The sequence below is a fragment of the Falco rusticolus genome, chromosome 1, assembly GCF_015220075.1.
Source record: "Falco rusticolus isolate bFalRus1 chromosome 1, bFalRus1.pri, whole genome shotgun sequence".
Classification (NCBI taxonomy): domain Eukaryota; kingdom Metazoa; phylum Chordata; class Aves; order Falconiformes; family Falconidae; genus Falco; species Falco rusticolus.
In genome coordinates this window covers 69,817,813-70,044,301 of record NC_051187.1, presented here as the reverse complement: position 1 = coordinate 70,044,301, position 226,489 = coordinate 69,817,813, and the positions used below count along the sequence as shown (strand labels likewise).

The following is a 226,489-nucleotide window of genomic DNA, read 5'->3' as shown; positions in this document are numbered from 1 at the left end:
AGAAAAAGGTACAATCATGTTTCAGCATGTTTCTTACAAGAAAGGCTTGCTCCAGAACTCAGAAATTGCTCTACAGGCTTATATAGATGTTTTGAAAATACATATTCTTGACATACACGATTGCCCTGTTGCAAGAGCAGCTTCATTGCAACAGTCACTTCCATACCAACGGTTTGCAGGTCGGAGCCAAATCTGATTCACTATAGCATGCCAAGATCAAAGCTGAAATGGTTGATCATTAAAAACACGTTTTTTCTGAAATCACAGGAAGATTTCTATGAAACAGAGAAGTGCAATGAACACTAGTGGAAAGCAAGTAACATTTTTATAATTCATTTTTATATTTTGTATCAAGATATGCTGCATTTTCTGATTCAAATTGCAGGTCTATTTAAGCAATGTGATTTTCTGTAGGTGCTTTTTACATGTTGAAATTAAAACTTCATACAGCGGTGTGTCCATTATAAGTATTATTTTCATTAGGACTTCTGGTTCAAAGAGCCTACTGTACAAAATTTTGGTTTTGCTCTTAATTACGTGCTTAATAGGTCTGTACAAAGTACCTGCAAAACCACAGAGGTTTTATCAATATATTTATGATGGTTGTTTTCCTTTTTTTGCCCATGCAACCATGGGACCCAGAAGTGAGCTGCTCTGCAGGAGCAAACAGTGGCAGAATATGAACCCATGTCCCTGAAACAGGACAAAAGGGGGAGCATCACCAAGGAACAACTGTTACAATTTAGTGTGGTGGGACATACAAATACTAAAGCCGCCTCACTTAGTGTAACCAGTTAATGAGAAGAGCTCAGGCCTGGAAGAACGCAATAAAATATGGATATGGGCAAAGTAAGCAGATAGGCAAGGACAAAATTTCAAGTTATTTTACGTTAATGGAGTCTCCTTAAACTCCTGCACCTTTGGTCCAATTCCTATGCCTTCGGAAGATTTCCACCACCACCACCGATTCCCCCCTAGTCACAGACTGAAGTGGCTCTGTGAGTGACACTCCTCACATCACAGCCCCTCCTCAGCTTTTGTTACTGGTACAGTTCTTGTATTTTACTCTAGTCCCAGCATACAGTTCCTCCAGATTGTGGGGTTGTGACGTGCATTGAAGTGCTCTGGGCTGTATGGAAACCTCTGTGTGGAAATGTTACACCAACTTCCTTACCTAACCTCCCAGTCTTCAGTCCAGAAGGGAGCACAGCCAGGCATACTTGACAGACATGCTCCTGGCCACATGAGCTTGGTTTAGATGCTTCCTTGACAGGTACGCTTTTCCTATTCACTACCTTTTCATGTCTACCTGCGTCCATCAAAGTGTATTGAAGCTGACACTACTATAACGAGTCTTGTGAAGTCTCTAGCTTTTCTCATCAATTCGACCTGGTACCATCTCCACAAATGTCTTACCTGTCACAACTGGAGATCTTGCTTACTCCAGAAGTAGCTAATTGTCAGAGCAGAGAAATAACAAAACTGTTTTCTGATAGATGGTACAAAATACAGAGCGGCAAGCTCTCCTCTCCGTTCTGTTTGGTCCTTTTCCTTTCCATCTACTGGAGGCCTTTACATGCCTTACGAGGACGGTTCGTTTCTCTGCAGAGATGTAAGGTCAGGATGCATGTTTCAAATGCAGTTCTGTGACAATCATGTTTTAGCTGCTAGCTCTCAACTGCTCATGAACTGGTGCTCCTCTCCCTCTCTAGTTGTTCATGTGGTGTTGTTATGCTCCTCTGTCAAAAACATCATTTTGATGGTTATATGAAAAATACTCTGACTTTCAATAAAGTCTTAACATCCACAAAAAAGCAGCTCATTGCACATTTATTACTGTCAGATCACAACAGAACTTTTTTTTTTAAAGCAAAAAATCATTGAAATTTTCATAGAAACCTTCCTACGAGTTTTTCCCTCTTCCTCCTCCCTCTTTGACAAGACCTCTGAAGTCCAATTTTTTTTATACATGTTATTTTACACGTTGCTTATATGAAAACCTATGGCATAACAAAATATAGTGGGAGAAACTCAAGACCCCAATTTTGAAACTATGAAGGTAAGTTATTAATTTTGCCTTCTTATATATACAAAACATGCATAATATACACACACATATGATAAGTACACATTTGTATTTATGCAAGCATTACAGATAACTTTCTCTTTATATGTGGAAAAATGGTTTAACAAATAGTAGACACCGTAAGATTTCTAGCGTAGTCTTCTCTAGTATTACAGCTTCTAACTTTTGTTACATACTACAATCAAAAGTCAACATGGTTTCAGAGAAGTTTAGAGTAGGATTTATCAGTTACCTGCTGTATTAAGTGGGCTGGGAATATCCTTTTCACAGTCTACGTAGGTCAACTCCTCTCCAGCAGCACTGCACTCCCTTTTGAGAGCTTTCAGTATATTAAATGAAAAGCCATCAAGTAAGATAAAAACCTCAAATTTTACTCTGTATAAAGCCCCAGTGCTTTTTCTGCAATTTCCGAGCACTGAACAGGTTGCCTAGAGAGTTTGTGGCGTCTCCATCCTTGGGAGATATTCAAAAGCCATCCGGGTAGCCTGCTCTAAGTGACCTTGCTTGAGCAGGGTAGTGAGACAAGATGACCTCCAGAGGTCCCTTTCAACTCCAACTACTCTGTGATTCTGTACTGCTTTTGTTTGTAAAGCGGGTTTTTCCCAGCATCTAAAAAGACCGAGTTTAGCGATTAATAAAAATCAAGAAACAACTTACTGCAAATATTCACACACAAAATCAAGTGTTTATTTACTATTTACAAGTATAAATACATTCATGCTACTTTGTCATGTTCTTCATTATCACGGCACCTTAGATAAGAGTAACATTATGCGAGTTAGTTTTACTAGGCACCTGTGCAGTCACTGCCGAAGTTTAACCAAAACAAATATGGCACACGTCATAAATGATACTTTACCATAGTTCTATAAATCTTTAGTACTAAAAGCAACTGTACATTGGATTTTTATGGTTTTGGTCAAACAGATACAAGGTTTTATTATTTTTTACAAAAGGATTAGGGTTTTTTTTGGTCACAAGTCTTAATAGCCTTTTCACTTCAGTATTTTACAGCATCAGCAACTTTTGGCTTTGCAGAGAACATTTCTTTCCCCTTGCCCACTCCAGGTCAAATGGGGAGCCATCACCAGCAGATACTGTCGATGATCTGAATTCCATCATTTCAGTTGCAAGACAACCTTCAAAAAGGAGAAAAGCAATGAGATTAAAGTTGGATAAAACCAAAACTTAAGCAGGGTAGGAAATACAGCTTTTTTCTTTCTGTTACAGTGTAATATACAACTGTATAAACATGCCTTTCCTCTGGAAAATACACCATCCCTCTCTCAGTTCTCTTCTACAACCTCACATAACTATCACTTCCAATAACTAACCAGCATTTACTGCATGCAAACCACTCCTCAGCTACCTGTAAACAAAGAAGAACGGTAATTTCCAGGTCCAGTGAGATTCCTTCCGTGCAAAGCAGAACTGAGGGACCATTTCTAACGTGAATTCCTCCTTGTGTGCACATAAAACTAAGTAAGAGGATGACAAGATACCACAGCTTCCATACAGACCCTCAAGCAGAACAAAAACTGTGTGGAAACTGAAGTCTGTCCTGGAACAATCCTTGTTTGCATAGTGTCAAGTTCATGACAAGCTACTATTTTCATTTAGTTTTGCAGGAAAAGATCCAGGTGAACGCAAGCTCTTAAGGGTTCTCCTTTCACGAGAACATCACCTGTATCTGGACTAATGTACTTATCTCACTAGGAACTGCACAGTTATTCAAAGGTCTCATGTTAAGCCTCATTAAAGCAACTGGTGGACATCATCTTAGTGTCTTTTGTAATTCAAAATATTAACAGCACTATTATAACTTAGTATTTAACTCTATGAGCTATAAAACGATTACTTTCAGTTGATTTATACTGAAAAAGCTTTTTTCTAAATATTAGTCTCCAGATTTCAGCTATAGCATCATAACATTACATAAAACATGTAAAGAAACTCCCTACTTGCTAAATGTTATGAAGCATCTAGAAGCTGCTAACTTCTAAAACATGTATGTACAATACTCGCATCCATCCTGCAGTATGTCAGAGAATTCCACCTCTCAGATAATGTGAAAATGTCTTAATATTTATTGTCTGTTAACACACACACATACTTTCCTTTATAACAGAGCCAGAATTAATACTGAAAGTGAACAAGGATGGATTCCAGGATTCAGTCATCACCAGGGGGCATGTCCGATGACGCTTCTTCCCCCAATGATTTTTCTTCAAATTGTCACTTCCTTTAGTCTTTTCTATTAAGAAATCTGAGACACTACAAATAAAGCTTTACTCGAATTTTTCTTCTTGGGTTACTGTATTGGAACCTTTAACTTTGTTCCTGATTTACTATGCCATGGAAATTACAGCACTCCATTTGAACAAAACAACTCTCCCATACGCATCCCCAGCCACTGGCATTTTGTGAACTGGGGGAACACTGGAGTTCTCGCCAATCTTTCAAAATCATTTCTCATCCGACACTTACTTTGTTTTATTCTCCTCCTGTTCTCACTATATAGACTTTTCAATGGTGCTCCGAACAGACTATTATGCTTATAAGGATTCTAATGGCATTTTTAAAAAATTCTAGACTAAACCGTGCCGAAGACCAAGACAGTCTACCTTTTATAGGGCTTTCTGTAACTCTATAGTCATTTTGCCAATGAACAATTGACTTTGGGTTTTCAGCAACACACCCAGAACAATGTGGTTCATGTCTACTACAGCCTTTCAAGGGGAGCCTATTGGCAAAGCCTTCTTAGTCCAGCTACAGAAGGCATCGCACTCGCAGCCTCTCACCCTGCTGCAGGACTTCAGCCACCCCAGCATCTGCTGAAAAAATAGCATGCCAAGCTGCTGGCAATCCAGGAGACTCCTGGAATGCATTGAGGATAACTTCTTAAGCCAGGTAACGGACAGCCCAGAGGGGATGCAATACTGGACCTGATGGTCACCAGTGCAAGTGAGCTAATTGGTGATGTCAGAATTGGAGGCAGCCTGGGCTGCAGTGATCGTGCTCCGCCGGATTTCACAGTCCCAAGGAATATGGGGCAGGTAAAAAGTAAAATCAGGATGCTCATTTAGGAAAGCAAAATTCCAGCTCTTCAGTGAGTTAATCAATAGGACCCCCTGGGACACTGCCCTCAGTGACAAGGGAGCAGAACAGGGCTGGCAGACCCTTAAGGATACCTTCCATAGACCACAAGAGCTCTTGATCCCCAGGTGTAAGAAATCAGGAAAGGATGGCAGGAGACCAGCATGGATGAGTTGAGACCTGCTGGTCAAGCTAAAGGGCAAGAAGGAAATGCCTGCATGGTACTTAGCCGCCAGCTACTTACGACAGCTTTAAAAGGTCCCTTCCAAGACAAACTATTCTATAATTCTATGAATTTCAGTGAAAATAAACTCAGTACATGACAAGTCAGGAACAAAGGATGATATCAGTAAAAGCTACCTTATTAGCGGCTTCCAGTGCATTTATTAGGTTCTGCAACTCCTCCTTATTCATCTCTATAGAAACTGGTTTAATTTCACCATTTTCTCTCACATCCAGATCAAGATTAAGAAGTGGCATTTGCAGCATGGAAAGCTTATCACTGGAGAGAGCAAGCTATGCAGATTGATGGAACAACAAGAAAGTACAAGGTGGAGTCATTAACTTTTTAGTTTTTCATAGCATCATATTCGCACTTTATACTGAACGTATACCACCAGTATACCAGTACACTACCAGAACAAACATCAACATGACAAAATTCATTCCTCACAAGTCACTGTTCCAGTATAGGGGTTTCCTTCCCCCTCCCCCCCACCCCCGCCATTGTTGGGATTTTTGTTTGTTAATATCAACAATATACTGAAATACTAAAACCCCTCTTCATAGCAATACATTTGTCAAAACAATTTGTTAAAATTACTGGGCTGCTACATTTTTGTATTCTAGGATAAAAGAAAGGATACATTTGATCATAGCTCTTTAAAAGTGAAGTATATAAATCCTGAAGTCACCACATTAAAATAGTTCTGGTAATCAAAAAGAAGGGTCTTACAGAAAGAGGCAGATGAGAGAAAAAGGACACCTTTGTGCATTTTTCAGCTCTCTCTTACAGCTGATGAAACACTTGTCAGATACCCTATTCAACAAACACTGATAAAGAGGATTACATACCAACTGTGCTTTCTTTTTTGTTTACTATTATACTCTAGCATAAATAAGGCTTTTAAAATACATTCAAATCAAAGCTCAGTTTATAATACTGTAGGTCAGTATTTTACACACCTATCTTATTCAGAGAGCAGAATGTAATACAGCAGAGGAGAAACAATGTCCTTGGTAGGATTCAACTACGGTGAGCGAAAAAAATCACAACCAGCTCAAGAAAAAAAAAAAAATCTGGTTTAAAACAAAATGAATACAGTAGTTCAGACATGTACCAGAAATCACAAAATAGAAACTTAAAAAATCCTCCAAGTCAAAAGAAACCACAAACAAGAGTTCACATAAGCCTAGTTTATATTTTCATAAGCAGTAAATGCAGTTAGCAAGAGATTGATCTGTAGTTAACAGTTCATCTGAAACACATTATGAAGCCATATTTGCTCTTGCAAAATCTTGTCTATTGTGGGCATTGCTCTTTGATTTCCAAAGCTGTTTGCTGCACAAATTATTTAACACTCTTGTTGAAATTAAAAACTATTTAACAGCTCTACAAATCTGTTTAATAGCTCCCATGGACTAACTGAAAATGTAAATGGTATATGTAGTGTTGTTAAGTCTTTGACAGAGCCTAATTTAAAGCAGCTGTCTTTGTAAACCCAAAGCAGCACCACAGTGATCACTGGATTATCAAAATAAGTCTAAAGATAAAATTATTTCAAACTAATTATTAAATAACTGTTTATTGCAGGAATCTAAAAATTTGAAAAGAAGTCAGAGAAACACATCCTGAACCTTAAAATTAAGTAAATATTTCTTCTTCCTTTGAATAAAAATATTGTCTATTCAGGCCTCAAAATCGTAACAGCATATGAAACTTCCAGGTGTTCCTGAGTAACATTCAGTCTCCTTTTAGGGATACATATTGCAGATTTAAGAGGAAGAGGGGTGGGACAGGAAAGAATTTTACCTTTACAGTTTATACAAAATACCTACAAAACCTGAACTATGCTCCAGAATGAGCAGGCTTAAGGGCACTATACCAATAGTTGAGTTCTGTGTTGCAGAACACTTCTTTCAAACAACATTGAGACACTCCTCTCACCTTTAACTGCCAGTCAAAATCCTGAAGCTGGGCAGAGGAGATTGCGTTTACTTTTTCCACTAGTGCATTCCTGATTTCTTCCTTTCTGCCTTTTAGACATTTCGTGATTGCTTCTTGATAGTTCGAATTTAACTCATTTATCTGCTGAGCAGCCTACAAAAAATAAAAATAAAAATTGTTATTTCTTAAACAGTGAACTACAGAAATAACATGTACCAGCTGTAATAGCTGTGGTCTGTAGATATCCAAGCTTCTACCCAGTCTGCTGTTTTATTGGACTCCATACTCTCATCTTTCCTGTATTGTCCTCAGTGGCTACCCTCTGTGTTTGATAGTTAGCATTTACCACAGCCATATATAACGAAAAAAAATAATTTTCTTGTCATTCAAATTAAGAGACCAGAGAATGGAAGCTTTATCAGCCTTCTTAGATGCCACCCTAAAATCAAAACAAAAAATCATACACACAAAACCAACTGAAGTTTAGCTCTGAAAGTTTCTGAACATCAGAGTGGAGACAAAATATATTAGCTTAGCTGAAAGAGACATGCTGATGTACAGCTTCCTATAGCTACACAAGTGTCTTTCTTTGATCTAGCTACTAAGAAGTACTCAATCCCAGCAATCTGCAAAATGTAGGAATTAAGATTTCTGATAATGGAACAGGTTTTGCAAAGTTTACACATATTGGAATGCCACGAAACGTAGTCCCTGTCCCACACAGCCCTCCATTCACAGTCTAGATTTAGGGGTTTTGGATTTACATACAGTCAATATTTTAAAACACTTCAATGCAGTAGCAATGACCAAAGAAAGCTAAACAGGAGTGTGAACTGGTTTTACTGCTAATAAACAGTAATGACAGACTATTTTTTTAAGGAAAGCTTATTTAATTTGGTGGTACTTCAGATATCAATTTAAGTCACCAAAACAGTATTTTAACAAGTATTATCCAGTGCTATTAAAAAAAAAACAACCTAAAGAACAAACCAGTGTCAATTTAATTCTTTTAAAAGTCATTGCAGTGTATCTCTGAATGCTGCTCAATTTACGCCTATTTAGGCTTAGTCTGCTACTATTCAAATGCTACACTATAAAAACACTTTAGGACTAAATAAACTACAAGACCAATCACTCCAGCATGATCTCTCAAAGCCAAGCCCTACAGTGATGAGCCCTTACCTCTTCATCAGATATGTTTTTGCCAACTGCAGTTTTGAAATATGTCATTGTTTCTTCCAAAATCTCCATCCACTCCGACAAGCTCCAAATAGTGCCATAATCTTGATATCGAGGATACGCACGGCCACATATACCATCAACTATTTTATGAAGGAACTGAAACAACGTCATATATAACTTAAGAGCATAATTCTATCAGGGTTAACCTACCCCAGATATGAGACTAATTAAGCAATAGAGCTATCACCCCCTCCTTCACTGGGTGCTGTCTCAATGCTTCCTCTGAGCACAGCCCACGCACCATCCTAAAAAGTCACAGAGGTTAGTCCCCGAATATGAACTGTCCTCTCCCCTCCCCTCAAAGTTAATTCACAAGGTTTGGCCACAGAAATCACAACATGATTCACATTCACCACGGACTTACATTTGGACAACAGTTTTGTGCACGACTGTAACATCCTGCTGAGCAGCAGCGATGCCACCCCAGAGGACACCTGTCACCCTGTATCGGGACTGGCAGGATGCTGCAAAGCACAACTCAACGGGCCAACCTCCGTGCCTGTGGATCTCTCTGGTCTCCCAAACCACAGTTCTCTAGCACCGAGCCTCTTCTACATGCTTGGCTTCTTGGCCTGCTGTAGTAACTTTATTTGAGCACTGCAGTGAGGCAAATGCAGGCGGGCCGCTCCTTCAACAACTGGAAACGGCTGGAGCCTGTCTAGGAGCAGCCGAGAGCTCCCGCAGGCAGGCCACCCCCGCAGCGGCAGAGACAGCGCCGAGCGCTCAGCCGGCGGAAGGCTGGCACAAGGAAGGGCACCTCCAGCCGCCCAAGAGCCATACGAGCGCAGGCCCCTCCGCCGGGCACCCCCCACCCCGCCTATTCCGGCTTCGTTTCGACACGGCCCAGAGCGGCGGCCGAGGGAGGGCGGCGCGGCGAGCGGCACCGCTCCGCAGCCCCAGGCGGCCGGCGGGCCCGACCTCCCTCACCGGTGCCGGAGAGCGGCAGCTCGGCCGCCCCGCAGCGAACGCCGCCCTCCCCAGCCCCGAGGGCCGTTACCGGACGCCGGGGAGAACGCGCCTGCTCCCACCGCGTCCCCGCCCTCCCGGGTTCGCTCACGGCGGCAGCGGCTCGGAGGCCCCGACAACGGAAAGGGCCACCCTGCCGAGCGCGGAGGGCAGGCTGCTGGCCGGCACGGCGGCCGCGGCTCCGCTGCCCCCAGAGGCACCGGACCCCGCTGCCCGCCCGCCTACCTCGAGGGCCCGTCCCGGCGGCAGCTTCTCCAGCAGCGACAGCATTTCCCGGCCCTTCCCGCCCCCCCCGCGCCGGCCACGTGACCAGCCGGGCTGCACGCGAGCACACGCTCCCCCCTCCCATTCGGCGGCAGCGCGCATGCGCACAGGCAAGGACTCGCCCTCCTCCGCCCAAGTTCACCGGTTCGATCCCAGCCCCGGCGCAGCGGGTACCGCTCGGCGGGTTTGGAGGGCAAACCAGCGCTCTGTGCCACCTTCGATCTGATAGCGAAGGAAGTTGGCAGCTCAGAATCTTTACGAGCTTTTACGTGCAATAATACATATGCTATTTTCATATGCTACCTGTTTTACAGCTTTGCTTTTTTCCTCTTAACAAGCTAACTTTCCAACTGGCAGCAGCGGCAAAGTTCAAGGCTTAAAACAGATGACACATCTTCTCTGATATTAGATGACACTGAGGAAGTTAGGAGAAATACTAACTACAGAAGTCCATGCTGCTGGTACAGTGTTTGCCACAAACAACTCGTTTCAGCTTTGCAGAAATGGGAGTTCAATGCTAACCAGACCACGGTGGTTCATGGCACAGGTTTTTGCATTAGCAATGACCTTTCCGTTACTTCAGTTGATTTGAACGTGAACATGAAGAAGCAAAAATTCCCTGACCACTTGTATGAGAAACCCTGTATGAATTCAAGTCCCAGCAAGACACAAAACTGCACAGAAACTGGTATACCTGTATCCAGCCCTTAGTACACCAAAATCACTAGGCTATCTCACAGGCAAACAATTAACGTGTATGTAAATCTAACACTGGGGTGTAACAATATGCAATCAGCTACAAGTCTGCACTGGTGGATATGTCCCTGGAAACCCTTAGGCTAGTTAAGTCAGTTGTCTTCTCCACAGGCAGGTACGTGGCTGTGTAGGAACAGCTGTGGGGTGTGAGAGTTTTGGAGAAGAAAGAGATGGGGAAGAACCGCTTTCGTGTCTTGCTGACTGTAAACTTTCAGATCCACCCAATTTCTCTCAGGGTTTGCCACTGCTAGTAGATTAGATTTTTAATAAAGGCTTCTGGGTAAATGTATTCAATTTTATTATAGAGAAATTACCTGAAGATGCTGTTAAATTCAGGAACAGGTGAAATTTCAAATAAAAATTATATAATTTTCAATAATAAACTCCTTGATTCCTCTTGAATTGTCTTTGTTAGATAACTACTGGAAAACCTGTCCCGGTTTTTTTGACTGTATAATATTGCACGCTACAAAACAGAGCAGCAGGGGGAGCTTCTGCTCCAGACAAAACAGACAACAGGCGCAACAGAGGTAAATTAGCGGAAATAAGGAGAAAGGTAGCTAATGTCCCACTCATTTGAAAGTGACCAAACAAGTGACAAATGCAAGAGAGCAAAGACGTAATATGTGAAAGACAGGAATACCTAAAAGAGGATAGGGAACCACCATTCTGTCTGACACAATCTTAGTGAACACTTTCAAAGCAGCTTACTTTTTGCAGCTCTGAAGAACAGTTTCACTTTTCATACATGTGTAGTTTAAAATAATATTTTGGATTCAGCCTACTGACATACGAGGAGCAAAGACAGACTGTGCAAGGAAACCATAGCGGGATTAGCTAAATACATGTTTCTGAGCCCATGTACAACTCCAAAGCAGCAGTTCAGAGTTTGTTTGGACCTGGATTATTTCAATCCGTCATCAGGTCTTAAGCCTTCAAATCACCTGCTTCTCATGCTTCTGTACCACAGCAGCAATAACCCACCCCACCCCTCTGCAGGTAAGCTGCCAAATCACCATAAAATCAAAGACAAAGAGGAAAACTTGTAAAACAGTACATAGGTAGGCAAGAGACACCAGGACAGCAAGAAATGCAACTTTATGAGACAGAAATGTGGAGTGAACTTCGCATTATATTATTTTTTTGCTGCTGACCTAGAGAGGATTTTGTTTGCTTTTACAGATAACCCACAAGCTAAACTGCAGTAATTAAACCTATTTTAAAAGAAATCCTTTTGTTGCCCTTGGGTTTGGAAGGATGGCAATAATTAAAACATCAGGAAATAATTTAATGAACAGAGGGCCTTAGTATTATAGTAGCATAAAAGTGTTTTACATTGCCCTAAGTATATCCAGTTGGGGAGAGCATCTGAGCACCAGTATAACTGTCCCACAAGGAATATTAAAATGGTATGTCAATATAAATAAATAGATAACTGTGTGTTTTACCAACACCAAGGGGCAGTAAATGGATTTTTTAAATGTAGAGGAAATACAACATTGCAGTTCAGATTATGCTGAGTTAAATGTAGGTTGCCATGGTAAAGTAAGGTCCCACTGGTCCTCAAGCCCCTGTTGCCAGCTCTGCTTCCTCTCCCCATCCCTCATGTCAGCATTGGAGTGCCTGGGGCTGCAGGATGAACTGCAACTGATAAGGCTGAAAACTAATTGTTATTTTTTCACCAACTGATTTTTTTCACAGGTTAGATTTCAGCCAGGTTGGAACAGAGCACCACTTCTGACACAGAAGACCTTTGTGGCTTGGGCAGAGAGGGAAGACAAAACTACCCCATCCAGCAGGCCAGACTAAGATCAAATTAGTCCTGAAACTATAGCTTGACACAAGAATACCAGTCAGTGAACTATTTTAATTATTAAACCAGGAATCTTAAAAGCTTTTGTAGAAGCTTACATATAAACATGCTCATAGTGATATGATACAAGAGGAGGAGATGGAAAATAATGTATCTCTATTTAATATTTATGCTCTGACCAGCCAGTGAAGTTCACAGTAAGCGAGAATGGATGAACGACATGACACTGACATGCAGCTGACATGCAGAACATATTTTATCAGGTATTTGCTCTTCATAATCCATAATTATAATTCCTCCTGAATAAGAAATCAGTTTCTTAAATAATTTTACTTGTAAAATTTAAAAAAAACATGACAAGTTTTTGTTCTTTTCCACCACACCCCATTCTGTAAATTTAATACTTGTGTATTCACTCTTATGAGACATGAAGAGTACAGTATGTTGTACATAGTGGATACAGTCTTACGTCCATAGCTTTATACTTGTCTTTGCCTTCTCTACCTTTTTCCAGTAAAGAGATGTAACAAGAGAGACTTCCTTAAATGTTCTTGATTTTAGTTCTCTGCAATTTCAAAATCCTCTTGCTGGTTTCTGTAGCAGTTCTGTCCTTCCAACAGACTGCACTGAAGATGTAGCAATAGCTGTGAGGTACATTCTCGTAGTTCAACATCACCTTAGAAACACGCAAATTATATATAGCAGACTCTGTACTGCCTTTCACGGACAAGAACATACTAAAGAGATCATTCAAAAGAGTTCTGCTAGACTGCAAGATTTTCAGAGAGGAACTGTTATCGCCGGAGGCTGCCTGAGCCTGCTTTGAAGTACCAGGTGGGAAAAATCTTGTACATTCTATTCTAAATCAAACAATATCATAGGTTTTTTGAATACCTGTACTGTATACATCTCGACACCTGCCTGGCTGAGGTAGTGGAAGGGCCAGGAGCTGGTATCACACCCAGTACTCTGCAGAAGAGGTAAGGGAATAGCTTAGACCAGAAGAGTGACCTAACTGTACAGGCCAAGGAGCCTGTAGCTGGCTTGAGCCATATACACGCTAAAGTAACACCTTGCAGCTCAAGACAAACTGGAGTAAGTAACGGGGGACTGTATGCTCATGAGTATCACTGGTCACCATCTTCTGTTCACAGCTGGGCAGGCACAGACTTACTCTGCCTTTCCTCCCCTTCCTCAAGACACACTTCTGTGCATAAGCTTCTTTGACAAGAAAGGGAGGAGCCTTTGTCTCCTATCCTATGGGAGTCTAAATGTTCTCCTAACTTCTTTCCAACACTTCAGGCCCATTATCTCTTGTTCTGTGCTCAGGGAAAATGCAGAGAGTTTATTTTCATCTGATCTATTGCTACCATTTTATAAGCAAAAATATATTGTTACCATTTCTATTCTTCTACATCCCTTTTTTCATGCTTAAGAATTCTAGTTGAATTGATTACTAGGTACACGTCAGAACTGGAATTTTACTCACCATGTGCAAGTCTAATGATTGTAATGGCTGGAATGCAAAAAGACAAAACAACAAAAAATTAATAATCCCTTTTAGGGGAGATGCAGTGAAACCATAAGCCAAATATTCCTCCCCTTCTCCAAGCCTAACCTTAAGATTTTAACATTAATAATGAATGTGTGTTGGTGCTTTTCAAAATTCTTTGGGCCTCATAAAGATAAAAGCAAATGCCCTGTGGGTAGATTATGGTGACTCTTAGCCTGGCTAGTAAACAACAATTAGTAGACACTGGAATATGCTGCATAGCAAGTTGCACCAACATGTCATAACAGCAGCAGGGAGAAAGTATTCTTAAAATAATAAGCACACTACTAGGTACATGTGCCCTCATCCACACAAGGAATTCATGGGCTGTATTTGTTGTATGACTCTGAGTTGAGAGCTACTACAATAGCTACTATAGATTTTATTTTTATCACATAATATTTTCAGGTATTGAAAACAGCTGTTGGTCAAATATTTATGCTGGCAAAACTCTGTTTTTGCTGACAGAAGTGGTATCAAACAAGGGCATATAAAAAGAAGGTAATTTTAACAGACTAAGAAAAAGCATTGTTTGTTGATACAGCTACATCCATGTAAGAGTGCTTTTGCCAGTACAGCACAGCAGTGCTTTTTTACCACTAAATCCTTTCCAGGGTAAATACAGCCAGCTTGCTCCCAAGGCAAATGGCCTTGGGATTTACAAGTCCTTCCCAGTCTTGTCAGTCTGCGTCTAGTTTGGCAGCACATTGTGCTGTCCAGAATGCCTGGACTTCTTTGGGGTCTCTAAAAAATATATAAGGGGCAGCTGCTCACATCTACCTCCAACTTCTGCCCTTCTCTTTTCCATGGGAAGTAACAGTAGAACGGACTTCACTGAAGATGTTCCTAGACTCCTACTAAACAACTAATCCCATCTATCCGTGCCTGTATCCAAGCTCAGGAAAGTGGATTGTTCATACACTTTACACTTTCCTTGAAGGATATTTAAAATCTGTTTCCATTTTTCCTTTTCTGAGACAGACTATGTGACTACCATACTTCACACAGAACTAGGGTAAAGGAAAAATTCCAACCTTGTCACTATATTATTTCCTACCCACTTCATCTTGCATCTGAGTTTTCCCACCTGCAGAATTCAGACAGTTCTTACTGTCTGACTGTTCTTACAGGTGGTGTAGGAATTCTCTATTTGAGGTTTTACACCATCATGTTTACTAACTTTAAATAATATCTGTTAAGAACCAGCACTACTTCTGTATTTTGGGAAAAGTATGACCATGGCAACAAGTTAAGTGTGTGTTCAGAACGATAGAAATTATTTTTTCTTAGGAAACACATGGCAATATGATATCAAACACGGCAAATGCAGTGCTCACAAGGAATACAAATAAATACATTGCAGAGCAGGAGGAAGTCAGAAAAAATATTTTGAAAGTGACATCTTCTCACAAAGCTAAATATTAATGTATTAACTTGAAAAGCAGATTTTGAGCAGTTGTAAAGAGTTCTGAACAACTCCTTTATAGTACCAACTTTTCAAACCTTGCCAACTGTCACACTATTGCTGCAGCTCTATAACCTCCATGACCCATGACCTCCATGACTCCTGGGACAAATTCTGCTTTGAATCATATTCTGCAATTCCCCCCTTTTTCAGCATGAGTGTCTCAAATTAACAAAAACACAAAAAGAGAGGCACACTGTGTGCTTCTTTGCAATGGCCAACAATTTTCTTATGGCTTAGTCACTGATTAGTAAGAGAGTCGTGCCAATAAAACCATTGTATCTCAGCTTGCATATAATGTATAATCTTTCTCTCTAGGTAAAAACAAAACAAACAAAAAAAAAGGTTCTAATTTACCTAAAAGCATAGCATTACCAGCCAGCTGAAGAAATCTGAAAACCCTCTGGCTCATGCACAAGCGCAAGACTTTTATAAGGTAGGAAAATGCAAGTATTTATAAATAGCATTTGCTGTACTGAAATAATCAATCTCATTATACAGGTGACAACAGCTTTGATTAGTATTTTGCTCACACCAGATTTGCAATGATTTAATGTTATTGCATCAGTAGAGTTATTAATTTTCAGTGAATTAGTTGAGATAATGTTTGCTTTTATTTAGAGTTACTCTGGAGGAGATACTGGAGAAGAGCTCTCCAGAGAATTTCACTTTGCACTCTGAAGACATGGTCTGCTCATTCTTCCACAAGACACTGTAAGGAACGTAGTAAGAAAATTTCCTTTCATGGATGGAGAATATTTTAGGAGAAATCCTGAATGACTTAAAATAGAAAATTTACAATTATGTTACTTTTCCTAGTTGTCCCTAAATAGTTCCTCTACCTATAGGAGGAAAAATGAGAAAAAAAAATACTGCTCACTTGAAGACACAATATGTTTTTTCCATATGTTAATTACAATTCATTATATGACATAAAATCCTAGCAAAGAGCGGTGTTCTAATAGTGTCACATATAATACCAGTTAAAAGTAAACCCTAGGCTTTCTTCTAAGTTTGAACCCGACCTACAATACCTGTGAAAGTATAAATGTCTCTTGTCTTTACCACGACCATAACTTTTCCTTAATTGAACTTGGATTTGTGATGTGTTGGGCTACCCAAGTAGGTCGGAAATGTGCATGTGGTAACATTTCTTCCAAGTCAGCTAAAGTCGTACTTGTGCTTTGTCTTGGTTTAGGTCTATACTTTATCTTGGCCTATACTTTATCTTCATCTTGGTTTACACTGGCTTCAGAAGGTGAGATGATCACATATAAAGTCTGCTGGGACAAAGTTTCACCTTCAAAAATGTTTGAATATCTATGAACCATTAAAATGAGTTTTTATCAGTGTGGTGTCTTGGGGACACTTTTTTATCTGATACTGTTTCCTAAAATTAGATTGCCATCTCATGAAAAAACAGCCTTGGATTTTCCCTTGGGGAAAATACCTGAGAGATTCAAAAGTCCTAGTGGCATCTTCATATCCATCTGCTGGAGCATTTTTATTTGTTCAGGAAATGGATATACTACTTGTGACATAAGTAACTATGTTAAAATAGTGAAAAAAATTGTTTAGTCATTTGGAGGCATCTGTTCAGCAGAAGTTATGAGTTAGAAAAAACATTTAAAAAATAAAAGGCAAATAGAAAAAAGTTTGAGAAAAATTATCACCTGGACAGTAACTTTCTATATGCAAAGAGAGAGAAAAAAGCAACATTTACTAAACAGTTCATTTGATATCACTGACTCAGCTCATTTTATTATCAAATAGAGTGATTTGATAAAAAGAAGATGCAGAGTTAAGGTTGTTTTGTAGAGCAGATAAAATCAACAAAGTAACTTGCTTATATATACAGTGAAAAGGAAAGCACATAAGTATATATCAAAAGTGCATATAAAAAGTGTTCTGATGCACAATAAAACTGTAGCAGTGTAAACAAGCTAATAACAAGTTTACAGCTGTAGATAAGATAAGGCTGAAGATTAGCCATTGGGAATTGCCACATCACAGTAAATAGAAAAAGAAGGGATAAAGCAATCTATCCAAGTGCATTAAAGCCACCTGTATAAAATTCCACTTAGTTAGTACTACTTTCCAACCATACACGCTTTCCAATCACCCCAGAAGAAGCATCATTAGATGGTGTTCCTTTTCTTTAGAGTTGATAGTTTTTTGTCTTTTTATTCAATGGGCCTGTGTTAGTTCAGCAGAGTAGTGAACCTGGATTGTTAGAAGCTGGAGTCTCACTATAGATTACGAATTCAGCTTTCCTGTTGTGGAAAGCACTAATGCCAAGATAAGAGGCAAATTCCTGCTGCATTAGGAGCTGCAGTAAGATGATGATCTCTCATTTAAGATAATTTTCTGCTTGTTCTGGTAATTCAGAGCCCCTTAAAAGTGACAGACTCTTTCAGATTCTTTTTTAAATTCCCATTCATAGTTACTTTCTGCAGAATGGGCAACAGAACAGACATCCCTATAACAAGCCCTATCATCTTAGTGACTTTTAGGATGGAAGTTCCTAATACACATGGTGGCCAAACCACAGTGAGTGGTATATTAGTAAATGCTATGTCAGTAATAATAATAACTGCTACTGACTACTAATAACTGCCTTCTAAAACTGGGATACAACGTAAGCTTCCTGATTCCTGGCATTCTGCAATTGACTAAACGTATTGGTCTAAACCACAGGCAAACCATGAGGGAACACTGCAGTCAGTTACTCCCTTAAAACTTGTCTACACAAGCTACATCACTGCAATTTATCCAACATAAACTAAGGTCTGAATGGATTTATAAACTGCATTACATCTTTGGCTGTCACTTTTATTCAGAATTTAGTTTGCCTTAGTTCGGTTTGATATAATTAATTCTTCTCTGGTTTACTTTAGCAAAACAAAGGTGGATAGATAAACACTAGGAACAAAAGGAACTATTTAAACCATTAAAAGCGGTCACTGCTAGTTTAAGAACAAATGGGTATGAGACTGAGTTTAGAAGCTAGCAGGTAATTCTTAACCCTCACAGCAACCACACTCTGCAACAGTTTCCTTACACAGCAGCATGAGCAAAACGCCTAACTACTTTCAAGATAAAGCTCAGTCAGTCTACGAACCAGATTACACAGCATGCTTGCAGTAACAACAGAATATTCAATGACCCAGAAGGTGCCTTTCTGGGATGTTCCCATGATAATATTTACATATCTACTCTACCCTCTCAAGATTTGCAAAAGATACACAATATACACAGAATATATCTTGCGCTGTAAAAAATACAAACCCCAATGTTAGATCTTTTAAACTGTATATTTAGTCTCAGAATCACTAGCAGTTTCGCATTGTGGTGTTTATCCTCTCCTTTCAATTTTTTGTTTACAACATGGAATAGTAATACCTTCTTGCCTCACAGGGAGCTGCGAAGGAAAATTCATGAGTATTTATAAAATGCTCACTCCAGTGATGAACACCATCTCACAAAGAAATCAATAAACCCATACAGATTTAGACACTGTACAGTAGACAAAGGTTATAGCCACCCACAGACTAGAACAGATAAACAGCTGTCCCATTCAGTGTGCATCCATCATCCTGTAAACTGAGACTGGTATCCTGTCAGGAAATATAGCTGAGGATCTTCTAATGAGAGACTACATTAGTGCATATGCACAACAGACAGCTTTAATTTGCACTGGCAAAATATTGGGTTTTCACACATTACATTGTTTAGGACTCTAAATACATCATTTAGCCAAAGATCTTGTAAACAATAATTAAGTATAATTTAAAATTTAATTTATTTGGTGAAATCTCTGCTATGGTTAAATCATTTGGGTTTAGTGCAGAACTAAGGAAGAAAAAGGTGATCAAATTACTGGTTGATAATCTAGTTCCTTTCTGGCTATAAATTATGGTTAATACGCTACCATATCTTCAAAGGCATTTAAATCAGAGTGTAAACCATAGTATGTAATTACTTACACTGTAAATACACACCAGATCTCTCAAGTACATCACTGACCTGGTATGAACGTACCTTGTACTTGCTAAGCTGATCCAGGAGCATCCACACTGCAGCAATGATAACCATCTATATCTACAAACCTAAATGCCCACTGGCACAGCTGTTCATGTGGATTTGGCACTGGAATGTCTGGAGAATCATATCCAAGTTCTTAGCACTTCATTAAGTTGAAGTGCTCTGGGAAATGTTTGATAGCATGCTATGACGAATTTCCATCTTCCTTCCAGGTCTTTGTGGGAAAGTTTGCAGTCTGCCAACATGTTTAGCTGACAGTTCCCGTGATGTAAGTTCCTCTCTTTCATGTGTACCAACCAGTGCCAATATCAGCACAGCTGGACGAGCTGTTCATGCTTGTACTTGCTGAGTTACTGGAGCCATGAACAGAGAGAGGGTTTGAAGAACACAGAAGACCAATGAGCTCTCCAGCTGTGCTGGAGTCATCAATGGTACTCACGTACCCATAGGTTTTGCTTTTCATGTGGTGGTTCAGACATTAATATGAAAGCCACCTGCAGACTTCTCTGGGAGAAAAAGGATATACTGTATGGATGATGTTCAGTGTTAATACCTTGACACAGAAAAGCTATCAGTGAGATTTCTCAATCAAGCATTCTCTCTGGTGACTAGCTTCTCTGTAGTTACTCTTCCACAGGATACTTGGGAGAAGACAGTTTAATTACACTTCAGACATGCTGCATGGTTGCTTTGTATGCTTAGGATCAAGACCATTTGTACTGGACATTTGTACAAAATGATAAAAGTGAAAACATGTATGTGCAATGGCCCAGCCAGGTGCCAGTAAAGCCTCCCACCCACCTAGCTCTCCAAACAGCTCATACACCCTGCTTCAACATCTAATTAAACTGCACAGAGTGCTGCACTAAGGCAGCTATGCTCCTTCTGGCAACCAAGCTTTTATAGTTTGGTCAGGTATTTTTGCAGTACACTGACGTGCAGACCTAATCGAGGCGACTGTTATTGCTGGGCAAACAAGGGAAACAAAATGATGGCTTTTATAGTTGTAAGCTTACACATTGGACTGACATGCATGTGAAAAAAAAGGAAATGTGTGACTCTGCACGTGAATTATTTACAGCTCCAATGTGATTACAAAAGAGGTGGGTTTTTTTTTTGTTAAAAGCTGTGTGATGTTATCTTCTTTCTCAAATACCTCTGCTAACTTGAAGGTTCCAATAAACAAAGTAACTGTTTTCTGGCAGGCCTATTACTACCTTGTGTCTTGCAGCAGCTTGCTCTGCCCTCCCCGGAGTTGTATCCTCTTTCCTACAGCACCTGAGCCAGCAAATGTGGTGGATCCTGCAAGGAAACAGAACTATTTTCAGTCCATCTGACACACCAATATGTTTTGAAATTCCTGCTAGCCATATGGACACTTCAAAGACCAGACCATCAGTTGCTGTTCACTGAAACATAACCAAAGTGTTTTCAGTGTGTGGACAGGGGCGCGGGGCATGCTAAAATGCACGGTAACAGAGGGAAACAACATCATGCACACAAGAAGGAGAGCACAACCAACTACCACTGCTCAGCACAGCCCTCCCAGTTCTCATAGGAATTCATTGATACTGGGTAAGTACTGATAACTCCAGTCCATTTTGATAGGGACCAAGGGGTCTGCAAATAACTTTTTCTAGATTTTTTTCTTCCTTTTTCAGCAGAAGATGGTCTTGGAGTGGGAGTGTGAATCCTTTCAGTTTCCTATAAAAGGCCATGGATTTCGTTGTAAGGGGCAGCCTTCAGGAGTGCCCTGAAAGGCATTAAGAGCAAAAAGGACAGTGTGGGGCTTCAAAAGGGCTATTGATGAAACAGCTGGCTGAGGTTCCGATGGCAGCGGATTGTTTAAGATAATTTGGGCAGTTGCTCAATAGCTGGAGGCTTACTTCCTAGAAAACAAGAGTGTTTGCTAACCTTGGTTAGCCTAGTGGCTAGAAAACCTTATGTTTAGACAGGCCGAGCTGCCTTCAGTGCCAGACTGTCCTTACGAAAGATCAAGAAGATCAATTTCCCTGACAAGCTGTCAAGGGTGTCAGGTCCTGCCAAAGCCGCACTGCCTCCATCTGCTGAGGCCTCAAGGAAAGAAAAAAAACAGAAACAAACAAAAAAAAACCCCTTTAGACACTAACTAACCTTTGGACAGGTAAGTGCTGCTTATGGACACCGTAAAAGCAGTTCTGTTCGCCTTTTGCTTTAAAAGCTCTGCTTGTGAGCACGGCAGCACGACTGCACGCTGTTCACACCTGGGCATGGCCTGCCTGCATGTGATGGCTTGGGACGGGGTTTGGCCCCGGCCAGGGGCTGCTCTGCTCACCTCCTGCAGCGGCACCAAAGGTTTCCCTGCCCTCAGCCGGAGCCCCGCGGTGTGCGGAGGCGCCGCTCCTGGAAGGGTCCCCCGCCGCTGCCCGGCCCGGCGGCTCCTGCCGCAGTCACTCCCAGGGCAGGAAGAGCAGAGCGGGCAGGAGCCGAGCACGGCGCGGCGGCAGGCGCAGGCTGGGCAGCGGCGGGGGGCGGGCGGGGCGGGCCGGCGCGCAGCGCAGCCGCGGGAGGCCGGGCAGCACCGGCGGGGCGGGGCGGCCGCGGAGACGGAGCGAGAGCGGCGGGCGCGGGGGGTCGCGGCCATTACGCTGGGATGTGCGCGGTGCCGCCGGTAAGCCCACCGGGCCGGGGGTCAGGCAGGCAGCTTGTCCGCGGGGCTGGGTGCGCGGCTGGCGGTGTGGGAGGACACCGGTGCCGGGCGTGACGGGAGGGAAACGTGGGAGCAGTGGTCGTGGAGCACCCGCAGCGATTCGCGAGGAGGCTGTGGCGGAGCCACCCGCGTCGCCGTGCGGCCGCGGGGACGAGACGGGCCGGCGGGAAAACGCGGCTGCCTGCGGCTGCCGGCTTCCAGGCCTCGCAGGCGGGCTGGGCTCCGCGGGCACCCCGGGGTGCGCCCCGCCGCCCCGAAGGGGGGAGCCGCCCTGCGGGCCCCTCGAGGTGCCTCAGCCCCGCCGGCAGCCGGGCAGCGGCGCCCCTCAGCGTGAGGGGAGCGCCGAGCGGCCGTTCCTCGGCGTGAAAAGTCAAGGTCGCCGCAGCCGCCCCGCCCCTCTCCTCCCGGTGGGACTCGGATGCGGAGGGAAGTCCCCTCTTCCTGACCGCGGGTGACATTTCGAAGGCTACAGGGGTCTGGGCCGGGTAGGTGCTGTGGGGGCCGACCCCCCCCCCCCGCAAAATCCGGCGGCGGCTTCGCGCCCGCGGGGTGGCTGGAGCTCCGCGGTGCCGCGGCCGTCGCGGCGGCGGGAAGGGGCAGTTCGTGCTGCTGCCGCGTTAAACGTGCCCCGGGCAGCGGGGCGGCCCCGGAGCTGCTGTGGAAGCAGGGAAGAAAGAAAAGGTAATTAAGACCTCGATTGCAGAAACAAAAGCTTTTATTTTAATCGTTAGTGGCGGTGATTGAGGGAAGGGGTGTAAGCTTTTACGTACTTTACAGATTTATGGCAAGGAAGTAGACTTAGGTCCATGTAAATGACAGGGAAATCCCTGAAGCTTCAGAAAGTGAGGAGAGCTGCACAGTGCACAGCGTCGGTTACAGGGTTAAGCCACAATAATAATTACTGGGCTTAGTAACTAAAAAATGTTCACAAGGATGGGAAAGAAAAATCAAAGTTCCTACTTTGCATAGTACAGCAAAGCAGAAGTACAGCTACTGAAGAAAAAATGGTTTTAATATCAAAATTACTTTTATTTTCATACTAAAATAATACTTACAGGGCATTCACGTCTCACCAATGACCACAGTATTGAGAAACCTCTTATTTAAAACCGTGTATCATCACCAAGAGATAACAGAATTGTCATTATCCCTGTTTTCATATGTGAGGGGTTGCAGCAGAGATGCACTAAATGGTTTCCCCAAGATCAGAGTGGAATTTAATTCTTTTTTAATCCATTCTTAAAAAAGACTCCTTTGCATGCCCCAAAAGCTGAAGCTGTCGTTTTAGACTGAATATTTAGTTATGTCTGTGTGCAGTTACTATTCACAGGAGCAAAATCTAGGACTTAGATGAGGATCATGTTCTTTGTTAACTGCCACTACTGTGGATGATCTGGATTTTAAAGGTAATAGCCACAGCTGATACTTATTTCTAATGTAAACTAGACCAAGATCAGGAATGAGACACCTACATTAGAGTGAGTGTCTGATGTTCCTGTCACACCTCCCTGTGCCAACACGCGTACTTTCACAGCTGTAAGCTGGATCAGGAAAGCCAATAATGTTATTGTCTTTGAGTTAGTAAAAGGTCTTGCAGCTCAGTGGGTTGAACCAGGTTCAGTAAGTACCAGATAGATCATGAAGGAAGGGGCAGAACCAGGAGCAGGAGGTAGGAGAAGCAAGAGCAACTCCTTTAGTGTTAGCTATCAGTTCAGCAGCTTACTGCTTTAGTATTTTGTTTTGAGGTTACTAGGGTCAGAATTTGAGCATTCATAACTCCCTGCATTTTTTTTTGCAGGCTCCTATATCTTTTGGCTTCATTTTTAATAATAAAACTTCTAAAGGTACACTTTTGTAGTTGAGCCCTGAATTGCTGTAGGATACTTCTCTTTCAGGCATGAAATATGCTCTCAAGAGACATGTTCTGTAGTGTTGCAGAAATTCTTAGTGGCTAAAGTGGATTCACAGGTTATTCCTGTCAAAATATACCCAAGCAGTTGGCAGGTTTTATTGCTCCATGACGAATATCTGATTGTATTCCTGAGGTTACAGAAGAGTCCGTTTTGTCAAAAAATCACTACAGTGTTGGAAAATACGTTCACTGCTGTCTCAAATTCTGTTGAAGAGTGTTATGGCTGATGACCACCTGTATCATTACCTGATTGTGGTTTCTCTAATGACTTCTAAAAGCCCTGCCTTGTCCACATAAAGCCAGAACCCATCACTATATACTGATACAGTGTTTTAAATGGATAGAAATACTGGCATACTTTCTGCTGTCACATTAATGAAATGAAAATACATTTATGTATTCCAAGTACAGGGTTGATGCACAATTCCTGTGTTGGACAGTTAATAGTTGGAATCAGTGTCATGAAATACTACATGAGTTCTGCAAGATCTGAGCCTAATTTTAGACCTGAATATAATAGACAGTATGGGAAGAGAAGTAAGAAGATAGTGAATGTGGAGATGAGTAAGAAAGGCAAGGATGGAAGCCCCAATACTAAAATAACTTTGAGTGCCACAAGGGATTTTGTGAGACTGAAACTAAAAAGCTGTGTAGTTTGAGTCTGACCCTTAGAACTGTGTCTCTGAAGGAATCTCCCACTGAAAACCTTAAAATGCCAAGGAAAAATCACAATGCACAGCTTATGTTCTAAACCAGTACTGTCACTTGCAACTGGACTGGGTGAGGAAGATGCTTTACTGTTAGAAAGTAAGAGCTACGCTTACGCACAGCAGCTGTTGCTGAAGCTAATACAAATACCCTGGATCAACACAGTAGCATCGACAATCAAGGTGCTGTCAGCTGTAGTGTTACCATCCTTTTGAAATATGCAAGTATCTCTCATCTGTTGTAGCTGTTATTTCAGCTTCTTAAAAATGAGAAGGCCATATGTAAATTGTTCATATTTAAGATACGCTTTGGTAGTTATTATTGCAGTATGCTTAATCTGTTTGGCTAAAAAACAGTGAAGCTACACTGCTACAGGCTTTGACCATGAGCTGTCTTAAGTCTGCGCAGTACTTTAAGACCTTTGTGGAAATCTGTACTTTTCTGGCTTAACTGCTATTAGTTATCTAGATACTCAGGTAGCTCAGGTTATGCCCACGCGTGTATCATCCACATTTCTGGCTTCCAGTGTTGGCAGAGAGTCTTTAAGGTAAGATCAAACCTAGTATATTCATTTAAAGTGAGCTGTGGAGGATTTTTTTTTGATTTGGAGTTGTGCTTTTTTTGTAACCATATGTAAGGTTTCCTTTGTCAGATCCTTTGAAGAACACTAGAGTGTTAAACCTGAAAGCTTCTCTGGGATGTGTTGGGAATTTCTGGACCTCTTGAAGAGCTGGTAATGTAGGTGACTTAGACAACCGGAAGAATAGGACTAAGGATTTTGGGATAAGTACAGTTTCTTGCTGTAACAGGTATTTTCAATATAAATTTCAATGAGTAAGCTAGACACTGTCTACAGAACAGAGTTTTGGCCCTTTGAAGAAATCCACATAGTTAAAAATCAGCAATGCTGCCAGTATGAATCCATTTCCTTTAAAGTGGTTTACTGTAACTTAGGGAGCATACACTGACTACAGAAATAATCACATCCTTTTACTTCATCATGTGAACACCAGTGTACATCTTTAACATGGCCCACACCATAGTATTACCATGAAATTAATGTGAATTTCACACATCTCGAAGTGTCTGCAGTGGTTAAATGCGGCATCATCATAAGCTAAAGGTGCACTGGTGAGAAAAGACAGTCATAAAAGAGTAAGACTTAACCTGAAAGATTTTATTTTAGTTTTGAGAGACCAATGTGGCACATGAGAACAGGGTGTAAAGCAGATGTTTGCACAAATCGTAGCTCTCTAGTAGCCTTCAGTTTTATTTTGAAACTGGTTACCTGTAGCAGAAATACATGATTCATCTGAGTTTTAAACCTAAAATTTGGTAGCGTATGGTTCAGTTGTGTCTGTAGGTACAAGATCTGGTTGGCATCCTAAATAACTTTGCCCAAAGTGGAGGAGATTTTCTGCTTTTATGTACTGCTCCCACGCTAGCACGTTAACCAGTGGTAGGACTGCATGCATGGTTTGCTATTAAATTATCTTGCAATTGACTTTGTGTCAGGGCTTTGGCACTTCCTGGGGTTTAATGCGTCGTGCTGATGGCTTCGGTTGTGAAGGGCTGCTGATGGCTGGCTTAATGTATTCACAACCAAGAAATTTTCTTTCCAAGATGAGGCATTTCAAGGCTTGCAGGTTTTCGGTGTTGCCCATGCTAAATCAGGCTGTGTAGGCAGGAGTGCATGACAAAATATTGCCATAGCATTTTACTTTTCCTAGTAACATCTGCCTTCCACTCTAATCCAAGAGTTCTTAGCATCCTCTTTATGAATGTAACTCAGAGTATGTGGTTGCAAATAACCACATATTTTTCTTAGAACTTAAAGTTTTGATTCCTGCAGGTTTTTGGGCCATTTGTCCCATAAATTGGCAGCGCAAGCCTCTTTTCCAGATGTATTTAGCATATTGGGTGTCTCTGCGTATTTCATACTGGCTTGCAAAGACATGTTGCAAACTTGTGAAATTGCATGTTACAGAGAAAGTCGCAAACCTTAGGAGAAAAGAAATATTTGTTCTTCAGAGTGTAAAATAATCTTTAGGCGGTGGCTCCCTTAAGCTTCTCTGTTGTCTAGTAGCTTCTGAGTTTTCAAAGATGATTAGAAGGCATTTTTAACATTCATCCTCTGTACTTCTGACAGTGTACTCCAGTTGTAATGTGGTGATACAACTGTTAGTGAGCCTATGGAGTAACACTTCCTAAGAGGTTTAAATGAGACTGTGTGGATCAGAGATGATCCGCTCACAGCTTTGTACCCTCCACCTGGGTTAGCATTTTTTATCTTCCCTGGTTGCCCCAGAACCTCAGACCTGCAGAACATCCTGAAATAGTCAGATAGGGAGCTAAGAAAAGGGGTGTTGCTGGAGAGATGCATTGTCTGAATTGCTTCCCTTTTAGTTGTTGTACACATTTTTTCAGGTAAGATAATTCAATTTTATTCATCGTGTTTCTGTTTGCCAAGAATTGATTTATTACTTCCTACTGTAAACGGGCTCAGGTGACACAGAAGGTCTACTGCATGTTATGTCCGAAGACTGTGCCTGAGCAGGAACAGGATAGAGACACACACCATACATAAGCATGTGCCAGAGGTCTGAGGAACATTTTTGTGAATATGTCATTTACCAAGTGTATTTAAACAAAGAATTTTCTGAAAGCAGAACAAGGAGTAACCATTTGGAGATCACAGCAAAAGAGGATGTTGTCAGAAGGGAGGAAGTGGTCAAGGGAAGCCAGGGTAAATGGTAGGGCACTTCACACGACATGCGAGCAAATGACCACAACATAATAGTAAGGTGCAGTTCCAGAGCAGTATAAAACGTTGGCTAAATTATCTAAACGTGTTTTGTAAACAGTGTTGAGAAAGAATCTGGTATGGGAGAGGTCACTGACTGCCAGGTGATTTGCCAAAGGCTACCAAATAATGTAACTGGAACTAAGGAATTTTTAGTCTCAATGCCTGCAGGAAAGCTAGATGCAAAGGCTTGCATGCAGAAATTAAGGTGATACTTCACAGAGTTGGAGGCTGACAGAGTTTACAAGAGATAAAGAAAGACAAGTGATGGGAAAAGAAAACAACTTCTGGGCATGAAATATACATGCAAGAGAATTATACTAGGCTTCATGATAAAAGACCCTTCTTTCAGGGTAGGGAGCATTTTAAAATAGGGATTTTCTCAGCATTACCGCTAGCAGAGAGTTATTAAAGGCTTTTTTATTGTGCTATAGGTTGGTCAGGCATGGGTAGTGTATGGTGTTGATCTGTCCTGTGGTAAAAACGGCACTGCTGCGGCTTGCTTTTACACAGATTTGACAACCAGCTATTGCATGTTTACCATATCTAGTCCTTCCAGTTTTCCGTATCTCAGAGTGCTTTATATGAAAAGGAAGGAATCTGAGTATATAAGGGAAGTGAGGTAGGGAAAAAGCAAACTATATGGCTAGTGTCAGATAAGTTCCTTCCTCGTTTTGTCATGTGACACTAGCAAACACTACAAAAACTTGCCTTTTTGTGTGTGAGATGTATCTGGATTATCTCTATATCAGCTGTTGCCATTTAGCAAGATCAAGTAGTGTTCACCTGGCTCTGTAGTATGAAAATGAGAACAGTGTCTGGCTTGTCTGATGCTGTCCTCAAAACTTAGAATATGATCATTTAGGCTTCCTGTTTTCAAATACATGAACATTATTCTTGGGATTTTTAAAATTAAGTTTATTTTTTAAAAACCTTTAAAATTACGGCTTCAGAGTAACTCAGCTTGTGGGTCTTTTGCCAGTGTTGAAAGACACATCTGCCGTTTCATATTACTAGTTCAAATTCACATTAGCTGGAGAACTCAAGAATTTACTATGAAAAATGGCATAACAAGAGAGTCAAATAATGTTTTAAGAGAGGGGATTTTTTACGAAAGCTGTTTAGAAAGTTGATCTTCAGCAACTTCATCCTCTACAATATCATGAAGCTGATAAATCTCCTTTTGACGTCCTTCTGGCTAACCAAAGAAAACTTATTTTAAAATTGAAATGCAAATGATTTAAGAAAAAAAATAGGCATTTGCAAATAGTAGCTCAGTGAAATCCCGGGTGAGTCAGAGGGCATTGTGACAGAGTATGAGATCCAGAAACTCTTTTCCCCAACGTGCTAGTTAATTGACTGATTCACCTTTTTGACCATAGGAGATTACCTGTTGCTTCTCATACAGTGTTTCCAATGTGGTGTGGTTGCAGTGGCTTTGTGTTAGTTATTTCTTGTCCATTCAGTCGCCTTTAAGTTTTTTTTAAAGGTTGTAACAATAAAATGCTAGGGATATTGGCAGACATATGCAGTGCACAAAACTTAATCTGATGTTTCCTGTTTCTTTTTAAGCTCCGCTCCTCTGTAGGAGGATGAGGAAGGGTGGAGCAGAGGTTTTGGAGCTGTGTCAGGAGTCAGGGATGTGTATGTGGTGAGGGGTGACTGCTCTTCGCCAACACTGCATATGCAGTTTAAATGTTTGGCTCCAGATTCAGTGATGAGGAATTCGGTCTTAACATGCTGTCATGTTAAAATGTCCAGTACTCTCCCTGTCATGTGTGTCCCGTCGCTTTTTTTAAAATGCAGTGGACACCAGGTGTCAGATGCTACAAAAGGTAATAAACTATGAAAACCAAAAAGAGTTAGAATTTAAGAGGTTTTAAAATTTGTCAGGTTTTCTCTTACGTTTTTCCTGATTCCCAACTTTCTCTTCCCATCTTTATTTGCATGTTACTGATAATGTAATTCGTAAGCTTTTGAAGTTGATTTAGCTGTATTTTGCCTACAAAATTCTCACTGAGTGAACAGGATCTACCATTTAAAGGCTTTGCATTCCCATTAGTCCTGGGTGTTTGCTTTGAGAAAGAGTTTCTTTTGCTGCTGCTTCTGGTCACAGAAGTCACCAGTATCAGGTGTGTGTTTGATGGTTTTACAAAAAAAGCTGTGATTTTCTTTACGATCTAACCAGCTGTCAAATACCTGGCTCATGGCACATTGAAAAGTTTTATGGTGTTTACGTAAGTTTTCTACAAGGATATTGTACATTGTAACAGTATGTAGAGATATGTCAGATTACTGCACTTGGGCAAAGAATTACTGTTCAAGCAAAACTATAGTTCATTGACACACCTTGTGTGATTCATGCTGAAGATGGAAGCGTGAAAGAAGCTGATAAATTTAACAGGACAAAGAAGAAATCATGTTAAAACTCCAGGACATTGTTAATTAAAGCAGAATTTACTTTAAAAAGGCTCCTCATTGCATGTTTTTGAAACTACTGATTTGTCACAACAGATGCTTAAGGAGGAGAGTTGTTTCTTCAAAATGGCCAAGCCTTAAGAATGCCATCCAAAATACAGAAGTTTGGGATTTTTTAAGAGCTGAACTGCCAAAACTTGTGATTGCAAAAGAAGAAATTACCTCTTTTCAGCCAGTCAGCTTTTAAAATTCTTTAATTTTCAGTATTTTGTTCTTTGCTTCAGTCCTGACTCATGTAGATGGGTTGGTGTTCATTTGGCTTTTAGGAGCTTTAGGTGTTGACGAGCTCTGCGTAGCCAACTATGGACTCCACTAGCAGCAAATTCTATTCTCTCTAAACATTTTCGAAGACCTGGCTGCCTTCCAAGCTTTAGACTTGTTCTCAGACTCAGTGGGAATGAATTGAAGTGTCTTTCATGTGTAAATAGATTAATACATCTAACTATATGGTAGCCATACCTTAAAAATAGTTGTTGTGAAGTAGCTCCTTCTAGATGTCGGTTTCTATCTCTGGAGGAAAGATGGATGGGGACTAAAATGGGATGTAGTCTCCATGCAGAGAGGAGTCCCTCTGGGGACTGTCCCCAGGCAGTAGGATTAGAGGAAGCAAGGATATGAAGATGCCAGGTTCTGTGAAAATAAGAATATGCCGTGTATTTTGGAGAATCTTTGCAACCTCCTTCTTGTTTCTCTGAGAAGTCCCAGGCATAGCTGCCTTCCTGTGCAGCAGTTGCTTGCCTTTGGTAGTCTCATGGTTACTGGGACTACAGTGTTTAGCGTTTAGAAAAAAAGAAAGTCTCTTTTTCTCAGACTGATCCCTTACGTTGCCTGAGGAAGCACAGTGGAAAGGCCTTGGGAGTAATTCCTGTAGGAAGTGCTGGGGGATGCTGAGAGAAGATGCTATATAGAGGTTGTTTTTCCCTCCTTGTTCCTCTTGTCTATTCACATGCAGATCATGGTTTCTAAAGAGGAACATGTGTTTCATGTATGTGGTAACAGTCTTCCAAGACATTAAGATTGTAATAGTCAACAACTATCCACATCTAATGCTGATAGGACAAAAATGTACCATCTTAATTTGATGAGAGGAAGAGACCGGTTAGACATTAGGAGAAAGCTTTCTAGCTAAAGGGTAGTGGTGGAGTGTGGACCAGGCTTCTTAGGAAGTTTGCAGAATCTTTGTTTTAACAGCAGAATGAGTTGAGGTAGATATATTAAAGCTACCTCATTGTTAGAGGACCTGCTGAGGACACTCTGCCCATGCTTCAAGATTTCTGCAGTTGTAATAGACTAAAGGAAAAACCAAGGAAGATGTGTAAGAGAAGATATGATGGTGTCAAATCAGTAGTTTGGAAAATCACTTTTTAAAGCAACATTTTGGAGGAGTCTGAGCAGCACAGTGGCATTTGTCAATGGCAGAGAAAGATATACCACATAAATAGAAGTCTGAGTTAACTGAAGCCAAAATCAGGGTTAGTTTGATGACTATCTAGGATAGTCTGTAGTAAAGAGATTTCATTTAGAAAGACCCAACAAGTCTAAAAAAAAGCAAGCTTCTAAAGAAGCAGCTTTTGTGTGGGAATTTAGGAAGAGGATTTAGTAACAAATTTTGCTATCATGTATGCAGATATTAAGATACTAGATGGAAGGAAAGTAATCTGCAGAGAAAGTAGCTGTACTGATGACTTGGGTCTCATGCAAGGTACAGTTTTAAACAAATACGAAGATGAGCTGTTCTATGGAAGAAGTAGCACAAGAAATGTAGCAACTATTAATTGTAAAATCTTGTTGTAAATTGTAAAGAAACACATTGTAAAACCCAGCAGTTTTGAGCTTCTATTGAAGTATGATTTGTGTGTGTGAAAGTCCTTTTCTGACTGCATAGAGTGGTTTGATAAAGTGACTATCACCTATACCTGTGAACTTTGACTTTCTTTAGGAAAACAAACTCCTGGGTAGATTGCCAGAGTTTAGCTAAGGTGAATAGAGGAGGAGCATTGGCATGAAGTTTATTCATCCTTTTATCAGCTGGTAAAAGTTCTCAAACCTATTTCTAATCCAATAGGAAGAATATTTTGTTCATGATAGCTACTTAATGCCTTTCACAGGCAGTTCCTAACTTCAGGTCTAAGTCTGTACACAGATGCCTGTTGCTATATTGTTGACTCCTGAGTTCAATAAAGGTTGTTAACCATCAGCAAGGAGTGCAGTGTCTGAGATGCCTTTCAAAATGTTGTTGTCTGCAGAATTAGCAGCTTGTTTGCTTTTTTCACCACACTGTAGCACAACAAACAAGTGGGCAGGCTGCTTATATGAGGTGCTATTATAAAAATACGGTGCATTTCAAACAGAGTAATCAAACTCTAGGATCCTGAAAGGGTGGATGAAATTCAGATAAATTCAACCTTTGAAGCACAGGTTCCTGACCTCACATAACCTATTAACTGTCTGTTTGGTTTTTTTAAATCAAAATATGGAAACGGCTTTTTTCCTAGGCTTATTCAGAACTGTAACTGTGACTTTTTCGTTGAAAAGCCTTTACAGAATTATTACATAACTTGCTGTATTTTAACATGTTTCTAGAGAGAGGACACTCCTTGGATTGTAAAGCATTTCTGGTGCAATGGCAGTTCCCATCCGCTGGGCCCGATACCGTTGGCATCAACTGACAGCTACAGAGGACAGAGAAGGTAGCAGCAGCAATTCAAGTAACAAGTGCTATCAATCATCAAAGACAAATGGCAAACATAGGATAGTGATACCCTGTTTGGGACATTTTAAGGAAGAGTATGAAAAAGTATCAAAACTGTACATGAACAACAGAATACGGACTACTAAATACACTTTGTTGAATTTTTTACCACGGAATTTATTTGAGCAATTTCACAGGTAATGAACTCCTTTTTGATTGTGGTAATTCTTCTGAAGTGGAATCCTTTAATGTGTGTGTTACTATATAGATGGGTATTCAAAAATTATTCTACTTCCTGACTTGCCTGTCACGTCTCAAAAGATCTGTGTTGTTTGGCCAAGGTCTCTTGAGTTATCATCAGTGTAGGACTAATTCTTTTCTCTATATCTTACGTAATTTCCACTAATTCTGTTCTACGGATTATTGAAATATTCTTTACTCTTGGAGCACTGCCACACAGCAATCTGCAGTAAGATTTTCAGCTCATTTCCTACAAATGTATTTTTCCCCTTCCCTCATGTTTTTGTCTCTTGCTAATTTTTTTTCATCCTCCTTCTGTTTGGAGGACTGCTGATTTTTAAAGTTATGCAGGGAGGTTGTAGGATGGCTTCCTTTTAAAAACATGCCACTTCTCCCAGGAGATGGTAAAATGAAGTTTAAAAGACCTGGAAATCTGAGAGTGCAAGTTCACCAAAGGCTCACTGGAAAACATGCTTGGAGGACAGGTTTGAAAATACAGGAAAATTCTTGGTCTTTGCATCTTCTGATCATGCATATTAAGTCACTGTGCAGCTAAATAATCTATTGACTGGAGAATTATAACAGTTCTGAATACTTAGTTCTTAAATTGCAGTTGGGGGAAGAAAAGATAAATCACTACTAACTTAAGTGTCTGTATGGCATGGAGTGGGGAAATATCAAGGATGACTCTGCTAGCATGGCTAACTCCTATGTTTTTGCTTTGTTTCAGAGTTGCCAATTTGTATTTCCTATTCCTAGTTGTCCTAAATTGGGTTCCTCTGGTGGAAGCCTTCCAAAAAGAAATTACAATGCTACCTCTAGTAGCGGTTCTGGCAATTATTGCAGTAAAAGATGGTCTGGAGGATTATTCAAAGTACAAAATGGATAAACAGATAAACAACTTACTAACCAAAGTATATAGAAGGTAAGAGACAACAGTCTTTCTGGTTTATTGTTATTTGATTATGAGTATACATAAAAAAGTTGTTGATAAGTCTTTTGGTTTACTTTCTGGATACTCATAGAATCATCAAATAGTTTAAGTTGAAAGGGGTCTCTGGAGGTCAGCTAGTCCAAGCCACTGCTCAAAGCAGGTCTAATTACATCAGGTTGCTCAGGGACTAGTCTGGTTGAGTCTTGATCACGAGTTTTGCTAAATGAGTGTAAAATTTACTGAAAAAAATATTTTTTGGTTGAGGCAAGAGTGTTCATGTATGAGTTTGTACTGTATTAACCAAAGTAACTTGACTAGTTAAGCATTTTTTTACATAGTATTTGTTTTGAAAAGTGTGGTTTTAATTCCTCTGAAATTGCTGTAAGCATCTTGGACGTTCAAGGGTTGCTGATTTATCGCTATATAGGTAAAGGTCATTAATGGTACTCACAAAATTACAAACCACATTCAAAGCTCCCTCTTTTCATTAAAGACACACCTTTTCCTAGTGAAGGCAATGCACTGAAAATAAACTTTTCATTCTAAAAACTTAATGTGCTAGCTGGCTATGCCAAACCCTAAACTCTGTACTGTAGACATGACCTTACTCAGCCCATGCAGCAGGTTGCAAACTGGTACTACATAACCATTAAATCTGTGATATTACTCAGCTAATGGAATCTCCTGGTTTCTAACATTTGCCATAAGCTATTGGTGTTTAAGAGCTAGCTCATAACCATAGAAAAAGTCTGGAATATAGTTTTGTATCATCAAAGAAAAAAACCAAAACAGCTTTTTGTTCTGCAAACACAAATATATATAGCAGCTTTCCCAGAAACGTTCTATTCAACCTGTAAAAAATTGGACTTGAAAAACAAGTAAGTAATTGGGCTATTAGGGAGGATAAATTTTTTCTTTGTTTTTCATGTCTGCAGAGAAGGCTCAAGGGAGAAGTTGGATTATTTTTTCTATAAATTGTCATGAATCTTGAAAGAATTCGTTGTCAGAAAGCTGAAACATTCGATATCCATGTTCCTGAAAACTGTCACTTACAGTCTTATCCCTCCCAGTGTCAGTGAAGCAGAATGAATTTCAGATCTGTTCTGGCTTGATTCCTTCCCGTCACCAAAAATGTGCAGTAATTAGTGACCATATTAGTCATCTGCAAATATTCCTTCTTGTGCCCATAAGTATTTAGTTTTGGTAACTTTTTTCTTCTTCTTAGTGTCTTTATTATGAAATATTTTATATAGTGTAATCTGGTTTTAAAATTAAGCTTGGAAGTATGGTTCAGGAGAATTAAATCTTACTGGTACTGATAAAAACAATTGTTTGTTATGTGTGAGCTGATTTATCTTCAATTTCCATTAAACTCATGTTAGGATTCAAAATTTCTTAACATGTTTAACAAGAATCCCTTAGAAATTGTAGTGATTCTTCCAGTGCATGCATTTAATCATTGTAAACATGATGAACAACTAGCTAATGTATACCATTTCCAGTTATTGTCTTACTGTGCTTTTGTTGATCTGGAGAAGTTGTATACATTGTATGTGCTGTCAGTGTAATTTTACTTACATATTAGATACTGGTACCTACATGGCTACTGAGACAAATGCTCAATAAAATGGCCCTTCTTGCTATCTTAATATACCTAAGCAACAGTTGTCATTCTTGAAAGCTGGTAGGCCACCTGTTTGTACTTGAAGATAATTTGTGTAAGTATTTTCAGCAAGACCAGTGATCCTTGCTTCTTGAACTCTTGTGAGGCTTCCTTCTGTGTGAAGTTGTGTTCATAATAGAAATTGGTTTCACTGTGCTCTGGTGTCCGTGACAAAATGTGCCAGTCTGAGTGCCTTGATAAATCTATCTGAGCATCTAGATGCTAGTTTCTGTGCATTTTTGACAAATCTGATGCTCCCACCTTACTTGCTTTTGCTTATAGCAAATGCTTGGCATCCATAGTTTCAGAGTTTTCAACCTGCTACATTTTGGAGTTCTGGAATTTATCCATTTCATAGATCAGTTATTTCTGTCTTGAAAATGTGATAAAATAAGATAATGTTGTTTAAAATGCTGGGGTTTTGCCCTGTCTCATAGTTCCCTTGTGGAGTAATAAAACATTCCATAAACAATAAGATGTGCTAATGTGCATTATAATTTAGTTTGCAGTTGTTGCTTTGATGTTAAATACTTAGTAATCAAGTCCTTGTGCATTTTGAGCAAGTAACCGGTTTGTAGTAGTAGGATCTTATTTAAATAGCCATGAATCACAAACGATGAAGGTACTTCTGTTTGAGCATCTGTTAAAATCTTGTAGTTAGTGTCATTTCAGTAGAACTGTGGTGAAGTGATCATGATGGAAAAATCCATTTATTCCCCCATGACCTACTACTAAAGATAATTAAACTTTTTGTCTGACTTTGCACTTAACTGGATAAAGAATATGTGCATGATCTATCTGCTGCATCAGCAGCAGGATGAATGACTTTGCTGGCTGATATATTTTTCTTCTCTTCTTTCCTCTTCTGCAGACCTCTCAAATACATTTCTGTTTCATTCTAAGCCTTGCATGTAGATGTGTTGTAAGTACTTTTCTTTACAAATACATATTTATGCAAATCATTGTATATATTTGAGATCAAGGTACAATTTGATTCTTTTTTTTCTTTATGGTATTGAGATCTGGAAAGAATAATCCTTTCTACAAGATTCTTCCATACCTTTAGCTTTCCTTTCCCAGACTCCAGCCTGGCAAAAAGAAAGTGGGACTTGTCCATGGGCATTGAGTAAAAAGAAGCATCATGTACTTTCAGTGCCATGTTTATTAAATACATAGGGATTTAAAAGAGAAATATTTGCCATCTCCTGAGGGCAATCTCAATAATAATCTCAATACTGGCAGCACAGACAAGTAAGTTTTTGTAGTTTTTCATGAAATACATGGTAGTTAGAAAAGACTACACATGCAAGAGTACCATCATTTTTCTCATTTTTTAATCTCTAGAAAGTAATTGCTTCAAGGATAAATGAAAAGATTGCTTTGTCACAACATCTTTTAATTTCCAAATATTTTTGTGGTTTTTCAAATTCCAATTCACTTTGAAAAATTCCTGTACAAGTCAGTGCCAGAAATTGACAACTTCTCATCTCATACTTTTTATTGTGCTACATTAGTGATGCCATTGCTTTCTTTGCTTGCGCTTATTTTGTCTTGCTTACCTTTCAGTTTCCATCCTTTCTCTAACTTACCTAGATACAGGCTGGCTGTGGAAGTAATTTTCTCCCACCACCCTCCTGAGTTCTCATATCCTTTCCATCGTGTTTGGAGGGTGAGGTAGAACGGTGCTGTTTTGGAGTGACCAGGGTGTTCCGCTTCAGTTGGTGCTGTACCCTGATTGGACTGACTTGGGGCTTCATAGCAGGGTAAATTGGCCTACACAAAAAGTTATGCTGATGTAGTGTTCAGTACATAAGGGGTAGTTCTAAACAAACAAAATCACTAGTTTTCAGCTCACTCAGTCTCCTGAATAATTTACTTTGTCAGCACTTTTGCAGCTATCAAAGCTTAAGTCGTACCTTCAGTAACTGAGTGTCACATACTGTTTCAGCATGTCTTCCTTCCCTTTCCTATTTACTTCAGAAATTTTTCCTTCAACTCTTACTTATTTCCAAGGAACTGTACTGGTATGAAAAATTAATTCCTGCAGTGTTGTTTTTTTTAATCCATCTATCCATCTTGTGATAGATATGGCTGTAGCTTTAATCAAGTTTCACATGCTTTCCATTGTGCCATTTATCCATTTGTGTGGAATACTAGTGGTGAACATCTTAAGGAGAAAACAGATGTGCCTTATATTGCTTTAATTTTACGTCAGCTTTTGTTGCTTCATGGTTTTTTACACTTTGAAAGCAATACAATCACCTCCACCTTATCTTCACTGGAGAAATTCTTGTCAGTGCACTGATTAAATTGTGTGGGCTTTGTGCCTTCTGTTTGTAGACAAGCATTTTCAAAAGGGTGGTGACAAATAATGCAGGTCTGAAAGGCAGGGGTGCAAAGCTTGATGTAGAGAATGTTTTTCTGAGATTTTCTTTGTCATTAAAGTATCTGTTTCTATTTCAGTATTCATGAGAAGCATTTTAGATAGCTAGCGCTCTGATTAAAGCTAGCAGATGAGTGCCAGACTGCACACAATGACCATGTTGCAAAGCTTGTTAGCTTATGTCTGCACTGTAGAAGCTGAGTGCACTTCCCAGCTCCCCAGTGTGAGTGTGCTTCTCAGCCAACTTAGAATGACATCCAGGGAAGGAAGCACAATTTGGAAGACAGCCCTAGCACAGCCCGGACTATACCCCAATCTAGAAGACTGAGAAACAAATAATGTGGAGAGTACATGCTCCTCTCTTAAAACATAGCTCTAGGTTTAGTCTGTGCAAGGCAGAAAAGCTGGGCAGTCACTGAGGACAGTAACAGCTCATACAAAAGCGTACTGCATCCAGACCTGTGCAGTGTTCGTAACGGCAACTGTAGGTGTGTTTCATCACCCATGTTGCAGTAGCCTACTACTGTATGCCTCCTGGTAGCTCATCAAGCCCTGTGTGTTGTGCGGTACCTTGCATCCTGTTGACCACTCTAAACCTGATTGTGTTTGCCGTAAACTGCTGTAATTGTATAAAAGGAAGATTCTTCATCTCAGCTGAGGACAGAACAGCAGCTATAAATGGAAAATTCAAAACTGTTCAAACTTATGTATACATGTCAGGCCTGGATATTTCATATTAATAAAGAATTCCAACTCAGTGCTGACAGGCCTAAGCTTTTATTGACTTCCTTGAGTGTTACAGAGTCTTGGTAACTTATGTTCAAAATTAATGGAAAAGATACTTTAAAAGCCTGTAAATACCTGTATTTCTATTGAGATAATCAGTGAGGTGGTTGCTGAATATTCTTTGCTTATTGTTAGATGTCCATCATCTTGAGACACAGACATTTTTGAAAGGCCCTATCAGAAGGGAAGAAGATTTGCTGTTCTTGATTGCGTAATTGCAAGAAAAAGTGGTGTTTGCTTTCTTGGAAAAACTAAAATACAGGAAGCAAGTGGGCTGAATTTTAAATAGAGCTAAAATAATTCTGGGAGGGTGCCTGGAATGTAATTGCCCAAAAAACCCAGGGCTTGGGCCCCAGAGCTGATTCTTTGTAATTATATTCACTTTCAGCTAATAGACTTGCCTCATCAGAGTTTTTTTTAATGACTTGGAAGCATAAATTAACTATTAGAGTAATTTTCTAGTTATAGTGTGTTTCTCTGAGCTTTCAGTTTATGCACTTGTAAAACATTACTGGTTTTGTATGTATTTCAGGAAGGAGAAGAAATACGTAGATGAATGCTGGAAAAATGTCAATGTTGGGGACTTCATCAGGCTTTCACGTAATGAAATCATTCCTGCTGACATGGTGCTGTTATATTCTAGTGACCTGGATGGGATCTGTTACATTGAAACAGCGGGCCTTGATGGAGAAACCAATCTAAAGCAGAGGCAGGTGGTGAGAGGATATTCAGAGCAGGTGATAATTGTGCATTTCTAGTGGTGTATAAGAAAGTTGACATGATAGATGGGTTAACTAAAAAAACCACAAACAACCCAGACCTCTAGATTGCCTAGTTTGTGATAGCCGAGCAATCCTCATCTGAAAACAAAATAATTCAAGCAACAAATTAGAACTACGTTACCTAGTTATTTTGGAGCAAATCTTTGCATGTTCACTTTAACCCAGAGAAACAGATTTGAAGTAATGTGAGCCAGTAAAAGTAACTATGCAGGTAAATGTCAAGAACTCATTTATGGGGTGTATCATGTCATGGGTGAGAAATTGGAATTTTTTTATAAGGGAGTTCTGTGCTGGATAGAGACCTAGAGGGAGGAGCAGATATCTTCTCTCTTTCTCTGTTTTTTCATATTGCAAATGTATTTTTTACCTCCGTACAATACTTAGTATTATACCTAGTAGACAAAACAATGGAGGCTGGCACAAAGAAGGTATCAAAAGAACAAAGAATCCTGGCATTTCCGTAATCTTCAGGGCACCTGGTACTGAGTTCTGCTTCTGAAACACCATGCCGAAAACAACAGGGAGACTTGCGGTCCATAATAACTGTTTAGTCCTGTGGAGACAGTTACCCGAACTGCCTTTGCTTTATCAGCAGTGGTGAGGAAGTGAGGAGGAGTATCTTGCTGTGCATTAAGACTCTTCTGTTACTTAGTATGGTAATACCAAAAGTATGATGTGATGTCCATGAACAAAGCTGTTTCTTATCCCCTTAGTGACATGCATATTTTTTCTTTATTTAATCTCAAAACAATTAAGACAGAATTGTTTGATCTTTCTGTATAATACATACCATTATGCAAGGCAAAATTCAAATGGTTCTACAGGCTTACATCATACTGAGGTGGCCCTGATCTCACAGCAGCTCCTGCTACCAAGGTCTGATTTCAGTCTTACTCAAGAAAAGACTTGTTCTGTTTCCAGAAAACTTGCACCAAAATGCTAGGAAAAGCCATACTGTCCCAAAACAGTGACAGTTCCGTCAACATTCAAGATTGTTCATTTTTGTTGTCAAAACCAAACAAAAAAGTAATTGAAGCGTCGTCTTGTCAGAACTGCATGGTTTCTGAAGGTAGAGCCAAGCTCAACTTCACAGACATCTAGTGCCCTGCCAGCTGAGCTTCATCCAGAGGCTTTGTCCTTAAAAACTCAGGCTGAATAAGACTGGCAGTGCTGTGTAAGAAGCTGACTGCCTGACTTCTCCATTTCTTAAGCTCAAAAGAACAGGAATAAGTTACATCAAATTAATATCTGAAGACAAGGACTAAAAAGACTTAATCTATCTGCTCGGGTGTCATGTCCTGCTTCTTTGACAGCGAGTAGAAACACAGTGAAGGTTATCATTGGGGCACCTGTTCTTGCACTTAGGATTCCTTTAAGAGAAGTCGAGGCAAAATTAAAAGCACAAAACAGGAGCTGAAACTGTCATAGTTAAATCTATTTTTTGGCAATTTACCATAGCATTTTTTATTTTTTTAATGCTTAAATGACAACAGGAAAGAAATCAGAGGAATAACTCAAGAGTTCTTAGGTAACAGTGGGTAACAATGCACAGAACACAGCGTCTCCAGCCATCTGGGCATTCATAAAGAAATAAACAAAACAGCTGAGAACCTGCTTCCTGAGGATAATAAGCTATTTAGTGAACGAACTGGCATTTCTCTGCTGCTTTCAAGATACTCATATGTTGCTTCCCTTTAAGAAGGGATTAATCTCCTTTTCTTTCCGCACCTCATGTGGTTAGCTGAACCAAGCACAGGTTTACTGGGGTGGAGAAGCTAATATGCCATTAGCATCAAGTCACTGTGAGCAGTGAATATTTCCTATTATGTTGTAAAAGAGGCCACAGGACTGTAGCGGTCAGTTCCTTCTCAGCCTACGTGGTCAGTGACTGAATCCAGTCCTAGCTGCAGCATCCTCAGACCTAGTGGAAAGTGCTATCCTTTTCTTCCAGGCAGCCTAAGAAGCCAAGGTGATGAAAGGAGTTGCTAGCTCTCCTCTTTCACCTCGGCCATGCACCCACTCGGTTTGGTAACACTGCATGGAAACCATATAGTTAGACAGGAACCCAGCAGGGCCAAAGCAGCGGGCATGGCGGTGGGAAGCTGCCTCTCTCCCCATTTCAGTGAGAGTCTGATGCTGCAGGGCCTGCCACTCCCAGCTACCTTACTCAGTTCCCATCTTTATTGTCTCCCTTCTTTAGGGGCATTTACACAAAATCCAAGTAATTTTAATTCTGGCGTAGAAAAAATAGTTTGTGCCAGGAGAAGCAGGAAAGCATCTCAAGAAATAAGGTGCAAAATTTCTACTCCCAGTATTTACTTCGTCAAAGTTAAGATTATAATGAAGAAGTGTAGGTCATAAACTTACAGTCCAGGAAGATCTGAGTGCCCATATCAAGATACCTGCTTTTGCACATTTTGTCACATCTGCTCTATACTGGCAGTGTAGACATAACTTCTGTGCCTACTATAGGTGACACCCCAGGTTTCTGTGGTTGCTATTTCAAGGCATATTGCAAGAAGCTCCTACTAACATCTTCACTGCTATTACAGATTTTTTGACCAAGTCAGATGGTTTGTCCATAAAAAATAAGATGCTTTCACCAGAAATACATATCTGGAGACAGTTTTTACGCTGTAGAAGAAAAGAATCAACTGCTTTGGCTATTTTACTTCCTTTTTGGGGGTAGTTCTTATTCTCTTTATGCTCTTTTTTGCATAATCTCTGTACAGCGTGAAGTGCTTGAAAAGCATGAATCGGTTATACTGTCTAACATTTTACAGAATTTACAGAGACTGAAAGTATCTGTTTAAGACTGTGTTCATATTGACTTCAGGTAAATACAGTGCAACAAATCAATACAGCAAAACCAGCAATTTTTTTTTTTTTTTAATCAAGCCAACAAATATTATGTTTTCTGAGTTTCAAACTCGTGGTTTAACCTCACAGTTGCTATTCTGCCAGTGTGAAGTTGTGGGGAGTGCAGCCTTCTCAGAGACCTGTAATTATGTAGATGTATTCAATTACACCTGTGAATTGTAGATTTATCTGTGGAGTTTGACACTTTAAATTGGTCTTCTTAAAAAAAAAAAAATTCTTACTATTTTTATTCTAAAGAGCAGAACAAATTACTTTCCAATGAGTTAGTGGAAGGTTAGTGGAAGCCTGGAAATGGCTGTGTTACACCAGAGGCTAGCCTCTGTTATGTTAGAGACTAGAGACATATTCATACACCATTAATTGAAACTGAATTGCAAGTGCAATTTCAGGTAATTCCAAAGATAAGACCTTTTGGGTTTTCTTTTACTGCTTGTCAGGTCATTATTAATAAAGGATAATTGTTTAACTTGGCTTTTCTCCTCACTGAAGAGCTCAGCTGCTCTTTATTTGCAACATGAACTGGTCTTTCACAACAGCCCTTTCTTCGGTGCTGGTAAGGCTCAAATATCATTAAAAAGTTCTCCCGCTTTCTTTGTGTTAGTGCAGGTAGCATCCTGGTTGTGGTATAAGGTAGTGCCTTTTTTTTTTTCCCCTTATTGTGGAAAAAAAACCTGGAAAACCCCAGCTTTTCAGATGTTCTTATTGCTTTTTTTTACCTCTTCCTCACTCTTCCACCCATTTTCTCCTCTCTGGTGTTCTCAAAGTATCAGCAATTCAACTGGTACTTGCTAAGCTTTGATATTTACTAGGAAGTCCTTCCATGCTCTTTAAGTCTGATTTATGCTGGGTAGCAGCTTATCCACAACACCAGCAACTTACAGTTTCAAAGCTAAACTGTTAGATAGTCATATCTGAAGTTTATGGTGTTCTTAAGTTCCATCTACATTTTGTCTGAAATCTCTGGGTTTGTTGGTTTGTTTTTTTTTTTTTTTTCTATGGCTTTAGGTCTCTGAAATTGATCCAGAAAAATTTTCCAGTAGAATAGAGTGTGAAAGTCCTAACAATGACCTCAGCCATTTCCGAGGCTTTGTGTAAGTAGGCTTGGTGGCTCTTTATTGTCATTTGCTTTGGTGCTCTTACTAATTTTCAGAAAGCTTGTCATGTTTGCTTTAAAAAATAATGACAATGTGTATAGAAGTCAGTTTGTATCACTACATTCCTGAGTGCGGCCCAACAGAGCTTGAAAAGGGCTTTCTGAGCAGCCGATTGTGAACTGGGAAAGCTCACTAGTACTTCTTATTTTCTATTGAGTATTTTCAGTACCAGTTCAGGCTGCTTTGCAATTGTGTAGTCCATATTTGAAATAGCTGTTTCAAATCTGCATTTGATATCATGTGCTATCTACAGTATTTGGTCTGGAGCATGGCCTGATTGGAGAAGCTGCTTTGCTCAGAATTGGAATTTGTTTTGTGTAACCATCATTGACTTGATCAAACTCCTTTTAACAAACATGCCTATCTATGTCTTTTCTTCTTGTGGGTCTATGATTTTCTATAGACAGTAGGAAGGTAAAATACTATTTCATGGAGTGACTGATTTTCAGGTTTTGAGAGTTATGATGTCTATATTCTTCCCTATGGGAACTGACACATTAGAAATATGACAAGAAAAATAAATATGTCTTATAAACCTTAGCTTCTGAGGAAACACCTTGACAGACAGTGAGCCTACCTACACTGAAAGTATGCCACAGGAGTAACGATGCTCACAGTATATTTAACATGAGATTTTATATTTTGCTCAGATTTTTTTCTGATGTTGGCAATCCAAGTAGAAGTCATAGGGTTTCAGATTTCAATTGTTTGTCTTGAACTCTTTTCAGTAGTGTTGCCTACTTCTCATATTCAAGGTGGCAAATGCTGGGCTTGTAAACACAAGAAAATTTTAATACAGTGCCTACATGCCTGGATTTTCAAAGGTGATCTGTATGCATGCATGTTCCCCCGTTCCTTTGAAAAGTCCCACGTTTCCAGTCAGAACGGCAGTCAATGACTAGCAGCTTCTTTGGGGAATTTTCTCCCTAATAGTTTTGCAAAGTCTGACTGGTAATTGCTGGGGTCCTACAGCTGAAGTAATGTGGTTTATTTTCAGTGAGCATTCAAACAAGGATCGAGTGGGCCTCAGCAAGGAAAACTTACTGCTCCGAGGATGCACAATAAGAAACACAGAAGCTGTTGTAGGCATAGTAGTATATGCAGGTTAGTGAACCACCTTGGCTTTCACAGATTGCCTTGCAAACAGGATAGAGTTATATGCACTAAGAAACAGTATCGTACAAAGAGGAATTAGAAGTGTAAAAGCTTGAATCCAGCAGAAGGCAGCGGTAGCTAGAAATGTTAAAAATGCATGCCTGGATTAGGTTTGTTTCGGTTTTAACAGTGTAAAGAACGGATACATGAGATTCGTGGGAGGCCAGCTCCATTCAGTGTGAATAGGTCCTTGCTCTCAACGGTTGGTTGCAATGGTAAACCCAGGTTTTGAAATGCACGTGGAGCTGCATAGCTTGATTAGGATTTTTTTTCTGGTCCAAAACTGAAGCTAGTGCTGTTGCTCAGTGTTGTGTATCAAAGGGTGGAGGTTTTTAAACTAATCAATATGATGTATACAGCCAGATAGTTGTAATGCACGTGCAGGATTTTGTAGAAAGTAATAGAAATAATATAGAAAATATTAAGAATGAGATTGTTTCTTTAAGCAGGAATATTGTTGACAGTGTAAAAGTTGTTGTATACATCGCAGACTTTGGTTTAGCTTATTCAGTTTTGTTTAGGACAGATTTCATACATTGTAGGAGCAGTTAAGTTTGCTCATATTTATAATCTCTGTTCAAATATTAGCTAACGAAAATATCCTGTTTCCCAGAGCTTTAGAAATACAAAATATTTGTGATTCTGATACCTGCTATTGGAGAATTTCAACCTGTGTTGTGGTTACAGGTCATGAAACCAAAGCCATGCTGAATAATAGTGGCCCTCATTACAAGCGCAGTAAATTGGAAAGAAAAGTGAACACTGATATTCTGTGGTGTGTTCTGCTTCTAATTTTGATGTGTTTAACTGGTGCAATAGGTAAGTGAGTATCAGCAAACTCCTGCTGTTTTCCTTTCTCAGCTTACAATGCTTAGTGTTTTATTTTGGGGCTGATTCGTTCTAACAGCCCATCTCAGAAACTGCCTTTATCCATGCATAATTACCTAGCAGTTGATTGAGGATGCTGCTAGGTTTTAGATCATGTTGTCATGTTTAATCTGGAGCGTGGTCAAGAAGTATGTTCCTGATGCAAGTTCTTAGGTCTGGAGCTGGTTTCTCTAATTGATTTCTCTTTTCTCTTACTAATTGCTCTTCAGAACTGTTTTCTCTTATGATTTTTCAGATAACATGAGATGCATGTATGGCATTGTGGGGAGAGGCCTAATGTGACTAGAGCTGTAAGGACTTGGTGTATTAGGGATTGATTAAATAGTGAGCTTAAGTAAATCTAAACAGACTGGACTAACTTTTATGGCCAATCAAAAAGGTGTTTAAAGCATTTTAAAAATAAACTTCTTCAGGCTACACTTGATGATATGTTGACAGATTAACTAAAACCTGGACAATGCATTTACAAAGGATAATGCAATTAATTGCCAGAGGTTGGGGGGGGAGCGAAGGGAAGGGGAGTGTTTATCTCAGTATTCCTTTAGTTCTGAGATATGCTGTGCAGATGTGCTGTTGATAGAAATGGCACATAAAGTATTTATTCATGTGTGCATTGATCTTTGATTAATTTTAATGGGGTTCCTGGTGAGGAGGAACTCAAAGAGGTAAAAAGGTAGTTTAAAAACTCAGAAAAGAACTGCAGTGTTAACAGCTAATGCCATGACCCTGAACTGTGATACAGTTTACATGCAACTGACTCACTTTATCTGGTTCTTGTTTTCAAGGACATGGAATTTGGTTAAGTAGATATTCGGAAATACCTTTTTTCAACATCCCTGAGTCAGATGGAAAATCGATCCCTCCAACATTAGCAGGGTTCAATATGTTCTGGACTATGATCATTTTATTACAGGTAACTTTGGTGTGCTTTGAACATGGGTCATATTCTGATCTCATTTATATCCTTGAAGTAACTCTTTGGCTTCAGTAGAGCTGCTTCATGTTTGTAACTGGCCAAAGAGTTTGGTTTTATTTAATCCACATGTTTTATTTTGGTAGGTCTTGATCCCAATTTCACTCTATGTTTCAATTGAAATTGTCAAATTGGGACAAATCTATTTAATACAGAATGACATTGATTTTTACCATGAGAAAACAGACTCAACAATTCAATGTCGAGCATTGAATATTGCTGAAGACCTTGGCCAGATTCAGTATATCTTCTCTGACAAGACTGGAACCCTCACTGAAAATAAGATGGTTTTTCGGAGATGCAGCATTGCAGGACAGGAGTATTGCCATGAGGAAAATGGTAAGACACTAAATCATAATGTTCATAATGGGTCATTTTTCTCTTCTCAGAGAAGCTGAAAGTTTTGATTGGGGTCCAGTGGACTTCATGAGATTTGTGTAGCAATACACACTCAAGGAAGGTGTTAATTCAGACTGTTGCTGCTAATAGCCATGCATTTTTCCACATTACTTGAATCCATTTGTAGTGTCTTAGACTTCAAGGCTGTATGTAAGGTGCTGCTTTGCAGCTGGTTAAGTTCCAACATATTTGATACCACAAAAAAAAATACTTTACTTGCTCTGGAAGAAGTCATGTCTACTGTGTTTTGCTTCTGTCCTTGGAATATTCAGAACCCAGAACACCAGAAAATTGCTCCAACTAGTCTTCCCCCTCCCCGTCTCTTTTTTAAAAATTTATTTTATTTTTATTTTTATTCAGCTAGAGTGCTAGCATTTTCAGCTTCAAACATCCTGTTGACTGCCATAGCAGTGTGCCACCTTTATGCAGTATACCTTAAGGTTCCAGTTCAACACACTGTTGCCCTTGAGGGTACAGTAATCCAAAATAAGTATTCTATGCTGAAGTCATAGAATCATAGAATGGTTTGGGTTGGTAGGGACCTTAAAGATCATCTAGTAACAACCTCCGTACCATGGGCAGGGACACTTTCCACTAGACCAGGCTGCTCGAAGCCCCATCCAGTCTGGCCTTGAACACTTCCAGGGATGGGGTGCCCACAGCTTCTGTGAGCAACCTGTTTCAGTGTCTCACCACCCTCACAGTAGAGAGTTTCTCTTTAATATCTAAATCTACCCTTTCTTAGTTTAAAGCCATTACCCCTTGTCCTATCATTGCATGCCCTTGTAAAAAGACTCTTTCCAGCTTTCTTGTAGGCCAGACTTGTTAAAGTCAGAGCTCTAACAGTAATGTTAGGGTACAAGTCAAGCAGATGTGTGTACATGTGTGTTAAGGCTGAAAAGATAAGTACATCCATCAGAAATAATGACTGTTGCATTCTTACTTGGATCTTACACACCTCTTTACTGATAGCCAAAAAGTCAAGGAGCGGCATAGTTGCTGCCTCAGTGTCTAATAGTGTGGCATCTTTCTATATACATTTCATGAGAGCCTGTTTGAAGCCTTCTGGGAGCCGGGAGAAGACACAACTCCAGACACAAGAGAAAATTGGGCAGTGACGTGAAGTCTTTGATTCAATTAGCTATTTATTAATTAGGTAAAACGACAAAGTTTTGATTACCATTACCGTATGTAAGTACTAGTGGCCGCAGACATGTGCCATTTTGCTGGTGAGCAATGCAAACATTCCATATGAGATCAGCTGTGAGGTGCTGACAGGTGGACCCAGGAAGTACAGCAGCATATTAAACCTGTCTAGTTTTGGTGGTTTCACTGCCAGATAGAACTGCTGACGATTGTGAGCAAAAGGCACACCCTGCTGGCCACAGCAATGAATCGGTTCAGCCCTTGTGTCAGAGGAGCAGATGGTTACAACCATTTTTACGGTAACCTCTATACATATTTTGAAAATCTCATTGTAAGGTGTCCAGCTTTGCATAATTATACCAGGAAGGATGATAACAGCAAAGAGTGAGGAAATATTTTTTAAGTTTTGAATTTGGTGAATGAACAACTTAAAAAGTAGAATATATTTTCAGAGCATTTCCTAAAGGAAGGAAGAGTATTTCAGAAGATCTAAACTGAAGAGCAGTGCAAATGATGTAGCTGTGGCTGATACAGGTGTCACTGTGCCACAGAAAGTATGTCTACAATGTACTTCTACTAGTTCGCTTAGAGTTATCTTCCAGAAGTACTAGTGTGTTAATTATGTTCATAATTATTTCCTGCTGTGCCCTGTCTTACCTGGAGGGTAAGCATGTGCTTCTTCCTAACAAATCTAGAATATGGGAGCCCTGAAAATGGGTTTGAAAAATTTGGAGATCTTGTGCTTTAGTCCTGTTTTACATTTGTTCAGTTGCATAGAGCTGCTCTTTGCAAGGCCTCCTGCTGCATATAGTAAGAGCTGCAGTGCAAAACAGTACAGTCTTTTGTATATAGGCTGCTTACTCTGTACATACATTTCTGTATTTATGTCTGTATTGTCCAGAGTAAAGGGATGCACATGAGTGAAGACACAACAGCAATGACTGTGATTCAGTATAATCCTGCATATAAGTGCTCCCATGCAGTGTTCTGTCTAAAGTAATGTGTGCCTCTTGCAACGTGGGAGCAGAGCAGTGTGGTGCTATAAGAGATGCCACATAGCAGTTGCCGGCAGTGGGTAACACATTTGAATAAATTGGGAAGAGCCACTGAAGGGTCCTGTTTATGCTGTCGGCATGTTTTCCCTGAAAAACCCAGTCAAATCACCCTCCGATCCAGCAGGACTGTTCAGTGAAGTGTCCCTGTAACAGGACACTGACAAACTGATCGGGCACAAAGGTCTCGGCTTTTCTGGGGCACTGAGAGGCAGAGTAAACAGTAGGAGTCAAGAAAATCTTCACTCCTCCTTTCACTTGACATGAAATTGTCAGAATGCAGGCTTCTTAGCAGTCTGGGAGCATGGTGGAATGGGCATGTGTTGTCCAAACCTGCTTCTATAACCATGTACTAAGTCACTGTTGCTGCTTTCTAGTTGTGATATGAAAAGGAGGGGTGGAGGGGTGGAAATCCTCTCAACCCCAGGTGTTTGTTCTGTCTATTAGCATCCCAGGAAAGCAGAGACCCTTGTGCCTGACCAGCCTGTCGGCGTCCCATTACAGGGACCCTTCATTGAATGGTCCCACTGGATCGGAGGGCGATTCGACTGCCTTGTTCAGCAAAACACACCAACAGCATCAGGGGGACCCCTCAGTGGGTCTCCCCACTTTATTTGAATGTGATACCCACTGCCGGCAACTGCTAGCGCCCACAAAGGACTAACACTAACAGTTTACAGAATAACACTATTATAAAATTATGACAAGTTAAGGTTGGTGATTGCTGGTGATAGGGGCTGTCTGCAGAAACAAGCTTGAAATGATACACTACCAAACTGTATACAACCAGAACCTTAACTAACTCATTCTGGCTGTCACTAATTATGTAGCATGCATGAGTCAAAGTTCTTAGCCAATAGGCATCCCTGTGGGGGGACAAGGCAGATTCAGCCCGTCGACTGATCCCAGAAGTTACGATGGGATCTTCCTCTCTCTTCTCCCCTCATCTGTCCACTTCTTATATACTTCTAGTATATTGTTCATCATACACAGGACGGGTTACAAATTTCTCGCTTCTAATGCAAATAGTACGCATCCTCAGATAGCGCTGCTGAAGTTCTCTGCTAACTGCGCATGCTCCTCAAGCGGGGTTTTGCCCTCTTTTGGGGGGGGGACATTTGAGTTGGAGGTCGTGATGTCCCACTACCGCTATTATCTTTGTTCTATTTTCAACTAATTTTCTGTTGATGTCAGTGGATTGCAACACTTCATCATCCTGTTTCCTCTCGTAGCCAGAACTTTCCTCACTTGAAGGCTTCTTTCTGCGTAACTTAGGTAATGGTGTTCTTGTCACTGCCTGTTCTCGCGCTCCCCAGGGCTGACTCCCTTGATTAGAAGTCCCATCATTCATGACAACTTTAGAGTGAGTCAGCTTGACCTAGCTTTGTGAACACTGAATCAGAGTGGGTAATCCAGGAGTTTAGACAACAATTCCCCCTGCCCTGGACTTATTTCCATCCAGGACTAGTCCATTTCCGTCACATTTAGGTGGAGCTTGAGTGACTCTAGTCATACGTATGGTTGTTACTAACTGGTATCACATGCCCGGTGAGGTGTAGCGGTATCTTGGAGGCAGGTAACTTTGGGAGGGAGGTGTGCGTGTTAGTATTGCAATGAGATGATTTCAATCTGAGGGAAATCATTTCACCACAATGGTTGACTCAGCCAGGGACATCTCATGGATTCTTCACGTGACAACTGGTATGCAGCTTATCAGCTGTGTGGTGCCATCAAGTGCCTGTTCCTTCAGGGAGCCGACAGAGCATGGCTGCAGGGTCTCCACTCCGCTCTGTCATCATCACTCTCATCAGCATGTGCTGAGCTGGCAGGATGCTTGGGGAACTGTGGTGATGTAGATTCTGTGCATGCCAACCATCTTGAAGGCGATAGCTGTATTTTACCCTAAAAAATCCTCTCTATAATACTATGCTTCTCTTAGGACCCAATTTTTCTCTAATTCCCTCCCTCAAGGTGATTTTCCCACACTAGTAAAAGGGATCAATATCATATGTGGGATATTCTGTTTGGTAGTTGTGGAGAGCCACCATTTGTTATGTCCCCACCTATCTTATATTTTAAAAGAACTACGTTATTAAATTGATGTTGACGTCAGGGAGGTGGCCTGCCAAGGGACGTGTAAGCTCTGCTTTCCTTGGGCTCATCAGAATGGCAGGATGAGGGACAGGGGGCTTTCATTTACATTCCAGAAAGAGAAGACAACAGGAAATAAGGAGAACTTAGGCTAGCAAATCTCGTAGTTCATTTCCTGAACATAGCTATGCTCCTGCACTTGGGCTAGGAGGAAAAGGGCTCACATAATAAACCCATTTCCATCTCCCTTTGAGCGCCAGAGCTGGGGACTCTGAACTGCTGTTAGGTTTCCTGCTCACATAAAACAGAATAATACCCCACTTTTCAGTTTTCCTGTACAGTAGTTGCCACTTTAATGAAGAAAAAATAGGGAATTAGTGGAGTTGCAGATGTCTATATGTTAATACTGGTTTTTTTCCTAGGATGCCATCATTTTTATTCACATTTTAATGAAATAAATAGGTAATGCACAGCTCTTGGAACGGTTTTCCCATGTCATCTGTGGATGCAGATGTTGAACGGCTAGTATATGCTCATTGCATGCTATTTTCACAGTGACGGGTAAAAACATGAAAGCTGAATAGTGTACAGTGACCTGGCCTTGCCTGAATTGAGATTGCAACTTCTTGCATGTGATTCAACGCTGTTCCAGAACTGCAGTGCAAACGCTGGGATTTGTTCTTAACAGGCACATGATAGCATAGGCGTGTTTTCCTTTGCTACATTACTGATCTTCCTAGTTGGATTTGGGGCAGAAAACTGCATTTATGTCTCTGGTGCAAAGGTGTTAGACATGTAAGTTTTATTGTTAAAACCTGATTTTCAGTTAAATACTCAGGAAGTGTATATGTGTGTGTGATGGGGTTTCCAATACAGAAATTATAAACACAGTCTCAGTGAGTTCCTGCTAGAAGCTGTGCTTGTCAAACCGCTGGCATACAGTCCTTGATCCATCATAAAATAATTAGGCTAGAAAACATATCAGGAGATAATCTGGTCCCATTTCTCTGGCCTAAGGCAGAGTTGTTGCTCTCGTTCTTTATGAATGGGTTTTTTTTGTTTCTTCAAGACCTCCAGTGATGGCCAATTCACTGCTTTCTCAGACATTGTTTTAGTACGTCATGTCTGCTCTGGCAGAAATTTTGCTGATACCTAGCCTGAGTTTGTCTTGGGCCATTGTGATTTCTGATATCCACAGTGCACATAGAAAACAGGCTATTTTCCTTTCTCTATACAATTGCCCTTCGTGTACTTGAAGAATGTTATTTGACTTCTATCAATGTGGCCTTCTGGAAGCTGTGTAATTCCACCTTATTTTACTGTTTCCATGCAGCTCATGTTGTCTAGTATACTGATAATTCTTGCTCCCTCTTCTGGATTCACTCTAGTGGAGTGTTGCTCTTGAAGTCCGGTGTCCCAAACAAGAAGTCAGTGTGATGGCTTGTTACATGTTTTATTTTTCACAAATGGTGGATTAATCTTAACTATATACTGAGTTCCTTACTTAAAAATTTTGTTTCTTGAGCCTCCAGGCAGTATTCTAGACAAGTTTCTTTTTGTTCGTGGAACACTTAATTTTGTTTCCTTTTCCATAGCAAAGAGGTTGGAATCGTATCAAGAGATGGATTCAGAAGATGAGGATTCAGCTGATCGTCATTGTGGCTCTTTGACCCATATGTCAAAATGGCAGGGGCACAACTGCAGAGACGTGAATGAACCTTTGAACAGAAAGTCTTTGAATCAGTTGTCTTGTAGTTACCCTGCATTAGGAGGGGAAGATGGAGCAGGCAATTTTCCCCACTCAGGACCTCTTGCTTTCAGCAGCCCCATTGTAAGTAAAAGCTGTTAGTTTTGATGCTAAATTTCTGACATAGTTAATGAAGGAATATCTTTTTACTCCTGTTTGATCAGAGTGCTTGTCATTTAAATAATCCTTCCTCTCTTCCATCAAAACCAGTGCCTCCCAGGTTTCTTGGCTACGTCCTATTTGCAGCTGACATTGTCAGACGTTCATTGGGTTGTGAAGGTGTATGCTTTTGTTCTTGCTACTGTGAGTCCATGATCACTCCAGCTAAAATGACCAGCTTCATCTCAATAACAGTTTGTTCTTTTGATTTAAGAGGTTTCTAGCATTTTCTTTAGTTTTTAATAGGAAATATCTATGTGACCGATATTTATTGGAGGCTATGAGAGGTAAAAACTCTGCTTCTGGACCGAGAAGTGTCTAAATAGCATTCCTCATACTTAACCTCTGTTGAAGTGTCTATGAACTAAGACTTTGCTGTTGACCTGTCTGGGCATGAAGTTTGACATTTCCAATGGACTAGCACAAGGCAGTGAAGACACCAGAGTGTTCCTCTTATTTCCTAGTACAACCAACTGACAGACAGCATCTGACAGGAGGGAAGTTGAATGAGGTTCTACACTTCATCTGTAACTGATTTAACTTCCAGAGATGAGATAAAGTTTATATCCTAATGGACAGTTTTGTTCACTTCATCAATAGGAAACAGATGTTGTACCAGACACCCAACTGCTAGAGAAGTTCAGTCAAATTTCTTCTGATTCCTATCAACGATCAAAAGAAGCAAGCAGCAAGTTATCTTTGGAGACAATGTACATCACTGACTTCTTTCTTGCTCTGGCAATCTGTAATACTGTTGTAGTTTCAGTCCCCAATCAACCACGTCAGAAGGTAAGAAGGCCTTATTTTTGGCTATTTGGCCTTATTCGTAAATAAACAAGCTCTCTTGGGTTTGATTTCAAAAGAAAAAAACAACTAACTGACATACCTTCTCTCCTCTATTGATTTGTCCAGTTAGAAAGAAGGGAATTACTATAAACCCACGGGATGCAATGAGTCAATGTGTGATATAATGCTGGTACAATTTTTCCAGTGCAGAAAAATTTAGCTTCAATATTTCTGCTTCTGTGTGTAGATTGCTCTTAACTTCTACAAGAAAAATTTTGAGATCAAATTGCAATTGTGATTTTTTTTTTTTGTCTGTATTGTAGTTATGCTTTTCAGAAAGTGCATAGCTTCCTTTTAAGAGTACACAACCACTCAGGTTATCTTTACAAATACGTTATTGTTGGCTGAAAGATAAGAATAATCTCAGAAGACTCCCAGAATATTGGAACTGAGAATGCTTTTACCTGTTCCCTGACTACTCAAATAGAGTTTCAGAAAAAGTATGAAAGATCAACTTCTGTATGTGTAATAATCTGAAGAAAAAATGCTTTGCAGTATGACATAAAGTGGTCTCATCTTGAATGTACAGTGCATTTGCTAGACTGTCCTAGTTTAATGGTTTGTAGTGTGTTTTAAGTCTTCCTGAGACCACTTACTGTTTTCAGAGCACACAACCTAACATCTTTTTAAAGATACCATCTTTTTCAAATATTTTTTTTTTCAGGGTAGGATTTTCATAACCCCATCTTTTACCAATTTTGACTGTCTTGCAAGATAGTTCCCAAGTTCAGCTTTGGTTTCCTTCCTCCCCCATTCCCTGGTTTCCATTTGTTGACTGTGTCTTTTGAAACAAATGTTTGACATGTGCAGGACTAGGTTTTGGTCTCCATCTAGACAATGAACCTACAACCATGGCTGAAGACATTCCCCAAAGATATCAATTCTGTGGAGTATAAGGTACCTCCTTTGTATAAATAAGCCTGGTATCTTAATGTGCTTTCAGGCATTCCCAGAAAGCACACTAGGCAGCCTACATGTCCATGTGTGGATGAGGCAGCTGTGTTCACAGTTACTAATCAGCCATTCCTCAAAGGTGACGTAGAAAAAAAAAATGTAGCCTGTTTAGGGAATAATATTTGTGGATGACTTGCTAGCAGGGGAGAAGCTCCAGGATCTACCAGGTAGGTAGGTTGGGAAGGGCAATGTGATGTGCCACGATGTTTCTGAGTTCATGATTAGGGAATGAAGTGAAAGCTCGAGGCAGTGAAAGGGTTCGGTGTTAGTGTTGCCTTAGGGAGAGGTGATGAAGGGACGTTCCTAGTTTCTATTTACATAGTACTGAATGGAGACATTCAAACTTAGGTGCAGTTGTAGTAGAACTGAAGTCAGTGTCTGTCTTTATGCTTTTCAGTGGCAAAGGGGAGAACGTGCTTCCTGGTGGTAGCTCATTTGTAACTCTTCACCAGGAATGAGAAATTAATGTCAGCATTGCATGGCTTGTTCCTTGTTTGTAAGCTGTTAGCTGCCTAACGGTTCTGAGTAACAATATGCCAATTATTTTATAACATTGATGAGAGAGGAACTGTCTTCTGTTTTAAATCCAGGCATTAAAATTTTTTGGTAAGGTACTGTATTTTTAACAGTACTTGTAGCTAGTTACTGTGAGGGGTATGGAGTTGGTTTATTTTTCACAAGTATCTTGCCAATTCAGAACAAGAATTTAAGTGTTTAGTTCATTTGCCACAATTTTTAAAGGTCATAATGTCGTACTGTTTCACTGCTGAAAAAGTTCTAGAGAGAAGTATTACATAGAGTCATGAATCGGACCTGGAATGCATACGTTATTCAGACCAAAAGAACTGTAAAAATACTTCAGATGTGAAAAATGAAGGTCTTACAAAAGCTGTTTAGTATGCTTATATGGTTATATGTTTAATTGAGCTGGCCATCTTTAATACAAGCAATCAAACTCTTAGTAAATTTTAAAATATGACATTCATTAAGGAACAGACATAGTTTGTAAACTGTCCTTCTTTAGTGTAATAAAATATAAAGAATTTAACGTAAATGCTTTAACTCTTTTGTTCCAGATGAGGCACTCTTCGCTGGGTAGGATGCCTATTAAATCACTTGAGGAAATCAGGCAGATGTTCCAGAGGTTATCAGTTCGGAGACTAAGTTCTTCCCCACCTCCAAGTGTGAAAGAGTCATCATCTGAAAGCCCCAGTAGTTTTGTGCGCAAACTGTCTATTTTCAGAATGAAACTGGCTTCACCTGCTTTGAATGGAGCTGCTCAAAGGGCTGCTGAGCCTCACCATACTAACAGCCCAGAAAATTCCAAAGTGCCTCAGGAACTAGATACAGTGAAGGTAGTTGCTGGCTGTGAACACAACAGTGCTGCATCATCTATTGAATTGTCTCCCCTACCTAAAATATGTTACGAAGCTGAGAGTCCAGATGAAGCTGCCTTGGTTCATGCTGCTAGGGCTTATAAATGTATTTTACGGTCGAGGACTCCAGATCAAGTAACTGTGGACTTCACAGGTCTGGGATCTTTAACATTTCAGCTTTTGCATATCCTGCCTTTTGATTCAGTTCGGAAAAGGATGTCAGTGGTGGTTCGGCATCCGGTCTCCAACAAAGTGGTGGTGTTCACAAAAGGTGCAGACTCAGTCATGATGGATTTGTTGAGAACTGCATCTGAAGGTATCTGTAGAACTTATAAGTCTTTGCTCATCTTTGTCATTTTTCAGTATGAACACATGGCCTGATTCATGACAAGAGACAAGCAGCCAAAGCAGAACTAGTATCTGTGAATAGTTCCTTTAGGGAACCCAGAAAAGCAGTATGGCTTTTCACCTAGATATGTCTGTGCTCTGTGCTGGTGTGCGAACTGAGAGGAGAGAAGCAGCTGTTATTCGAAGGATTTAGTGTTGTCTAGGCAGACCCTTTGGAGCCAACTGAAGTATTTTCAATTATAAAGTAAGGGCATCTGCTTGAATAGTTGGCTTCTGCTACACAGTGAGAGTTGTTTATTAGAATGAGATACTTTCTAGCCTTTACCTATTTTAGTGTTTCTGAGTTTTTGGAGAGAGGTATCGGTAGCAGGTATCACCTATCAGTGTTTTTTGAGTTGTGGGATTTTTTTCCTTTGACTATTTCTGTGTTTCTAGATGGAATAGTAATAGCGGTAAAGTTGTGTGGTGCCTCCTGCTGAGCCCTGTTGTTCGGGGGTAAACGTTTTTGAATGGGCCACAGGAAGGATGCACCCTGTTGTTTAAGCGCCGATTTATTTATGCACTGTAGCAAATTTTTTAACTGAAGGCAGTAAAGAGAAGGCAGTGTTCTCTGTGTATGTTAGAAATAAATACCTAAATATATTTAAATTCAGAAGGATTTGGTTTTTAATAGTTTGGAAAGTAACATAAAGGAATTCTTTTTAAAGGCTTGCTTCTGCAAAAAGGAGTTTGGTTTGTATGTTCCATGGCTGGCTGATCTCAGTGAGGAAGACGGGTATTTCTAATTCCATGGGTGGATTTTAACTTACCCAGTGTTATAGCCATCTAAAGTCTAGACAAAAAAACTCTGTAGGCCATGGGCCAGAAACAGTACCTCCAAAATCTGTTGTCTTACTAGGGGGTTAATTTCATATCTGGAGGTGCCTCTCCTTACTTTGTTTCTCAAGGTAGACTTGGAACCTAACTTCTACATGTCCAAAGTTAGGTGAGTTGAATGCCTGTCGGAATAGACCACTCCGTAACAGTTATTTTTAAAAAAGCTTTTCTGCGACTGCCCTTTTAGCTCCCTCCTACTAGACCAGTGACAGTAAAGCTGCTTGAGTGTCTGTAGCCCAGTACATTTTAGAAAGTAACTTTGGTTTAGAAAAATATTTTGATACACTAGTGACATCTAAAGATATATCAGTACCAGATGGGTTCCCCCTCACTGCTTGTACAGACTGGTGCGCTGCATGCCCACTGTAGATACAGCCACAGTATGTTGTGCAAACATGAAGATACATTCATAGTTAAAATAAAACCTGTTGACATTTTGGTATTTTTAAAATTTATTTAGACCTTCAAAAATTTCCACTAAATTTAGCCTAAGAATGCATATATTAATTTGCTTTCTTTGCTTTTTGTGTGATAGTAGGTACTAGTTGTTCAGAAATGGAACAAAAGGAGATTAAAGAGAGAACTCAGAAGCATTTGGATGACTATGCCAGAAGAGGACTACGCACTCTGTGTATTGCTAAGAAGGTATTCCTTTTAATACATATTTTTAAGAATGTGTACAGTCTGTGACCAACCTGAGTGGTATCATCAATGGAGCAGACATCACCACTTCTGAACAGATGCTTCTGTTGCCACATTTTGTTTATCCTTATGCTCTTTCAGGAGGAATTTGTAAGTTGACCCAAATTTCTGACTTCTGTTAGATTGCCATAGTTATTGTCAATTTAGGATTAATAGCCTAATTCTAAAACAGGCGGTGTCAAATAGCCTGTTTTTTCTTCAAGAGTCCTGAGCAGGTTGTCTTGTGTTAAACTTACCCTGGCTGGAATTACAGACACAGAAAACAAATGAAGTCAGACCTGTTCTATTGGGTTTCACAGTTTGTAGTGTTAGAAGCTTTGGATGAAAAACTTCAGTGATGTTTTGAGATCCCATTTTAAATTCAAAGCTGCTCAGAAGTAAAATTCCTTAGGGATTGAAACAGGCAAGAAACCTCTTTACGAAGCCTTATGCAAAGTGAAAGTACAGGCTGTGTAGCTGTAGAGTCATCAAACTGTACACAGCTGCGCGGTGATTCTGTGGCTGTGTCAATGCCGCAATTAAAGAGTGGTAAGGAGAGTTATACTGTGCTTATTGGCCTACCTACCTTCCGTCTAAGTGGAAATTTGTCAGGTGGCTCCAGGGACCTGCAGGGTGCTGGTGATAATCTGACTTGTGAAGCCCGGCAAAGTAATCTTACACTATGAATGCTGTACTGAATCGTGGCATGTTAAGTGATGCACTGCCAGGGCTGCGCTTCTGGGTTCAGTATGGACATATGGGACAGCAGAAGTAACTGTGAGGTGCCTTTGAAAACACAATGTAGATATATGCCGTATGTTTTCTCTTCCTCTGTAGGTGATGAGTGATGCAGAATACGCAGAGTGGTTAAATCATCATTTTTTAGCGGAAACGAGTATTGACAATAGGGAGGAGCTGCTGCTTGAATCTGCCATCAGGCTTGAGACTGAACTGACTTTGCTCGGTAGGTATAAAATACTGTTAACTCCCAGGAAACTGCTTATGATGTTCATAATTGAAATTTACCTGCAGAGAGCTGTGCTAACCTCACTTTGTGTAACACATAGCTTTCTACAGACCTAGAATTTATTGCCACTCCTGAATTTTCATAAATCATGCTGGTAAGATTGTACTAGTAAAACACACTGAAGACAGCTAGTGCTCTTCTGTTGTTTGTAAAGGGTAAAGTTTTACTGATTTATCTTTTTTTAATTTTTTTAATTTTGTGGTAACTAGAGTTTTTAAGTGTCATCATAATAAGTATGTGAAGTGGTAATAACAACTCACAGACCTGTGTGGGCAGACATTCACAGGGATCCCACTTCTGCGCATGTTTCCATCGTTGTTGCATTTGTGGCACAGCAGGTGTGCTTGTGCTCTGTTCTACTGTAATAACGTGGAGAATAATAATGTTAGGTGTGCTTTTGCAGGAACCATTCCTCTGATGGTGATTGCTCTGTGCAGAAATGGGGAGGCCAAAACCAAATGAAAGACGTTTACTGTAGATGTTTAAAAGGTAAACTGCAGGCAGTCTGGGAGAATAGCCCTAGAGGACTGTCCAGCAAATTAACGCTTGGAAAACAAAGTGACTGTGGTGGTAAAGGCAGCTTATGCTATAGGTGAAGAGGGACAAATCCTGTTACGTGGAAAGGTGTTACTTCCCTTATTTTGTGCCACATCTGATCAGAAAAAATGCCATAAACTTTGATACTAAAAGGAATTCTGGGATTACTGCCTTCAGTTTCTACGGAGAAGGCGGAGCAGTGCTGCTGTAGTTTTAAGGGATGAGTGGCTTATACAGGTACCCGTTTGTACTGGAGTCAGCAGAGGCAAGTCTAGTTGCTGTGGAGACTTGCTGTCCTCCAGGCCAAGGCATTTTTTTGTCTCGTGTCTCTGTTAAGACAGTAAGCAATATGGGTTCGCCCTAACATTAAATGGGAGTGAGAATAAGAAGGATAAATGGCTTCATACTACCAAGATGCTTGTTTTCAGTACCTCTGCTAGCTTAGTTAGCTCTGCCTGGGGCCATATGTACATTGTGATCTACAGAGTAGAAGTCATTACAGCACCTCTCGTTCTGCCTCTTTGAGCCTTCCTTTGCTTTCTTAGTAAACGTTACCTGTTGTAGCTGCAGCTGTAACTTTGACTGTCCTCTTAGGACTGAGAAATGGAAGACTTTGTCCTCAAAGAACAACAAGCAAAAATTCAAATTATCTCAGTATTGCCAGAATCATGGAGGACAGCAGTGGTTTGTAGTCCACTGCACAGGCAGGTATAAAATCCGTATGAATATATATAAAGCCTCAGGCCTTTATTTGAATGGAAATCTGTTTCTGGAAAGAATAGTCCTAACGTGCAGTACCTAAGAAAGCACAGCTCTGGATCTCAGCAGGATACATGTTGAAGCTGGCTTCTGTTGTACTACAAACTGAGCAAGTACTTCAGAAGGAGTATATAAGTATATAGAGTGTCCAAGCTGAAACAACATTTTTCTCTCTTCTCTCAAAGAAGCTTGCATCAAGTAGATCCCAGCATCTTCCTTCCTGCCTCTTCTGTTGACTTGCATCAAAATGGAGGCAGTGCAGAGCAGGGATCTGGAGGTTTTCATCTTCCCGGTGACCAGAGGCAATGAGCTCTGTGCAATGTTGGCAGTTGCTTTATTGAAAAAAATTGCTGTAGTGTCAGAAATCTGCTTCTATCCCCATATGACAGTGAGTGCTTTAGATACAAATTGCTAATTAGACTCCCACACTAGAAACATGCTAGAAGGGAAAACACTGGTTTGAATTTTTGCATTTGGCTTTCAGAATGAACCTAGCTGCAACTGGCTGAAATTTAATTCCAAGAAACTCTTAGCCTGAGAATCCCACAGGCCAAACCATGTGGCTTGGTTGTGATTTAGTACCATTTGTGTTGTGAAAAAGCCTTGACAATGTCCTGTATTGTAGTAGATCACTGGCACTGCAGCTTTTCAGAGATGTTCTACTTTATGCTGATGTTGTGTTACCTCAGTGTGACCAGAATAGAAGATTTTTTTAAGCTGGTTTTAGGGACACACGTCTGCCTGTTGCGCACACCAGAGAAGACGATAATCTGTGTTAAAGTCTCAATTTTTTTGTTGAAAGTCTTTCTGTAACGACTGAGCGGGGTGGGGATGGTCGAGCAAGTATTTCCTCCCTGGGGGGGAGTATGTCAGGCGGGGCAGTGCAGGCAGGAGGAAGGGCAAAACACATCGTTCAGTGCTATGAATTGAAAGGACCTAGGACAGGATGTACTGCAGTGATGAGTAATTGAGAAACCTGATGATGAATTTGATCTTTGCAGCGGTGTGCGAAAATAAGATATAAGAAGAAGGGACTTTAGTGTGGAAAAGGTGGGGCCTTGGGGCAAGAGGTACAGCGAATTCAGCTTGGAGCAGACTTGAGAATAAGGAAGAGAAGTGGGCCTTGAGACAGAAAGGATCAAGGTGATACATGAAAGAAGATTGGGGTAATCTGAGATAGGAGGGAGTGGGAATAATGAAGTATATTTGTCGTGAGAAGCCTGGGAGTTGTACAACCACCATGGGATGAAACGGCCATGAGAATGAGAAAAGTTGGCTTAATAAGGTGGTGTGAAAAGTTAGAGGCCCCTTAGGCTGTAATAAAGTATGTGTCAAGAGTCTTCATGTCATGGGCTCTGGGACAGAAAGATGTGGAAGGGAGAAATTCCCAAGCGTGTCCCGTAGGCTGTCTGTTTTGGGATGTAGGTGCACGCAAAGGACCATCTCGTCCTGTCATTCTTGCAGCATTTTGGTTGTGAAAATCACAGCAGTACTAATCCTTCTGCTTCTCTGAATGAAGGTGCTACTGGCATTGAAGATCGCCTGCAGGAGGGTGTTCCAGACACAATACAGGCATTACGGAAAGCAGGAATAAAAATATGGATGCTGACAGGTGACAAGAGAGAGACAGCTGTCAGCATTGCCTATGCTTGTAAACTGCTGGAACCAGATGACAGGATCTTCACTCTCAAATCACAGAGTAGGGTGAGTGGAAAATTACACTTTTCTTCAAATTATATATTTCTCTGCTGGAAAAATCAGTCAGGCTGTATCACAGGGCAGTAAGGAAAACCAAAATGCTCTCTGCTTTTCCAACTGACCAAAGACAGCATGATTTCTTGGAAGATGGAAATACTGGAAAACCGATTGTTTGCTTCCTTGTGGGTAAAATGTGAAATCCTTTACACGTATGTAACATCTGTTTCTTAATATACAGTCCCTAAATGATGATTAATTATCTCAATTGAGTGGACTATTTAGTTTCACTTTGTGGTAGGTTAGAAAGTTGACATGCCCTCAGGTTGCACCAGGGAAAGTTTAGATTGGAAAGGAAGGAAGGAAGAATTACTTCAACCAAAACGGTTGTCAAGCTTTGGAACAGGGAAGTGGTTGTGTTGCTATCCCTGGAGGTGTTTTAAAAGATGTGTAGCTGTGGCACTTAGGGACATGGTGTAGTGGTGGACTTGGAAGTGCTAGGTTAGTTCATATTAGGTTTAAGATCTAGTGCTAGATCTCAAAGGCTTTTTCCAACCTAAACAGTTCTATGATTCTGTGGTGTTAGAACTTTCAAACGGCTGTGAGTTACAGCACTTCAGCAATATAAGAATTACCATCATGCAAGTTCTGTTGGGTTAAGTTTTATGCTGCTTTGTGTAATATATTCCCTCAGCCCTGCTTGTCTGGCATAAATGTACAAGGAACTGTCTCATTAAAGTACATTGCACACTATTCAAGAAAACTAATCTGCCCGCACTTCTATCAGAGAAAAAGCCACCTTCTCCCCACCACCCAGTAGATGGGTCATGTGATAAAGACTGGTTAAAAACGCTTCTGTTCTGGGTGGCCAGTTTAATCCTTTTTGATCATTGTGTCCTCTTGCGGATGCTTATAACCATCTGTTTTTCAAATCTTGATTTTTATCAATTTTGGGTTTCTTAAGAGAGGGATCACTAACTGTGACTGGTAAAGCCAACATATGCAATGTCTCTCCTCAGAGCAGAGACATGAAATCTGAGGCTTCTCCAAAGGACTGGAGGATTTTTCAAAGAACTTTTGTTTTCCTTTTTTGGCTGCTTACATGTTACTTTAGAAATTCAGTTTGCATGTGCCATAGAAGATTGTGTGGGAAGTGGTAACTGTGAGGAAAATAAAGTGAAAAAGAAAGGATTTTTAGTCCAGTTGTGTTTGAGGAAAGTTTGGGGTCTTATTTTCACTAACTTTTTTCTTTTTTTTCCTACTAGGGAACTTAACAGTGAGAACTGAGCCCCTGTTGCAAAGTGTTCATCCTACCTATAACTGGACTTTGAAATAAAAATAGACAGGATTTGGTACTGTTGCATTTCAAAGTAAAATAATAAGATTTAAGAATATATATTTTTTTCTGTATAGCATACGTATTACATATATTGATATCAAGAATCTTTTGGGCATCCTATATTGATTCTAACAAAAAAAAGTTCACAAGGCCAGTTCTTCAGGAATTCATTGCAGCTCACCTATAATCCGATTTGAAATGCATTTTTGGTTTTGCATGCCAGACAAAAGAAATGTAGAGAGCAGAAGTGTTCTGTTAAAGCTGTATTTATATTACAGAATCCTTAATGGTTGGTTTTTCTGCTAGTCTGTGAACATCTTTCATGTGCCTCATTTTTTTTCCCTTCTCCTAGTACAAGAACTAAGCAAATCTACTTAAGTAAACTTAAATCACAGGCCCTTTTATTAGCAACAGACTGCATCCCTTGTGATTTTAAGGGGTTATTCAGCCTTATGTCTGAGGCTTTCTGGATTCAAGTGAAATGCTACATAAGGGCAACATTTTCCTTTTTCTCCATATGTATTTAGTAAATTGAAAAGGAAGCCAGAACAGAAACAGTATTTTAGTAGCCTTTTTTTTGTCTTTAATTAGGATGCCTGTGCCTTGGTGATGAACAAGATCTTAGAAGGCATCCAGAAGAATACTTCTGCCAAAAAAAAACCCAGTCAGAAATTTGGGAATGTCTCTACAAGTCCCACCACCCAAGCTCCAGGGTTTGGTGCAGGCCTGGTTATTGATGGAAGAACTTTAGAGCATGTCCTTCATGACAGCATACAGAGTATTTTCTTGGAACTCACAGAAAAGTGTCGGGCTGTGGTCTGCTGCCGAGCCACACCACTGCAGAAGAGTGTTCTGGTCAGACTGGTGCGAAATAAGCTAAAGGCAATGACATTAGCTGTTGGTGAGTCCTGTGGTTATGTTCTCTCTGAAAAGAAGCAGCAGCCAGTTCCTTCTCTATATTTTTGTTCATGTCTGCTACAAAATATACTTGATAAGGAAGATAATCCTTTGAATCGTGGTTGTCTCTGGCATAAGATGAAGTTAGTCTTCTGAACTAGCAGATGTAGTCCATAAACTTACTTACGGTAAGCTAAAGCAACAAGAGCAGTAGTAGTTGTGCAGTGTCTTATGTAACATGTCCGAAGGAGCAAGTAAGGGGGTTTCTGCAGTCATTCTCCATCACAGCCCCCCAAAGGGAGGGAGAAAGATGACTGTGATTTAGAACACCCAGCATACCAACTAAATTCTGGCAAAAGGAACAGCTGATAGCCATTTGGAGAATACAGCGCAGTTCAGTCAGGCCTTCCATTTACTAATCCTGCTTTCTCTAGGGTTTTCCATAGGCTGCACTGTTGGCCATAAAAACGCTTTTCTCTGAACTCTTGTGTTCTTTTATATTTGTCTGTTCCTGCCACCTCTGTGGTGACGTGATAGCCAGCAAAGTTTGCCAAATTTTTTCAAATTTTGTCAAATTTTGTCAAATCGCCAACAGCAAAGTTGCAGGCTGTGATGGCAAGTGATGGACAGTGTCCAGGTTGCCAAATAAGAGAGAGGGTAGTTTTGATTTTTCCTCTTTTTTTCTCTGTAGGTGATGGTGCCAATGATGTCAGTATGATCCAGGTGGCTGACACTGGAGTGGGAATATCGGGCCAAGAAGGCATGCAGGTAGTGTATACAAAGACAGCTGCAAATGACATCAGATTCCATTTTAAATCAGTTCAGAATTTACCCTGGGGGCCCAGTGGCTCCACAGTCCATTACCATACACAAGCAAGAGTTCGCAACCTGAGCCCACATCCAGGCTTTACTGCTCTCTGAGGAGCACTCAGAAGCTGAATGCTGTTTGTTCACACTCCAAACAAAAACCAGAGCTTGCTGCCTGTCACCACACTCCCTTTTACTCCAGTCCTGCCAGGAACCAAGCAGCCCTGAGCATCAGTGATTTGTGTGCAGTTGTGTGGGAATAGTAGGCAGCCATGGTCCTGCCTATGTTGTGTTGGGCTGAGCTGTGCACATTACTGTAAAACATCGTATGGAGGGGCACAGATCTGAGTGAGGGTAACACCATAAGCACTATGTATAAAAAAAATAAGAAAATAAGAATTTCCAGGGGTAGGTAAGTTACTTACTTGGCAGTGTCTGAAGCTTATCTTTAACAGTTTGAACATAACGTATCCTTTCCTTCATGTGTGTTGCAGGCTGTGATGGCAAGTGACTTTGCAATCTCTCAGTTTAGACACCTCAGGAAGCTGCTGCTTGTCCATGGTCATTGGTGTTACACCAGACTTACTAACATGGTGCTTTACTTCTTCTATAAGAATGTGGTATGTAGCTGCCCCATCACAGGGAGGTCACAGTTTGTGTATTTGAGAGCACTGAAAGGTTTAGTGGGGCTTTATATTCTTTTTTATTTCACTGTTGTGAATGGGGTCAAAAAGACACAAAAAGCATACGTCAAACAATTCAGTTTCCCATTTATGTCTGCAGAGACTCTTATTCCTTGGATTGACTTCCCCACTCAAAGCCATTATCTCATTTGATTAAACAGTGGGTAACAGGCATTACTAATGTGGTGGCAGCATGACTATCCGAACAAGTCATGTCTAGTTTTGAAACGTAAAGCTGTGTGCTAGTCAAATATAATTTCAAAGTGTGGAATTGGAATGAACTGCACAGCATTTATACTTAATTTTCCACAGGTTACTGTAACCAGACCTAAGATCTGCCTGTTTTCCTACTGGCTTTTAAAACACTTGTCTACAGGTAACATTTTATCATGTCACCTTTGACTTTTCAGACCTACGTGAACCTGCTGTTCTGGTACCAGTTCTTCTGTGGGTTTTCAGGCACATCAATGACTGACTACTGGATCTTGATCCTTTTCAATCTCCTTTTTACATCGGTGCCACCCATCATTTATGGTGTCTTGGACAAAGATGTGTCTGCAGAGATACTCATGCAGCTCCCACAGCTGTACATGATGAGCCAGAAATCTGTGGTAGGTTAAAGAATGCTTGGCCTGAAGCAAATTGAAATGATCAGTATATGAGCCATTTATGTCTTGTCTTTCCTTCACGGTTCACATCAAGTAAACGTGAAGTTTAAAACCAATTTTTCTATTAGAAGGACACCTATGCCTGTGTAATACAAATAAAAGCTTTTTTTTTTTTTTTTTCCAAAAGTTTTTCCTAGGCTCTTTTCAGCCATATCCCCAATCTTATCAGACATTTGAATGGTAAGAGAAATTTAGGACTTCAGGTGAAGCAATGCACTGAGATAAAGATCCTTACTTCATTTGCTGCCTCAGCTGTCAACATCCTTCCTTAAAACAGGTTTCTTTAGAGCATCTGGGCTTACTTTTAAAGATAGGGGCACTAGATGCTGTTTTTTTTCACTATCGTAGAAGGGTCTCAGCTGCCAAGTAATGAGGAGCGGATAAGAACCAGAGCAGATTCCTTTCAAATAATCTTTAAGAAAGTCTTGTCATTCAAGACTCTTTTCCCTTATGGGTATGTTCTGGAATTTGCTGGTGGCAGTTTTCTCCCATCTGAAAACCCTATACATTATGTCTACTCTGTAAGTAAATTCTGTCCAAACATGTAGCACAGAAAACTGCAGGGAGCTGGGAATAGTTTCTAAATCAAAACTACATAAATCAGTAGGTTTTTTCCTGGTTTCTGCTTTGCTTAGCTTGAATTGTAGCATAATTTTAATTGTATCATTTTTTAATTTGACAATTAAAATAATATTTTTATAATAAAAAATCGAAGACAGTGACATACTGAGCCTGAGTCAAAATAGATAGTAGCCCCTAGAGAGGAAACTTTAAGCATATGAGTCACCTAAAATTCACCATTTTCTTTATGATCATAGCCTTTCAATAACTGACTTGACATTAGGAAACATTTTTTTACAGAGAGGGTGGTCAAATGGTGGAACAGGCTTCTCAGAGAGGTGATCGATGCCCCAAGCCTGTCTGTGTTCAGATGTATTTGGACAGTGCCCTTGCAATGCCTCGGTCAGCTCTGAAGTGGTCAGACAGTTCAAGTACATGGTCATTGTACATCCCTTCCAACTGAAATACTCTGTTCTGTTCTAACAAGCGCTGCATTAAACGTTTGATCTGCTTGTGCTGGCTCGCCTGGCAGAAGTGTGGGTCTGGTTTACTAGGGAAGGAAGGATATACAGTGAGGGGACAACTTGTTTTGTTTGTTTGTGGACGTTTGCATTCCTTTTTACATACCCTGAAATATTTTATGTTGCTTGGTTTACAATATTTCTGCAAAATGAAGTACTCCTCCAGTATTGATCCGAGCCTCTGCAGACCGGCTGTAGCAGGTCTGTGCTTTGTCAATCACAGCGTCTTGACTAAGTTAATGTCAGAAAGGCTCGGTGTTTGGCCCTTTGTTTTGATCTTCAGGATCTGTACGGTCATCTGAGCTGAGGTGAAGGGTTTCAGGCAACATAATCAGAATTATTGCATTATGCAAAAGTTTTTATCTTTCCCCCCTTTTTCCCCTTATCAGAGTTTTTATCTTTTTTCCAGCACAGCATCGCCTTGCTCTGTGGTTGGAGTTGTTAAGTAGTACATCATTTCCTTTCATGCATGGAAGCACAGTGAAATAATTGCTTTGAATTAAGTGTAGTATAGAAGAAAGAGAAATGCTTTAAAAGATGTAGTATCACAATATTGCACCATGATATCACAAGCGCACAGCCTCCTGTACAAGCTATAAAAATGGACAATAACTTGTATTCATCTTCAGTAATTTAAAGCATTTCCCAGACAGGCACATAAGAAGATAAAGTTTCCCACACCACACCTCCAGAGAGCAGTTCAGTTCTTCTAGGGGCTGAATGGCTTTTTGGAGAAACCTATCTCTCTCCACTAATTGTAGAGGAAGTGCTGGGTGCCTAGACTGCTCACCTGTGCTGTCTCAATTTACTGCCTGAAGGAATGGGCTGCATCTCAGCCAGGGCACATGCAACTGTGGTTTCCTAAGTGGTTGAGCTGTCGTAACAGTTTGGTGCTGCTGTGTGAGGAAGGCTTGTTCCTTCTCCGCTTTTTCCTTCTTTTCTTCCTGTTCCCTGTTTTCACCCACATAATTAAACGGCCTTCCTTGTGCCAGCTTGGTTATCCCATCAGATCCTTCCAGGGGCTGATTTAAGTCACTAAAACAGCAATGTGTTATTCCAGCAGAAATGTGAATTGATTTCTTACATTCTGGTGAGTTAAGTTAGCTCACAGAGGAGTCTGTTCTGCACAGAGGAGTCAGCCAGCACAAATTAAGAGGCAGCAGCCCATGTACCAAAAAGAAGGGGGTGGACATAGAAGAAAGTGGGAGTTGGCATTCAGTGATGGTAAGCTGCTAGGGTAATTCACGGTCCCCTAGCCCTCTCCCCTCCTTAGTACTCACTTAGGTAAGGCTCTGGTAGGTCTGTTCTGGCAGAACCAACTGTAAGATCAGAGCTCGCAGATCTGGTTGCTGATTTAAATACTAACAGTTAGCTACGTGTTTGGAGTAAGCTCTTTATTCTTACTACCATAACACAAAAAGTGCCTCTTCATTGGGAAACGTAACTGGAATTACTTCTGCAGATAATCTTTCCCCAGATCCAAATTAATGCTAATTAAGGGTGCGGCAATTTACTTCAATGCTGTTATCCTTTTTTCTTACAGGCTTACTTGCCTTCACCTTTCTGGATGACCTTGCTGGATGCTTTTTACCAAAGTCTCGTTTGCTTTTTTGTGCCTTACTTTGTAAGTGCTGGATATGAAATACATTTATATATTTTGACGTACTAAAACCCAGGCAAATTAGAGAATGGAGTGTTTGATTTTACTCCCTCATAAATAAATGTGTACTAACAGATTTACGATTGCAACTGAGCTGAACTGTGTGCATGCAAATATGTATGGAATTGAAAATACTTTCAGTACATTGAAAAATGGCTGCTTTGCATTAGGACTATATCTAAGGAATGTATTACACTGACTGCTGTCTTCCTTTACAGACTTACTATGGCTCAGACATAGACATTCTTTCATTTGGAAACCCCATAAATACAGCAGCGCTCTTCATAATACTGTTTCACCTTCTCATTGAGTGCAAGTCTGTGGTGAGTACTTTAGAGTATGTGCATACAGCTTTCACTACAATTATCAGAAGAAAGAGTTCCATTTACAAAACAGGAAAAAGTATAAAAAGGCCAAAATCTAAATATTTTGTTTATTTGACAGTGTGATCCTAATACACCTGTCATTGGAGCCAATAGAATTACTCATGTAACTAAAATGAACAAAATTTGGCCTCAGAATTATTTGTAAATAATGACAGGATCCTGCCTTCTTAGGGTGTGGCGGTTTTGACGATACCGGTTTAGTTTTGCAAATGTGATCTACTGAGCCTTCATTGGTTCCCAAGCTTGCATCTCAAAGCCAAGAGTGTGAACTTTTCATTGTGAATGCTTGAAACTGATGGTCTGCTCTGTGGCCAGGATAAACAATTCAGGGGTATATTTTGATACCAGAACTAGAGAACCAATATGCTACAGAATGCTATTCCAGTTTTTAATTCAGTCTGCACAAGCTAAAGCATCTGCATTAGCTGGGAGAAATTTACAGCCCTTGCAAGGGTAATACTTGGCTATTTTTCATGATTTTAAAGAAAATACAGTAATATTTACAGTAGAAGGACACAAATTAATGGGTTTTACTTTTTCTGTCCTTTTTTTAAAAAATCTTTTTTGGGTTTGTTTCATAATGGATGAAATTTCAAGTTATGATTCAGTCCTTTCATTGTTCTCTTTGGAGCATGGCAGCAGTGATAAAAATGTCTTTATTGAGAATATGTGGGTAGCATGAATATTATCTGTGCTCTGAATAAGAAAACATTACATAAATAGGTTTGATTTGGCATTTTTGAATGTCGGCGGTTTGTCAGACTAATGACAGTGTTGTTTCCATAGTAACTGTTAGAGCCATTTAGGTATAAAATTACGGAAAACTCCAGCGTAGAACAGTTAGTCAGTGTCTCAAGCAAGATATATAAGGGTGGTGTCATGTGAAGACCTCGCCTCCGTTTGCTTGAGAAGGCTTTCTCTGCTGCCAGCGGATGAGGTGGTCATCTAAGGCAAATGGCACAAAAAACGTCTTTCACGAAGTATGCGTTCAGTATTATTCAAAAAAATTAAATGGCTGGGTTACCTGTGAACTGTAGGAAGAAGGCTCCATTCTTCTGGACCGTTCTGTATAAAATCAGGAATATTATCTGAACAGACATATTCCCTGCTACGTTAGGCAGCTATCTTTAGGGGAAGAGTGTGTGCGTGTTCATGCATGCCTGTCTACCCACATACAGATGTTACAGGTCTTTCTGTTTACGACTTACATCTGATTTCTTTCCTCTTCTGAATTGCAGACTTGGATACATACAGTAGTTACAGTTGGCAGCATCCTGTTTTACTTTGTCTTCACTCTGGCTTTTGGGGCAACCTGCAAAACCCACAACCCACCATCAAATTCTTACTGGATCATGGAAAAGCACATGACAGACCCAGTATTTTACTTAGTTTGCCTCCTCACTACTTGTGTTGCTCTGCTACCCAGGTGTGTTTCTGTTTTCACAGTTACAGATTGCTGTTAACAAAATGAGGTTTTTTTTGAGACAGTGATGCTATAAATCTCTCTGGCTAGAGGTCTTCCTCACCCGCAATGTAAAGAAAATGTCATAGCTACCGGACCAAGCCATGTGAGGACAGCTCTTTTGTGACATGTTCTCAAAGCAAATTTCAGTAAATAAAATAAAGATTTTTTGGATTTCTATTATATGGTTTGTATTATATTAAATATTGTCTTTGGAGGGGAAAAAACAGTAATCTCTGCAACCACAGAGTTTATAAATCAGTTAAATTAGTAATCACCGTTTAAAATGTACTATACATAGAAGTACTCAGTCTGTGTTTATTTGTGAAACCATTTTCTGTTTGAAATTTATGTCGTTTATATATATATAAGACTATTCAGAATGAAGAATGCATACACAGGCTTCTTTGTGGGTTGGAAACATGCTGACCAGATCTGCAAGGGGTCCTGATTTGTATTTTTATTATGCCTAATGTTTAAGTATTTTGCCTCACTGAATAAGTCGTAACTCCAAATTTGATAAGTCATTCATTCACCCTGGAAAGGCAGGAGCATTAGGTTGAGGTCCCGGACACCAGCATGCTGAGCAAGGAGACACCTGAATGAGCCAACAGAGAGAAAGTGTGTGGAAAGCAGTGACAGAGACTTCATCAAACTCTCAGTCTAGGTCTTATTTAGTAGCCACAGCCATCTTCCTTTCACAGGCTGAACGTGAGTCAAGTCTGTAGCCCATTAGCAAAGGGCCTCCAGTGCTAATCTGTTCGCTCTTCTGTGTTATGTCTCTCTCCCTCTCATATCATTCCAGAAAGAGTGGGTCTTGAAAGTGAATTGCACAGACAGATACAGAGAGAATTACTGGGGAGAGTAACTGCCATTTCCTCCTCACCTGGCGTCACTTTATATCGTTAGGCACAGTCTGAGCACGCTTTCTGGATCAAGTGGTGCAGTACAGGCTGTGTGAGTTGCCACTGGCAGGAAAGCTGGCAGAGCTGCGGCTGTAGGTGCCTGCAGTAGCCACCAAGTATTTGAGGCCCCTTTGAACATGTCCCAGTCTGTGTCTTCGGCATGCCAGCCATGGTTTTGCTGCACTCGCCGGAGATCATGACTGATAGCTTTGGTTCATACTTAGTTCAGCAGAAGAACAAACCGTGAGGTGCAAGAAACGTATGCTCTTCCCTCCCTGTCCCTGCTCTCGGCTTGGCTTCAGGTGGTGACAGTAGAGCCTTTTCCTTCACACACAGTAAATCTCCCTTACATGACAAATACACAGATAAAGGCTGCTCTAGGACCTTTTGGTTGGGCTGTTTTCCTTCTCCTTATACCTGCACTGAAGTGCCAGGGAAACTCTAAACTTCACACTGATTTTACTACCTTTTTTCTGGGGCCTGACTATACGCAGAAAGGTCCACTTTCAGTGTGATTGGGACCCCGGCCCTTCATTGAAGTTGCAAGTGCACGTTGCTGCAGTAACTAGTCTGTAGGAGAACTGTGTTCAGGACAAAAAAGTGGAAACACCTGAGATCGGTATCTGTCTTTGAAAATGCCAGTTGTAAAACATGTTCTGGTGCCGTTGCTGGCCTTATAGTTTATGTTCACAAAACCGCATCTGTGAAAACTTGCAGAGGCTGCTGCAGCCTCAGGGTTACTTAAATGGTGTTTGGTTTCCTTTAGTGTTGCTGGAAACAGTTTCGAGTCTGCTTCTAAACAGCTTATTGAAATTGTTTTGTAGATATTTGCTGAGAGTTCTCCAAGGAACATTGTTTCCGTCTCCAGTGTTGAGAGCCAAGCACCTTGACAGACTGACCCCTGAGGAGCAGAGGGGAGCAATTAAGAGATGGAAAGATGACCGCATTGTAAACTGTAGAGCGGAGTTCCAGGCTACCTCTGGGTCTTCCAGCTCAGCCACAGGTGCTGTATCAGAGGAAGAAAGCATTGCCAGTCTTTTGCCAACATGTAAGCCACCTTTTCAGGCCTGTTCAAGAGATGAGAAGGACACCTCCTTCTTACCAGACATTCAGGATGAGTCTGGAAATACAAATGGCTTGAACTCTGAAAAGACCGAATTTCTGAATTCGTCAAAGGAAACTAATTCAGACACATTTGGTGCCAATAACTCGTGTGCCAAAGCCTCTGTGTGTGCTTCTGGAGGGGCCAGCAGTGCATTGTCTCTAGCATACAAAGCCAGATTGAATTCTGGTTTGTGTGAAGAAGATGCGTTAATGTATTTTACTAAGTTGGAGTGCTAACTCTTTTAACCCCAAGAGTAATAACTGCTGATTTATGCTATGTTGTAGTTTTGTTTTCTTCAGCCAAGGTAGATGATGCACACATTTCCTTAAAAGCTTTTTTGTTTATAAAGCTTTTCAGTAATTTCAACATCTAAATGGATGGGTTGTTTTTTATATTTTTTCACACAGTAGGCTTTGCGTACTGCTTATTTCTTGTATGCAACGTTGCATAATACCTTGTGGTGTTGTGGTCACAGGACATTGCATGAACACAGATTTGCAGGATCCAGTTCAGGTGAGCCAACCTGCTCCCTTGCAGTGCTATCCTAAAATATCCTAGCATTCCCTGGGATTCACCAGTTGCTGAAGTATGATGCTAGCAGAAGGGCTGGGAGGTAGTGTTACTGGTTGGCTTGTTGCCAGACAGCTCCAGTGTGTGTATACAGTAGTTGTTTTAACCCTTGTGGTCCAGTTTGTTCACCAGGCTATCGCACGGGCCATCTCAGTGCTGGCCAAACACAATTTTCATTGCCAGAAAAACAGCCCAGATGAGACACATGACACATGTCTCCCTCTCCTTCCTCTTCCACTAGAAGAGCAAATCCTGCTGCAGCCTTTTGTCTTCTCCATGATAGTTCATCCTCCTGCTGCGTCCGTCCTTCTTGCCTCCATGTGCCATTTCATCTCCATCACCACTGACTGGACTTCTTGTCCTCCTCACCCAACTTAGATGCTGGCTGCCTGACTGCTCTAAACTCTGCCTCATGCCTGCACTGCAGAATTGTCTGCCGGTGGCTGTGGGTAGCTCCAGTCTGTCTTCAGGTCGTCTTTTATAAATAAGCAGTTCTAGCAGTTTCTAGCTGCATTACCCTTTTTCACTCTCAGGTGTTTTACCATTCCTCCAGACTCTTATTATAAACAGCTTCAGTATCTCTAAAGGGTGCTCAGAAGAAGGTATGACCCGTTGCATACGCCAGATTTGAGCTGTGTTGCTCATCTATCTTGGAGATACCCTGCCTCTGCCGGTTTCCCAGTGCTCTGCACGAAAGCTGGCTAAAGTGTGTGTGGCTGCTGCTGTAATCCAGGCTGTCTAAAATACTGCCTCCTTTTACTTCTCAAAAGTTACAGGGCCAATTTATGGAGGAACTTAGGAAATTGTTTGTATCCCCTAGCACCTGTTGAAATAAACAGTTTCCTCAAAGTGTAGCTGCTAATGAATTATTAGCATTGAGCCCATTTTTTGGTTCTGTTTCTTTCTAAAACTTTTTGCTTTCAAATTGCAAAGATTCGTGTCGTTTATTTTTAGGCACCGTGTTTGGGGCAAGGGCTCTGCTTTTTAATTGAACCATGAGCTTTCCATGTCAGTGATCAACATTACATATTTCACATCTTTTAAGATCTCTGAAAGAATTTAAACAAACGCTGTGAGGTCTGAGACAGCTGCTGCTATGGAGGGCAGATACTGAGGGCATGCTAAGTTCATTCAAATGCAAGTCACCACATGTTACCAGAAGTTTGAAACTGTTCTGTTTTTGAAAGGTAGAATATAAGTAGGGCAGACTCCATCCCTGGTGTTAGTGAGGAGAATAATATCCTTTTTGTTTAGCCTGTAGAAGAAAAATAGTGGAAGGAGCCAGGGATGACAGCCATTTATGCAAATATTTATTTTTATTTTAATTCGGTTCAACATATGACAAAATATTTTTGCTAAGTTCTAACATCAGGTTAGTGTGGACCTTTGAAGTGATGGCAGACATTCAAATTCTAAGAGATCATGTCAAGCATGTTGGTTTGCAGTTACGATTAACAGATGTTTGTCTGTAGCATCCTTCTTGCTGTGGGAGGCACCTTGCCAGGAGTGGCCTCCAGGTGTCCTGAGTGGAGCACATCAGCTTTCTCTACAAACCACGGGAACTGTGTCCTAAGAGGAAGACGCAAAGTGGCCAGCACGTTCTGCAGCTGGTACAAGGGCAGAATCGTACAGGAGCCCTTCCTGGGACTCTGGGAAGTCATCTGCCCTGCCCCACAGCCGCAAGGCGGGCTCAGCTTTACTCTTACCGCTCCTAGCAGATGTTCTGTTGTAAAGAGGGCCAGAGGGCCGGGCTGGGCCAGTGGTTTCCTGCCCTCAGAGTCAAATATTGGTTGTGTTTCTGCTGTCTCACGGGAATGTTTCTTCTGCACCTTAGATCTGTGGCCTCTTTTCACTTGTGGCCACAGAGAACAGATTGTTGTGTTCTGCGGTTCTGCAAGTCTGTGGCTGTCTTTGACTGAGGTACGCTGAGTTTTCATGGAGGAGCTCTAGGACTCGCAGTGACCTGAGGGAGTGCTGGGCTCAGCTCTCTCCCTGTCATTGTTAAAAGGAGTTTGGGGGACAACACTGTGACCTGCCCTCTTGTTGCCCCTGCTGCAGGAGCGGAACTGACAAGCAGATTTGGCAGGTACCTGATCATTGTGTTTCAGGAGTTTGCCTGTGTATCATACAAAAGCTGTAAGCATTCAGAGTAGGATCTTCCAAAATCCTCTGTGATGTGAGCCGTAACGTCAAACTAACTACACGAAGAAATGCGAAGAAATGCAAGTGACAGTCACCTGTTAGACCTGGGGCCAGCTGCATAATGCCTCTGGGACAGGTAAATTGCTGTTACGTGGCTTTTTACAGGCCTTGTCACCCCACTACTCAGACTGCTTAGCACAGTGAGGCTGTCGGGCTGGATTCTTAAATTGCACGAAGATCACTTCTGGGTCTCCAAGGTGCCAGGGCCTGTGGGTTGCCTTGAAACTTCAGATCCCTTTAAAAGAAGTTCATCTGTGCTGAGATTGTGAGTACTATTGTACCACTTGAAGTGGTAAAAAATACACACACACACACACACGTTTGTTTTCTTGGTGTGTTGTTTCACTGATACTGCATGTTGCTTGCAATTGTCTGCTTAGGTTGTGTTCTTTTAGAGGACTTCAACAAGCAGTCTAAGGGATAAAATTATCCATTGTGTAAAACTTTATTTTTCTTTTTTCTCCTCTCTCTCTTTCGCTTTTTTTTTTTTTTTTTGAATTGGTAAACAGCAGAAATATGTATGGGCTGTCTGCTGTTTTTTACTGAAGGGGAGATGAGGGTAGTGAGGCTTTAATAAAAGCTTCAAAATGTTAATTGGCCATATCTGAAGTGGTGCCAAATGAAGGGTGCAAACAAATTGCTGTCCCTTTGCTTCTTAACAGTTGAGTGTTTCCTTTATTTTTTTATTTTATTGTAGCACTGGAAACGTCACAGTCTCCTGCTTGCTTCTGCACTCCTGCACTTAGGCACAGCGTGACCTGACTTTTCCATTTTGAAAATAAGCTTTTTAAGATCATCTCACAGGTGCCTTCCAGATGTCATGAAGGAAAGCACAGCATTTACACTTTTGATGGTCAGTTTAAAAAAGCCAAAACAACCACCTTCAACTCCCCCAAACTTTGTAGCTACACCTACAGCAGCTTGAACTCACTTTTTCATGTGCAGTATTTGATTTGAAAAAAATATGGGTTTTAAATTTATTTATTTTGTTCACAGCAGCTGCACCTGCGGTAAACATTCACAGGTGGCAGTCAGCCACAGCCTTTAAATAGCATTTTCATAGCACAGTGGGCTTTGGTCTGTACCTGGGGCACAGTTTGAGCTGAACGTTGAACCCAAGCTGTGTTTTTGCCTTCAGCACAAGGCTGAAGACCAGCTAAGGCAGGGCACCCACTGCTCCTGCCTGCTCTGGCTCTGCTGACGGTCAGACCAGCCCTTGCTCTCTGCAGAGGCTGACGGACAAGTTCCAAATGCAACTGTGTTAAGAATGTTGTTATAGCTGAATTACAGTATGGTTTTGTATTATTTGTTCCTGCTTTATTCTGTTTATGTTACTCTTGCCCTCGTGGTCCTGGATACCTTACTGTTGACTGCAGTGGAAAGGCAGGTTTTAACTATTTTATGTTTCTGTATGCTTATTATTTTGATTTCAGCACGTGTACGTGTTGCTGAAGTGCTGTGTACCGGTTAAAACTGGTTATTTCAAACTACTTGTATTCCTGAGGAAAGCTGTAGAACAAAACGTGTTCAGAGAAATTTGATTGCAGCTTTAGTTTTTCAGATTTTTCAGTCCAGAGCCGTTGACGGTGGTGTTCTTGGTGTAATATTCTGTACTGGAAGCACACATGCAGAAGAAACTAGAAGTTGTACAGTGGTGTTAGTGCCAGAACCTCCACAGGTGGTGTAGTGCTAACAGGGCTGTGAGGGCTGCTTAAAAAAGCTGGATAAGGGTATGTGAATACCTTTCTAAGGCATTGTTAGGCATTATTGCTGAAGTTGTAACTTCATACCTCCATGCTATCGTCGAGCGTCTCTCTCAAGATTAAAACATCTTTTCAACAGAGAAGTTATTTGGAAAATGGTTGTAAATTTTTATTAGTACAGCTAGAAAGAAACACATCTGCTTGACTGTGTGACATTGCTTCCATTTGGAGCTACAGCTGTGGTGGAAGTAAAACCAACAATTGTTACTTTAAAGTGAGGCTACACTTGTAAGAGAAACAGCGTAACTGTGGTCATAGCCGTTATGTCAGCACACAGGGAAAGGCTTGGTACAGTGGAAGGAGTATGTTTGCCTATTTCATGTGCACACATTAAAAAAACGGTATAAAAATACATTTATAAAATTACAAATTTCCTCTTTACATGGAATGTTGTGTCAGACAGAGTTGTGGCGAAGGAAAAGACCCAGCTGCTCCCTCCTAAAGCCATTTGGGATGGGGCTCTGCCTATAATTCCTTATCCCATACAGGAGGGGGCTGGACCATGTGTGTTTAAAGCAGGGCTCTCCCTCATTTCCTGGGAGAGACTGCTTGGAAACTGGCGGCAGGCCAAACCGCGTTAATTAAAATGTGTAATTACATATTATCATTTGGTAGTGCTAACACCTACATGAAATCATTCTACGTACTCCAGTGCTTTACAGAATTCAAAGCTGCTGGTAACCGCTTCATCTGGCGGAGGCACAGCAGGCTGGGCTGTGCCGTTCACAACAGCGCCTCTTTGTTTTTACTCCTGGAAAAGTGACCTGGCTGAAACCTGCCTGTCACCGAACAGGTCAGGGGTGGGCTGGCTGTGAGCGCCCCGGGCCCACTGCTCCCCTGACTCCCCGTAACTGGCTCCAGGACTCTGACCTGTACTGCCCGACAGCTGCAGAGATCCTGGCCCCAGGGAAAAGCTGAAGTGGGAGACTGAGAGCTCCAGCTTCCATACCTTTGAGGCAAAGTCATTGATAACCTGCTTCATCTGGGATCTGCTTGCACTGGAAAAACATGGTTACAGCTGCTTTCTCTCATTTATAGCTGGGGGAAGAAAAGCGTTGATGTTATAGTAAAAACAAAATCTTTAATATATAAAAAGAAAAATTAACAAACCCAAACCTAGTAAAGCCTAGAAGGGTTTTCTTTCCGAGCATGAAACAGTGGTACAATAATAGTCACTTAAATAGAGTTTCAGAATCCATAACATAAATACGGAATATTTATTAATAATGCTGTCTAGAGTGCATGTCTAATGTTAGGCATGTTAAAGGAGAAGATACGGAAATAAGAGGTAAACCTTGACTAAAGCAATGGTCAGATCTATGTAGAGTAGTTACAATGTGATTAATAGTACCTGAAAGGGCCGTTAGTGAGCGCTTTTAATGCATGTTTCCACATCTGGCAGTCACGGTATTGACAAGGCCCTGCCATGTTGTCATGGGGGCATGCCAGAGGTAGCAGAGCGGGTAATTACATGCCTTAGGCTGAATTCACCGGGGACCAGGCACAGCACTGAAAACACCCAAATTTTAAACGTGAAATTCATCCTGTAATCCTCAGGTTCCTGACTCCTCCTACTGTGGCCTCCCAAAAGCTGTGAGCTGTGCAGGATGTCACCTACAGCAGCCGGTAAGGCACGCTTCCCCTCGAGCACCAGGAAGTGCCAAGCTCCACTGTAATGTTTTTCAACCAGATTTTCTTGGATTCAAGGCTTAGCCTCTTACCTGCTGCCCAGTGCACTCCGCCACCTGGCTACCAAGCACTTGAGCATTTGCTGTTATACTTTGCTTAACGTATGTCTAGTATTTTTTTGAACAGAAGCTGGAATCTGAGAGTTCTGTCATTCAGATTTCTTTCTGCCTTGTTCTTTCTCCAAATTGTATGATCTTGCTAAGCAAAATGAAACTTGAATGCAGGGTACTAGAAAAGAGATGTTGTAGGAGGGGAAACTGTTGGCAGTGGCATTGCCAACCCTGTTACGTTTCAGAGGGCTGGAGATGATCAGTGCATGCTTTATAGGCTGAATGCACTGTACAAAATGGGGAAAAAAGCCAGCGGGGCATAGGTTTGATAAATGTGCCAATTGGTGTGGTGCTGTCAGGATGTGGGTGTTTTCCTGGACACATTAAACCATTGGAAGCTTCAGAAAATTAGTGGTAGAAAGTGTCCAAAGAGTCTGAACAACTAACTTTTGGTGTCGGGTGCCTCAGGTGGTAGTTATGGGTCTGTTGGCTGCCGGTCCCTCCACCTCCCCGCAGAGATACCCAGGCTGGCTCTGGGAACAGAAGCTGTGGAGCCGGGATGGTACAGGGGTATGCCCCTGCAAGTCAGCCACCCTGAGGGACAGAATGTGTGAGTTCAGGCACAACAGAGGCACACAGCTGTGTGCCTCTGGAGACCTGCACGCGTACACTGATGTGCCCTGCGCCACGTGGACGTACAAACACGTCGATCTCTTCCACACCCTCCCAGCATGTGGTGAGGCCGTGCCTGGTGTTGCCCTTGAGAATATACATCCTGTCAGTGCCATCTGAACGCACGGAGTTCATTCCTCATGACAACAAGTGAGTGAAAATGCACGTGTTACTAGTTGAATAGTATTAAAGTAGGCTATTTAAAAAGGTTTTCCTAGTCTGTGCTACTGCTTAGTTTGAATAGCTGAAAGGCAGAAAGTGGCTGATTCTTTTCTTTTAAGCCTTTTACTGTGTTTGGAATAGAACCACAACACAGTTAAGTAAAAGTCAAAAGGATGATTAATTCTACCCCAAAGTATGTTCACCAGCAGAGAGTTTACCATTAACATACACTGCATATTCCATAGCTCCACAACAAGAATAGACAGAACTTGAAACTCCTTTTCATAGAGTTTCTGGACTGCAGAGTCTTCGGTGATGAAGTGCTGATTCCTTTTTTCTTTTGTCTGTCAGCAGAGTTCTTACCATCTGGAGCTAGTTTAGCAGAAAGGTGTGGATGTATATTTGTCTTTCAATCCATTCAATAAAATGTGACACATTACTGTAAACTCCAGGTCCCAAAACCTTGGAAAAGCAGACAGAGCCCCAAGATGTTAAACCAAACAAAGTCCAGCGCCCTGCAGGTTGCTCACACACAAGTGGTCCTCCACTGTCACCCTGCAACGTGAAAGAGAAAAAAGTCTGTAGGGGCTACGTGTGGCCAGCGGTCACATGGTTAAAGCTATGTCTCATTTCCTATAACAGTTTGCCTTTAGTAACTCAGCTGTAAAAGCTGGCTGCTCTGCTGAACTATGTAGCAGCATGCAGCATTACCAGTATTTAGTCCTTGTTATATGTGTACAAAAAAATACTTCCAAAAGGCTTGTATGAATGAAAAAGAAATAGTCTAAAGTTAACTAACACAGAGAAACCATAGAGTTGTCAAGCAGCATTTCATTATCATCAATTGATTACACCAGTAGTAATTACAAAAGTTGGGTTAAAATATGTAAATAGACTGTTGTCATTCCTACAGCAGATAAAGTATGCTATACCTAATAAACATCGCACTAAAAAAATTGATTTCTAAAAGCAATTTTGGCTGTGACTTTCTCCTGAGAAGCCTACCATGCAAGAGTCCACAGTGCCAGACTCATAGCCGGCACACAGCATCCTGCTAGTGATGGTTTTCATGTCAAAGTATGACTGGCATTGTTCTAAGGAAATGATGCGAACCTCTCCTTCTTGAAGCTTGAAAGGCACTGAAAAACAGAATTAAGCATTAAACTATACACGTGCAAATACTTAGCTATGATGGCTCTTTATATATTATAAATAGTAATATATATATAATAAATATAAGGAAAGAATAATCCCCCTTTAGCACAAATGCTCCTGAGTCAGGAGTGTACGTACTGCATTCTGGAGAAGGACCAAGCACATGGGGACTGGTGTGACACTTGCCGTTTGTTGTGCATTCACACTGAGGAGGGAGAGCACCTTTACATGATATGGTATGGAACTTTTTAAGATGAGGGCAGTATTGGCTGGAAAACAGGAATGCAAGGGAGGTGGAGGAGGCATTTGACACATTGTTCTGTTGCAGGATCTCCCTGTTGCTTGGTGTCTCTCATGGTAAAGCTCGGTATAATCACAGCCATTCTGAGTTAGGTTTGGGTAAATTTGGCCGAGGGAATCAGAATCAGAGAATCGGAATTCAAAGGTTAGTAAAATTATTTTTGTGCGTTCAGGAGATAATGAAGGGCTGCTTCCTAGTCTAAAGAGCTGACCGAGCTCAAATTGTAAAGAAAGTTGTTCAGCATAGGGCATGAAGAACTAAAAGCTGTGTAGCCATGACGGGTTTTGATGCCTCAACGTAAAACCTTTAAAAGCAATGCTGACCACACGAGAATAAAGAACCTTTCTCCCCTTACTAGTGAGGCAGAAGCATTCTGGGGCAGGAAGTTCCTGCTGTTATGTAAAAGGTATTTTTAGGTAGGTAGAGGTGCTACTAAACAGCCTATCCCTCACATGTGCATTTAATTTTTTGCTACACATCTAACCCAGCCACTAGAGGTAAAGTCCCACCTGAAGCAATACGGAAAGGAAAATTTCCTCCAGTGCACAGAACAGCAGCCTTCCCTAGAAGTTACTAAGGGAGAAAGACAGTGGCTAGAGCGCCAACAGGATTGGGGCCAGGATACTTTGCACGATGCATGCAGAATCGTTTAGACAAAACAAAGATTTACGTAAGACAGCTGTTCGTGTCAGGGGACCCAGGGATTGCAGTGGCCACAGAACAAGAAAACACACTAACACGCTGTTCAGAGAGACAAAACCAACACTTGTGATTATGTCTGGATGGAATAAATTGTGTCACAAATCCAAAGTGACACTGAGCGTTGATTCAAGAAAATGCTCATTCAGCCTGTATGCCAATGCCTTCAGTGCCCTTCACTCTCGCTGAACTAAGAACGTTGCCCACCCCAGCCCCCAGTGATCAGACACCTTCTCAGCACAGTTCTGAACACAACCTAAACCAGTAAAATGATAACTAAGTCAGGTGCCTTTCTTGATGCCTCAACATTTTTGAAAATCAGGCCGCTTGTCTATAAGGATTAAGGAGCGTAAATTCAGGCTGCTGATACGAAAAAGCTAAGCTGTAGTCACGACTAGATCCCTTCAGGAGTATTTTTTTTCACAGCTCTCTAGTATTTAATAAGGTCCAGTGATAGTATAAAGGGATAAAGCTTTGTAATGGGATCACTTATTTGATTAACTCTGTAGAAGATTAACGTGTTTTTCCAAGAGTCCCAGAAATATTAATCTTACTTTTGTTGCCCATGTGTCCCCAGCCTGTGATGTAGCAGTAGGTATCTGGCTGAACCAGCTGGTCCTTGCTGGGCAGACAGACAGGTCTTACATAGCTTGTCTCGTTGATGTCCTCATCTAGTTCCACAATGCTGATATCATAGTCTACAACTGCTCTGTTGTACCGTGGATGGAGGATAATGGTTTTCACTAGTCGGGTCTGCATGAAGCCTGATGGATGATCAAGATTAGTAATCCCAAACACTACTTTCCAAACAGCTGCATTTTCTCGCCTTTGTAAAAAAGAAAAAAAAAAATGGGAAATTTCAATCAAGAGCATTCTTTTAAGCTAAAATACCTGAGAATTTTTTCTCCCTCGCTTTTTGCATATTGCACTTTGCAAACCATTGCAGATACAAATGCTACATGAAAAAACGAATACTTAGGCATCAGTACTTATGGCTGAGATCTGAGCAACAAAAGTCGATGCTTTCCATTTCCTTCCTGCCTGTTACCAAATGAACTGAAGCTCACACCTTCAGAAGATCATAACCATCTATTAGTTGCTGTATTAAATGCCAAAGGCTCTCAAAGTCATCCCTTGGATCCTGCTCAAGTCTTGGATGCTCACAAGCTCATTGTTGGGTGCGTACAGATTTCTTGACAGTGACAATATTGTTCAGTAGTATGCTGCTGACAGCAGTGAGTCTAGCTGAAATCCCAAATGAGTCTCAAAGCAATTCTAATAGAAAATTAATCTTTATGCTAGCCATGGGAAAAGTCCCTTATTTATTGGGCATTCAGTCTGTGCCAAGCAATCTTCCTATGCCTAAGATCAAAGGTTACTTTGACTCTTCCAATTGTTTAAGACTCTTTCAGTAAATATACAAGAACTAAAAAAAAAAAGATGCATATGACGTGGGAAGACTGAACTAGTGTCTGTTGAGACATGCAAGGAAAAGAGACTTTGTGAAAGGCTTCGAAGCTGTAATCTCTTGATCGTAACTGGTCACAGGTTCCTAATTAATCTGTGGTTCTAAAAGCCCTCAAAAAAGTCAGCATTTTTCACAACTGATGAAAGACATTTCCATGTAACTAAGCACCTTGGACAAGCTCAGAGCTTAATCAAAGCAGTGTAAAACGAAGCATGCAAAATTTTTCCTAGTACTCAACAGGACTGTAATTTCTATCATTTGTAAAGAGATTTGGTTGCTACATAAAGGTTATTTTTATCCCAAGTTACATGAAAATTCTGATATTTCAGACCATAATGATCATTTTATCATCATGATCAGTTTGCGAGTTTTTCCCATAAAGTTTCAAGACTAAGTGCTAAGTATATACATATGCTATTGTGTTTATGAACATTGTAAAAAGCATTGCTCAGAGCAATGCGCAGTCACAGCCAGAATGTATTGTCCTACAGTCATGAAAAAACCTTCATGTCATGGATTCTTTGGTGTAATGCATTTCAGAACAATCCTGATGAAACTCTGGGGTCTGTACTATAGCAAAGAGCACAATGATTAATGTAGCTCTTTCCCTTTATGCCCTCTACAAATATTCATGGACTATTTCCATTAATACTTTCTGCTGCATTATTGTTATGTGGTCCTCATGTTGTTCTATCCCAAACTTCACTGAACTTCATACAATACTTCACAAAATGGAGCATTTTATGTAAAGCATCAGAGCACTTTTAGAATCTGTTTTGATGGCTTATCTGGTTGGTTTGCAAATTTTTTAAGTTTATTTTGTCAGGAAAGCTTTGTGGCATCAAGAATCATCTCGGTGTTGTTGTATTGAGCTATATAAAAGAAGAAATTAAAGATTTCAGGCCACTGTGAACATACCCTCAAATCTATTCAAAGGGGCAGGAAGGAAGAAAAGTTCATATAACTCCTTAATGAATTACTAAACCAAAATATCGTAGTACTTTAAGGCATTTAGAATACAAATGCGAGATATTTTACACGTAATACTCTGAGCTCACATAGGTGTTGTATAGCCCTAAACGAGTGGTAAATGAACAGCTGCAAAATGCAGTAGCAGTCTTCCTGCATTTAACAAAAATGGCAGAATTTTCACTTCATAAATTTGACAGCTTGTTTATTTTTCACTAATGAGACAGATCTCTTAACATGAAATTTGGTAGCCATCCAATATTGCTGAAGGATCTACATCTAAATCCCACCCTTTATTTTAGATCACCAGAAAAGGTTCTCAGCTTTATTTAAAAATAGATGGGGAAAGAAGAGAAATTCCTTGTGAATGGCCCAAAATGTGATTATCTAGTTCTTATCTATTAAGGTTCTGGTTATTACATTCTTTTCTCTGAATGGAATTAGTCTTGAACATCCTTAGGGCTTGATACAATGTGGTAGTCAGAACTGAGGTCTCTCCAATGTTATTTCCTCTAGCATTTCTACTAACAGCCTCACACCTGGGGATACTCAACACTATCACCTGCCTGACGTCTTGTGGCTTGGACACAAGAGTCACAAACTTTGCCCCTACCACATGTTCCATTAAGAGCCAGAGGGGAAAAAAAAAAAGCGGGAAAAAAAAAAAAAGCAGCAAAAAAGGGAAAAAAAAGCAAGATATACCAAAGAACTCAGTGTTTCAGAAATAATAAGACAAAATTGAAATTATTTCTGAAAAAGGAAATGATTACGATGTTATAAAGAAGTATCAGTCAAGAGATATTTGCTTACCACAGAGTTTCTGCTGGTTTCAACAGAAAGGTGTTTAGTGCAGTCTAGAATAATTTCCAGTGAGAAAGTACCAGTTTAAGGCAGGATTAATCACTGATGACAGCCACATAGCAGAAAAGTACTTGCTAACTATAGCAGAAAACACACATTTCAGTTACCTCTAGGAACCAATTTGAGAGATTTCAGTACAGGACAAAAGAAATGAGGTAATGAACTGAGTTTATTACCTCCAAAAGTTTTGGGGGTAAACTTCCTTCCAAAATCTATGGTTCGTTAAAAAGCAATGATGGTTAGCACCAAAAACCTGACAATGACCAAGACAAGTCCTCAGACACATAAACCTTCACTGTGCTCCAGACCGTCCATCCACCACAGGGCTTCAGGTACTAAGAGGCACCAAGTAGTGATTAATACTGACTTTTAATGGTTGCAATCCTAATAAAGGAGTGTTTATAATTAGAAAAGGCAGTGACTTCAATATGCAAGTTGCACTGTAACTACTCAGTTTTCCTTTTTACTAATGTCCATAGCATTTTTCCAGGGTCACTGCTATGCTGGTGCTGTATAAATGATTTTTTTTAAACTACGGCAATGGTATAAGAGCTATAGGACTAGTGGTTTGGTCTTCTTCCTTTTTTCTGTTTCCTGCTGAACGTCACAGCATCTTTAGCTTTCATCAGCAGAGGCTCCACCAATGAATAATAAAGCATGTGAAAACCTAAGCTAATGCTGTTTCATACCATTTACTTTCTGGTTTTCAGTCTCGTAAAACCAGGCCTTGTTGATTTGCAGTTCTGCAAAGTTCATCACCTAGCCCTGGCGCGTTTGGTAGAGGAGGGAGGACTTGGTAATTCACACGTGCAAGTTTATACGAACAGTAAACCTGAGCCCTCTCACCCTTCAAAGCAGTGTGCTACTGTCAAAACCCATCTCCTTGCAATCAAAACACAGCCACAAATGTGTCCGCTTGGCTCACTCTGCAGGGAGCACTGCCACGGCCATCGGCCTGGGCGACTGGTCCTGCCACCAAGGATCCTCTTGTTCATGCGAGCAGCTGGGCGACGGCCACAGTCTAGTAAGGAACAGATGCAGAACAGAGTTATTTTTTACGACAAAAGCGGTGCATACAAGACCTTCTACAAGAAAACCGGGCACAAAGCAATATTAGCAGAGTCATGCATTTTACACTGAACAATAAAGTCATCAACAACCACACAATAATATCAAACACACTGAGCCATTTTCACCCCTTCTTTATATCAAAGGATTTGCTCTCCTCCTACTAGTTTTGGCCGGCTGAGCCTGAAATATTAACCAAGCTAAGCCTGGGACCCTGACTCCCTTTCTCTAAGGAGTTACCAGGCTGCCCTTGGGAAAGTTTCGTGGGTTTATCCTTGTCTCTCTGTCAGCTAGCAAATGTGTTTGGGCTACTTTGTACTATCCATAAGCACCACTTCTGGGAAATCTGCTCAGTAATAGTAAGGCTTTCTGTAAGATGGGTGTGGGGTGAATGTCACACCGTTTACTCAGCTACACGGCGGCAAGCTTGCTTTCCCTGTGGAAATTACTGAGGGAGAGTGTTTGAAGACATTTTAGTACTCTGTCCGTTCTACTTTATAACCTGCTTCCACTGGAAATTATACCAGATTCCCATCGGCCAGACAGTTAATTTTCTGAAACAGTTAGCCCTTCACTTTATATTCTGGATTTGTAAGGTGGCAGATATTATTTATCCTGTTTATACTTGGTCTGATTCAGAGAACAAAAGAACACCAACAGTTTCTGCAGTCAGCCTCCCAAGGCACGGTATGCTGCTATTGCGTATATCTGCAGGATATTAGGGGTGAGGAAATAAACTGAAGACATGGTTATTTGTAACTTGTAATTCTTACTGTATTCACTGAAGAGGGCAAGAGGTTTTAAGTAGACTTAAAGCAATGTATGTTAGAAGCAAACATCTTTGACAGGCTCCTATGATTTTTTATTATTTTTTCCTGATAAGTAAGTAAATGTTTTTATTAGCTTCCCAAATGTAGGTCACGCTTTGTGATTAATTTTCCCTGTGTCGAGCTAATTCATAATCTAAGTGTTCTTCAACAAAGCTCCCCTTGCCTGTAGAACATGATTTCATTGAAGATGAAGAATTTCTGCATTTTCAAACCACTTAAACTTGCACAATCTGCTGTGCCTACAGATTTAGTCTGCAGCTTTCTATTTCAGGTTCTTCTGTCCCCTTGAGCTTCACACCTAAACAGATCACAGCTTCAACGCCCAGGCAGATACCCTACTAACCACTGTGGTGGGGAAGGATATTTTCAGCAGGAAGTTTTATCAAATTAATTCTTGGAACCTGACTGCTGACAAAACTCATTCTGTGGGAGCAGGACTGGGCTACTGCAATACACAGCTTTGTAGTCAAAAATAAGAAAAGCTGATGAAACTGAATAGGAAAAAAAACAATGCAAAACTGGATGTTTCAGAAGTGTAGTCAAATTCAGAATTAATCGGTACTAAACATCTGCATTTCTTTAAAGTAATTCAACATATTTTGAAAAAACAACTGGTTTATATGAACTTTCTTACCTTCTTTAGTGCAAAAGACAGCCACTTTGCTTCTGCTTCGACACATCTGTCTACATATTGAAACAAGAACATGGTGGAAATCTCAATTAATTGATGTAATTTTTGGTAATTCTCAAATCAGCACAGGTATTGTACTCGTTGTTGTGAACCAGCTGTTAAAAGTTCCCCCAAACTGTAAAAAGAAACACAAGGAACTTCTTATGCCAGATCTTCCATGGTTTCTAGCATCTGCCTGGGGATAATTAAAAATATTATTTCAGCTTTACAATGCATTTCATGAGTGGGTGCTACATATTTTGCAGACTACCTCTGCTCTCTGGGCACTGATCCAGCTCTGAGGTCAGCTGGGATGTACAGTCTGTCAAGTCTTAATTTATGGCACCTGAAAGCAGAGAGATTGCCATTCTCCTCTTCCTTTACAGCTGAAGGATATAATTTTTCTTTGAAATACCTTTGATAGCAGATGATCTTTCATGCCCTAAAAGTTTGGGTGTTTTGAAAAAAAAACAGGAAGTTTGCAGAAGTATTAGAACAAAAAAATATCATTTCTATTGAAAAATTTCAGATGAGAGAGAAAGAAGTGATAGTAACGTAAAACAGAAGTAGCACAAAACTGAGATGAAGGAAAGCAAAAGTAGGCACACGGAGACACAATCTTTTTAGTACTCTGCCATTACAGAAGAGTTCCACTACAAAAAATAATGGAATCAAGCAAGAAAAAAGTAGGTGTATTCCTCAGATTTCTGCCTTCACACATGTTGTACCTCTGCATTTGGCCAAGACAGTCTTTCCTTGTGAAACAATGATTTTCTAGGGAAGAAGGATGTTCTGAAATCTAGGCATTTGGAAGAGAACAGGGAAACAAGTCTGCTTCCTGAAGAATGTAGTTGCAGATGGGGATTAGGGGGCTCTCCCAGTTTCGTCCTGGATGTTTAATTTCCTTGGCTTTTCAGTCTCAAAGTCACACTTCGAATGTCTCAGCCATGAGATCCTGGCTTCTCATTAACAACTACCTCTTTAGTCAAGTTAATTTGAAGAAACACCACCCTCTGAAGCCAGAGGAGCTGCTAAGGAAACCTGCTGTAAGTGGACGTAGCTTCTGCTGAAGAAGCTGTGGTTGCTCCAGATGTATGAATCCAAACTACATGGGCTGCAGAGGGTGGCAAGATGTTGCTGCAGGTTTTGCTATATCGTACTTACGGGACTTTCTTGGTCAGCAGGGATTTAATGAAGCTGTCTGGTCCGGGTGCTTCAAAGGCATCACCTCTATGTCACTCAAATGCTGTTAGTCTAGCAGAATGGGCCCCTTAGGATTCACAAGGTGGACTCAAAAGAGACTAAAATTGTAGTAGACACTAAAATTGTTAAAGACTAATTTAACAACTCGCATGAGTATGTGCTGGGATTTATACACAGATACCTGGGAAAAAAAAGAGCTTACCAAAGGGAATTTGCCATCCTCCATTGATAGGTGACTACCCACAACAGTGAAACAAACCTCATGCACGTTACTTACCCGTTCACTAGAAGTGCATGTACAGTGGATGCATTTCTGTTCTTCCAGTCTGAGTGCAGGTTCAGCCATTTTTGATTCTGGATTTCCTCATTCTCTATTACAATCTCTGTTTTGGATGGTCCTCTGAAACAAATGAAAGACATTCATAGACCTTCCAATAGGTTTCTATGTTACAGTTATGAAGGTGATGAGGCCCTAAAGCCTCCCATTTACTCCAAAGATACACAGCTAAATGTTATGCCAAAGCCACGTGTGGCAGAATCATAGTTAGGGGAATGAAATCAAGCCAAGAAGCCAGGCCAGCTGACATATTACTGTCACTTATGTTGCATTTTCTGACAAGAACAGAATTGGAATCAGGAACAGCAAGAGCCTTCTGGTGGCATTTACTGTAGTGCATACATTGACATACTGTTTCTACAGTTTCTTGCCTCCAAAAATACAAAAAAAAACCAATAGATCTTCATATGTAGAAGAGGTAAAACAAAAAATATTTTCTTAAGTTCCTGTCTTTGGAAATCCATTAGAAGGTAACAGTAAATAGCACGCTGGGTCTTGTTAATAATCCTTGACAGTATCTCTAAGTCCAAGCTGTCCGCTTTGCAGAACAGAACACATCACAGGTGACAATGTCAAACCTGTCCTGCAGCAAGCCAACAGGAATGTGAAGGTAAGTTAGAATGGTTCACCAGGAGATACTTTCATATATCCACTTCCTCAGTTTAGTTTGGCCTGATAGACTCAAGCCACTGAAGAAATTGCTGTTTTAGTAAATCACAATTGCTAAATGGAAAAAACAGTGTACTTTTAAAATGGCTTTGCAAGTTATGCAACTTCCCGGCACAGAATCATCCATGATTAGCCATCAATCCCTGTCAATGACAAGGACTTTCAAGGACTACTGTCCTGAACGCTGGTCAAAGGCCAAATTCTAAATCCTAGTTAATGGAAAAGAGAGTGAGAAAAGTTCAGAAAAACTGTGATGTGTCCTAAAATTTGCCTCTCCACTCAGTCTCTCATGGCAGTACCTATGAAAGCCAGCCATATTAGTAGTTTGTCTTTAAGTCAAATTTTCAGTATGAAATATATTTATTTTTAAATATTTACAAAAGTGCAGCATCCTTTACCCACCTTGATTGCATAAATTAAAAAAGATCAAATAATTCTGTTTTATGGTAAAATTGCCAATGCAACCATGTGGAAATGTTTTCAGCAGGGCTGGCAGAATTAGCTGGGCTCTGAGGTCACAGCCCTGGATCCTGCCTGTTGCATGCCTTGTTTTTCAGAACCTTCTTCTGGGCATATTAAGCAAATACCATTCCACGATCTACTACCCAGAATGTGCAGGCAGATAATAATGAACATTTTTAAAGACTGTGGGTTTTTCCTCATTTACAGAAAGTATTAGCTGCAAAAAGAGCTTTCTTCCTCAGTGCCTGCTTATAGCAAACACATTGAACTCTCCTCTCTTCATCTCCATCACTTGCTTATTTCCCACTCTTTTTCCCACCAAACTCACACAGACTTTTTTTTTCTTAAGATGATGTTCTGTCTTATGATCTTCTATGAACAATTATGTTCACCGGTTCATAACTCTGTACGGTGGTATTTTGTGTAACTGTGTCTGATCTATAAAATATGTACTCAAAAGGGTGCAAATACTGTGCCATCTGAATGATCCAAACCTGTATCATCCCAAATACCGGGTTATTTTGCTGAAACCTGCAGTTCTGAATTACAGTTTGTGATGCTATAATCATAATGAAGTAGATAAGTACTTCTAAACCAGGGCAACAACCTGCAAGACACTTAAGCCTATGTGAAATCTTGTAATTATTAATACAAGGTATTACACTTGGTAAAAGCAAAATTATGACTATGCCTTTTTTCCTTGGTGGTCACAGCTTGATATAATACACTTAAAAACAGTACGCCCTAACTTACGTCTTTAGAATACCTTCTGTAAAATTTATAGAGCACTCCCTTCTTGATGATGTTTACAATAGGTTTTCTTGCAGATAGGCAAGGGCCACCCCATGTCTTCTTTCATCTATTTAATTAGAAATAGCCAGAAATAGAAAGAGCCTCATTTCTAGCTGAAGCAAGCTGGGGACTGGTTAGCACATACTGTGAATTGCCAGAGAATGAGACAACATGAGCCAAAAATCACAGAGGAGTGAGGACTGGGGCAGGTGTGAGCTTCTGGGTCTGAGGCTTTCAGCATGCAGGGAGGGGCTGCTATACCAGAGGTATACATTACATCAAGGACTGTAAAGCGCTCAGAGAAAAGGAGGGAGGTAGAGCAATGGGGACTCATTTTAGCCAGACCCATCCTGTGCTCCAGAAACACAGCAGGCAGCAGGGAGCCCCTCTTGGAGCTCTAGCACACAATTTCTGCTATGGACACACTCTAAAGAAAAGAGGAGAAGGATCTTTCAATGGACTGCACCCCATCAACTCATGGTGTTATCATTTCTTCAATAGAATTTTTTGCTTTACTGAATTTCTTACATACTTCCACAAGGCTATAAGCTGCTAATTACTTTAAGGTATCAATCTACATCTTCGAGTTTGAAATTAGCTCTCTTGCTCATTTTTTTTAGTGGCCTGCCAAAGCTGACCTAAATTAAGTCAATCTGCACAAAAGTAGTATGTGTGGCCATATATAATATTTTTCAGGATTTCAGGCAAGCCAAATAAAGAAACTTTTTTATGAAACACTTTCAGAAGTCTGTTTTGCCTTCTGAGGTTTTCTTTTTTTTGGGTTTTCTTTTTTCCCCCTTTGGTTTGCATATAACAGAACAGCTTTGTTCAAAAACTCGGTGTTGATTTTAGACTAATGCTTTTAATTATTACCCATATTGGAACAATAAGCAAAATTGAAACCTTATTTGTTGACTGAAACCATATATACCTGGAACACCATATGCAGTTTTGAGACACCTCAGTTTAAGAGGATAGTCAGAAACTGGGGAGGGTCATGCAGGTGGCTTTCAAATTGTCTAGGGGCCTATGGCACTGACACACAAGAAGGAGCTGAGGGAACTGGACTCGTTTACACTTGTGAAGAGGAACCTAAGGGACAATTCAATAACAACCTGCCACTGCTTGGAAGGGAGTTGGAATCAAACTTTTCTCAATGATGTTGCAAGGGGAAATGGCCTAGAGTTGCAGCTTTGGAGACTTATGGTGGGTGAAAATAAAATAGTTTTTGCTAGGAAGGTGGACCAGCCCTGAAACAGAAAGACTGTGGAATTTCAGTCCATCAGAGTTTGCAAACCTTGGCTAAACAGAGCTGTGGTTGAGCTGATCTCATTTTGGCAACACCCCTGCTTCAAGTGGGAGACGGACTAGATGTTCTCCAGATGTCTATTACAATGGGGATTTGACGATTCTGTCGCACAGTACGAATACACTGTATTAACCAGCACCTACACTGAAGAGCTTATTCTTACAAAAGGCTAACAGTTACTAGAACAGCTTTTTTACACATAAGAGCATCTTTTAACATTACAGTACAGTCACTGAAATACCTACATCGCTTAAGTAAGTTTGTTAGTGATATCTGCAAACATAAGACATTCATACCATGGCCACAATAATGCACACCTTTTGAGTGGTGATCTTTGGACCAGATCCTCCACCAGGTTGCCAAGATAACTTACAAATTCTGCCTGAGTCCACGTGACTTTATGTGACTCATGGTGCTATTTGGATGGAACCATTTGAGTACTGAAATATTACGTTAAGACCCATAGTGTTCTAAGAATTAATTACTGAACAGACCACAAAAACTCAGCTGTCTCATGTCTGATTTTAAATATCTACAATAAATTTTTACATTCAAAAGAACTATGCTAGAGCTTCTGAGTCAGATGTAACACTCAATGAATACCCTTTACGGTTCTTGTAGTGTCAGCCTATGGACTTCTCCAAGACCATATCAAAAGTGCCATAGTTAAGTAAATTTACAATACCTGCACAACAAACAGCTATTTTTTTATGATTATTTTTTCTCTCTTACATTTGAAGACAGAAATACCAAGCTTAGTGGTAAAAGACAGGTATGTTTTTCACCTAGATTTTCATTAGGCCCTCCATGCTTTTTTCAAGAATGAAGTGGGATTAGGACCTATGAAAAAAATTGTTCCATGAGGCTTTCTTTCACTAAATAGTAAAAAAAAAAAACAGTTAACTATCAGAAAATTCAGCTGAAAGAAATCTTATAAGGCTATCTGATCTATTCCCCTAATCCAAAATAAGATCAATTATACCTAAATTCTTTCTGACAGATTTTTGTCTGCCCTGTTTGTAAAAATCTCAAATGATGGAGAATCCTCAGCATTTCCAGGCAATATATTCCAGGATTTACAGTTAACAAGTTTTTTTCTAATGTTTTTTCTAAATCTTCCTACCTGTCATTTAAACTCATTACTTCTGTCTTATTTCCGCTGGAAATGGAGAACAGTTTATTCCTTGCCTCTTTGCAGCAGCCTTTTACATAACTGAAGGCTCCTATATCTCCCTCCTCCTGACTGACCAGGGGTTTCAGCCTTCTGTCACAGACCATGCTTTCTGGGTCTCTGGTCGTTCCTGCTGACCTATTCCAAACTCTCCCCATCTAGTCTAAAATTTAACACAAGCTCAATACACCAAAGGGATTAGACGAACACTCCTGGTTAATTCAGGCCATTTCTCCAGTCTGTCAAAATTTTTTATAATTCTAATCCTGTCCTCCAAAATGCTTTCAGATCCTCCCAGCTTGATGCTGATTGAGCCATTATTAAGCGCGCTTTCCACCCTATCATCTGAATGACTCACGACAATACTGAATATCATCCTGGACACACTGGGATGTGTCTAGCCCCCCACCAATACATCTTCATGATTTGACAATGAAACATCAACAGTCTCACATCATTACATCTTTGTCCGTATCTCCTTACTTATTTCAAAAGTCATTTCACATAGTGTGAAAGTTAAAAATATATCACATCAACTAGTTCTTCCCTATCCACAGTGTCTCTGCCTTTTCAAGGAACAAATGAAGGGAATCTGGCATGATTTGTTGTTGATAAATATATTCTGTCTGTCATTAAGACCTTTACTTCTGCGTTATTTGTTGATAATTGAAGCTAGGCAAGCAGTTTGTAGATTTTCACATCTTACTCTTTTTCTCTTTGTAATGAAAGACGGCATACCTAAGTTTTCAGCCTTGTGTAGCCATTCTCCACAACTTCTCCAAACTGCTGGCTACTGTGCTTGGCAGCCATAATGGAGATCTGCCATAGCCATAAATCTTAAATGCTCTTGGATGAATTTCAGCAAAACTAGATACTTTGAAGAGCTATGTATAACCTATTATTTTCTTGCACCAACCCTAATTCTTAAGTCTTTGCCATCTTGGAAACATAACGTGTTTCACTGGGGTTTCTGTGTGGTTTTGGTTTGGGTTTTTTGTTTGTTTGCTTTGCTTTTTTGTTTAATATCGCTGGCTTTTCTGATTCTTTCTCCAGATACTTACACTGTTGTTCTGTACCAGTTCTTGTAAGTTTAAACTACATCTCCACTACTCTAGAATTCCACTTCCAGTTCCAGATCACTGTACAGCTTGTGCTTCAGCCAAGTTAGTCTTGCTGCTTCACAGAAAGATGTCTGCTAGATCTAATGACATCAAAGGGCACATACAATTCTAACATGTCTAATTTATTTAACCTAAGAAGTTTCCTTTAATCTAGGGCAATTTAAAAAAAAGTTATTCAAGGCTTCTACAATATCAGTTACTCATAAAATCAGAAAGACAAGACATTCTAATTTATCATAGCACTTATGTCTAGTGAGTGGGAAATTTTAAATTAGAATTTACTCGTTTTTCAAATTTCAACCTAAAAATTAGAATATTCCTTTAATACATTTAATTTCAAGCTATGAATTCCCTTATGTGTGTTTAAGAGAGGGATTCTTTGAATTAAAAAGGAAAATAAAACCCAGTCTGCCTTCCACATTACAAAAGCGCTCGCAATGGGGAAAAGTAATGTTTAGGGTAATTTAATTACAAAAGTTTTACAATGGAAATATTACAGAAATAGTTTTCAAAGCACTCTAGCCTGCTACCTGCTGATTGCTGTGCACAACAACCAAAGTTTATAGTATAGTTTATAGCGAAACACAAGGAACATTATGACTTGGATACTAAATCATAATAAAAAAAATAGAAGGCAAGGGCTAATTTTACATTACAAAGTAAATATTCTGTTCATCATGAAAAGTGATAAATCTGGGTTACTTCTTTACAGCAATGTTTTTTATACCTCATTCTCCCTATTCCACTCTGGAAAACTCTCTCAAATGTATTAAATTGCAAGTTTAGGATAAAGTATAATCTGTAAACTGGGTTCTTTCTCCCTTCAAAGTAACATAACATTTTTCTGTTCAGCTTCTATAATTCAATTATTTTAAGCCTCATGTGACACCAGGCTTGAAAAAGGAAGCCTTGTGTTATGCCAGAAGGTAATAACGTGTGTATGGGCACTAATATAAAACAAATTAGGCCTATTTTAGAGCTGGAACAGCATCTGTTTCATGTCTGTACTTACTGGTTAGGATGTTTCTTGGTCTTGAGTAGAATTTTATAAAGCTATGGCTGTTCCATAGACTATGGAATAAAAAAATCAAAAGCTTGATTTTAACAACACTGAAATCAGAGGAATCTGAAATTTTGATGTAAAAACATAATGGAGACATAGAAAGGGGAAATTAAAAAGATTCACAGCATTGACAGAAAAGTAAAGCACGTATGATTACATAATTAAAATTTTTGGTGGAAGGTAGGTAATCACTGTGATATTTCCAGGTTTCAAAATGCCTATAGTCTTATGTCCTAACTGATAAACTACTCAACCATATCAAGAATGAGATAACATGTAATTATGCTGAAAAAAAAAAAAATATGTTAACTTGCTTGCTTTTTCTCTGTGTGCTGGTTTTGGCTGGGATAGATTTAATTTTCTTCATAGTACCTGGTAAGGGGCTACATTTTGGATTTGTGCCATTAACAGTGCCAATAACACAGGGATGTTTTCGCTACTGCAGAGCGGTGCTGACACAGAGCCGAGGGCTTTCTGCCCCTCACCCCAGCCCAGCAGCGAGCAGGCTGGGGGGGCACAAGGAGCTGGGAGGGGGCACAGCCGGGACAGCTGACCCCAGCTGATCAAAGGGACATTCCATACCATATGATGCCATTGCTCAGCATACAAAGCTGGGGGAAGAAGCCGAGGATGTTCAGAGTGATGGCGTTTGTCTTCCCAAGTAACCATTACACATGATGGAGCCCTGCCTTCCTGGAGATGGCTGAACACCTGCCTGCCCATGGGAGGCAGTGAATAAATTCCTTGGTTTGCTTTGCTTGTACACACGGCTTTTATTTTACCTACTGTTCTTTACCTCAACCCATGAGTTTTCTCACTTCTACTCTTTTGATTCTCTCACCCATCCCACTGGGGAGTGAGTGAGCAAGTGGCTGCATTGGGCTTAGTTGCTGGCTGGGGTTGAGCCTTGACACACTGTCATTTGAGTCTCTGTAAGTTACAGAATTCATAAAGTATGATTTTTGTAGCTAAACTTAAAAAAGACCATTTGGGGCCATCTAAATTTAAAAATTCAAATAAAGAAATATATTATTTCCTTACCTGGAAGTCTTAAATCAGCTTCAAATTAAATGTAAAGGCCTTCATTTAAGGTTAATTAGCTTTTAGTTTTAAAAAGTTGGACACATTTCAGAGAAAAATATTGTTTTGAAATCAAATTTTAAGTGTTTCATTTTAAAAAGTTGAAACAAAGTAACTCGCCTTCTCAACCTTTTTTCCCCCACTAAAACTATTCACTGAATTTGAATGGAATTCACTGTTATTTTTGTTAAACATTGCTCTTTACAGAATTATTATTGACTAAGAAATGTTGCCATAGTTCTACTGGTAATAACACATTAGCTAGAAAAAACAATTCAACCTGCAGATTCCAGAATGAATTTTCAGGACTGACAGTTTTAATATCCGTTTAGTGTTAAATTGAGTAAATTTGATTTGGAAGCCCCTAGGGAAAAAAAACCTGGGTTTTGTAATGCCATTTGTACAAGCTGTGACAAAGTAGTTTGAAAAAGGATTTATGATCAACCATTAGAATAAAAACCAATTCTTTGGTTGGCAGTATTCATGTATCTTTCTATTTCTCTTAGTCAGTCACAGAATAGTTGATGTTGGAAGGGACCTCTGAAGGTCATCTGGTCCAACGCCTCTTGGTCAAGCAGGGTCACCTACAGCCAGTTGCCCAGGAGCACATTCAGACAGCTCCAAGGTTGTTTGAGTTATTAAATCACTAACAACAATTACCTTTGACTTAAAGAAAGAAAACTATCCAATCACGGAGCTAGAAAGTGCTATATGAGCTAAGTGACAGTATGCTTAATGACTACTTGAAGCAATCATCACAATTTGCAAGGAAATACTAGGTTGAAATTTCTTCAGAAAAAGTCTTATTCCAATAATTTTGAAGTGCATTTATACATGAAAGATGAGACAAAATCTATCAGACTGAATCTAATACAACTCTAATGCACTGATTAAAATCTACATATTTTAACAGTTTTACAGTTGCTCAAAATTACTGAAATAGTTTTCCAAATCTACCACAGCTTGTAATGTTATTTTCAGTAAATTTTATTTGATAATTTGCTGCTCTTCTTAAAAAAATAAATGTAATCTGAAGAATTTTCTATTTTGCTAGATCCTCTAAAGATTTAATAGAACACACTGCTACTACTACTTTTTGCACTAGAGGAAAAAGTGTGTGTTCTTAGCATAAGAACTGCTAAGAACACACACTGCAGAACTTGAGCAACAGCCACCATTAGCCCAAAGCCTTTCAGACACTGCTTGGAACTTGCAGAGTTTTCTGTGATCATCATGCATCACACACCACATTGTGTGTGCTGTGCTGTGAAAAACTGTTGAAACACATAATATGTGGAATTAGAATTGGCCAGCAGTCAGGAAAATAGCTCAGATTTTGTGCAATAGGCAGAATACTATTAACTTTAACGTTGCTTCAGATGCAATGCTTATAAACAGACTGATATTCTATAAAATGTGTTGCCACTATCAGCTAAATTAACCTAACTTTAACCCCTGTCATTTAATTATCTTTAATTATCTAATTTTTTTTTAGATTAATTTAGGCTGAAGAATTAAAAATATCTACAAGCTGTTAGACATTGCTTTCATATTTTAGACATTCTCACATTATATAACAACTGGGAGTTGTCATTTGGGAAACCACCACATACAGTTATGAAAAACAGTTTGCAGAGCTTTACAGAAAATAAAAATACCATATGCTACCATTCATTGTAATTCATGGTCTAAGGTATTAAGAATTCTCAACTCTGACATCTCACATGCACTGTTTTTCTCTAAGAATAAACAAGAGAACTATTAAATCAAAATCAAGTATCATCATAAGTCATTATTAAAGAAATCTGCATAGCCACAAAACTGGGGGGTTCTGCATGGTGCTATAATATGGACAGAATTTCTATAGTCCCAGCGTTCATTTTCTGAAGAAGTAAAATGAAGTATTTCCCATTGGGAATACCTGAAGAAAAGCACTGCTTAACATACATTATATTTATTAATAAAGAAAAAAAAAAAAGGATAAAAAGGGATTTTTTTTCAGTCTAAGGAACAAGTCTAATTACAGTCTAATTTACCTGTTCCCTCAGCGGTGACTGGAAATAGCCTATTAAATACACCAGTGTTATAAATCTCAAATTCAGACTTTCTTGCTATCATAAATCAAAAAAATAATGTATGCAGGACATAATTGCCAACAGATGAAGTTCATGGCTTTAGATGAGATTTCACAGTGGTGTGAAACTCCAATTCATCATTCAATCCTCCACCATATAGAAAAGTTAACCTCTGTGACATTTTCACTGAACCCCTATGCAATGCTAACAAAAGAATTAGATAATTATATTAACTCCTATTACACCTTTTCAAAGTTAGTTCTGGTGAATGCATTATAATCTTTTTTATTCTTACAGATCTTCTTCAAAGCTTATTTATGGTATTTTTGGCATCGCCACTTTACAAAAACTTGGAGAATAGCTAAGGAAATCAAGCGTCAGGTGACTGACAAAATCAGGCATTAAGAAAGGAAAGACAAACACTACTCTGGTTTTCTGAAGAACTGCCAGGAAGAATCAGAAATTAGTATTAGAGTCAGACTGAAGTTGCAGACTTCAGATTTGAACTGGAATTTTCCTCTGCCCTTCACACAGTCACCTGTCACTACAAGAGAGAATCTGCAGAAAAATTGATTTGTAGAATATCTTCCCCTGTTAGAAAATGGATTTGCAAGATTTAAGAATTATTTGTGTCTCATACATTTCTTATAAGTGATAGGATTGATGACATCTGTTAGCAAGCCTCAGTGAAGAAAGAGGAAGGTAAAAGTTTCTACTTGTGCTAATTTCAGTCTAGGCACACCTCTGAAAAAAAGGAAGGAATCTGAGTTCTTGCGATAATTTATAACCTTTTCCATTTTCCTAGCAGCAAGCATCATTGGAAGGTTAAGCAAATTTTGTTAGGACTAGGAGATTGAAATATTAAGAAGGAAAACATTCATAATGTTAAGACCATTGTTTTTTTCTTAGACAACAAAGTAGTTGTAAAAACAATAGCTATTTTGTAAGGAATCAAAGGAGTTAAAGCTTATTAGGATGTTATATAAAGTTAAAGCATTAAGATACTGCCAATGTTTTTTAGATATAGTAAACTAGCTAGAGGAGTACAGAATTGTGTGTTAGAATGGCAGACAGTCCATTCAGCATGGGAGGTCCTGGATTCAGGGCATCTGTTGGAACTGATGTAAAGCATCCACGCAGTGCAAGGCAATACAGAGGAGGTTAAGTGCAGGCACTATAAACTGTGTTTTTTAAGAAAAGTACAAAGAACAAGATTGCATGTCTGTATATGTGGTGGTAAAAGGCAGGCAGAAAACACACTTCTTAATCCAGTCTGGGCATCAGACACTGACAAAAGATACCCTTCTATACCCCCAGGTTTGTCTTTTCCTAGTAGGAGACAGCTTTGGATATCAGAGCAGATGAACTTGCATTTTATCCAACAGTTATAGATTGCATCAACTATTCCATAAAGCAGCTACCACTTTAGTGCAGTAAGAAAGATGCATAGAGGCTATGGTTTTTCCTAAGTTTCACACACAAAGCTCTATCTTTAACAATTATTAGTCAGAGATACCCAAGTTATATATATGTATGTTTGCCTAGCTCACAGTACTTATTGCAGAATGCAAATGAACGCAGAGAAATTTTCCTGTGTTTTGTAAGACAACCCTGCTTTAATTCTTTAGGAAGAACAGACTATCACATTGCCAAACAATTCTGAGCCTCAGCAATTACTGCAAGTTCAAAGATTAAGGCTTGGCAATACATCGTTATCTTTTCAACACACACTTTTAATAACAATCATGTAACGTTTATACAGTGGTGAAAGGGCCTCAATTTTAGTGAGCTGTTGCTCCTGCTATAGTTCACAAAATTTAATTACCTCTTTTCTCTATGAACCATTTCCATACTAAATCCAACATTGCAGTGATCAACAATCATTCACATCTAACTCCAGCACTCCAATTGTCCTACGAAATTCGTCAACGCTACAAACTACTGACCTTACCCTAAACCCATCTGATTGCAGGCCAGTTGGCTTAAATTCTCTTGCCACTCATCAGCACAAACATGGTTATCAGCAGCTGACCTGTGAATGGTCAGGAACATCAAGGAATTCATGTTTTTAGACAGGGTAACTGCAAAGAAAAAGAACAACAACTTCACTATTATTTCACAGTTTTATAAATGTCATACTGATGACATACATTTACAAGTTTTTCAAGATGCTGGCACTTTTGCTGATTTGATATGCTCGATAGCCATGTAATTCAAAACCAAGGCAATCATGGGTACCAGAACCTTGCTAACATTGATGTGCATGAGACACTAACCAACAAAGGCATCTTGAGGATTAGAATAAACCAGAACACTCATGACTCACCAGCACAGGTTCACATGGGTTTCTGATAGCTTTAATATTGTTAAATGATATTTTACCCCACAAACAGTCCAACTGAAATCACTGAAATAATTTGTGGGATGAATGCTGCTTGACATAAGTGATACCATCATTTGTCTCAGTAATATGCACTGTTCCTGTCATAACAATATGTGGGTGTGATTAGAGAAAAACAACTACTGTTTACAAGAAAGATCATATTGCTCCTCTCTTAACCCATGCATAACTGTGTGTGAACTAGTTTTATTACACACCAAAAGCTTCGCAAAATGGCCCAAAATGAAAATTTACGTCCCTGCCTTTCTAGGGTCCCTTAAAAGATGTTGGGTTGTGTGCATTTCTTCCCCAAATACATACTGGTTTTAGTTAAACTATTCCTGACTTTGATAGTACTAATCTTAACATAGCCAGTAATGACGCATTTTTCCTATGTGCTGAAGGTGCTTTTGCTTTTCTCCCACAAGAAAGGTATGTATTAATCCCAGAATACCCCTTTTCAGATATGCATTTCTAGAACAATTCTTCTCTGTTGCATATGCTTTATTAAATGCTGTTGTTTATTAATGTTCATACAATGTTAAACATATTTTAATATTTACACAATCTACTTCAACGTGAATACAAAATACTTGCTTCTGTAAGCCACGGTACACCTTTTTTCTGTATTTAAAAATACAGAAGCATCTCAAAACTTAGTAATATAAACTACTGTCATGTATAGAAATACATGCTAACTCAGTGAAATCTCAGAGGACATACTACCACTTTCCAACTTGCTTCTTTTCAGTTCTATTTTTTTAAATCCACCTTCATTTTTATTTAAAGAATAATTCTTGGAGAGTTTTACTTTAACATCACACAAAACCATGAATCCTAATCTGAATACAGATAGTAATAGCAGGTTACATCGTTCTGCAGGTCTTTCGCCAGTGCAAAGGGGACCTAGTAGGACCATCATATTCTCACAAGCTCTGAACCTGCAGCATTGTAGTCAATGGGAGTTTCACACTGATTTTCACAAGTACAGAATCAGGGCTTAGAAGCTTTGCTCAAGTGAATTCTACATCTGAATGTCTTCCTATCCTCTCTCTTCTATCCGCAACACTTTACGCACCATCTACATATTTTAGAAGTTCCTTGTCACTTTTCCTGTATCTTTGCACTATGACACTGCACACTGAGCCTTTCCTTTCTCTTTTGCCCACTTTCTTGCATGCTTTCCCAGCCACAACCCAGCCTCCCTTTAGTAAGAAAGGGAGCATCTCTCCGTCATGACAATTGTATTCTACATCAAACCACCAGTGACTACTACCATCACCCAAACATCACTTCCAGGCAGCATGCACCATGGTGGAAACTTACCACAGTCCCATTCATCTGAGCTGTCACTGCAGTCTGCTTGCCCATCACACCAGAGCTCACGTGGCACACATTCATGATTGGCACATTCAAGTTCACTCTCTTCACAAAATGCTGCAAGGACAAAAACATGTTTCACTCTGAGAAAGAAACGATGAATGTGAAGTTCACATTGAGAGTGAAGAAATGGAGGAGGGTGAAGGCCGGCATAGATCAGATTTATGGAGATAGAAAGCGAAACAGATTTACAACAAAATTCAGGATGGACATCACTGAGGCTGAAGGTGGTCTCTGTCATGCAGTAGCAGAGGCAATCACAACTCAAAGGGAAGGAGGGGGGTCTGGAAAGTGCAAGATCTGTTTGTGGGCTTGTCATATGAAACCTGAAAAAAATATTTTATTGTAATGCATACATATTTACTTTCATACACAGCAATTCTATGTTCACTTTTGGATATTCCTTTGCTACTTAAAATCATGGAATTATGTTTATTTCCACTTTAGAGATGGGGAACTGATTTACAGATAAACATGCTCCACTTCACAGTTAGTTTCACAGGATTTCCTGAATCTCTGTCCAGTGCAGGAATCACAAAAGCTTCCATTTGAAACCGACTTTTAGCTTTCCCACAGTCATATCAAACCCCCTCCAAAAAGGCAGGCATGTAGCATTACAGTACCCCCCTCACTAACACACTTTTATTCCAGCTTCTATAAACCCCATCATTAGGGAATTTTGAGAGCTGCAGGACAGCAGAGAGGGAGATAATGCGTGGAAGGAAGCTGCATTCAGTTTTGCCTATGTTTGGCTGTTTGACTGAACCCAAGCATTTATTTGCAACACTAGTGCAAAAAACGTACTCCACGGTGAAAACCATAGAGATAGAGCAGTCAGTGCTGTCTACTCTGACGTAAGTGATCTTTCTGGCTCCGGAATAAAGTGTGCAACACTAGAAAAAGCTCTCTAACTCTGCCTTCCAGGGAAGCTGGAAGCCCTCTGCTGGGAAAGCTTTGCTGCCATTTTGGAATGTAAAGAGGAAATACAGTCTGATAACTATAGACGAGCTTAACTCAAGCCCTCAATCTTTTCTCTGCCATAATCTTAAGGTGTGATCATGAGCAAATACCTTTAATGGCACCTTCCTTTTTTTTAGATTACAGCACACAGACCACTTGGAAGTCAAATGGTATAACCTTCACAAGGAAAAGCAGAATAAGAAACATTCTGTGGGCTGACTCTTCCCAAGAAGAAACAAAGTTAGATCTAGTGATATAAGCAGGATGCCAATCATTTTGGCAAATGTATTCATATGTTCCACATAGCACACCTCCTGTCCCTGCCAACACAACTCCAGAGACTCAGGAGTAACTTTTTTTAAATTGTAGAACTATATCCTATGGTCCCAGCAAAAAATGCTGAAATACCAGGATTGCCCCGAGAACTAAAATTTCAGCTTTCAACCAAGTTTACCAAGCATCTCTTTCTTCTGCAGGCTGAGTGTCACCCTGTATATCTTTTCTAGTTCCTTGTCTTAGGGACATGTCCCCCCTCCAGGTTTTCTCAGAAGAAGAGAATTCAGTGTACCACTAATATATTCATGCAAGTGAAGCTTACATCTCACGGCACCCACTCCCAGCTTCTCATGCAGGGTGGGAGCCTGCAAAGCAGCTGCTGTTTGCAGGTGTTCCACTTCCTCCCATCCAGCCAGTCAGCTGCACAGTTGAAAAAGAACACACAGGGCAGCTCCCGCAGGGGACCAGGGGCCTATTGCACACTGTCAGCACTCTGAGACAACTTACAGTGTGCATATAGGCAGTATGCCCATACCGTCAGAGTACCATGCTAAGCTTTGCATCTCTGATACAGTTTGGACTGTAGAAGCAGCCTGTGGAGGCCAGTGGGGAGACAGAATCTAAGAAATGTCAAGCAGAAGAGAAATCAAATAAAGCAGGGAGACGTATGAAATTTACTGAAGAACAGATCAGAGGGAAAATCAAGTGGAAATCAAGAAAAAAAGAGCAGTGAGCAGCTATACCTATACAGAAAGAAGTTGAGAAAAGTTGGGAAAAGGAGGCAAGGAGCTAAGAGGAATAAAGAAAAGAAGCATGAAGACACAAGAAGGAGGGAGAGAGGGCTGGTGTGACCAAGGAGACAGCAAAGATCCAAGGATGTGAACAACAGAGGACACAAGATGAGGAAAGATCAGTGCCATATAAAAACTGAAAAGGAAACTGAGGGAATGACTAAGCCTTTCTGTTGTAGAAAACCTTTTTTTCTTTCATTTATTTTTCACCCCGAGATCCCCAAAATGTGATCAGCCCCTCATGGGACTAACAAACGGCATAAGCACTTACAGCAGTTCTTTTCATCCATCATGTCAGGGCAGTCAGGGAAACCATCACAGATCATAGTGTGTTTGATGCACAGCTTCTTCAAAGGACATTCCCAAAGACCCCTTTCTCTACAACCTGGAGGCAGAGAAGCACAGTTTTGAAACACAAGCATGCAATATCAAATCAACTGTTTTCTTCTTCCTTAATCCTGAAACATCCAAAATATTTTCACTTGCAATTTAAATTTTAAAAGGTACCAAGAATAGTTGCTAATGAAGAAATGGAAATAAGATTGTCACAGCGCACACTTGAGAAATGGACATAAAATATATATTGCTTCATAATACTTCAGTGTTTTTAAAATAATAACCTGTATTATGCTACATATATCTATAAGTAATAGTTTAGGTATCAGCTCAACTAGCTGAAAACCCATGCAGCACTACTCTTGAAACATTTTCTAGTAATATATAAACTTTTCTAATCCTTTGGTTTTTCAAAAGCAAATCCTATGACAGCATGGAATCTCCATGAAATGGTGTAGAAATAGGGTTTTTTTCTGGCAGGACTGATACAGAATCTAATACAGATTACAATGAAAGGTGGAGGGATGCTGTTAAGCATTGACCACAAACACTTTTCCTGGTTCCATGATCTGAGACAAAACCAGATTGAAAAAATGAGAAAGACCCAGTGTTGTATGAATCTTTCGGAGGGTTCATTTATTACACAGAGAAAACACTGCATTCTTGTCTCTTCAAAGTCCTGCTAACCAGCCTCTCTGATTTCAAGAGGAATACTTAAAAAACCGTGTTAAAGTGCTTTGACAGTAAATTTCCTGTTAGTCAGCTACAGCAAATTAAGAATGGCTCAAGGTACATTTTAGAAAAGTGTTTGCTCTTGTTTTATTTCACTATTTATTTCCATCAACTAATAAAGCACTGCACTGTGATACCAGTTTAAATACTCTGACATACTGATGACCTGCACATCTGATACTCTGGTTTGATAGGAAGCCATAAAACCAATGTGTTTTCCTGACTAGAACAGGTGGTTTGATTGCCTTGTTTGGCCTGTTCTGTAGATGGTAATACTAGTTTTCACTTTAATCCAAGCTCAAGTTCAGGTGACAGCCCTGCTTGTCCCCACATGCAAATAACTGAGGTATGAACCCACTGCCCTTGAAGCAGCAGCTCTGTTCTCCTGGGCCTGGAACTACAGCAGCATATCAGCACTAAATTGCTAAGCAGATACACTGTTTCTAAGAAATGTTATTCCAGAAGCCAGTATTTTACAAACATGAACCAGAGAATCACTACTAGCTCATGTGATTACTGGAAAAACCTACTCACATTTTAACTGTAAACAGATATGTGGAGCACTTAATTTTGTTTAGATTCAAAAAGCCATGTAAATAAATGTTACAGCCTAGAGAAATAAACAGGCTTCAACCTGTGAAACTAATTCCATGTGATCAAAGAACTTTCCTGGGTATCACTATTTTCCAGGTCTCCTCCTTGACAGTATTTGTGATAACTATTAATGAAAAATTAATTGAAACCAAACAAAACCTTTACTTTTAATAAAGAACAAATAATGTCAGTCATTTGTTAGGAACTTAATAAGAAAATAAAATTAAAAAAGCTTAAAAAATACGATTTATGAACCTTGCAATTTTTTAGTAGAGTGTTTACAGGTAATTACGTTTGCTTTTCCCCTTCATCACACATTATAGTGTTACACTGAGAAGTGTACCATGACTCTCCAAAATTTATCTTTCAGTACAACATTGGCAAATATAGAGACAATTCCCTATGAAAAATGCACTACTTACTGAATTCAGTGTTCAAATACACTATTTTGTTGGTAGAAGCCATCTACCATTTGGTGTATTTATATTTCTTCTCTAAAAATTTTTGTGACATACATTTTTAATTTGATGAAAATGACATGGAAGTGAAAATGGAGGTAGGAGAACTTGTCCGTATTTAATTTACTCCCATTTCAAACATATGTTTTGGCAAGAGAGGGACTCACATATGATCTTACCTTCATTATTCTTCAAAATATGAAGCAAGTTGTTCCATTTGTTGTTCACATGTATATTCTCCATGCAATTATTACTAAGTCATTAACATTAAGGTCACCACACTTTTCTCTCAACTAAAATACTACAGTCAGAACTCAGATTGCAGAAAACAGTGAAGGACAATTTTGGTTTTGAATGTAATGTCCTCAGTTTCTTTAGTACTCTTCTAGGACCCTCTTCTGCTCTCTGCCAAAGGCATTGTTCAGCACCCAGTAAATTAATATGATCAATTACAATCAAGCATATTTAATACCACAAACTCTCTCAATGTCTATCATCATAATAATTTTCAGAAATTATCTTCCTCACACTTTCCTGAAATGCACTCAGAAGTCTCACATTCAGAAATCTGGGTCAGATTTTCTCCCTGAATCCTAGTTTAAATGGCACTAAAGCCTTACGATTTCACTGCAATTACACGGGTGATATTTACCCTTACAAAGATGAAATGTTATAATTTTCTCTCACAAATAAAGTATGTCAGGGATTACTAGGAGGAGGAGACAGTGGGTGCTGAATACAGCTCTACTCTGCATAAGTAGAGTATACCTTAGTCCCTTTTGGACTGTTCTACCTTATATTTTTGGCTAGAGTAGCTTAAGCATCCAAAAGCTGTAGTTAGTCTTTTCCAGCCTTTCTCCCTGCACTGTGAAGTTCCATGCCTGTCATTTAAGGCACTTCAAAATACAAGGTTTTAAATTTAAATGCTGACTGTTTTTTAATGGTATAAAAACAATTTCAAAGGATAATCTAATAAAATGTGAGGTAGCCATTTACACATGGAAAGATCATTAAGTTTTGATTTTGTCCTGCACACATGGAATATGAATGAGTCAGGGCAGTTGCTTACGGAGCTTTACAAGGACTGTCTGTTCTTCACTAACAGTATTACCCCTGGTCAATCTAATGTCACTCTGACAGCGGTAATTTCCTACCAGATAGTGTCTTCCATATTTATAGAAACTGATAAGAATTCTGCTGATTGCTAGTGACATTCTGTCTAGACTATAGAGACAGAGAGAGATCCACTCAAGAAATGAATGTTACATATTAGCGTAATATTTCATATGTTAATGTCTAGGAGAATAAAATTATCCTAAAAGACCCATAGCAATTAGTGTTCTAAGGAGTTAAGAACAGGTGGCAACAAAGAATATTTGGCAGGGAGGACAACTAAGACAATTGATTCAAAGGTAAAGCGATGACAAACTCTGAAAGGGTCACTGTAATCAGCAGCTCTGCCTTTCCTTTATAATCCAAACAGGAGAATGACCTAGTATTAAATCCTGTTTCAGTGAGTATACCTTTCTTTTCTTTTTGGTTTCTTTTTGCAAGGGGAGGGGAACAGGACAGAAAGAGGAAAGAGAATACAAGCATGATTTGAAAACTCACAGAGATTGAGAATATATCGTGCCTTAGTGACAAATAATCCCTTGGCCACTCCAGTCATTAAAACAACCTACTCTTAAAAAAGAAGCATTTTATACAGCTGGCAAGCTTGAATTTTAGCCTCACTTCAACTTTCAGGTGTTGGATCTTATTTTATTTTTGTGCAGCTGAGTAGAAAGACTTTTACTGCTACAGATTGTTGCTCACACAAACTGTGCTTCCATCTTAACCTGCTCTCTGTTAAAAAACCAAGTTGTGCACCTTAGCCCTACTCTGCTGGAATGTTTTCCAATCCTTTACTCATATTCACACCTCTTCTCTAAATCTTCAGTGATTTATAATTATTCTCTTTGCCCCGAGGGATGCCAGGCCAGCATGCAGAACTCTATGGAGGCTACACCTTAGTCATGTAAAGAAATAGTATAAACATAGTATAAACTCCCTTCTCAAAATTCTCCTGCCAGAGCACACAAGGATAAGTAGTGACCAAGAGATTTGTTGGTTGTTCTTAAGTTCAATACATCCCCTTAAGTTAAAAGTCAAAAGCATCTTTACCATAAGTAAACACAGAAATATACTGGAGAATAAAATTTGTGGTTACCACTTTATGCTTGTACCTACAGTTTGAGGCTGACCAGTCTGGAAAAATGTGTAATTCTTGACCCTTGCAATATAGAGTCCACTTCAGCAACACAGATCTTTTGTAAATACATCCTAATGAAAACATGACCATGTATGAATTTAAAACTATGTTTACGAATTCAAGATTTAAACTTCCAGGAAGTCACATTTCAGCTCAGTAGAACCTCCAGCAATATCAAACGAATTGTATCTGCAGCATTTTTTATCTTGATTACTAAAGAAATACCCAAACATCCTGGAATACAGTTAGCAGAATCTAAATTATATCATAAATTGCATTGACATAAACCAAGAAGGATGCTTGCTCAAGTATTTTTACTGCTGCTAGTCTTAAAAAAAAACCCTTTCAAACATTTTTCCTACAGAAAAGGGGCTTATCCTCTGAACTGTCAGGTTATGGTTTGAGTAACTGAAGAAAAAACAAAAGTCCTTTTCTAATGTTTCAACTACTCTCCATTCAAAAGATTCAACTCATTGATCTTATTTACCACAGCTCTCTTCATCACTATCATCCTCACAGTCAGCTTGACCATCACATCTTCGAGATGCCAGGACACACCTCCCAGAACGGCACTTGAAGTGACTGGGTGAGCATTCTGTCAATGACAAGGAACAGGGAGAAACAAGACTCCATAAGCTGCAAGCTTAATCATCACATGGATACTTATTTATCACTGTGACTGATTCATAAGGGTAAATGACAGGAATAGAAAGCTTGTGTGATACTGAACTGGAACTATGTAGGAGGTAAGACTCTTAACAATTAGCTGTGAACGGGGTGAAGCAATATTTTCCAGAGCTCTCCCCTCACATGCCACCCCTTGTCAAATTTTAAACCTTTGCCAAGTAACTGCCATACAATGTTTGTATTGTGAGCATTGCTTTTCTAGCTCCTCTTCTCACTGTTGTGGTGTTGTGTGAAGCAGAAACAGCTCATCTGATGTGCTGAAGTGAGTATAAGATCCCCAGGATAAAAAAAAATATATATATTTGGGCAATTGTGTGGCTATTTGAATTGATTAAACCACCCATAAATGTCAACAAATTACCCCTTACATCGCTTCTGCTTCATCTTACAGAGTACCATTTTGAGAAGGCTTTATTTAGATGGTTTTGAAAAACCCACCCATTTTTTCATACTGTACATGTTGCTGAGTTTGATGTACAACCTCCATCATACATTGCTGTTGTAGGGTTTTTTCCTTCCTGCAAAATCTCTCAGATGTTTAATACCATGCAGTACAAAAGATACCATCAATGAACATGGAAGCCTTAGAAAACAAAATTCTACCAACATTCAAGAATAACTCATTACGAAAACAACGCAGTTCACAATGCATACTGTCTTGGCCAGCAGTCTTCTTGGATTCAGCACTGACTCAAAGAGAACTTAAGCAATTCAACGCATTGTAATTACTCTGTCAATTACAGCTTAAGTTGGAAAATCACCTATATTTTGTAATTATGAACATTTTAAATGCTCCTAGAAATTTAATTTCTTTTCTAACATTTTTTCCCCAGAAATATTTATATAAGATTTTAAACTCCCAGGAAAGACTTTCTAACCAACATTGGTAGTCAGCAGAAACCAGGCACTGAATCAACTTAAAATTCTAGCAGTAAATGAATCCAAAACACCTCTGACAAGACTCTTAATCAGTTACAATTTTTCTAAAAGGATACTAACCCTCCCTTCTTTTTCACTGATTTCCCAGGAATATCTATTTCAATGCTAAGATGATCAATAAGCAGTGAATCAGCTTACTAGGCAGAGTCCCTCTAATTACAGTGAGAATATTTTTAGATTATAGTTTTATAAGTGAACATAATTTATCTCTAGAAATGGAACACTATAGTCCTGTATGCAGTAGTATATTTAAAATACGATCATTCTATGCTACATTTCAAAGCCAAATGATCTAATAACACAGGGAGGAAGGTTAAAAGACATTTGACACCTGAGAAAATTAAATCAGATTATTTTTCTCTAAGTCACCTTGTTGTACTAAAATCTTACTTTTCCTTTCCTACACAGTGCTGTGTAATAATGAATAATTCATTTCCACCAGCCTACTGCTGTAGAGGGAAATTATCTCCTTGTCTCTCAAGAGTCCCACAACAGAGGATTTAATTACTGTGATACCACACATACTTATAAAATCCTCACAGTGATACGTGCACATGGTCTTTTCTTGAAGAAATAGTACTAACCACTACAGACGCTTCACTTTTCTTGTGATTCCTTCACTACGTTCACAGCAACACATCTTCACTAAAAGAACTATAAGCTAACTAGCTTTCGCTCATTGCTTTCTCTAAGCAAGATCGTGGCTGTGGAGAGACAGTCATCATCGTGCAAGTGAGCAGAAGAGTGAGAACTGGACATGATCAATATATTGCAGGCACTGTAGCTCACACCATCTCACTGTTTTCCCAGCTACTTTACTGGCATTTTGGCAAGAAAAACAAAAGGTATGTCAGAATCCTCACAGATCTCACATCTGATAACCACTGCAGCAGGATAAGCTGCACTTTTTTCTATACATCGAAAGAATATCTAAAAGCATTTAAGGCAATTTCATTCTTTTGTTCCATGTTTGTACTCACAATGTATTATGGCAGAACTCTAAAACTGAAATTTGTCAGTTGCTACTGAAGCTGGTTTGGCACAACTTTCTACAAAACTTTCCCCAGACAAAAATCCATGTGCAAACAATAGCTGGCAAAGACACTAACATTACAGAATTTTTCCCAGAGCTGTCGTGAGGCTCTGCTTTTTTAAGATTGCCAAGATTCTGCCTCCTGATTAGAAAAGCATTATTATGTCATCTAAATAGGTAAAAAAGTGAAGTATAAACACAAGCAAGCAGTAGGTGTAGTGTTAGCAAGAAATCTCAAACACTGACTTTCACAGATTGAGGGTAACTGAGCCTTACTTTGAATAGATTTCTTATGAGAACTTCCTCTTATCTGCAAACTGTAAGGATACAAATTCCCTAAAACCCAGTTTGGAATAATTTCCGCAGTTTAAATATTACAATTTAAAGAGGAGGTATGGGGGAAAAAATTAGTGACTTTGGGAACCTAACAAAATCTTTAATTTCCTGTTATATGTATTTGTAGGAGTTACCTTCTACATCTTCATCTGGTGTTAGACAAGTTTGGTTGTCTGAGTTCTCATCTGGAAATTGAGTGCAGTCAGTATCTTCTGGCCACTGCAGACCTACAATCCCAAGCACAGACTCACAGTGTTCCTTAGACTGTACGCATAATGTCCTGAGGAAATAAAGTGGAATCGCACAAAATAACTGAGTGAAAGTCTTGGAAATTCCCAGTTACTGGACGTTAATAATCCTAGCCAAAATTAAAGATGAAGATCAAGGGAAACTCCATTAATCAGATTTCTTTACATGAAAAAATACAAATATAACAAAAGATATGTTCCTATTGTTGAAACATTATTTAAGTTACTGTATGCATACTATTACCTGAGTTATAACATAATGGCCAGTTATAACTACTTACAAACATTCTCTCTTCTGTAAGGGATGGCAGGGAACCTTTTATTGAGAATCTTTTATTTATTTCTGTCCTTTGCTCTCTGCACACTCAAATCTTTGGCCAGAGCTGACCCTTCCCAAAAGCTACTGCAAGCCATTAACTTATCAGTCTGTGGTGAAAAAATTAAAATGTAGATAATCTTCAAAGTAGCGTCAATCACAGAGCATATGGGACCCTATTGCAATACTGCTAGGAAAAGTGGAAGAGTAATTAGTACTTTTTTTTTTTTTTTAATCCTTCCCACGTTCCCATACCAAGTCTCACATTTGGGGTGTCAGAATACTTGGTAACAGACTTCTCAATTTACTTCTCAGTCGAATCTTACCTGTGATACTATCTATGAATCAATCTAACAAGTTAACAGTTAAGAGTACACATCACAAAACAGAAATCTCCCCCTTCTTGGTAGGAGAAAAAAATACAAGGTAAAAATAAAAAAAAATGTAGCATAGAAATGTGTAATTTTTCACAACAGAATTCAATCTAGCACTTTTTTAAGAACGTTAAGTGTATTTGGCAGTTAACTAAAATATCTCTTTACTCTCCCAATTCAAATACAGTAATGGTATGCCTAACGATGCCAACACATAAAGGGCATGAGATTTGACCAGGATTATTCCTCATACACATCTGTCACAGTTTTGAAACAACACCGAAGTCAGCTGGAAACTACTTCAATACACAGATAGTGTAATCTCCACGTCAATATAGGCTACTGTGACTAGGAAAGCATTTACTGGTCCCAAAATAAGGGACACTGACAGACTTACTGGAATGTTATGAGACCCAGAATCTCCAGAAGCTGCTCAGCACCTTGCAGAATCAATTCATTGCAAAGACAGTTTGTAATTATAAGGAAACAATTTCTGAGCTTATTAAATATGTCCTTCATCTATGAAAATCCATTTGTCCTCAGTGGAAACCCAGCACACATTTAGCTTCAAAGATTATTTCACCAGACCTGGACTAACATTACCAATGCCTTATCAGATGAATGGCCTCAATAACAGCAAGTTCAGTTCTCTCAAAAAAAACCAACCTCTTCACGTGTGTTCCTTACTTTAAACAAAACTTCATGAAGACCGTAGTAGTTAAAAAATAAAGCATGACAGTCAAACTAATAGCATAAAGATGATAAAAAGCCTTGCAAAGCAGGGACAGATGTTTTATACAGAGGGAGCAGAATTAAAATTGTTTAGTTATACCACCTAGAATGAAAAGAACAGATCAAGGTTGCAGTATTAAAAACAACCCAATGACTCTGATGAGTATATTTTATAATAGATCCAGAAATATAGCATGAATTTGCAAATCATGGTTGAAACATGCACTTTGGCTTGAAAAGCTTGACACTGAAAAACTGCATTAGCTGAACTCCATTTCATATTTACAGGAGAAGACAGGTAAAACAATACCTATGTCCTGTTAAGCTCAACTAACCACTGACATCTTTGAACAAGAGGGCAGTTATTTCGCAAAGGCAGCAGCAGGTTCTCAGAATATAGTTTCTGTTCTCAGAATATACCATTCTGCCTTCTAGGAGCTTCAAACTGTACTTAAGTAGGTTTACATTTATATTGATATATCAAATGTATTTAATTTTTTTTCTGCCCTACATTTATCAATTACCTCAAGAGTTTATTGGTATAAGCCTATATGTGTTTTCATTTCTAAAAGATTTTTATGTTTTTACGTTCTATCTGTGTCTGAAATTCTTCCTAAAACCATAAAGCAGTACTACAGATCCCAGTGGCACCCTCCAAGGTATCCCTTCCTGATAAAAACCATTCTCTATTTATGATCTAACATGAGTGAAACATGAAAACAGTTATAAAAGTAGAGCTTTGAATCCTAGGATTTAAAAATTTATGTTGTATATTCAATCTGATCTAAATGTGATGTTACCCTGCTTTGAGCAAGAAGTTGGACCAGGATGACTTCCAGAGGTCCCCTTCAAACTAACTTGTTCTACAGTTTCTGCAAGTTCCTCTTCATCTCTTTAATACCTTAAACCTGACGACTTCAACTGTTTTGTGATACATCCTAAAATCTGTTAACTAGGTATGTAGTTGCTGAAGCAAAGAGCCTATAATTTAACTTTTGTCCCTCTACATTGAATAAGCTAGCCGAATTTTTACTTATTGTACTGCTTTCTTTAAAAAATAATAAAAAAAAGGAAACAACACAAAAAACCCCCTTGCTTTTCAAACAAGCAAGCCTGAAAAAGAGCTTGCACAAACCACTCTATAACTTGGCAGCTATCCCATATGTAATATTCTAACTTCTGTATTAGGTCCCTATGTGAGAATAAAGCAATATCTTAGTAAATTTCCCTGACTCACTTTTAACTTGCACTAAGCAGCACATCACTAGACAAAGAAATGTTATCTATTTGTCAACAATGTCACGTGGTACATCTTAGGATATATATTGCAGTTTTCAGGGCACTTTTCTTTCAACTCAGTAGATGTAAATCGATCAATACTGTTAGCATAGGCCCAATACCAAGAGACAGAAATACAGTATGAGAAGGCTCTAGCAGTCAAAGAGCAGTTCAAAGAGCTCTGCCTGCTGACCAGGTTTATTAGCTCTCCTAACCTGCAAAAACCACTGCTACCAAAGCCATGAGATTTACAGAACATGGTCTCTTTTGAACAGACTCCTAACCCTGAAAAGTGTAGTGATGTTAATTGATGAAGATGATAGAAAAGTTAATCTGACAAGTAGGAAGCCTAAGTTAGTCTGTAATTCAGAACGATGTGGCACACTAATTTAGAAAGGTAAGCATGCATTAAATTCTCAGTTTTCCTTAACAGTATTCAGAGAGGGTTTTGCATAGATGAAGTGATACGCTAATGCAAGGAACTATTACAAATGCTTATGTTCCAAATTAAATTAATTGGTTTTATGTTTAAATACCCTTTATAGTAGAGCAATTCTAATCATACACACAGAAATGCAAAATGCCTCATATAAAGTTCACAGCACCCTCCTGGACAAGTTGTCCAGCCACAGGGTAAGTGGGTTCATGGCGCACTGAGTGAAGAACTAGCTGAAGGGCAGAGCTCAAAGGTTTCTAGTGAATGGGGCTACAGCTGCGTGTTGTCTGGTCACCAGTGGTGCTCCTCAGGGTTCAATTCTAGGGCCAGTTCTGTTCAATATATTTATTAACGGTCTGGATGCAAGAGCTGAATGCACCGTTAGCAAGTTTGCCGATGATACTGAACTGGGAAGGGGTGTTGACTCTCCTGAGGGACAAAAGCCCTTGCAAAGGGATCTAGATAGATTGGAGCATTGGGCAATAATTAATGGGATGAAATTTAACAAGTCTAAATGCCACATCCTGCACCTAGGATGGAGTAACACCAGGCACAGCTATAAATTAGGAGAGCAGCCCTGCGGAAAGGGATTGGGGGTGCTGATTAACAGCAGGCTCAATATGAGCCAGCAGTGTGCCCTGGCAGCCAAGCGGGAAAACCACATCCTGGGGTGCATCAAACACAGCATGACCAGCCAGTTAAGAAGTGATTATCCTGCCATATTCAGTGTTGGTGCAGCCTTACTTTGAGTACTGTGTGCAGTTCTTGACCTCACAACTTAAGAAGGATGTGAAGGTCCTTAAATGTGTCCAGAGGGCAACAAAGCTGGTGAAAGACCTGGAAGGAATGTCCTGTGAGGAGCAGCTAAGGACTTTGGGCTTGTCTAGTTTGGAGAAAGGAGGCTGAGGGGTAACCTCATTGCTTTGTACAGCTTCCTGAGGAGAGGAAGTGAAGAGGGATGTGCTGATGTCTTCTTCCTGGTATCCAGTGATAGGACACGTAGGAATGGTTCAAAGCAGTGCCAGGGGAGGTTTAAACTGGACATTAGGAAGCATTTCTTTACAGAAGAGGTGGTCAAACACTGGAGAAGGCTTCCTAGAGAGGTGGTCAATGCACTAAGCCTGTCAGCGTTTGAGGCATTTGGACAATGCTTTTTATAATGTGCTTTAACTTGGTCAGCTCTGGATTGGTCAGGCAGTTGGACTAGATGACCATTGTAGATCCCTTCCAACTGAAAAAGACTATTTATTCTATTCAGCATATACATTTTGAAAATTATTGAACTGCTGTTCTCTTTGCTTTGAATATTAATCACATGTGTAATGGACTGCATTTAGTGATCTTATAAAATATGGTTCTCTACCTTTTGCTATGAAATTTCAAAGCAAAATTTCTGGCATTTTTAATGGAAACAGAAAATTGGAAAAAACTAATATGACAGAAAATGTCAGTCAAGAATTAAATGAAGCATAGTATAGTACCTGCAAGGTGGGATCCGCTGATTTGTATGGGGGTCACATTTTGGTACTAAGATTGTACAGGCAAAAAACATAAGGTACTTGTAGCAGTTGGTCTGAACCAAGGCTGGGAAAAGAGAAGACTCCCAACTGATAGAGGCTTCCTTCTGCGTCCTGTGGCCCAGGTAGTTTGGGTAATAAGTATAGTTGTAAGGCAAGTTCATACAGAGTTCCAGAGTAATTGGTTCACACTGACCTTTCACAGAAAGAACAAAAAAAGAAACACAAATGGTGTGAGATTAAATGAAATACAGAAAAAATAATCATATAAGTATTTTAGAAAATTATCGGTCTGGCGATTTCCTCTCAGGCTTGAGAAACTACAAGTTTCAGAGGTCAAGACCCCATGAGCCTGTTCATAACAGTAAAGAAAGTTGGGTTTGACCTCCGCCTACCTAATAACCTATTCAGAGACTTATATTCCCTTAACAATATGCATTAACTTCCTAAATAGCATCGTAACTTTAACATGGTACAATAAACTATTCTTTAAGAATAGATTTATTCTTTTCAAATCAAGTATCCGATTATTTCCAAGAACTCCTGCATCATACAGCAAGCATAGTACACTTCCTACTGGTGTACTATGGTATCATAACACACCTCACACTGGCATGGGAATTGTCAAAATTAAGATGACTGGGATCACAGGATACTTTGGGTTGGAAAGGATCTCAGGAGATCTCCAGTCCAATGACCTGCTCAAAGCTTGGTCAGCTCTGAGGACTGATCAAGTTTCTCAAGGCTTTATTTAGTCAGGTCTTAAAAAATTTCTAATGACAGACTGCAGTTTCTCCATATAGAAAAAAGAAGGCAGGATTTTTATTTTATTTTACTTTACTTTTTGTATCCCAAGATATGAAGGAAGAATGGCTACAATTAGGTTATGTATTGCACGAACACTGAGTAAGAGACAGTCTACATGCTAATAATTTAATTCAGATAAGACGTAACTGATAATAAAGAGAATAATAAGCAAGAGCAAAATAAATGAAACAGCTACAAGCTCATATGATTACACAGATTACCTAAATACAAATACCATCCAGCTTTTAAGGGATTTATTACAACACACATTGAACTGCCTGAATATTTTGGATTTAAAAATTGTATGGCTTTTGTACTTCTCAAATTGGTAGTCAGAAATATTTATTTTTCAGTTTTCCATCACAACAGAAAATGACAGGATTTCACTTCAATTCAGACTGAAATTCAGCTTTTTATTTAACACCAAGACCAATGTGAAATTATTTAATTTTATTTCCTTTTGAAATATGAGAAAATTTTCTATGGAAGTGTGTACTATTCCACTCATTTGTTATTAAAAGACTGCATATATTTGCTTATTCTAGAAGCAAGTGTATCTTAACACGATTAATATTGTCCACCAGCCAGTTGCTAGTGTCAGTTGCCAGCAGTGTGGCAACTGTGTCATCCCATAGCTGGATCTTTGAGAGGAAGTTAAAAGAAGACCCAACAGTCATTCAGCTGATGAGCAGAACTGGCCAGTCTTTCTTGGACTGGCATTCCCTGTTATAACCTCTTTGAGTATTTACCTCTAACCTGAGGGTCACAAAGCTCATCTTATATACAGATTTTCCTCTCTGTTAGGTCCTTGCATACTGCCAATACTGAACTATTTCTGTTGTCTCAAACCACTTAGTCCCAGCTTTGGGGTGTATGAGGTTTGAAGACTTCAACAAACTTTCTCACACTACTGCCATTTCCTTTTCTTCATGGTGAACTCTCCCTGGGCCCTCCCACACTTCAGCCCCAGATGCCCAAATCAGTTTGGTTTTGTCTTTTGATTTTTCCCCAGTGGGCATCTTTTCTTGATGTGTGCAGAATATTACATGTTCATCAGTATTTCATGATGAAACCTGAGTAAAGGAACACTTGGGTAACATAACATTAAAACTCAAGGGTAGAAATGCACATATAACCATTCTCCCTTCTGTTATGCCTCGGTTATAAGGGGTTTAGGTGAATTCTAGAAGAAAATCTAGTCCACTGAAATGCCCCCGTAGGACAGCTCTTCACATGTTTAAATATGATTACAATTTTCACACTGTGTTTAGAAAACTTCTATCACATTATATGCAGTGTCGTTGTAGATTTGAAAAAAATAACTTTGACTCACACCCAAATCCCTACAATCCACAAGCAGAGAAACAAAGAGAACATACACTCCAGGGGAACATCTGACTGCATTTAGGTAACCCAAATGTTAATCTTTTCTTCCGATGTCTGTCCTACAGTTTAAGAGATCTTGCTGCTCCCTTATTTATAGCGTATGTAAGTACAACCTAATGAGTGGGGAATAAGTAATAAAATCCATAGCATCTTTTATCCTAAATAATAAAAGAAACCCAACAACAACAAAAAACACAACACGAAACAACAACAAAAAACAGATTATGCCTGGGTTTAATATATTCATGTATTTATTATTAACTTGCTCTACCTACTACATCGCAATTAGTTCCAAACATAGTAACAAAAGTGAATGGGATATTTCACAGGATCCAAGAATGGCTGATGTTGGAAGAGACCTCTGGAGGTCATCTAGTTCAACCCCCCTGCTCAAGCAGGGCCACTTTGAGCAGATTGTGCAGAACCATGCCCAGACAGCTTTTGACTGTTGACGAGGATGAAGTCTCTGCAATCTCTCCAGGCAACCTGTGTTCGGTCACCATCACAGTAAAAAAAGGTGTTTCCTTATGCTCATGTGTTTCAGTTTTTACTTGTAGCCTCTGGTCCTTTCTGGTCCAGGCACTGAAATAGCCTGATTCCATCTCTTTACACTCTCACTTCAGCTATTTTTTCTGTTATGCTAAATATTTTTGAAATACATTATAATACCAGCCTAAACTGATTAGACATTATCATACATGGAGAACACCCATCATATTTAATATTGTGAAATGTGGCCTATGTTTTGGAATTTTCCAGCCAAAGAGTTATTTGGGCCAAAAAATACTGCTTTGTCAACACTGGATTTTTCCATGGGAATTCTCATCTCTTACTAAAGATTAAATAACTCTGGTCAAAATATGAACAAAAAAATAACATGAAACAAAGACAATGGTACTTCCAGATGTTACACAAGAAAAATTTCTCCCAAATTCTCTTGTTCTTCCATTGTGTATAAACAATTAAATATTCACTGGAGCAGAAAAGGAAAAAGAGAGATGATCCAGAAGTATAATTCAGAATATGTGTTACTCCTGTTGAGAATTACAGACTATTGCCATAATATGATGAAGAAACCACTGAAAAGCTCTTGGGTTTCTCATGACATGGAATAGGAACATTGTATTAGAACTCCAATATCACATGTCAAAAAATGTTTTTCACTATCCTGTAATGTAGTTCTAGCCACTCAAACACTTTGCAAAATTGCTGTCCATACATACAAAGGGATACAAAAATCTGCATTGATGAGGAAAATATTTTGGACCACAAGACAAACTGCTTTGGACCACACTAAGTCTCACTCTGATTTATCCACAAGATGAGTCCAAGAAAACAAAAAAAAAAGTACACTTTCAGCAATTTCTTATTGTGAGAAAGACTGAATTGCAGTCACAGGACTGTTGCTTTTTACAGGACTGCAGTCGCTGTCTATGAAAGGTAACTTGCTGAAGAGAACTGCTCCCTGAATATGTAAGAACCAAAGGCTACTGTGGGAATTGACATATTTTCTGACTTGGGTAAGGCTGCTGCTGGTGCCTTGTTTGCCAGCTAACTAGAGGGCCTGTCTTATGCATGACTGGTGACTACACAGCCATCAGCTGGTCTCCCAGAAAGACTGTGGAATATCTGCCCTTGGAGACACTCAAAACTCAGCTGCACAAGGTCATGGGTCACGTGACCTAACTGGCACTGCTTTGATCAGGAGTTTAGGCTAGTTGACAAAAGGTGTGAGCTAGCTTCCTTCTAATGTTAAACATGGTACTTAACTGTCCCTCTTCAAAAAATTAGGAGAAGCATTGATAGAAGCACATGTAAAGCATATACGCCCAAGTATCTTGCATCTTTACTTTAGCAGCATCTAAAGGTCCCAGCATGAATGGCACCTGTCTCAAACACTTGTGGGTGACAGCTGCAACTTTAGACACTGTGAAGTCTGGACTAACTGACCTTCCCATATCCATTCCAACCTAAATGGAATAACATTATCCAAACAAGTTACCTTATAGTACCAAACCATACCTTGCAAAGATAACTGCTCAGCACAAAGCAGTTATAGGATATGTCTGCACATTCATATATGTAAATGAAGGTAAGCCTGCCCATGTGCCAAGGTGACCTGAATTGATGAGACTGTATTAACACATCACTAAGTTTTAATTAATTCTGAAATACAGTTCTGCCCCAGTGTCAAAACCCAGCCAGATATATTTCTTTTGAGTATCTGTTCACAGTGCTGCATTGCACAAGTGAGAAAGAGAGCTATTCAGAAGCGAGTGTACAGTGGGTACAGGAGGCTTGCATGGAGTGGTACAGGACAGGACACAGAAATTAAGATACACAGCGCTGAAGACCCCAAACCGTTACAGTATGCATTGGTCAGAAGAATAACTAGTTTAGCCAGTTTGAGTATCAAAATAATTCCATCATAAAAGGGCTACAAGTTCTTCAGACTAATAAACACCGCATTTTCTTATGATTTGAAAATAAACCAGTAGCTTCTGCTTTACGCTTCCACTATGTTGTTTATGCAAACTCTGAATGACATTAAATATTAATAGTCCAACAGTGAGTACCCTTTAAGAACATATAAAAAATTCACAGAAAGAAAAATATCTTGATGTCAAATGTTATGAGTATTTTAGTACATTAATAATCAAGTGTCATGATTAAACTTTTTGTTTCAAGTTTGCCCTTTTCAATACTTAATCATTACACACGTGTACTATACAGTAAAGTATTACTGTGTCCTACCCTGCATCCTCATTATACTCTAAACCACCCTAAAACAGTGACAGTATGAAGCATGTGACCTACTTACTGCAGTTTGTCTGGCTGTTTCTCATCTCACAAAGAGAAGTTCCACAGGGATCAGGACAGGAAGTACATCTCTGGTCTCCCTCCTGACAGAGGGTTTGACCTGAGGAAAATAGAAATTTACTATTCTAATTATTTACCCAACTAATACAAATGACTGGAGTGTACTGATGAGAAAACACAGAGTTTACATTACAATTAAGTATTTCCTTTACATAGTTGATAAGCGCCCTACAGCATTTCAAGTGCAGTAGGGAAGCGTAAAGAACAAAAGTGTGCAGCACTATCCAGATGTCACTCTTCTTTACCCCTACGTCTAATATAAGACTTCAGAGTCCGGTTTCTGAATGAGAGGTATGGATCTCTGAAAGCCATTTACCATGATCCTCTGGCAGAGTATGAAAAGCCATGTAAACTGGATTTCAAAGGGAACAATAGGTCCTAGTTGAAAGAAAATACTCTCCGGGAATTATTCTTCAGTGCCATTCAGTTGATCTGCTTCTCATTTTATGATTATTTTGGTGGACAATAAAAAACATCCTGAAGAAAGGTCATCAGAGCTGAAGCTTTATTGTCCTTCTCTGGCTGGTTAAAAAACAAACAACAACAAGAAGAAGCAGAAACCCCAGAAGGCTATGCTCCTAAAGATGGAATCCAGAATAACTAAACCCAGCACTTCACCACAACTTTTCTGAGCACATTACCTGGGTAGTTAGTTTCTCTGACAAATCCCTGGACTTCTCTCTTTCTTGGAGGTGATAGCTCCTTTCCAAACCACTAAATTCTTTCTTCCATTAGCTTTTGCAAAATCAGCCATTTAATTTCCTATTTTCTATACAGAGGCTGAACAGTTTGTATTTTATAATTCCATCCTGTTTTAAATGGTTTATTGCAACTATTGCTTAGTGTTTGTATTGCACTACAGTCCACAAACATTAATGATTCAGTCATGGAACTCTTATATTTGGTATAGAGAAGATGCTAAAGAAACTTCATGTTTTGATGACCTTGACAATGACCTTGTCCCAAAGAACTGATGTTGTAATCGTATCAATAGACATTCTTAATTATGTGGATTTACAACCCTTCATACACATTATATATTGAAGCAATGGAGGTATTTTCTTTTGCTGCAGCAATTGACTGTCTTATTTTACAGATGCATCGGGTTGCAAAATGGAACTTGAAAGGTAGAGAAAACCTTTCGACTTTTAAAGCTGTCAGAAATCTTTAAATTAAAATTAATTTTTAAAGTTTGTTCCAATTTATTCTTACCCACACTGGAAGAGTTTCTCAACTCTTTAAAAATCTCTGTGCTACGTAGATTGTTTTGATCCTAGCACAGTCAGGGCTGAATTTCTATAAACACGCTCTACCCTGTCTTGTGACAAGATCACAGAACCAGCTGTGAGTACATCTGTATTAGACTTGTCACAAAATGGCAGCAGTAATGTTAATAGATGCCATACCTTAAATTTCATTAAGGTAGCAAAAGAGACCGTTTTTCGCATTCAGATATATAGATGAAACAATGGTCATTTGTAATCCCTATATGTGTAAACTTGTACTATTACACAAGGTCCCTATATCTTTATATAGGCAAGTGGCACATCACTCCATCTTGACCTCAAATTTCTATGCTGATTTCATATATTTACTGTGTTTGTAACAAAACCAATATTCCAGATCACTTCAGTCCTAACTTCATTGTCTCTCCTAGGCATAGCTAAATTGTTTGATTTGTAGAGCACGGAAGTCCTTGTATTAAGTGTATGTCCTATTACGTTTTCTTAGCTGCTGAACTCAACAACATCCATAAGAAATACAAAAGAAAGTTACAAACAAGAATTCTGCTTTACTATTATATGGGCTTTACCAGGAACTAAGGAGGAATAATCCAAATGACATCCAGACTCTGCCTACACATTCTTATGTGAATTTGGGATAGACAGGATATGGTTGCATAAAGGAAGAATTTTGCTCTACACAGTACTTCAAAATACTATTTTGCACATTGAAGAATGAATAAGAAGAACAATGAAAACTTATATATTTAAAAGTTTGTAGTTTAACACTAAGTGAAAAAATCTTTTAGCATATAGAGAGATCACTGACTACATAATTATCATCCCATCCTACTCCTCTGCATTTAGTATCCTTGAATCTTATCTGTTCGTCTTACCAAAAAGAGATTTTTAAGCATTTCTTCAACATCCACAAAGGCAAGAAGCAGTGAAAAACAAAAACATCACTGACTTCTAGCCCAGATCACGCATCAAAGTTTTCAGTGAAATTCTCTTTTACTAGTGATAAACAAATTTACAAGGCTTAAGTTGAATGAATTTTAAAAGTTGAAATGGTTGCTTATAGAATGTAAATAGTTCTGTACTTTTCAATTTATCCCATTCTGCTACTTCACCTCTTCTATATTAAAAATGATAGTTTCATTTTCAGCAAGAGAAATGGAAGATCACAGAATTCATAGAGTAAGACTGAGGCTGAGTATCAGGAAAGACGAAGAATAAAAACAGCATTTTGTGAGATTGCACAGTCAGAATTAAGGACAAGATCTGATCCTTGGTTTTTAGATTTGCACGGTCAGTACTAGAAGAAATTTCATGCAAGACCTTTTTACAACACCAACATTAATTGCAACGAAGAATAATAGTAATTTCTGTACTTCAACTTCTCAGCTATTTTTTTGAATACAGATGTTTAAATTGGAACAGGAAGATCCTCAGAACTTAATATGAAAAGAAGGGAGTGAGTGGACATGCTTATGAAAGGTTTTCTTCTAAATTGGTTTCCTAAAGAAATGAGGCTTATATAATCACACTGTGTATTTATCTTATGATATCAGGTCTCTTCTACTCTAATTACTTTTGAATAGGTTGTCTAATTATCACTACATCTGGCAGCACTAGAGTTTTCTAAACAAAATGAATTACTTTAATTTCTTTAAAATAACATTCATAAGAGAAAGACATTAATAGTTCTCACATTGAAGGAAAGGCTGCAGTCTGAACCTGTACCTTGTCAGAAACAAGAGAATTACATGTGAAAAATACCTTCAGATGCAGAAACCACCACAACATGACATTTCTTTCTGAGTGTCAAAATACAAGTCTTCAGGAAACCATGTTCCAGGCCTCAAGAACCTGCCTGTTTTCCTTTTCTTTCATGCAATCCATCATGTGACAGCTACTAAGTAGATGTGAAAATTATGTTCTCATATATTTTCCCTTAGTCACACTAAATCATTAATTTACTTATGCTAACATTCTTTCTCTGATTCCCAAGTTCTGATGAAAAAAGGTTTTTCATGAGAAAATTCCTGCTCAAGCAACATCAATTCCTGTGATAGTAACTTCTAATTGCTGCAGATAATCTGAATATCTATTAATCTTTTTCAAGTAACAGATGATCATGTCAGGTATTCCAATACTATGCTAAATATCACCTCCACTTCTTTTAAATTTATCTATTTTTAAGGACCAACAAAACTCTATTTACAAATTCCTGTGTGAAAGCGGGCACCAACCTGTCTTAGAACGTGTTATTTGAAAGGTAAAGAAAGCAAATTTTTCAGACAGCTTTAGCTAAAAGCATTTCAGAACAAAGCAGTCAATGGTAGGTTCAGTAACAAGAGCAAAATAAGGGATATCCTTACTTTCACTGCAGTTTTCTTCATCACTTCCATCTTTACAGTCATTATCTCCATCACACTGGAATGCACTAGGAATGCACTGCCCATTTCTGCACTCCACCAGACCCTGACTATGACACGCTAGAGAAAAAAAAAATACATATCTTCTGATCAGTTTAGGTTAATGAAGGTGTTAATTACTTTTGAACATCATCTTGAACTTATTTTAGGAGGACCTGATAATACTGCTTAGCACTGAAGATCACTAGACATTTTTCATTATACATGGGCTATGTTTTCCACTGCCTATAGCTGTGCTGATCTTTAACTACACGGACTGAAACTAAACACGCCAGGTATTAGCAACAGGCTGAGATGGAGGACAGCTTTTCCAAGAATAAACCACATCATTTTTACTCATATAAAAACTGTTACCTTTTCTTTACCCACTTACTTACATTCCTTTCTTCAGATTAGGTTCTTAGATGTCAGGAAGATTGTAGGGTAGTGGTTGCAAGGTCAAGCACTGAACGGCAGCAAGAAGCAATGCAGCATAAGCCTATGTCTTATGAGAACCTTAACCACATTAAAACATGCACTAGTTCCCAAGACTTGATTTTGGAACTCAGCAATATTCTACTATAGTTGATTTGCAGATATACACCATCATCACTGGAGCACAAACTCTAGCAAGGTGCGATAGGTTACATACAAGCACATCAAAAAACTGTCACAAACCCAGAATGCCACCAGTTTAAGAGGTTATATACATTCATTCATTACCCTTTAATGGGAACATTACAATTAAAGAAAGCTAATTCTGTAATTAACAAGAAACTGAAATACATGGCAATGCTGGTACTTCTCAATAAATGTTTAATTTGCTGCAGCTGTCTACCAGAAGGGAAATTTGTCAAGTACAAACCTGTGAAATCAAATGAGCTTATAGATTTGCCTTACAAGTAATCAGTAAGTATACTACTTATCTTACATTTTGTTTCTTATTTTTAAAGGAAGAAAAATTTAGAGATTAAGGGAACTTACAGCAATTGATTTCATCTGATTTGTCTATACAGTCATGGTCACCATCACATACCCAATCAGCTGTTATACATCTCCCATCTCCACACTGATGATGTGTCACTGGATTACAATCTAAATAAAATGTAAATATGAGGACCAAAAAAAAAAGGATTATAAATTAACATTTGTATATTTTATATTATTGATCAATTGTTCTATGCCTATAAACTAATATTTCTTACTAATTTGGCATTACTAAATTACAATAAGAGATTTTTTGTACCTGCAGATTTTTTTGCAGGTGGTAGTTACATATGTTCTGAATTCTCTCAAATGCACAGTTGTTTCTATTTGCAACTAAACAACTTTCTTAGATTTGTTAAGCAGATTAAAAGATCTTCTGGCTTCCCATCTCATGGAATGATTTTCAGTTAGCCAATGTTTTCAGTTGCCATCACAGGAAATTATTCCCTATGTTTATCTTTTAATTAGAAGAAAAAAAAGTTTCTCAACTGCTGTATTTGGCACTTAATCAGAAACTGGTTTTTGCATACACTTACAATTTTCCATAAGAATGATCTACAAAGAAATTATTTAATTCTCTGTCTTACCCTTTCTACCCAAATACTTCCACAAATAAAGAAAAGCATTCTGTTGAGCAAGCTGATGTTACACCAAAATAAATAGGGCTGTAGGCACAGTTCAGTCTGCCAAATCTGCTATGAAATCTATTTATAGCCTGCACAAACAGTTAGATCTTAAATTTTGCATAGAAAAAATATCTCAAGATAGGAATGGTAGGAGTCAGATAAATGTTTAGAAAAATCTTTAACTGGAGATAGTTTATGAAAAAAAAATCAAAATAACCAAAACTGCCAAGAAGTAGTAAAAGATCTTAGAGTATGTTTAATTTAGAGGAAAAATATAAAACAAACCCCAGAAAAAATTGGGCCCTGACTTTTAGTTTTGAAATTCTCTGTGCTTTCCCTTAGAAAATCAAAAGAAAAAACAAACAAACAAAAAGATAAATAATATTTAAATTTTTTACGAATTATTTTATAGTACTTAATTTTTCTCAGGTGTAGTATCAGAACCAAAATACAGAAAAAATAAGGCTTTCAAAGTTTTCTAATATTTACATGTGAAAACTATTCTTTTTTATGGCAAAACTTCATTTTTTTCCTATGAAAGTTAAGTGTAAGTAGAAAGACAAGTATATGGAGGCAGAACATATGAAATTGATTGAAAACAGAATTCAAAAGAAACAGAATTTGAAAGAAACAGAATTTGATCATCAAAACATACAAGCTCACTATGAAGCTTATGCAGAAACAGTTCAGCTATGAAACAGTTGGCATAACCAGTGTGTAGTCTCTTATGTTTGCTTTAATCTCAGTTAAATTCAGCCAAGTCAGCAAGAAAGCAATCATAACATCTTGAATTAGTTTAAAACAAATTGCAAATTTTTTTTTATTTCTTCAAAATACTACTACCTTCAAAATTTCAATTAACTCAAAACTATCCTCTAAACCTTTTCAAATTGGGTACAGAATTTGTGACCGGTTTTTACTTTGCCCAAAAAGAATAACAGCAGGATATATTATTCTTCTAGTAGTTTAAGGAAAAAGTTTACTGGCTTAATACTGCTATCTTAAAGACTTTAGAAAAGAAAAAAACCTCATTTACCACAGTTTTGTTCATCACTAAGGTCTCCACAGTCATCATATCCATCACAAACAAAGGTATAATTTAGGCATTTTCCTGTGTTGCAACGAAATACATCATCACTGCAGTCTACAAAAGAAATTTTTGTAATGTAAAAAATGTTAACATGACATTAGAACATTCACGTAACTGGAATGTATTGACTAAAACAAGATTAGCTGAAGAAACTCTAAAATTTAAGGTCTGCATTAATACTCAATGTGTAACAGTTTATTAGAATCTAATACAGAAGAGCAAGAAAAATCAAAAGAAGTTTTTAGACATTTTTATTCTGTTCCCGCCAGTTGCTTTTTTGATCAATACCATGAAGAGAAAGTGCTATGGTTACACATATGGACCAAAATGTTTAATTAATTTACACACTTAAAGCTCTCAAGAAAGGTTGTGGGTTTCATTCGCTAGATTACTAGGACAGTCTTGAGCACCTGATGTGGCTATTAGGTGGAGCAGAAGCTTCTAAGAGCAAAATCAAGACTCCCATACCCTGCTTTTGAGCCTGAGGCAGGGAAAGACCAGGGAAGCAGACACACCTGACAGGAGCCAGCAACACTCAGGAGAGATGCTGGCTGAGGCTTGGGCATTGCCACGGCAACCACGGCCACCCCACACCTACAAAAAGCAACCTACGGAGCATGAGCAACCAGAGCATGACGCAGGAGTTTGCATGGCAGGGTGTCATCACCCTACCAGCTCAAGAGGTGAGTTCAGTTAGTGGTCATCACCTTCTCAGAAGGATCTTAGCTATGGTACCCACCCAGCAGAAACCTATGTCCTCTGCACTCGCCAGAGTGAATGTGGCAACCCAGACAGAGCTCCCAGGAAAACACAGAGTCATCCAGGCCTCACACTGCAGGGCTTGCCAGAGCCTTTCACTGGTAGTGCACAGCAGTAGTGAGAACAGCTGTGTGAGGTGTGATCAACTGGATGATCTGCTCAGCCTGGTGGCAGGTCTATGAGAGGAAGTAGGAAGGTTAAGGAGCATCAGGCAGTCCGATAAAGAGATAGACTGGTGGAACCATGCTCTGACCTGAGACAGAAAGAGGAACATCCACCAGAAAAAACCAAGATCAAGGGGATCCTGTATCCTCCCCTCACCAGGCAGAAGCTTAAAAGAAAGGAGTGAATGGAGGCAAGTCCATACTTGGGGCATCAGGTGACCCCACTCCTTGCCCACTTCGCCTTCCCAGGTACCTCTGTACAACAGGTATGAGGCTCTGGATGCAGAAGGCCAGCCAATGGATGATGTAGATGATGGTCCATCTACATCAGAGGTGTCACCAAGGTCAGAAAAGCCTACCCACCCTATCATGACCAATGCCATGAGGCAGAAAAGACAAGTTACAGTTGTAGGTGACTCCCTTCTGAGGGGATCAGAGGATCCAATATGCTGGACAGACTGTCCTCTTAGGGAAGTCTGCTGCCTCCCTGGGCCCAGGTTAAGGACATCACTAGGAAACTTCCCAGCCTGGTACAGCCCTCAGACCATTATGCATTACTGCTCTTCCATGTGGTTAGCGATGAAGCCACAATGTGCAATCCAAGGGCAATAAAAAGAGACTTCAGGGCCTTGGGACGGTTGGTAAGGAAATCTGGAGCACAGGTAGTTTTTTCCTCTATCCTTCCAGCTGCAGGCAGTGACACCAGAAGAAACAGAACGACCCATACATAGTTCTATGGCTGGTGTCACCAGCACAATTTTAGGTTTTTTGATAATGAGGTGGACTACGTGGCACCAGGCCTGCTGGGGTTGGACAGGATTCACCTTTCTGGAAGCAGGGAGAGGGACATTGCTCACATGCTAGTGGGGCTCATTGACGGAGCTTTTAACTAGACTTGAAGGGGGAGGGGGATAGTATCAGGCTTGCCCATGACAAGCTGTGGTGATGACACACCAAGGTTAGAGGGATGGGGTGCTAGTGAGGCCCCTCAGCCTGTTGCTCTGAGATGTGCTGGGTACACTGGAGCACACCTGAAGTCTTACACAGATGAGCCAGGGGGTTCCTGATGTAATAGGAACCAACAGGGGAACACTGGTGAAATACCTCAAAGGAATTAAGGTGTGACCAAGAAGGTGACAGGGCCAACAGCACAGCTGAAGTGCCTCTACAGCAATGCACACAGCATGGGCAATAAGCAGAAGCTGGAAGCCACCATGCTGCTAGAACCTAGTTGCCATTACTGAAATTTGGTGGGACAAATGCACGACTGGAGTGCAGTGGCTATCAGTGGCTACAGGCTATTCAGAAAGGACAGGGGAGGAAGCGGTGGCAGAGGCACTGCCCTCTACATCAAGAAATGGTTAAATTGTGAAGAGTTGTCTCTGAAGAATAGCCAAGAGCGGGCTGAAAGCTTATGAATAAGAATTAGAGACCAAGGCAACAAATGGAACTTTGTGGTTGGTGTCTACTACAGGCTGCCTGATCAAGGGGAGCCTATTGACAAATCTTTCTTACTCCAGCTACAGCTGGTCAAACTAAAGGGCAAGAAGGATATGCACAGGCAGTGGAAGCAGGGACAGGTATCCTGGGAAGAGTATAGGGACATGGCCTGTTTGTGTAGGGATGGGGTCAGGAAGGCCAAGGCACAGCTGGCGCTGAACTGGGCAAGGGATGCAAAGAATAAGGAGAGCTTCCATAGGTATGTCAGGTAGAAAAGAAAGTCAAAGAAAGCACACTCCCCGATGAACACCAATGACAAAGAAGTAACAACGGATAAGGAGAAGGCTGAGGTACTCGACTTTCCTGCCTTAGTCTTCACTGGCAACTTCTCTTCCCACACCGCTGGAGTTGATGGACCACAAGACAGGGACTGACTAAATCCCTCCCACTGTAAGAGAAGATCAGGTTTGTGACCACCTGAGGAACATGAACATACATGAGTCTATGGGACCTGACAGGATGCACCCCACAGTCCTGAGGGAATTGGCTGATGCAGAATGCATCTCCACTCCATGATACTTGAAAAGTCATGGCAGTCAGGTGAAGTCCCTGGCAACTGGAAAAAGGGGGAAAATTGCACCCATTTTTAAAAATGGCAGAAAGGTGAACCCTGTGAACTATCAACCTGTCAGCCTCATCTCCATGCCTAGGAAGATCATGGAACAGATCCTCCTAGAAGTTATACTGAGGCATATGGAGGACAGGAAGGTTCTCATGAGGTTCAACAAGGCCAAGTGCAAGGTCCTCCACCTGGGTTAGGGCAACTTCCAGTATCAATACAGGCTGGGGGATGAAGGGATTGAGCCTGCCAAGAAGGACTTGGGGGTACTGGTGGATGAAAAGCCGGACATGAGCTGGCAATGTGTACTCACAGCGTGGAAGGCCAACTGTATCCTGGGCTACATCAAAAGAAGCGTAGCCAGGAGGTCAAGGCAGGTGATTCTGCCCCTCTACTCCGCTCTGGTAAGACCCCACCTGGAGCACTGCCCCCAGCTCTGGAGTCCTCAGCACAGGAAAGACATGGACCTGTTGGAATGGATCCAGAGGAGGGCCACAAAAACGATCAGAGGGTTGGAACACCTCTCCTATGAGGAAAGGCTGAGAGAGTTGGGTTTTTTCAGCCTGGAGAAGAGAAGGCTCCAGGGAGACCTTATTGCAGCCTTTCAATACTTAAAGGAGGCTTATAAGAAAGATGGGAACAGGCTTTTTGTGTTTTGTGACAGGACAAGGGGTAATGGTTTTAAACTAAAAAAGCATATGTTTAGACTAGATATAAGGAAGAATTTTTTTATTATGAGGTTGACCAGAGAGGAGGTAGATGCCCCATCCCTGGAAACATTTAAGGTCAGGTTGGACAGGACTCTAGGCAACCTGATTTAGTTGAAGATGTCCCTGCTCATGACAGGGAGGTTGGACTAGATGACCTTTAAAAGCCCGTTCCAACCTAAATTATCCTATGATTGTATGAGGTTACTTAAAAATTTGAAAGGGACAAGGACTGCAGGAAACACAACATCCTTTATCAGACAAACTTTCAGCCAAATAAGTCCTCCTTCAGTTTTGCTATATCTGCTGTATAATTCTAGAAGGTCTTATTTCATCTCCACCCACTCTCCCCAACTTTTACCGAGTCTCCTAATAAAAGTCATCCTCTACCTATAAACACTGTATCATTTAACAGACAGGCTTTCTTTTAAAGGTAATCTTAACTCATGAAATGTATAATGCTTGTTTTTTCAAGACGTAGTATTTTTATTCTTATATTACTAATTTATTTTTTTCCCATTTGTAATGGAACTTGAGAGCCACAGTCTCATAGGCATTTTTAAATTTTTTAGCTTACATTAAAAACTAAAGGAAAAATCCAAAGATAAAAATATACAATATTCTATGTAACAGAAATTGTATCAACTTCCATTAAATAAATTGTAGGCTATTAAAGGAAAAGCAAGCTTTAGCCTCATTCGTATTGAGACCAGGAGGAAATTGCAGTCATCATTTATTCCTTGGAGTATCGCAGATAAAATCTATCAGCAACTTCCTTAAAAGCAACTTTGTGAATCTTGGAATGCCCAGGCTCTTAAATCACTAATAAGAAGAAATCTTTTGAGGGTAGTCTAAACTGCACAGTCTGGAACTCAACCCTGGGTCTGGCATTTTCCAAAGTCTGTATGCACAGCCCCCCTGTTTTGTGGTATCATGTCCTACTGTAGTCCCTATTTAGTCATTGTTCCACATTTTCCTTTTTTCTTTTTCATTGTTTTCCTACTGTACATTTGCTTAGCTTTTCTAAAGGTGTTAGTAGTCCAATGAAGTTTTTGTCAACAGAGATAAACACATAGGAGCTCTAAAGATACACACTACCATAGAGAAATAAATAAGAAATCAGGATATTAAGCATGTATATTCATCTTTTCTTTTCTACAGCACCATATACTGGATTTATTTAAATGAACCACATCCACAGTTGAGGCCAAGAGAACTTTTCTAAACAGGTAGGTTTGCGTCTGCTGTAAAATCAATTCCAAGGACTAGGAAAAAGATACTAGTAACAGTCTTCTGTTTATTATCAGAAGTGGTCTTCTTTTGCATGTTATTGATCCATTAAAAAAGAAATGCTCCAAAATACTTCTGCTTTCCACATGGCTCCTTGCAGTTCTTCCACTTAAGAAATTTGATAGATCAAAGCACATGCTGTGGCCAGAGTGAACAAAAGTAAACACATTCAATGGCAGCTCAGAGAGTTCAAATGTCAATATACACAAATACTATGCAAAGCTCCTACCCTGTATCAATAGCCTTTAGTTTTCAGGTTTCCCTGAATGGATTCAGTGCTTCAACAGAACACTGCAAGGTCTAAGAAACTTACTGCAATGGACTTCATCACTCCAATCATCACAGTCATTGTAGCCATTACATTGCAGTCTCCCTGGGATGCAGATCCCACTGGCACACAAGAAACTCTCCTCACCTCCACACAGTGCTGAAAAAGAGAAGACAAGAAAGAACACATGTTAAACTTTTCAGGTCAAGAAGAAATAAGCAGAAATTAAAGATAGGGTAATGAGTCTTAATTGATGCACTTAATCAACAAACCCCAAATTACTCAAATTCAAGCAAGTGGAAACTGGCATTTTCATATAACTTTTCTTATTTCAAAAACAGGTATCTAGGCTGAGTTAATCAGTGAGGTTAAATCTACTATTACCTCTAAAAAGCATCTGTACGGGGCAACTGCTAAAAATGGACCTTAGGATGGGATGAAGCAAGCTCTTTTTTTCCCCATTAAATAGATGCATCAGATTAAATACCCAGCCAAAGTCACAACAGATGGATCTTCTCAGCCTAGGTGTTCAGGCAAAAGATTATCAGGTTGAGACTTAAGAGTATCATAGCACAGACACCTTTCTAGAGCAGAAGGATTCCTCAAACATTCTTATAAGTCCCTGAACACTAGAACATGGTCATCGTTGCAATTCAATATATGGGGAATTGAGATACCTAAAGAGAAAAAAACCCAAACCCTAGAGCGTTAGGTATCTCACAGGAGATATGCAGGGACATTATGTTCAGAGAGAGGTAACACTTTCCCATTCAGGTCCTTCAAGGCACTTAAAATATAGAGATGCAAATCACCATTAATTTGTTTACACCTTAGTCCACACAATAGAGGCCAAACTTCCAAGCATTTGCTTTAAATAACATCGGCTGAGAAAAATCCCTGTAAACCATACAGGTGGGGAAAGACATCAAGTGAAAATTACATGGGGACACGAAGTAAACAAGCCCAGTAGAAAAGCAATTATTTCCTTCAGAACCTGATTGTTGGTTTATTGTTTTGGTTTTGGTTTGCTTTTTGTTTTCAAAAGCCACGGGTAACAGTCAGGCTACTCAACCAAGCTAAACAAACCAAAAAAGTTTCACCTTCATTAAAATATCAGCAAAACAACCCCAATAACTTTACTTTAAGCATACATAACTGAAATGAGAAATAGCTTTCAGATATGGAGGAAAACAATCCTGTCACTTTGCTAGTGTAAAGTTGTTAAATGTATCTCTGTGTGAGAACAGCAAGTTCAAACAATAAAATCTCGTGAAAGTTCAAAATTCTACTTTTAGAAATTCCGTTGCAATTCAAACTTTGTATCCAAGTTTGCCAAGAACAATAAAGGTCTCTAACTGTAGCTTTCAAACTTTACCACAATGCAGATCACAGGTATGAAAACACATCAGTTTCAGCAGCAGCAGCTACAGAATCTCTTCCGCCATTGAAGTAATTTTGCATCTGATTGCAACATAGCTCCATATTTCTCATCATAAAATACCTAAACTTGCATTTTTCCTATTCCTATATGAGAATTCAGTTCCTATTTCTTCTCCCTTTATTCTCTGAACCTCATACTTAACAAAGTCTGGAAAATGTATTTGTCATCTACATGCCAAAAGCAAAAAAGTACATATTGAATATCTGCATCATAAATTTGTACTCCTCGTAACATATCCATGAAAAAGTATATTCATTCAGGATACAGTTTAAAATTAAATTAAGGGAAAATTACCAAATATCTAATGATAGAATTTTCAGTAGCATGGGCTTTTATGACCTCAGTTTGGCACTGCAGTAAATGATAGCACAACGGTAACACACAACATAAATTTCAGATTAACCCATTAATAAATCAATGACTATGATGGTGTTTGTGTCAACATTTTACTTGGTCCTGCGCTCAGTAGAATCCCCAGTATAAGGAATTATCCTTAACAGTGAAGTATTAACCACAATAATGTGTTGATTAAGCACATTCTTGTGCAAGCAAAAACTGAGCATAAATGAAAGATCAGTCCTAAACTCACACTGCTGATTTCCCATTTAAACTCCTCTTTCTGGAGTCAACATTTCACTTACAAAAGGAGGGAAAGTTTTTTTTAATCTCTTCCAACAAAATAGTCTGTTGTGAAGTAACTCAGAGCATACAAGTAATCTCATTTTATATGTCTTCAGAAGAACAGGAATATAAAAATGAAACAAAATGGAAAGCAAAGTGGTGCTGATGAAATCTGGCAGTGTTTCACAAAACATGCAGATACAATTTAAGGACATAAAAGATGAAAGGTAGAAAGATATGAGAAACACGAACTAATAAATAACGACTCTCCATCCTGCTACATCAATTTTTATCTGCCTTATTTGGTTGTTCAGCCATACTGTTTCACAGAATTTCAAGAATTCATTATTTAGTGATGTCTTTTGATTTTAATAAGTGCATCATAAAAGAAAACTTGATGGAAACTTTTTTCCTTAAAATCTCATCTTTCGCCACAAAAGCATGTGTGCCCATTGTCCCTGCACAGCATATTAAGTATGCCATCGTCTGCAAAGTGAGCATTCACTTTCTTTAAACCTATGCTTTCCTGAGCACCCTCCAAACAACCCAGCTCCTAGACATTAGAATATTAATAATTGGTTTGTTCTCTTCATTAAATGTGAACAGTCACGTTTTGACATCTGGATTTAGATTTTCAGTAGGATGCAAAATCACCTTCTGTTGTCAATATATTATGATTTTCACAGTTGCAAAGTATTATCTATCTCATGATAACTGGTCTTTAAATCTGATGGAAATACCACTGCCTCATTTTAAGGAAAATCTCCCTTGCAAATACAGCTAATACTCCCTTACGTGGTACAAGTCTCCATCATCCTTTTCCCTAAACTTCTTTCTTTTCTATTTTCTGATTTATAAAACATCCCCCATTATTTTGTGGTTGAGAAGCAGACAGAAAATGTCTTTGGAAAATTCATTACTTACTATATAAAAACTGAATTTCATGTCTTGTTTTATTAAATACCATAAGCTTAATTTGATTTTTAATACTGAAAAAGATCTGTTACTTGCAAAAGTTCCATATATGATCCTATTTGTTGAAGATTAGCTGATTTATAAAAGCACTATGAAGCAATGCCATTTAAAAAAGCCTGGGAAAGGCAAGATGTTCTTACAGAATAAGGAATCTTTTATGTGTTTCACAGATAAGGGTTCTCTTCCCAGCTCTGCTGCAAACCTTCTGCATCACCTTGGACAATTTAGGCAATCTGTGCCTTAGCTCTATACCTATAAAAAGATGAAAAAACTTCTCTGTTTTCTTGGGCTCTTTGAGGAGAAAAATCATTAGCTTCAGTACTACAAAGCTAATGCTGCAGGAGTCTTATGAACTCATTTTCACACTGATGAACTGATATTTAAGATTTCCCACAGGGATTGAAATATATTTCTATTTTGGGAACATCGGGATAGCTCTCAGAGAAACATCACTGAATGCAAGAAGATCAAGAGGAAAACCTGAAAGATAAATGTCAATGGAAACAATACAATTTTTGAGACAGAACAAAGCTATTTAAAACTGCCATCAGCGAATGACCCATTTTAAGAGACCTCAACAGGCAGTTATGAAAAGACTATTACACCTATTAAATCTGCCCTTGGGACTAAAGAATGAGCCTTTAAAGCACCTACAAAAAATATAAAAATTTCTGCTCACAATCAGCCTTTCTGTATAGCAATGTGATATTCTTCGTAATTTGCCAAACCACTATGTGCACTGTGGATGCTGTCATGTACCACTGAGCACCAGACATGCCTAAACATGTAGAGTGTGTTTTTTAAAAATGACAAACAGCTCCAGCTTGCACTGATTTCAAGTCCAATTAATTACCCAGATTTCCAATTTTATATGTGGTCCTAACATAGCAGTCCTTTCTACTGCACTATGGAGATGGATACACGCAAACACTCTCAGCACCTTCATTTTTACTCTTAACTTTTGACAGCAGGGGATTATTTTTTTCAACATATGCTTCTGCAGGAAATTTTCAGAAGGTTGACAATTTGACCATATCTCCAAAAATCAGGTTTTAATGGAAATTATAAAAGCGTGGTCTTATGCTGGAAAACAAACACTTTTGTTCAATGCTGAATTTCGATATTTGATCTGAAAACTAGAGGATTTAGATATGCAACTATTTATAAAACTTTATTGAACACAGGCTGCATGCTCAGAAATGCTGGACTGTTCTAAACAAAGCAGCAGTAGAAGAAATAAAGCCTTAAATAGATGTCTGAAGTAAAAAAATGTTGGACCATTCCACTCAAATTTGCCAAAATTATGAAAAATTGTCAGGGTGTTATAAAGGAATGTGCTGGGAAATGTTAATTAATGATACCTTTGTCAATAATTCACAGATTTATTAATATAATAATGCAAATATTCACACCCCCAAACTCATGAAGAAAAATAAAGGTGAAGTAAAAGGCACCCACAGAAAATGGAAGCAAACCTTGCTGATAGAGAAACTTGCTGCTTTTAGGCCTTCCCCAGAAAGGTTTACAACCTGGCAAAGCTTCCAAAATCCCTGACTAAACACTATTGGTGGCAAAAAGTGCTTTATTTTACCTGCATCTGGTGTACTATCAAAAGTGCTTCTGACGAGCCAAGACCATTTGTGTCCTGTACTTTCAAGCTAGATTACTGGGATGCCGTCTATAGAAAATTATTTGGGCAGGTCCCTGGAAAGCTGCAAACAGCACAGACTGAAACAAATATATTATTCTACCACCCTCTAGATTGATACCTGGTTGTATTTCAAGGTACAGCAACAGATAAAGCACTGTATATCTGTGAAAATGACCATTAAAAGTGCTGCTATTTTTTAAAAAAGTTAGGAGAAAACATTCACTGTCTAATGCTACGAAAAAAGTAGGAGCTATCAAATAAAACTGTCTTTAAAACAACCAAAAAGTGGTACTCTTCATGCAATGCATAAATAAGCTGTAACACTTTGCAATAGGATACTACGGATGCTAAAATGTGCAAAAATCCATGAAACAAAGGGGATGCATTAACTGAAGAAAAAATCTACGATGGGTCAAAAATTACAGAAAAGTCCTTGAATATCAAACAGATGGAAAATGCAGTAGTATTTCGGAAAAGTATTGCCACATATTCTTGCCCTGTTCTCCTATTCTTCTCTGGGCATCCAGTTTTGGCAGCTGTTGGAGTCAGCATTACAAAATAGATGGACTTTTCATTTGACTCAATGCAGTCACAATAGCACAGTGGGACACAGGAATCTTTGTATTCTCTTGCCTGCAAATTTTCATCACCTGCTCCCTATATCCCATGTACCCTGCAGAACGGTGTATGCATCTTGAAGCCATCAGTCCTAGAAGGTTTTGATACTAGGATCACGATCACAGAATTAGGAAAGTGGACAACTCCTTCCCCCCAGGAAATTTTCCATTTCTCTACTTCCTTATGATGCAAAACCCTGTGGGAGAAAGAACACAAAAGACCTTTCTCTTCCATTCAAGTAAAGTGGCCTAAAAAGGCCACATAGGAAACTCCAAGCTGGAAAAGAAACAGGCAAAGAACAAGAAGGCAGAAAGAGATAAACGGTGGCGGAGGCAGAATAGGAGAACAATCAAAATCAAAGGATATAATAAAATATAATGCAGAGTCAACAGAAGTAAAGAATGAGTGCTTGGGGGAAAGAAACAGTTTTTTCAACTGTGAATGTTTTCTCACATGAAACACCATCACAATCTTGAAAAACATTTTGTCTCCCTCAAAAAATTATTCCACTATTGCTGTTTTTGCAGCTGGTCAGTATCAATGTTACATACACACAAATCACCTCTCTCTTCTTTTTACTGCATTAAGGGAATGCAAGGGCACAAAAGAAGGATAATGTCTTCCTTTTCTCAGATAAATTCTGTATTGGATGTGTATAATTAGCTTCACATTTAGTGCCTTTGAATCTCTGCTCAAAGGTATTCCTCAAAGACAATTCTCTAAATTAATACCGGTGTGAAAAACCCTGGAAGATAAACTGGGTACCGTGGAAAAAGAATATCAGAACTGTTTTTATTGGTGTTTTATTCTTGGAACAAAACAAAACAAGATCTGCATTAGTTAAGCACATTCGGTTAAGAAAATTAGTCTCTCACTCTCTTGAGTATTTTCTGTATAATTTGCACTATTGCAGCTTATGCAGGACAAGATAGCCTATGATGGCAGCCACTAGAAGAAAGTGTGAACTGTTCAGCTGAGTTACTGCAAAATTCAAAGCTGAACTTGGGTAAAGGCAATGCTATTATAAGAAAGATGTACTGCTGAAGTCTATAGTTGTGGTGTTAATACATCTATTCACTGTTTGGTTTTGCAGTATCTTAAAATGTTATACATTAACTGTTAATGACTGTTGCTAGTATTCTTAATGTAGTGCTCCAATTAAATGCTTCTTATCCAGCTTAAAACAGTCTAAGAGCTCCTGTGGTGGCACCTTCAAACAGCTGAAATAGTTCACTCCAATTATGCATGCATTTAGCCCTTTCATGCCCTTGAACATTGCAGGGCATTTACCGACATGTACAATAACTAATTTCTATGGTTTTGCCCAGAAGGCAGATTATCCAGGTTATCAGCAACGGTTTTCCTGCTCACCAACTACTTTAACTTTCTAACCGGACAAAATTAACAGACTGTGTCCAACTGAAGAACGGCTGCAATAACTAGTGAGTAAAAAGTTCACAAAGATTTGTCTTAGAGAACAGAAAAGTTCTGGTTTACTTATAACTTAATGCGACTGATAATGTCATGTGTGACATACACATACTTACTTATTTTCATTCCTTTTCATGATTCCGCTTTTTTATTCATTACAGATTTAGTTTGACTACTAATAGGAAGGCATATTCATTCATAGTATATAGGAATTATTAGAATACCCAGAAACCATTACAGCATGTAAAGTTACATTGTTAGATAAAGTTACTTTGTTATATTGTTCAGAAAAAAACCAAAGAGCAATACTTTTAAAGAAACTAACTTGAATACACATAAAGTAAATTAATGTCTCTGTTAAAGCTGAGTCAGGACTAAAATCCATAACATTTGCTCCAATAGGAATCAAAATATGATCACAGGAGAATTTTCAACAAAAGTTATCTGAAAAAAATGTACTTTCATATATTTAAATTTAAATACTTGAAACATTGCAAAAAATCTGTGGAGAGATAAAATCTCCTAAGACAAAACTGTAAATTTGTTCCTGGAAAAAGCTATATTAAAAATAATTTCATGATCTGGTATAACTGATATCTTTCATATATCTGGTATAAGTGATAGCTATTTAGAAACAGTTTCTCACTTAAAAAAAGGTCATATACTTTTGTGTACCTTTAAGGACAAACGATACAAATAATATGCAACATAACAATGCAATAGAATTTATATGGTATATTTAAATTTTAATGTACTATGTATTTTATAGAACTTAAATAGTATTTATTAGAAACTTCATGGCTGTGAAGTGCAGTTCAGGCCTCTTATGCATAACTTTTATACAGAAACAGACATTCATAATGCCTCTTGAGTAATAATACAAAAGTGAACATTATCTGACATTTCCATATTCCTCCTTACACATTTTTGCTGAATAAAGAGCAGAAGCATCATAATCACTGCCGCTTTTGAAATCATTTTACCATTCAAATTAACTGAAAATTAATTTCAGGGCTTTGTGAGACCTTCACATTAACGTAAAATCAGTTCATTGTGTTGCTTTACTTTTCATTCAAGCTAAGGTGCTTTTTTTCTCCACAGTTTTAACAGCATCAACTATGTTGGCTGACCAAAGCAAATAAAAATAACAGAAACACAGTGACTGCTGAAAGAAAAAAAGAGCTGGAACATTTCTGTGAGGAAAGATATGTATAGCCACCCCCAGGAAGGTTTTGAGATTTCTCCCCCCCCCTAGAACACATTATTTCATTCACGTGGAATGAACGACTGATGATGCTTCCCCCTCACTCCCTTACATGCTCACAACTCATTAGAACTGCAAAACCAGTTAAACCATCCATCTTAGATCTCAGCAGCTGGGTTCCTAAAACTGTTTTCAGAGTAGCCAATTTTCTCACTTACTGGGTATTCACTTGTCACTTGTGTGAAAGGATATCAACCTGACTGATGCAGCCCTGTCTACAGAACTGCACCTTTTTCTCTGTGACTCATTCTGTACACTCGGATGGTTTTACGATAATAGCACATGGCTCAGATTTTCCAGTACATTCGGTGTATTGGCAGTCACATCAGAAATGTAAGTCATAGTAGTTTCTCCATAATGGTAACGTGCACTCAGTTTGCAATGCTTGTGGAGGAAAAATCTAGACAAAGAGATAAATAGCAGCAGTGACACATGGACAAGTATCTATCCACTAGATAATCCCAATTCTAACTAATAAACATTTTTCAGGAAAGTTGGTAATTGTTCCCAGGATAAATGCTCTGGATTCTAACTAGAACATCAGTCAAGCATACATTCTCCAACAGAGCTTGGAAAGGTATGTGAAGTTCAAGGATTTTTTGGAGGAGTGGCATTTTTCAGTTCAGAAAATGTAGAGGACATAGAGTAGTGGTCCTCAAACTACGGCCCGTGGGCTGGATACGCCCCCCCAGGGTCCTCAATCCAGCCCCCGCTATTTACAGAACCCCCCTGCCCCCCCGCGGGGGGTTGGGGGGGGAACCAAGCAGCCGCAGATGGCTGCCTGCCACTGCATCCGCGCACTGGGCCCCTGGTTAAAACGTTTGAGGACCCCTGACATAGAGTATTTAGTCACAATCTAACAGAAGAGATCAAGATAAAATTTTGTTTGGGATTGTGTGATACTGTGCTAAAACAAGCAGGTATAACAGCCAGACCTTATTTTTGATAAATACAAGAACTAACTAAAGCCCCAAAAGAGAATTAAATCATCACACAAATTATATGCAAGGCTTATGTGGGCAGGGAGGGTTTCACTGCATGTAATCTGGAGGCATTAGTCCCCAAAAGAAACCAAAAAGTTGAGACATGAGTAGCCATATGCCAAGGACATGCTCTTGCAATTTCTAGGAACTGAGCCCTGAGAAGACTGTGAATAGCACTCTGGGCTTAGCACTACGTAAAAAAGGATTGGAACGGTGAACCAACCCCTGCTGTTTGGTTCTACTGTGTTCAGAGAAGTAAATTCTTTCAAAAATACAAATTGCAGAAAGAAATATTCAACTACAGCATAATTTATTTCTATAGGAGAAACAGCCCAGTAAATCTGCATTCACCTTTTCAGTCACAAAGGAATAACATCAGAACCATTCTTTGAAATAAAAAGACAAAATATTCTCTATAGTCTGTCATTCTAAATGAAAACTATTCATATCCAAGCATCATGCACAATAGCTCACGAAAAAAATAAATTAAAAATGCCTTTTGTTTTATACAACAGGATGTCAGAATTGCCAATAAGCAGCCTGGATCTCCACAGTCTGCCAGGTAGGGGCAGTGAATCTCACAACAGGCTCTAGGTATTTTTCCCTAGTGAGAAATAGTAAGCTTCCACTGTGCACCTCTGTAATTTTTGCAGTTTACTACCAGATAGATACAAATCCTGCCACACAGATTATGGAAGAATCATCAGCCAGGCACTGCTCTAACAGACTTCTTCTCTAGCAGTATTTAATATATATTAGCAAGAAGATATTCTGAAACATGAAAGTTTCAGAAGTCAGCAATATCTTCTGGCTTGATCTAAAAGTTTGGTGGGGCTTTTTAACACTTTGGCCAGCTATAATTTGTCAAAATTTAATGGGCATATTTATGTCATATGTACAACAGTGGTTGTGTATGTCTGTGTACCACACATGCACGAAACCCAGGTCTCTAACATTCTGTTGCTTTTTCAGAATCGTATCTCATTTTGTGTTCAGTATGAGTGTGCTCAATTAATGATTTGCTAGTCACTCTCATTGTTCAGCGTACAACCCTTTACCATACTTATGTATTTATGCTACAGCCTCTTACCTTATGTGTTATTTGAACTTGCCATGAAGACAAAATTATTGTCCTCCTAATTCCTATGATATTCATCACTATGATACCAAAGGCATCGACACACATCCCTGTGAGCTAAAAGGACAGTTTTATTCTCATTTTACAAAGTGAATTTGAGACATGGAAAAAGAAATACACATTCTTATAATGACTTGTTCATGGTTCCCATTTGTAGAGATCCATTAGACCTAAATTTTTGGCATACTTAGCATATACTTGTATCGTATGGTTAAAACACAGCTCCCAGTGGCTTTCACTACAGTAACTTGCTGAAAATCCCATAGAAACCCTACAAAAGACTTCTGGATAGTGTTCAGTTTTCCTGGAAGGCATTCAAATGTCTTCAACAAGACACAATCCGTCATATATTTCCCCATCTCAGCCATTACAATGTTTCCACAGATGAAGGCAGGTATGGACAACAGCCTCCTTTACTTCATGACCCTTCAAAACATACCCCAAAAAAAGATTTGGTCCACTAATTTGAGGTCATATCATTATGCATATTCAGAAAGTGCAAGGAAACAACCCAGGATATACAAGCAATTTTACTTGTAGCATTAACTAACGTTCAAAGATACACTGTATAACCTCGCTGGCCTTTTAAGGTAGTTTTGAGTAACTTCTTAGGTCTTTTGAACAAAACTAAAGAACAATTTTCACCTTATCATTTCAGCTTGTTTATTGTCATCCAGAAGTTATTAGCAAAGTCAGAACCCACAGATGGGCCATACAAGCCTCTGTCACTTAGGTGCATGAGATGATGCATATCAACAGTAAAGTCTCAGATGCCAGCAAGAGAACTCCAGCAACGGGGTCAATGAGAGAAGAGTCAGACTTGCTGCTCTCAGATATGATCTCACCTAGATTTGGATCTAGAGAAAAGAGCAGCAACTCTGAGGAAACGCAAATGCCTTGTATTTAGAAAGTGGTTGGAAAGCTGCCTGGCAGAAAAGGACCTGTAAGTGTTGGTTGACCACCAGCTGAATATGAGCCGGCAGCGTGACCAGGGGGGCAAGAAGGCCAAGAGCACCCTGGCTTGTATTAGAAATGGTGTGTCCAGTAGCACTAGGGAAGTGATCATTCCCATGCACTCGGCACTGGTGAGGCCGCACCTCGAATCCTGTGTTCAGTGTTGGGCCCCTCACAACAAGACAGATACTGAGGTGCTGGAGCGTGTCCAGAGAAGGGCAACGGAGCTGGTGATGGGTCTGGAGCACAAGTCCTATGAGGAGCAGCTGAGGGAACTGGGGATGTTTAGCCTGTTTAGCTCAGGGGAGACCTTATGGCTCTCTACAACTACCTGAAGGGAGTTGTAGGCAGGTGGGTGTGAGTCTCTTTTCCCAGGTAACAAGTGACAGGACAAGAGGAAACGGCCTCAAGTTGCACCAGGGGAGGCTTAGATGGGATATTAGGAAAAAATTCTTCACAGAAAGGTTTTTCAAGCACTGGAACTGGCTCCCCAGGGTAGTGGTTGAGTCACCATCCCTGGAGGTATTTAAAGGACATGCAAATGTGGTGCTCAGGGACATGGCTTGATGGTAGACTTGCCAGTGCTCAGTTAATGGTTGGACTGGATGATCTTAAGGGTCTTTTCCAACCTAAATGATTCTGTGATTCTATGAGCGGATATACACAAACCACAATTTTTGAGTTTACCTCTCAGTCAGTTCTGGGCTCACTTTTACAGCAAGGAAAAAGGAGATACACTTGAAATTTGGCCTGTGTATCAGGTTCCTGATTCAGATAACAATCTGCATTTACTAAAGCTTAGCAAAGAAAACATCAGCAGAATGTTTTTAAAGAGCATATTACTTTTTTCCTACCTTCTTTCCTTGAAACAGCTCAGAGTTTTTGATGCAAAACAAAAAAGCCTCAAATCAATCCAAGTCTGACAAAATTCAGACTAAACAATTAAAGCACAGCAAAACTACAACCAAACTTGACTTTCACACAGTAATGTGAAGGAACATAATTACGGAATCAGAAATAATATTTTCATCCCAGAGCTTTTCCTACACAATAAAAAATACATTATTAAATAAGAACTCATCAACATAGTGTAACAGTTAAGAATGGAAACATACACTGCTTTCCTCTTTCTTGATGTGGTGAGAAGCATACCCTCGTAGTGGTATCGTTTTCAGGTTTGTTTTGGAATTGAGAACACTTCAGGAATTCTGGCCAAGAAGCATTTACCATACCCAGGACCGGTTCACAGCCTTCTTTTGCTGCATCACAAAATGTCCTGCAGGGCAAGAGGCCTCGACTAGAGAAAAGAGACAGAGAACAAAAATACAAAGGATTATTACTCTAGTGGACCATGAAAACTTTTTAAAAGAGAAAAAAGTAGCAAGAAACACTTTTGAAGAATTTTACTTCTACAGAGCTACAGCAAAAAGGTTCCAGATCTTCATTATTCATTGAAGGTGACGTCAGCTCTGGCTTTCAGGCTAAAACTGAAGCCCAAATCAAGCTCAGAAGAGTTTCTGAGTTCAATTCTGTGCAAGCTGAAGTTGAGATTTCATCAATAGTTGGAACTAATATAATGGTGTAGTGACACCACAAAGCAGAAAGCTTGCTTCTTCATCCTTTCCTTCTCAGGTTTGCATCTTGGATATCATTTGCAAACATGCACTTCATTATACTTCTTCACATAGAAGCCTCATTGAGATCCCACATACCACATCTAACATGTTTTCTCCTGTACCCTTATCCTGATTAAATTTTCAACACCACTTTTTTCAGTTTATATGTAAATTAGTGCAGAATCTTTTGAGCTATAGCAAATCCAATTTTGCTTCATTCATAACTATTCATAATGCCACAGAAAAGATCTTTTTTCCTAGTACATTACTTAGATCACATCATCTTTCTCTTTGCGTCTGACTCTTGGTTGTACCTGCCCATCCCAAAAACATGGCTAGAACTCCATGTTCAGTGGCCTAAATTGAAAAAGTCCACAGTACTCAACAGTTTCCTACTTAGTGTTTCATTTTACAGTAACAGAGAAAACCACAGAACTATTAGCAACCATGTGACATGGCAGCAAACCCTGCAAGCAAGGAATAAAAAGCTGCCAGTGCTGCCTGACTACCAGTGGTACATGAAGAAATGTGTGTAAAGCAAAATATTCATTTGCATAAGTATTCTGAAGTCAGTACAGTTGCTTTTCTCTGCTTAGTATCTTAACAAGAGGAGTGTGCTGCCAGTCTTGTTGCTGAGTTCATTACATACTTCAGTTGGAACCACTGTTTCAAAATAAGTATCTTTAGGCATACATCCTCAAGCTAATGCTAAGGACTTTGACACAATGCACTTTATGTGCTGCAGTATTGAAATTAATCTCAGAAACAAGCCAAGGACCTTTATCTCTACAACTGTCTCCTTGCAGCTTCCTAGCTGGCAGCTTACTTGCTGCTTGGAAAGAAGCAGATGTATTTTGAAATAGTAATTTTCACCACCAGATTGTGATATGTTGAAAGACAGAAAATTTCAGCACCATAAAGCACATATCTGGCTGTGTACAAAACCAAGAACAAATGGTCCCTCCTGATGACAGGAAGAGCTGCCATTTACTAGTTCTGCACATTGTACCAGCAAATTAAAAGTTCGCTATCTGACCTGTAACGGCTCTTCAGATAAAGATGTTCTAAAACACTCCTGTTTTTCACAGAATCTCTTTGATATGGAAAGAAACAAAGGGCACAGCAAGAGCTCTACAGTAGCCATCACTGCCTCCTGACTGGAGCCTAAGAAACTCCCTAAATCAAGGGGATTTGACAAGGCAAGTGACTGTCTCTAGTCACTTTCATTTAGGCTTCTGGACATTTTTTAGCTTTTCATTTTCAACTAATTACTACTTCTAAAATGTTATATTAGCATAAGCACCCGTGGGCAGAGGTATTCATATGAGCAGACCCACTAGTTTAACAGAGGCTCCTAAATACAGAAAATGCCAAAAGAAAAGCCACTTCTTACTACAGAAGGCACTTGAGTTCCAAAATATCTGTAAGAAATAAGGTGCCATATAACTAAAATGGAGTACTGACTTGATCTATTTTTGGATGCTAGCCATTTAATTTACTCATACTGATATGCGTAGAGTTACCTTCTTGTTTATTTTTTAGGAAAACGCATGATATGCTACAAAATTACATTACAGTGAAAAGGAATGTAAGCAGTGATTCTACCTCGTTAATCGTAAATGGTTCCCACTAGTCCAATGGAGCATACATGATGATCACAAGCAGTAATTTGAAGGCAGTATATTCTGCTGCCTTGGTGGTTGGTTTTTTTCCAGAGAAGAGATAGCACGGACATTAATAAGTCCATGACTGAGATCTACTTGAGTTTACCACAGCTAACCAAATTTATACTGCTCTTATGATTTGTACAAATGTGACTGCTATTTGGAAAAAAAAAACCCAAAACAAGACACAAAGAGTTCTTGAGGACTCTCAGATGAACTTTTATACAAGTGTGAGGTATGTGATATGACCTCTGTTCTCCTTGACCCACCTAAACTAATTTCCAAAGCACCACACTGCAGCTATTGCCTGACATATAGCCATCAGATAATAGTAGTAAGAGTATGCTAATTTCTTCAAGTGCAACTTTAGCAAAGTTCAATATATAGTTCATTGTTTCCAAAGGTCTCTCAACATACTGATCATTCATTTCAATGGAAATTTTTCAAATAATAGTAAAAACTTATATTAAAACATAACTATGCACAGTTAAATTTACATGTAATAGTTAAAAAATTTCTTAAAATGTTAGATGAGTATTTTTTTCTGAATATTCATCTGCATATTAAATTGAGTATATCTATATGAAAAAAATCACAAATATAGAACGTTCACCTCATTTGTTCAGCTTATGAAGTCCACCATTTGAATATTACAGTGCAGTGTAAATGTTTCGATATTGTATTGGGGTTTGTGGCAAGGTTTTGGTAGTGGGGGGGCTACAGGGGTGGCTTCTGTGAGAAGCTGCCAGAAGCTTCCCATATGTCCAATAGAGCCAGCTCCAAGACCGACCTGCCACTGGTCAAGACCAAGCCCGTCAGCTTGGTGGTAGTGCCTCTGGGATAGTATATTTAAGAAGCAGAAAAAAACCTGCACAAATGCAGCCAGAGAGAGAGAAGTGAAAATATGTGAGAGCAATAACTCTGCAGACACTCAGTCAGTGAAGGAGGAGGAGAAGGCACTGGAGCAGAGATTCACCTGCAGCCTGTGGTGAAGACCAGGGTGAGGCAGCCTGTGCCCCTGCAGCCTGTGGAGGTCAATGGTAGAGCAGATATCCACCTGCAGCCCAAGAAGGACCCCACACCAGAGCAGGTGGATGCCCAAAGGCAGCTGTGACCCCTGGAGCAGGCTCCTGGCCGGTCCTGTCAACCCATGGAGAGAGGAGCCCGGGCTGGAGCAGTTTTGCTGGTAGGACTTGTGACCATATGGGGGACCCCATGCTGGAGCAGTTCATGAATAATGGTAGCCCATGGGAAGGACTCATGTGTGAGAAGTTTGTGGAGGACTGTCTCTCATGGGAGGGACCCCATGCTGGAGCAGGGGAATAGTGTGAGTAGTCCTCGCACTGAGGGAAGGAACAGCAGAGACAACATGTGATGAACTGACTGCAACCCCTATTCCCCATTCCTCTGTGCCACTTGTGGGGAGGAGATAGAGAAAAGCAATTGTAAAGTTAAGACTGGGAAGAAGGGAGGGATGCGGGGAAGCTGTTTTAAGATTTAGGTTTTATATTTTTCATTATCCTAGTCTGATTTGATTGGCAATAAATACATTTTCTCCAAGTCATGTCTGTTTGCTCGTGACAGTAATTACCAAGTGATCTCCCTGCCCTTATCTCGACCTATGAGCCTTTCATTATATTTTCTTTCCTCTGTCCAGCTGAGGAGGGGAGTGATAGAGAAGCTTTGGTGGGCACCTGGCCTCTAGACAAGGCCAAACCACCACAGATGGACACTGCACAAGAATAACTTAGAAATTACTAGGCTTCTAAAAAATAACTGCATAGTGATTAAATAAGCCAAGAAGAATTTGCAATCTCTAGAGAAGCTCTGAAAAATCAGAAAACATAGGATTATCCAGCAATTAATGCAATATTTGGCCCAGTTTCAGTGATGTGTGCTCCATAAATTAAATATTCCTGGATAATGATCAAGTTTACTATGGACATATCACACAATCTACTGAAGGATGACAAGGTGATTAAAAATCTCCATCTTGATTAGTCTAATTTACAGCTACTTAGAGACCAATCATTTTAAAAATAAAATGGCAGATCTATGACAATCTTACCATAATTTATTTGACACCAGTGGCAGGCACAGCGTCAGGTTATAACATATTAGGGTGTGATTCGGCTATTCAGGATACTGATGGAAAAAACTCTTGCTGAAAGAACAAATATATGACATATTTTTAACTCTGTGATCGGTTTTCCCACACTTAAAAGTTCATACTTCAGTTATTTCAGCTGCATAGAAATATCAGTATTAAGAATTGTATGGCACCAAAAGAAATAAAAATATTATTTATAGTTTATTTAAAAGTATATTAAAGGGTAAAGAGAATAAATAGTTTTCAATTTGCATAAGGTAACTTCAGAGAAGCTATTTATCAAAAGAGTTTTGTATCAATGAAGCACACATATACAATACAGTATATGCTCTAAAAATGTTAGCTGATTTTAAGCTTCCAAAGAGACTACACACTTCCTGAGAGCAGGTGATCCAAATTCCTCTTCATGCCAATCACCCAGAGTTCACTTAAATTGGAATTTAAATTGCCCCATTATAATCCTACATGAATCTAGTCCTTATCACTCACTTAAAGACATTTCACATTTTTAGAGGTATTCTTTTCAGAAATTACTCTTTCTGTAATACGGACTTCTCTTTTTTGCAATCACATTACCAAGCACAGGGCTCATCAGTAGACTCTGTAAGTCACTTAAGTGGTTATTCTGAGTAATAGAAATTATCAAAGGAGTATGCTACAAGAAGCAGTAATGAGGGAAAAGATCCTTTAGGCAACTATTTTTCTCGCTGCAGAAATTAAAAGATTTTTAAAGGAACAATTGTTAAAGGCAGCTCAATGGTCTGGCTCTCAAACTCAGCAGCCACTGAGGGCATGGCTTGTGATGTATGTCTTTTCTGGAAGCAGCAGCAGCATATGCAGCTCTTGTTCCCAAATGTCTGCATCTGTTTCTGGGCTGCTTTCAGTTTTGCAGTAACAACTATTTGTAGGCTGTATAGTAAGCTAGGTCAAGTAACTGATCCAGCTGAAAAGTAATATGACCAAAAAAAATATTCTTTTTTCTCATCTGACAACTGAATTGGCCTCTCCAAAGGGATACAGGCAAAGCAGGCATAAGATGTCAGGAAAGGGAGAGGCAGAAACTGCTAAAGCTGACAAACGCATTAAATAAAATATACAACTAACCATCCTACAGGGCCTCTCCATGCAACAACCTAGTAAATTCTATTATATATCTAGGTTCATTATTTCCTGTAGCATTTCTTAGTGTCTTCACTGGTAAAAACACTGCCACAGCCAAGCCCTATTCAGAAATTCATTATTGCAATTTTACAGGTTAAAACAATAGAGGGTAAATGACTTGCAAAAGGTTGTAAATGAAGTTGGTGTATCAGAGCTGAAAATACAGTAGGAAGATCACGCTTAGGACTCACAACTGTTGGCCACACCTGTTCTGGCTAAATGTCACATTTGCAGTTCAGTAGACAACCTGACTGAAGGCAGACCGATTAACATTTACAGCTACTGCTGGTCCTCATTACTGATGTTTCCCCAACTCCATCCCTTCAGTTGTTCCAGGATAACTGTTTCTGTGGCTGCACAGTAAGCTGTATTGAGCCAAGTTAAAAACAACTGTAGGGTATTTTGCTGGATTAATTTTTCATCCAAATCTGTTTAAGGAAACTTTTAAACTGGCACAGCTATCGGAGTATTAATCATACTACAGCCCTGCTATAGAGCACTGTTGGGTAACCCACTGTAGCAGTCATACACACACATTCTAAGAATGATGGTAGATCTAAGGTCTGAAGCAGAATAAAGGAACAGGTAATAAAACTGTGAGAGACTGCTGGTGTGAGGATGAGGATACACTGGAAAACCCATGAAATGTGAAAATTATGGAAAGAAGAAAACTGAGATTATCCTTTGTGTTTCTACAGTCCTGAAACCAAACAAGTTGAAGTGACAAGCTGACACACCAGCCATTGTTAGTTCTAATTGTCATTAATACTTTCCAGGATTTTCTAACAATAAAAACTTCCACAGAATATAAATGTCACAGAAGGAAGTTTCTACAGTAGAGCAAACACCACACCCAGGACTACAGCTTTTTAGAGTTCTTGTGAAATCTTTCTCTGTACCCTCTCACAATCCTCCAACTTGCAGAGCAGCATATTCAGTCACTGAATAGAGCTATATGAGGCAAACATAAAAATCTCAGTATTAGTTTCTGATTCACATATTTGTAAATATATGGGCTGCTTAAGGTTTTATTTTCACATCAAGAAAATCATGTATTTCTGTCTTTCATTGTTCAGTTTTCACCTTTATCTTGCAACTGTTTGGAAAGATTGTATTTTCTTTTTTTATTTTGTCTCCAGAGATGGGTTTAAATCTGAAATTGGCTTCTTTACATGGTAATAAAATCTGAGAAGACAGATTATTTTAGATTTTTGTAGCTATTTCACTTGACAAAATTATGTTGAATCCGTATAGCAGCATTTAGGGAAGGCACCTCAACTGCATGCAGTGCTTTGTAGCACTGAATGTAGAGCTAGCTGCACATATGTTTCTGACTTCCCACTTTGTTTTTAGCTCAAAGGCATGTGCTGTGTTCTTGAAGCAGGTTGCTCTGTATAAGTACAGATATGCATAATTAACCTGTAAAAGGACTACACAGAACCCACAGTCTGAGAAACACCTAACACCTTAAAGGAGAAAAAAGGCCTCAGAGGTGATCCTGGCAAAAGGCAGCAGTGGCTCAGTTCCTCGGAGGTGGGACACTGAAGAATGGCTCCAGCTGTTTACACAGGATTAAGGCCTACTATTAATTGGTCAAATTGCTGGTAGATGCCCACTCATCTGCCCTGGAGGGACCGAGTATAAGGATTCACAGCTAGTGCAGAAAGCTACTTTTCACTCATGCACTCCTGAATATTTGATCTGCTATCACGGGGTTGGTAATTACAGATGAGCCACAAGAGGAATGCCCTTTCCAAGAGATTGAAAAAAGCCTAGTTTATACAATGAGAAAGAAAAAGCTGGAGGTACTGAATGGATTGCATGAAAGAGCAGGCAGTCTATGAGAACACAGTAGTCTCATATATATAAGATACCTTATATTTTTTCCTCTAAAAATAACAAATCCAATTAAGTATTCCTTAATAGTTGTCATATCTGGTGGCAAACGAAAAGAGACAGCTAAAGAGTTACACTTGCAGAAGTCTTAGAACAGATCACTGATATCCAAGAGTCCCATACTTAACAAAGAGCTCACACAAAACTTTGAAGGCTCTTCAGACAGAGGAAGGGAATATAAATTCCTGATTCCAGTGAAAGTGGAAGTGGGAACAAACCCAAAGGTACCATTAGATTAAAAAGACTCCTCTTACCCATCCAGAAATGAATAAAGAAGGCAGCAGCTGCTGTTGAATTTCACATCTCTTTCAGGCCTAGCAACACTTTTCAGACAATGTAGCCAAACTCAGCTGACATCTGTAAGGATGGACACATACAGTCTCTAAAATGCAGGTTAGAATTTTTAGTCAGTGTAATAATTTATTTTGTAGACAAACTCCAGATAAATTATTTTTACCAAAATAAGGAGTTATTTCTATCTGGAATCAGCAACAAACAGAAACTCAGAAATCCACTCCAACCCTTCAGTCACTTTCTGGATATGACAGCACCATCTGTCACAGCTGAGCTTATAATACCCTAACAATCAAAGCCACTTAATGAATACCCTCTACAGCAGAATCACTTTCTCTGTTCTACCATACTTAGCAAAGTGCTGCATAAATTTTGCAATATACCATTGAAATTATTACCACAAAAAAGCTAGCAAAATGATTTAATGTGTTTTGTATGATGACCATAATCTGCTGAGAGGATGTGTGCTGACTAAAGCAGCCAGTTCTTCCCGATTTCTCTTACTGGTCCCATCACTTGATTCAAACATGACAGTGAAAATGGGAGAGATGTAGTAAATGAACTCATTAAAGCTATAGTTCAGCCAGGAATCAGTTTAAATAAATATTAAGACTATTTCTACAATTATGAGCTCTTTTTACAATCTTGTACCATTTGCCAAAATTTCTCCTAAATTAAGTCAAATTTCTGAATACTGTCGCTTACGTTTATCATGGAAACGCTGCGCACAGTCTTGATTTAGTTTACTCTAGAGAAATGTCTATTGCAAAACAGAAACTCTTAATATGCCTGAAAACCCAGGTTACAAGACTTTTTGATGTTGGCAAACAAAATTCACACTTGGCAAAGACAAACTGTCAGTGAAATGGAAGTCTTCTGAATCACACAAAACTAGTTCAACCACAGCATTGCTGCAGGAATTCTGTAGTAACATAATAACTGTAATAAAAGTGAGGAAATCATACACTGCACAGCTGCTCTGTTTGTATGACCAGGGTAATTAAGGCACCCCAAACAACATTGTGCCCAAAGGACAGCCTCCCATTTCCACAGATGACTGTGATAGGTGCCCTTAATCCAATGCAGCTTTCCAGAAATCATGCTTCTGTGTGCACTTCAGAGCACTGTCAAAAGGAAGACCTCGAGAATCAGCCTAAATTAAAACTTTTTGAGCTGCAACTTGTCAGGAATCTTGAAGAATCACAGACATGCCTATCACACATTTACACTCTACACTCCTCTCTGTCAAGCAGAAATTCATTGTAATCCCTTATCATGCTGCTTCCTCACATTGTTTCAGAAACACTTAAGCTGGCAGGAGCAGATGTCACAAAAGGAAGAAGCTGTCCTAGCTCCCCTCAGCCTGGCTTCTGAACCTCTCCCCACCTCTTTCCCCCCTCTTTGTGCCAGCATGACGCTTCATGCTGTTACACAATAAATCTGATCAGTCACTCCCAATTTAATTCAGATCAGTTTCCTGATCCAGTGTTATGGAGCTGAACAAATACTCCTGCCAGCATATGGAAAGGGCACTGTGGAGCTGGGAAACAACAAGCTAGGAAATAGGATAAGACTGATTCTTTCAACAGCACTACCAAACTATATCAACCTAAAATCTGCCATGAAACAGTGTCTAGAACATGTTGTCCAGAGAGGCTGTAGAACCTTCATCCTTAGAGATACTCAAAAGTCAATAGGAAATGGCCCTAAGCAATCTCATCCATCTTTACATGGCCCTGATCTGAGCAAGGAGGTAGACTAGAAGCGCTCCAAAGGTCCTTTCCCAGCTGCATGATCCTGTAATTTGCCTGTCCTGCTCAGCCTGGGAGTGGTAAGCATGGTGCTTACCATTATGGTCTCCAGTAGGGCAACAACAACATCTCTCAGGAGACACAAACTTATGCCAGCAAGGTTAGTATGTTTCACTAGCTGAACTCTCATTAGTTTTTAACTGCAGATGGTTTAAAAGTTCTTTATTAATAAGCTGGGCACTAAAAGAGGCTAAACATGAGCTGAAAAGCACACAAATTCTTAGAGAATTCTTTAACCACTGTTCAATCCAACCCCCTTTTTTTTATTAACTTCTACAAAAAATGGTGTGCTTGTACCTACTAGAGGAGTTTTGCTATAGTAAGATAAAATGTTCTGTCATCTACACATTTTTGGTTTTGAATCCAGGTGCACAAGTCAGGAGACTACCAGTGTTAATACGCCTGTAATGTTTGTGAAAATGCAGTTTTACTCAAAGCTTCTGTTCTAGAACTACTGCAATTTATTAAATGAAATTAATCTCATTTTGTAAAAACTATGTGTTTTTTCTAGAAGATCTATTAAATTAACAAACAAACATTAACAAAAAAACATGTTCATATTATCATTTCTTGTAAACAGTTATTTGAATTACTTAAATGATCATTTTTTTATTTATAGGTAATAATATATTGCATGTGTAGGGGGATGACCTGTGATCCCTAGTTAACATACCAACTTAGAAACCAGAAACCGCAGCTCAAAGCAGATAATACACACAACAAATCATTATGACAACAGGGCTGGAGGCAATCAAACAGTAAAATATGCATTCAAAAAATAACCAACCCTCCTGATTTTCTTTTCTGCCTCCTTCCTTTCTCCTAACTCCTCTAAGCAGCATTGTGAAATATGTTTTCAAAGGGACATTCCCATGCCCAGACTGTTCTAAAAAATGTTCCTCTGCTTGATAACCTTTTAACTCTGGTCTATCCATAATTCCCACCAACATGCATTCTTTGAAAGAAGATTCTTTTGTGATTTGGAAAAAAATTCGTGCTCAGTACATTAGATCAGTGGAGAGGGCAAAACACTGTGTGCAAGTTTGATGCTCCCTGCTATGGCAAACATTGCTTTTACACCCACTGGACCACAGGCACCATTCTGGCCAACATAGGATGACATTGTATCTCTATATTACTTTTCCAGCTTCTCATTTTTTAATTAATTTCTTAAACAATCCCTTCCTTCTGTACACTGACTTCTTTACAAATTACACATGCCAGTAATTGTAAACTGCCTCTACTTCTCTGAGTGGGGGGAGAACATTTGGTCCAGCATCTAATTTCTCTGTCCTGCTTTCCATATATTTTGTCCCTGCTTTGTCATTCCCTTCTGTGGCCAGCAGGACCAGGGAAGTGATTGTCCCCCTGTACTTTCCACTGGTGAGGCTGCACCTCGAATCCTGCGTTCAGTGTTGGGCCCCTCACTACAAGACAGACACTGAGGTGCTGGAGCATGTCCAGCAAAGGGCAACGGAGCTGCTGATGGGTCTGGAGCACAAGTCCTATGAGGAGCGTCTGAGGGAACTGGGGATGTTTAGCCTGGAGAAAAGGTGGGTATCGGTCATTTCTCCCAGATGACAAGCGACAGGACAAGAGGAAACAGCCTCAAGTTGCACAAGGGGAGGTTCAGTTCTTATATTAAGAAAAAATTCTTCACCGAAACATTTTTCAAGCACTGGAACAGGCTGCCCAAGGAGGAGGTGGAATCACCGTCCCTGGAAGTGTTTAAAAAATGCATAGCCACATGCTGAAGGACACGGTTTAGTAGTAGACTTGGCAGAGCTGGGTTAACAGTTGGACTTAATCTTAAAGGTCTGTTCCAATCTAAATGATTCTATGGTACACTGCATCTGCCATCTGCTGGCACATCGCGGTAAAAAGAGTTCGGCATCAGAGACTTATCAGGCCCTTTTATGTACCAGCTCCAGTGCCACCCCTAGCTACTGGGAGGGTCCGTGACATGGAGACTTTCTCAGGGCCACTCACACTAGCTGAGCCATGACACTGACAGAGCAGCTCTCAGAGACTCTGATTTTTTCAGACACGTTAAGCCAAAATTTGGGGATTAACTTCTGTAAGTATATACATAGGTACATAAACTTCATAAAAGGAGTTCCCCTAAAGCAAACACATTTTCTCTTCTACTTCCCTTATCTTTCTAGCTTCCAACAACCATGACAAAGAGCTTACCACTTACTAGAGCAACCTCTCTGCCAAATTTCAAGTTCCATTGCTCAAATACTTGGAGATACAAGGAAGTCTTGGTGATTACAGGAATGCTTTTTCATAAGCAACCCATTTTTTCTTTTTTGTGCTCAGGACAGATATTAGGCATAAAAAAATTTAAATGGTGCTCTTTTTTTCCTTCATCTCAAAACTATACACATCTGTAGAAAGGGTCCTCTAATAAGACATGCTAATTAACTTTAAATACGGGCATTTTGGCCAATACCACATCATTATCTATACTTTCCGTAGCACTCCCTGCAAAAATAAACTTTATATTTATCACCTTTATACTGTCTCTACTTGGGGCCAAGGTGATAAGTATGACATATTGAATTCAAGGTCTGAGTTCTGAGGGACTATGCAAAGTATAATCTTCTAATTCGCATATTTTTTCTGCCTTATAACAGTTACACAAAACTAATAAGATATCTCATGATGTATGAAATTATTCATGAGTAATAAAGGCTGCATTAAGAAGAAAGATCTATCTTCAGAAATGCTACTTCTTGAATGCTGTTTCTTCAAGTTTCTTCATTTGTTTCTTGGCAAGATGGTCAAAGCCAATCTTTCAGAAATATGTGAGCATTCCTTTGAAGTCAGATGTAAACCAGCTGTTTCTAAACCCGATGTCTCACTTGTATCTCATGAAGAACATGTTCTAGTCATAGGACAGCAGAAATAAAATCTCGTTTCTTGAACAATTATCTTTCCTCAGAGAAGGAGCTGGAGTTTGAGGATTTGTTTTTGTCTAATTCCTTTCTCCATGCAAATAGTCCATCACTTTCTGAATCTGCATATTGTAGATTTTCTTTGTTCATATGTATCTCCTTATTACTTAATTTTCTGTTTGAACTATCTCTGATTAGATTCACCGCCCTTTTACTTAGGAAAAGAATTCAGGTATATTCAGCACATTCACTGAAACATGGTTTCAATCATGACCTTGCATATGACATCTGTTACTGTACATAAATACTTCCATGAGTACACAGGAACTGTTTAGTGCTATTTTACAGCTACCTTAAGCAGACATTTTCGTTACTTTGAAGCTCTACCCTATGTATTACATATGTCAACCATTTCACTTTCTTGTTGCTGTAAATCAGTTCTATTTCACCTTGAATTAGTGCATTATCAATTTGAGGGTAGACTGGAGCTGACACTGAGTACTTGCATTGTGCAGGAAACACGTTATTAAATGTTTCTTATGGCATATTGACTATCTGCCATTTAGCAACTCTACCCTCAGTGTTCCACTTCTGAAAGAATTAGACCATACAATCACTGTTATTATAATTATTGATGAAATACTCTGAGGTATTGGAAGGAATACTGACTGGTACAAATGAAAGAAAGCACAATGAAAGAAAAAAGTATGCATTTGTTCTGCTGGTCTGAGCTTTTTCAAATAACACACACCCTGCACGTTCCTCAGTTTCTCTGCTAAACTAACAGTTATACCAATTTCCTTTGTAGATTGTTTTAAATCAACAATGAAAGACACAAAAATGAATAAGAGTGGCAGATAGAGCACACTATTTTTGTGGGCAAGCATTCACAACTTTATCACACTCTCTCCCTCTCTAATTTGTGTTCACTTTTGACAGGATTTGACTATACATGTTTTTTATAAGAGGGATCTCCAAGGTTGTGTGGTTCAAGTCACAACTAGATCTAAAAACTGAAGGCTGGATTATGACTCAGTTATGCATTTAAAGATAGATTTTATAATAGTGTGTTTTCTTGTACATAATCAGTCTGTTGGATTCCCAGGGGCTCAAAGCAACATTTAAAACAAAACACATGTGATACCAAACATTCTAAATATAAAGCACTTCATCCACAAAACATCACCTCTGCTTTATTCATGAATAAAAAGTTTATAATCTTCTGTTTCAAGGCTGAATAAAAGAGATTAATCTCCTTAATAGGCAACCATTGCCAAAACTCCAGCTGGAATAGCCTCTTTGAGTCATGTTAACTTGCTTGGTCTGAAGAGGCACCATCAAAAAGAGAGCGTATTAAAAGGATGAAGCAAATCCCTGCAAGCCCGGGAAACAACCGGTAGCCACTTTATAAGCATTTGAAAGCAGACTGCACCCCATGTGCTTCTGTCATGGCAAGAAATGCACTGTATGGAGTCATGAGAAGAACATAAAAAGACAAGGCAGTGCGGGGTACAAGAAAATCATCCCACCTTCTATCTCAGAGAACTGGTAAGTGATTGCTGCCAATGCTGTAGCTTAACTTTTTAAATCAGGTAACACCAATTCTAATTAAACCATTATTGATAGGATTATGATACGGGAATCTAAATGTCCTTCCAGGACAGTTTCTCAATACAGTTACTTTAAAAATTACTCTGAAACTGTAACTTCACAAGCATGTAAAATTTAAACATTTCTTAAAAGCTGCAGAATGCAAAGTTGTCTGTGCAACTATAATTTGACGTCTCCGTGCAGTTGCATTATAAAAAGATAGCATAGCAGCCATGTCACAGACTACCTATCAGACTGTTTACCCACAGTTCCTAGCAGCTGCTATTTTGTCTTGGCACATTTACCTGCTTTTGTTACCAAATTTAGGTAGACAAAAACAAAGCTGAAACATGCCAGTGGAGGACTGCCTATCCAAACTCATGCATATTCATACCTCATTCATACACAGTTAAACCCATTATGGACTTTGCTTAACAGATATTGACTTAAATGTATGCCGATAGCTTCCTGTTCAAAGTCATAAAATAAAAATTCTCCTTAGCTATGTAAACAAGTTCTATGTGACTCTGTGAACTTTTTCTCCTAAACACTTCAAAAGCCTCCATTAACTCTAAAACCCAGGTTTTATATAATGTCTTGTTATTTTTAAATGCCTAAATGTGCACTGTAATAAAAGCAAATCAAATAAAAATTAATTTCATTGTAAGCAGGACAAAAAAAAGAAAACCTACCATGGATAAGCTTAGAGTGTAGCTCACAAAAGCAGGAAAATGGAAATAGCCCCATCACTGATCTCATTCATGGGTTGTACAAAACATGACAGTGTTCCCTTCCTCTATGAAGTTTGATTCTCTTCCATATTCTACAAGGACTTGAAAGAAATTTTCTTCCTCTCCTTTGTACCCCACCCAGAATTTTTTTAAACTGTTGGCTTATAAAATGTTTCTGGATATATTTTTTTTACCTAATATTTCATCCTAGTTTATGTCCATAATGAAAATGAGACATTTTATTTTCTTTCCTGTTATAAATTACAGAAGCTAGATGAAGACAATAAAGAAGAAAAAAGCACAAAATTGAATTTGCCACTATGAGTCATAACAGAGCAGTTCTTCAAAGGATATTTGACTGCTTACAAACTGTTCACACCTTCTTAGAACCTTTTTCCTGTTAGCCTAATTTTCACTAGTTAATATCCCATGCCCCAACATACCATGTAGCCCTTTTCTGACGACTTTGGCTTTCCACAAGTCTTGACCTGGTTGCTGTTTTGTGTAGCACAGATATTACAGCACAACAAAAATATTTGCTACATATAGACATTAACATGACAAACTCCTTTGAAAGAGTCTGAGAAGCAAAGAAAGCATTTTCCCTTCATTACATTATTTTTCCCTTTACAATCAACCAGGGGGGAAAAAAAAAAAAAAGCAAAAAGTCAAATTACAGCAGAGATTTTTTTCATCTTACATTCAGTAGCTATTTGATTACAAGTAAAGTAAATACATGATAAGTGAAATGGATTTGCAGACTTTAATCAAGAGGAAAAATAACGTTGTACCTGAAGACACAGGATCTGAGTGTCACAGGTTCAGTTCTCTGCTCTGCTGCACTTTCCTTGCTTAGTCTTGGCTTCCCTAGCTATTGATGTAACAGTATTACTTTCTCTTTCTACCCTGTACTTGTTTTGTTCAGCTGGGCTATAAACTTTCAGAGGCAGGAGGCTGCCCCTCAGTGCAGGTTTGTAGAGCACCCAGCATAAAAAACCATGATCTCAGATGGACACTTTGAGCCCTCACTGAAAATAAGCCACTTCACAACTTTATTTTCAAAGATGTCTGACATGAAAAAACGCATAGTGAGTAATCAGATACAGAAATGCAAGGTGCATTAGAATTTTACCATGACAGCATATTATACTTTTTAATTTGCATTGCCCTAATGCTATTTTCTAGGCAGAGCTTAAATTAAGTTTGACTTCCAAAGACTGGAGACTCTAGGGATCTATCAATGGAAGGCATTTCCTCAGCTTTCTGGAATACACTTCTACACAGAAGATTAGTGGAAGTACTCAAGCTATTAGTTTCTGCTTTAGAAGACAGCATGACAGTGAAGAGGTATTATGAGAATCCATAACCTTCAAATTTATTCCCAGCATAAAAAGTCTGAAATAAGCCATATATAAAGGCCTTCAGGATCTCATATAGCTTGCCTATTTTACTATATTTTGATGAAACATGAGTATTCACAGAGTGCAAGAACTATTAGAAAGCATCATTCATGAGACTGTTTGCATTGTGCATTTATAGGCTGACCCACTATGAACTTCTTATTGATTTTGAATCTTTAAATTTTACATTAATTGTGGCTTTAAAATAGACCCTCTTTTTCTTTCAAAAATCTGAAAACACTGCACACTAACTTTTCCCAGATTTTTTTTGTTGTCTTGAACATAATAGCTGAAGTCTGTTCATGACTTCACAATGACAGCACACTGGATGCCAACGCAAGTGAGTTGCTGTAAATAAACACCCACTACACTGCAGTAACTGACCTTTGGCCAGCTCTTAGTGTCTCCCAACGGTAAAGTAGAATTCACTAGCTTAAAGCATTAATCATGACCAACATCTCCAAGGACAGATCTTTCTTAGAACAAATGAAGTACCACTGTTGTATTTGGTGGTAATAGGTTGCAGACTAATACTACTCAAAAGGACAAAGTTACTATCTTGAGTGTTTTAGAACTCATTAGTTAAGAATATCCACTAGTTTAAGATGTTCTTGCTTCATTGGTGTTACTTTTCAGGACTGAGTCACGTTCTGTTAGCAGTGCTACTGGACTGTGTTAAGACAGGGGTTTTAAGTCTGATTTTGAAGTTGTATTGGAAAGATCTCAACCATTCACCCAAAGAAGTTTCACAGTCCCTTTAAATAAACATTCTCTACTGTCCAAATTACAAGCAAGTAATAAGCAAGCAATAAGTTTTATTGCACTTCAGCTTTCCATGTGCCATTCTCACACATGTTTTAGTTGTACTTTCAAACTTTACCTTTACTGGAAAGGTAGTATTTTAAAGGTACTGTTATATATAAAAGAAGGGCTAACTGATTGCATATCCAGTTGCTGAAATTAAATACAGCTTTTAAAATCAATATATATTTTACTGCCACACATGATTTTCACTGCAGTAAGATACAGAAGAACAATTTTTAAATGCAACGAAATCCCAGTACCTAACTACACTGTGTTACACAATGAAGATGCTTTCTGCCTAGAAACTTAACCTCCTTCCAGTGTTAATGAATGCAATGTTTATAAGCACATGAAAGATAAATGTGAAACAGACTTAAGTTTAAGTATGAAAGCAAAGCTATGTAATGACAGCACACTGGATGCCAAAGATTAGTGTCTGTAACTTTCATTCTTGTTGCTTCTTGTAACACATTATTATAATTATTGCTCCCATGGCTGCAGCTGCTAACAGAGAGTCTCAACAGTACCTAAGAATAGACATCTGAGCATCACATGAGTCTCTTTTCTTCTCTACTGTGTAAGCAGCATTTGTCAAATTATGCTTTACATAAATTTGGAACAAGTGCTCTATAAAACAGAGAGTATCAATAGATGAAAAATAATGATCAGATATGCACTGGCAGTTAGAATGAAACAGATGTAATTGACTAGATGAACTATTGACAATGTCACTAACAACTGTTCTTCATACTAGTGTGTGTTTTGTGCTACTGTTTGTTAAAACCAAAAATAGTCCCAAAAAAGGGGCTACAGCATACGGACTTATACCCCATTCATTATCATCATTAGAGTCTTCCCACAGTAGCTGTTCTGCTTCTCCTTCAGTATGTTTCAATGTCCCAGATTTCCCTTTTCAACAGACCTAAAACAAGCCAGTTTCTTTCATTTTCTTATCTGCACTCAACACATATAAAGTAACTTCCCCCTATTACAGCAAGAGCTTTTCATACCAACAAAGAGCTTTCCCAGATCTCACTGAGAGGAGCTACTAGCGAATGGGGCTGGGGTGAGAGGGGAAGGGAAGGTGTTAAATAACTACTTTACACAGCTATGATGCTTCTTAAAATCATTATTCTTGGCTTTGAAATACATCTGTTTGTCTGCAGTAATTGGGTGGTACAAGAAAAAAAGTAATCACAAAGATTACTCAGATTGCCTGTAGCAAAAAATATTCTCTGTAAAGAAGAAAGTAGAAGTTAAACTAGGACAACTCAGGTTTAGCAAACAAGATTTAACAAACCAGCCCTTTGTCAATCCAGCCTTATGGTTCTTCCTGCAGTTGCCACTCAGCCTGCATTTCCAGTGTCACCCATTACACACTCTGGAGACATATAGTTACTTTAAGTGAAGTCAAATTCTAACATAAACCTGCATTATTTGCAGTCTCACATTGGACTTCCTTCCTGATCAGCCTTCGGGTCCAGAACAGTTTCCACAGAAAAGATTTCAGAATAAGAATAGAGGAAGGCGTTGTGACCTCCAGAACATAAACCAGGACATGGAAATCCAGTTCCAACTTTGACATTAAAAATTAATGGGAGTAGGTTGCTACTGCAAAAAATAAAACACCACACACACAAAGAAAAACCCTGACTCTTGAACCTCAAAGTATTTTGGTTGCCACACAAAACCAGAGCAAAAGCCTGCACGTTCTAAACATTAGTTTAGCTTCTATTCTTTTTAAATTAGCAAGGAAGCTGTCATAATGTAAACCCTGCAAGAAAGTAATCTTCAGGAAAGAAACCGAAAAAGAAAGGTGAAAACTTAGCCCTTCACAACTCTGATTGATTGATTTATGACACGTGCCACTCACTGCAGAAGGTCTGTGAAAGTCAAATTCCAAACAAGGAAGAGTAGGTGAAACAACAGAGAAACGGCCTCTTCTGTTGTTGAACACAAATGTACCAAGCTCCTGTTGGAACAGGTTCGAAGGAGGGCCATAAAGATGATCAGAGGGATGGGGCAGCTCTCCTGTGAAGACAGGCTGGGAGAGATGGGGTTGTTCAGGCTAAGGAGAAGGCTCCAGGGAGACCTTATTGTGGCCTTCCAGTACCTAAAGGGGGCCTACAAGAAAGCTGCAGAGGGACTTGTTTATAAGGCCATGCAGTGATAGGACAAGGGGTAATGGTTTTAAACTAAAAGAGGGGAGATTTAGGTTAGATATTAGGAATAAATTCTTTACTGTGAGGGTGGTGAGACACTGGAACAGGTTGCCCAGAGAAGCTGTGGATGCCCCATCCCTGGCAGTGTTCAAAGCCAGGATGGATGGGGCTTTGAGCAGCCTGATCTAGTGGAAGGTGTTCCTGCCCGTGGCAGGGTGGTTGAAAATGGATGGTCTTTAAGGTCCCTTCCAACCCAAACCATTCCTATGGTTCTATTCTATGATTACCTGAACCCACTTTTCTTACTTTGTTCTACGATTTCTAGAGTCAGCAGGTAGCTTAAGGCTGTATGTTATCAGATTCTTTAACTGGAACAATTTTAATATTGAATTGTGGGTGGATGGCTACAATTAATCATGCACTGAATTAAGCAGGGTTAACTGAAAATAGTTTTCAGGAGTCTAACAAAGAAAGATATACACACAGAGAGGCATACTGGATTAACCAGCTCAGCTAGGCTAAAGGTCAGTCTCATTTCGTTACCCATGCTGCCTTACCTCCAACCTAATCCTACCCATATAATCATCTGCACACTTTTTTTTCTGGGTTAATTTTCTGTCAGTTTAGTAAGCTTAATTGGCCAATTCAGGAATCACTCTGCTGTAAAGGAAAGGGCCAGCATATATTGCCTGGAGTGGGACCGTACCATTCATTGGCAACTATATTTTAGACCAGCTTAATTTACCTCATAGACCTTCTTTCATAAGTATCCTCTCCCTTCTAAACTGCATAGCTTTCAGCTTCTTAGTTCTTGTTAATTGAAACCCTTATTCAATTGCCATATTCTCTTCCACTGAATTTTGCACTGGAGAAATTGAAAATAAGGAGAAAGAAATCTACCCTCTCTCTTTCCCTTGCCATAAACATCAGAGATTGTGTACATATATTAAAAAAAATAATAATTCTTTCCTTTTTGTGCCTTATTGTTATTTTAGCACTGTTAAACTCATTGATCCTTTTCCAAATCAAACTCATTGAAAAAAAGTGCATGCACATGATACAATAAAATATATTTAAAATATTAACTTTTCTGAAGGAAAAGACTAAAAAAAAAATCTGAAGTTTAAACTAACAACCACCACACTTTATGCCAATTCTATATTATCCACATACTATCTACATATCCAATGCATCATTCCATTTCAGCACATCCAGACTGGAGAAATGAGGTGCATGAATTCTGAACAGCCCTTTTTAGGAAAATATGTCTGACTGCCCTAATATCGCAGCTTTATTCCACACAGTGGCAATATTTTTCAAAGAGAGCTCTATTGCAGTTGGCTTATTGTGATAGAAATGTTGTGAATAGCTTTGACACACAGGAGTTTTGCAATGAGAAGGTCACAGGCTTAGTTTGGGTTTTCCCTTGTCTGGTTAGACAGGGAATATTTTACCACAGTTGGCTCTAGTCACTGGCTGATTTTCATTCTCAAATACCTTTCATCACCATCACTGATGCATTCAGGAAGAGCAAGACTACAGCCAAACAGCATGATGTGTTGATAGCAGCCGAGACGATTGAGATAACTGAAGAACTTCAGGAACTTTTCCATTTCAATACTTTTGACAATGGAAAGAACTGAAGTTATAGTGGTGTAGTTATATGGCAGCATTTGGCACTGGCTGTTGGTGATATTTATGCAGGCACCTGTGAAATCAAAACAATATATTTAGAACAAAAGTATCACCATTTAATAGTTGGTTCAAAGCATATATTGAATTGACTAGTTGTTACATATAGTATATAAGCAATGCCTGTACCTCACAGATAAGATTACGTTTTGCAATGCTATCATAATACTGTCAAAAAATCAGTATCTAAGAAAAAAAGGAATCTGGAGAAGCTAGGTAGTTTAGCTTGGAAAACCAAATAAACTCTTCGATATTTTCACAATTCTGACTCTCTACAAAACTGGACTAGAAATAACACAAACCAAATTTCTTTCTGACACAGGTTGGACAAACACACTATAAGAATAGCCTGGGTACAGCCAACTTTGGTTGAAACGAAGACTGAAAGTCACACAAAATATTAGGGCTGTGTTCTGAAGCCACTCTGTTTCTGGTGTTTCCGTAAAGTTTCTCTTTTTGCTACCATTCTACTTTGCAGCTGACTTTCCTGCCAAAATCAACTTGCTTACCTATTTTTTCCAAGGTGGTGGATTTACCTTCACAGTCTTTCTTCTCTATCCTACCAACACAGAATTATCTGATTTTACAGGTTAAACACCTACCCTGTACTAAACTCTTATCCCACTTTTGACCTACCAGAGTAGGCTTTCTCTGGTAATGCCCTGTCACGTGCAGCAGGCTCTCTCAGCTACGCATGATCAGCAGGTTAACTTACCACATGAAATTCTTAAAAGCGAATTTCACAAGCCTTACACCAAATTCAGAATTTTTGTCATGAACAAACTATTAACATCTAATATTTATGACAGCTCCCGACTTTGATGAAGGTCTTTCTAGGCCATCTAGTCAAGCTCCGGCAGCATTTTTTTCACACTCAGAGCATATCCACACTGTACAATAAACAGGGACCTCAGCCCATTCTCAAGACCAGACTCTGTCACTAATCATGCTGTAAACAAATCAAACTCATGCTGAATGACCATCCCAACTCTAGCCTTCTGAAGGAGGAAAACTCTTGAGCATATTCAAGACTTAACTCTCATGTTTTCATTATCTGATCAAAATGGACATAGGTAGCACTAAATGCAGTAGATCCTTCCCATCATCAGACATCTTGGGACTGGCTTCTTCCAAGAATTGTGTGGGTTATTTACACCTGACCTCCAGACTTGATAAAAGTTTGGGATGTAAAGCACACAGGATGCAGCTCTAAGAGTTCAGCAAGTCTGTCTCTTCCTCACCTTTCAGTCTAGACAGTCTTCACTGTCTAAATGCATGAGTGGCAAATTCTGGTATCTATGGACAATCTCACATAAGAGTAGGGAAAGCAAAGCATAATGAAGAAAACTTTCATTAGAGCTTTTTCAAGTTGCAATGTCTTTGAAGGGATGAACAAAGAAGGTGGTTTATCTAGACTTGGTAAAAAACAGTCCCTATTTTTTCAGTATACTCAAAGCTCCGCTCTTTGTCTTCTCCCTCTCCAGAAATCTCAACTAAAACTAAGGAATTGAGCCTTGGCCCACTGAAATAACAGCAAGTCTCTCCCCTCATCCTAATCAAGCTAAAACTATGTCCACAGGTCCCCATGTTAAGATTTACCTGCCTCCCAGTACTGCCAACAAGAAATCCTAAGCACTGGTGTACACCCATCTTCTCTTCTCACTCGCACAGTACAGTGACTAATGGTTCTATTCATCCAAGAATCACATTTTTCCATATGATCCCGAGACAGATTCTCCATTCAGAATTAAGAGTAAATGCTGGGAGATCAACAAAAAAAAAAAAATGGTGAGCCTCCAAATTAAAAGAACTTTCAAAACTGCCGAGAGCAATTTTCAAAAGTGGCTATATGAGTCAGTGGCACATGCCAATGATTTTCAGTGCAACTTCTACTCTGAAGTTGTATAGGTATTTTTGAAAAATACCACCAGGATGATCATCAAATCTACCTGGTTAGGCTATGAGATCAAACTCTGGTGACACTAAAATAGCTTTCCAGGAGAAAAGAAAAAAAGGTGGATGGAAGGGAAGGAAATTTACTTCTGAATCACAAAGTTTTCTTTTAAAAGATGCCATCTCTTTAATGACTAATCACTTTGTGACTTTTCACATATATTGACCTCCTATAAAAATGAAAAATCTCCCATTTTTTTTTTTGCATTATATTTTTTACCTCAACAAACTCATTGCCATTTGTAGCACAAAGATATATTTTGTTTTAATAACATTTTTATTGCTTGGGAAAGCTTAACAAGGAAACACAAAAGTTCTGATTTAAAGATTAAAAACGCTGAAGCTTTTACATCAGAAATTCTTTAAACTGCTAACCTCCCCACTGTTATCTCTTGCCTACATTCTTTTGCTGATGTTGGGACTATATTTTCAGAAACTGTTGCGATAAGAGCATAATGTACCCACACAAAATTTTGGGTGTCCCCCACCCACAAAAAATTCACACTGAAGTTATTTAAATAAATTAAATTATCCTAAACTGAGGGGAGGAGAGGCACATAGGGCTTACACAACTGGAATTTCAACAGAACAATTCACAAAATCATCACATATCTCCTGAGGCACAATTGCAAAATAGTCCCTGCCATGGCATGTGCCAAGAAGCAGTAACATTTTGGTGAAGATTATGTGCATGGGTGGCTTTAGACCTTTTAAAATTCGTACAGCCCTGACAGTGAAGAGCTACAGTTCCTTGGAGCTATCTGATCTTTTAGGAGTGCTCAGTGGCTGGACAACACTGCACTAAATTGAACATTCATGACCAAGAAGATGGAATTTTATAGCAATTATTCAAGAATTTTTAAAACAGAGAGATGGAGGAGGGACTAAGCCCAGGATCTGTCCTTGCAACAGAATCATGAGCCATCTTCAGTCCCATGAACCTTGCATTCCTGTAAACGTGAGTTCAATATTAATCCCAGGCACATCCGTATCATTGAACACTCTTCTGGAAAGCAGGTGCCTGGGTTAGAACCTCACCTTTTTAACATGGGTCCTCAATCCACCTCCTCCATTTTTTGTTTCCATCATTTATCCAGCAAGTAAATTACAATGCAACAGGGTGAGTGTCCCACACCCTCCACACCTCTGAGTCAAAAAGCCTAATTTCAGGGTAATAGCAATTGCTTTATCACAGTTATTTAAATCCTGAATTCTCACTGCAGTAGTAACAAGCACTACAGTCTGAAAAACCTTCTCCAGCAAATCAAGGAAAGCTACCTTGGTTCATAAACATTTAATTCTGCATAGGACTAATGAGCTCAGGAACAGCAACCCACTGGCTCACACTGCACAATGCCGCAGAGCACAGATGCATGAGCCCTCTCCAAGCCAGCCCACAGACCTCTAACCTAGCAGCAGGCAGACATATCATTATTGCTTTGCAGGGGACCTCACAAGTTCCACACACCTGCAGAAGCTGGTCATACTTTGAGTAACACAATTTTTTCAGAGCAAGGTTGTTTCACCTAAACTGAGACCAGAAAGAAACACAAGGATTCTCTATTCTGATTATTTGCACAAAACAAATCCCTCCATTAAATCTTGCATCAAGTGCAATAGCTTGTGATAGACAGAACCTATCTTTCAGAAAGGCAAGTCTGCTCAGTGCTAAACTGCTTTGTATGTAGGCAAACAGCGATACAGACACAGCATTGTACAGAGCAAGGAACAAATTGTTTTAAAGGACAAAAAGCAGGAGGAAAGCTATTTAAAATACAAGCAAAATAACCACTTATTTAATGAGGAACAGTTATTTAAATAAAAAGATTAAAGAGATAAGGTAAAAACATATTTTAGTAAGATAGCAGGTTGTGGGGTGGTGGGGTTTTTTTCATGTAAACAGAAAACCTGAATGATTACCAAACAGCCACAGATACAAGAAAAGAATGCAGTAAACCCCAAAATGCATAACTATTCCACCAAACTGCTAAATTCTTATTCATCTGTACAGGCTAAGTGTGTTTAACTATGTGGCCCTGCAGTGCCAGTACACTAATCTGACTGATGGTATGGCATACTAGCACTAAACATGTTACAAACCAAGCAGTAAACAGACCAGAGAAGAAGATAAATGCCGAACACACATAAAAAAGCCTCAACCTATTTACTTCCTTTCTCCTGTAAGGATTCACTAATTATGAGGGATACAAGGCACGTAAACCAGTTTTGGCAATACCTAAGGGGGAAAATAAAAAGCAGTGAATGGTAATAACAACACATGAAAAAGCTGTTGATCAGAACAGCATGGTTCCTAATTATATGGGTAATTTCTGACATTCATCTAAACTAAAGAGTTTTCTGCTTATCACTAGCTATTGCCAGATGGACTGAACTGGTAAAAAGGGGCTTCCTTCTAGTTCAACAATTGCAATGCAAGTCTACAGTTTCATATTCAGTGCTGCTGAAACTAATTTAAACAACACATTTTCCCTAACCCTCTCTCCAGATTGTTCCCAGATTGCACTACCTATGGACTGCATCTGCACAAAGTGAACTGGACTAGAGAACTGAGCTGACTGAAAATAATCACCTATATTCTTTCCCAAAAGGCAATGTTTGTGGCACCCCTAAAGAAATGCAACTGGAACAGCAACTTAAACTTGATTAATCATTTTAGCTTTAAAATGCTTAACCATCTCTATAATGGTAAGGTCACAATTCCTCACTCAACAGCGGTTGTCACTTCTGGAGGAATTTGAGGCTGTGCAATGAACCAGCTCTGGATGTCAGCCTGCATGAAAAAACAGCCTTTCCTCCCCTGATGCACTTTTAAATTTTTTGGTGGGCACAGGGTAGGTGAGAGAAAGGAGAAAAAAAAACCCAAAATATTTCACTTGGATCAGATCACTGGGATGAATAGCTTTTTGGTAGCAAAAACATTTGTTCTAGGACAAGAAGGGGCAGCGCAGTGGCTGGAACCAGTGGGTAAGAACAGAGCCTGCTCACAGCAGCTGAAACTGTGCTTTTGCAGGATGTGTCATCACTGCCCAGCACCACAAAGCACTTTGAAAGGATTAGGAATATTTGAATTGCACTATCAGAGTCAATTTCTGTCTGATGAGAAATGAAAGAACATCTATACTAAAAATATTATTAATAAAGTTGGTGCGACTGCATTCTGAATGTGTCTATTTTCTAACCTGCATTATAAAAACAGATCTAGGATCGTGGCACCAGCCGTTTCGAGTGTAATGTAATTACATGATGCCTCCAGTTAAAGCTAAAGTGAACTGGCCTAGATCTTAGCTAGGGTATGTTTTTACTAGGATTGTCATAGCAGATCTGCAACATGAGCCTCTGTCTCAGATATGCAAAGCATAACATGGTATATGAGAACGCTTGAAGAGGAAAGTTTGCAGCCTGATTTTCATATCCCAGGTGAAGTTTGCTGATATTTTAAGTAGAAATTTTTGAGTAGCTTATGGGAAATGGAACTGTGTTCAATTTTCAGCAGTGATCACCACCCACTTTGTTACAGAACTTAGCTTAGGATGCTCTCAGTACCAAGTTGAACAGTTGCAGTCTGTAAGTTCACTGGTAAAAACTCAGTAAACCCAAGGAAAAAATGACAACATTCACCTGGCTTTTTCATGGCAAAATCTCTAACAATGTGGAATGAAGTCTCATCTTTAATCCTAAAATGCCTTTACAATTTCTAGGAATCCCATTAAAAAGAGCAAAACCAAACCATACTCATCCATGCTAGCTTAGAAACTTGTCTAACTTGTCTACAGCAGCAATTTGCAGACTTTTTGATATGGGAATGACCTTCAGCAAATCAATTTTTTTCTATCCCCAAGTTGCCATGTTTTCCTCACCTTAAAAGGATCTTGTGACTCTGCTTGATTTCACAGTCTCATATGTGAGACAGATAAAGCTACAGAATGCCTTTTTTACTTCCTCTGTCCTGTTGCTATTGAAGATCCGGATTGTCATGGATTTTTGCTCCAGATCAAAGCAGCACAGCCCTCTACCTAGCATCTGGTCTTTTCCGCAAAACTTCTTCCAGAGCTCATTGCTGTCTTAAAGAAGTTTAATACTTCTTCTAATGTACTAAGACATTTTGGTACATTTTTCGTTTCACTTAAAACACAAGATGTACAGATTTTCTTGGCCTTCCTCCAGCTGTGAATTTCTCAGGTACAGTGCACTTGGGACTGAACATCTGATACTGCATTTCAGCTTTTTTCTCTGTAACTCAGGAAAAGTGCCCCAATAAGATATTTTCTTCTGACACACTTCAATAGATGCCAGGAAGTAGGATCTATCCTTTGGAATCTGCTCAGCAGGGAAATCTACAAACTGTCTCCTCCTTAGTTCAAGTATCAGGAGTTAAAAACAACTCTTTCACAACAAAAGCACTGTCTCTGTATTTCTTTCACATGAATGCTAGCTTGAAACATGATTTCCACAACTCACAGCAGCCTCCATTTCCTGACAGGAGGGGCAGCTTGGCTGCCGAGTGTGTATGATGGGTGACTGTTCCCCCCTGCTAAACACATTCTCAGACACTTCCTTGCATTTTTTCCATACTCCTAGAAAAGCTGCATATTTGTTCTCTTCCAGGACACATTATACCATAACACAAAACACCAACCAATCCTTATGGGACAGGACACAGTCATATTACACTATCAAAGAAAATGAAAAGGATACATACATACACTGGAGGAAAAAATCCAGCACCTCTGTAACTAGGGCAAGCACTAGTTGCAGGCTCTTTTAACCCCTTGGAAAAGTACAGTTAAATGCAGGAAACAGACCTTATCAAATTTAAGAAACTAATTATATTATAAAAGATCAAAGAAATCGAGGTAGTAGTGGTGTCATACTCATAAGCCTTCCCACTTAGTAATGTCTGGAGGAAAAGACATTTTTAATTACAACACCCTATATAGATAGAATAAAGTAGTTTCATCATTTCCATCAAAAGAAAATTCAGCTGATAATATTGTGATGGTTTACGAGTGTCTTCTGGTCTTGATGGTTCCACCAATGGTGAAAACATACCACACCACCCTCCAGTCAAAAGCTTTCACTGTATTAACTCCTGCTTTGTCTCTCATGGATATAACTTATTTATCCTAATTAAAATAAAATTCAGATATAATCTCTCTCACTTAATATCCCTGAGTTTTGCTTCCTCTTACATGATTTCACGAGAGGACGAAGCCCAACAAAAGTTGCCTGTTTTCCCCAGCTCCCTCAGCGTGAGGTGTAGGTGGCGATGGGGTCCTGCTAGCCGGACTGTGAGGGGCGGGGGGCTGGTGGCCAGGGCTGCCCCGGGCCAGACGCTGCCAGCTCCAATGGACCCACGGCAGGGCACAGCTGAGCCCCGCAGCCAAGATGGCGGCACCTCAGAGAAAACATGTTTAAAAAAGGGTAAAACGCTGCACTGGGGAGTGAGGAGGAAAAAAAAAAAAAAAAAGAAAAGAAAAAAAAAGTAGTGTGAGAAATAATCCTGTGAACACCGAGGTGAGGGAAGGAGGGGAGGTGGTGCTTCAGGTGCCAGACCAGAGGCTCCTCTGCAGCCTGTGGAAGAGCCCCGGCTGGAGCAGGTTTCCGCAGCCTGCGGAGGACTCCACACGATAGCAGGTGGATATGTCCTGAGGGAACTGCAGCCTGCAGAGGACCCATACTGACTCTGAGCACCTACAGCCCATAGAGAGGACCCACAGAGGAGCTGTTCTGGAGGGACTGCAGCCTATAGAGAGGACCCACACAGGAGCTGCTCTGGAGGGACTGCAGCCCATGCAGGGACCCAGCGCTGAAGCAGGTGAAAGTGTGAGGAGGAAGCAGCAGCAGAGAGGAACTGATGGGAACCGACCACAATCCCATTCCCCATCCCCCTGTGCCACTCACAGTAAGGAGGTAGAGGAGACGGGAATGAAGGAGTGAAGTTGAGCCTGGGAAGAAGGGTGAGGTGTGGGGAAGATGTTTTAGTTCTTGTATTTGTTTCTCATCATCCAACTCTTATTTTTAATGGGCAATACATTCAGATTTTCCCCAAGTTGAGTCTGTTTTACACCTGATGGTGACTGGTAAGTGATCTCTCTGTCTTTCACTCAACCCAAGAGATTTTTCATCTTGTTTTCTCCCGCAACTGTCCTGTTGAGGGAAGGGAGTGAGAGAGCAGCTGGGCGGGCATCTGGCAGGCCACCAAGGGCAACCCACCATAGCCTAATAAAAATATCAAATTCAAGTAATATGAAAGAATAATTGAAAACACTATAACAATTGTACATTTAGTTTTGATTCATGCACTGCTGTACTGTCTTTTTAAATCTTTTCTTTAGCTAGCCTAGATCGATCCCACTTAGCCACGTCAGATTTGGATAATTTTTAAGTCCTTCTCACTGATGAAGGTGCCTGTGACAGGGAAGATAAACTCCATGCCAACCAAGCAGGCCTTAAATAGACACACTGGACTCAGCGTCATGCAGAAAAATTTCTATGAAGTTGGGAGAGGAAGCTCGAGAGAAGGGGAAATTGTAGGTCATCTTTCTGTATCGAGGGCTAGACAGAAGCAAGGATGAGACAGGGACACATCAAAGATGCAGTAACGGAATTAGATCCTTTGGATAGTTCCTACTACAGGATAAAATCCTGACGTCTGTGTCAAGCTACGTTGATTATAAGAGTATAAATTGGAGGAAGAGGTAACATGGACAGAAAACCAAAATCAAGCTTTAGAAGCAAATAGCTTTAAAAAAATCCTAAGTCTTTAATTCTTTTCAAGTTTGATCAACGTCTCTGTATTATTTGCATTATTTCCTTCAGTAGAAAATTCTCAATTCTTCCCAAAAGTACGTTGTTGGCTATTCTGCAGCTGTTTGTGCCACGACATATTTTGAATCACAGTTTGAAATCAACAAAGACAATTCACAGACAGTTTGGCCATACTACTCAAAATATACCAGTCAAACCAAGTCAACAGTTTTCTTCATAGTTTCAGGTTGGATCCAGTTCATTTGGCTTTGTTTTTAAATCAGACAGTTGAAGATTTTTCTTTTATTATTTATTTTTCTGCTTTCCCTTAATATTTCCCCTTCAAGATGCCTGAAAATGTTTGTCTTCCAGACATCTGTCCTAAATTTGCCATTTTAAATAGTGAGACAAAGAACACATTTCATTTCTTCAACAATTTCAACTTCAGTGTCTGAGTGATTCTTGCCATCTGTTGGAGACCCCTGCTGTCTTCTCCCCAGAATCTCTTATTCTCAATGCATGGAAATTACTCTTTATATGACTTAACCTCCCATGTAATTACATTTCCTTTCATTTTCCATCTTTACCTTCCATTCACTTTCTGTATTACCATGTCAGTTATAATGTCAGCTTCATTCTATAATTTCTACAATCTTGTATTGTCAATACAGCTGTTATTTTGAGTTTGTATATCCCTATTTATATAGTTTCTCCCACGCCCAAGACATAATAATCATTACTTATAATGAGTGCATATTACCTTTCAATAACAAGTGAATTATAATGAGTGCAATTTACCTTTCAACACAACCCACCTTGCTCGTGTTTCTTTGTTATTTTCTTCTACTTGGTTTTCATTGAATTTTTCTGCACTTAAAGGCTTATGGTTTAGATAAGTTTTTTAAAAATTGTTTAGACAAGAATATCAAAAACATTTAGGAGGGTATAAGCTATTCAGATACAAATCATTTGTGCCTATTTTAAAATTTATAGTAACTTGGGGGAGGGGGGGTGCCATTGCTATTTAGGCCTAAAGAACTATTAGACTTTTGTGTCACTTACCCCTCAGTTCCATTTTTTCCCCTCATGGAATGCTGAAACACTTAGAACAGAAATACTTCAGAAGCATTTTTATCTAAATAACATACTAAACAGTTATTTTAACCAGGGTACCTAGCCATCCTTCCAAAATTAAATCTATCTAAATGAGAGGATAATATTTGTTTTACAAGAAGTTAAAAATTATATATGTTAATGAAAATATTAAAAATAGAAAGAGTGATCTTAACTTTATTTGCCTATATATTTCAAAGCACTAAACTCAATATTTGAGACTGCCATATCAAGATTTAACCTCTTCCACTGGATATCCAAAATGAGACATGCAGTTCTGAAAGGCATTGAACATTCAGAACGCACAAACTCTTAAATTAAAGCTTTGTCTAATTAGACGTGCACTACTACTAATAAGCACTAGTTGGTTTACTCAAGTCAAAGGTCACAGGTTTTGGAAAAGTTGCAGACCCCCTCTTGGCAGACCATGGGTACTTAAGGGAATTCCTAAGTCTAGCACTGTGCTCAAGATCCTGGCTTAAAACTCTTCATATCCCTGCATGTGGGGATAAAAAGGTAGCCACAGAGTAAATGGACGTTTTCTTCAGAACTACTAAGTGCCAGCAGACTCCATTCAAATGAACAGGGGAGGCAGGTGCCACCTACTTTTTGAAAAGCACTGTCCTTTGTGTATTTGGAATTTCAGTCTTGAGGCTAGGCAGCTTCTCTACCAAAAGCATCTTTTAAGCATGTACTGAAGTGCTTTCTGAAAAGGGATGAATTTAGCATATGCTCAGGTGTTGCTCTAAATAAATAATTGCCTTCCCTTTCTAAAAGTGTCACACTCTTAACCTCTGTAGCACCTTAAGATTTAATGTGAGGCAAAACACATTGTCAGCATAATACTGGAAAAATAAAAAGCTTGTAAATTACATTTGTAATAGAAGCATGTTCCAAATTCTTAATGACAAGCAAAGTAGCATGAAAGAAATTAAAGTAACACAATGAATGATGAACAGCTGGTCGCTATTTATACCTCTATGGTTCCTACTAGGATTGTCTTCAATTGCACATATTCCTTTTGTAACTATTGAGGTACATTTGCACAAAATCAAAACAATATTTCAAACTTCCACTCAAACTGATGCCTAAAAAGGAACATCATGTACATAATACATGTCACCTGCCTCTGAGTAACTCAAAACTTCCGTCAGGAAACCAGACACAATTCACTTCTGCAACTGCATTAAGTAAGTATTTCAGGATATCTGGATAGGAGTAATTTTAAGTGAAATTCCATGAAAAAAAAAAAAAAAGTTGCAGTCAATAAGAAGGTTATTTTAGAAGAAACAGTTCAAAAGCATTCACTTCTTAAGTTTCAGGTTTTAGAATTTTTAACAGCTCCTACGTAATCAATGCATTCAGTGCTTCCATCCTGATGTATATCAACCCAAGTATGTAAATAACAGGACCAAATAATACAACCACAGTTAATAAATGCTTTCTTAGAGGAGAAGCTCTCAAGCATTTTCATAATAGAGGCCACATCTTTATGGGTTATCACACACACACCTCCTTTCTCCCCAGCTGTTATTTCTCATGCCATATCGCAATTTCATAATATCCCTAAGGCAGCTACAGCAGTTGGTTTTTTCCTGCTAAAACAATGTACTGGGGGATTATGTCACTGTGATGGTTTACTTTTACAGTCCCACCCCAGCTATTCACCAAATAGCCCAAAGGTTTCTTCACTGATGAACACCAGGCGACATTTTCCATTGTCTTACAACTAAACCCAAGGTCCCCTTACACGAATAAAGCATTCCTTTCTTTTATATTCACTTTCTTAACATGTAGCATAAAAAGCTGTAGTTTCAAGATCACTCTTTCATTTTTAAAGATGGAGGCTTACCGAGGAGTACATTATTCCATGGTCTCTAACCTGGCACCAAACGACTACAACACAGGTTATTTGCCAAAAGAAGTCACAAGATCAGTGCTCAGTTTGTTGCTGTCTCCCATTTGTATCTGCTCCCTATTAAAGACATGCTAAAATTATAGCGGTTGCTCTATCACAATCAAGTAAGAGGGACAGATTATCCCCATGTGAGGCTGTCATAGTGATTATATCGGTTACTCTAATGAGCAAGTCCACAGAAGCGACTGTGGATGGAGGAAATATTCTAAAGCCATGAGATTACTTAGAACCTTAATCATGTTTCATGACCCATCCATTTTGACTCTTTATTCACTAGATCACTGAATCTCAAATATCCACAAACTTACTCCCATACATTCCATGGTTAGATGTAGCTATATTGCTAAATTGTCCCTTTTACACCATAGCAAAATGATAAGGTTATTTATAATCTAAAACATGAATATTCCTCAAAAGATTTCACAAATTTCATTTTAGCAAACTGCTTTTGCTCTAGAACATTTCAGATGCCACAAAAGAAGAAAGTACTCTTTCAATAATTTGAAACAAGGTCTTGTCTGCAAGGACTCACACTGGAAAAGGCTTATCCTGAGGGACTGCAGCCCATGGAGAGGACCCACACAGGAGCTGTTCCAGAAGGACTGCATCAAGTGGAGGGACCCCAGGGCAGGGAAGAGGTGTGAGGAAGAAGCAACAGAAAGGAACTGTTACGGACTGACCACAGCCCCAATTCCCCATACCCCCTGTGCCACTCACAGTGGGGAGAAGGTAGAGGAGATGGGAATGGAGTGAAGTTGAGCCTGGGAAGAAAGGCAGGGTGGAGGGGTGTTTTAGGTTTTGTCTTTCTTTCTCACCATCCTATTTTTAATTGGCAATACATTCAATTAAGTGTCCCCAAGTCGAGTCTGTTTTGATCATAATGGTAACTGGCAAGTGATTTCCCTCTCTTTACCTCAGCTCATGAGTTTTTCCATCTTATTTTCTCCCTCTGTCCTGCTGAGGAAGGGAGTGAGAACGCATCTGGGTGGGCATATGGCAGCTAGCCAAAGTCAATCCACAACAATATTGTCCAGTTAGCTTAAGTATCTACTTTGAGAATAATAGGTTTCTGTCATGATAGACCCTATGTTAAGTATAATTAATATGTTATAAGTAGTTGTTATCCAGAAATTACATAAAGCTAATAGAAAGTGCTAGATAACTTAGTTTTGAAGATTTTTCCCCCCCCAGTACATAAGTAAATCCTCCATATCTGTGCTGAAGTGTACCAAAGCTTTAATGTGTGTAACAGCACAGAAAAAGATAGAATACGATGGGTCATCCTATTTATATTTAGAAAGTATATACCTCACCCAAAGGCTGGAACAGTTCAAGAGGTCTGTAAAGCTACTAGGTTTCTAAGATCTTTTATTCAAAATCAGGTAACTCCTTTTTAAACTGCTGAAATAAGACTGCCCATTCGCATGTAAGTTTGGGTTGTTAAATAATTGTGTTGGGCTGGTCATCAATTAAAAATGTTAAAAATGCCACAACCAACATTGGTAACATACACTAAGTTTCTGATGCCTCTGAAAATTAAAATAAAAATCAAGCTAAATGAGCTTGTTCAGCACAACTTTTCTAGGCTTGATTCTGTATGAACTAACCTATGGTTAATTCCAATTTGGCATTCAAAGCATTGTGCTTTGTGTCATCTAAAGGGTTTTAAACCCCAAATTTCAGAGGAAAAAAAAATAATCCACAGATTTCATAACACCCACACTGATTTGATCTAAAGGAAACTTTTGCCTTTCTAGAACTGCCAAAACCAAAACAGATTAATTCCCAGCTAGCATAGGAACAAGTTCATCAGTGATAGAATCATGACTTCCATGACACTTCTTGTTTCCTTTGCAACTGACCAACTGTTCAGTTGTACCATGGCAATAGAAAGCTTGTACAAAAAGTATCTATAGCTTTTATTTTAGGTGATTACGGGCATGTAAGATCCTGCAGATTTTGTGAAATATGGTTTATCAGAAACACTTTACACATGAAATGTAATATCTTGATCCCTACAGAAGGGCTTAACAGGAGTGCCTTAAAAAAGCTGCAATAGAACACAAAGACATAATCTCAAGAGGAGGAGTATTACTTTTATTACATTTACATGTGGGTAGGCATTTGGCAAACTCTTGCATCCTGAGGGCTCACATCCATGTTTCAGTAACAGCCATGGTAGCCTCAAAATATAAGCAAGGTACTGTCACAGTGGCTTTCTAACAGAAGGTCATGACTTCTTTTAGGTCAACTGACAGTCTCAGAAAAACATTTGAGAAGACAATTGAACTGATGCAATGGCACAATATTGCTTCCTCTCGACCATGTGTGCTTGCCATTTCCTTTCAAATAACTTTGGTGCCAGACCAGCAAAGAGCCAATTTAGCCAGTGTTAGAGCTGAGTCAGCTCATGGAGGAGGCAGCAAACACCAGTGCATAAAAAGAAGCATACAGCACTGTATGGCTCTGAGCAAAGGGAATGGGGGCACCTTCTCAGCACCGCTAACCTCTAAGTGACACCCAGCTGACTTGTCAGCGCTTATGTGGGGAAGAGGGAAACAAGCTTTTGAACAACAAACCCCATCTGCAGATCTGAAATAGAAGTCAGACTCCAAGACTAGCTGAAAACAATTGCTCTGCAGTTAACTTCGTTCAGCTAATGAATTATACGATTTGAAAGGAATGAGTGATTCTCAACTCCCCCTTGTGCTCCACAGGTACCAAAGGGAGAGGTGATAAGGCTACTGACCACCTGCAGCAGAGAGAAAAACTGTTCATTATCTCCCAGGTCACAGAAAGGGGATTAGCCATGAGGGAAATACAGCTCATAATTTGTATCAGAGTTGAAGTGTTATCATAATTTTTTTTAAGGCAATCTGTACCAGCTGCTGTACAGTGGAACACCACATCCAGTCTGCATCAGACACTTCTTGCTCAGAGCTTAATGCAGTTGTAAATTCTAACACAGTTATTCTCCTGACCAAAGAACATTGCAGAAGGCTGAACTCTTCATCAAGCCACCTCATTTTTTGGAGCCCCACTTCTTTCACCAAAGTCCTTCCACACACTGCCCTTCTTGGCTGAGGGACATACTTGCTTCTTCAATCCCTTGGGCAGGCACAGCTGAGAGCAGGTAAGCTCATTAGCCAAAGCTGAGGCTGAACACCTACCCCCCATGAGGAGTGAACTGGCCTATATTCCAGATCTGGTATTTTGATTAGTCATTTCCTAATTACAGGATTCTTCAGTGAAATTGGAGACATATTTTTAAGAACCTACTGTTAAATAAACAAAAGGCACAAAATGAAATTGATTTTAGGATTAGATCTATCATTAGAGAATATTTTCTCTGGCATATTACTTTGGACAGGATTTTGCTGTTGTTTTGAAACATGTGCATGACCTAGTACTCCTGATAGGCTTTGTTTAAAAAAAAAAAAAGGGGGGGGGGGGGGCAACACATAAAAAAAATTGTAGCCTCCACAGGACGCAAGCAGGCATCCAGATGTTTTTGATTGGTTTTTGTTTTGTTTTTTAACAAATGTGTTTTCAATAAGTGAAAATGAACGCTAGCCCGATTGACATTTAATTTTGCACCAATACTGTTATGTTCAAAACAAAACAAAAAACCACAGTACTTGTAAAAGACTTAAAATAGTTGATACACTCAACAGGCTGTGAATAGGTCACCATAGAAATAGGCTGTGCCTGAGCTGTCCCAGTTGTCTCTGGTTAATTACCTTTCGAGAATAGCCAAATTACTCTGCTAATCTGTTCCGTAAGAATCCTTTTTTCCAAGTATATCTCACTATAACAACTTCCACCTCACTTTCAGACAAAATTAACACAGCAAACCCTCTCTGTAAAATCTGCCCAGAAGGTAAGAGCAGAATACAGCACTACACTTGCCAACCAGAACACTGTAAGTACATGAAACCTATGCTTTGCAAACTGCAGTCCCCTGCTTGGCAGTTTGCAGGTGGAGCTTAAGATCCAGATGTTGATCTTTAAAGCCCTGGCTAAGGGCTGATCAGTCTAACACATTATGTTTTCCCCATGGAGAATTCCCACAACCATGCTTTTCAGAGGCATGTATGTGCTTGTTTCGTTACGGCACAGGTAGTCATTGTCTGAAAAAGATCATTTGCATTAGCCAGAAATATTGCAGCCTAGATCTTCTGAATTTGATAGCATATTTGGCAAAGCATATTTTGAAAAACATGATATACAACTTCCTGGGCCCTTTCTTTATTCTGACGGGCTGCTACTGACTCTCCTGTCTGTATCACTGGAATTTTCTGTTAGGTACCATATTTTTAAAATATTCAGAGGTGGCCTAATTCTCTTTCTGCCACTAGAGTCCGAATGCTTCTTTTCACAGTTAAGCCTAGCTATCTACATTAACGTAGTTATTATTTAGAGTTGCAGTTACACTATTTGATTGCTGTGTGAACAATGAAGAATGTTCACAAATTTTCACAGCCTCAGCAATTAGAGGTCAGAAACCACCTTGGTTTTTAATGTGTAGAAGGATTACATCAATATACAGGCATTTAAGAGCTTGACATAACTATGATGAAGTTTTCTATAACTGTATGTCAGTTCAGGTTGCATTTAAACCTTAAGAACATGATGCTTGCAAGTTGCTTGTGCAAACTGAGATTTTTAAATCCTTGCACCTTAATTGCTCTTCCCAGAATGGAAAGTCCATTCATTTCTTTCACACAGCTCTACTAATAAATACAGATAGCTTCCTTCAATGGTCTGTCTTATAGCTCGTTGTTTGATTGCCTGTGTATGTTAGAGGGAAACAACAAGTTTCCCCATAAAAATTAGGACAACATTATCTCAAATACTGTTAAACAAGCTATAATGTTAATTTTTTTCAACCATGCAAAATGCTCATGTTCTACTCCTTATGCGCAAATAATTTTTTTATACCTTATAACCACAAAAAGCCTGGTTGAAAAAGAGTCCCCTGGAGGTCTCCAGCCAACTTGCTGCTCCAAGTGAGATTGCCACCAGCATGTTGTCATCCATGAGTCTGACTGAGTCTCGGAAACACCCAAGGTTAGGGATCTCACAGCCTCTGTGGGCAACCGGTTCTATTGCTGCTCTACCCATCCAGTGAAAAAGCTTTTCCTAATTTCAAGTATCAACTTCTGCTATTGTATTTCATTGGAGAGTATCATTAGGATTTTTTAAATTATCAGTTGTAACAAAGGTGAGAAAGACAGATTTTGTGTGTGGTTTAGTAGCTAAATTGATCTTTAACTGTATCGGGCTATTTATCACTTTCTCAAATTCCCACCCCCATAATGATTTTCAAGTCATGGTACTCATTATGTTCTTGAAATTCACTTGGTTGCGAAAGATGACAGTGACTGTAAATTACTTTCTGTTGTATGAATACTTTGACCTTCCAGTTTTAGGACAAGAGTTTAGATCTTACCATTTTATATTAATGATGGCTCTATACCCACACCTAGCTGCACTCTGTCTATTATAACCCATAACAGACCAAAGCAGGTCAACTTTAAGCAAACACAAAACCACATACTGCTACCAGATGTAAAACATGCTTTGGAAACAAAGCAATCAATCACAATGTAGAACAAAACACGTATTAACATAATCTTTTTGTTGAAATAACCACACAATTTTTAAAATAGTTTCAGAGAAGCTGAAGGGTCTGAAAATGGCTGTAATTATTCAGGCAATTATGTTCAGATGCCTTGTTTCACGGTTCCTATCTTTCAATGCTTCATGACAGGCTACGCGTATGACTTCTTGCTTAACCTCTTGGTCAGTTCGTGGTTCAGTTTTGACAAAAAATGTGTTTAAACAACAAGCGACAAAGTTTTAAAAAAAACATAATGGATGCATAAAAGACATAAAGCTGAAAAGACTTCTGTTCCTTAAAATTCTAAAGGTATGCATATCCATAACTCCAGAAGCACACGCACATTACTTAAAGACTAGAACAAACCTGATTTTGTAGTCATTTCCAAGGAGGGTATCTCCCACTCTAAAGTAAACTACACTGCTGAAAGGCCAAAGAGTAAATATATGTGGAATACCAAAGGGGGGTGTGATAGCTCTTGATAGTACTCATTACAGTATTTATCCCAACAGATACTTGGGGTCTTAAATATCTTATACAAAGCATTGTTTCATCAGACTGCATTTGGACAAATGATAATTGCAACTATTCTGTTTGTAAATAAGTAGCCACAAATTTATTAAAGGGAATTGACATCACAAGCTTAGCTAGAGGTAAACGTATTACAATTCTCACACAGTATTTAAAGCTTGTGGCAATTACCTGAGAGTAGCAATGCACCAGGTGATAAAAGCTAGTAAACTTTTTCTTCCTTATAAGTTGTAATGAAAAATCTCTATGTATTTTATATAAGTAATATATACAGAATATATGTAAGTTACTTAAGAATTTTTTCAGTTCCAGTTAATTCATCTTGTATGTCAGCAACTTAACGGTTTCATTGCCAAGCTATGCTCATGCAGCCATATGAAATAGCAATGGTGGAAGAAGCAAACTGATGAACAGCTGGTTCTTGCTATTGAAGTTAGTGAAAATTCACCATGTGTTTCTCTTACTGGTCACTAATTTTGCCATGTCAACTGCAAATTTAATTTTAAATTTCTGCTAGACAAAAAAACCTGAACGGCTCTAGTGATTATTTTAACTAGTGGGGAAAAAAATGCATTTTTTTTTAAATGAGGACCACATTGCCAAAGTCTTAGGCCACTTTTTTTCACTTTATTTCTTTAATTTTGATAGAAAATGTAGGTATAGCCTAAATAAAGAAAGAGAAGCTACTGTTGAAAACACAAGCATGAACTCAAGCACCAACAGAACTAACAGCTACCACATTAGTCTACTCATGCTTGCATTTGCATGAAAAAAAAAAAACCCCACAGCTGAGTGGCTAAACTCCAGGCCTGGGGTTTAGGAGACCACTGTTTGTGTTCTTCCATACCACTCTGAAAAACCAAAACCATTTTCTCCTCAATAGAAAATAATGGCTTAACACTATTTTTAAATTATTTGGTTTAGGACAGCAATAACCCTAAAGTTCTACACTGGGTCTACTGCTGATATTGCTCCTTGTATAATTGGGTCTATTCCAACTTGTATGAGGAACCGAACATAAATTGAGCTGGAAGTGATTTCCTAGAGCATAGATTTATTAGATTCATTAGACCATTTATTATATCACTGCTTGAGATAGTGGGGATTGAGGAGATGTAAGACTACAGTGTGACTTGGGATGCAGTTACTGGATACTGTGGGAAATTCACCTTGAGGGGAGGAATTAGAGAAAAATTGGGTCCTAAGAGAAGCGTAGTATAACAAAAAGCTTTTTAGGGTAAAATACAGCTATCGCCTTCAGGATGGTTGGCATGCACAGAATCTACATCACCACAGTTCCCCAGCAGAGTGGAGACCCTGCAGCCATGCTCTGTCAGGAACTTGATGGCACCACACAGCTGATAAGCTGCATACCAGTTGTCACGTGAAGAATCCATGAGATGTCCCTGGCTGAGTCAACCATTGTGGTGAAATGATTTCCCTCAGATTGAAATCATCTCATTGCAATACTAACACGCACACCTCCCTCCCAAAGTTACCTGCCTCCAAGATACCGCTACACCTCACCGGGCATGTGATACCAGTTAGTAACAACCATACGTATGACTAGAGTCACTCAAGCTCCACCTAAATGTGACGGAAATGGACTAGTCCTGGATGGAAATAAGTCCAGGGCAGGGGGAATTGTTGTCTAAACTCCTGGATTACCCACTCTGATTCAGTGTTCACAAAGCTAGGTCAAGCTGACTCACTCTAAAGTTGTCATGAATGATGGGACTTCTAATCAAGGGAGTCAGCCCTGGGGAGCGCGAGAACAGGCAGTGACAAGAACACCATTACCTAAGTTACGCAGAAAGAAGCCTTCAAGTGAGGAAAGTTCTGGCTACGAGAGGAAACAGGATGATGAAGTGTTGCAATCCACTGACATCAACAGAAAATTAGTTGAAAATAGAACAAAGATAATAGCGGTAGTGGGACATCACGACCTCCAACTCAAATGTCCTCCCCCCAAAAGAGGGCAAAACCCCGCTTGAGGAGCATGCGCAGTTAGCAGAGAACTTCAGCAGCGCTATCTGAGGATGCGTACTATTTGCATTAGAAGTGAGAAATTTGTAACCCGTCCTGTGTATGATGAACAATATACTAGAAGTATATAAGAAGTGGACAGATGAGGGGAGAAGAGAGAGGAAGATCCCATCGTAACTTCTGGGATCAGTCGACGGGCTGAATCTGCCTTGTCCCCCCACAGGGATGCCTATTGGCTAAGAACTTTGACTCATGCATGCTACATAATTAGTGACAGCCAGAATGAGTTAGTTAAGGTTCTGGTTGTATACAGTTTGGTAGTGTATCATTTCAAGCTTGTTTCTGCAGACAGCCCCTATCACCAGCAATCACCAACCTTAACTTGTCATAATTTTATAATAGTGTTATTCTGTAAACTGTTAGTGTTAGTCCTTTGTGGGCGCTAGCAGTTGCCGGCAGTGGGTATCACATTCAAATAAAGTGGGGAGACCCACTGAGGGGTCCCCCTGATGCTGTTGGTGTGTTTTGCTGAACAAGGCAGTCGAATCGCCCTCCGATCCAGTGGGACCATTCAATGAAGGGTCCCTGTAATGGGACGCTGACAGGCTGGTCAGGCACAAGGGTCTCTGCTTTCCTGGGGTGCTAATAGACAGAACAAACACCTGGGGTTGAGAGGATTTCCACTACCACCCGCTTTTCACATGACAGATAGCTTCAGTGGAAAAAAAAATATGTTTTTAATATGAGCAGAACAAGGCAGGAAATTTCTTGTTTCTGTGCCATGTGACATTTCCCTTCCAGTATCCCCACAGTGTTTCTCATATTGCTCCTTTCTAGCAAAGGGAAAGCTGGACCAGACTAGTTCTCTGTAGATTCTAGTAGTGGCAGAACACCAACTACAAAGTAAGAAGCTGGGCGAGACAAAGATTTATTTCATGTATAAGCTAAACATCGTTAAATGACAATAGGGAGGATTAGGATAACCTCTATGCTGAGTAGGGGACTGCAAATAAATTGCTTTGTTTCAAAGATGTGCATGAAATATGAAAAGACCCAAGGGTCCTCTGCATAATAAGAATATTTGTTGTTTAGGAAAAGAATAAAAGATGCACACAAGCAAAATAAATGGCATGCGTTTTGAAACACTTAAGTTCTCTGATACACTGACTTGCTTTTTCAAAGGCACTTTTCCACTTCATCCTTCCAAGCAACCATTTAGGGCTCATGGTTTTTTTCACCCTCTTGCATGCTTGCACAAGCGCAAGAAAGAGCTGAACAGGAACCAAATCCATGCTTATTTGGGATGTGTGCCTTTTCCTAGCACTCTGTCAAGTACATTCTGAATAACCCACAGCTGGAAAAAACATGTCTCTTCTTTCTATCCACCTTGCTCTTTACTCAGTTCTTTTCCTAATTAAAGGTCTAGAGGCCCAGTGCTCTCCCTGGACTCCCCAGTATAGCCTGGAGTTGTGCAGCCGGGCTGCTCCCCAGATGAAACCCTCTGCAGACCACCTCTTCTACCACCAGTGCCACCTCCCACTTACGGCAGCGGAGCAACTAGAAAAGCAAGGCTGAAGCCGATGTTGCTCAGCACCATACAAAAGCCACAGGAGCCATTTCAGAAACCACAGAGACCTGCTACAGCTTCTGGGGCTCTGCTGAGGAACGCATCTTGTGCTCTCAGCTCCTCACAGCACTGGAGCCTGCTGGGGTGGGGAGGGGTGATGCCAAGCACAGGAAGGTGTGGCAGATGATCACATTTGGCCATGTTACTTTTCATGTTAGGTTTCAGTTCTCCGCTGAAACATTTTTGTGAAATGGCAGAGGGTTACTAGACTGTCTGTTAGGAGAGAATTATGAGGAACTTGGCACAGATAAAAAGGGATATTAAATACACTTATGCATAGACATCAGTGAGTGGAACAAACAAAATCAGGTACCAATACCTCTTGTCCCACTGCATATTCTATTAGTTTACAGGATGTTTTTCTAGGAAGAATGTCACCCCTCACTCTCTCTCCTTCTTCCTGTCTCCCCAAATCATTTGATGTGAAAACATCTCTTAATCACATACACTTCAGAACTCCTTGTCAGTCTCCCACTTTACTGCCTAACTGCAGCCTACTTTTGTTTCCAAGATTAAAAAATACCTATAAAATTGTACTGATATTTATCTTGGAAAAACATCCTTTATTTGTTAAGATAATAACTATTTAGTATATAGCTCTTTTTTTGTTAAGCATTGATTGACAGATGAACAGAACACTACTGCATATGCTTCTAAATTCCATGAATATACACCACTGAACATATTGGCTCACCTAAGACTCCCTTCCCAACATTATTGCTATCATAAAACTCTCCAATGAACCATTCTAGTAACCTAAGACCATGGCCCATGCCTTCAGAAAACATTTAAACATGAAGTCACAAAACCTCAAATCCCTCAACGGGAAAAATGTATAGCTTCACTTGCTTTCCAACAGAGAGGTAATACAGGATACACTGAACTCAGAAGCTGGCCTTTGGCAGGAGCTGGCATTTTATGTTCAAGAAAAACTCCAAGAATTTAGGGCAAATACAAGGAACAACCTCCTAAGACTATAACAACAACTGGCAACCTAAAATCTCAAAAGCCTTCACAAGTCAGAGGTTGCCACTGGACTACCATGTTTAAAAGCCCCCAACAGACCAACCCCTCATGAAGTTCTCCAAGCATTGTCATACTTTGCAGTTTTCTCATCATCCAGTGTCAATGAGTTCCATGATGTCTCCTTTTTTTTTTTTTTTTTTGCTCTAACTTACTCTCTGATAACAAACAAACAAAAACAACGGGGGGGTGGGGGCACCTGCTGATATAATGAAAACCAGTGAGTAACTATTCCCTGTTCTATTTCACCAGGACACTCAAAAAGGTATGGATATCTACCACAACCACTTACTCCTCAGCCAGCTATTTTCCAGGACAAAACCAGTGTCTTCCTCCTATTTACTGCCTCCTCACATCTAAGCTATTCCATGTCTCTTCTGGTCTGGTTACCTGTTATTTGCTTCTTCCAATTCTACTATTATCTTTCTGAAATTATAGACTGATGTAATGAGATTTTCTGTTTTGTTCTTCCAGACTTCATGATGATACCTAACAACCTGTCTGCCTTTTTGACAGTCATGGAGCCAGAAAGTTGTCTGCAGCAAACTGTCAGATATTTTTTATTTTTTGGTGGCAAAGCTAGCTGAGAGTCCAGCATTGTATTACATAGAGTTAGGGTTGTTCCCTACTCTACAGCATTCTTTTGCGCCTATTGGCACAAAGTCTTCTAAATATTTTATCAGTCACTCTCTCTATGAGACCTTTATGTGATTCCCAACTATTCAATCTAGACAGATAATTCTGTATTAGCAGAAATGTTGTTACTTGACTATTCAGTGCTTTGCCAGATCAGAAAACCCTGTATGACTCCAGCAGTAACCTTCACTGTGGAGTCTTCCTTCTGTCTTTTAATGAACATTGAGTCTGTGAGAAAAGCGTCTGTAAGACTTATCAGTGAAGACTCTTGTTAACAGCATTTTGAAGAGCCAAGTAAGTATATTGTATTCACCAGCCTTTTCACTGAATCCTTCAAAGAACTTTCTAATAGACTTGTGAGGCTTTGCTTCCCCTTGTAAAATGAAAATAAACATCTTCATCTCTTCCTTATTGTATCATGAATTTCCATTTACCCACTAATCTATTCTTTACTAGAATTTCTGCCAAAGAACGTCCCTTCTGCTTCAAGGACTTTTAAAATAATTGATGTCACATGTGCCCAATTTCATTCCTCTCCAGTTAGTAACTCAGCAATGTCTTACTTGTGTTATTTTAAAGTCTTGGGTGAATACCATATGGTCACAATGTTTATCATTTCTCTTATTAATGTGTTCTAATATCTTTTAATAAAGCTGTGGTTCAACAGTAAAGCAAATCCAGTGCTAGGGATTCTAACACCAGATGAAAAACATTAAAGCACACGAATGCCAGTTCAAATGGGTTCAGAGAGTTTTGTCTGGTTGGTTTTGCACTGGCAGTCTCTATGTTGTAGGACATATCATTTGTCTTCTAACACCCTGCATAAAAACAGTGTAAAGTCCAAGTTATGCATGCTTACTAAAGCAACAGAAACGCATTCATCTCCCCACATTTCAACCAGATGAAACGTACCAACGGATTATCTGCATTGGTGATGATGGAACATCAGCCTCACACTTCATTTGGAGATTAATTTCCTTATAATATATGTCTAAAAAGCTCAAACCTCCATTTTACATGGGTTCAAAAGCGACTACATAAATTCACGGGAGAACACTCATCAGGACTCACTGCAGATCACTGGAATCTGCTACCATATAATGTTGAAGTGCCTCTGTATGCTAGCCCTCGTTTATTACTCTTTAGGCATGCTCTAATGGTCACAGTTGGATCCAGACACTAAGCAAGAGAGACTTAATTTGGTCTATTAGCACCATTCCCATGTAGTCATTAAGCATTACTTGTCCCAAAAAATCCTTTTTACTCAAAAATGCTATTCCAGGCTTACTATTGCAAAACTTATTTACATCTCATCTCCCAGTTATCCCCCACCTCCCTCCACATCAGAATACATAGGAATTTCCTGTGGACATCAGACCACATTCTGTTACCTTAGAGTTCACTCCAAGAAGTAAAGCTTCATGGGAAAACTGAGATCAGAGACCAAGGACAAGTGTAAGGAGTTAATTTGCAAAGGCCAGGACAAGCAAGGTAGTGAAGGAGCCCTGTGAACTCATCAAAATCACCTGCTTTCTGTCCTCCATGCCTCGGACAGCCATGGGAAGGCATTCTGAGACCAAATTGTTCTACGCTCCCAATATATACATACATTTTTTTATGTTCCTACACACAGAATTAAGAAACATCCACATGAATACAGATAAGCAAAACACTTGAAAGTGGAATCAAAGACTGAGATGGTTGTTGACTAGTAACACACTATCTCCTGATGTTTCTGATGGGGGAGAAAAACCTAGCTTTAAATATCTCAGTTTGGGATATTTGGGCTTTTTTGTTGTTTTTATTTTTTAAAGAAACCTGTGGTATTTCAAATTCATCTTCGAAATCTTTTGTCCTTTACAAAGAAGAAACTACTGCACAGTAGAATACCAAGTAGTCATGCCTACTGAATATACATGCAGTCATACTGCTGCTAGAACAAACTGCACTTCCCAGAGCAGAGCACATACAACCAAGTTCCTTCATACTCTACAAGTGCCTTTCTATATAATACCAAACCCAAATATTTGGAAGTTTGGAAATCTAAACCTAAGGACGTCCTGAGCCACTGTAGCACTGCCCCTGTGTCAGCATCCTAGGAAGGAAAGATATCACCTCCCATACACACATATATGCATATCACGTCCATCTCAAAAACGTTCCTTCCAACATGGTAAGAAAAGGGGAAAAGGTTTTACACTGTTTCACCTATATTTCCTGCAATTTCAAGTGTCTCAAATGTGATGATAAGGCAAATGGGTACAAACACAGAACCTGACACAATATACTTATGCTGTATCTACCCGGTTACTAAAACTGCAATGCAAACACATCCTCTTCTAGAATAGGAACAGTTGGACCCCACAACACATCAAAGAAGACCTGGTTAAGAAAAACAGGCAGCATATTGCCCTACGGTTTTGCTCAATGTTAATCATCAGGCCACAACTTTAAGATGTCCTTTGCTACAGTAATTATTGAAAATCCTGTGAGGTGGAAGTATCTATAGCATGCTTCTAATCTGTTCCTTGGTGCAGTGATAGTTAACCAAGTTACCAAAAGAGGTAAATAAATTAATCATTAATAGGATACAAGTGTGCATGTATATAAATTTGTTCTGGGTTAAGGGTGCAGGGGAAGAAAATAAGAGATAAAACCGTTTAAGAAAAAATCATATAGCAAACAAACTACAGAAAACCTGCACCATACAAATGGCCTGTGGAGTCACTACAGTCTAGGAGACAGAAGAAAATACTGACAAATCATTGCTTCACAGTAAAGTTGTTCTTTTTGAAAGCTAATTTTTGTGTGAGATGATAAACTATTGCTGAACTTCCTTCAAAAAGAAACTCTTGTGTAGCAGGTTTTTAAAAAAGAAAGTCTTATTCAAATGTTTTCCCTACTTTTACTTCACTCCAGAAAGAACAAGAAAAAAAACGTAACAGCTGTTTCCCAGCTTTTATCTGCATGTTTGATAGTGGGGGAAGGGATGGGATGGGACAGGACAACAAATTCCTGAAGGGAGAATGCTTAAAAAAAACACAGCAGAGCAAAAAATCTCAGATAACTAATACCGGGTATTACAACTTAACTAAGCACAGAATCCAACAGAAGTAATCACCCCTGTCAGATACTATCCCTTCATTTTCATTTCATAGAAATGTCACAAAAACATTTAATAGAGTGTGCCACTTCTAGGTCACGATTTCCTTTCATCTATTTCATATCTCTCTATGACCTCAAGTAAGTTTCACTTTGTGCCTTGGTGGGATCAGGAGCAAAGGAACAACATGCAGTTCAAGAGAAACAAATTCATTTTAATATGGTACCCTAGCGTTCTCAGTTGTTAGCAAAATAATATCAAGGAACCTTTCACTACCACTGGTGAATCAATAAAATAACCATGGCACTAATGACATGCACGTACTTTCACAGTCAAACCAAAAAACCACCGAAACCAATCATAGTTAATTGCTAGTATTCTCTCTAGGCATTTTTATTACAGTCCTCGGAAATTTCACTGGAACTTTATTGCTATAGCGAGAAACTGCTTCAAATTAGAGAAGAATTTATACATTAACATAGAAAAAGTTGTAACTGTAATTACATCCCAAGTTCAAGAAAGTACTTGCCATGTATGTAAGATTAAAGAAACAGAAAATTCAATCTACAAATTGAATATGGTCTGCAATAACTCATTTTCAGCCTTGGTAAGCATGCATGATTATCACCAATTGAAGAATGTATTGTAAGTATTCATACCTGAAAGAATTTACTGCATCTTCCTCAATGAGGCCGATCAAATGTTCTGATAAGAAACCAGTTGCTTGCAACATGGAACGTGCATGGCAAAAGAAACTACCAAAAGGGACACATTCCTCAGAACTCACGCAAACACACTGGGAAGCATACCAACAGTATGTTCTGTAATTTCTGACTCAAAATTGTGGAGCCAAATAAAACGTAAACTTACTTTTTTTCTGATCCATTTTTTGTGACACAGATGGACGGGTAGGACTTATAACTGGGCGATCGGTCATCCTGTCTGTGTTGTTAAAGGATGCATCTGTAGGCCACAAAGTTGCCTCTTCTGCAGTGGCAAACATCTGGGTGCTGTTTTCAGAGCCCTCTGCACCATCATATGTAGGTTGAGGATTGAGCACTGTGGCCTGAGTTGCAAGAGCAAATGAATTTTCCTGGAAAGTCTCTCTAAATATATTTGAGTTCTTGTTCATTTGGTCAATGTGGGATAAAGGTGTGGTGGTCCAGGATGAGGGCCATGTACCAAGATCCATTGTGGGATCAGTCTTGGAACTGTTTTCAACCATGTTTGGCAAAAGATCATCAGATGTTTCAATATCACCATTAACTGTGAGGACCTCACTTCCGTTTGAATAAAAGCATGTTTTTTCTAACACTCCTGCAAGAAAGGGAATAAAAAAACCCACAATTATCATCACTTGGAAGGACAACTGTTACCAATTTGTTTCAGAAGGCTAATAATAAAAATAACGGCACAGATTAAAAAAGTAACATACATTTCAAAGTTAAAGAGAACTCAAGTGAAAAAATTAACGTACCAACAAAATAACAGTAGCGCATCAAAACTAAAGCTATGACTATGAAAAGCTATGAATAAGAGAAAGAAATAAATGCTTCCATGAACTAGAAGTCTTTTAATCTTACTTGTAGTAGGTCACTGAACTCTGACATATTTATAACAATAGAGTGTAATTTCAGGGAACTCCAACATGCATTTCTTCTATCATGGTGTTAATAAGATTGGCAATACTAATATATTTTTCTCTTTTTAAATTGCATCATCTCTTGTTTTCATAGTACCACCATCTCGGTAAAGCTAATGCTGAAGCTTCAAGGGGACTGATACATTTTTAGTATATTTTATATTTACTAACTTTTAAAGAGGAAAGAGGTATTGTTTTCTCTACATAGGATTTCATAATTTAACTACCACTGCTAAACATAGGTCCAGTACTTTTTCATTCGTCTGATACTGTATTTTAAATATATAGTTGTATCCAAAATTTTAGCTACTTACTGTAATATTTTTTGTTGTTGTTGTTCATTTATTAGAGACAAACACAGACTTTGCTTAGTTGTATGCATTGAACAGTTGCAAGTAATTATAGTTAACAAATCAAAACAGCCGCATAATACTACGGATCAGGGAATTCAAACTAAATAGTAAGAGAATCTATTTTTATCCTGTGAATGTAACTGAAGTATTTAAGTAATCCAAATAATAAAGAAGGCATCTCAAACATATATAGGACACATAACATAGTTATCTACAATAAAAACTAAAAATACTAACTCAAATTTTTTAACCAAGTATATTAGAGTCATATTAAATGCTAGAAGGGAAACACCACTCTGTCACAACATACAAAACTTGTTAAACAGCAAAAGCAATTTTTGCTACTAGCTAGTCATGAAAAAAAAAAAAAAGAGTTTAACAGTCATAATAAGCACAGCTCAGCTAGACTTGATTATAAACAATTAAAAGGAATCCTTCAAAACATAAAATCTCTGAACTGTTTCTAAATACCTTGACAACAATTGATAATTTTAATAGTTTTTCTTGTTGCCTACTCCTACCAACAATATTTAAGCACTCCTCTCACATTGTTTCAAGACAATAAAGTAAAATCAAGGCAGCAAAAACTATTTGTCCTTTGAGCACTGGGACACAAATGCAACAGCATTTCCTCAGCCAAAATCCAAAGAAAAGACCTAAACCACAGCTTCCTCCAGAATAGCTTCATATGGAAAGAAGACAGTTATCAACTTACCCTTTCCACTCCTTTTCTCTCTCACCCTCACTGCCAGCTACCAGCCCCTCAAGCCAAAAAGATGGTCACACCTGAAGCTCATTAACAAGAATTCGTTTCCTGTTGTGCTCTACAAACCCTTTGAACTCAAAGCTAATCATGCAGATTTTTCTTTCCACTCTGATGTGTGAATCGTTTTTGCTAAGCTTTTGTAATGATTTGATCCTTCACTAGCTGCTTGGTACAGATGACTCGAGTCCACACGACACCCACCACCATTTCAACTGGAGTTCATTTTCAGTTTGATTATTGTGTTTACCAAAATGACTAGTGGTACAATCACCTCTCAGCCAGGCATTGCTCACCCACCACCACTCCAAGGTCTCTCCCTGGCCAAACCTACCACTCTGCCAACTCCAGGCACCATATGCAGCCCGTACCCATTCAGGTATCCTGAGCCCCTTCCCACTGCCGTTACTGAACTCCTTTTCTCACCCCTTAATGCACTCTGCAGCTAGACTAAATCAGTTGACTGGTCTGAAATTCAAGGACTGTGCAGGAGGAAATCTTTATTAATCACAGCTACAAATAAATAACAATACCAGAAGAACCAGTTACAGTCTTCAGTTACAGTCTGAAGTGACTTTGGATTGGAAAGCTTTATAGGTGAGAAGAAAAAAGAACTACAATAGCTGAGAAGAAGCAGTCTTATCATTTGCTTCTTCACTGAGTAACCTTTAACTATAGCAACTGGAACCAGCAAGAACAACTTGCAAGATTCCTGAAATATAATGGGGTTCAATGAAACGGTTACCGTTTGTGATTTACCATACCCTCATTTATCCAGAATGGGCTGTTTTGGCTCCATTGTCACTAACTGTGAGTAAATCTCTGAGTCTAACTTCTACTGGAAGAATCCAGGGGAACTTTATATATATACACGTTAAGGTTTCTGTTTTTCCACCAGCAAATGTTCATAATTCACTGGGATTTGGAGGAATTTATTGTGTGTATTTTACAAAAGCAACTAAAAAACTAGCTCCAAATTATTTCAGCAGCAATTTTTTTTCACTTGAGTCCTCTGGTCAAGCTAAACAGGAGGAATGAACATGCTCTGGTTTCACAATCAGGGATCCAGTAGTAATATCATTTGCTAAAATATAAGGAATCATGACGGATCATGCTCAGAAATTGTGCTCACTCATATGTAGCTTTACTTGGATGCTTTGACTCCAAATAAAGCTTTGACTCTCTCTGAGTTAGAGACCTACTTAGTTTCAAAATTCATAGTTTTTTCTGTAGTTTTCAAAAAGTTAAGATGAGCTGTTTCCTCCTTTGGAAAAGTGCATAATTTTTTTCGTAATTCAAGAATAGCTAAGGGGATTTTTTTTCAAATTCTCTCTCTTCCTCACTAGGCTCATCTCATCTCCTCCACTCAACACAGAAATAGAAAAAGCCTGGAAAATGTTGGTCCCAAAGAGCTATAAATAATGATTTAAAATTAAGGTGAAAATGATTGGCTATTTATATATCACTCAGCAGAATAGCAGACAATATAATACAAGACAGGCAAACTCTTGAAAGGAGTTTAAAAACAACTTTTGGTTTAATACAGTGGAACCATAAATACTGTTAAGGAAAATACTGAAGTTACCCACTGGATTCTATCCTCTCGCCACTCAGCCTTATTTCATTCTTTTTCTGGAACAACAAATAATATGGGTATCTATCACTACCCATAAGGTCACTTACTTCTTTCACCAAGATTCCCAAATGCTTGTTGGCTTCTTCAAACCCCCTTTCCAACTATAGCATTTTTTGTTCTATTTTCAGTTTCCTAGTGATAACAACTCCCCTTCTCTTCTTGACAGGTGTACCACACAATGAACCTCTTCTACACAAAAGGCCTTCCCAATTGTATCATTTCAGCTGACAATGAGTAACATTAAAATTCTTTTTAACAGCGTTGGCTTTTTTCCCTGCAAAATATGATGAGCCTGGGCTCTGGTACATATGACCCTGAAAGAGGCAGGCATAGACGTCTGTTCGGCATCCCCCATCGGCTAGCTCTAGATGACAATTATGTTTCCACTTAGTATGTGAGGGGTTTGGATCATTTTCCTGAGAAACTTTGTTCTCCTGCCATATTTTCCTCCTATCCTCTCATCTTTCCAATGCACAGTAGGAAATTCAAGGCCTTAATTCCAGGCTATAGAGTCCACTCTCTGAGTTAGGCTCCCATTTGCTTTGATTCTCATCCTTTCCCCCCCTGAAAATACTACGGTATATTTTCCATCTTAAATTAAGCTGACTGGAGATTTTTTATACCATCAAATACCCTGACGGAACTGTATAAATTTTAAGATACCTAAGAAAACAGTGTGATGCTTTAAAACAATCATTTTTTAATCTTTTCAGTAATGAGAACTGAATTACTCTCTACCAACGTCTGCTAACAGCCATACGATTCACACAGAACATGCATTTCATGCATGTATACATGCACACTATATCCAGCTTTTCTTTAGATGTGAGTTCATACAGACCTATAGACAGTAAATCATAGAGCTACAGATAGTAAATCTTAAGCCAGGTAGTTAATTAGTTGAGAAATAGCTGTAACCATTTTGGACTTGTGTCTCCAGCTACAGCTGGACATGTCCAGATGACAGAAACATACAGCATGCTGGCCTTTGCTGTGTTTGGTACAAAAATGAGGAACTGGCACCAGGCTCATTTGGTTCAAAGCAATGCTTTGCCAACAGTTTCACTGATCACTTTCCAGTTGCTGTTCACTATTGTGAAATTAATGTTTTATTTAAAGCTCTGAAATGGACAGTTATGAGATCTAAGAAATAGTCACACTGTTCAAGCTATTAAATTGAGATGCTGGCAGCACAATCTGTGGGTGATTTCTAGAAGTTCACAGCAGGAAATCTCAAAAAGACCAAGTTTGTTTAAAAAGCTAATGAAATAGAGCAAAGCAGCCTACCAAAGGATGTGTAATGGATGAGTCAGTTACACAGGGAATAAAACACTGTTTCACTACTGTAACTAGCCAGCACATACCCACTGAGACTTCTGCAGGGTCTGTTCTTGTGGCCCTGTGCTCTGAAGAAATGGGCACATCACTGCTAATACGGAGGTCCCACCGCATACCAAACCATTTCACATCTCTTGAGCTCAGTAGCAGACATAATCCTGCTCCTCCTGCCAAGTAAAGACATCACCTTAAACCGCTTACCAGCTGGCCAAGGGGCCAAAAAGGAGGTCAGTTGTAATTTATTTTTTTTCAACTCAACGGGTAACTTATGCAAATAATGGATCAGTTGCCAGATAAAATGGAACTAAAAGTAGGCTTTGTGGAATGCATCTTTTAAAGAAGCTGTAGGACAGTCAGGCTCCTAAGGCCATGTGCAGAAAGGAGAGATTTCCCTTTCATCAACTTCTGGCTTTCAGGCAATGAAGTCTCAGCAAAAACATGAGGCTCATACTAAAGGGCTGGAGCGGAACAAAGTAGCTATCTTTCATATTAACAGCTGCTGTTGCCTGAAAGTTCCCAGTTACAGTCAAACACTGTGGTCTAATAAAAAAATCTTAACTATTGTCTTTCTTTTTTCCTGTCTCTTGAGCACGATGTGTCATGTAACTAGAAATTTTTATTTCTAAAGCTTTTCTTAGCCTATAGAAATTAAATGTAACATACACATAATGGCTTTATCACAATTCAGAAACAAATCCTGAACTCAGTGCCTGCGTTAAACACTCACTTTGCATTGGCTAATGAATAAAAGCACCATGGGCTCCTTGGGAATCATGTTGATAGAATCATGCTACACCCGAATCCATCCCTCAGTCACTCTGACCTTCTGCCCATATGTGCTGGGTGGACTGCCAGGCTTTCATTGTTATTCTCTAGATCACAAAAACAATTCCTCGTCAAACTCAGTGATGTCTCACAGCAGACATCCTGACCTGGAGCTGTATTCACCACATCTTTCCCGGCCCCCCCCCCCCCCCCCCCGCCTCGCTCCCCCCCCCCCCAACATCCCAGGTGTATTAGTAAAGAAGGCTTGCTAGACTAAATTAGTTCTTATAGATGGGTGAAACACAGGCTGCTTTGGGATACACTCTGGACATTTGCTGTAACGTAGCTGTTTTGGCAAGATCAAATTAAAGAACTGGCAGATCGTTTACCTGATGATTACCATCTTCCATCGGAAAAATTCCCAAGACCAAGTGGTTTATTTATATGTTAGTGTTAAACTCCTAAATTTGAGCACCTGTCTTACAGCAAATACTGCCATTGATTAACAATGGAATTGTTTATGTTTCATGTTGTTTTCACAATTACAACTTTTAGATCCCCACGCTGCTAGTCAGTTTAGATTTTGAGGACATGGCATACGCCTCAAGGCTCAACATCACTTGCAGAACTACCAGCATCTCCAAATGGTTCAGAGAGAAAGATCCTTTTACTCTAGAGTATAACGCACTACAGCTTTAACTTCTTCTGTGCGGCAAAAAGTTCCAATACAGTTGGGCTCCCAAATTGATACAGAAATGTTGGCACGTGCATGTCATCTTAAGAAAGCGGAAGATCCAACAGCCACAAAGCAATTTTACTGTGATGTACTTTTCCTGATGTTTATTCTGTGAAGGAGACACAGCTCCTCCTGTGTTCTCAGGAGGGGAAGGGAATGGAGAATACAGGTCTCACAGATAATACAATAGTAATAATAATTGTTCAACCAGTGATATGCAAAAACATTGACAGCATCTCTCAGGTGGACAGAATCTTGCTACAGATTTTCCAGACAGAATGATTTGAGAACTGCCCAGGCTGGTTCATACTTATACAAGGATAATAAAAATGCAACTATTGGGGAGAACTTTGTTTTTAAGGCAAGTAAGGTGAAAATGCTAAATACAACACATCACATAACACTTAGAACCAAAATTAATTTCAAAATACATGTCAGAGCCAAAATATAAACACTGCATGCTGATAATGCAAGGATGGTAAGAGAACCGAAACCTCAAATACTCACATATCCATAGTCAACAGTGCATCTTAGAGACTTAAATTGTAATCCTCATTCCCACCGGTGTTGGCAGACTAACAGATTCTTAAAATAACACTTTGCAAAATGCATGAATGCCTAACATTGTGCATAGATAAGAGGGTATGCTGTTTGCCTGAAAGGCAGGCCTATTTGATGTGGTCCTGCAGTGTGATCATATGCCCAAAATCCGTTCTTTATGTGTATCACAAGGCTTGTTCTGAATTTTACAGAAAACAATAGACAAAGCACTGGTTCTGGATGGCTGTTAAGAGGAGCTGGTAGAAGACCACATAAGTATGAGTTGAGGATACTGATGTGAAGGAGTGAGAGGAATGAGACATCTACCACAGAATGCATTTATCACTATAAAATAAATATTATTGATTTTCCTTTGTGGAACTGTAAGTATAAAACATTTTGTTTTCCCAGATAAATAACTGGTAATGGTAAGCAATTATGGTACAATCAAAAAAAATTTTGATTTAGTATAATGCTCACCAGCTGTGGAGGACTTGTTTTTAAAAACAGTGTTTCAAGTGGTTTAGAACACTTCCTGTCTGCAAGGAAAAGAATGAAAATGCCAGAGGTTTTTCATTCTTACAAACATGCTAATTTTCACCCTTGTAATGTTTGCGTACTATTCATGACTTAAGGATTCTTTTCAGTGTAAGCAAAATGGGACATAGACTACAGATGCTGACATAAGTTGAAGGTGATCTAACCTCCCTCCATTTTAAAGAAAGATCTAGCTATTCAAACCATGGATTCAGGTACTGTTTGTTTTCCTGGAAAGTGATAAAAATTTACTGTACGATACTAACTATAATCCCCAGAAAAAATTATGGACCAGTCTTATTAGGAGGCTATAGGGGTCAGATAAAATTTTAAGAAATCAGTAATTTTGCCTTTTCTCCCCCCTTCAAATTTATATTGCTGAGTTAGATCTTCATGGTCAAGTTCTTGCATGTTAGGTCTTCAACAGTCCAAAGAAGCAGCATTCCTAAGCCCTCCTGACCTCTGATGTAACACAGGCAATCAACAAATTATTATAGTCATGGTCTAAAGGTCAGACTTCCTTCATAGCAACTGGTACTGCCTCTGCTTAGGGTGAAACAACATTCATTCATTACAAAGTTTTCTTCTACAGGTTGACAAGCACGCTATAGTCCTGGTGAGAGACAGAAGAGTATGCAGAGCCAGAATGTAAATTAATCTCTTTGATTGAAAGAAATCAAAGCTAAACAACTCAGCTTGATGTTCTCTTCTATGGACAATCAAAGTCTCTTCTATCTTTAGTCAAAACAATGTGTATCTCTACTGATAATCTGCTTTGTCCTTTCTTTGTACACAGTTCTAATTAACTTTTTCAAGGGCTTTGCATCTTGAATACTTTGATGATAAATAATTTTTGAAAGGTTGATTAATGACATATTCTGAAAATAGGCCCCGTGACACATCTCAAGTAGGATATTCTCTATTACTAGAATATAACTGTACTGCTTTACCTGTTGCGTTCCAGCCATACCAACTTTTCAGTTTGTTCAGCGTGACAGTTTGCAATGATGTGCAGTCAACAAAACAGATGTAAGGGAAGTGCATAGCAAAGTTCTAAGGTGCATGAAATTTTTTCATGTGTATATGCCTCATTTCATTAAAAAAATATTGCAAAAGGAAAAGAATAATTACCTACAAATTTACCACACAAAACAAAATACTTACTTGCAAAATATAAAAGGCCTAATTTTCTGATGAGTTTGTTACCAAAGTCAGATCAAAAAAATGTTCATAAGGTTCTAAACAATATACTGGAGCTCTCTATGTTTTAAGCACCAGCGAAAGATATTATAACGACATCCATGAATTTAACTCCTCCATTTCATGAAAAAAATAACAGAATTTCCTCTATATCTAATAATTTGTGTCAGCCAGTCAGGAGTATCAACTCATTTCTTACATTGTCAGTCATCATACCAATATTAGAGTGTAACAGAATTCAATTATGAAATGAACTATTATTCTGGATATAGTGTATTCTCAGTAAACACAACAGACTACGTTATATTACACACACTTTAGAGATGCCCACATAATCTGTTTATTTAATTCCAGTGATCAGATATATTTGTTTCTAGCCTATCAATGCATGTAAAATGAAAGCTGTTAACTGAGAAAGAATATGAAATTATGACCATGGTAGTTCAAAAAATCCTGAAGGGAGCTTTGCCAGTTTTGACTTGGGTAATAACACCAAGCCTTATTCCTCACCCTACAGTAATTACACTGACTCAAGAGGAGATACTCCTGATTTTTGCTACATAAGTAGGATCGGAACAGGTCCCATTTACCCAGTGGACTTCATAAATTTTAATGAGTGTTACGTTGATACATGCCTCAGAGAAGGAGATTGAGTGGAGCTGACGTAAATACACCTGCTTTTTATCTGCTTTCTCACCAAAGAATGAAAATCTAGGGCACAGGATATGAAGGATACAAATGGAATGCTAAACATAAGGAAAGTAAATTGAATGGCATCATATTTCCTAATTGCCAGACTTACTTGATCTTAATCCACTTCAGACTGTTCTTAGTTTAAAGATACATCCCAAGACTTACTTGTCAATCATAACATTCACTAGCTTTGAGGGTTTTTTACTTCCCTGACTTAAGCTAAATGAAAAGAACAGGCCTACAATGTCTTGTTGTAAATCCTTTACAGACTGAATTGAGAAAACAGATTTAAGTTGTCTTGATTTTGACAGTGCTGAAGGTGCTATTGAAACATCTTTAGTTTCTCCCTGTGCTTGCTGTTTGATTATATGATGTGTATAGAAGTTGGGGGTTTAAAATAGGAAAACAGATTTCTATCTATATACCTCACACATTACCCCACTTGTTACAGATGTGCTTCTGAAGTTCTTAATAAGGAAGCTCAACTAGAAAATATTATCATTAGCAAAAAAAGAAGCAAAAAGGCCAGAAACCCACAACACTGAAAGCAGATAACTTTTTTACTTTTTTTTTTTTCCTGAAAAAGTAACGCTTTAACCTAGCATTACTGTCTTTCTCATGTTGTAGTTGAAGCAATTTAGGATATAAGCAAATTAGGATATTCTCTAAAGATATCAAAGGGAAGGATTTTTAAAAAAATTTTTGGTAATAAAATATTACCTTTTAAATCTGCAACAGGCACAGTTAGTTAACAGACTGAGCCATTTTGACATCCAATGTACCTGGAACAATTTCCCACAAAACATAAGAGTTCTGTATTAATACATATTTCATGTTTAGAAAAAAATAACATATTTTTCCTTAGTTAAACAGTAATATTTTGTAGGCTGTTCAGAAAGATTTATGGCTATGTATAAATTAACTCTCACCTAAAAATAGAAGTCAGATTTGCATATCAATGTGTGACATAAAGGGATAAATATTCCATTCCACTGGCAGTGATCTGAAGTTCTAACATAAATATCTTTTTGTACTTGTAAAATGACTGCTGAAAATGACTACATGCTCAAGGTAGCATGCTCCTCAAAAATCTACTTTGAGAAATTCAGAAAAGGTTTCCTCCTCAATACCTTAAATACATTTTAAATATATAAATCTAAATAGCATATTTGTTTCTCTGCAACAAACATTATTAAGTCACTAGGTAGATTAGTTTGTTAGGTAGATGGGCTAAGATATATTTTTAATGTCCACAATTACATTAGCACTTGAGAATGCATTCTCAGTTTTAGTCTTCTTACTTAAACAAGGGTCAATTTACTCCATTAGCACTCACCTACAAAGGTAAGCAGGATCACCAACAAAAGGATCAGGGCACAGATGCACGGAATCAGTATTAGGAGCAAAAGTCGAAGGAACTTGGCAGAAGCCAGTTTCTGGGAGCAACCATCCCCCATATTATCCTCATCTGTTCCTAAGACCTGAAAAACAAAGGAGCCCAGTTTTATCATTCTGGTGTCAATTAGTCTTCAACAGCAGTCATCCCCATTACACAGAGTAGCTATATGATTTAAATATATGCTATAAATGGCTTTTAGATTCTTAATGAGAAGTTGTACGTAAACTTCCTTTCTGGTGGACAGCCTGATGTAATCCGTAACTTAGTTCAGTTCACCCAATACCCACAGAGTTACAGCTTCACTGAAATTTTTAAACATTTCTGATGAACTAGAAGTTGGATAGGCATTTGATTTGAAAAAATTTAACTACACAATAAATTTAAGCAATAAGGCTAAAATCAGCTCATATTATAATTAAAAATAATCCATTCCTAATTATTCAAGAGCTCCATGTTCTTAAGTTTCTTTTATTAAGGCATCATGGAACTATTATAATCTTTGTTTTAAGTGACAATAGAAGCAATAAGGACTGTTCCACTTATGCACAATAATGCTGTCTCATTTTTTAAGTACTTAACAAAATTATAACTTATCACAGTTTGCAACTGTTTTCTGTTTCATAAATGGAATATAGAACAATAGAGAAAACTAATTTTCCAAATTCAATTTAGCTGCACAAAGTACAAAAAATTCAAACCTTTCAAAAGCCTCAACATGTATTTCTTTTTTTTTTTTAAACATAACTCCATTAAGAGTCCATCTGATATATTGGAGAAACATTATACTTTTTAAACAGAAACAAAATCAAAATTCCAAATTAATATTTAATAGCAAGATTGAAAATGATGTTGTAAAGTTAAGACATCTTTATTCAAAATTGAATAAAATAATTACAATTTTCCCTACGATAAGGTGAAATTGGATGGTAAGATTATCAGTACCAGACAATTTCTTCCCAAAGAATGACTAACAGTTTATCCTTTTTCTCAGAAAGATCAATCACATTGAAGTTGGTCATGACAGGACACAAGCGTGTAAATGCATCCATTACCCTGACAGCCTCTCCCCAAAGAATCTCAAGAAACTGAGGTCTACAACATATATATTATTAGTCTCATAAACACCAGTCTCTGCAGCTTATCCCTTTGGCTCGCTCTGCTGTAAATTCCCTTCGGTGAGGAACACATTACCAGACTGACTGGCACAAATGGAAGCTGAACTATTTCTTAAGGAACTGCTGCACAGAGACTAGATTTCTACCACAGCAATCTCACTGCCCCTTTTACTGCCTTGACTGAGAAAACTATAGGCAGAAGTGGGATTTAGAGCATAATTTTCCGTCATTCTGCAACGTCTCTTGTTCCAGCATGGCACAAGGACTATCTGTAAGGAAACTTCCCTTACTGATAGCATTAGAATTATCACTCATTTCTGATACCCCTGGTTACTAGACACTGCAGACACTGTACTGACAGCAGAAATTAAGAAAACTGCTTTTGTGCTGTTTTATGTACCTTTTCTGATACTGCTAAGCATCACATGTTATCTGACCTCCTTCAGACCCATCCAGTGCAGTGTCCCATATGACTTTTTTTGCTACTTCCCACTGTTCAAAGTAAAGACCAAGTAATATTGAAAATGCGTAAGTACCAGTATGGTGTGAGGTGCTAGTGGTATCTCACTTGATAAACTTCTTCCTATTCCAGTGGTTCAGTCTCAGCACCATCCTACTACTGCGCTTATCCAGCAAGCAGGAGTTAAGTTGTTAGTCAAAGATGGTGGGGTTATGTGAAACAGCCAGCTCAGGGTGAGAATAATAAGAGTGGTAGCTCTGTCTATTGAAAAGGTACAGGTTGGGTGAGTTGACAAAGGTCTGTAATCTGATCATCACCATCTCCCTCAACAAGAGAAATATAAAGAATGTTGGAGAGAGTTAATTGGTTTTTAATCAGAAGTGTTTTTCTTAATCAACAGCTTATTCAGAAGTTGCAAATGCTGCAATCCAAGATTTTGGGATATTTCAGCTAAATTACTGGCCTTCCCTGTAAGTAACACCTCAAATAGCCAGGCACAGATAAAGATACAGTGACATTTATAAAATCCCTGCTTGACTATGTAACTTTCTGCAGTCCACACTTGCCTACATTTCCATATTAAAATTTTCAAAGTCTGCCTGAAATTTTGCTTCTGGTTTTGCTGGAATATAGCAGTTTAGCAGCTACTCATGGCAGCCTTCCCTGAATTCTGTAACTTTGGTTTACGCAGCCTGTATTAGGCCCCCCGGGAGGTCCAAGCGCAGGTAACAAAGGAATAACACAGCTCTGTTATGAATACAGATCTCCCAAAACACAGCTGCCATAACTACTTTTGAAAGCACAGCCAAAAGAAAATATATACATATATATAAATGGCATAAAATTGCCCTTTCCAACAGTGCAGTGGTTACAGTGTTCTTGCAGGAAATGGTGCTGTTGAGTTCAATTCCCTCTTCAGCTTAAAGCAGTTAAAAGTTAGATCTGCAACTCAGCAGAGCATCACAATCACCTAACACAGACTCCTCCTGAATCAGAGCACACCATCTCTTGAAGTACCAGTATTCTGTAAAAAGGAACATGGTTCTGCTGGGCCACATAACAGAAAGCAGGACCATCACTCCACAGCCCAGTGATTAAGGCACTGGGGAGCTGACTCGTAGTTTCTTCAAGGCAAACAAATGTAAAACCCATCTCGTTTTCCTGAAGGAATGACTCTCAATCAAGATACGCTTTTTGCAAACCCCAGGCAAAAGTGCCCAACTCTACGCAGTGTAATACAAGGTAAATATTGACCCCTGACTCCACAAACAGTTTGTCTTAGGAATAAAAAATGTATGTTATCAATAAACAACAAAATTATATTCCCAAAGAATTGAGAAACTACACAGAAGCTGTATTCATCATCAATTTTTATGACTCTTCTTGTGAGGAGGAGGAGGTGATATTGAGTATTTTGGAGATACATGAGGTTTTAATCACTCCAAGAGCAAATGTATAACTGAGAGCAGAGTTACCACAACTGTTGCACAGATGCCTCAGAGCTAACCTAGGAGAAACGTTTAATGCGTGCCAACGAAAACCGTGAACTTCTTATGTTCCTTCGTTTCTGTGAGAAATTTTTTGTAAAGTCTGTTGACACTGTGGACGCTAGGAACTTTAGGCAAACGTTCATACTAAAGGACAGCCTCGTAACATTTTCTTTCTTTTCAACTCCTGAAAGCAACAATAAACCTCAATCTTCGCACTGACAACTTACTACCACGGATTTTAAAAGGGACTGTTGTATCCAAATTTGCTTTCAGTGACTGCTCAAGAAAAGAATGTCAGATTGTGAAAGACATGCTTCTCTAAACACCATGAATTACTAGTTTTGTGTAATAGCAAAGTAAATATTTATAGGCAACTAAACAGCATGTTGTTATTTTTTTCTTCTACAGGAAAAGACCTCATGAAAAACACTAAACCTATTTAAAATGATCATCAGTGATGCAGCAAACTTAATTTTGCCAGTTTTCCATCACTTGAACATCTACGTGAGCTTCTTCCTTCAATTTCTGTGAATATGAAATAAAACTAAAGATAGTGCTAATCGTTCTTATATCATCAATGAGAATTTAATAGTGTCCTATAGGTAAACATATGTACATTATAGCTACTTTTTAAATATTCCCTCATACTATTTATTTTCCTCTTGCCACCAAATATTGCAATACACAAAGAATATTTGCACCAGTTTTAAATGCTCTAGTATGCCAATGGTATCTGTATAAACTTCATACATACTCTGTCCTCACAACTCTGATAAAAAATGAAATACAGGCATAAATAATAGACTAAATGCACAAATAATGGAATGTTCACAGAAGAATGGGTCTGTAGAAGGAAACACGGGTGCTACATGCTTATTCATTTGTCTCACCTCAAGTTTCCAGGTTAGTGGCCAAGACAACAAACCCATCTCCCTCAATTCTCTCTGTAGTCGATAGTTACTCTGAATCATTCTCTGAGTCTGTAAGACTAAGGTACCTCACAGACACACATTTATCTCCCTCTCCAAGGAAAGGGCAAGACTTAGATGCAGAATCCTTGAGAGCAGACTGAAAGAAATTGATCCTAAATGCTGGAGATTTTGGCATAAAATAGATTTAGCACAGCACTGGACCAAAACATATTCTCAGTACTTGAAGATTACTGGTGCAAGTTCCCTTCCTACCACTGTTGTTAGAAAACTTGAATCAAGACTGTTAGGAATTAAATACCATGCGCACCGTAGTTAGGAAATGTCAGCGTTTGGTTTTTAAGGCCACAAGTTACTTGCTTTCAATACAATCAGATTTTGTATTAAACAAGAATATAGTGAGGATACATCAGATAAATTATTCTGACAGCTACAAAATGCTGCCCCTAATGAAATTCCATTAACCAGTGCTTACCTGGGTGCCATTCTCTCAGTAATGACTGCAATAAAGGAAAGACAGAATGCAGTAACTCTGAGCTAGTTTCAGTGCAGATTTTTAAAAAATCCTAGGCTTATCTAGGACTGCTGGATCAGACTGCTCACAGCTGATTTTCTGAAACCACAGAGGCAGAAAAAAGTAAGATAGAAAAAAAAAAGTTTCATCTTACTACTGAAAGACTAAAAATTCATTGGACCAAAATTCACAGCTTATCTTCTGCAAGATGTGGGGAAAATTTGATCTCATGGGTGTCATTTCCATAACATGCCTGTCATATTAAAGCACATAAATGACAGATTATGTTAAGATTTATATGTGAAAAGCCTATGGTAGCATTCAATTTTCTTTTTAGACACAAAAATTATAAGTTACTGGTCTATAAAGCAGCCTGAATCATGGTATAAGCACTTTACAAAAATATCTCCTGCTGTTGTCACCACAAACCTAACAGATGTTCTCCCAATAAAGAAATATCATTAAGGCTAACAGCCTACTCTCAGTATCTTCTGTGCATGATGAGTCTCTATAAAGAAATGCAGAAGACAACTGCTGGATCAGAAGCATCAAAATATCTTGGAACAAACCCTACACCAAAGTAGTATGTCGTGTTTATGCTGGAAAGAAGTGGAAAGACAATGCCATGACATGCAGGGAGGATGTCATTAGAGGGCAGTAAAGACGTAGCCTTGTAGAAGTCCTCATGCTGCCATGGAGGAATCCGCTACCCAGCCAAGCAATAGTTCATGTATGGAAAATACGTTCGATTATGAAAACTATCTGCAGTTCTTTCCGTATCCTTGACATTGTTCCTCTTCGAATGTTGAATCAGTGCTCCTGTGGTTTTACCAGCTCTCATGATGTGGGTCTTAAAGCTCTAGACTAATGGAGTCACACCGGCCATTCCAGCTTTCCTTTCCCTGTAAGGGAAGATGGTTCCCAGTTTGCATGGTTCAGAGCAAAAACTGAACATGTGGAGTGTCAATGTTTGAACACACCACAGCATATATGTGCGTGTATATATATATGTGTGTATAACTTTAAACACAGTCATTCTTACAGCCTCTTTTGACAGACTCATAATATTCAAAGACCTGGGAGTCAGTAACAGGAGCTGCAAATGTTCTTCATTTTTTATCAGTTCTGTCCTGTTCACGTGAAAATTTGGGAGTCAGCAGTGCGCTTCTATTTGACTACTGTATCATCCAAAGAAGGTAACACCATGCTTTAATAGCCACTGTAACGAGTAGAAAGTGCAAGATAAATCCGCCAAATGTACAGGCAAAGTCACATGCTAAAAACAGGAACTGGCAAAAAGTAACTGGAAACAAGCTTTTGCATAATCTTTCCTTTTCAGTGTTACAGGAGTCAGAAAGCCAAGCTGAAATGGACCAACTGAAGAATGAATGTCAAGGCAGCATAAGAAACTGATACGAAAGCAGCTTTTGTCTGCAAATACAATACTCAAATTCCAGTGTACATGAATTTAAGAACAAAAGTGCCATAATTATTCTGAAAGGAAATAGTGCAATTTAGGGGAGCAAAAAAACCCCCACTTTTCATACAGCAAGGCAGCCAACATAAGAAGCATGTTATTATCACATGAATTGTGATTTTCACAATGAAATACACTAGTTCTCCTGATAGTTCAAGTTCACTGTAATCCTGTAACTTCTCCCTGGAAATTCCATATCCTCAGAACCAAATTACAAATTGCTGACATAATTCATTCAAAGTTTATTTTGATGACCTCCTTTCCCATCTATGAAATAAAATACTCTGATTTACCCCTGTTTTAAGCACTGAAATATAAACATACTGAGTCACCATACCAATCCGAAACACACAGTAGCCCAGTAAGGGAAACGTCATATAAAGCTGGGCACATCTTTCCAAAAGAAATATTTGGTTGGTGCTAGATGCCATGTCCCACAAGATTCTTTTGGCTGAAACAGAAACCTGAAACATTTAACTTTCCTGACTTACATTTCCAATTAAAGTAAGTAGAGTATAACTGTGTCAGTGATGTTTCTTCTGTGTGCAGAAGACACAGTGTATAAAGTAAGATGATTTTTTGCCTTTCAGACTACCCTAGAGACCCATCAGCCACTTCTTCTGTTGAAGTGACCTTTCAAGCTGTTATTAATCCAGCATGAGACACAGTGTAGTAAAAATCCAAACCAGGCATCACCAGAAGTCACCAACTCAGACTCATGAATGTCGATGTGATACTCTTCCTTTCATTTCCATCTCACAAATTTGGAGTTCTTCACTCCTGAAAAATAATTTCAGCCATTTTTTGAGCCACTGAGACAACTTTAGAACCGAGAAACTGTGGAGATACACAGGAGAAGCTCAGAAGAGACAAGGTGACATTCAGATACGTCTCACCCAGTTCTGTGACAATGCAGTTGTGATGCTGACCCAGCCTCAGTTTAGGGCAGAGCCAGCGGTAAGTTTGCTGGGACAAAACCCGAACACAGCTACGGTGTTCCAGTTATCTTTGTGCTGGAGAGCCTGCACCGCTGCCTGCCAAGTGAGATCTCCTTTGGAGTGTGCCTACAGTGCTGTCCAAACAGCATGACTGCAGACCCCTCAGACACAACCCACCCCCACTTTGAACTTTCTAGCTGAGGTAAAACCAGCTATCAGAGCCACCAGCACACCAAGTTCCAGATCTGTTTTTATCTGGGATGACAGATAATGCTGTGCTGCCAGTGGTGTTACCAGTGTCCAACAAGTCGCTACCTTACAGCGTATGCTTAGTTAAGAGAGCTAGCTTGGTGCACCGTCCCTTTCTTAGTTCATTCTTCCCTTGCAGAAGGCTTTGAGGGAGGTGGAAATAAGTTGGTCACTCAGACATACGCACTATGGCTGGGAGATTTGGAGCTCTGAGGAGCAAACTATTGACCTTGGTTCTCTGTTACAGGTATCTATGCTTAACATCTCATCAAAAGGTGTGGAAGCAGAAAAAAAAAGGATTTTCATTGATTCCACGTACCTGGTGCCATACCAATAATTGCTCTCCACACCATTTAAAATGAGAACTAGACAAAACATTTAGCCATCATATAGGGTCAGTACTGATCACTCTTCAAAATTTGAATTAAAAGGGGGGGGGGGGGGGGAAGATATTGATCACTACTAGAGAACAGTAGTGTCACCCTTTCAATAACATTATGTTTGAATCTCCTCCTTTTCCAAAGGAAGTGCTGCTGAATAATGATTCCACTTTAACATAAATGTTAATTGTTTACATACTTATATATTGTACATATTTACAATTACTTATAATTTCACTGATGTAAACTTGCAACTACAATGGATGCTTTCCATATTTGCAATGGAACTTTGTTGAATTTTCAAGAACTTACAGATTAAGAAATGGTTCAGCTGATGGCAAACTTACTACTTCTTTAAACTCTCTCTTCTTTATTACTAACAGCTGGTGGCAAAGATGTGTGATATTGCCGTGTCTCATAAGCTGAGCAAGATTAAGTAAACATATGGAAGACAGAAAAGAGTTTTCAAAAACCAGAGCATCTGTGGAAGACATTGATTTCAAGAACTAGACTATCGTTAGCATTATCTGATATTTCTCAATACCAGAACATGAACATCCATTCAGCATACTTCAGCAGGAACCGGAAAAGTGTTTTGGGGAAATTAATCTTTAATTAATGCAGAATTTATGCTCTGGGGGGTTACTAGTTTTCTGTAATTTTCTAGGGCTTGCAAAAATTACTCATGGAAGATTCAATAGTGCCATGCTGTTTTTCCAAACACACCCAGAGACCACTCTAATGCCTTTCTGGCTAGCCAGATGTTTGCTGCATTGAAGTTTGCTAAGCAAGTAAAGCAGCAATGGCAAGTCTCTGGCTATACATTGCTGTGAATCACAACTCAGCAGGCAGGGGAGTAACACAGCACTACCTTCAGGCTCCTGCTTTGCTGGGAATTCAATAAGTGGATGCCTGCAAAAGAGCCATTAGCACCAGAAAGCAAAATTGGAAACCATAAAAAAAAGTCTTAGTGGACTAATTTGTGAAAATAAACAGATTCTGAAAAAACATTTTGAGGGGGTGGAGGAAAACCTTCTCCTAAGATCAGTTTTCCAACCTGGAAAAATAGAAGGGACAAAAAGATATCCTGCCTGCTTTGTGGTTCCTGTTCAGTGTATCAATCACCACCTGTGCAGAAATCCCACCAGAAGCCCCATTCCACACAAGGCAACTACACCTCATAACTGGACATACCTTTTTTTTTTTTTCCTATTAATGCCTGATCAGTAGGCTTAGCCTTCTGAACTTGAAGGTGACCAGTGCATCATAAATGTGCCATGCACAATACTGATTATACAATTAACCTATCTAAAATCAGAAGCTTTCAATGACATGAATTGGATGCTAAACTGAAATGTAAGCGAAATAAATGGCAGTAATCTTCTTAGAAGCATTTGTCTCCTTGTGTCTCCTGTATTTCTTATTCATTTTTCTCCAAAATGTATAGATTACTCTTACAGTACAAATGTCTGCCTAGAAGACATTAAAATTTTGGATTTGAATGTGTAATGTTAGCTTTACACTACTGACTTTTTTCTGATTTGTGAATAAAAAGATACTAACCCTTGGACCAAGGATAAGAGCAGTAGCAATGTTAATCAAAGGAAAGGTCGTGGTTTAGAGTCAAAGCAAAGCTTCATCTGTTCAGCATAGCTGGATATTTATTTGTCCTCTTCCCAAAGATGAAAATAGACTTACACAGGTCAATAACCTACTACCTATAAAATTTAGAGGTCACTCATTCATGTTTCAGCAGGATACCACATTGTTCAGAAATGTGCCATCTTTGACCATTTTGTTTCAGTAGCAGAAAACAGAGAAGGAGAAGGATATTTTTTGAAACTACCAGGACATCTTGACAGAAATAACTGAAGAGTTGACTAGAGATTAAACCCATTCATTATTGTTGAAGTTATGAAGCAATAAACTGATACAGAAAACTCAAGATTAAGAGGGTTAACAAGGCACTTACATTGGTGTATGCATTTGACTATGACTCTGATATAGGATCAAAGCTTTATTGATCACAGAAGGATTTGTGGGATAAAAACTTCCATCTAAGTCACTGAAACAATAGCAATCTGGTGAAATATTCTGTAAAAGAAGGAAAAAATCCACTGTATTTATAGCTACGACTATTTAATTTAATTGTCATCCCTAGAACAGATGTCAGCTTTCCTCCCATTCACATTTTCTTTGGAAATCTCCAGGAGTCACACAATAATCCTATCTGTGATGAGGAAAAAGTAAACGGAAACCATCTGGGTTCTTAGGCCTTCCAGACCACTATCAACACTATTCCACATACTCCAACGTTATAGGGAGAAAGAGAATTGTTAGTAACTTATATTCAATCATCATTTCAGATTCCTTTCCAACCTTGTCTACATGCACTACAAATTATTTAAACTTACACCTTTGAAATGGCTGAGCAGGGACAAACCCAAGCTTAAAAAAGACATTTGCTACTTAATTCTTTTGTTACATGGTTGCTACAAATCAAATACCAAGGAGAAAAAAAAAATTAACAAAGGGGGGGGAAAGATAGCTGCTTACTCTACAGTTCCTGATACTCTTTCAGATATATTATTCACTCAGACAATATTTGTATGTGTGCAGAACTAGCATCTTTCAAACAACAAGCTCTCTCTCAGCAACATCTGTCCCTCAACGCTGTGTGATGGCAAAAATGCACAGGCTGTTAAAGCAAGGTGGGTTCAGCCATCTCCTTTTATTTCTGAAGATGAGAAAATGCAGGAAGTTGGGGACAGCCTAACAACTGCAGTATGTTCTGCTTCTATAATCTCCAGGTTCCACTGGTTCTGGAATAATTTTAACATAGAGAAAATAATCTGCCTAGAAAAAGATTTGACACTGAAGGCAGGAGCAATGGAAGAAATCTCTGTGTCACAATGGAAGACCAGAGCAGACATAACTATAATAGAGACATACGCTGTATTATTACATGAATGCAGAGCTTCAGGTCTAAGAGACCTGGGATGGAAATCTCCTCGGTGCTACCAGTGGTTTTATTTCCAAGAGAATGCCCTTAACTGCTTTCTGAAATCTAATGAGATGAACAACGCAAAGAGCACGTGATTTCTTACTGCTTCGTTCAGAGGCAGTAAGGGGGAAAAAAGAGAGCCTCTTTTCCTAGGAAATGCTTCCTGAGTCTGAGATGCTCTCAAGTAACTTTCAGGAACGCCCAAGTGACAGTTCAGGCTATTTTGAAACTAGAAGCTCTCTGAGGTGACGAGCAATGGCAATTGCTCTGGGCAATTACTATTACTGTTAAATCACTGTGACGTTAAATCTCTCTGGTATCAAACAGATCAGACGTGGAAGATTCTAACACATTACTTTTTAAAAGACTAGGTTCCGTGTATGGCAGAACTGAGTATCACAGGTCTGGAGAAGATTTGACAATCACTGACCAGCCAGTCCCAAAGCATGAGCACCATCCACTCAGCACTGACCTTGAACTCTCTCTGAACTACAACACGTGAGTTGTAATAGTTGTAGTCTGATGCTGTCCCAAAGAAGGAAACTCATGTCTACCTTCAATTCCTTTCCCTTAAGGTCTGGGTGAAGATGACTTAAATGTTCAATATAGAAAATGCTGCTTTTTCAAGAAAAAGTGAGCCTCAGGATCCAGGAAAAGCACCTGCAAGGATGCAACCTGACAGTCTTTTTTCCCACAGGTTTACAGGATTTGTCCCCCACGGATGATTCTATCAGTAAAAGTTTTTTAAACTGTCTTAATTTCTGTGTAGTCTCTGGAAAAAAAAAAAAAAAAAAAAAAAAAAAAAAGCAGTATGTATTAATATAACACGCATGCAAAGGCTGGGGTCCCACAGAAGCATACTGTTATGGGAAACATGCTTTGAAACGAGGGCAGGGTTTGAATCATCAAAGCATAAACTTCACCATTCCAAAGCAGCTCTGATGGTATCTGATTTTCAGCCTCTTTTCACTTTCTCAGGGCTACACACTAAAAACTAACTGTTGCTGGCAATACTACTGACAAAAATAGAGAATTATAAACTGTGTGGCACCCAAAGAAGCAGACGCTGCAGAGGTTCCACTCTAATGACGAAGGCGGTGAAAAGGAACTGAAGGATGACTGGATTCATTTCATCCCTTCCTGATTTGGGGATCAGGGAAGAGGGACAGGGAAGCAGACAACCACAGAGGTAACACTGCCACTTCGGTCAGTTGTGAGCAAACATGCTTTCCCAAGCTGAGGCTGTAATGAGGTGGCTTCTAAATAATTCTGCCCCTGGTTACACGGGCATCTGTACTGGGTGTTGGTGGCAAGCTTGCTGGCAGTGGGGGCACTGCAGGGGTGGCCTCCATGAGAAGAGATCAGGGGCTGTCCCATGCTGGATGTGGCCAGTTCCAGCTGGCTCCACACCAAAGGACACTGCTGAGCCCATCAGCCGAGTTGGTGGTACCTCTGTGAAAACATATTTAAGAAAGGGTAAAAACCACATGGGTCTCTACCCATGGGAAAAGAGTGAGAAACGGCAGCACAAATACCAAGGAGGAGAAGCAGGTGCTCTGTGGCAGAGCAGATACTCCCCAAAGGACTGCAGCCCATGCAGGATCCACGGCAGAGCAGAGGAGGAGTGAGAAGGAAGGAGCAGCAGAGATGCCCTTCTCTGCTGCTGGTTGCCTCGCTGAAGGGATGGAGTGCCACATGTGGGGATAACAAGGGCAGAGGAGTCTGGAGTGAGGCTGAGCCTGGGAATGGGCGAGGAGAGGTGTTTTCCCCAAGTGTTTTAATGCTTGCTTCTTTTTTTTTGCTTTTGTTTCATGATACCTGAATCAGTAAATAAATATATAGATTAATCAGTAATAAAGCGTTTCCTCCAGTCGAGTCTGGTTTGCCCACAACAGTGATCAGTGAGTGATCTCCCCGCCTTTACCTCAACCCACAAGCTTTCCCAGTCTTATTCTTCCCATTTTGCCCCGGTGCCACAGGATGGAAGGGGTGAGCAGGCAGCCATGCAGGGGCCTGGCTACCAGCCCAGGCCACCCCACCACCCCAGCCCCCAGTGCGGGCCATGCTCCAGCGGCACTGGGAGCCAGGAACTGCAACATGGATGCGCCGGGAGTCACAGCAGCCACCAGACAACGCTGTCTGGTATCTGCCGCTGGCTTTGACCTCCAGATATTCAGATTTTGCAGGTGAAACAACCTGAAATAGCAGCATATGCACACACAGATGATTACAAGCACTGCTTCAAATTACAGCGGCTTGCAAGCACAGGTGAGGAGAAACTATCCCTTCAGGGGAGCAGTCTTCTGCCCAAGGTAGGCATGGAATGACATCTAATTCAGACTTCAGAGGTAGCAAGATTCCCATCTCTTGCTTGAAAGGGCAAGCTCTTGCTCACTTGTTGTCTCGTTATTATTTTTATATTTAGGATACTAAACCATTATCCCCATTTCTTTCATGTTCGCTGATTTAAAAGGCAAGCCGAAATGAAAAACGCCGCTTGGAAGGGAGCTACCTGTTCCGCAGCTGAGCAGCAGAAACGAGCTGTGCTTCCACCTGATGGTTAAAACAGGAGAGCGGAACGCACGGCTGGGCGGCGGGGGCGCGCCGGCACCGGGCCGCAGGGGGGGCGCAGGGGGGGCGCAGGGGGGGCGCAGGGGGGGCGCAGGGGGGGCGCAGGGGGGGCGCAGGGGGGGCGGGGCGGGAGGGCCTCGTCCGCGCACCGCCGAGGGGCGCAGCCCGGCTCCGCCTGCGCCTGGGCCGGGGCGTGAGGCGCCGCCAGCCGGCGCCAGGGCCGCGGGCAGGGGGCAACGCCGGGGCCGGTGGAGTGCCCAGAGCCGCCGGGCCCCGGCGCTAGGACCGGCCGGCGGGGCTACCCGGCCGCGCTATTTTTACTGCGGTATTTTCTGCATTCAGACTTTCCACGGCAGGCGGCCCGGGTCAGGGGATCCGCGCTGCCGAGGGAATCTGACGGGTCAGCCCCGCAAGAGTTATTTATAGAGGGGCGGGGGACAGCGGGAAGGGATGCGACCGGCATCATGTTCTTCTGTCGCGGGGCTGCGGGCCGGGAACGGCACCGGCGAACCTGCCCCTCCCGGCCCTCTGCGGCGCCGGGCAGCGCGGCTGTGGCGGGGGCAGGCCGGGCCGCCCGCTCGGAGCCCGCCCCGCGCCTCGCCTCCGCGGAGAGCGGGCAGGCGGCGGGCACGGGGCTGCGGCGTGAGTCGCGGGGGCGGCCACCTAGGCGAGGCCCTGCCGCTCTTCCTTCCCACCCCCCCCCCCCCCCCCCCATTTTTCCTCATATAGTCTCAGGAAGCGAGGGCCCACCTCACACATACACTAACCCCCCAGGTACGGATCCCAGCAGGTGGAGAGGGACTTCCATGCCCTGGCACCCAGATTGCGGCGCAGGACAGTTCCAGACCAAACCACACACCTTCACAGGACGAAAATTGGCTGTGGAAGGGTCACTAGGATTAAAAATACAGAAGCAATGAGGGTAGTCAAGCTGGAGCCTGTCCGGCCACTGTCTTCAGAGGTTCTGTGTGTGAAGACCTTTCCAAGGAGGATTTAAGCTTTCCTTGTCCTGCTGTGAAAATCCGTCACTTCACAAAAGTTTATCACCCACATTTCTCCCTGGGTGCTGGAAAGCTGTGCTTACCCAGCCTGCCACTTACGAGGTCTGTTTCATTTTGACAGGGAAAGAAACTGAGCAGAGTAGAAACATCAGTATTTCAAACTGCAGCCAGACTGCCCCCCCCCCCCCAAGCCCTGCTGCTTAACTATTTCATCCTGAAGGCATTTAAAAATCAGGAGGTGTCTGGCTGCCACACTGGGAAGGGCCTAGAACTGCCCTGCTGCAAGTGGCCTGACACCCACCCCTGCCAGACCCGGGCTGGCATTCAGAAACAAGGCGTTCATCTGGCCTGGAAGTATTTGCTGAGGATACCTAACACGCCGACAGGATTTGACTCTTCCTACACAATGTGGTGGCAGCCGCCATCTTTTAAAACCTGGGCACACCACGAAATAGTGCCATTGTGTGTAACTGCGTCACAGAGCGAGCTTGCTGTTCAGCCTGAAAGCAGATGACCTGGTATCCACAGCCTCCTGGTCCAGGTGGGGTCAAAGCCACAGCTCCCATCTCTTAAGGGAGTGTCTGTAGTGCTTATATTGTGCCTGATGTACTGGGGTGGCCTGAATCTGCTGGACCTCAGTGTGGCAGAGCCTCACGCAGCCCCAACAGCCAGTAGGCCACACCGATGGAAGCACTGTCTTCCCCCTTGTGTGCAAAGGATTTATTCAGAGTTCATAATTTGTTAGAGCAGTTGAGTAGTGATGAGCAGGAGCTGCTGGCTTTCTTTGCTGGGTGTAACCATCCCAACATTCCCTTGCATATTCTGCCTTCTCCTGGAAGGACTGTTCCCCTTGTAAATGAGATTTCTGTCTGGGTGTTTATCCACCTCAGCCTTTGCATGCAATCCTCACTTGGCCATGCAAGTAATGACAAGAAATTATGCATCTGGCCATACATGGACTTAGTATAACAGCAGGACAGTAATGTTCCTTGAGGGAGTGGAGTGCTAAGACCTAAACCTGTGTATGAGCTTAGCAAATAAAAAAAACCCCAACCAACAATCCCAAAAAACAACCCCAAACCCCCAAACCTCCTACATTCAAGTCAGCCCGCATTTTAAAATAATTACTGGCACTGTTAACAGTCCTGGCTTTCATTTCCATCTGCAGACATCATCTAATACACAATTAACAGTTAAACAATAATACAGATATATTAAACTTCCCTGTGTGCATTGCACATTTTATAGAACACCTCCAATCATGACATGTTTCAAAGCATCTTGTACTTTTGATTCACTGCACACTCAAGTTATCTACCACAAGCACACAGTTGAGTGCCAGCAAAGATTTCTGGGAAGGAAGGGAATGCTTTCTTCAGTATTTTATAGTCCCAGCTCCAAAAGACTGAGGAAAAACAATGTTTTGTCCTGATGGTCCCATAAGATACTAATAGGGCGCAAGTAGATTCCTCTAGTCTGGGTGAGTGAGCTATGCTGCCTGGCTCACTGCCCCGAGAGCCTTCTCAAGAAAATGAGTACTGGTGGCTTCCTTAAAAAATGTGTGCTGAGTGACAATTACATGTGAGGTTGAAAAGCCGAGCTTCCCCATGGGCAGAAGAACCCAGCTGTTGGGGTACCCTATAAATGGCAGATGGAGGAGGGAAAAAAGGTCGTGAGCATTTCCTTTCTCAAGGAGCTTTGGACATTGTTTGGGATTCCCCTGTCCCCTGGAGGAGCCCCCAGCTTCCTACCGAACCTTGACGTCCAAGACACTCAGATGTCACCGGTTTTTATGAAGACACACAAGCATAGCGGTTCTATATTTCGCGGTATTGTTCCTTTATAGTTGTTTGGATTGCCTCAGTGGTATACTAATGCAATGCGGTCTGTGTCGCAGTACCTGAGAAGCTTATAATAGATGTCCAACTAGGGCATCCATTACAAAAACAAAGCTAGCGGATTACAGTTTAGTCCTGCTGACTTTGAGGAACACAGAAACGGTCTATGTGGCCATATGGAAAAGTCCATTCCCATATCTTTTACTGCTGAAAGCTAAACCTTCCCAAGGGACCCCATGAATGCATTAAAAGCTCTAGATATTTGATTTCACTTAAGAGTTTTGCCATCTCTGCCAGGCTGCTAATAATTTAAAATAAAGGTTAATTAATTAATCCTCTGCCACGAAATGCATCCAATGATCCTGCATTTTAAGACAAGTGCAGCAACGATACTACTGAAGTATACTGCTGTACTTACAAACTTGTGAAACCCGCTGCTGCGTGCGCCATTGCGGCCGCGTACGGATCGGTGCGACAGCGCGGGGAGCCCCGCGCCCCCTCTTCAAGCGCTACGGCATCAGGCTCAGCACCCCGGCGGGGACCGGAGCCGGCCCTCCCGGGGGGCGCTCCCGCTCGCTCGCCGCGGGGCTCCCACCGCCACCGGGAGCGCTGCCCGCCGGGCTGAGCCCGGCCCCGCTGCTCACCTGCGGCCCCCGCCGCGCCTCCCCCGCCGACAGCGCCACCCGCTCCGGGGAGACACCTGCTCCCCGGCTAGGGGAGGGAAGGGCGGACGGGGGGGGTGACCCTGCGGGTTCGCACTAAGGCATCAGCCCCCCTCCCATAAGGGCAGGCAAAGGATTCTCCTCCGCCCCCCGCCCCGCTCCTCCCAGGGGGTGCGCTGGGAGACTGCGAACACCCGCGCTATCGCCTCTGACACTTGCTGCCACCCAGGCTGCTGTTTCTCCCTGCAAGGATTCGCTGCCCGCCTCTGGGACCCTCCACGAGATGATCACCTCCCGTCGGTGGTGGCGGCCAGCGGTACCATCCCGCCGGACAGCCGTGGGAGGGCGTTGGGGCAGGGGCGGAGGAAGGGGAAGGAGGCCCCCCACCCGGCCTCGGGGTGCATCCGACGCGAGGGTAAACCCTGCCCCCGCTCGCTGGTCCGGGTGGCACTACGGCGCCCCGCTCGCTGGTCCGGGTGGCACTACGGCGCCGGGGGCGAGGGCACGGTGCGCCGGCTCCCCGGGACCCCGGCCCCAGCGGGGCTGCCGCGGCCGTCGGGCCAGAGCCCAGGTCCAAACTTTGCTCTGGGCACATCCCGGCCGGACCTGCTGCCGTCGGGCTCGGCGCGACTCCTCCCCGCCCCTTCCAGCGCCACGGCCACTAACGGGCACATCAGCCCCGGTGATCTTCCTCGCTGACTTCGGGAGAGGGCCGGGGGGAGGGCGCCGCTAAGCCCTTCGTGAAACGCTACCGACGACCGGTTGTCACTGCGACTCACCTACACGCACAGCCGCCTAAGTTCCGACGCGGGAGCGCCCGGGGACAGCTCCGCCGCGGCCTCCCGGGGACACGGCACCGACCCTGCCCGCGACCCGCTCCCCCTGCCCGCTCCGCCCCGCGCAGGCTGTGCGCAGCGCACGGGGGCTGCCGGCGGCCGCGTCCCCTCCTCCCGTCCGCCACCCCCGGCGGCCGGTGCCCCTGAGCGCGCTGCCCCCCGCCCGCAGCCCGGGGGTCGCCGAGCGCCGCAGCCAGCCGCCCGCGCAAGCCCCCGTCCCCGCGGTCCCCGGGCGGCCCCACGCGCGGAGGGGAGCGCCCTCGGGCTCGCCTTACCCGGTTGGCGGAGCGGACCTGCCGGTAGCGCTCCTCCTCCGCGGGCAGGGCAGGGAACTGTTGCATGGAGAGCATGCTCCGGCTGCGGCTGAACCCTCTCCACTTCGGCCGCCCCCCCCTTCTCTATCTCGGTCCCTGACAAGCCGCGGCCGCCCGCCTCCCGCACGTACACACTTGCGGGGCGGAGGGGCTCCGCATTTTGTCTGCTCGGCAGACTCCCCCTCCCCCCTCCTCCACCCAATAATAATAAACCTCGGCGAGAAGGCCGCCACATCCCCACCCCTTTTGCACACAAGGCTCTACCCCTTGGGGACAAGCTGAGAGACAGCCCACTTGCTCATTTCGCCCTAAAGCCATCCCCGGGGGGGGGCGGATGAGGTGGGCACAGCCTTTGCCCCCCCGCCCGGCCTCCAGATAAAGGACGTCTCGTCACGCCGCGCTTCAGGTAGCAAGACGAGCCCGAGCCAGGGGCGATGCGCGGGGCAGAAACCCGCGGAGCTCGCCCCTCGCACCCCTCACCTTGGCTCGCTGGGGCTCTGCCGGGGGCGAGTGGCCGGGGGGGCTGCGGGCTGCCGGGTGCGCGCTGGCGGCCGGGGCGGTGCGGGGACAGCCCCGCGCACGGACCCTCCGGCGCTCCCGGCCCGCCCAGTTCGGGGCACGGAGTTCGCGGCGGGGGATGGCGAGCCCGGGCCGGGCTGCCGGGTCAGTCCGTCCGCGGCTCTCGGGCGCCGGAGGACGCGCCTGCCTTCGGGATGCTCTTTATTTTACGTCGCGGTCGCGCAAAGGCTTTCGTTCCACCCCCGGGATGGGAAGTTTCGAGCCCACAGGGGCCGCAAGGCTTTCCTCCGTGGCACGGTGGCTCGCCCCCGCCCCGCCCCGTCCTCCCGGTCTCCAGAGAGGGGCTGACAGGGCGCCGGGCGCTGCCGCCGGCACGGCAGAAGCGGAGGGGAAGGAGCTCCGGCGGGAGGAAGCTCGCCCGGAGCCGGCGACAGGTTTCTGCAGCTCCTTCCCCGCAGGGAGGCCCCGGCCCCCCGGTGGCAACCCTGTCGTGCCCCATCCCTCCCGTGCGGGGAAGCGCTGCGGGGGACAGCGGAAGGATCCGTCCCCCCGCCCGTCCCGGCCGTGACCGACCCCAGCGACCTGAGAGCTCTGCGTTTGTCTCTGTGATGTTACAAGCATCCTGAAGCAAAGCTCTGACGCCAAGAGACAAGTGCCGCCTGAAACTGCGAAAGGCAGAGCAAGTGCCCCACCCCCATGAGGCTTTTAAGACTTGCATGTCGATGTATTTGTCCCCTGTTCCCTGCATCCGCATCCGAAGGTGTCCAGGCTGCCTGAAGCCCAGGGCTGAGTACATAACGGAGCACACACGCCACCCAGGAATAACATAGCCAACGGGACAAAAAGCAGAATCGGGCGCTACCACAAAAGAAGCAGCTCAGTACCCTTCCAGAGAGCTGTCACTGCCACCACGGCTGGGTATCTGTAAAAGAGAGAGGCTTCCAGTTCTTACTGTGCATGGTTCAGTGCTTCTGAAATGCTGTCATTCAAAATGCGAGTCAGAAAACACCCGAAAAATGTGAACCACCCCCTCAACATGAATATGGCTTCTATCCCTGGTCACCACTTTCGACTATATCAGTAAGGATGATACCCCTCATCTAGAGCCTTTCTTTATGTATGTCTATGATAAACACTTCTTCCTAGCTTCTTTCCAGCTTCTCTTCCAGCTATCTTTATTTCCATACTTCTGGATTTAGGCTTCTGGATTTACTGCAATGGGGCAGAGACTGAGCACTCTGCGTTTGGAGGGCTATCATATGTAACTCCCGCCCATGGTAATTCAGTCCTGCATTTTTTTCACCCAACAAAGCAAAGTCCCCTCTGGAGAAAAACTGGTTTTGTTTTTAAAACAATTGCACAAATAATAGGAAAAGCATGGAAAGAGACCAAAGCAAGAGCATTTATGCAAAAATCTTCAAACTGCTTAATGTAAACCGTTTCATTTAGTTCAGATACCCCTCTTCTGCTTTGATTTCATCCCATTACCAGTCGTTAGCTATGGGTATTTAAGTTGCTCCCTTTTCTTGCTTCATGAATGTAAATTTTTATTTATGTCTGACCTTGTCATTCAATTAAATCAATCACTAAAGAATTATAAAATGAAGATACTGTAGTGGTCTGTATTTTGTAGTAGTGGTCAGATATTTCATGCTGTAGTGCTGATACAGAGGAACCAAACTATAATTCATCACTTATTACAGTATTTTACACAGATTAGTTAGCCCTGACAAAAAATTACAGTAAGAACAACCAAGAACTGAAATCCAAGAGGTGCAGTACATGGCTCAGACTGCAAAGCCAGCTTGGCCTTGGATGGAGAATGTCTTCTCTCCAGCAGTAGAACTGTGAATTCCAATCCCCAAACCAATCTGGACTCCTAATCTCATACTAATTTCCTCAGGTGGAGGAGCCATTCAAATAGCAGTTTCACAACTACAAGGTTCACCCGCAGTGTACAGCACACAGAGAAAGCCTAAGCCCAGTTCTGTTTTTGTTGGCGATTTCATGGAAATCGCCGCATGAGAAACAATTATTTAGATTAAATACTACTTGGTTGAATTAAGCCACAGTTCCCTCAGAGTATGACTTATTTCTAGACATCCACCACTTAGCCTACCTTATGACTGACTTTAATATATCACAGAGCTCATATTGATACAACATCCATACCAGAAGCTTGTTTTCTGGCAGCATGGCACATAAACCTTGTAATGCAGTCCAAAGAATTCATTAACATGTAACGATTAGTGGAAAGAAGCAAGCATGTCTCATTATTTTGTAACTATGTGACTTCATTTGTTTTTTCTCTAATTTTACCTTGCATTTCCCTTCCTAGTAAATACAGACCACTACAGTATCTTCATTTTATAATTCTTCAGTGATTGATTTAATTGAATGACAAGGTCAGACATAAATAACAATTTACATTCATGAAGCAAGAAAAGGGAGCAACTTAAATACCCATAGCTAACGACTGGTAATGGGATGAAATCAAAGCAGAAAAAGGGGTATCTGAACTAAATGAAACTCAGGACAGGGCTGCCCACGGACTGCCCACGCGAGAACACCCCACGCTAATGCACGCACCAGGGAGCAGCTACCACGCTCATCAAGCTTCCACTGCCTAGCACAGGAACATGCTCAGACCAAGCGTCTCTGTGCTCTAGCCCAAGATCTAACCCAACTCATCACCCTCAGAAAAGCTGGCATATAGCAGGTATGCTTTGGAGCCAGAACTACTGAGATTATAAACTCAGGAGTTCAGTGCTTTAAAGCCACAATCAAGCACAAGAAACTTGTTTATGAACAAGTTTTGGTGCTATCTGCGTAGTAACATTTCCTTCTCTAGTAGTGAAGGTCATAACAAATGTCTAATAAATAAATTGTATTTTCCCATATGAAGCAAAAAAAAATAATCTAAGTTCTTCCCAATTTGTTTCATCTTGATCTACTTCTCCAACCCATTCTTGCAATTTTGTCAGAGCAGTAACATGAAGGAACATGATTATGT

General features: G+C 39.9%; 3 protein-coding genes and 2 long non-coding RNA genes across 9 annotated transcripts; 2 read left to right on the top strand and 3 right to left on the bottom strand.

Moving 5' to 3' along the window:
• Positions 1–2,743: 2,743 nt before the first annotated feature.
• Positions 2,744–9,851, bottom strand: COMMD8 (COMM domain containing 8). Of its 2 annotated transcripts, XM_037383878.1 has the most exons (5): positions 9,783–9,851; positions 8,532–8,687; positions 7,350–7,502; positions 5,543–5,698; positions 2,744–3,225 (listed from the first exon to the last, which is right to left on the bottom strand). In XM_037383878.1, exons 1-5 carry the CDS (start codon positions 9,825–9,827, stop codon positions 3,205–3,207), a joined length of 531 nt encoding a protein of 176 aa, XP_037239775.1. In that variant the 5' UTR covers positions 9,828–9,851; the 3' UTR covers positions 2,744–3,204. The 2 variants fall into 2 exon arrangements, with proteins under 2 accessions (XP_037239775.1, XP_037239766.1); XM_037383869.1 differs by lacking the exon at positions 2,744–3,225 and having other exon boundaries at positions 5,495–5,698.
• Positions 9,852–12,283: 2,432 nt separating this feature from the next.
• LOC119146319 lies at positions 12,284–20,655 on the top strand. Its single transcript, XR_005103708.1, has 4 exons — positions 12,284–12,653; positions 15,726–15,843; positions 16,029–16,121; positions 19,664–20,655. It is a non-coding gene; the product is annotated as an uncharacterized LOC119146319 (long non-coding RNA).
• On the bottom strand, positions 17,138–21,876 carry LOC119146323. The gene is made up of 3 exons (XR_005103709.1): positions 21,766–21,876; positions 20,669–20,753; positions 17,138–19,957 (listed from the first exon to the last, which is right to left on the bottom strand). It is a non-coding gene; the product is annotated as an uncharacterized LOC119146323 (long non-coding RNA).
• A 141-nt stretch (positions 21,877–22,017) lies between these two features.
• On the top strand, positions 22,018–73,534 carry ATP10D (ATPase phospholipid transporting 10D (putative)). 4 transcript variants are annotated; one of them, XM_037383806.1, is made up of 23 exons: positions 22,018–22,101; positions 32,625–32,930; positions 33,704–33,898; positions 39,272–39,476; positions 43,407–43,492; positions 44,553–44,659; positions 45,398–45,529; positions 46,384–46,511; positions 46,658–46,910; positions 52,855–53,090; positions 53,766–53,954; positions 56,042–56,657; positions 58,104–58,210; positions 59,084–59,210; positions 62,089–62,273; positions 64,195–64,504; positions 65,192–65,268; positions 65,802–65,927; positions 66,401–66,601; positions 69,284–69,364; positions 69,619–69,723; positions 71,025–71,212; positions 72,978–73,534. In XM_037383806.1, exons 2-23 carry the CDS (start codon positions 32,665–32,667, stop codon positions 73,492–73,494), a joined length of 4,437 nt encoding a protein of 1,478 aa, XP_037239703.1. In that variant the 5' UTR covers positions 22,018–22,101; positions 32,625–32,664; the 3' UTR covers positions 73,495–73,534. The 4 variants fall into 4 exon arrangements, with proteins under 4 accessions (XP_037239703.1, XP_037239683.1, XP_037239693.1 ...); XM_037383786.1 differs by having other exon boundaries at positions 58,101–58,210; XM_037383796.1 differs by lacking the exon at positions 22,018–22,101 and adding an exon at positions 22,511–22,821 and having other exon boundaries at positions 58,101–58,210.
• A 2,974-nt stretch (positions 73,535–76,508) lies between these two features.
• CORIN (corin, serine peptidase) lies at positions 76,509–222,993 on the bottom strand. The gene is made up of 22 exons (XM_037393916.1): positions 222,919–222,993; positions 205,117–205,261; positions 194,448–194,894; positions 167,102–167,312; positions 146,581–146,762; positions 134,435–134,548; positions 129,089–129,196; positions 127,424–127,534; positions 126,404–126,520; positions 122,738–122,836; positions 117,688–117,919; positions 112,957–113,102; positions 110,315–110,422; positions 105,728–105,841; positions 103,376–103,486; positions 101,621–101,750; positions 89,868–89,990; positions 88,352–88,401; positions 86,666–86,840; positions 83,076–83,347; positions 81,372–81,505; positions 76,509–80,921 (listed from the first exon to the last, which is right to left on the bottom strand). The coding sequence occupies exons 1-22, from the start codon at positions 222,991–222,993 to the stop codon at positions 80,739–80,741; spliced, it is 3,387 nt and encodes a 1,128-aa protein (XP_037249813.1). The 3' UTR covers positions 76,509–80,738.
• Between the last annotated feature and the right edge of the window lie 3,496 nt (positions 222,994–226,489).

Bases quoted from the DNA above. Each gene is read 5' to 3' on its own strand.
- COMMD8 (XM_037383869.1), bottom strand. From the start codon at position 9,827: ATGCTGTCGCTGCTGGAGAAGCTGCCGCCGGGACGGGCCCTCGAG. The intron at 8,688-9,782 runs GTAGGCGGGCGG...ACGTTGTTTCAG, and splicing joins CGCCGGGACGGGCCCTCGAG to TTCCTTCATAAAATAGTTGA. The intron at 5,699-7,349 runs GTGAGAGGAGTG...CAATCTGCATAG, and splicing joins ATTTTGACTGGCAGTTAAAG to CTTGCTCTCTCCAGTGATAA.
- CORIN (XM_037393916.1), bottom strand. From the start codon at position 222,993: ATGCTCTCCATGCAACAGTTCCCTGCCCTGCCCGCGGAGGAGGAGCGC. The intron at 88,402-89,867 runs GTAAGTAACGTG...TTCAATATGTAG, and splicing joins CATGCACTTCTAGTGAACGG to ACAGATGTGTCGAAGCAGAA. The intron at 81,506-83,075 runs GTAAGATTAATA...TCTGTTTTTCAG, and splicing joins GGGACACATGGGCAACAAAA to TGCCTTTCAAGCTTCAAGAA.
- ATP10D (XM_037383786.1), top strand. From the start codon at position 32,665: ATGGCAGTTCCCATCCGCTGGGCCCGATACCGTTGGCATCAACTGACA. The intron at 58,211-59,083 runs GTATTCCTTTTA...CTTCCTCTGTAG, and splicing joins CTCTGTGTATTGCTAAGAAG to GTGATGAGTGATGCAGAATA. The intron at 71,213-72,977 runs GTGTGTTTCTGT...ATTGTTTTGTAG, and splicing joins TGTGTTGCTCTGCTACCCAG to ATATTTGCTGAGAGTTCTCC.